The sequence below is a fragment of the Panthera leo genome, chromosome B1, assembly GCF_018350215.1.
Source record: "Panthera leo isolate Ple1 chromosome B1, P.leo_Ple1_pat1.1, whole genome shotgun sequence".
In the NCBI taxonomy this organism is placed as follows: Eukaryota; Metazoa; Chordata; class Mammalia; order Carnivora; family Felidae; genus Panthera; species Panthera leo.
Genome location: NC_056682.1, coordinates 140,716,272 through 141,004,629, shown reverse-complemented (window position 1 = coordinate 141,004,629; position 288,358 = coordinate 140,716,272). Strand labels below are relative to the sequence as shown.

General features: G+C 37.7%; 2 protein-coding genes, 1 long non-coding RNA gene and 3 pseudogenes across 10 annotated transcripts; 2 read left to right on the top strand and 4 right to left on the bottom strand.

The window, feature by feature from the left end:
- Nucleotides 1–3,450: 3,450 nt before the first annotated feature.
- On the bottom strand, nucleotides 3,451–4,189 carry LOC122218476 (annotated as a pseudogene).
- A 69,336-nt stretch (nucleotides 4,190–73,525) lies between these two features.
- Nucleotides 73,526–105,493, bottom strand: LOC122218475 (annotated as a pseudogene).
- A 10,360-nt stretch (nucleotides 105,494–115,853) lies between these two features.
- Nucleotides 115,854–245,068, top strand: BMP2K (BMP2 inducible kinase). Of its 4 annotated transcripts, none has more exons than XM_042936109.1 (16): nucleotides 115,854–116,157; nucleotides 167,935–168,053; nucleotides 171,967–172,072; nucleotides 179,025–179,167; nucleotides 181,669–181,790; nucleotides 184,020–184,080; nucleotides 188,512–188,644; nucleotides 201,103–201,206; nucleotides 202,695–202,774; nucleotides 206,949–207,109; nucleotides 211,222–211,433; nucleotides 212,747–212,845; nucleotides 213,848–214,032; nucleotides 218,494–218,651; nucleotides 225,611–225,721; nucleotides 240,832–245,068. In XM_042936109.1, the coding sequence occupies exons 1-16, from the start codon at nucleotides 115,983–115,985 to the stop codon at nucleotides 242,265–242,267; spliced, it is 3,405 nt and encodes a 1,134-aa protein (XP_042792043.1). In that variant the 5' UTR covers nucleotides 115,854–115,982; the 3' UTR covers nucleotides 242,268–245,068. The 4 variants fall into 4 exon arrangements, with proteins under 4 accessions (XP_042792043.1, XP_042792042.1, XP_042792044.1 ...); XM_042936108.1 differs by having other exon boundaries at nucleotides 183,999–184,080; XM_042936110.1 differs by lacking the exon at nucleotides 225,611–225,721 and having other exon boundaries at nucleotides 183,999–184,080.
- On the bottom strand, nucleotides 192,044–193,452 carry LOC122218116 (annotated as a pseudogene).
- On the bottom strand, nucleotides 241,863–269,656 carry PAQR3 (progestin and adipoQ receptor family member 3). 5 transcript variants are annotated; one of them, XR_006201877.1, is made up of 8 exons: nucleotides 269,322–269,654; nucleotides 264,881–265,043; nucleotides 260,258–260,413; nucleotides 256,688–256,885; nucleotides 254,008–254,098; nucleotides 250,651–250,799; nucleotides 247,781–247,985; nucleotides 241,863–242,297 (listed from the first exon to the last, which is right to left on the bottom strand). XR_006201877.1 is itself a non-coding variant. In XM_042936112.1 (7 exons), exons 1-6 carry the CDS (start codon nucleotides 269,504–269,506, stop codon nucleotides 250,657–250,659), a joined length of 936 nt encoding a protein of 311 aa, XP_042792046.1. In that variant the 5' UTR covers nucleotides 269,507–269,654; the 3' UTR covers nucleotides 247,626–247,985; nucleotides 250,651–250,656. The 5 variants fall into 5 exon arrangements, 1 of the variants encoding a protein (XP_042792046.1); XR_006201876.1 differs by having other exon boundaries at nucleotides 247,871–247,985; XR_006201878.1 differs by having other exon boundaries at nucleotides 247,892–247,985.
- Nucleotides 269,657–269,793: 137 nt separating this feature from the next.
- LOC122217098 lies at nucleotides 269,794–283,675 on the top strand. The gene is made up of 3 exons (XR_006201287.1): nucleotides 269,794–269,923; nucleotides 272,111–272,165; nucleotides 283,532–283,675. It is a non-coding gene; the product is annotated as an uncharacterized LOC122217098 (long non-coding RNA).
- Nucleotides 283,676–288,358: the final 4,683 nt, after the last annotated feature.

Genomic DNA, 288,358 nt, shown 5'->3' with positions numbered 1-288,358 from the left:
CCTCTGGAAAATGGGGGCTTTGAGAGCACACTGCTTCAGGGAGCTGAACGCCATCAGGGCAGATTTATCTATTAGGTCCAGTAAGCAGTGTCTAGGGCCTGCAAGACTTCTAAGGGCCCATAAAAATATTTAAATTTCTTTTAAAATCAGAAAAAATCTTTAAGGCTGATTTAAAAGTTGTAATATATAATAATTATTCACATTTATCCCAATACAGTCCTGGAATACAATTTTTGTTATTTTCTTAATGGAGGAAGGATCGCATTGAGGCAAAAGCACCTAGGGCCAATGAAAGTCCTAATGTAGCCCTGAAAGTCATTGCTGCGGCCACCTTTGTGACTGTCTTCTGACAGTCACCCAGACTGGTGACCAGGCACTGGAATGTGCTGCAGAGAAAGCCCGTTGGACTGTAGAGACGGGGAAAGAAGCAGAAAGCCTCACTTTGACCTTCCCTGACAGGTGTGAGTGCATCTAATCAGTGGAAATGATTTCATATCCCAAATTCTGGATCGATAGGAGTCTGGGACAGGTAGTTTTTAGATTTCCAGTCTCTGTGGTCCAAAAGACACACATGAAGGAGGTTGGAATGGACGCTGAGTGCCTGTCCCACCACACCACCACACGTGTTAGCAGGAGCACAACAGTGCTTCCCACTAAAAGAAAGGAAGGACAGGTGTCCCTGAAATAAAGTAAGTCAAACTTCGCTGAAAACAAAGGAAATTTTGCTTTCCTCTGCAAGAAGCAACTTCTGTTTCTGGCCAGTAGTGATGATGAATCTCAGGTTCTGATCTCACCCAAATCCGAGTAGATGATACAATTAGACTGAACCAGTACATTTCCCCCTACCCAGTTTTAGTAGCAAAGGAGCCACAAATATGGGGATGGGGGCAATTCATATTCAAGTAAACACAACATTCCAGCTTCTTTTGGTACTTTTCCTTCTCTTGGATCTCATTTTCTACCACTCTTCACCTTGCTCATTGTGCCCCAGCAACACAGGATTCCTTGCTGCTCCTAAAACATGTCAAACCTCCTACCTCAGGGCCTTTGCACTTGCTATTCCTAGGTAGGAAATAGCCTGACTTTCTCACCTCCTTTAGGTCTGTCTTCAGATGGCTACATTATATAAAAAAGGCAATCTCAAGCACTCCCTCTCTGCTCTACCTTCCAACATAGCACCTATCACCTTCTGGCACACTCCATTTTACATATTCATTTGATTGTGATGCATCTTTAGCTCCAGAAAATAAGCTCTATGATGACTGGGGCTATGATTTCTTCATTGCTGTTCCTTTAGCACCTCTTATAGGGCCCAATGCTTATTAAGTGCTCAAAAGTATTTGTGAGTGAGTGAGTACAGACTATTAAGGCCCTCCTCTTCTTCCAGCTCAATTCATTTTAGCTATCTGATCAACTTCAAAATTCTTTGAGATACACATTGTGTATTTAGATCAGAACTGAAACTGAAGAGAATTACAGTCAACAAGTGCTCTGTTTTAGTAATCCAAATTTATAGCTAGATGCTTTCTTGGCAGTTATGCAAACTTCATTTTACAAATGAGGAGAGACTCAAAGACAACCGGCTTGCCGAGGGCTGCACAGGGCCAAAGTTTAGCTCCCCGCTTTAGAGCCTGGAGTCTTTTCTGCTATATACCATAGTGACTTCTACCCTTTAGTATTCCCATTTTCTTTTTTTCTTTTTTTTTTTAACGTTTATTTATTTTTGAGACAGAGACAGAGCATGAATGGGGGAGGGTCAGAGAGAGGGAGACACAGAATCTGAAACAGGCTCCAGGCTCTGAGCTGTCAGCACAGAGCTCGACGCGGGGCTCGAACTCACTGACCGCGAGATCATGACCTGAGCTGAAGTCGGCCGCTCAACCGACTGAGCCACCCAGGCGCCCCTAGTATTCCCATTTTCATGTATATTCTAGGAATCATTGTGGAAAAAAATAAATAACATGGGCAATCCTCCCTTTTACTTTTGTTGAGCTTAGAAAATGACATGGCTCCACATCTTTGGTCATATATGGTTTAAGTATTAGTCTCATGAATTGTGCACATATGAAAGGGATTGGCTTATAACTGTTCATTAGTCCCTAATTCCCTTTAAGATATATGGTTCTTCTCTCGAGAAGAACCAGCCCAATCTCACAATTTGTTATTTGAAGTCCTGTAAATACTGGATAAAAAAAAGTTTTACCAAATCATTACCATTCATTGTGTTCCTATCATCTATTGGCAGTATGACATCCAATTAGGCAATGTTAGCTTCCTTGAAGGTTGAAACATTCACCATCTTGGCAAATAAAAAGTAGTTTCTAGGGACACCTGGGTGGCTCGATGGGTTAAGCGTCTGATTCTTGATGTCAGCTCAGGTCATGATCTCACAGTTCATGAGATCGAGACTGACATTGGGCTTACACTGTCAGTGCAGAGCCTACATGGGATTCTCTGTCTCTGTCTCTCTGCCCTTCCCCCCACTCACCATCTCTGTCTCTCTCTCTCTCTCTCTCTCTCCCTCCCTCTCAAAAATAAATCAACATTAAAAATACAAGTAGTTTCTAGAGTCACTAACCAGGGCAGGCTAAATTCATCTTATCCTGGGGATACCAAAGACTTTTAATTTTTAAAAGAAAATCTAAAAACATCTTGTGCTAAAACCATTATTGCCAACTAAATGGTTCTGTATTCTAGATTTTTCTGACCTTAAAAGAATTCCTATAGTATTTCTCCTTATTCTTATTTGTGTGAGGCTGGCAATCAGAAAAATGAGTCATTAGTTAGGCTTCACTTTGGACAGGTATATTATTTGCAAATAGATGGTACCTGGAGATTCTATTCTAAGATTGGAAAGACTTGTAGCAAGTTTTTCCTGGAACATATTTGCAATGACATTTGACAGAAAGGAGGAAGGGGTAGACCTAGATAGCTAGAGGGATCATCAGCTGTGCTAAGGCCATCTGGAGCATCAAATTTCATTGGGAGAAATTCTGGAAGGCTTACCAGCTGGCAGTGTAAGACACCAGGAATAGGGATTGAGTCTGTCCAAGGGGTGAGAGAAGGCACCCTTTCATCATTAACCTGAAGAAGAATGGCACCGGATAAAGCTCTTCAGACAAGGGACATGCAACTAAATCTTAGTAAAGTGACTTCCCGGTTGGTTGGTTGGTTTGTGTGGGTTTTGTTGTTGGGGGGTCGGGGTTGTAGCCAGATCTATTGTTACATGCAATGCAATTCTGTAGGGACTAGCTGGAACTCAACTTTTTTTTCTCTTCCTATCAAGAAAGAGTATGGAAATACAACTGAATAAAAATTTATTATCGTAGGATATTTTACTTATTTATTTATTTCCTTAAAAAAAATTGCTCAGGTTTTATTCACCAACAGCTCCTCCCTGCCTGCTGCTGTGCCGCCTTCTGCACTCCCAGAATCAGGGGAGGGCCTCTCCTAGGAGCAGAGGTCAGTGAAGAGAGCTGGCAGCCAGTGGTGAGTCTCCTCAGGGGCCTGCAGGTCCCAGCCAGGCCCGCTGTTCCTTCAGCAGGTGTTCTAGCACTTGCCGGGCTCACTTGGCCTCCCACTTAAGACTGGCTTTGCTATCACTGACAGTCACGTAGCCATTTTTCTCTGCCAGCTGCAGCACCACAGTGTGATCCATATTGAGCTCAGCTGGAACAGACTGAATGAGGTAGGTGCCACCCGCAGAGATGATGCCGGAAGCCCGTGGCAGGTGCCTTTAGTTTCTTGATGGCTCTGATCAGGTTGTCTTGGCTGATAGCCTGGGTGAATCTGCCCCTTCCTTTTGAACACCTGTTGTTGTAGTTTCTCCAGAGTTATCATACCTCCATCCCTGTGCTTCAGGGTCAGGCACACTTCAATAATCTGGACTCCCAGCTCATAATAGAAATCTCCCACACCTACCATCTTGGGCCAAAATCCTCTTCCAGAGGGCAGAGGATCACCCCAACGGTGGCACACGTGTCCTGGAACTGCACCCAGAATTCGGGATTCTTCTGAATTTCCTGCTTGTGCTGCTGGCAAATTCCTCCAGGTTAGTCTTGAACATGTCCAACTGCTTTGACATCTGGGCCAGCTGGTCCTCAGCCAAGGCAGTTCCTCACTTCTTATATTTGGCCTCTGCAAGTTTCTTCTTGGCGATGGGACCAGCTCCCACTCTGTGGCGATGCATCCCTGCCTGGGTTCATGGGCCGCCCGCTGCCAGGACCCAGGTCTCCCCATTATTAAAGGGTATTTTAGTTAAGATCTTTCTAAATGATAAAGGCAGAACATCCTACTCAAACTGACTTACTCAGGAGAAGGAATTTATTGGATTATGTAACTGAAAATCCAGGGATAGTGTGGGAACTGTTAGGTTCAGGGTTCAAAAGGTTTCATTAGGATATGATTTTTCTTCATCTCTCAGCTCTGCCTTCCACTGATTAGCTTCAGCCTCAGGTTCCAAATGGAAGCAAATGAGGGCAGAAATTCCAGCTTTATATTGTCTTGGGTTCAAGTCCATTGAGAAAGAGTGTCTGCCCTTATCCCAAAGCTTTAGCAAAGATTTCATTGTATCTTAGAAGCTGTTATGGGCATGTGTCAACCCTTTATCCAAATCTACAGCCTAGAGAATATTAGGCTCTCATTGGCCAGAACACCTCTGGGTTGGGAATGGGAAAATCACCGAACCACTGGGACTGAGAATGGGGATGAAGTCCCTAACTAAAACTTGGGGACTGTTCTAAAGAATGTAAAAGCCCAAATAATCAGAAATGCCCACAAAATAGGGAAGATTTAAAGTTTATTCATATTCAAATTCACTACATTGAATACTGTGTGACAACTGTAGGGGACAACAATGTGTATTGCCAGAAGACTGAGAGAATGAGCAACATTGGGTTGGTAGAAAGCATATAGAACTAAGCATCAGGATTGCTGAGTAATAATCTTGTTTTGATTACTAAGTTCTCCACATGATCATGAGTAATTCATCTTACCTTTCTGGTTCTCAGACTTTTTTTTTTTTTTTTCTCATCCGTTAGATGAAAGAAACATCTGCCTACATTACTTATTTCAGTGGGTTATTGTGTGGCTAAAATCTGATTAAAACACTCTGCAGGATGAGGCACGTGGTTATATTAGTTTATCAAGAGACATATTTCCATATAATTATTACATATTTTGTTTTGTAAAAGATGATGAGGTAATTCACCCAATGAGTTTTACTTCAAAGGGTTATGCAGTTCTTTGAATTCCTGATGGCAAAATTGAGGCAAGTTTCTTTTATTTGTCCCAACAACTGAGTCCATAGTTTAACCAGATATTCATTTATTTACTGACCTCTTACTAAAAAGGAACATTTGAAGAGTTTGCATAAGATCTGAGATGCAGGCAATCCATTAACAGATTTTAGTTTTCATTTTTATTCATTCCTTCCACAGATATTTTTAAGTACCAACTAGGTGATGAACAGTATAGATGTGGGTCTTAATACAGCTTAGAATTAAGGTGACTTTAAGTATTAAACTAAGAGTCACACAAACGAATATAGAATCACAAACTGACAAGGGCTGTAAAACATTTTCTGATAGAAAGAAATGAAGGAAGGAGGCCTCTCTGTTGAAGGGACATTTAATCTGAAACCTAAATGAGGAGTAGATTAGTCATTAGAAAGTTGTGGTGATGGTGGGGGGCGTGAGTAAGAATCAGGAGTGTTACAGAGGAAGATGCTGACATTAAAGTCCCCTATTGAATGTCTGTTGTTTTTGTTCACCCAGCATCCCTATCCCCCTTCTTTTGGTAATCCAAACCTTCTCTCCTGCAGGGAACTCATTTCCTGTAGTAAGACAGATATCTGACTGAGACTGATCACAGCATTCTCCTTCCCAGGCAATGGTGATTGGTTCATTTCAAGCTAGCTAGCTGAGATGTTCCCTGGAACTTTTCTTACAGAATACCAAAAACACAGAACCATTTAGCTGTAGTTATTAGACTAAGAATGTGTAATAATGTGAGAGCCCACTGTGTACAGTGAGAGGAAGCATAGTCCACACAAGACCACCCTCACTTCTGACACCAAAAACAAATTTGGTAGTTCCCAAAACTACTCTCACTTTTGATAATTCACTAGAAGGACTCAGAGGACTCACTCAAAACTGCTGTACTCGTGATTACAGTTTATTTCAGGGAAAGGGTGCAGACTAAGATTAGCCAAAGGAATAGGCACACTGGCCAGGAGGGTAGCAAAGCTGGAGCTTCCAGTTGTCCTCTCCCTGTGGATTTAGGCATCTATGTGTAACAATACACACACAGTGTCCAGAGTTCTTATTAGGGCTTCATCACCTAAGCATGATTCATTGAACTTAGGACTGATCTCAGTTTCCAGAGGTCAACTAATGGCACCTGACTCAAAGTCTCCATCTTAAATCCCATTGCTGATTTTGGTCTAATACCCATCCTAACTCATATTTTTATTGTCTGGCTGGTCTATGGCCCCCAGGAAAACATGTCTTATCAAGCATGACATTCCAAGGGCCTGGAAATTACTTCCCAGAAGCCAAGGGAAAAGTCTGGACCTCTCTTAGGGTAAGATTAATTTTTTACTACACAAATCTCTGACAGTGGTTATCTTGCCTCCATGATGACAGCCCATGTTAAGGAATCAAATCAAAGATAAGCAGAGCTAAAACATGAAGCAACAGAGCATTAAGGTCATAATTTGAGTTCCTGGAATAAGCCATGCCTGAAGTCACCTGCTTATTAAGCTTCTCACTTATACGAGCTACTGTATTTCCTTTTTGCTTAAGTTTGAGTTGATTTTTGTTCTTGCAGTTAGGGAGGTTCTGAGCTAGGAAAGAATTTGTTGATTTCAAAGATTTGTAAGAAAAGCTGAGAAACAATGAGCAAAGGGAAGTGAGTGCTTGATAAGGCTAAAGACGTTTCAGGGGTGAGATCATGTGAGGATTTGTATGCTATATTAAGGATTAGGGAATTTATCCTAAGTGCAGTGGGAATTTTCTGAAGAATTTTAAGAGGAAAGTGACATTATCTGATTTATATTTTTAATCATATATATGGAGAATGGAAGGGGATGTGGGGAAGATGTGGGGAGATGAAGAAGAGTGTGAACATTTGAGAAAAATAAGGAGGTAAAATTGGCAGGATACGATGATGGACTGGTTATGGGTGGTGAGAAAGAAGGATAGATCAAAAGTTACCCTCAGGTTTCTGGCATGAGCCACTGGGTAGATGGAAGTGCCACTTATTGAGATGGAAAACGAGGGGCAGGTGTTGGGGATCAGTTTTGGAGATGATAAATTTTAAAAGCCTGTGAGACATTCCTGTAAGAGATTGGTCTCAAGGAACCAAGAGAAGGTAGTATGTAGCGAAGGCAGGAGTGATCAACTGGGTTAAGTCCTGAGAATTACAATAAGAACCAAAAAGTATCTGCTGGATTTAGAAACATGGCAGTTATTAAGGACTTCAGCAAGAGCAGTTTTAATGGAGGGTGGCAAAGAAGCCCTATACATTGGGGTCAAAAGTTAATTGGAAGCAAGCAATGAAGACTTTGTATAGACAACTTTCCTAATACAATTGTCTGTCTGTGAAAGGAAGTAAAGAGAAAACTGAGTAGGAACGTGGAGTCAAAGGAAGTTTTTTCGTGAGGTTTGGTTTTAGGATGGGCAGTGCTTGGTTATGTCTGAATGCAGATAGATTCCAGTAGAGAGAAATGTAGAAGATGTCGAGGAAAGAAGAATAAGGTCATGATTCTTGACCTTATTAGGTCAAGGAAAGAAGAATTAGGGTCATGATTAATGGTAACCACTGTGACAAAAGGATCCGGCAATATATAATAGGTCAGACACAATAGAAATTTATTTCTCAGTCACACAAAGTTCTTAAGATAGAACTCTTAAGATAGAAGCTCTTAACGGCAGGTGGGACTCTCCAACTGAAGATTCAGAGACTCAGGCTCCAGCCATCTTGTGGACCCCTCATCAGGAGTATATGGTTCCATGTTTGCTGTGCCCCTTTTATCAAGTGAGCATAAGGGAGAAACAGCACTCCTGCTTTTTAAGCTACTTGGTCACGAAGCGATCCACATTATTTCTGATCACATTATAGTGACAGGAACTAGTCATGTGACCTCACCTAAAGGCCAGGAAGGTTGGGGAACATAGTCTTTTACTGGGAACTTGCTTTCTAGCAACAGCTATATACTGAAAATAGAAACTAAATTCCTGAATTTCGAAGGATAGTCATTTCAGCTGCAGGTAATAACCCATTGAATACATTCTCTTCGAAGGCAGGATGGAATGGGAACCAGAACACGTGTGGATGAATTTGCCTTTGAAAGGAGGAGGGACAAATCCTTCATTGTAAGGGAAGGAAGAGGAAGAAAATGGGGGCTTATATTTTTATCACCAAGTACTTGACAGTGTGTGCCAATTAGAGGAACAGAATAAGGGTAATAGATGTTGAAACCTAGTTGTGCCCAAATTTGGAGCCCTCAGCCTGTCATCTAGAGTTTGGCTAAAGAATAACACTGGCCACCTCCTCTAGCAAGAATTCTTACTAATACCATAGAATCAATAGGAAGATACAGGCAGGATCAGCCATGCCTGAAGAAAGTTAAGATTAATTCTTTTGAGGGCTACTCCACACCAGTTTTGGCCTGTGTCATGATAACCTAAAAGAAAAACTCACAGAGAATGAAGTTTTGTCTTAGAAGGAAAACATGTTAAAACGGAGCCAAAGGCTTTGCCCTCTCTTGAATATAATAGCATAAAAAACAAACTGAAACCTTGCTAAAAGTAACCCGGGGGGAGGAGGCCGAAAGATAAACAATAACCTGCTCTCAACCTTGTGGAAGCAAAGAGAGAGGTGATCAGGACCTGGGGCAGGTTAGCCAGCTTTGATACTATAGCTAGAGGTGAGGTCCACAGCGCAAGTTCAAAAGGCCCTGCTGTACTAAGCTTCACGATCTTGGCTTCCAGACAAGAAAGAGAACTTGTGACTGAAAGGGACACTCCAAAAAGAATTTCAATGAGGCACAACTTGAGGAAAAACAATAAGTTGCCCAGATTGCTTGGATCATGGACAGAGGGCTTGGCGTGTGGAATGAATGTCATCAGCTGAGAACACAGCCTTGACTGGTAGCTATGGAGCCTGCTGCCCACGTGGTCCCCTCAGGCTGGCTTCCTGATGAATACTATTTGGTGAGTGCCAATCCACTCCCTTCTGTTGGCTGTTTTGTCCTCCCTCCAAATGATTCCCACAGAATCTTTCCCACCCTAGTCACTGTGATATTCTTTACTAAGGTGTCATCATAGTTGGCTTTGTAAAAAATTTTCCATTGAGATGCACAGCAACATTGATGGTGTGACTATAAAATGGTTCAACGGTTTGGAGAGTTATTTGGCAGTTTCCTACGACAATAGACCTACATCCATCCTGTCACCCAAGAGTTCCATTCCTCAGTATTTCCCAAAGGGCAATGAAAACGTATGCTAACACAGACTTTCATAAAATGTTCACAGACCTATTCATAAAAGCCGAAAGCCATATATATATATATATATATATATATATATATATATAACCTAAATGCCCACCAACAGGAGAATGGATGAGCAGATTGTGGTACATCCATACAATGGAATACTACTTGATAATAAAAAGAAATGAATCACTGATAAATGCAACAACACAGATGAATGTCAAGATATTAGGCTGAGTGAAAAAAGCCAGACACACACACACACACACACACACATACACACACACAATCATACAGTATGTTTCTGGGGTGACAATGTGTTCTATTATTTTGGTAGTGGTTGTGTGGGTGCATAAAGTTGTCAAAACCCATCTAACTGAACATCTAAGATCAATGTTATTTATTGAATATAAATTATACCTCAATAAAAATAATAATCTTCCTTCGTGAAATGCTGGTAACATGCCCTTTGCATATTCTCAGATGTCAGGTGCTTGAAAATAAGCTTCCTGTCCCATCTCATACCTTAGAATGGCTTATGAGGTAAATCCCACTGAAGAATTCAAAGCAAACACCAACACAAGTAAATGGCAAAATGCAGCTAAACCAAGGGAGAAACTGGGTAAGTCCTGGGGCCCAGGCAAGTGACAGTGAAGTTAAACTCCGCTGGCTGTTTTGGCCAACAGACACCTCCTCTAGTGTGCCCTGGAAAGAGGTCAGTGCTAATTCAGCTGTATTGACTCCTGGAGTTTACAACGGAGAGAATTTAGCAGGAGTTGACCCCTGTAGTCTCTTGTGTAGTCATCTTTAACTGCAGATTCAGTGTCTGGTGAAAACCTGCTTCCTGGATCATAGACACTACAGGAGAGTCCCTTCCCTGAATTCCTATCGTATTCTTAGCTGGACCATACAAATCAGCATTTATTTCATGTTAATATATTACTTATTAGGCAGCTAATATAATGAAATGGTTAAAAGCATGATCTTTGTAGTCAGAAACCTGAGTTCAAATTCTATCCGTTACTCATTATCTAAATTTGGACAATGCACTCAACCCCCTTAAGGTTCAATAACCTTCTGTGCTAGACAAGGGGTTTTCCAAGGGGGAAAAATTGAAGAGGGATGTACCATACTTGTCAAACTTACCAGTTTCCCCTCTTGGTGGGAGTGAACGGTTAGTAGGGGAGAGCAGGGCTGTCGTGCTAATAAGAAAGAAACATCAGGAGTGGGGGCAAGGCATCATCCCCCTAGCAATTTGTATACCATTTCATCATTTTCAAATCTCATTCACCTATATCACCTACTGTGAAGCAGGTACTATTATCCACGCTTTATAAATATGGAAAATGAGAATCAGAATTGATGTCTATACCAACAAAGCTGTCAAGGAGCAGCTATACATTCTATAAGTAAACAAAGGGTTTTCAATGATTTTTATTAGTGTCTAATATGGGCAAATATTTTCAATTTTCATTGAAGAATTAAATACTTAAAAATGAAATATGTTGGGGCACCTGGGCGATTCAGTCAGTTGAGCATCCAACTTCGGCTCAGGTAGTGATCTCACGGTTTGTAAGCTCAAGCTCTGCATCAGGCTCTGTGCTGTTAGCAAGGAGACCGCTTCCAATCCTCTCTGCCCCCCTCCCTCTCTCTGCCCCTCCCCCACTCACTCTATCTCTCAAAACTAACCACTTAAAAAAATGTAAGGAATGTACACTTTGATGCATTTTGACAGTTGAACACACACAAGTACTCATCATCCAAATTAAGAAACTGAACACTCCCAGAATATCTGAAGACCAGGCCCTCCTCAGATTTGTGCCCCCTTGGTCAACAGAATAATGCCTCAAAGGTAACCCTATTCTGGCCTGCTGTGGACTGAATATTTATGTCCTTCTCCAAGTTTGTATGTTGTAAATCTACTCCCCGGTGTGATGGTATTCGGATATAGGGCCTTTGGTGTTTATTGAAATCAATGCCCTTATAAAAAAGACCCAGAGAGTTCCCTTGCCCCCTCTGCCATGAAAAGACACAGCAAGAAGACCCCGCCCGTGGACCCAGAAGCAGGTTCTCAGCAGACACTGATTCTGACGGTGCCTTAATCTTGGACTCCCCAGCCTCCAGAACCGTGAGAAAGAAATGTTTGTTGTTTTATCCACCCAGTCGGTGGTGTTGTGGTAGAGCCGCTGGAACAGACCAAGACAACAACTAACACCAAAATTAGTGTTGCCTGGTTTTGAACTGTATATAAATGGAATCACATGGAATCACACATGAGCACTCTTTTGTGTCCATTGCTTTCGTTCAGTTTTCTGAGGTTCGCTCCTGTTGTCATGACTCCTGCACCCTCTTTGCTGTACAGCCTCCCACTGGGAGGACATACACAGTATGTCTCTCCATCCTTAGTGGATGCGCATGTGGGCAGTTCCGAGTTGGGGACTTTTATGATTAGCGCCGCTAGTAACACGTGTGTCTGTTGGTGACCAAATATAAGCATTTCTGTTTGGTGACCACCTAGGAGTGGAGCTGCTCGGTGCTAGGTTGTGCGTATGTTCAGCCAGAGTAGACCCTGTCAGTTTCCCAAAAGATCTGTCCTGATTTACACTCCTCCTGCAGCAGGTCCTTTTGTTCTAATACTTGTCTCTACCAGTGATTTCCATTCTAGCCATTCTGGTGACGCTGGGGCACGTTTTGTCTTCATTTTGATTTCACTACCAATTGTTGGCAGGTTTTTTATTTTTTATTTTTTTTCTGACTGCGAATCAAATCTGCTTTCCTTTCACGCAGCACTTTTTTTTTAATTTTTTTTTATTTTTATTTTTATTTATTTTTGAGACAGAGAGAGACAGAGCATGAATGGGGGAGGGTCAGAGAGAGAGGGAGACACAGAATCTGAAACAGGCTCCAGGCTCTGAGCTGTCAGCACAGAGCCCGACGCAGGGCTCGAACTCCCGGACAGTGAGATCATGACCTGAGCCGAAGTCGGACGCTTAACCGACTGAGCCACCCAGGCGACCCTCACGCAGCATTTAAAACACTTTCATCCAGTTTCTTCTTTTTACTTAAAATTGCCCATCCCACAGGAGATTCTGATGAGTCTTTCTTGTTTTTTCCAGCTCATCTTTTCCTTTATTTTCTTTTCCTAATTGTTGCTTTCTGTCCCTTTTACACATACTTCCCGGCCACCCTCAGGGTCACCCCTCCAGGTGACTCCTGCAACCTTCATCAGAGGCCCCAGCCATATGGATCGTGACCTCATGTGGATTCTCAGGGCCCCCTGTGTTCAGATTTTCTCCCCATTCTAGCCTTGTCTCATTCATGCCCATCCTGAGACTACTCGTCCTTTCTTCAGCAGGTCAGACCCTAAAAATTCTCAGATATTTAGAATAGCTAACATTTAGTGAGAGTTTATGTAGCCAGAAAATATCCCTATACCTTACACAAAATTCCTACGCTTTACAGGTGAGGAAATGGAGGCATAGTTAAGCAAATTTCCCAGTTCAAACCGTTCATAACTGACAGAGACAGGATTCAAACAGCTTATCTAAGCCCAGATTGTGTGCTGTCAGGATGTTGGTGAATTTATGAAGTTACAAACTCCTACAGCCCCTATCATCTCTTCCACCCATCTGATAGTTATATTTAGATCCTTGTATCCTTGGCCATCCTTTTATTTCCAGCATCATGATCTTGAATCTTTAGGATCTCCTATCAGATCCTGCAGGGCATTTAAAGACTGGATATATTGACTGAAAAAGAAATAAAGGTAAGAACATAAAACTCCTTTGTGAAAAAGAATAACACGAAGTGAAAAGACAGATTACAAACCAGGAGAAGACTAAATGACCAAGATTTAATATCTTACATCCTAAAATCCTTTTATAAATCCACAAGGAAAAAGGCAAGAAGCTTATTAGTTAAATAATTTTTGAAGGGTAACATAAGAGTAAAATAAGCAAATTACACTATTGGAGATAACTAATTCACAAAAAGTTGTACTTCACTAAGTAATCAAATGAATGAAAATTAAAATTATTTCTTACTTTTGACAGAGGTAGCCCAGCCAGAAGAACAGGGCCCACCTTCAGGTGGTTGTGACTCAGTTGGGAGAATAGGTCCCCACAGTGGGGGCTGAACTGTGGAGACGTAGAGATCCCCACTCCAAGTCACCTGTGTCCTGCTTTGGGACTCAGTGCCCCAGCCATCTCATAGGTAAAGTTACTGGGGTCTGGCCCAACCCCAGTGAGTGTGGGTCCTTTTATAGGGGTATCCTGATGTCTGTTCCACTGATACATAGGGATATATCAACATGTATATTAATATAATGCATATATAATATAAAAATACATATATATAATTTAAAAACCAGGTTTTTTTACTTTCTTTATATTCTTCTATATTATTTATGTATTTATTTTTCAAAGAATATGCATTAGTTTTATCCTTTCTGAAATTTTAATTTTTTAAATGTTTATTTATTTTTGAGAAAGAGAGAGAGTGGGAGGGGCAGAGACAGAGGGAGACACAGAATCCCAAAGTAGGCTCCAGGCTCTGAGCTGTCAGCACAGAACTTGATGCAAGGCTCAAACCCTCGAGCTGTGAGATCATGACCTGAGCCAAAGTCGTATGCTTAACCGACTGAGCCATCCAGGCACCCCTATCCTTTCTTAAAGTTATGTCTGTCTTGGGAAAACATTTTGTGAGGCAACATCTTAGTCTAAACCTCACTGGAGTCTAATGGTAGGGGTTAAACAGTTTGGGGGCAAAGAGCTACATTTCTAAAAAATCATTGATCATTCACTCAATTTTTCTTATAAGCTCCATTTTTCTGACACTGTTTCTGGTGTGAATTAGTCATGTCTGAACTCTAACATCAGGACCTGGCAAATCTTATTTCACTTCCTCCCCTTTATGTCCTAAGGTTACAGGCAGGCCTACAAATCAGACTTCTAGGCTTACTTGTGGTATCTTCTTTTCCATCCAGATCCCAGCCAGACTGCCTGCATCTTGACCACTCAGGTGTCCAGACTTTAAGATGATCTATTAAAAATACGTGCTACTGGGGTGCCTGAGTGGCTCAGTTGGTTAAGTGTCCGACTTTGGTTCAGGTTATGATCTCACGGTCCACGAGTTCAAGCCCCACATTGGGCTCTGTGCTGAGAGCTCAGAGCCTGGAGCCTGTTCCAGATTCTATGTCTTCCTCTCTCTCTGCTCCTCCCCTGCTCATGCTCTGTCTGTCTGTCTGTCTCTCTCTCTCTCTCTCAAAAATAAACAAACATTAAAAAAAAAAAAAACAAAAACCTGTGCTACTTGCCAACGCAATACATCTTCCTGGAAAAGATCTTATTGTTACCTCAGACCCCAGCCCAGCTCCTCTTCTCTGGCTTCTCTTCTGTCTTCTCCACTTTCAGCCATGAGTTTTCTAACCTTCACAGAGACTCTTCATAAAAAATTATATTATCTATCATCTATTGAATGTTTATGTCATGCCAGGAATTAACATATATCTTTTATTTTAATCCTCCCAATAATATTATTAATTAAATATAATTACTGTTTCACAGCTGGAAAAAAAAAAACAAAAAACAAAAACAAAACATGGTCACCAAGAAGAGCACAGCCTGGATTCAAAGTCACATCTGTCTGATGCCTTTCAGACCTGGACTCTTTCTCCCCTCAGCTTTTCCTTTGCCAAGAGAAACCCCTGACTTTGTTCTCTGCTAAAGGCTGGATTGTGACCACCACCAGGGGACTTGCTCTCTCTCCTGATTGTGCTTAATAAAGCTGTGAACAGTTTCCTTGTGTTGTTATCTGCACAGGCACTTGTTTGCTCAGACCTGCTCACTAGTCACTTCCTGAATGTTTATTCTCAACACCGCAGCAGTCCCATTAAGAGACCCCCCGCCCCTGCCCCGTCTCCAGAAATGCCCAGCATCAGAGTGACAAGATACTTTGTGCTTCTCTTGATGGAAAGCCTTGGCCCTACCAGAGTGTATTTGTGTTTGCGGAGAAGAATGGATCTATCCAAGCAAATCTCTAACGCAAGAAAATTTTCTAAAAGGAAGAAATTCAGAAGGTGGCACAGATTCTTGTTTTACACAAAAGGAAGCTGAGTCTCAGAAAATCGTTGGCCCAGCCAATAGTAAAGCACAAGTGAAAATGAACCTCTATCTTCCAATCGTTGACTCCAAGCCTCACCCTCTTTCTGCCCCCCCATCCAGCACCCAACTTCGTCTGCCACTGACATGCACTGAAGCTTTCCTTGCCCAGGTGCTCATGCTTGTGGGAGATCCACTTCCTCAGTGTCCTGAAGAGGGGCTGAGACCAGGCCCCCTTTCACCCCTCCAATGCTTTACTCCATGTAGGCTCACAACGAGCTCTCTGGATGAGTAGAAGTATTGTTAAGAATACCCTCTCCATCACAACCTTTTAGGTGGCATTATTTTATGAGATAAAATGCTCAGCTCTTCATTACCAGTCTCTCTCAATTTTCTACCAAGGATATGCTCTCTTTAGTACTTCTAAATTCTATCAATTTTTCATTCATACATTCGTCCAGCGAGTGTCATCGCATAAGGAATGTTAGATCCTGGGGAAAGAGCCCCCTACTCTATAGAACAAGGGGGTTAATTTTATAGAATGATTTGTTCCAAATTCACTGAATTCTCCCTGATTTCCAACTTTACTCTGTCTAACCCAAGGCGCAAAGCAAGCCAACATTCTTAAAACTCTTTGACAGCCAACAGTTTATAATAAAAATTCATGCCACACTGGTGAGCTGCCTTCACCTGATGCTCCACCCCACACGTGCACACTGGCTTTGTGTTCTGACCCTGGCAGCTCTCAAAAGAGCTTGTACGATCCAAGGGCATTGAACTAAATCACTGATGCCACCCTTCCTCCCTGACACCATCCAACAGCATTATTTCACCTCAACTCTCCATGCCTTTTGCCCTGGGGCCCCTCTGTTGTCACGGGGCCCACATTTACCACACTGCCTTTGTGGGGCATGCCACAGACTTGTGCACACTCACTGCTTCCACTGCTGTCCTCAAAGCCAACTTCCTCAGGGACAGGTAGAGGGGCCAGGTGCACAATCCCAAAGTGCACTTTGTTTCATGTTTGCCTCCTAACACTGACAACAGTCTCTAGTGTATGGGGGGAGCTCAGCAAATATTCATTGAATGAGGGAACGAAGGAACAGGATACTGAAGTGATTTGTGTAAAGTACCTAGTTTAGAAAAGAACTAGACACTGGGGTGCCTGTGTGGCTCAGGCGGTTAAGCGTCCGACTCTTGATTTCTGCCCAGGTCATGATCTCACAGTTCGTGAGTTCAAGCCCTGCATCAGGCTCTGCGCTGACAGTGTAGAGTCTGCTTGGGATTCTGTCTTCTTCTCTCTCTGCCCTTTCATCACTTGCCCTTGTATCTTTCTCAGAAATAAATAAAGATAAAACTTTAGAAAAGAACTAGACAGGAATCCTATCTCCCTAAATCCTAGATCAGTCCCCATTCAACTCTACACCCTAGGTTTATGTTAGCCTCCTGCAAGGAAAAAAAAAAAAAAAAAAGAGGAAGATGGATAAGAATGTGGGAAGGAGGAGAGAATGTGGAAGAGAAGACACAATAAGTAAAATTCGAGGTTGAATGTAAAATGGCATAACAAGAAGACCAAAACTGACAGTTTCCTGGGTCTGAGGTGATCTGCTTCAAGGAAGATAAATTTTATTTATGGACAGATGGTCTGTTGCCCAAATTCTCACCCCCGGAGCAGGCCTGGAAGAACATTTGACTCCAAGCCTAGTAAAAGTAGCTTAAAATTTGTATTTACAAAACTTAAATGTGGCCATTTACCATGTATCCCACCTCCCATTATCAAGTTGTTTTTTTTTTAATGTCTCATTTAAAATATAAATATGATCTTTTCCTGTCAATCCCAGCAAGGGAAACATCTCTTAAGAATTTATTATTGCATTCGTTGCTGTTACTTTAAACATCTTAAGTGGATCAAGCATATTAGATATTAATTAGTTAGCTTGATTTAATTAGCATGCATCAAATACTCAGAAACCCCAGTGGAAATTTAAGAAATTTCTTTCCAGAATGTGACTTAGATGTGTATTTTTTTTAACAAGATATTAGCTTTCCTGTTGACCAAGACTAAGGCCTGTGTGGCAGAGAAATGGTGTAATTAAAAAATGATGACAATGTCAACTTAGGCATGCTATCAGAGTCCAACAAAATGGTTTTGGAAATTATCTTTAAATTGTTTACTTAAGGGAAAAAATTGTATACCTAAAGCCATAAAGAGATAAATAGTTCCTATAATCCCATGTACAGTTAATGTTTTGGTATATAGTTATTCAACTTCAGCAAAAGAGGGGCAATTTTCTAGGAAATCTCAAATTATCAAAAACTATAAACAAATACCACCAAGTGGGGGGGGGGTGGCTGGGGAGAAGGAATGGGAGAGAAATTTTTCCTTATAGAAATATAGATTTTTGTCCTTTATGAATGTATCTCCTATCAAAGATAAATCACATTTAAATTTAAAACCAAGATTTAAAAAATATTTTAATGGGAACAGAAAGTTGTAGACTCACAGCAGAACAGGGTTTTTTTCTATAGTAATTTCAATAATAAATGTGTTTTCATAGCTGTTAAGTGTATTTGGTTATTGCCAGCCTAAAAAAAAAAGTAGTGGCTCAAAAATTATAACAACAAACAGACTCTTCCTTCCTTGCCCTTTACCCCATGTAGTCAGTGCTCTGTGATGTCTGTCTACTTCTGCTGGGCACTTCGGTTTATAGCACTGTCCATAACAGCCAAGGTAAAGCAACAGCTTTTTCTCTGCTCTGATGATGTTGGCTATGATCAGTTCTAGTTATTACTAAGAGAGTAATATTTATGTGAAACATAAATTATGTTTCACAATTAGAAAATTGTGCTATATCCAATTCTTGTTAGGGACACTAATTATGGCAGATAATTTCTCAAATTATTTTTCTAAATTCCCAAACAATATTTTCCAGGTGTGTGTACACATATTTTACATAGAAGTTATTTTTTGTTTTTATTTTTAAAAAAGGATAAATATACTACTTTAGACATTTCTTAAAACCCCACAACACATTCTGAAATTCTTTCATGAAAATGTAAATCTACATGATCTGGGGCGCCTGGGTGGCTCAGTAGGTTTAAACGTCTGACTCTTGATTTGGGCTCAGATCATGATCTCATGGCTGTGATCTCATGGTCCTGAGATCAAGCCACACCTTAGGCTCTGCACTGAGTTTGGAGCCTGCTTAAGATTCTCTCCCTTCCTTTCCCTCTGCCCCTGCCCTGCTTGCACTCTCTCAAAAACAAACAAATATCATTTTAATTAATCACATCCCATTTTACCTGCCACAATAGAAGTTTACAATTTTTTTTAATGTTTATTTATTTTTGAGAGAGGTACAGAGACACAGAACGCGAGTGGGGGAAGGGCAGAGAGTGGAGACACAGAATCCGAAGCAGGCTCCAGGCTCTGAGCTGTCTGCACAGAGCCCAACACGGAGCTTGAACCCACAGACCGGACTGTGAGATCATGACCTGAGCCGAAGTCAGACACTTAACCGACTGAGTCACCCAGGCACCCCTACCCACAATAAAAGTTTAATTAATCCTCTGTACATATGTGTATTTATTTTCTTTAAAAATTAATACTTCAAGAATTTGCTTTTTTCATTAAACAAGGCCATTCTAATCTTTTCAGTACCTTTACAATGTTAGTATATGAACAATTAAAATGGATGTGATTTCATTATCATTTAAAGATAGACACTTAGGCCAATGATGCCTGAGATTCCTATAGGCCATAGTAACCCTGGGAGGCTATTGCCTTTGCTGAAGCTATAACAAACCCAGGAGTCACTGAGGTCCACCCAAGGAAGGCAGGAGTTGTGCATGACTCAGCATCCTCAGATCTTTATTTAATGAAGTGTAAGGCATTGTGCTAAGGAAGAGGGAGGAAACTAAACTGGGTCACTCTAATTGTCCAGGACACTTCCAAGCCAGCAGGGAAATATACAGGCATCAGGCGTACTGAAATAAGTATGGTACAAGAAAGACTAGTAAGTAAGATCAAAAAAGTAAATAAACACACGTGTCCTAAGAAACACCGAAGAAGAGATTAATTAAATTAGGCTGGGGAAGGTAGCGGTAGAATTGCTCTCAGAAGAGCAGGTGGGATTGCAACCAAGAGAAGAGAGGGAAGAGGCTCTAGGGAGTTACAAGAGTCTAGGCTGTTGACATAGGCTTGATTCAAGCCGTTCAGAGCTGTAAAGCCTTTCTCCTGTTCTCACTCTGTCCTGTTTAGTTCTCTCTTCCTGAGGCTGCTACGTTTCTGGGCACGCCCAGAGGATCTTCAGACTTTACAAACCGGTTGTGCAGAGCCTGGCATTTCAATAAGAGACAAAGTGCTGAGTAACAACATGAAGTCAATGTGTTGCTTGCCAAGAGCTGGGAGGCCTGGGTGGTTTCCTAATCTTAAAGAGGCAGAAAAATATCAAAGCCAGACTCCCAGGGAAAAACCTGGATGGATTTACTAAAACAGAAATTGCTATGCGTTCATCTGCCTAGGGTAGCAGCACCACCTGTGATGATTCTTGTTCACTCCCAGATCAGATGGATTAACGTAGTTCTCAATTATTTTGCCCTTCTTCCACGACAGATGAAAATATCCCCAGATGGCTTACTTGTGTAAAGAATCTTTCAAGCACTGTAGAGCAGAGATCTTTTTCAGTCAGTCCTGGGTCAAAGAGGAAAAGTTGAAGAGATTTCAACAGGAAATGACTCTGTGACAAAGCATTCAGAAGTACAAGTGAACAATCTGGCACAAATGATGAGTTGTAGGTGTCCCGGAAACAATAGGGCCTATTGCCAGCTCCAATGGTGAGATCCCAGTTTGATGGAAGGTACCGGTGCTCCTCCAAAGGAGATCACACCTGGATCCATCATACCAGTGTTACAAATTTTCTACCGGCTCAGCTATTATTCAACATCCTGAAGCCTTTTGTCTGATCACTCATGTTTGACCACTTGTTCTAAGAACAGGGCACCAAATATTGGGGAGACTTCATGGAGTCTACAACTAAAATGACAGGACAACCCAAGGAAGACTAGGGTCAACTCAGGAATTTATTTTAATCATCACTAAAATTTAAACATTTATGAAATACAATTATGAAAATGATATCTACTCTTGATGGAGAATTTGGAAAATCAGAAATATATAGTGTTGAAATCCACTGCTGACAAATATTGAGTGTACTTATTTTCATTCTGTATTCCCTGAACACATGAATGTATAAAATTAAGATCACATTATATATACATAGCTTTTCGCTAGCTTTTTTTAAAATTTTTTTTAATTTTTTTTTTTTTTTTTTTGACACAGAGTGCAAACAGGGGAGGGGCAGAGAGAGAGGGAGACACAAAATCAGAAGCAGGCTCCAGGATCTGAGCTGTCAGCACAGAGCCAGATGCGGGTCTCGAACCCACAAACTACAAGATCATGATCTGAGCCGAAGTCAGGTGCTTAACCGACAGAGCTATCCAGGCACCCCTTTGTGAACTTTTATCTAACATCGTCCTATAGTCATTTCCTATTTATTAAGTATTATTACAAACATTGTGTTTAATATTTTATTCTATAGGTACAGATGACAATTTATTTAAACATTCTACTTCTTGGGTCACTTATATTGTTTTCACTTTTTTTAATTTTTAAATGTTTATTTATTTATTTGTTTTGCGAGAGAGAGAGAGAGAGAGAGTACGTGTGTGAGGGGGAGGGAGGAGAGAGAGGGAGAGAGAATCCCAAGCAGGTTCCACACTGTCAGTGCAGAGCCCAATGTGGGGATCAATCTCACGAAATGTGAGATAATGACCTGAACCAAAATCAAGAGTTGGATGCTTAACTGAGTCACCCAGACACCCCCAGATTTTTTATTTTTATAAATAACACTGTGATAAATATTTGTGCATATATATATTTTACTATATTCAAATTTATCTTCTTTTTTTTTTTTTTTTTTTTTTAATTTTTTTTTCAACGTTTTTTATTTATTTTTGGGACAGAGAGAGACAGAGCATGAACGGGGGAGGGGCAGAGAGAGAGGGAGACACAGAATCGGAAACAGGCTCCAGGCTCCGAGCCATCAGCCCAGAGCCTGACGCGGGGCTCGAACTCACGGACCGCGAGATCGTGACCTGGCTGAAGTCGGACGCTTAACCGACTGCGCCACCCAGGCGCCCCTATCTTCTTAGAATTCATGACAAGAAGTAGAATTACTGAGTCAAAGAACAGTCTCAAATTTTTTTTAAGTTATAAACAGATGAAACATGCTGTATGAGCAATATATTATGAAGCCTGCACATCCAACAAATCTCTCTGAATCACTCTGTGGGTGAGTCAGGGATTCCGTACCCTTACTCTGTGGCCTTATTTTGTACATCTTACCTGTAGTTCCTTAAGTTTCCTCATATCCCACCCGAGACCCCAATCTAGCCAATGTTCTCCCATAGCTGATGACCTTTTTTACTTGAAGGATTTTAAAACTATTGAACTCCATGCTTTCTTCTTCTTCCCAGGCACCTTACATACAAATGATTTGAAGGAAAAGATTCTCTGAGTCACGGGATTAAATTCTCTATTTCCTGATCTTACCACCTGCCTGTCTTTACACATACATATCTGTCTTCTCTTCTTTAAATATCATGTATAGGTTGTCAACACCCAAATTATTACCTCTAGCCCTAATTTCTCTCCTATGCTCTCACTGGAAATCCAATTGCTCACATGACTGTTCTATTTGGATGTCTAACAATCATCTCAAACTTAGTGTATCTAATACCAAACTGCTGATCTTTCCTGAACCTGTTTTTCCTGTAGCCATCTGCACATAAGTTAATGACAACACTGTCTTTTACTTTCTCATGCCAAAAAAACCTTGGAGTTCTTTTTCACTCCTCTCTGTCTCTCACACCCCACATCCAATGCATCAGCAAATATTTGCATCCTTTCTCACAGGATTACTGCAATAATCTCCTTACTGGTCCCACTGCTTTTCAGCCTATTTCTCAATACGATAGGATGGTCCAATTAAAGCATAAGTCAGATCATGTAACCTCCCTGCTCAACCCCACCAAAGGTTTCTATTTCACTTAGAGTAAAAGATAAAGTCTTTATAATACCCATACATAATCTGTCCCCTCCTGCCTCCTCACTCATTTTAAGTTATGTCCTACTATTTTCTCCTTTGTTCTCTCTGCTATAGCCATACTGGCCTTCTTGCTGTTCTAGGAACATGCCAGGCACTTTCCTTCCTCAAGGTCAATGTACTTCCCATGCCATCTACATTCCTCCCAAATTTCTGCATGACTCATTCCCCCCTCCTTTAGGTCTTTACTGGCTCATCTTTCTATTTGACCTTTCCTGACCTTTCCTGACTATTATGTTTTAATTTCAAACTCCTGCCCCAACACTCCATATCTCCTTTCCTACCTTACTTTTTCCATCACCAATAGACCATGTTTATTTGGCTTATTGTCTGTCTTCCTCCACTAACAGAGACAACTTTTGTGTGTTTTGTTCATTACTGTATTCTCAGTACCTCTTTTAGTGAGTAGCACATAGCTGGTATTTCAAAAATACTTGCTGAATAAAGTAAAAGCAAACTATGAAAAAGTAAGAAGCCCTGGGTCAGAGTTGTGAGAAAGTGGTAGGCACCAAAATGTCTCCACTGAACATTCTGATCCCTATTACAGAATCTGGGCCAAAAGTATACAAAAGAACCAGAATTACTGCAGGTCAAGTGAACTAGGCCAAGTGTCTTCTAGATATTCTTATATATTCTTGTAAATTTTATATGCTTGGGAATTTCTAAACTTCCATATGTTAAAGCAAACCAGAAGGTTTTAATAAAGATTATATTGGAATTCTCAGCATGTCTGCTTGGTCACAGAATGTAACAAGAGTTTCTGAAATGGACCCAGTATTCAATGGGGATAGGAATGAAAACAACATAATTGAGTGGATTCTAAATTGCTAGGCACTTTTGGGGCACCTGGGTGGCTCAGTCAGTTAAGTGTCCAACTCTTGATTTTTGCTCAGGTCATGATCTCGTGGTTTGTGGCATTGAGCCCAGCTTCGGGCTCCGTGCTGACAGTGTGGAGCCTGCTTGGGATTCTCACTCTCTCTCTCCCTCTCTCCCTCTGTCTCTCTCAAAATAAAGCAATAAACATTAAAAAAAATTAATTGCTGGGCATTTTACGGTATTTCATTTAGGCCTTCAACAACTCTGGAGTCCAAGAATATGATTTCTACTATCAATATATTAAAATTGAGGCTCCAAGAGAATAACTTCTCCAGAGTCACACAGGTACTAAATGGCAGACTTAAAATTTCTTCTCGCTAGCTCCTTAATTTAGGACTTAGAATCTTTAGCTAATAACTTGACTACTTTGACGACTTAGGAGAAACCACTTAATATCTCTGTCTTGGTTATCTGCAAACCAATGCACATTCACTTTAGACACATACCTCAGAGTGAACAGGGTAATGATTTCAGGTCTATCTGGCTCTTGTTCATTTCTGAACTCTTTAAGAAGAAAGAAAATATTCTCAATATTCGGGTTCACTGTGGCTCTTGTGTTTTCTATTTCACATCTTTAGGCCCTCAAGTTAAACCATAACAACCACCACTCTACAAAGCCTCCTGGGACATTTTCCCAAGTGAAACAAATACTCTGGCTGCGTGAGGGTGTCAGGCGGAGCTGGAAATGGAACTCCTTGCTGGCTACCCATGTGAAGGACTTTGTTTGAGGGAATCTCATGTTGCCAGCACAGTCACTTGTCAAGGACAATAGCTGTTGGCGCAGCATAATATGTGAAGATTGGGAGAGCTGCCAGTGAAAGCCAACTCTTTTGTGGTGTGTGCAATGTTGTGCTGGGGCATCAGCTGAAGTTCACCATTGATGACCATCTGAACACCGCCTTTCACTGACAGGGCACCCAAAAGGACAGCTCAGCAAATTGGAGAATGAATGTCTAGGGAGGGGCTACATAGTGTAATGGGAAATAAATGAGAATAGGTATGAGGAAACCCTCATTTTAATTCCAGTCTTGTGACACTGATACCTTCTGTAACCTCCCTGGGCCTCCTTGTCCTTATTCACTCAGTCATCTGTCTAAGGCACCCAGCAAATAGTTATTAAATGCCAACTTGTTTTCAAGGCATTAGGTCAGATGAAGTGAACATTTTATGATTCTGTTTTATGTGTATTGGGCATAATAATAGTAACATCTATCTTAAAGGGATGTAGTGAAGAGGAAAATCCAGTGATAAAAATGGAAATAACTATGTTTGTCTTGCTTGCTTCATGGATCTATTATGAGAATCTTATGAGTTAATTATATGGGTATACTTGACGAACTTAAAGCATTGCATAACTATGTGGAAAATAGATACTTTAGCTAAGATGAAACTTATACCATTGCTGGATATTTAGTGAGAGAGATCTCGAAACTAATGAGATCTGGTGCCATTTTTCTTTTCTTCTTGTTTTTGCAAAAGCAAGACTTTCAAAACTAAAAATAGAAGTTATTTTAAATAAGTGTCTCTATAGTTTTTCTAAGAAAGTACACAGATAATAACCAAACCTGAGGTTCAAACTCTACTCTTGCATACTACTGAATAGTTGTGGATATTCAGGCTCTAAAATTCCATATTAGAACTGGGGGTGGGGATTTTTTTATTGCCAGTATATCAGTTAGGATTGGGTTTTGCTGCACATAAAAAGAAATGTGCACTACCAGTGCCTAAAGCAAGCCTGAAGGAGAAAGACAGTCTAGCTATGGCCTTTGCAGGATGTAATATATTTTTTCCCTCCATTATCCTAACATGTGGATTTTATTATTCAGGCCATCTCAGGGCTGTTAAAGCTCCAGTTATCACATCTGCATTGCAGGTCAAAAGAAGAAGGAAAAACAGAAAGAACCCCTCCCAGCTGAGTCGAATCCATTCAAGCAGCCTTTCTGGACTTTGCAGCTAGGAATTATGCTTTCATACCTTTGACAGAAAACAGTCAGGTAACTGTACTTAGCCACAAGGGAGGCTGGGGAATGTGGTTTCTCACAGAGAGACTCTATAACCAGCGAAAAATTGGGGAAATCGGATGTGAGAGTAGGCAATCAGCAGTCCCATCCACACAAAATATTCAGAAAAAATATTCAGAAAAAATTCACTTAGCAGTGAATAGATAAAATTTCCTCGGTTTTATCTTTTCCTCCATAAATGTTTTATATTCCCTAGGTTTTAATAATATTATCTTTCTCTTAGAACACAAAATATTTGATTCAATACAAAATTATATGCTTGTTTTTCTTATATAACTTAAGTATTTGTATTTCATGTTATTCTGTAAAAAAAAAAAAGAAACTTTCAGGTATTTTATCATATGATTATGTTTGAGCCCCATTAATCCAAATGAAAGGAAATCTTAGAAGTTTAGTCTCAGTACACACCCTATGTGGAACTAGCTGCCAGCTTCTGTTCCTTTAACAGCCTTAGCTCAGAAGCACTTACTAAGAAGCATATTGACTTGAACATCAACATAACACAAGATATCTCTGAATTTTTTTCAACACGGAAGAATGTTCTCCTACTGTGGCCACAGCATGTGCTTCTTTCTACATCTGTCCTCAAATTCCTAGCAAGGAGATTATACTCCTAGTGAAATCCCTCTGGTGTTTTGTGTTGACTTTATCCATATGTATTCTTGTAGGCCTTTTTGTTTATTTACAATTTGCCTTCTCAAGACCTTCAGTAACTGAACAACTGTGCCTAAGGGGCTCATTTCCTAACCCGAGGAGCATGGCAAACCAGCTGGGTTATGAAAGAGCAGTGGAGTGTCCGAAACTGTCCTGATCATTTGAGGAAGTGTCCTTTGCACACCACACACTGGGATGACAGCCAAAGGAGAAATGAGTTCTCGATTTAGAAGCAAAGGTTTCATTTCTTTAAAAGCACCTATCACTGTGTGACATAAACATAAATTCAATCCAATTTGGGTCTCGCTGGCAATAGTCTGATTCCTGAATGAAATAAAGCTTGGAGAAATTTGAAAAATCTAGTATGTTACATGACATTGGACCAATCACTTAACCACACCAAACTATTGTTATTTTACAAATAACAGTGATAGTTATATCTGTTCATTAACACAGTATGTTATGTGTTATTTCACGTACTCCCCAAAATATTACAATACTATTAAATAAATATAAGAACCATAACTACTGGTCATCCCCCATCCAGTCAAAGGATTTTGTCACTGAAATGCTAAGATAATTTTTGGTGAGACTCTGATATAAAGGTCAGTAGGTTACTCACTCTAGAGAGACAATTCATCTCCATAATCTATGTTATTCAAGATGGCGTTAGCATCCTACCATTCTAGACCTTATTATCTCTAGACTCCTTTTTTCTTCCTTGGGTTGCCCCTTAATTCTATGCATTTGACTGTCCCTTGCCTCTCCCTCTAAAGACTGGCAAAGGAAAATAGCAGCAATTCTGGTAAATAGAACAAATATAAATGGAAATGAGCCAGAGACAGTTTGTTATATTCAGTAGATATAGGTTCAGTAGAATATCAAGTATTGATCAAATGGCAGTATAACATGGGAGGTGATAGAAGATGGAATGGGAGCTAGAACATATTCTCTGGAGTTAGGAGAGGGCAATTCATGTCTTGAGACTATTCTGTACTGGCCACTCGATCTTTAGCAAATCATACAACCTCAAAGACTTCATCTTTGAAGGTGGTAATAGCACAAATAGCACAAACGAAGAGTGGTAACCGCACACACGTTTTGATATATGTGTACATTAATATTACCCACATTGTGGGCAGTATACTAACCGTTACCTATCACTATTAACTGACACCATTATGAGACGTTCCCTAAATTTGAAGGTCCGTTTATTTTGTGCAGTATTTGAGCCGATGCAAATTGAATGCAATAGAACATCCCAGAATGACTCTAATAGGACTAAGCCTGTTTCTAGGTCTTTCAACAGGAAAATTGAGACTTCGTAATGTGTTTTTTAATCCGTGGCTCACTCTGAGTCCCGCGCTTTTATTTTGTCCTTTTCCGGTGTCTAAAAGCTCTGTGGCTTGGAGGCCTTGCTCTCTTCCCGATTTACAGTTTGGTTTCATCAGCGCTCCTGTTTCCTGTTTTGTCCCTGTACGGGCAGCTTGTTTTGCACGTCTAAGTCCTTCCCCTTCCTCTTCAGAGGATATCATCATTTCCAATAGGGATGGGCAACACCACCAGCTTCTCTTGCTACAGCTTTTCCTCTTCTTTCTTTTTCTTTTTTTAACCTCCTTTGAACCTTCCTAAGCTTCCTGTAATGACTACATCTCTGTTCCTGCTATTTCAGTATTTCTGTGGCTTCAGATTTTGATCTGGATTCACGTCTTCCAGCCAAAACCATCTCAAACAAGTATTTTGAGGTTTTTGCTGGAAGGTAATTTGAATTTGTTTGCATGGCCACCAACTCCCAGTTTAGATGTCACGAGATTTTTGGAGTGGAGGAGTGACTGTCCCAGAATACCTTTCTCTTATTATCACCGAGCTGCATTATTAGCAGGGATGGGCTATTTTGTTAATGACTCAATCTTGCTTCTCATAATTCTAAATAACTACTGCTAAATCAGGATAATTGAATTAAGGAAGTCTTTCATTTCCGGAAGGTTGATGAAGAGTTAACTAAAGTCAACCACAGATATGGCTTTATTTACATGATTTGATATAACCTGCATCAATGTGAATAATCAAATACACATACACTGGTGCACACACACAAAACACATGATTATTCTTTGGTAATCTTATGACATCTTTTCTGCAAGGAAGCCACAAACACAAACTGAATATGAGCAAAATAACTTCATTGTCTTGCCAGATGACCAATGACCTCTTCTGCTTCTTTTCTTTTTCTTTTTTTCTTTTTCTTTTATTTTTGGTCACCATTGTTTAGGTGAAGAGCAAAAAAGCCCAAGATATTTCTCAGGCTACTCTCAAATTATTGGGCTCTGAGTTCACTCATTCAACAAGAGTTCAGTGAGCACCTGCTATGCTCCAGCTGCTCACAATATAGCTCTGTACAAAACGGATCAGATCCTTGCCACCCAAGACCTTATCAGCTTTCAGGATCAGAAATCTTATTCATTGGACAAAAACCCAATGTGGTTCAAAATTCCAAGAGGAGAACACCGAGGCAAGAGTAGAGATGGAGTTTATCACATGCCCCATCATGTGTTTTCCTAACAGGTCAAATGCAATGCAGACTGGGGTCTTGTTCACTCTTCCTTCCTGTTTATGTCACTCAGAACTCACAGCCACATTTCAGGAGCTAGATATTTCATTTCCTACCAAGCTAAGACTTTGGCTGTGTTTATTATTATTCTCATCAAATGAGAGGGCCATTCACTTACCTAACAATATTTCTGCCCTGCACCTTGACAGCCCCAATTAGAACTGTTATCTTGTGTTGATTTTCTTCTGAGGAAGATAGTTCCTCAGAGTCACCTTCTCTTGCTTCATAATATCACTCTTTAGACTGACTGAGATATTTACTGGAAAATGCCACCCATTAAAAGCCACCACTAAGTTCTTAATTGAATCCCCACTTTAGTGTTTTTAATCCTTTGCGTTTGTATGGTCAAGGGAAAAAGTAAGCCAAGTATTGGTTCTTCACATCCTCCATTCATTTGTGTGACTGTTTTTGTACCGTACCTACGGATATAAAGCACTTTCCAAGTCTTTTTAATATTATCCGGTTTGTGTGTAGTAAGGACGTAGGAGTGTGTTTGGCTTTTGTTCACAGGTAGTTGTGAGAATTTCTTAAGATCCACTGTTTTGTAAGATCTCTTACTGTTCTTGTTTTTAGCTAACAGAAATTGGAAAATAAAGATTGTGGAAGTATAAATGAATGCTTGCAATGTTTGTCATTTTTAATTTTTTAATTTATTTTTGAGGCAGGGAGAGACAGAGCATGAGCAGGGGAGGGGCAGAGAGAGGAGGATACAAAGAATCCTAAGCAGGCTCCAGGCTCCGAGCTGTCAGCACAGAGCCTGATGCGGTATTCAAACTCACAAACTGTGAGATCATTACCTGAGCTGAAGTCAGATGCTCAACCAACTGAGCCACCCAGGCACCCCAAAATAAACTTTTTTAAAAACGTGAGAGGGGCCCCTGTGTGACTTAGTTGGTTAAACATCCCACTTCAGCTCAGGTCACGATCTCCCAATTCATGGGTTTGAGCCTGGCGTCAGGCTCCATGCTGACAGCTCAGAGCCTGGAACCTACTTCGGATTCTGTGTCTCCCATTCTCTCTGCCCTTCCCCTGCTCTCACTCTGTCTCTCTCTCTCTCCCTCTGTCTCTCTCTCTCTCCCTCTGTCTCTCTGTCTCTCTCTCTCTCTTTCTCTCAAAAATAAATAAAACATAAAAAATAAAAAATAAAAATAAATATTTTTAATGTGAGATATTATTGTGATGATGATGATGATGATGATGATTGATGTCCAGGGAGACACCAGGCTGAACACACCTGGAATGACTCAGTAGGTCACTAGAAGTCAAGGATCAGAAATGTGAACCGGGTGATGAGTTTCAGTAGGTGGTTACAGAACTGATGGGGTAAGTCAGCAGTGTTATTAAGGAGGATACGGAGCAATGCCTATAAAACCAAACAGTATTAAAGTGCCCTTTTGGGAACAAAGGACATTACCTGGATGGAACAAAGTGCATCACCTGGTCTGGACCCAACCACACGAGGTCCTGGACCTGAGGAGAGAAGATACTGAATCCAGCTAGCATGGTTAAGGTTAAATGCGGCAAAGCTCTTTTGGTTTTCTCTTTGTTTGTTTGGAAAATTCCTCAACAGGAATTTTATGGTTTTCACTCTTTTAATATCTGACTTCTGTATAATGGAAGAAACAATAGCACTCTAGAAATCCTCTATACGGCCAGACATACATATTGAAGCAGGGAGACTCTGTGTAGGCTGATAGGTCTTATAGGTCTCACCCTACCAAAGCAAGAAGGTAATAAATTCCCTTCTATTCATGTTACAATTATATAAGCTATTAAATGTATTGCTATAAAATGAGCCATCTATTTGAAAATCCCACTACAAACAGTTTGCATAATTGCCAAACTGGTCATTGAAAAATGTACAGTGGCTAAGAATCTAGAAGTAGTTGTTGAGTATCTATTGTGTGCAAAGTATTATTACATAATGACAGAGTCATGCCGTTCTGTTGCTTTATGCATAGATTTGCATTGCATAATCAATATCTAACTAATTTCTTCACACTTCAAGAAAAATAATAACCCAGAATCTCCCACTGGGAATACCGTGCCACATATTTATAAATTCATAGCATTTTAAAGCTGGAAGGACTCTTAAAAAAGAATGGAAATCAGCTCTTCCGACTGTCTTCAAAATGCTGGTTAATGCCCTAAGGAGCTGTTGAAATATTAAACTATTATTTTTAAAACATCCTGCAAAAGAAATTATTTAGTCAAATATACCAACTGGCTCACTGAATCCCCACCTATTATAAGAATTTATTCATCCTAACAATGTCAATCTTAGGAAGCGCAGAATAGAAATCCAGATAATGTAAGTGACTGATTCAAAGTGAATGGCATGAATCATTCATCACCGTGAGAGGACAATCAGCCAGGCATCTAAAGAAATAAGGCGTAGGGTTTGACCTGGTTGATTATTTCTGTTCCCAGCTGAAAAATGTTTTCTGAATTTTGCCCAGTTCCTCTTAAGGTAGACAAATGTTAAACAGAAAGAAGTGGTGATGTGCTTTTGTTCAGTATGGGCTCATGGGGGAAGTCCTCTAATATTTTCAGCTAGTTGCTATGGAGGCAGCCAGCAGCAAGCTCAGCTAATAAATTTCGGCTGACAGTGTCGTGGGATGATACTACAGTGGCGGTTAATAGACACCTGAGCACCGGAATTGTGCAGTAGAGAAAAGTAAAGCAGGAGGACAATAGCAAAGCTTGCCGAATAGAAAATCACCAAGTGCACACAAGAAAGGTGTAGTTTTGGGACTTCACAAGGCGTTTGCAAACACCAGTGAATGAGGTATGCACATTACCTTCCCACCTGCCCTACCACAAGTAACTATCCCAGGGAGAACGATGTACCTGCACATTGTAGGCAGGGCACAAGGAGAAGCTGCTTAAACTCTTTGGGTGGTTAGCTGAGCTTCAAGTAACTTTGAAAACTCATGTTACACGCTCATTGGATTTCTAGAGTTGTTAGGTCTTCTCTGTAGAACTTCTGAAAATATTCCAAAATGCAATTGGAAAGAGTTAAAGAACTAGCTGCCTTCGTTTTGTTTAAATGAACAAAGAAGTAACAACAATGACCGTCATCGTTAGCCATTCTCCTCTATGGCTCTGGACAGAACTTTTTTTTTTTCCTCCTGTTCATAGCTTCCTGTCTGGTGTTTGTCTAAGCAGGGAGGAAAGCCATCGTTCAAACTCCGCAATAACAGATTGCAAGCTAAGGCTTTTCTACACTTTGTTTAATTTTCCTGAAATGTCCCTTTGTCCAGAAATGATTTATTGGTGACCTAGCATGCTTTTCTTCTTACTCAACACTCCCCTGGGGACATAGTTAAAACGCCACTTAGCTGTAATTCTCCTGGGTGGGGAAGTGGCGGGTGGTGGCAATGAAACCAAAGCCCAGATTTGAGCAACTGTAGGCTGTTGACTTTATGCTAGTCTTTCATAAAGAGAACCCTCAAAACACCGCAGCCATTCAGCAAACAGTGTGCATTTCATCTAAGCCTGGCTGGCTTTGTGCTTGCCTTTCTTCAGGCTAGAATGATCCTAACCAGCAATGTCTTTGTGTCATGATGCAGAAAGTTGGCAAGTACACATGAGGATAATGCTGAAGTATAACTTCTGAGTGGGGGAGGGAACCAGAGAGAGAAGTAAAGCTCTGTACAATGACCAGTGGTTCTCTCTCATGATGTTTATTCCAACAGAGGTCAATCATTGTGCATTGTCCCTGTGGGAGTGAATACAGCATATTATTTTTGGGTAAAAATTAAGATTTCTTTTGGTGGTAAAGTATATGGAAAATAGAAGCTCTCTGTACTTGATTTCTTTGTTTTTATTTAAATGCCTCCAAAGCATTCTTCCATAAGAAGGAAAATGACATAAGTCTCTAAAGATGAAACTGTTTTAGTGACAGAAACGTTCAATATCAAATCTACTAGAACTACTAGGATATGTTACCAAAGTTTTGAGAAATTCTCATATGGGGGCACCTGGGTGGCTCATTCAGTTAAGCATCTGACTTTGGTTCAGGACATGATCTCACAGTTTGTGAGTTTGAGCCCTGCATTGGGCTCTGTGCTGACAGCTCAGAGTCTGGAGCCTGCTTCAGATTCTGTGTGTCCCTCTCTTTTGCCCCTCCCCTGCTCATGCTCTATTTCTGCCTCTCACTCATAAGTAAATAAACGTTAAAAATTTTTTAAATAAATAAATACATGAATACATAAATAAATCTCGTATGTAGCAAACTTTGTTGCTTATTCAGCAAAATATTTTCTCCTTCTTCCTAAAGGAAACTCAGATTTTGTTTTCCTCTCATTTATCATGTGCCTGGGGGAGGTTGATTCCAGCTTCAGGGAGATGTCTGATTGGTCTGGGTAATGCCAGCCCTCTGTCAGTAAACCATTCAGGGACAAGCATGTGATTCAGTTCTGGACAGTAAGTAAGCAAAAGTTTCCTGGAGGATTTTGGGAAGTTATCCCTCACCATTCGGAGAACCACAGGAATCCAGCCTTTTCCTCCTTGGATGGGAATAAAGAAGAACATAGTCCCAGTTGTTCTTGCAGTCATCCTATATCTACAAAGCAGACAAAATTGAGGCCAAAGCTGTGGATGGTCCTTGTGACATCACCAAGCCAGTGGATCAGTGAATCAAATCATTGTTGTTTTATCCATTCAAGTCAAACTTATGTTACTGACAGCTGAAGGCATCCTTTCAACATAGAACTATGCTATCTGCCAAGCCTCATGCTATAGGCTGTTAGTTGTTTGCTTTCTCTTCTTTCCCTTTTTTTTTGTACATATGAACCCCAACCTTTGTGCTAACTCAGATTATCTCACTCTGACACTCCCCTTCTTTCTCTCCTTGCCTCTTCTCTCTGTTCCTGTCTCTTTTGCCAGTCTTTTCTCCAGTAGTATCTTAATCTCATTAGTCACAGACAGTATCAAAGAATAGGACCACCAGTAGATATAACTCCGCATTAGGTGAAGTTTTGCTTCTATGTCCTTCTTGTACTTTGGCCATCCACACCCCTCTGCTCCCAGCAATCCCCTCCACTGCTCCACCACATAAAATAAAGTCTGTGTGTTCTGAGACATCCACCCAAAAACTATGTCTTTAGTGAAATACCTTCTGGAAATAGTGCTTTAATCCAGTGGATTTCAAATCTTTTTTTAAAAACTGAATTGTAATTGACATATAATTTTATACTAGTTTCAGGTGTATAACGTAGTGATTTGACTGATGTTTTTATACATTACAAAATGATCACCTGGAGGAGTCTGGTTAACATCTGTCACTATGCAAAACTATTACATTATTATTGACTATATTCTCTATGCTGTAAATTACATCCCTGTGACATTTATTTTATTCAAATCTTTTCTGACTACAACCCACATTAATTATCAACACTTGGTATATACATAATATATACATAAAACACTAAAGCAAAATTTCCCTAAAACACTTACATTTACTACCTGTGAGACATTCTGATATTTTCTATTCTGATCTGGTTCATTTTAAACAATTTTTGTCTCTACTCACTACACTAATAGATGGGTTGTGACCGCCAAAAACACTGCTTTAATCCACAGTGGAAACCACGATGGGCAGTGTGACAATTCTGTATGGAAGTCTTTGAGGGTATTTAAGGCCTTATTTAAACTTGAATAAAATGTTAGCCAACAAAGACTGGGAGAGATTCTGTCTTTGTGAATATATGTTTCTTTCTTTCTTTCTTTCTTTCTTTCTTTCTTTCTTTCTTTTTTTCAAAAAAAGTCAAGAGTGAGTGAGACTTAGTGTATGTTGACAAAAGATGTGGTCCTAGTAATTTTGGGAGATCTTTCTAAAATGACAGATATATTTAACAAACACCATGGTAGTTATTTCTGAAAGGTAGAGAGGTTTTCTTCAAAAGCTGTTGGTGTGCCAGGGTCAATTTATTGACTGCATTTTTATATTTAGCTTTTCAGGGCCTATTAAAGACATCTGCTTGATCATTCATCTGGCAGCTTTCTACTTCTTTAAGGGCTGGGGATTTCATAACAGCAGGTTATCTGTCAGCACCATTTTTATACTACAGGATTATGGCCAAAATGTGTTGGCTTTCCTGTTGATAACTAGTCGTTATCGGCCGTAACCACTCTTACTGTCTGTACCATAGAAGGGCCACACATATAGAGTTTATAGAATGCCCTGCAGAAACTGTGAAATACTATATAAATATAAACTGATGAATTTTTAAACATAAGAAATTCTCCTTCCCTGAAGGCCAGTCATGAATTTTCATATTTCTATTAATAGTATGGAGTTCTATGAATTTTTTCCCACAACTCTAATTAATATGCACATGCATGTGCATGCACACACACACACACACACACACACACGCCTGATTTTTAAGCCTATATTCAATACACTGCAGGTTGGTTGATTATGCACAAGCCTTCAGATCTCCCTTACAGAATATGTTAGGAAGTAGGTTTTCTTGTATACATAGTTGTTTATAATGTGACACATCCAGGCTTATTAAATAATGTAACATAGTCTTAGTAATTAAGACAAGGTTTTGGAGACAGAAAGGCTCCAAATGCAGTTCTACCTCTTACTAACTCTGTGAACATGGATGAGTTTCTTAATCTCTTAAGTTCTGACGTTCCTCATCTATAAAATGGGGATAATATTCATTTCACAAGGATGTTATAGGATTGGGTTTATCTCTATGCATTAAGTTAATTTCATGATTCACTAATGGATCATGATCACCAAAAACACAGCCTTAGCACACAGCATAAACTCTGATATTCAGAATCATGGACATGTGATGAGTTTGTAGTATGTGAGTGTGTGTGTGTGTGTGTGTGTGTACTTTTCTAAAGCGCTTAACACAATGATGATACCTAGCAAAAGCTCAGTAAATGGTAGCTATTAATAATAATAATAACTAATGATAATAATGAAATTTTTATCCCCAAGCTCCTGTGGAAAAAATGCAGAAATCTAGGGTATGGTACTTCTCATGTTCTTTTCAGTGTCCTTGTCACTGCTCCCCAAACCACCTAGAGATGGATGTTATGGGTCATGGTGCTTAAGCTCTGGAATAATACTGCAATACAAATTTCTAAATCTTTGACAGTGTGTGTGTGTGTGTGTGTGTGTGTGTGTGTCAGGAGGACAAGGTGCTAGTCTCTCTTCTTACTAAAGGAACTTCCTTAAAAATAAATATACTGAAAAGTAAAGACAGGAAACTTCACAAAATCAAAAGAGGATGTCAGGAAGTACAGGATGTGAGGTTGTTTTCATTTCCTTCAGTGTTTTTCTTATTAATCATATTTATAACTTTAAAAAGCATAACATCTCACTATTCCTTCTCCTTAAGACCAAGTTCGTTAAAAAAAAAAAAAAAAAAAAAAAAAAACTATGACCAAGAAAGAACTAGTTTAATACTTTCTGTATTAAAATGACATTTAAGGGGCTCCCTAGGTGGCTTAGTTAAGTGTCTGACTTTGGCACAGATCATTCCAAGATCTTGCCATTCCCAAGATCAAGCCCCATGTCCAGCTCTGTGCTGACAGCTCAGAGCTTGGAGCCTGTTTCAGATTCTGTGTCTCCCTCTTTCTCTCTGCCCCTCCCCCACTCACGCTCTGTCTCTCTCTCTCTCTCTTTCTCTCTGAAAAATAAACATTAAAAAATTTAAAAATAATAATGGCATTTAAGTCTCTGATTCTGTTTGAATAGGACTAGTCGCATTCAATCTCATTTATTTATTTATTTATTTATTTTTTCAACATATGAAGTTTATTGTCAAATTGGTTTCCATACAACACCCAGTGCTCATCCCAAAAGGTGCCCTCCTCAATACCCATCACCCACCCTCCCCTCCCTCCCACCCCCCATCAACCCTCAGTTTGTCCTCAGTTTTTAAGATTCTCTTATGCTTTGGCTCTCTCCCACTCTAACCTCTCAGTCTCATTTATTTATAAAGCTGCTGCATCATCAGGTGGTTCATGCCAACACGGAAAGAGGATAAAAGCAAAGTACCTTGAAGTAGAAAATGAGAAGGAATGTTGATTTTTTTAAAAATGTTTTGATCATGATATCTTTCCCAGAAGACCTTTCAAACACAGGGGCCTGGGCAAATCAACAAATGCCTAAAATTGAAAATCCACTTCTCCTTTTAAGAATCAAGGCTACAGGAAAACTAGTACTTAGCAGCTGTATGAATGCTGAGCATTCTGTGTCTTATCACATGCATAGGAAAATGAGCAGGTTGCCTGCAGAATTTTGTGCATGAAACGGAGATCTGCATCCTGTGGTAGTCACTGAGCAGCACATTTCCTCTTGGACATCGAAACACAATTTATCTACAAACAAATTTCTAGAGTTCCTATTTGGCTAAAAACCAAAATAAACAACAAAAAAAGGTTGTTTTGCAGAGTCCTCTGCTTTGCTGAACAGATAGATATGAAGGTTATGGGTGGGTTCATCTTTATTACTATACTTGACTTATTAACACTTTGGGACACAAAAAATAAAGTGCTGTCCAACTTTTAAAATGTTACGATCTAAGTCAAACAGTTCAAAAGGTCGTAATTCAGGTCCATCCAGAGAGTTTATATTTGAGAGGCAGGAAGTCACTTGATGTTAAAAGCAGCTTCTCCTTCACTTCTTAATAAGAGTCCCTATGAAAGTATATGGACGACATATGTTGTTTTCAACTGCACTGCATCCCTTGCTCTGGGAAAACACCACTGCCCTCTTCCACGTGGTCTTAGAGGGGCCGCCAATCACTGTACCCCAGCCCCACATAGGACGCAGGTCTGGCCAATCCTAAAATTCCCTTTTCCTGAAATAAAGATCTGATGTTGAGATAGATATGCTTTCTTTCCCCTGGGATGCCAAACTAGGGCAGAGATCCCAGGGCTACCAGATGCCATTCTCACGATGCACAGAGGAGGTGGAAGAGGCCTGGCTGCAGAAAGAGAGTATGACAGAGACAGAGAAGTAAGAGAAGGAGAAGGAGGCGCAAGAAAATAAGAAAGTGGGGGAGGGTAAGAGGAGGAAGAAATTTAATCTAACCTTGGCAGAGCTATGGTTGAAGCCAGCTGATTCCTGAACTTTCTACAAAAGCAAGGCAACAAATTTCCTTCTCTGTTCAAGCTAGTTTAAATGTGGGGTCTGCTGGCTCAGTGGGTAGAGCATATGACTCTTGATCTCAGATTTGTGAGTTTGAGCCCCATGTTGGGTGTAGAGATTACTTAAAAATAAAATTAAAGGTGCCTGGGTGGCTCCATTGGTATATGTCTGACTCTTGATTTCGGTTCATGTCATGATTTCACTGTTCGTGAGTTTGAGCCCCACATCAGGCGCTCTGTGCTGACAGTGTGGAACCTGCTTGGGATTTTCTCTCTTCCTCTCTCTCTGCCCCTCCCCTGCTTGCTCACTCTCTCTCAAAAATAAATAAATAAACTTTTAAAAAAATAATAAATAAAATTAAATTAAAAAAAAAACCTAAATGAGGGGTCTGCCACCAAGAGAGTCCTATCTAGTGTAGTAGCTGCTGTTCATTCATTCATTTATTCATTCAACAAATGCTTATTGCGTGCCTACTATATGCCAGGCCCTAACTGGGTATAGAGCAGAGGGGTTTGTGGACACAGGGTTCTTGCCCTCATACAACTTATCCCTGGTTAGAAAATAAACACCACACACACACACACACACATTCAATTTGAATGCATATATTTGATGTTTCATTTTATGAAGGTAAAGAACAGGGTACAGGAAAATAGCAGAGAAGGAGAATGAGGTAGAGAGGACTACAGTGTCATTAGAATAATATTTAAAGAAAGAAGTGCATGGATTGTGGTTTAGGAGTGCAGATGATGTGGCATGATGGAACTAGAGAAAACTTTATTCATAGGAGACCAGGAGCCTCATCCTAGCTCCATCAAAAAATAAGAGCTTTCCTCATCAAGAATGAGATTATAACCGTCTTCATTTTTTAAAGGGCTACAATGAAAATCAAATGAGAAAATATGGCTGATGCGCGTTTGAAAAAAAGAGGGTGGCATAAAATCCAGTGTGCACATGACAGGAAAAATACCAGGACAACCTGGTGTACTCGTTAGGAAGCCTGGACACTGTCCAAGGACAGGGAGGCATCCAAGAGGCCAAAGCAGAAGAAACGTGAAAGTTAATGGCCCACCAATGGCCACTGAGAGGGTTGTTTGCATATACAAAGGACACACAACACAATATTTACTTATTTATTCTATATTTTCATGTGTTGAGAAGTACATTTTAGTTAGTAATTTCCAACATTCATTATTCAACAACATTCTAAGGAAACAGCTCTCAATAATGTTTACCATCATAATATTTTATAAAACTGCTTATGGTATTTTTACTTTCCATTTCCTGCATGGCTTTTGTGCCTTCCTTTACCAGACACGTTAAGTCATTTTTAAAAGGAATGCAAAAAACAAAATAGCCAAAAAGGAGGCACCACCATTTCTCTAATTCTTGAGTTGAGTTAAAAAAATCCAATTATTAAAATAATGCCTATCATTGTGAAAAATTCAAGTAGCACAGAAAGGCATAAAATGAAAAGTCCCTCTCCTACCTCCTTGCCTGGAAGTAATTAATCTTAAAAGTTTACTTTGAATCCTTCCACAACTTCATTTATCTGCATAGTCCGTTGAAAGCTTGAGTAGTAGTCTCTTGTCAAAAAAAGGAAGGTCACTTCTCCAAGTGAAGGAACAATATGTGTATGCACTGTCTTGGGTATGTCCCGTCCACATGAATATTGTCCACTTCTAATTTAAGGATAAATTGGGCTGTAATCACATTGGTATTCAGGCAGAATATTCCACTGTTTTCATTTGGGTGACTTTCTGAACTCCCTCTCCATGGACCAAAACAAGCATCTCAGGATTATATCAGGCCAGAGAAAATGGAGTAGAGGTGTGAATTTGCTTCTTTGGCTACTTACTGCTCTTTGACATTGGTCCCTGACCTCTACCACTTGGGTACCGTGCTCCAGGCAGGCTCAGTGTTTCTTTCCACTGACCACAGACTGGCTGTGCCTCCATCCACAGCAGTGAGCCATCAGATTTCTCTTTGTTTGGTCTCACAGCGTCAGCCTGAATATAGGAAAGGCCTTGCCTTCATCCCCTCCCCGTCTGGAAGATCCCCAACGCTGGCCTTTTTGAAGCAAGCTGTCATTATTCTGGTCTTTTGTTTTTCAAATCCTTTGTAGTTCCCCTTTTCATAAAGGGGAAGGCAAGGAGGCATTAAACAGCATGACCAACTGGGAAAACTAGTATTCAAGCCAGACAGAAGAGTACATTAGAGGATGTGAAGCACAGAAGAGGATGGCTATGGGGCAGATGAGGACTTGATTAGAAATATTTGTATAGGGAGCACCTGGGTGGCTCAGTCGGTTAAGCGTGGGACTCTTGAACTCAGGTCAGCTCAGGTCTTGATCTCAGAATCATGAGTTCAAACCCCATGTTGGGCTCCATGCTGGGCATGAAGCCTACTTAAAAAAAAGTATTTGTATGGTATTCTAATGCATTTGCATTATCTAGGCATTGCAGGGAGGGCCTTGTTGGAGGCTTGACACAGAACAGTGTCAGAAATCATATTTTCCTTTGAAAAAATATTCTGATGCCAGCAGGGATAGAGGGTTGGAGGGGAACAGGCTGACGGCAGTGATAGCAGTTAGGAGGCTGTGGCAATAATCAAGAAAGAGATGTTGTGGGTCCAGCATCTTAATCCCTTCTTGTATCAGAGGGAGTTTCCATTCTATTGGCCTATGAGTTGGACCATAAGCCAATCTCCTACCATAAAAGACAAAAGCCTGATGTGTATATTTCTAGCCTTCTCTGCAGCTAGAGTTAGGATTTAGTAAGGCAATAGTTCATTCTGATAGTGCTAATAGAAGGACTGGAGACAGTAATCCCCCGTAGCCCTGATTCAGGGCCAGCAGGGATGGTGGTCTTATGTAAGACATTCACAGGCCACAGGTGGCAGAGGCAGTGTCTTTGGGGGAAGTGGTTTAATGTGATGATATTTGGCTATAGTTCTGGCTCCCTGAACTCCCTTTGTTCTCGCCGATTTTCCAAGCCTGAGTTTTCAGATTTCTGAACAATTTTCATTGAGTTTTAAAAATAATCCTCTGAGGAGGTAAGGCAGGTGTTATCATTCTCATTAAGGTGAGGAAACTAAAACTTTGAAAATGTGATTTTTAGTGCTTTAGATCTTAGTGCTTTGTCTCTGTGGCAAAGTGAAGGGAAGTGCTAGAAACTCTGGCTTACTCATGGCACAGCTTTCTAGAGTCACATAGATGTGTATTAAGTTAAAAATTAGAAGTTAAGTTACTTAAAACAAAATGGGGTAAAATGCAATCTATGTAAAACTAGCAAGTTCAAATAAATTTTACCTTTGTAGGAAGTAAGCATCTAGATTCCTGAGGGATACAAAAGCATTCATCTCGGTAGTGTGCACTTTGGTGGAAATGCATGGGAAGTCTTGACATGCAACATTAGCCAATCCCTAGGCTAGCACTGCAATTAGCTACATGTCCCTATTCAATTTAGTAAACACGATATTTAACCTTACATATCTGATCTATGTGTACATACATAATAGCCTCTTTCATATATGTTGTTAAAGCTCAGAAGTCTGGAACATTTCAATAAATGTGCAATAAAATGTATTTGACCAAAGATTGGCAGAGATGAAGATGCTACCTAGTGCTACTAAGTACACATGAAACATTCTGGTAAGTACTCTGATGGAAAAAAAAAAGAGAGATAAAATCTAAGATGTCTTTTCCATATTTTCATGTGCTGAAATGACTATTTGTCATCTGGAGATAATTATATATGATGATTTCATAGTGAGGAAACAAAATCATGTTTCAATGAAAGGGCAAGGTAGATATGAATCATAATCATTCTAAATTATAGTTATTAAAATTCTATAAATTCAAAGGATTTCAATTCTATAGCTTGGGCAATGGGTATATTCTGAGCAGCATTGATCAAATGGTATTATTTTCAGATGTTCTAAGTATCCCAGGTTACATCTGACCATAAAATGTTTCCCTAGATTACTATTACACATGCCCATTTATTTGTTCTACTATTCATTCGGGCACTAATAGATCTTGAGACAAAGATAAACACCACGGTAATACGTAAATAAGAAATTATAACATGGTGCAATATATGATAATAGAAGTACATACAAGGCATGTATGAGCCAAGGCATACACTGTGAGCCTCAAAAAATAAATGCTGCCTATAGGCTTCACTGAAAGGTTAATCTTTATACTCAGGGTTGGTTCTTAGAGGGTGACTACAAGAGCTACTGCGGACAGCACGCTCAGAAGTGGGAAGGGTGAGCAAAGGATACTATTTTAGGCAGAGGGGAGCTGCATGTACTTGTGGACATGGAGGCATGAAATAGCTTAATGACTTCAAAGAATTGCAAATATCTTTTAAAATGTTTATTTACTTTGGCGGGGGGGGGGGGGGGGAAGCAAGAGCAGGAGAGGGGCAGAGAGAGAAGGAGAGAAAATCCCAAGCAGGCTCCACACTGTCAACACAGGGCCCGACAGGGAAATCAAGAGTCAGATGTTAACTGACTGAGCCACCCAGATGCCCCAAGAACTGCAAATGTTTTTGAGTTTATGGAGTCTGACATTGAAAAGCTATGGTGGGACAGAAGCTAGGCAAACGGGACAGATCATGTGAAGGACCTTCAAAAATCATGCTAGGGGTGCCTGGGTGGCTCGGTCGGTTAAGCGTCCGACTTCAGCTCAGGTCATGATCTCCCGGTCTGTGAGTTCGAGCCCCGCGTCGGGCTCTGTGCTGACCACTCAGAGCCTGGAGCCTGTTTCGGATTCTGTGTCTCCCTCTCTCTCTGCCCCTCCCCTGTTCACGCTCTGTCTCTCTCTGTCTTAAAAATAAATAAACATTAAAAAAAAATCATGCTATATGGGCTTTAATGGATACGAGGAAGGTAGTAACAGTTTTAGGCAAGAGCGTAGCAAAAGAATATTTACTCTTTGTAAAAATGACTCTGAAGATAGTGTGGAGAATAGCTTGAAGAGGAAAGAGACAAAGGAAAGAGTCCAGGTGAGAAGTACCGAAGATATATGCAAATAAAGATGAAGAGATGAGTAACTAAGTGGGAAATACCTAAGTAATGGAATCATAGAAGTTGATAATAAATTGAATATGAAGGGTAAAGAATGGTGAGGATTTAGACAAATGGGTGATTATGAAGTAAAAACAATAGGAAAATAGGAATAACAGATTTGGTGGAAATTTTAAAAAATCTCACTTTTGGTAAGAATGTGAGTTGTCTGTGAATTATGCATGTAGAGCTACAGTATGGGCAATGGTATACATGGAAGAGGTCAGGGCTGGTGATGGTGAAGCCACCAATTACACAGGTAATTGACGACAACTATGGGAGTGAATGAGGTTGCCCAATAGGAAAAAATATTCTGAAGAAATATTGTATATTTGCCTGAAGTATCATCAGTAGTCATTGTGTCTTTGTCAGTGATTGTTGGAGTGTGTTTTCTCCTTCATGCCTAGGGATGTGCACCATGATGTGGTAGAAGGGAGCAGGAGACTTGGCTCCCAGCCCTGGCTCTCTTGGGAACTCATTCATGATGTTGAGCAAGTCATTTAACCCTTCCCTTCCTTGGTTTCTTTATCAGTGAAATGAGGGGGCTGGATTAGATGAACTTGAGCGTTTGGTAATTCTTAAGCTTGTTCTCCAAATTTCATGATTTTTTCTGATGGGCTCCAATGAAGCTGCCAGTGAAACTGAAATAACTGAAAAATAGAAATAAAAAGAAATTTGGCCTCACAAGAAGCATGAGCTTTATAATTTTCTCATAAATAATGAAAAGCTGACTTAGAAAAATATTTTTGCTTTTTTCCCTAGTTTGGGAGAAGTTATTGTAGAATAATATGAAATTGTGGGTCCTTTTATTGAAAGAGAATGATACTTGATTACAAATATTTGGGTTCTGATTGAACCACCTTTTGGTTTCCAAGGTTTTTTTTTTTTAGAAAATAACTCTATAAGGTTACCTCGTTTAAAGACCACCTACTTAGAGCTTCATTGCAGTAGGGATTTTGTAATAGGTCTGATAACATTTGTCCCTCCTGGCCAATCATGACTGCCTATAAGTAATACAGGAATAGAAAATATTTATTATAATTATATTGCATTTACATTGTATGCCCTTATGATGGCAGGCAGTTCAGATGATTGTACAGGAAGACTTTACCAATTGATGAGTTTATAGGTACTGAGCTGGCACCCAAATAAAATATATGAAAAGCTTTCCCTTTGTGTTCCCCCAAATGCGGGGTACAGTGGAATGTAAGCACCAAAGAAGCCTAGACCATAGCTCAACTAAGCATCTGTGAAGATATTCACTACCTGTATTGTAGTATGCGGCTGAAGAGTTTTTGTAACATTATTTTGTAGTTTTGATTGAGCTGCCATCTGGCAATACTCTAAATAATAATTACTTCCTGAATGTCAGAGCTTATCTTATTGTGAGGAGCTCTGAGCACATTGTGACTTACAGAAATCATGGCATCAAAAGCCTCAGAACACAGAGCTTTGCATTGTAAAGAGAAACCTGTGCCAAAAGAGTGGGATTTGTTTAACTTAATCAGAGTCTGTAAAAAAAAAAAAAAAATGTTTAAAAATTCAAAGTAGAAAGGTAAAGAGTTAATGTACAAAAATTAATATTCACGAGCAGACAACAACCAATCAAAAGAACGGTACAGAACACAAGAGCCATCCTAGGAATAACAAAAAGGCAAAGGCAAAAAGACAAAAAGGCAAAGGCAAAAAGACAAAATCCTAGGAATTAACATAACAAGAAATACATACGACCGATATGAAGAAAACTTTGAAATGCTACTGTATGATGTGAAAGAAGACTTTGGACAAGTGAAAGCCTTTTATTTTGGAAAGAGATACAAGGTACATTATTAAGTGAAACAAACCTAGAACAGTGTGTAAAGTACATTATTATGTAAAAAAGAAAAATAAGAATCTACATTTTTTTTTTATTTTAGAGAGAGGCCACAAGTGGGGGAGAGGGGCAGGGGGAGAGAGAGAATCTTAAGCAGGCTTTACGCTCATCACAGAGCCCCACAGGGGGCTCGAACCTATGACCTGGGATTATGACCTGAGCCAAAATCAAGAGTCTCACATTCAACTGGCTGAGCCACCCAGGTGCCCCACGAATCTACAGTTTTATTTACTTGTGATTAGAAAAACTCTGAAACGATTCCTAAGAAATTTCCTATGGATGGTGTGAAAAATGAGCAGACAAGAGACAAGAAAGAGGGCAGGATTTTTCATACCCGTCAGAGAGCACCTCCTCATTCAGTTTTAAAGCATGTATCATTCCATTGTACTACAGTTTGTTTTAATCAGACCCCTGCTGATATGTAGATTGTTTCCAGTCATTTGCTATTACAATCAATTCTACAATTAATCATGTAAATGATTACCTTTTCAAGAAACCAAATTTTAAACCATAAATAAAACTTCCAACGCCCCCCTCCCAAATCCAGAAATAAAAAAGAAACACTTTCTGATGAAAGCTCTGACTTCTTAAATGGTGAAGTTCAAAACAGCGCGTCTTCGAAGTGGTAAAGTGTAAGATGAGCAGTTAAGCATCTCTCCTTTGCCTTTCCCCTTCCATCCCCATACCACACATCCAAAGTACACCAGCTCTCTTGCTTGTGGATGATGAAGAATCCTTATGTCTTCAGTGCATTGGAAAACCCTCTGTGCAGATGAGAAGTCAAAAGCTTTCATCCATACAAGTTAGCACAGGGCACAAAGTGTTATCCTAGTTAATCAGCTGTCATTATCCCCACAGTCCTGTGAGAATATGGTCCTGTCCTGCCACCGAGGCTACTTTGCTAGACTGGTAGGTGTGGCAAGGTATTTATTAAAATATTAACTCACATTGATTCTCTCTTTAGTTTTCTCCCCTGCATTTGCAGCAGATCGCTCATTTTTTTCTTCCTTTGTCTCAGAGATGGTTTATAGCTGACTAGAAAGCAGGAGCTGCCTGAGGAGAGGTACTCCCATTTATTCTGTAAAAACTTTAACTCAGAGAAGAGATTGTACTAGATATCCTGAGTGAAGAAAGGAGAAAGGAGAGTGCTTTTGAAGTGGAAAGAAGAGAAAAGGGCTAACTTTTCCATCCAGGGCAGAGATAGCAATCCACAGGTTTTTAAAGTAGCAGGGACCTACTGCTGGATCCCAACCTGGGCCTCAGAGGGGATGGAGGCATGGCTTCTGAACGCTAGGCACCAGGGTCCCAACCCTGGTTATTTTCTATGTCCGTTGAGCGGCCCATTAGCAACTCCCCACTGGATTTCAAGGAATAATTGAACATCAAGTATATCAGCAGCAACCATGATGGATTGGAGAATAGAGTTGTTTCCTCTGTGAATCAGTTAGAAATGCTTGAACCTGCAAATAATGAGAAACTCAACATACAGTCGCTTAAACAAAGAGGGTGTTTCTTTTTCCTCTCACAACAAGAAGTCCTGGAAGAAAGTGGCTCCTGGAACTGGTTAAGTGGCTCAGTGATGTTAGGGCCACCAACTCTGTAGTCCTCCTTGCCTGTCCTTCATGATTGCACGATGGCTGCCACAGATCTAGATAGCATGTCCCTATTAAGTCAGGAGAACGAGAGGAAGAGGGAGCACAAGGGTCTTGCATCCATTCTATCGGGAAAAGCAAATTGTTTCCTACACCCCCAGCAGAAAGGAGTTCTCTTACTTCACATTGGCCAGTACCATGATTTGACCACTTGTTCACCCTTCATGTCAGAAAGGTGGCAAAGCAAAGAGGGACTTGGAAACACCTGTGGGGTTAGCCAAAACCACAGTGACTGTCACATCCAATTTTGGGCACTGTATAAAGCATCCTGAGTCTATATGATCAGGAGGAGATGAAACCCCCGAAATGTCAAAGAATCAATTTTCTACCACCCAGGGAGATAACGTGGGATTAGGATGAATTTTAAAGAAACCAGCTAAGATAAAAATAAACATGTTTTTTTAGACAACAACAAAAATAAGAGGTAAAAAGGTGATGTTTCTTGGATGTCAAGGTTTGTGGTTGTAAATTCATTACCTTTTACATAGGCATCAATGATCTTCTTGTCCTTTGATGAGTCATCCTGAAACAAAGTAAAAGAAAAAAGAAACAGCAGTAGAAAAAACTTCCTAGCAAGCAGATCTGTTCACCATGGACCTGAGAACTCAACTGTGGACACTTAATAAACACTGGTGATGAACATGAACCCAGTTTATGAGGCATGTTTGACCAAAGGTCAACATTACTTAAACATAATCATAGAATCTCTAAATTTGCCATGCAGGTGGCTGCATATGGGCTCTTTCCAAATCTCACCTAATTGGATAACGCCTATATTTTAAATATCAGATGTGTGTCTTTCTCTGTTAAAGGCAGTCAATTCCACCAAATCCTAATCTTGTCTGGCAGGTGCCACATATTTCTAAATTTCTGTTCTGTGCTTTATGTTCTTTTGAACTTGATTTTTACTTTGTTTTTAACTGGCACTAGATTAGTTAATTCTGTTGTCTCTTAACCCCATTCTGGATCCCTCTCTTCTTTCTTCTCTGCTCTGCTTATGTTTTCTCTTCTAGAAAATGTGTTTGTCTCCGCATCAGCTGCCTGTCTTCTCTCCCCAGAGTCAGCATAATGGCGTTAGTCTAAGGAATGGCAGCAGAACTTGGGGTCAGGCAAACAAGCTGTTGCTTGTTACAGAGATAGATCATTAACTTCAGATCATTAAGTGCAATTTGTTAGCTTATCTCTTTCAAACTTAGTATAAGGAAGTCATTTCCCAGTGGTAATCACTTGCCAGTAGAATATCTGTGCATCTGACCAGGATAGATGAAATTGGTGGGAGCCCTTTGAACTCTTCCCAGAATTATCTCTATAATGTGAGAGTCATAGTATGAAACTATTGTTAATATTAACGAGAAGTACCTACAAGGTGTTTGGAGTTTCTAAGATGAAACATGTCACATAAATGGAACAAATCCTTTGGGAAGATAGAAGGTGAATACAGGGAATATTATTTATATCTTGGGGCTGAAATCTCTAAGGCCTGTGGATTTATTCTCACTGATGTTTAGCCAAGGACAGTGGTCAATACTCTTTGAACATGGTTTCTCCCAAGCGAAGAGGAGGGGTAATTGGCTCTCTCCCTCCTGTGTGCATGCATGTCCTTTACAGAGCAGATCTGCCACAGAGCCAATGAACGCTTCAGCACCTTTCCTACCTGAGCCCCTTCCAACATTCTGTACTGCCCATTTTGTGACTTCACATTACTGTTCTTAAAGAAGTCCCCCTAAATTGCATAAGCTTTAGGCTTCACAAAATCTGGATCTGTACCTTATCCACCATATGACTCAACTCTCCATTTAAAGATTTTAGTTATATACAGTATTTTATTGGAAATGAGCAAGTACATTAGTGGCATCATTTTAAAAAATAGCTCATTTTATTTGCTTCTGGCTTTATGATTAGTTTTGTAGTTAAATTTAACCATTTGGAGGCATTTTCATATAACCTCCATTGAGGGCAATATGGCAATGGCTTTAATTATAAACATACTTGCACAGTTAAAAGTTGCCATATCTACCAAACTATTTAATAGCCAAAGACTTAAAACACCCTAAAAGTCATCAATAAAAGACTACTTAAATAAATTATGGTACATCCATATAAACACTGTGCAGCTGTAAAAAAAAAAATGAGAAAGATCTCTATGTGCTGATATGAAAAGATTTCCAAGATATGTTGTCAATAAAGTATAGAATGATATATATAGTATGCTATAATGCAGTAAAAGGGTGGAGGATATGAATTTATATTTACAATGGCTTGTGGTTGCATAAAGTAATTTTGGAAGGACATATGAACGCTAATGAAAGAGATTGCCTACGGTAGTGTGAGTTGGGGAACTGGAGAGTGGGAAAACAGGAGTGGACGTGAGATATTTCACAGTTTTATATATTATGTATCTAAAACCATTAGAATGTATTATTCGAAAAGTAAAATCAGAAAGAAGCAACAACAAACTGTTTGGATGCTCTTCTCCTGTCTCAGTGTATCAATATCCTGTGAACCCTCAAAGTACAAGTGTCATTGTAGAGATTTCATGAAGTTTCTCCAGGTGGGAGAAACTTCCCATTCTCTCAGCTCCCGTAGCAAAGAACTGGAACCAGTTTCTGTTAAGACAAATCACTCCCCACCATGTGTGATCCGTATCTATAAATGTCATTTTCGAGGCTGTTCTCTACCTCCTGCCATTCTTGTCTTCACCTCTACATGACCTTCACCTTGTACTTTTCTCAGTTTCTTGAACAGGCTACATTCCCTCCCACGGAGAAGCTTTGTCCAGTTACCTTGACTTTGTCCAGTTACCTTGCTTTTCTTTTTCATCCCTGTATATTCCTTTTCAAAATACTTACCTCACTTGTTATTAGTTATAATATGGGTCTTCCCTACTCAAGATTCTAGACCGAAAGCTCCATGCTGGTCTGTGTATTTGTGTTGTTTTCTTCTGTGTTACTTGTGCTTAATGCAGTTCCTAGCAAGAGTTAGCTAATACATGTTGACCGGAAATGAATGCTTTTCCTCCTTACCAGAGAGTAATTTCCTTATGGGCAAGATATGCCTTCTTCTGTAGCACATGTAACATAAACGACAATAGTGCCTAGTGGATAAGAGATAGGGGTTCAAATAAGAGCTCTGCCAATTACCAGCTCTGGGATCTTAACCTTTTAGCCTCTCTGAGCTTCAGAGATCTCATCTGCATTAAGTTTTTCATTCATTCTGTCATTCAGTAAATATTTACTGTGCCAGGCACTATTCTAGTACCTGTGGATACAGAAAAGTGCTTATTATCTGTAACACAGATTCTAACTGGGATTGGGGTAGAGTTGGGTAGAGAGGGGCATAAACAAATAAAAGTTTCAAGTTATGATAAAGACTACAATAGAGCAACAGAGGGTGGCTAATTTGAGCAGCCAGGGAAGACCTTTCTGAAGAGATAATGTTTGAACTGAGTTTTGAAGTAGATTAAACGATAGTGTCTGCCAATACCTTAAAAATAATAGCTGGCATAAAATGAACTTTGATAAGTGATAACTGCCAGTAGTATTGAAAGTTTGTCAAAAGAATGAACTAAAAGTATATGAAAATGTAAACAGATTGTCTTTAAGATATAAAATGCTATAATCACGATATGTATTTATGTAGTGTGTGTGCTATTTGAGTCAGCAAGCTTTTTTCTGACTGAAAGAATCTCCCTTTTTTAATTTAAATAGTTAATGCTCCTCCAAAGCAGTACAGTTAATACCTGGGAGTGATGTCATTCCTCATAGTGTCTAACAATGTACTCAGAGAGAAATGGCAGAAATACAGAAACATATGTAACATAGGCGTTCCTAAGTGGATATGATGTTCTTTAAGGTCCCAAGAACCTATGAGTTTTTACATGAGCTGCTAGAAAACATGGTTGAGGCAAAGATCTCAGAGAGGGACACTAAGTGTGTGTCAACACAAGTCCACTCTGAAACTATAATCCACATATTCCTGATGTGGATTGTATTGGCTGCTATATACCATGGGGTATGGTCATGAACCTCCTCTCATTTAATCTCCAAAATGAGAGGCACTTCTCATTTAATCTCCAGGCACTTCTCATTTAATCTCCAAAAATTATATGAGGGAGGTAGCTGTCTTAGGTTGGGTTCCCAGAGCTACCCCTTAGATGAGGAAGAGTGGCACAGAGGTGAAGGGTGTAATTTCCAGGTAACGTCTCTACTCGGACTGGAGATCCCAGGAATTTGGGAATGTGTCCCCAGAATTGTCCCCATTTGAGGTAGGGTGGGTGTATACACACACAGAAATAATACATGGCACCCAAGGAATCTGGGCAGAGCACTGACAGTGTCCTCTGTAGGATTCATATCCCTGATGGACATAAGAGGAAATCTGGAAGTTTATGCACTTGGAGTGGTTAATTACTTTGTTCAAGGTCACCTACTAATTAAGCAGCAGAACTCAGATACAAACCCAGACAAGCCTGACTCCACAGTTCACGCTCATTGTCCTCTCCCAAATGTGCCTCCCTTTCCTGACCATCGGTCATATATACTGAAACACATTCTGCATTTATCTAGAGAGACATTCTTACCTAGCATTCTGAGGAAGACAACCAGGAATTTCCCCAAAACATTTTATGTAGGAATCTTTAGAAAAACACTGTCTAACAGAAATAGAATGCAAGCCCCATATGTAGTTTAAAATTTGGTAGTGGCCACAATAAAAAATAAAGCAAAGAAACAAGTGAAAATAAACTTAATAGTATGCTTTACTTAGCCCAGTGTATTCAAAATATTATTTTGAAATGTAATCAATACAGAAATTTAACAAGGTTTTTACATTCTTTTTTGATACAGTCTTTTTGTCTATTTTGCACTATCACACACCACAACTTGGTTGCAAAATATTTATTAGAAATACTTGGCATGAATGTAGATTTCATATAATTTACAGTTGAAAAAAGAATAGATTATATAACCAAGTTATTCCAAACGTACTTAGAAGTTTTCATTAAAAATGTATCATTTTTTAAATTTAAATCAATTAAAATTAAATACTAAGTATATTCAGTCCCTCAATCACACTAGCCATATTTCAAATGTTCAATAGTTTCACATGGCAACTGGTTACCATGTAGAACAGTACAGAAAATCATCCTATGAGTGAGTACAAGGATGTGATCCTGTATACCATTAGGGACTGAACCAGTCAATCAACAGATAAATATTGAATATCTATTATGTGCTGCACATAGTAAATATGATGATAAAACAAAACACCCTTGACTAGAAACAGTTGACTACAAGGACTTTGCCACTGAAGTGGCTCAGAAAGAATTAGCCACATTAATAGTTTTGGGCCAGAGCCACTCAGGAAGGAGATAGAACTGGCTTTTTGCTTGATCTTTACTACGTGCAATACTTTCTTGCCTATGTGCAACACTTTATTTTCATCTCCAGAGACCTGATTACCTGGTTTCAGTACATTTTGTAATCTGATGAGAAGCTCTACATAAAACCTAGAACACTGATAGGTGGCCATTTTGACCCTATAACTTCATCAGTACATGCCCAGTGGTGCTAGAAGAAGCACAGTCAGGTGCTAGGACATAGGGACACTAGGAAGAAGGTGGCATACTTTTAAACACAGGTGCAAGTTTTTGCTCAAAGGAAGTAAGCACATTTTCAAAAGGCATGTGCGAAAATGTTCATGGTAACACTATTCCTAATTGCCCCAAACTGGAAATTATTCAAACATACATCAACAGTAGAATGAGTTAATCAATAGTGGAATTTTCTGGAATATTCATACAGTAAAATCCCATATAGCAGTAAGAATGAAAAACCTACAACTATATCCAACATTATGAATGAATCTTACAAGCACATTGAGTAAAAGAAGCCAGATACAAATAAAGAACAAAATGTAGGATTTCCTTTATACCAAGTTCAAAAATAGGCAAAACTAATTTATAACTTTAGAACTCATGACAATCACTAAGTTGGTTGGGAGGGGGACAGGAGATTCTGATTAAAAAGTGACATGAAGAGGGATCCTGGGATGCTGGCAAAGTTCTGTTTCTTAATTGTAAGTTGTTATTCAGGTATGGTTAATGAAAACACTTACTGCAGGTACAATTTCTGTATGTCTGCTATACTTTTAAAAATATGTGTTTTTTTTTATTAATATTATTTATTTATTTTCCTTTGGAGACTAACAGAGCTCTGATGTCCATTCTAGAATTCTAGAGACAAGCTGGGCGTTTGTAAGAAAGTCAAAATTATTCTACTCTGTGCTTTCTTAAAATCACAAACAACTTCCTTGGAAGCAAAGGAAAACCAAATTGATCATAGAGCCTAAGAGTTGATGAGGTTAGTAGGTGACAAAAAAAAAGAAAAAAAAAAAAGAACTTAGTTCTCATTGAGGTCTCTCTGCCTGGCATGTCCTTTCCTCACCTCCCTCTAATGACATTCTAAACTCTACAAGTTCCATTTAATAATACTTCCTCCAGGCAGGCTTCCTTGATTGCCCTAAACAAAAGTAATCTCTCCTTCTAAATTTGTAGGGCACTTGTCAGTACTATTCATCACATATTGCTATGCATTGTAGCAATTCCTAGAAGCCATGTAATGTAGTGCTTAAAAGCTTGGTCAGGGAGTCACCAGGGTTAAAGACCTGCCTCTACCACTTGTGTAGGACCTGAAGCAAATTGCTTAGTCACCGTGCCTTTGTTTCCTCAGCTGTAAAATGGAAATGATAACAATAGGACTTCCCCATTAAGTTGTTGTGAAGACAAAGTAAAACAATGGATGTACAGCTGCTGGAAATCAGTAAGATCTCAGGAAATGTTTATTATTATTATTATTATTACTGAGTATTCTATGTTCTAGCAGATAATAAATTCCTGAAGACTATGGAACATGAATTAGATGCACCATTACACTCATCCGACGATGGCTTGCTTTATAATAGTCATGTTCTTTTCCATCTTTCCCAGTTGCCTAAGCTCCTCAAGAACAGGGAAAACAACCTATTCATTGTAAGATCCTTCACGTTGTATAATGGTGGGATTTAGGCTATGTAGATGCTCAGTAATAGGTCAAATGGACTTCCCTGTCTCATCTGCCAATACTCCAAACAATCAAAAGGGAGCTTCCATACACTCCCACCACAAATTCCCACCACAAATTGTCCCGCCTCCAAGGTGGCCAAGCTTCTTGTTTGCCCTTGGCCATGTGCATTTGGTCACTGAAAATCTCATGATCCCAGAAACCCTTCAGGCCCAGACACACCAGGATGGCTGACCCCCTCCCTGTGTCTGTGCCTGTATACTCAGCTAGCCTGCTGTTTTTATGGATGAATGATGGTTCACACTCCTGTCTAAAGCCAAGCCCTGTTGCAGTTGGCATTCCTCTGCCTACTCAAGGACTGGGGGCTCTTGAAATCTCCTCTCTCTTTCCTACATCATCCATCTTTTCCTCTCTGAACCATTCTCAGCAGCATACAAACATGTTGTCATTTTTTCCTATTTAAAAAAAGCCTTAAAACATCAGAACAAAAAAACAACAGAACAATAACAACCAAAAGTCTGGAACCCACATCTCCCTCAAGCCACCCCCTCCCCATTTCTTGGCTCCTCTTTATACCAAACCTCCTTAAGTGCATTGTTTATACACAGTCTCCAATTACAATTCCCTCTTTTCCCATTCTTGTTGAACCACTTTAATCAGGCTTTTGTCCCCAACTCTCCATACACACAGGTCTTGTCCTAGTTTGTTAATGATCTAGAACTTTCCCAAACTGTTGCACTAATACAAATAAATTCTATTGTTTTGAGTCGTTGTATTTTCTTGTTTTTTATCACAGAGGCTTATCCTAGCTTAAGTAACAGAGCAAAGAGCCTCCACATTTACATATTCAGCTTATACACCTCTGCACTTCACACTTATATATCCAAAAGTCTTCTATGCAACCAGTTGCATATATAGTAAGCATCTCATACTTAACATGCCAAAACTAAACTTTTAATTTCCATCGCTAAGTAGTCTCCCCTTGTCAGAAGATAGTTCTCCATTCTTCTTGCTCAGGCCCCAAACCACGAAGTCATCTCTGACACCATTCCTTCTCTCATGTCCCATATCCAGTCTACCAGGAAAGGTCACCAGCATCTCTTGCCAGATCATTGCAATAGCTTCCCTACTGGCCTTACTGCTTCCACACTGGCCTGCCCAGTCTATTCTAAACACAGGAGCCAGAATAATATTCTAAAATCATCGGTCAGTATAACTTACTCCTCTGCTCAAACCCTCTGCCAATGGCTTCTTGTCTCATTCAGAATATAATCCAGAGTCCTTACTTTGACCTACAAAGTCAATGATCCTGTCCCATTACCTGTCTGACCTTAATTTCTACTGTTCTCTTCCTTCCTTATTCTGCCTGGGCCCCACTGGCCTCTTGCTCCCCTCATATACACATGGCCACTTAAGCCTCTGGCCATGAACTTGTTGGTCCTCCTCCCTAGAAGGCTCTGCCCCAGATCATGACACGATTCACTTCCACATTTCCTCAGTCTCTCCTTGAATTTTAAATTCTTTCCTTTGGCTTTTAAATCACTCATTTATTGATATAAGAAATAGTTTCCATGCAGTAGACACTGTGGGAACATGAAGATGAATCTGACATGGACTCTGCTCTCCAAACTGCTAAATTGGACTGGAGACTGGGCTTCTCAGAAGGATTCCCAGGGGAGGTGACCCCTAAGATGAATCTAGAAGAAAAAATAAGAGTGAGTTAGTGGGGGAAGGAGTAATAAGGCTCTCTCTGAGAGAGGTCGTAGTGATTGTGTGTGGGTATGAGAGTGTATACCATGTTCAGAGGCTACAAGATTAGCCTTTCCCTCTCCGGAGGCCTGGTCATGTGCTATAACATGAGCACTATAGATGGCTCAGTTAACCATAGAAGGATGGGAAAGAGAGGAGAGAGACACTCCTGGCCACAAGGGTGGTGCAGGAGAGGAAGCCAAGAGCAGCGACCAGACATGGAGAGTGCAGAGTCCTGCTATAACAAAAAAGGACATCGGACTAGCAGTTAGAAAGAGAAGCCCCTTATAAAGAGGGAGATGTAGCCCAACACATGGGCAGAATTCGGGAACAGGGATTCTTGCAGCAAACAATGTTCAGAGACGGTAATAGCAGTAAGAGCCTGTGCACTGATCGTCCTCAATGAACCAAGATCCCTGGTACTTGTGCCTTCTTCAGTCTCCCTTCTTGAATCTTGGCTGGACCTGTGACTTGCTTTCAGCAAAGTCATCTCAGTCAGGGGAGAGTTTGCCCTCCCAGGGGACTTTTGACAATGCTTGGAGACAATTTTGTCAAAAGTTAGGGGAAGGGGGGGTGCTACTGGCATCTAATGGGTAGACACCAGAAAGATGTCAGACATCGAACAATGTGCAGTCCCCCATCACAAAGAATTATCCACCCCAAAATGTCAATAGTGCCAAGGTTGAAAAACTAACAGAATGCAACCTAAGCTTTAAGACCTTATGCCTTAAGAATCTCGAAGATTCCACTTTTGCACCCTTAGAGGCACATCAGCCAAACTTCTTACACGGGCAGCTCAGAGACTCCATGGAGAGACTGTATGAAAAGCAGCAGTCCTATGGCTACATGGGAGACAAGGGAGAACCCAGCTCACAGCAAGAACCAAGGGCCCAGATATGTGATCCCAGGCAAACTCTTTCCGCCAACCCCCAACCATCTGAGCCATCTTTGTTGAGGTGTCAGATACGTGAGTCAAGATGTTATCGTGATGTTCCAGCACTAGCAGATACCACAGAGAACAGAGGTGAGGTGTCCCTTGTGAGTCCTGTCCAAATTACAGAATCACGAGCAAACAAACAAAATGTTGATGTAAGTACTAAGTTTGGAGATAGTTTGTATATAGCAATAGATAGATGAAACAATAGCCACCATAATGGGCACTGTTCCAAACACATTCCAATGACAACCCTATGAAACGGAACATGTTATTTTCAATATCACTTAACTATGAGGAAGCCTAAGCACATAAGCACAAAGTTAACCCATTCAACCAGAAGTAAGAAAGTTGGGCTTTGAATTCAGGTAGCCTCCCTCCAGAGGCTGTTTTAACCGTCATGACATACAGCCTCTCTCTAGACACGCATTCACTCATTCATGTAACAAATATTTATGGAGAATCTACCATATGTCCGAAACTGTTCTATGCACATGGAATTCAACGGAGATCAAAAGAGACAAGGGGCGCCTGGGTGGCGCAGTCGGTTAAGCGTCCGACTTCAGCCAGGTCACGATCTCGCGGTCCGTGAGTTCGAGCCCCGCATCCGGCTCTGGGCTGATGGCTCGGAGCCTGGAGCCTGTTTCCGATTCTGTGTCTCCCTCTCTCTCTGCCCCTCCCCCGTTCATGCTCTGTCACTCTCTGTCCCAAAAAAAAAAAAAAAAAAAAAAAAAAAAAAAAAAAAAATTAATTAAAAAAAATTAAAAAAAAAAAGAGACAAAAATTCTTGTCCCATGGAACTTGCTTCTACTGAAGTCTGGGAAGCCATAGAAGCATGCTATCAGGTAGCAAGACACTGATTGCTTTTTTGGCTACCAGGCATCTACTCTAGCACCCCCACTCTCCACTGGGGAATTACCCTTCCTTTTGGATACAATCTATTAAGACTGTTATTCAAGGTGAGCAGCCCTCCCCTCACCAAGCCAGGCCAAATGTTCCCGTCCAGGGATTTGAGTCCTCAGAAAAGTAGCAAAAAGAATTGAAAATAGTTGGAACTCATTCATTCTGGGGGTGGCTCCCAGAAGAAGCCATCAAGGAGCTCCTGCTACCTAGACCCCAAAATCTGCCCTGCTTCCTACCCACTTACGAGCCTTGTTCTCTGGTCTTGTTGTTGTTCTGTGAGTCATCTGATTTCTTCCTAATAAATGCCTACACTGAGTTGGGCAGAGACTGGTTTTGGGGTTAAAGGGCTCTAACTGCAAGTCTAGAGTTCAGGAGAAGGCCTCTGGGTCCAGGGGGAGACACGGGCAGAAATAAAGCAAATGGTAATGGTATCCCCCAACAATCTCCATTTTTCATCTCTGGTTTCTTGACATGGGCAACTGCTGCTTCCTCAGCCTTATCTAAAGCATTCAGCAAAAACAGTATCAAGCCTCCTTCTTCAAACCAGATTGCTGTTCTAAGACATTTCTGCATAGAAATCCTGAAGCCACCTCTGAAAATCATCTTTAAAGCAGCGACTGTGACACAGGACACTGGTTAATAGAAATGTAAGAAAGACACAAAACTGTAGAGAAGCTCAACTGTCAGGATGGAACTGAGCTCAGAACCAGACCAGAAGCACGGGCCCAAGCAAGGAGAGATTCTATGCCCTACCCCAGACTCCCTAAATCAAATCTCTGGGGTGGGGACCAGGAATGTTCATTTTTGTATAAATGATGCTGGCAGTGATTCTGAGGCTCAGTAAAGTTTGATAACCATGCTGTTCATTTCTGGGCTAGAGCCCCTTTGAATAGTGTGTGTCAAACTTTAACTTTAATAGTGTGTTGTCAAACAAGTGATCTTGCTAAAAAGGTAGCTTCTAATTCAGGAGGTTTGGGGTGGGGGTGGGGGGAGCCTGAGATTCTGCATTTTCTAACAAGTGGGCTGATGATGTCCTTGTTGCTCAGATCGTATTTTGAGTAGCAAAGCCCCAGAACACTCTGGCCTCCACACTAGACGGGTCACAGAATCTGGGTGGGGCTATGCCTGAGGCTGAGAGGCAGAAGGCACAGACCCAGAAGGGAAGCTGAGAAGTAGACAGAGCCTGACAGCTCATTCCTTGGCAAATGGACAGAATGAAATCACAGAGCCTGCAAAACCGACAGCCAGATTCTTAACCATCACAATGCAACCATACTTCTGGCTTAACCTGAGCAGCCCCTAAAGGAGCTGTGAGACTGGATCCATTAATTAAATCCTCAAATAGCTACTTTTCCTGACCTTTCCATCTGACTCTTTGTTCAGTATTACAAGATGAAACAAAAACGAAGATGTGATTCCAAAGTTCAATCTGATGTAATGGGGTGCTTTGTTCTTAATTAGAGTGCAAAGTATTTTTTTTGTAGGCCATTGGGTCTGTGTAGATAGTAGTTTCATGTTTACTGTTCTAATAAACTCTGCTTCTCATTGTGAGAATAAAAGTGCCTTAAAAACTGACATAGACAGTTTTCAAATAATGGATGAGACAGAATCAAATTATTCTGAAGACCTTGTGAATGTTTACTTACAAGACATGGCCCTTCTCTTCCTATTCATTCATACATCGATTAGCAATCATGGTCCAGTCATGGACCATGCTAAGCACTTGCATTTGTTATAGAGGTTATGTCGTACCAAGGGTCTGACTAAGAAAGCCAAGAAACTCAGACCTTCAGCCCCTGTATATTATTTAATGAAACTCACCGCATCCACCCCATTGTTGAATTTATTTGTTAAATGGAAAACTAGGTGCAAATCCCTATTCCATATCCTCTGGAGGAAACCCAAAAACGAAGGTAGAGTTCCAGATAGTAGGGAATAAACAACAGGTGGTTAGGGCTTCTTTCAAAATGTGAGTCACACTAAAAATGGGTGTGGGGTTCTTTTTAAGAGTCATTTCCACTCCAGATTTCAATGTATGCTACTCAGTACAAAGTGACTTTTTAATAGCTACCCCCATGGCTGTATATGAAGGCAAAACTCCATTAAACTGACATTTTTGTAAGTGTGAGCCACATTTGCAGGGCTGAGCAGAAGGAGCCAGGAGAGGTATCTCTCTTAAAGCTTTTATCCTCCACGTACAACAGTTCATCAAACCAGGAGTTTCAAAACCTCTGGTTTATACTAGAATTATTTTTCAAATAGCAATTTCCAAGGCATATGAATGATATTAAAACGACTTAAAGTATGTGTTAAGCACCCACATGCAAATTCTTTGTGACAGAACTACGGCTGTTTAAGGAAGCTCCCAGAAATGATTAGGGAGAGAATATGAGACAGTCAGGGAGAGCAAGCAGAGGAATGTAGGACAATCATGGAAGGGGTAAAGCGAAGGGTGTCCTGACATAAGGTCTAGGGAAGAAGGGTGAAGTAGAATAAGAGGTACAGAAATCATCACCAACACCTTGAAAGACTGGAGAAAAAAGTAAAGGCATCAAAAGAAATATCACCTTCTTGGAAAGGTCTTACCTGTGTACCTAAAATAAAGACCCTGATCTCAACATCTCGTTCTCTATACATTTACCTGGTCTTATTCACTGCTGTAACCCTAAACCTAGAGCAGGGTCTGACAATAGTTAAGGGCTCAACCAAGTATTAGCTGAGTGAATTAATGAATGAAACCAATCAAGGGATTTGAGGAGCGGAAAAGGCAGAATGCTAGCACAAGTGTTTAGAATAGGGCTCAAGTGAATATAGATGGGGGAAAGAAGAGAGCAAATCAAAGTAAAACCTTTTCTCACATCTTAAAATTTAAGATAAAAAGACATGTGAGTCCTAAACCCAACCCAAATCTGATCTGAAGAGTCTAGAAACATTCTAAAAGATTTGTGAGCTTTAGAAGGGGAGCATCAAATAATTCTCAAAGAGAAAGACTAGGCCCTTGATTCTGGGTAAGAGGGCCTGAAGACTCCAGAAACCCTTCAGCCCCACCACACCCCCTTCAGCTGTGGAAAAAGGCTTTGGGCAAGTCGCATTATCCTAATGGGCTCATGGGACCCCCCCCTGGGAAAGTCACCCTAGAGAGAACATCAAATGTCACTTGGGAGCTGTTCAAGAAGAGAGAAAAACAGGGTTAGTGAGGGGGGAAAGCTTTATAAATGTAGTAAGTAGTCAGAAAAGAGAATTTGAGTAACCACCCCTCCCACCACCCCCTAGTCTCCACAGACAGAGTCTCATTGTTGGGATTATGTTTATTTGAGAAAAGACAAAGCCTCAGCTGTGAGTCTGTGGTTGTGCATGCCTAGTACTTATTTTACCAAACGTCTTGGTGCTAGCAGGAGTGATGCTGCAGGGGCTGGTTTGGGCAAAGGGACAAAGGAGCAACTTATGACTCCACCAAGATGAGAATACATTCCAAGGCACTTTCTCCATCAGAGACCTGAATTAATCAGTCCTTGCCTTTTGTGTACTGATTGCTTACTATTAATCATCCTCAGACCAACAGCATACACACAGAGCAGAAGGTTTCTTTCCTGAACGCAAAATTCAAACACGGGTTGATCTGATAATGGTGGTTACCTCTGAAGAGTGAAGGGGAAAAGTGAGGGACACTTACCTATTATTTCATGAAGTCTTTAAAAAGTGATGCAATTTGTTTTGTTTTGCTTGCTTTTTTTGGTTCCACTTGATATTTTTGAAACTGTAATATTATTAAATAAAAGTAATAGATTATGGGTTTGTTTACTTTATTTTTTTCATTTGCCATTTCTAATACACACACACACACACACACACACAGAGTAAAACCTTGCTTTGGAAGCATAATTCATTACAGAAACGTGCTTGTAATCCAAAGCACTTGTGTATCAAAGTGAATTTCAAGAACCATTGGCTCAGTTGTGATCCTGTGACATTTGGCATCACGTTCTACTTGCATTGCAAGACATTGCTCACTAATCAAGTTAAAATTTATTAGAAATGTTCGCTTGTCTTGTGGAACACTCACAGAACAAGTTACTCGCAATCCAAGGTTTTACCATATATATATATATATATATATATATATATATATATACATATAAACAAATATATATATTTTTAAATCAGGTTGTAGGAGACAATCATGTTTTTTTAAAAAAAAAGTTGGCAGCCATTAGATGAAAAATGATTTAGGGGGAGCCTGGGTGGCTCAGTCGGTTAAGCATCCGACTTCGGCGCAGGTCGCGATCTCACTGTCCGTGAGTTCGAGCCCCGCATCACAGGCTCTGTGCTGACAGCTCAGAGCCTGGAGCCTGTTTCAGATTCTGTGTCTCCCTCTCTCTCTGACCCTCCCCCGTTCATACTCTGTCTCTCTCTGTCTCAAAAATAAATAAACGTTAAAAAAATTTAAAAAAAAAGATTAAAAATGATTTGAAAATCACATATGTTTTACAGTACCAGCCATGTATGTTTTATAGTACTGTGTAAATTTTAGCACAGGTGTGCCATAATAATAATGAACTCTTATCACTTACATGTCTCACACACTGTCCAGAATTCTTTGTCCTGTGTTTATTTTTTTAATCCTTACAACAACTGGATGAGGAAAGTACTATTTAATCCCTATTTACAGATGAGGAGCTGGCCCTGGTTGGGGAAGAGTTGAATATGTAAGTAGTTAACAAAATCTTGTAGCTATGTCACCTGTACCTCTGCAGTTAGTAATAGAGATGTAATGTCAACTGTCCTGGGTTCTTTTCTTACCTTTTTCACTGAAATTTAACATATGTATAAGTGCATTAAGTGCACCAATCTTAAGAGTACAGTTTGATGAATGTTTACATATATATCCACCAGGAAATCATCACCTGATCAAAATATATTTCCAGCATCCCAAAAGAGAGTTACCTTTGATCCTTCCTAGTCAATATCTCCCCCCAAAGATAGCCATTATTCTGACTTCCATGATCATAGATTAGTTTTATCTGTTCTTGAACTTCACAAAAATGAAATCATGCAGTATGTACTCATTTCTGACTTCTTTCACTAAATATTATGCCTGTGGAAATCTTCCATGTTTTTGTGTGTATTCATAATCCATTTTTTTTGTCACTGTATAGTATTCTCTCATATGATTGTTCCACATGATTTATCCCTTCCCCTGTTGATGAACTTTTGGGTTGTTTCCAGTTTGGGATTATTATGAATAAAGCTGCTATGAATATTCTTTTTCATGTATTTTAAAGAACAAATGCCCTTATTCCTCTTGGGTGTATACTTAGGAGTGGGATTGCTGGGTTATAGAGTAGATGTGTATTTAGAGTTCACAGAGATTACCAAACAGGTTTCTAAAATGATTATGCCAATTTACTCCCACTAGCAATGCATGAGAGTTCATTTCTCCACATCCTTGCCAACTCCTTGTCATTCTAGTAGGTGTGCAGTGGTATTTCATTGTGGTTTTAATTTGCATTTCCCTGATAACTAAGAATGTCAAGTGCTTTTTAATACCCTTGCTAGTCATTTGGCCATCCTTTGTGTGTGTGTGTGTGAAATGTCTATTTAAATCTTTTGCTTGTGTTTTTAATCAGGTAGTTTGTCTCTTTCTTATTAAATTATAGCAGCTCTCAACACATGCTTGTTAGGAATCTTTTGTCAAATACACACAGTTGGAATAAATTCTCATAGACTCGCTTCTCTTCTCACTCTCTTCATGGTGTCTTTTAACACCAAATTCTTTTTACAAATTAGGTAATAAATATATTTTATATAACATATATAAAGGAGAGAGCTCATCTAATTAAGTTATCAACATGTACAATGTAATAAAATTTATGTTGATAGCTTCAAATAAAATCTGTGTCCAATAGCGATTTTATTTACTCAAGCATTCATTTCAATGTTCATCCCCATTTAATTATGTGCAAGGCACTGTGCCATGGGTGCAAACATGGCTGAGTCTCTTCTTGCCCTCAAGGAACACTCCATGAGGCTGGCAGGTGATAAACTGAAATAATGTAATGAGAGAAATGATAATAGGTATGTACATTTCCATGAAATCGGACCAGAGTGAGTAGACTATGAGGAAGCCCAGTAGGAAGAACATTAAAGCAGTTTCACCAAGGGACATTCACTAAACAAACTTGCAGGAAAGGCATTGGAAGGCGTGGAGGGGTCAGATGCAAATACTTTGCTGTCACTAAATCAGTGATTTTCTGTATGTGGTTTTTTGGACTACCAGCACCAGATTGACTTGGAGTACTTGTGAAAATTGCAGATTACCACCTTTCGTCCCAGAGTGTCTTAATTCAAATCTTTGGAGGTAGGACTTGATAATCTGAATTTTAAACATGCCCCTGGAGTGGTTATGGGTTTTTGATTGTTTGTTTGTTTGTTGGTTTTTTGTTTTGTTTTTTATACCCTTACATTTGAGAACCACTGAACTAGAATGTAGGGAAACCAATATGGTGCAGGAAATGGTGCCTAGGGTCAGGTTATGAAGAGCCTTTCCTTGAATTTCATGCTGAAGAATTTGGGTTAAATCCAAGTGAGCAATGTAGGAGTGTTAAAAGATTTTTTAAAGGGGAGAAATTTTAAAAATCAAGATTAATGGTCTTGATGAATGTAGTTCTTTCTTCTTCCCAACTGATGCATTTAAATCATCAAGGGGATCTGTGTGATCTTTTTGATAGCATTTGAACCATGCGTTGACTAGAAGACAAAGGAGAAAGTAATATTTGCATTTCCTGTTCTAGATCTGGGATTGGCAAACTTATTCTGCAAAGGGCCAAATAGTAAACATTTTAGCCTTTGCAGGCTGCCGCAATCTCTCTTACACCTACTCAATTCTGCCTTCTTAGCAGGAAAGCAACCAAGCAGCCATAGAAAATATATAAATGAATGGGAATGGCTGAATTCCAACAAAATATTATTTACAATATCAGGCAGGTCAGATTTGCCCTGGTAGATTCTAGACAATTTCACCTAGTCTAGTTAAAGACTTATAAGGCAAGGTTTAACCTCAAGAAGTTTGGCTCATGGTAGCTATCTTCTCCCTCAACATCATGTTTAAGCACCACAGTTTTAAATACATACAAATATGAAACATATTATGAAGAAAAAAATTAGGAAAATTCAGATTGTGATAGATTCTATTAGAAAATGCCCTAGATGCTGAAAATGAGATGAGAAAAGAGGAGGGAAAACAAGGAGACTGTTTTCATCTAGATTAAAAGGAATTTAAGAGGGACACTTGGGTGGCTCAGTCAGTTAAGCATCCAACTCTTGATTTCAGCTCAGGTCACGGTTCATGGGATCAAGCTTTCTGTTGGGCTCTGCGCTGCCAGCATGGAGCCTGCTTGGGATTCTCTCTCTGTTCCTTCCCCGACCTTCAAAAAAATAAATAAATAAGTAAAAGGAATTTAAGAGATTTTACAGTCAAATATAATGCATGAAGGTTGAATTCTGGATCAAAAATGGGGGCGGGGTGTGTGCGAGGAACCTGCTATAAAGAATATAAGTGGGACAATTGGGTAAGTGTGAATATGAGCTACAAGTTAGATGATATTAAATGAATGTTATATTTCTTGGATATGATAATGATACTGTAACTATACAGAGAATGTCTTTGTTTTTAGAGATACATGCTTATATTTAGGGATTAGAGTGTTGCAAAGATGATTCAATGAAAACAGAAAACAAACACAGCAAAATCATAACTATTGTTCTATTTAGGTAAAGGATACACATGTTTCACTGTACTATTTCAACTTTTCCATGGCTTTGGAATTTTTTAAAAATAAAATTAAAGGAGATAAATATTGCAGAGTTCAGTATATGGTATGGTATTTTTTTTTCCTTTTGCAATGCAGAGGAGGACTGGTCTACTTCAAAAAAGTGAAATCTGTATTAAAATTCTGTCAGAGGGGCACCTGGGTGGCTCAGTCGGTGAAGCGGCCGACTTCAGCTCAGGTCATGATCTCGCAGTTTGTGGGTTCAAGCCCCACGTGGGGCTCTGTGCTGACAGCTCAGAGCCTGGAGCCTGTTTCAGATTCTGTGTCTCCCCCTCTCTCTGCCCCTCCCCTGCTCACACCCTGTGTTTCTCTGTCTCTCAATAATAAATAAACATTAAAAAAATAAAATAAAATAAAATAAAATTCAGAAAGTAATGAAAGGTCTCATAGAAATCTTCATTTTAGGCCTGGAGTTGCCATATAAAACTTTTGGCTCCAGTCTGCCACATTCTCACCCCAACCCCATCTACCTTTTTTTTTTTTTTTTTTTTAATCTCTTTTATTCTCCAAGTTGCAAGAGGGAGAGGCATGGAAAATTTCACATTTCACAAGTATATATGATATATCATAGAGCCGTGGATTGTGGCCATGTTCAGAGCACTGCCCCACACCCTTTCTGGTGACAGTGTCCCATGCCGTAGCATTGACATTGTCACTGCTGACGTTGGAGTCCCTTCTGTGTAAAGTGTGGAAAGTCGACCAGAATGAGGTGAAAAAGGCAGAACTGCCAAAGATGACAGAATCATGTGTTTACACAGTTCTCCTCTGCTCCAGCTTTGAGTCCTCAGCCTTTTTATCTCCCTCCTGTTTCTGGCATAGCTTAGACTCCTCTCGGGGTCATTTCCGGAGTGGAACCCTTGCTCTGTCACTCCGCCTTTCTGTTTCCTTCCCTTTCCCCTGGCAGTTACTGAACCTTGCGTTGGAAATTGCTTGAAGGGGGACCAGGTGGTTGGCAGTTGCAAATAACTAAATTTAAACCTTATGAAACATAGCACTAATTTAGGCTGTTGTATAAATTTATCCTGAAAAAAAATATATATATATATGTATATATGTATATATATATATATATATATATATATATATATATATATATATATGAAGGGAAAGAAAAGTAGAGTGCTGTTTAAAAAGAATACAGCTAAGAACTTTTAAAAAAAATAGTGGCTCAGTTGGTTAAACAACCAACTCTTGATTTCGGCTCAGGTCATGATCTCACGGTTCATGGGATGGAGCCCCGCTTCAGGCTCTGCACTGACGGTGCTCCAAACCTGAATGTGATGCTCTCTCCCTCCCTCTCTATCTGCCCCTCTCCCCTGCTGGCACACACACGTGCTCTCTTCTTTCTCAAATAAATAAACTTTTAAAAAAAGAATACCGCTAACAATAGCACCCACAAAACCATCGAAAACTCAACGAGCTCTGGTGTTAGGTAGGCGGAGCTTGAATCTCTGCAATGCCACTTACTGGCGGGATGACTGTGGACAAATCACTTAACTTCTCTGAGCCCCCATTTCCTTACCTGTAAAACACAAACAAGGAACACCTACTTCTGGTGAGGATGAAAAGCCACAATGTAATCTTTCCTGCTTGACTGAGAGGCTTCTAAACATACGAACTTTGATCTGTATAGTTGCTGATTCAGCCTAAAGTGATCCTCTGTATTCCACAAGAATGATTGAGTACAGGGCTGAAATGGGAGAAAGGGAAAGATGTCCTTCCTCCAGGGCGGGATGCAAGCCCTTCTTTGAAGTCTTTTACAATTCACATGCATCCCGATATTATCCATGCTTCTCAAAACTTTAATTGGAAGACGAATCCCCTGGGGCTCTTGTTAAAATGCAGATTTTTACTGGATAAATCTGGAGTGAGGCAGACGTTCTGAACGTCTATGGAACACGGAGGCTGGTGTTCCGCTGACCCACTTTGGGTCGAAGGCCCCAGGGCATGTAGGAAGAACTGGGCATCTCTCGAAGCGGGAACACACTCTCTCTTTGCAACCCAGGCTCTTTGCAGCCCGTCCTCATTCTCATTCTGGGGCAGCAACTCATTGAACATGGACATTTTTAGTTTTCTATTAAATGTGATGTGCCTTTCACTGTGTTTTAATGAAGTGAAACTCCTTTTCAAAATGAACTAACGACGTTGTTAGCTGCCAGTGGAAACCTCACTTAAGAATTAAAACCTAGAGCTGCTCTGCAAACATGAAAGAATAAGCTTTGCTGTGGAAAGCCTGGACGAGAGAAGAAGCTTGGCAATCGAGGGTGCAGTGTGCAACATCTATCCCCAACCCCCGACAGTGGGCAGGAGACCGTGATCTCTTGTCATTGTGAAAGTGAGAAAAGGAGAAAGCAAACTTCAGAGAGGGAAGCCGTGGACTTGCGCGTTTGGGCCTTTTTCTCCACCTCCTTCTCCCCACCTGGCAAGCCCACACTGGCCCACCCCCCTCGGAGAGTGTAAAGGCGTGCCCAGTGGGCTCTCGCTGACCCCCAGGCCTCCGTCCCTTCCTGGGCCCTGGCAGAGCAGGCCCAGGGAGTTTGAAGGGCTTGATTTTGCGTATATTTAACGTCAGGTGTTAATGTGAAAGAGTTGGTTCGTTTTCTCACCTACAATCTCCAGAAATAGTTTTGAGGTTAAAATAAAAATCGACCGGATGTGAGGGCGATCTGGCTGCGACATCTGTCACCCCATTGATCGCCAGGGTTGATTCGGCTGATCTGGCTGGCTAGGCGGGTGTCCCCTTCCTCCCTCACCGCTTCATGTGCGTCCCTCCCGAAGCTGCGCGCTCGGTCGGAGAGGACGACCTTCCCCGATAGAGGAGGACCATTCTTCGGTCAAGGGTATACGAGTAGCTGCGCTCCCTGCTAGAACCTCCAAACAAGCTCTCAAGGTCCATTGGTAGGAGAACATAGGGTAGTCAAGCTTCCAAGACTCCAGACACATCCAAATGAGGCGCTGCACGTGGCAGTCTGCCTTTCTTAAAAAAAATAAAAATAAAAATAAAAATCGACCAAAGCAACGAATACTTATTGAGAGTCCATTAAAAGCCAAGAATGAGGTTAAGGACTGTGGAAAATTAAGTTTAATGAGACACTCCGCTGCTTTCAAGGAGTTTAAATCTTATTAAAGGAGATAGACAAAACAAATGTTCAAAGCTACAAGACATGAGTAACTATGAACCAAGTAACAACATCAACCATTAAGAGATTGGAATGATGGAGTCCATTAAAGTGTAGAGTCTGTATGTTCCCACTGAGTGCCACGGACCCTATTAATACACGTGTACATATTGCTGAATAAATGAACGGATGAATAAGTGAACGCAGAAGAAGACTTTAACTTCTTGAAAAACTAAACCCATTTTTCCCTGTTTTACTTTTTTCTTTTTCGGAACTGATCATCCTCTGCGAGCCTCACATCTGCCAGCCTCACATACGACCTAGCCAGCTAACACCCTCTTAACTGACAGCAGCTAAGCCCTTGGGGTGCAAATCACCCCTTTCTCTGCCTTTGATTTTTTGTTTTGTTTTGTTTTTAGTGGGGGTGGCCTAATACTTGTATACTGGTAGCTGTACCTGCTGGGAGCTTCCCTCTGCTATTTGCAGCTCTCCCGAGAGGAGACCTACAGCCTTAGAAATAGTTATCGCCAATTTGCTTGTTGAAGAAAACAAGGTAGGGAGGAGGGGGAAAGAGTTACCAAGGAGATGGTGTGGGGAAGGTACAATGACCCTTGCAAGTTCCCCAGCGAGCTGCAGTTGTCTGCTGGGTCCCCTGAGCAATGCGGGACGGAAGGAGGACAAGAGCCTGTGCCCTGTTCCAGGGGCTGACTGCAGGTCATATTCAGTTATACCTCACTTTAGCAATGTATTCAACTGAACAGAGTAATATGCTGGGTACTAAAAACTGGGAAGTAGAAGCTGTTAGAATCTACATAATTCTTTCCAGAGAGTAAACCTCGCTCTACTCTATTAGCACTTACGAAATGCCTGTTAAGTGCCCATTCACAAAATCTATTTTTTTTTTATTGTGACTATGTGTGTGTGTGTGTGTGTGTGTGTGTGTGTGATCAATAACATTCTTTGAGGAAAATTTGTGAAAGGCTCTGAAATGGACAAATTTAAAAAATTAGATTTCCAGGTGTCTTCTTAATGGAATATGAGGTGTTGTCTAGCAAGCCTTTTAATCTCATTCTATAGGTTCTGTGCCTTTCATTGAGCGATTTTACAGCTCCGTAAGTTGTAGACAATTGATGGTGATGTCAAAATTCCTGTTTATAGAAATGCAAATAAACTTTGTCAAGGTGAATGTGCAACGGGTTCCATCATAGGGAAGAGGCCAATTTTGCCTCTGCTAGCAAATTCATTTCAGTACTCCTGATTGCCTGTATATATATAGATAGATAGATAGATAGATCTGTTCACTGAAGTTTCCTTTGAATTGGTGTTCACATCTTACTGGTTTCCTAATTAATGAGAGAGAGAACAATTTGGCATCTTTACATCTTTTTTTTTCTTCTGTGGGAACTCTTTTTTTTTAATTTTTTAATGTGTATTTATTTTTGAGAGAGAGAGAGACACAGAACACAAGCAGGGAAGGGCAGAGAGAAAGGGAGACACAGAATCTGAAGCAGTCTCCAGGCTCTGTCGGACATGGGGCTCGAACCCACGGATCCTGACCTGAGCTGAAGCCAGACACTTAATCGACTGAGCCACCCAGGTGCCCCTCTTCTGTGGGAACTCTTTATGATCATTGTTGTAGGGGAGGAAAAACTTTTCCTATGTCCTCTTATGGTAAGTGAATGAGGGCTGCAAGTTAAATTGATAAAAGATAGATTAACAGGAGAAGGGGTTCTTTTGTATGCACTCATAGGTTAAACACACACACACAACCCAAAGAAGTGCTTAGGCCTGCAAGCTTTTTAAGATAAGGATTATTTTAGTAGGGTTTGTTTATGCAGATTCATCTCAGACTTTGTCGCCTGTGATGAGGATTGTTCTCCCCATGCTGGAGAGGGAAGGGGACACACTTTCATAAAAGGAATTTTATGTTACCTTTACAAAGGGAAATTAATGCCTCAGTGAGAAAGGGGGAGGGAAGAGAGATTCTCCTGTGTCTCCTGTTTATTAATTGCCTTCAGTTCAAAATAATCCTTATGCCAAAGTGGCATATTTTGGGTGGCAAATTCTGATCCACTTTATTGACATCTCTTGAACTGCTTTCTGTATGCCTGCTCCCTGATACCTGTATAATAATTAAATTACTTCATGGGATACAATCACTGAAGGTCCTCTTTAAAGTTTTCAGAGCCAGGTCTGGATTTCTGCACAGCTGAGCTGCCTTCCTTTATTTTCTTATCACATCTGGCTCCAACTTCTGGCCATTAAGAATGCACAAAAGAGGGGCGCCTGGGTGGCTCAGTCGGTTGAGCGGCTGACTTCGGCTCGGGTCACGATCTCACAGTCCGTGGGTTCGAGCCCCACGTCGGGCTCTGTGCTGACCACTCAGAGCCTGGAGCCTGTTTCAGATTCTGTGTCTCCCTCTCTCTCTGACCCTCCCCCGTTCATGCTCTGTCTCTGTCTCAAAAATAAATAAACGTTAAAAAAAAAAAAAAAGAATGCACAAAAGAGAACCTAGATTGGATCAGAATTGCTGCTTTAGCCAAAATAATTTAAGTTATAACTAGTTCACTCTCCAGAGACTTTGGAGGGTGATGTCAGAACCAACCCTATTTTATTTTTGACATTTATGTAGCAGTTCAAATGTGTACGTGCTTAACCGCTATTCTATACTGAACTTCCATGTACTAATATGGAATGATACATTAACTGAAAAAAAACAAGGTGCAAAACAGGGTCTATGATATGCTACCTTATGTATAAAAAAGGGAGATAAATCAGAATCTGTACAAGAACTTGCTTGTATATCATATAAATGAATTTGGAAGGATTTATGTTCAACCAAGAAAAGATGTGAACGAAATTGGGCATTTGAGAGACAAGGATGGGAGGGAGAATGTTAGATTATATACTGTTTTATGCCTTCTGCTTTTTGAATCTCATGACTGCATTATTTATTTTAAAAAATTAAACATTTTTCAAAAAACTAAAAATCATTTTGAAAGTAACACTGTAGCCCATTAGGCTTTTCTTAAGTTCCAATGTCAAAAATGTTACTAAAATAAAACAAATATTGAAAGAAAATGTTAACTATAAAAATTTTTAAGGGTGTATGTATTTGTACGTGCTATATGTGACAGATTGATGCAGGACAAAAGCCTCCAGAAGGTATACGCTCCCAACAGATGACCCCTAACAGTCTGAGGACACAGTCACTATTGGGCAAAAACAATATTATGTACAGCCTTTAATTTGTGATCAAAACAGATTTAAAAAGGAAAAAAAGAAAAGGAAAATTGCAAACATAATACTAACACCTGATCCTGTCCCATTCTAAAGTTCCAAAAGAAGGATTTCAGTTTCCAGGGGACCTCTGAAAGTACCCCAGAGATGTTTAAGAGCCCTCAACACTTCAGTTACAATTGGAGCTACAGTTAACTATATTTTAAGATGCGTGGGAGCTTATCAAGTCTTAGTGTGCATTCGTGCATAGGTCAAAATATTATACAAGTTTACATTAGAAGTCTTACAAAAAAAAAAAGAAACCTACCAGTTTGTAATATTATTGAAATCTTTAACTCATACAGGGCTGGGTAAGCATCTGCTAAGGAAGACCCAGGTCATATAGAGCTTCTACGAACTTTAGGGCCCATCCCTACCTCCATCATAATCCAAATAAAAGCAACACTAAATCAGAAGACAAATATCGGAAAGGCTGGCAAAATGTTGGTTTTCCTTAAGATGACCACTCTAATGTGTTAAAACATTAAAAATATAGAATGAAAAGCTATAGAAGTGGAAAGCACAGGCGTGGGAGTAAGATGAGTCTAAATCCTAGCTCCACTCTACTAATTATGTAACCTTGGGCAAATTAGTTAGCTTTTCTGAATCTCCAGTTCTTCATCTATAAAATGTTCAAGATAATACCCACGTCTCAAGTATTTGTGAGGAGTAAGAATAGTTAACACTTACGCTCGCTGCACACCAGCCCTGCTCTGAGCACTTTAAGTCTGTTCATCATCAAAATGACTTTATGAGTTAGGTACTCATGTCAACCCCGAGAGGGGTGAGGGATGTTGAATAACTTCCCCAAAGTCACACAGCAGTTGAGTGGCTGAACCAGGGTTTACACTGCTCAGTAGTGTAGGGCCAGAATGCATACTCTTTACTACCACAGAATATTGATAATGCTTATGATGCTCAAGCATCACTTACCATGGAGCTTTAACGGTCTAATAGGAACTGAATAATAGGGGATTACATAGACAGCATTTTTTTTCTTTTTCAACCGACAATCTGTGCATGAGCATTCAAGTCAGGGACCCCAGCTCTTTCTCCATTTTTGTTCTTCTATCCAGCTGGAATTAGTTCCATCCACCTGGTCCAGAATGGCACACATTCCAGGCTGCAAGGGGGCTGAAAGGGAACAGGTGATCATGTGTTCTCTCTTCAACAGCATCTCTGAAATTGTACATCTCACTTTAGCTCACTTTCCATTGGCTAGTGTGTGCTCATATGGACACATCCAACTGCCTCTTTAAAGACTATAAATATACTTTTTATTCTGAGAGAGAGAGAGAGAGAGGGAGGGAGGGGGGAATGGAGAATAAAGCAAATGAGGCAAAATATTTTAAAGTTACAGAATCTGGGTAAAGTGTATATGGGTATTATCTATACTATTCTTTCACGTTTTCTGTAAGTTTAGTTTTTTGGTTTTGTGTGTGTGTGTTTTTGCCAGAATGCAAAACTTCATCATTAACTAGTTTGAATAAATAAATGAGTGAAGGGGCGCCTGCGTGGCTCAGTGGGTTGAGCATCGGACTTCAGCTCAAGTCATGATCTCAAGGTTTGTGAGTTCAAGCCCTGTGTTGCACTCCCTGCTGTCAGCACAGGGCCTGCTTCCGGTCCTCTGTCTCCCTCTCTCTCTACCCCTTCCTCCCTCTCTCTTTCTCTCTCTCTCTCTCTCTCTCTCTCTCTCTCTTTAAAATAATAAAAAAAAATTAAAAAATATTTTTTGAAAGATGAGTGGCTACACCTAGAGACAAGGATAGCATATCTGCCTGGAGCAGGCAGGGTGAAGAAGGCAGAGGGGAGGGATAGGCCTAGGGTATTTCCTTCTGCCCAGCAGAAACAGAATCCCGGGAAAAGAAAGCATCAGGCTCCCTCCACCTAGGTGAGGACACTGTGACTCTGTCACTCAGGGAAGCCCAGAACCGCAGCTGAGGGCAGGAGGCTGCACCGCAAGGGGCTAGGCCTAGGAATGGATAGAGTGGTCCTAGGCTGACATCACCAGGGGGTATTCATGCATTGAGGGTTCTGCAGATACAACATCACCACGGCAGAGATGGACAGCACGTGGATACTTGTCATCCGCTTAGGGTCCTCAAAGCTCCAGAAGTTGGCCACACTGATGAAGGAGCAGTAGACAGCGACCCAGATGCACCACTTCCGCCTGAGCAGGAGGCTGCACGTGCTGAACCTCCTGCCAAGCAGGTTCATGGAGTTCAGCGTTGAGAACACTCAGTTGACTGCGGCTTGTACCCCAGCGCTTTGCCCGGCTCCTCCGTGGGCCTGATGTATTGTTAGAGGAGTTGTTTTGCTTCCCTCTGTAAGTTTAGTTTTAAAGTAAAAGTGTTTTAAAAGTCTATTTATGGGCGCCTGGGTGGCTCAGTCGGTTAAGCGTCCGACTTCAGCTCAGGTCACGATCTCGCGGTCCGCGAGTTCGAGCCCCGCGTCGGGCTCTGGGCTGATGGCTCAGAGCCTGGAGCTTGCTTCCGATTCTGTGTCTCCCTCTCTCTCTGCCCCTCCCCCGTTCATGCCGTGTGTCTCTCTCTGTCTCAAAAATAAATAAACGTTAAAAAAACAAAATTAAAAAAAAAAAAGTCTATTTATGACTGAAAAAAAAAAACCCACTATCTACTACTTAGAAATTAAATACCGGGTCCTGCACAAAGTACTTTGTAGCCAAACCTCTGTTTCCCCAGTATCTATTCTTACCAAAATTAACATAACCTTGATGGGCGGCAGTGGGGCGGGGGGAATCCTGCCACCTGTTTTTCTTTTCTTTTGAATTGAAGTATAGTTGACATGCAATGTTATTTTAGTTTTTAGGTGTAGTTGATTCAACATTTATGTACATTACATTGCAAAATGTTCAAGTTATCAGCCACCACTTTTTACAATAAAGTTTATTAGAGCACAGGCATTCATTTATGTATTTTTTTACGGCTGCTTTTGTGCTCCAACAACAGTTAAGTAGTTGCCACCAAGACCATCCGGTCCACAAAGAAAATACTCACTGCCAGGCCTTTACAGAGACAGTTTCCCAACCCCTGCTCTAAACCAGTAGGTGTCCCGAGCTTTAATGAGAATTAGATACACACACACATACACACACACGTTCCTGAGCCATTTGTATCACACTCCTTTACCCCTTAATACTTAAGAGTGTATTTCTTAAGAACAAAGATATTTTTTTACATAAACACACTATAGTAATCAAATTCGGGAAATATAAAACAAATACATTTATCCAACATTCCAGTTTTGTCAATTGCCCCAATAATGTCCTTTACATAATTTTTTCCCTCCTCTTTTACAGAATGTGCTCCAGGATCACATATTGATTTTTGTATCTTTTGTGTGTGTGTGTGTGTGTGTGTGTGAGTTGTTTTTCATGTCTCTTCCCTATTTGCAATAGGATTTTTAATTTTTTTTCCAATATTTAGAAATTCTTTCTATATTAGAAGTGTTAGCCCTTTATCTCTGATATACGCTGCAAAAACTTTTCTTATAATTTTGTCATTTGACTCTTGACTTTGCTTATGGTATGTTTCTGCCTGTGCACTCATGCAAGAAGGTTTTTTAATGTGAGACTTATTTTTACATCTGAATTTTGAGTCATCCTTAGAAGTTTTTTCTACACTGACATTAAAGTTGTATTCACCAGTATTCTGTATTTCTTCCAGTGCTTGTATAGTTTAATTTTTTACATTTTATCTCTGAATCATTTGGAGTTTATTTTTATGTGAGGTGTGAGGAATGAATCTAATTTCATCTTTTCCCAAACGGCTGCCCGGTTGTCTCAATAGCATTTATTAAAAAGTCCATCTTTGCCCCAGGGATTTGAGATCCCATCATTATCGTATATGAGATTTCCATACACATTTGGGTCTATTTCTGGGCTTTTAATTCTATTTCATTGGTCTGTTTGATTATGTGTGTGCTGGCATCATATGGTTCTAATTATAGAGGTCTTGCAGAGTATTTTAATAGCTGGCATGGCTATTCTCTCCCAGAGTAGCTTTTACTTTGCCGTGTTTTCCTAGATATTCTCGGATGTTTATTTTTCCATATGAACTTTATTTCCTATCAACTTGTCTAGCTCCAGAATAAAAAAAAAAGTGTTGGTGTTTTTATAGGGATCATGTTAAAATTCCAAATTAGGTACAGAACTGATTATCTTAATGATTTTGAGACTAGAATAAGGGACGTATTTCAATTCATTTCAGTTTCTTTGTGTGTCTTTCAGGAATGTTTTATAACTTTCTTTGTATATGTATTCAACATTTCTTGTAAACTTCCTAGATATTTTACCTTTTTTTGATGCCTCTGAAAAGGGGCGTTAAGAGATTTGAGATTTCAGAGATTTGAATATTGCACGTTAATTTTATATCCTGCTACCTTACTCAATTACTTTATTGATACCTAAGTTTCACAGGGAATTTTCTAGGGTAGCACTGTCCAATTGAAATACAATGTAGTCAGATGTGTGATTTTAAATGTTCTAGTAGCTAAATTAAAAATAGTTAAAAGAAACAGATGAAATAAAGTTAATAGTATATTTCATTTAATTCAATATGTCAAAGTATAATTTTAGCATATTATCAATAGTAAAATTATTAACAAGATGTTATAAATTCTTTTTTTATATAAGGTCGTCAAAATCGAGTGTGTGTTTTACATTCACAGCATATTTCAATTTAGATCTTAAATTTTTATCAGAAATATTTTGTGAATTAGATTTTGTAAATTTACAGTTGGAAAAGTATATTCACCTATCCAAATTGTTCCAAGAATACTTAAAAGTTTTCTTATCATTGATGCAAGTACCCAAAAAAAAATAATTTCCCTTTGATATTGGCATCCACATTGACAAAACTGGTTTTTCCTTTTTTTAGAAGGACTGATTTGACTTTGTAGCAAAAGCATCTATCTGTTCAGAAAATTCAAAAATTCTTGTGTCAACTTAGTATTACTAACATCAAATCCAAAAGGGTATTTCATAAACTGAAATTCAGCCTTCAGATGAGGAAAATAGAGCCTCCCAAAGGTAACTCTTAACCAATGGGGTATCACAACCCAGTTAAATACTCCTGCATGCTATCGTTTATGTGGACAATTCTGAGAGCCATTCTGTATGCTTCTCAGGAGGTGACGTAGGACCTATCCTCAAGGGTGACCTTGATAATGCACCGTTACATGGTCAGCTTTCCCTTCTTCCCTGTCTCATTCTCTCCTATGCTTTAACTCTGGCCCCATGGAATCATCTCCTTCAAAACTACTGGTGCTTAAGCCCTTATCTCAGGCTCTTTTTTCAAAGGAAATTCAAACAAAGACAGGGATTTACAAAGTTTGGAGCATGGGGCATGTGTAAAAATAGTTGGAGTGCTTGTAGAAAAACAAACTAGAAATATCTACTAAGACCTGAAAATATTGTTCTAGAACTTGAGTCAAAGGTGAGAACTGGAAACATTGATTTATATTGGTTTCTTATTAAATTAAGTAAGGACACAGTGTTAAAACTGAAGTCTGTATTGTGGCTGTGTAACAGAATATTTTTATCTTTAGGCATATATAACTGATTCTTGAAAGTTCAGAAGAAATATGTAAATGCATGTATGTATACGTGGATATATGTGTGTGTGTGTGTGTGTATACACACACACACACACACACACACACACACACACACACACATATATATCCATATATCTGAGAGAGAAATAGGGAGACAGAGGGAGAAAGGGAAAAGAGAGGAGAGGGAGAGGTTCTGGGTAAAGAGCATATGGGTGTTCCTTGTACTATTCATGGAACTTTTCTGTAATGAAATTATTTCCAAATAAAGTTTTAAAGAAACTATTCTAGAGTTTCTTTTCAAAAACAGCAAATGTCAGTCATATAACTTCAGAGTCAGCAGCAGCCTTTAATTTCATACTACCTACCTATAAAAAAATTTCTGGACAATGCTGACAAGTTAATATTCTTAAAGGCTCCACATTTGGGCTCACGAAAAAAAAAAAGTAGAGGAAACATTCACTCGGAAGTGATTATAAATAGTCACACTTTCCCCCCACTTGAAAACAAAAGGTAATGTTGGCTATTGCCATTAAAATCTTGGCTGCCTCTTCCCTTATCTTGATGACCTGGTTTGCAGAGGCACTGTGAAAATTCACTAGAAAATGGTAAACAGCTGAGATATTGGGTTCAAAGGTCACGCACTGATATAATTTCTTCCCTGGGTTTCTTGGAAACTTTGGTCAGGAAATCTCTTGCTGAGTTAGTGAGCAAAGATAATACAGATCTTGTGGGGAGAAGGTCTGTTCAGGAACAAAAGTACACTTTCCAGCAACTTGAGCAGATGCGTGTGAGGCAGAACTAACTTGCTAAGGCTGGAATAACTTTTACAACTGATATTACACAATTCCTTCACTCGCCAGAGTTCCATGGGGCAGCTCACAACTGTCTTCCGCTCTAACTGCTCATTTGCAGCCTCCGCCGTTTCTTAAATGATACCTGCCAAGTCACCATCTGTCTGTGCTTAAATATATTCAGCCCCAAGCGGCTCATTACACCTGAAACAGCACTAATGAGAGTCCATGTCCTTGAATACACAAAGATCTTTTACAAGTCATTATTTTTAATAGTAATAAAAAAATAGGAAGAATTTAAATGTCAATCAATAGAAGAACTGTTAATTCACCAAAATTCTAAGTACTATTAAAAATAATATGTTGGAGGGGCGCCTGGGTGGCTAAATCGGGTAAGTGTCCAGTTCTTGATTTCAGCTCAGGTCATGATCCTATGGTTGGTGAGATCGAGCCCTGAATCAGGCTCTGCACTACCAGTGGGATTGGTATTCTCCCTCTTGGGATTCTCCCTCTCTATGTCTCTCTCTCTGCCCCTTCCTTCCCTGTCCATGTACACGCTTTCTCTCATAATAAATAAATAGACATTAAAAAATAATACATTGAGGGGAACCTGGTTGGCTCACTCGGTTAAGCGACTGAGTTCGGCTCAGGTCATGATCTCACGGTTTGTGAGCTTGAGCCCTGCATCAGTCTCTGTGCTGACAGCTCAGAGCCTGGAGCCTGCTTTGGATTTTGTGTCTCCCCTCTCTCTGCCCCTCCCCACCCATGTTCTGTCTCTGTCTCTCTCAAAAATAAATAAACATTAAAAAATTTTTTTTTAAATAATACATTGCATCTATATACATCTATTTGAAAAATGTCTACAATATATTGTTAAGCAAAATTAAGAGATAATAAAATAGTTTACATAATGTTCTGATTTTTTGTACAAAAAACTGTAAAGGTTGTATCCATCTGCAAAAAAAAAAAAAAGCAGTCTAGAAGGATAAATTCCAAACAATTTCACACTGTTAGTAGTGGTTTCCTGTGGTGAGGATGGTGGAAACAAGTCATTCCCACATTTTTTGTTTCACTGGAGGAAGAGTTTCCCTCACACTTGTGACCTTGGCCCTTATTCCTATTCCTCTCCTTGGAGGTGTCTGGGTAATATGATGGAACAAGCTTATTCTCTCCAACTCTTATTTCCAGGTAAGGAGCAGGCATTAGAGAAATATCACTCCTGTAGACGGTAGAGGGTTAGGTTTGCAAAAGAAGTGAACAGGTGTAAATTAGTCACAGCATGTCTTTCCCCCTGCTGGGAATCAGACCTCAACAGAACCCACTCCTCCGCTCCTCCATTCCATGCTGTAAGTTTTATGGAGGTGGACATTCTTAGGTTGTATAGTATTCCTGATGACTGGGGCATTTGAGTGCTATCCAGGGAATTGGTATTAGCAAGGCTCACTGCTGTCTCCCACACAGGCCACATTCTGTAATAGCTGTAACAGTAACAAAGCTGACATTTTGGTGTCTATCTGACCAACTCTCTACCTCCTTGGTTCTGAACATGGGTGAGTAATAAATAGCATTCATTGGAAGCCTGCGGGTATGAAAAAAATATTCTCTTTTTATTTTGTATGCTTGTATATTGTTTGAATTTTTTGTAATAATGAGCATGTATTATATATAGAGATATATAAAGATATATACCTCTAGATATAGAGATGTAAGATCATAAAACCAAATCCTCACAGGTTTTACCTAGTATTAGGATTCCTGTCTCTTCTGATTTATATCATTCTTTATACTTTAATTGCTTAGAGGAACCATATTGCCATCCAAGCATATAAGTGCTTTGCCTTAACCCATTTCTACTTGCTTGGCCATTGGATTCATTCTCTTGTTCCATATGTATTTTCTCCCTTATTTAAAGCACCCAATTTTCCTGCTCTCAAGAAGGCCACTGCCTCTCTATTCCATTAAGTCATACCTATTCTGACTGGAAAAAAGCTATCTCTATTTTTCTAGCCCCCCCCCCCCCAGTATAATTTTGCTTTGGTTATAGCCAAAATATTGTCTTCCAAGCATTAATGGGAACCTCCTTCATTTTCCATCTCATGGCCTTCAAAAATATAAAATATTATGTCCTCTCAAATCTTTTTATTCCCCCAGGCAAAATATTCCCAGTTTTTTTTAACTATATGTCGTATGACATGGTTTTGATTTCCTCTAATATTTTGATTACTTACTTTCCTTGGAATGGCCCCCAATTTGTTGATAAACCTCCTAAAAGGTGTTGAAGAATGATGCCCAAAGTGAAATACAGTTCTCTGGATGTGATCTGACCAGTGCTGAATAGAAAACCTACTTGTTATAAGGATGGCATACTCTTACCACAGTGGAAAGAGTGGTGGTGTTTTCTCACAGTATATGTCACATTGGTCTTCATGTCAGGGGATCCACTCATATCGGGCTTATTGCGATAGAAAACATAGAAATCACTTTCATCCATGCTAATGGTGAAATAGATTCATTGCTCTCAACATATAAATACCTCAAGTAAATTCCATGCTAAATTATAAAAGTCCCCATATTTTCTATAGTGATCATCCCTTCACAACCAAATGCCCTCCCTTTTTGCCCTTCTATTAACCACTCTACCCAAGTGAATTTCAATTTCTCTTCTCCGAGTTATTTAAAGTTACTCTTGTAAATGATGCGAATAAGAAAAATCCAATAGTCTCTTTTTAGGTCCAGTCCTGACCTCTGTAATGAATTTGACACTGATGGCCATTCCCTCTTTCTTGGGTTCCAGACACTCTTGACTTCCAACTCTCATACCACTCCTCAAGTTTCCCTCCCATTCTAGACAATTTCTCCTTAGGCAATTCTTCCAAATCTGACTCTGTCATCATCCTGCTTAAAATAGTCTCTTTACAGTAATGGTTCACAACCCAGTTGTATATTAGAATCACCTGGGAAGATTTTATTTTTTTAATATTTATTTATTTATTTATTTATTTATTTTAAGAGAGAGAGCGTGTAAGCGGGGAGTGGCAGAGAGACAGGGAGAGAGAATTCCAAGCAGGCTTTGCACTGTCAGCGTGGAGCCCCACTCAGGGCTCGATCTCATGAACTGTGAGATCATGACCTGATCAGAAATCAAGAGTCGGATGCTTAACCGACTGAGCCACACAGGTGCCTCTGAATCACCTGGGGAGCTTTTAAAACCCATCTAAGCCCAGGCCCCATCCCAGATGAAGTGAATCAGAATTAGCAGGTGTAGGCCAGGATTTAAAAACCACCAGAGATGGTAAGGTAAGGACCTTGATCACATTTGACCTTGATCTCATTTGCAAACTCTTTTAGTAGTTCAAAATAATCATAATGTTGTCTACCAAACACCTATTTCTATTTATTCCATAAATAGCATATTTCCCATACAGCTATGTGATTTTAAGAAACCAGATTCCCATCCCCACCTCCTGATCATGATTAAAGTTTAGAGACTGATGCCTACTGACAGCCATCTTTGAGCAAAGAGAAAAATAAAGGGTTAAAACCATTCCTGAGGACAGCAAAGCAGAGGGATGCAAAGAACCCGAATCCTTCATGACATCACTGAGCCATTAAATTAGCCAAATTTTGATCGTGTCCTGCTTCTGGGCTCTTTGTTATATGAGAAAATAAATGTTGTTATCATTTAAGTCATTTCTGTGAGGATTTCTGTTATTGTAGCCAAGAGCATCTTAACATTCATCTGGATATAACTTAAAAAGATTAAATGCCTTAAACTCACTTAAATTAGATAATTAACTCCTCATAATTTCTTCAACCTTCTTGAATCTTGGCCTTCCTTCCTTCTTTCCAATATTTGTTCTAGAGCTCTACATTCAAATATCACTGAGATGAAATGTACAAACTAGTGCTACTATTCAGCTCATAGACCTTCCAGGAGAGAGAGGGAGAACTCGTGTGAGAACTTCTTCCTGTTCTCAAGGGTTGGAAGGGAATCAAGATTAATCTTAACTTACCCAGTATAGCAAGTTACTATTTTTATTGTTGTTATTATTATCATTATTATTATTATTACTAAAGTAATATACACATTTGAGCTAGCTCTAGAATGGAATCCCAAATGGTAGAATTGTACAAATTGGATGAGGGAAAAAAAGTTAATTTGCCATCTAGTGTGTAAATGTTTTGCCATCATTAGAAAAAAAAGTCTTAAACTTTCTCTCTTCCAGTGAGTAGTTTTTCAGATATTGAAATTAGAGGCTTTTTAAAAAAGGTAATATAAAAGAGATAAATTGACACTTTGTTGATGATTTATTGTCTTTCCTGAATTTTTGCCAACACAAGTCAATGGTAAAATGGTTTTCAAAGCTATCAAAAAAAACCCCACAAAAACTAAAGAACAGCTGTAAAAATTACAAACTCATCAAATGCATTAAAACTTAAGAAAGAGAAAGGTCAAATGAGCCTTCTAGTTAAGGAATATAGACCTAAATTAAAGTATTTCATGTAGCCGAATTTAGTATACAATCAAGGAAACATATATTTTGAATTATTTGCATATGTCAACATTCAAACATAAAATATCTTACAGTCTTCTTTAAATTGAAATACTAAAAATGAATTCAGGGACGCCCGGGTGGCTCAGTCGGTTGAGCATCCAACTCTTGATTTCAGCTCAGGTCGTGATCTCACCATCCTGGGATCAAGCCCTGTATAGAGGTTGGTGCTGACAGCTTGGGGCCTGCTTGGGATTCTCTCTCTGTCCCTCCCCTGCTCCTGTACTATCTCTCTCTCTCTCAAAAGACATTTTTTTTTTAAGAATTAAGAAATTGGCTTGCAGAACCACTCTCTGTCTTCATGACAAGAGGACTCTGCAACAAGATTAGGCTGTTCCCCACCCCCCTGTGTCAATTAAACTTCCTCTTGTTTCTCCCTGTCCAATCAATGTTTTATTTCCTTTAGAGTAACAAGTATCACTATCTGAAATGTTCTTAACTGTTTGTTGTCTAATTCCACTGGCATGTAAACTGGACAAGAGCAGCAACCTCATCTAGTTTATTTGCTCAAATATTCCTAGCAAGGCAGCTAGAATATCTGATCCCCTTAGGAGCTCAGTAAGTATCTGTTGCATACATATATATATATGAGCAGATCAATAAATCTCAGTTAAAATATATTTTAATTTACATAGGAAAAGAAAAGACTCTGTATAGTAGAGTAACTAATTCAGTTAATTAGGAAATTCTTCACTGAGAAGTATTAATGATGTGAAATTGTTAACAGACAGGCATGTATATTTAGGAGCTGGTTATAAAAAAAAAAGAATGCTAAATGTGTACAGATTGCTTCTTAAATATGAGAATTTTTACAGTATTATTTAGATTACTATTATTATTTTTAAAGATTTTCTTTTTAAGTAAACTCTACACTCAACATGGGACTCAAACTTATAACCCTGAGATCAAGAGTTGCATCCCCTACTGACTAAACCAGCCAGGTGCCCTGATTTGGATTATTTTATTTCATTGGACTGGATTGGATTGATTTTATTGCTTTTTTTTTTTAATTTGGAGTATTTTAAACCTTTCTAAACTTGAAGCGTTTACTTACTAAGAAGGACAAATGCCATCTCAAGAATGCTTATGATCAGACCCAGCTTAAGACCTGGGACAGCAATCACCAAAAGCAAGTCTTCTTATTGCCCTAACTAACCACTTTTCCACATGTAGCCACTCAAAATCTCTAAAGATTGTGAAAACTTCCTAAACTCAGACTGTCTTAGTTTGTTCAGAGTGCTATGACACAATGCCATAAACTGGCTAGCTTAGAAACAACAAACATTTATTTCTCAAAGTTCTGAAGTCCAAGATTAAGAAGCTGACAGGTCCAGGGTCTGGTGAGAGCCTGCTTCCCAGGTGGCCATCTTTCACCTGTAAAGTCACATGGTGAATGGAGCTAGGGATCTCTCTGGCGCCTTTTTCATAGGGGCACTGATCCCATTAGTAAGGACTCTTCCCACATGACCTAATCACCTCCCCAAGACCCCATGTCCTAATACCATCATTTGGGGGTAGGATCTCAACATGAATTTTTCAGGGAGACAAACATTCAGATCATAGCTCAGACAAAAAAATAGCAAAAGCAAGAATTGAAACTTAAGGTATCTAACTGCAAAGCCCGTATTTTTTTTTTTCAGTATGTTTTCCAGTAGATCAGAGTTTGATAACATGTCAGACATGAAAAGTAAGATAGAAACAAGAGTTTAGAGACTCTTGGAAAGAAGGAACCTGAGATTTACAAAATCATCCGCTTTTCACAGGTCTTAAAATGCTTGCGCTTAATCAAAAAGTGAAGGTCATATTAATAAGGGGCTGAATATTGTTAAGTAAAAATCAGTATCAGGTAATACCTACAAACAGCATACATGACATTCCATCCTGGGAGGGCACCATCTCCAGCATCATCACCATCAAATAATCCTTATGTTTTTTAATGTTTATTTATTTTTGAGAGAGAGAGAGAGAGAGAGAGAGAGAGAAAGCAAGCTGGGGAGGGGCAGAGAGAAAGGGAGACACGGAATCCGAAGCAGGCTCCAGGCTCTGAGCTGTCAGCACAGAGCCTGATTTGGGGTTCGAACTCATGAACTGTGAGATCATGACCTGAGCCAAAGTCAGACACTTAACTGGCTTGGTCACAAGCCACCCAGTTGCCCCAAATAATTGTCATTGAAGAAGCTACTGAATGAGGTATGAGAAGTTATACTCAGCAATTAATCTAAGGATTTGAAGTGATAAATTTGATACTCAAAAGATCTTATTTCTCGAGTTAACCACAATTAACTGGAAAGCTCAAATGTGTTGACAGTATGTTAGCATGAAACAATTATGATATGGATCTTTTTCAAGGAAATTTCTTTCTGCTTGTTTCCATGCATTGGAACTAAATATATAATTAGTGACAATTTGTTCAAAGTATACAAAGTGGCAAAATGCTGAACTGGCAACTGTATATATTGAAATTAAATGGTAAATACTTGTTCTCTCACCTTTCATATTTACAATAATATTTTGTTTCCCCTGTGAGATTCTCACTGCATATAATGTAAATGAAAATAAAAATGTCTTGACATATATGAAATCTATAAGGTCATTTGTAACATTTGTGATAAGCTTTGAAATGTGGTATTAAAAAACATGGAAGTTTTTAAAAAAATTTAGTCTATTAACATTTATTTCAAACCTTTTCCCGCACAGACCAACATTTGATGTAGTTACTGCTTTGTTTTTCTCAATGCAAATGTAAAAAAGGGCTTCAGTTAGAACAAGACGCACAGCCCCAAATTTGAGATTCCCAGAGTTTTTGGCAAGTTCTGTTATAGAGTCTAAAAGGTTTCCTTGGGGGGCACCTGGGTGGCTCAGTCAGTTAAGCATCTGACTTTGGCTCAGGTCATGATCTCATGGTTCGTGGGGTCAAACTCCACATCAGGTTCTGTAAGTGACAGCTCAGAGCCTGGAGCCTGTTTCAGATTCTGTGTCTCCCTCTCTCTCTGTCTTCCCCCCACCCCCGCCCTACTTGGGCTCTCTTTCTCTCTCTCTCTCTCTCTCTCTCTCTCTCAAAAATAAATAAACATTAGAAGGTTTCCTTGGACTTCTAGCAGGACTGCGAGCATGGACAACTTTGCATTTATGTACAACGTTCCTGGTTACCTTTTTGGCCAAAGCTAATATTAACTCTCTCCTAATGAATGCTAACACTTTCCGTAATGCAATCTGTTTTACCACCTGTTGTCTAAATATTCTATTTTCTTTCACAGTTGCTAGAAAATTACCCTGTTTACATTTTGAGTTCACACAGCTTCTGTGAGTCTTTCATTAGAATGAAATCAATTCTATAGCTAGATTGATAGAAAGTATTTGCTTAGGTTGTAAACGATCTGATTAGTAGTTGTTGAAGGGAGAGCAAAGTGGTGCAGAAGAGGGAAATAGAGTACGAAGTATCTCAGCAACCACTGGCCAAAAGCCATATAAATACCAGAACTGTTCAGTGGACTTCAAGACATAAGTTGATTCTGGTTATCATGCAGGTGTTTTTGGCCTCTAACAGTTGCATTTCTTGGCCTCCTCTGTTCTACAGCATTAGCTATAAGGCCAGAGAGCAAAGGAGCCTACAGGACAAAACTCTTTACTGAAAGTGACTTGATTCACATGGTGAAGGGAAACTGGTCCTGTCCTGGATTTAAGCAAGAGTTGCACCATCTTTTATAATCATAACACTCAAGAAAATACATATTTAAATGTTGAAAGGCTGTTCTTGGGTCTTCCGTCTTCATACTTTTCTTCGAAAATCATGCTTTCAGTAAATGTAACTGAGCAGCACAAAAAGTTAAATAATGTAAATACTAAATTATGAATTCTTATTAGGAAAGGCTGTGGCTAACATTTTAGTTCTGAAAACATATTTTCTATTTTAGATGAAAAAGATGTGTGCATTTAGGAAAGAAATATAGAAAAGACTCCATCTGGAAAGTATATACCAATATTTGGGAGACACAGAGAAATTAAAATCCATGGCTATGCCTACATAATTACAAATACTCATTTAATTATATGAATTCAGCCAACAAAGTAAATTCCATGAAAATCAATAAAAGCCTCTTCACTTTTCTTGTCAATTGAGGTAACAGTTGATAAATAGAGGATGTTTAAAAATTCTTAATATTTTCTTTATTTTGTTTTATTTTATTTTATTTTATCTTATTTTATTTTATTTTAGGGACAGATCATGAATGGGGTAAAGGCAGAGAGAGGGGGAGAAAGAGAAATTCAAGCAGGCTCCTCACCGTCAGCACAGAGCCCAGCACGGGGCTTGAATTCATGAACCGTGAGATCATGGCCTGAGCGAAACTCAACAGAAAGATGCTTAACTGAGCCACTCAGGCTCCCCTTAATATGATCTTTTATTTTTTTTTTTTAAACGTTTATTTATTTTTGAGACAGAGAGAGACAGAGCATGAACGGGGGAGGGTCAGAGAGAGGGAGACACAGAATCTGAAACAGGCTCCAGGCTCCGAGCTGTCAGCACAGAGCCCGACGCGGGGCTCGAACTCACAGACCGTGAGATCATGACCTGAGCTGAAGTCGGCCGCTTAACCGACTGAGCCACCCAGGCGCCCCTAATATGATCTTTTAAATAAATATTTGTTGTTATTTTAATCACAAAATGAATGCATGCCCATTATGGAAAATATGAAAAAAAAAATCCAAAACCAAAATCAAATTATCCATAAATCTACCTTTGAAGTATCATCACCATTACTTTTGTAGTGTACGTCTTTTGGACTTTTCTATGCATAGATTATGTATACACTTAAAAAAATAGTTTGCACTATTTTGTCACTTATTTTCCACCTCAAAATTATGCACAGTTTTTCTTTATTCTACTGCATTTAATCTTTTATGATTGATATAAAAATTGTTGCCAATGTTCTATTATAAATACAGCTGCAGTAAATGTCTTTGTAAATAAATTTGTATACTTTCCATTATTTCATTAGGGAAATATTAGCAATGGATTCTAAGTGCTAATATTTCCCTAATGAAGTAATGGAAAGTATACAAGATAAACAGCCTTTTAGAAACATTGAAATAAATTATACTCTCACAGATAGTGATAAGAAGGCTAGTTTGCCAATGACCTAGCTAACACTGGGTATTATCAACCACCCGTTTTCTTTCATATGTAGACAGAGCACAATCAAACAAGTGCAAGAGGTGGGCAAGTATATATATTTCCTTCTAAATGGTCCACAGATTTCCCTGGAGTCATGGGAAGTCATGGAGACATGATGCGAGTCAAAACCAAGTCTTCAAAAGCTAGGCAGAGGAACTGAATTAACATAATTTTGGCCACTATGTCCATAACTTCCCTTGTCTGACTCATTTGTTCCTTGTACATTCATGTGTCTTAGCTCTGAGGCTGCCTTTGTTTCAAGTTACTCAGTAAATTACAAAAGGCAGATCAGCAGCAAAAGAAGTAAGTTAGAACACAGTACAGAGGAGAGATTTTTTAATCTCTACAAAATTCAATGTTTTATTAAAGTGTATTTGTTATTTATTCATGATACTAAAACACTATGATTTGTTCAATCTTTTATTACCCACACAAAATAATCTTTTATTACCCATTAACAAAAGTATATTTAAAACAAAAACAAATTAGTTTTCTAGAAAAATTCCAAAGGCATTACACAGGCACCAAGTTTTCTGAAAGAACCAGATAGTAAGTATTTTAAGACAGTCTTGCAGGCCATATGGTGCCTGGCACAATTATTCAACTCTGCCCTTGTAGCATGAAAACAGTAATGGACAATATGTAAGTAAGTGAGTGTGGTTGTGTTCCAATAAAACTTTATTTACAAAATTACACAACTGGGTGGATTTGACCTTCAAGCTGTCATTTGCCAACCCCTGCTCTATCTTACTGTTTGACTCTAAAGAAAAAATACACTGAGGAATGTTTGTATAATTATCTTCCTGAAGTGAGATCATTTTCACATGAAGTAAAATTATTCTTTACATTAAGAGATAATTTTTATTAAATATCTGTTAAGTGAGAGGGATCACATGAAGCCACCGACAGTCTAAGAAAGGGCCATTCCTTTGGGAGAAGGGACACAGAAGGGAAGAGTCAAAGAAAAAAGCTAAAGTTGAAAGGGTCTCCAGAGGACTTCTTTTGCCTCATCCAAATAATACTTAATACCTAAACTCTTCTGAAGTACTTTAGACCTTATAAATCTTCATGGATAAGAACAAAGATAGACCTCAAATCAAAATCAAAGCTCTGCTCAGTGCAAAAGCACAACTCTGACATTACTAGGCAATGAAAACAGTCATAATCCTCTTAATCATTGTGTTATTAGTATTGGCAGGTTTGTTTTACCTGATGGTTTATTTTGTTACTTATTTGGGAAATGTTCTTCAAAAATTAGCTATCATAGCTACAAAATTAGCAAAGGAGTGATGAATGACTTGAAAGAGCTTGTAAGAAGCGCACCAGGACAGAGGAAATGTTCAAATGGAAAGTCAGAACCAACATGTGGTTCTTTTACAACACAACTTGATTTAGATGTGTCATATTGTATATATTTTTACAGTGTCACTTTGGCTTTATGACTAAAAGGACATTTCTACCAAAGGGCTAACCTGTTTAAAAGTTCAGAAGAGAGTTTGTATTATTTTCCTCCATGACACAAGCCCTTCTGCCAGTTTAGGTCCATGTGGTAGTTTAATGGTGGCCACAAATCCTTTCATACTCCTACTGAGAAATGGACTCTATACCCTCCCATATTCTCTAACAGAACACAGTGGAAGTGACATCATGCCTGTTTCCAGGTCCAGGCCTTAAAAACCCAACCATTTTCATTTTCTGTCTCTTGTAACACTTGCTCTTGGAGTTCTGAGCTGCTGAGTAAGAAGACTCACCACCCTGTTGAAAAGTAAAAAGTCCAACTACCCTGGAACACAGAGAAGTCCTGGTACTACATGAGGAAAGAGAGAGGCCCAGCTCTCTAGCTGTCCCATCAAAGCACCAGGCACGCAGGCAAAGTCATCATGGACCACTTAGACAGGTTTAGTTGCCAGTATACTGAGCAGAAGAATCACCTAGCGAAACTGTTCCCAATTTCATGAGTCATAAAATTGTGAGATATAATAAAAGGCTTGTTATTTTAATCCACTAAATTTTGGTTGTGACATAGCAATAGGTGACTTGAACAGCATCTATGAATGACAAATATCAAGAGATATTTATATGCATTCTATAGCAATAACTTATTTTGTGTTTCTTTCATTTTCTGGTTACTTTCAATAAAATACACATCCCTGGTTTTTGTCACTCCATGGCTATGGTCATCTGAGAGTTATATTTCACTTCCTAAACAATGAACCTCACTAAGAAATTTCTAAGACTCTTATTGACTCATGATTACCACTTAAAAAACAACTTTTGAAAATGTTTAAAGCCCTCCACAGAACCAATGTTTATTGGCAGGCAGATCTTAAAAATAAGCAATAGACTAAAGAGCTGAATTTAATATTAATTTCATAGCTAAATCCAACTTAATTATCTTGTTCAATGATTTCCAATCTCAGTTTTAAAACACTTTACCATCATTAATGCATTCAAGCAATCACAAAGTTCTCCATAATATCTCAAAAAAAATACATTTTTCTTTCATTCAAATTAGAATAAAAAATGTAAAATGTGTCAAACAGCAGAAATTTGGGGAAGGAGCAAATGGTGCTTTCCATGCATAAATAAAATCCTTCAGAACATAAAATAGGTACCATAAGAATATGTCATACACTTGTATATATACTGTATTGGTATTTCCACCTGGTATTCTCAGGTATGCAATTCCACAGTACATACTATTCTCTCATGTGAGAGCAGGGAAATTTGGGGGCGCCTGGGTGGCTTAGTCGGTTAAGTGTCTGACTTCAGCTCAGGTCATGATCTCCTGGTATATGGATTTGAGCCCCATATCTGGCTCTGTGCTGACAACTCAGATCCTGGAGCCTGCTTAGGATTCTGTGTCTCCCTCTCTTTCTCTGCCCCTCCCCCACTGTGCTCTCTCTTCTCTTTCAAAAATAATAAATAAACAAGAAAAAAAGCAGGGAAATTTGTTGAATGGCTGTAACTACCTGGCTTCTCATCTCAAGACCTTCACTAGTTAACTCATGAAAAATATATATATGTATATATATTAATATGAAGAAAATGTTGGTTTATAATGACAATCTTTTTCTGTAGAAATTACTTTCTAACATAGCCTGGTATGGTGGAGTATTTCTCAAAAAGAGTTAAATAGGATTTGATTCTTCAGGATTATAACATGTGTTAATTGGACTTGAAATTCCCTTGTAAATAAGTTTAGGGAAAGTTTGAAAGGAAATTGTTAAACACATTTCCTTTCCAGAATTTCCTGGGAACCTTGAATACACTAAGTTCTGTGAACCTCTAAGGGATACCACAGTATGCAGCATCAAGCATAGTTGACCGTGGCATCCTTTTTTTGGAAAATCATTTTGGAAAATGAGTACGGACTAAAGCGCACTTTGGGAAAGCCTGGCAGAGTGGAAAGTTTCTGGAACTTGGAGCTCAGAGGCATTGGTTACAATCCTCATATTCCACTTACTGGCTGAGCAAACAATTTATCCACTATTAGTGTCAATCTCATCTTATGTAAAATGAGGATAATTATACATGTGCTGACTGGTACTCCACAAAGTTCTTATGAGTAATAAACGAGAAACTTTTAACTATAAGTGACTACTTCAATGCCTGGCATACTGAAGGCCCCAGTGAATAGAATGTTGGAGAAATGATCCCCTTTGAAGAATATTGTCTTTATTTTTTTTAAGGCCCTGGTGAGAGGCTCATTTGCTTATGAATTCTAGTGTTGATTTCTCAACAACCTCCAAATCTTTACCCTGCCTGAATGAGCCTAGCCAGTTTTCCTGAAGCCTCACATCTTGTGGCAATGACCATAGAATATGCTATACCTTCTGCTGAACTGAAAGTCAACTTGGTTTTGTTATTTAACCCATTTTACATTTGGACAACTAAGCCTAGGGATTTTAAACTTAATTTCTCAAGAAAATAAAACTTGGACGTAAAACCTATCTTAAACAGAGAGCTAGTACCAGAAACTCAGGGCATGGCTTACTTAATCTCTTTGACCCTTTGTTTCCTCACTTATAAATAAAAATAACTGTCCTATAAGGAATATCATGAGGATTAAATTTGATAATACATATGGTAAATACATTTATAGTGTAGGATATAGTAATATAGTTAATAAACTATTCTATACTAGTATCAAAAGAAATTTTCATAGAATTAAATAATATTAAAATTAAAGGATCTATCATAGATTACCTACTCCAATTCCCTCCTTTTCAAGAATTAAAAAAAAAAAAAAAAAGCTCAGAGGGATGAAGGGTGAAAGAATTTAGCCAAGGACATACAGTTCTTAGTGGTCATGTCAGGCAGGATGTAATAGCTTTCTCCAAATATTAAAAAAAAAAAGAATAGATTTGTCCTGTGTGACCCCAAGGGATAAAATCAGTGGTAAAACTAGAGGAGACTAGGTAAAGAAGAAATGTCTAGCAATCTCTGTGTTCCACTGTTGAAATAGGCTGTCTCAGGCTGCCACTTTCCCCTCTAATTATATATTGAAACTGTCTTCAGGAAGATGAGGCAGGCCAGATGTATAGTTATTCACGCTCTGGGTTGAGTGCATTGGAGATTAATCATATGCATCATGGCTTGGACATGCGGTTGACACGTTGCCTGAGATAGGCCCAAACCTATGACAGAGCCAGCTCTGGATTTGTTTTAACAGAAATACAGGAGCTGTTATCTCATTGGAAGAAAGGACTCGAAACTGTAATTTCTGAACCCTTTACATAAGATTGAGAAAATGCCAAGTATTCATATCAAAGAATAGGGTTTCGAGGAGATTATAGGGAAGCTAAATTCCTTTAACCCAGTTGGTGTTGCCACTGGGTATATATAGTAGCAAGGCTCAACTCTGCTGGATGGTTAACCACAATTTCAGAAGCTGCAATTTTCTGTTATCTGTACTGACAGCCTTTTTATTTATGTGGATAATTGAAAATTGACTATAATTATGCAATCTGACAACTTCAAGACAACTCATTGAGTGTTACTCTTTAGAAACAATGTGAATTGAGATGTTCCACCCACTAGACAGCCCAAGTCATGTTTGCTCATGGTTAAAGAATGTGCCATCAATCACAATACGCCAAACCAACAACAACAACAAAGAAAGTTCTCTCTTAGAAACAATCTAGGCAAGACAGGACTGACAGTAGCAACAAAAGAGAAGTGAGAGGTGATTTGAGGAAGTAAAATAAAGTTCAGTAAAGGCTGGGATATTTCTGTGGAACCTTTTGAGAGGGGAACTCCAAGACATGCCTTCCATTTGTTCAGATCGGGACCTGAGTTTGCATATTTTGTGATTTCAGAGTATGTTCTGACTAAAACAGCAAATACACTTAGTATAAATGGTTAATGAAGCTAGCAGTAAAGTGGGCACATCCTGTTACAATGCACATAAGAATAACAAAGCTAATATTAACCTAGCACTTACCATGGGCAGGCACTGTGCTAAAACGTTATACATGAGTTAGCTTGTTTAATCCTCCTAACAAGCCTGTGATGTAGGTGCTATTCTTAACTCTGTTTTCAGAAAACTAAAATTTAGAGAGAGAAACTGTTTTCCACAGCTGGTAAGTGTCTCACCTCAGGTCTGAACCAAGGTTTTCTTACCCCAGCCTTATATTCTTCATTATTGCACAATAGTGTGCTGTATGCTGTCCTGTCCATTAACCCTGGCAACATCTGAAATGGAATCTAATCTTGTTATTTTAGTACTCCTGCCTTTGCCCCCGGAGAAGCCCGTTATTTACCACCTCGAATGGCCAGCTGAATGCAGGCCAACCTTTGGGACCTGGTGTGACTCTTCCACATCAATCCTTGGAAGAAACCTACTAGAAATAAGTTATTTCTCCAGCACGGTCATGAGAGGCCAGAGACCCACTAAAGATGATAGGCTTTAACCAGGAGAAGTGGCATAAATTGAAACACAATCAGGAAAACCTTCTAACCATTATTTCATTTGCAGAGATACTTGAGTGTGTCTCACAGGTGCTGCTAAGGAAACCGTTCAAAGGCCCAGCCTATCTGTTGCAGGTCTAAGTTTCTTAAGCCTAAGGACAGTTGGGTACAGAGCCACCATATACATGTATGAAGCAGGTGGGCGTTCAAGACACTGAAGAGGGCACCTGTACCCAAATCTTTTATCACCAGAATTGCCAGGTGGTGTGGAATTCTCACCACTACTATTACTTACTGGGATAAAGCCTCTTATATCAGAATGTAAATCATGCTCTTGAAAAGATGAATACACTTATCCTTTAGCATTCACTGTAGACCAATGAGCAGTAATGTTAGAAAAGAGAACTGGGCTTCAAGGGAATGAGACCATGGTAGGGAAATTTTGATGGAAAAAGAGAATTAGGTCACTGTGGTGTTTTCCAGACACAAGTCTGCAGATTAAAGATGATCCAAGATGAAGTTTTCAGTAATTTATGATGAAATATGAGCAACGAGGACCATGTAGTAAATTTTTAAATTAAAATTATAAATTCTGATATCATGTCCTTTTTTTTAAACGGTACTGTGTCATTTCTTGCATGAAATGATTGTGATAAAATATGGAGATTGGTTTTTTTTTCCTTTCATTTCTTTCTTGACTTGGTAAAATAAAAACCAAGCAATTTTTTACTAACCTTTAATGTGGACGTGTGCATGTGCTGAGTGCTTCACATTCAATATTTTATTTAATCTTCACAATGACTACATGAGGAATGTACTGTGGTAATCCCTATTTTACAGATGAAGACTTCCAGCCCTAGAGGATAAATAACTTACCCAAGGTTACATGGCTGATGAGTGCCAGAACTGATTTGTCCTTTTTCTTCCTCCCATTTAGGGCAGGGATATTGGGGCCTTTGTGGAGTGATGGGTACTAAAAACAGAGAAATGAAATACAGAAGATAAATTTCACCTATTTAACTTTACTCAAGACTCCCTAGAACTTTGCTTGCAAAAGTATTTCCCCTTATAGTCAACATTTATAAACTAACATCATAAAATCCTAGAAGGCTATGGGCAAAACAAGTATTAAATTTTATCTCCTTTATTTTAATGTCTATTAATTTTTGAGAGATAGAGAGGGAGAGAGAGAGAGCATGAGTGAGCAGGGGAGGGACAGAGAGAGGGGAACAAAGGATCTGAAGCGACTCTGTGCTGCCAGTAGTAAGCCTGCACAGTGAGCCTGGTGTGGGGCTTGAACTGACAAACCCATGAGATCATGCCCTGAGCCAAAGTCAGATGCTTAACTGACTAAGCCACCTAGGCACCCCTCTCCTTTTTAACAAATGAGAAAACTTAGGGGTAGTGTATGACTTAAAATTCTAAATACTTGCAAATCACTCGCACTCAGAAATGTATACTTAAAGCAAAAGACATAACTGTAGCCATTGTTGCTAATGTAGGAAAAGAAAATAGACAAAGGAGAATAAAGTCTGATCACACAAGTAAAGTATAAACTCCAATGTAGCCAGTTCAATCATCATGACAAATGAAGAACAGTAAATAGGAAAAAAAAAAAGCCTCCAGAATAGAGTTAATTTGAACTCAGTGTTTTGTGCATAGTAAACACTCAACAAATAGTCATTACTAAAAGAATGAATGAATTCCTAATTTTATATTGCTCATGACACATGCATCTTTTCTTTTGCTGGAAATAAACATTGAAGACCGATGAGGATGCTCAACCATGAGATAACCTACAAGGCTATACTTGGATTGACTAAGTGTGCTTGCCATTAAACATAGATGTGAAATAACAATAGGCAAAGATGGTAATTTGGACATTTGGACATGTAGTGATTAAGTTTTAAGAATTAGTATCATTCATGTGGCATTTTTCCAAACTATCAACATACGAAAATGTTTTACATCACTGAACTTCCTTGCCACCACAAAGTCCAGTTAAGACCAGAATTATGCTTTCTTTTGGGAGGACAGAAGAGTTCTCATCAACCACAACAACCTCAGCAGATAGCTCTCTCTCTCTCTCTCATGCTCGCTCTGGAACATATGCCCAAGATTAGAATAAAGTCTAAAGCATATGTTCACCATTTCCAAATCCAAGATATTCTAAGTGGCATCTTCTGTTGGTTAGAAGGAAAATGAGTGAACAGTCAATTAAACTACCTTTTTAGTGTTGAGGGGGACAGAAACAGAATAGGGATCTGTGGCTTCAGCCCTGAGCTTCAGGAAATCCCACTGTAGCTTTCTATCTCTAAGCCAAAGAGCTAAGAAAGATCATCTAATGCTTTTGAAAGGCAAGCATTGAGGTAGGGACCTCAGAGAACCCCTCATCTACGTTGTAGACCAAGATGCAACCTATTATACAGAGAAATCAGGTACCACATTGAGTAGTTTCCCATCATGACTTAGGTTTGCATAAGAAACATGACGAAACTAAATTTTATTCCTGAAAATGGATTGAGAGACTGGTAAGTTTCAAGAGTCTTCTTCATTAATTAGGGATCAAAGATCATGCTCAACTTCCTTCACTCATGGAGGGAAGCTGAAAGTCCTGATGGCAATGCTTGAATCTATTGTTGACTCTCAGAACCCATTTCACCCACAAAGTTGAGCCCCCAAGGCTGAAAGGAGATAGAAGAAGTGAGGTTCGAACTTTCCCTTTATTTTCATTCTACACAAACCTGCCCATTAAAAATGGTGACTAGATCTCTGTCAAGTAGCTAAATTACCTGAAGAAGTTCTAATGACTATCAAGCTCTAATTTCTGCTTCTGGACTCTCATTCTGAAATGGGCGTTTCCTGCAGTGTCTGCTGGCTCAGTCAGCAGTGCATGCAACTCTTGATCTCAGGGTTGTGAGTTCAAGCTCCATGTTGGGTATAGAGATTACTTGAAAGAAAAATCTTAAAAAAATAAATAAGATGGAGGTTTATGGAGCTCTATGAAGAAGTAGTATACCATGGAGGGCAAAAGCCTGAACAAGTGGCTCCCACAGTTGTCTGTTCGGGGTCAGCAACTATTTCGGGAGACCCCGGAAGTGAAAGCATTAGGCAGGTTTTGAACTTGGGTTACAGGATCTTGGAGAATTACCTTTCAGCTGGGATGCTGGACTTACTGCTTCATTTGTTCAGCAACAATGTATTAAGCACCTATTAGGTGAAACCAGGAAGATGGGATTATGGACAGTTTAAGAAGCTGCAAAGTGAAACTAGGATTTGGGATTTTGATTGATGACCAGCATAGCTCCACAGGCTCCTCTGAGTGCGAAGCCAAGGGATTCTTCACCTACACCCCTGACCCACATTTTCCTTATCCCTTCAAATGGAAATTACCAATTTAGCATCATCATTAATTTTATCAGAAGTTTTTCCTCCTGAAAATTTCTAAGCTAAGATCTAATTGCATTGTCTCATGATAGGTCTACCACATAGGCAATATCAAAGCTAACACTGTTGGGCTGTGTACTAACCAATAAAAGCTAGATCTATTGCAAATCAAGAAAGGAAGATAAAAAAGACCTTATCTTAATTTTCTCTTTGGCCTCCAGTGGGTAGCATAGTGCTTGTCCCATTGTGGACACTTCATAAACATTTACGGCATTGAAAGAAATTCCTAATAGTGAGGGTTTTTTACCTTGGACTTTGTTTGGCTGGATGCAATTATATGCTTGATATTTTCTCATTTGAAATGTCTTTGAACCAGTGAATAGTAATACTGAGCAGCAATAGAATAACAATTGATTTATTTAACTTTTAAGCCAGGAAAATTTGCCCCCTGAGGCAGCAAAATTCAGTCATCCAGTCTACTGAGTATTTGCTTCCTTTAATGCCAAAATTTCAGCTTCTGTTGAAATATGCATCAAGAGTGTTCACCTGAAACTATTCTTTTTTTTTTTTTTTTTTCGTTTTTTATTTATTTTTGGGACAGAGAGAGACAGAGCATGAACGGGGGAGGGGCAGAGAGAGAGGGAGACACAGAATCGGAAACAGGCTCCAGGCTCCGAGCCATCAGCCCAGAGCCTGACGTGGGGCTTGAACTCACGGACCGCGAGATCGTGACCTGGCTGAAGTCGGACGCTTAACCGACTGCGCCACCCAGGCGCCCCACACCTGAAACTATTCTAAAACTATTGACTCCATAATTTTTGCCTTTTGTCTCAAAATTTTTGTTCTATTTGTAAGAACGGTGTTATGATTACCTATTTCCTAAGAACAGGTAGGAGGTTTGTGAGCTACCAATTGGATATAACTCTACATATGCAGTTACCATTACTCTCATGCCAATGATTCAATATGCAAATGTGATGAAATCAGTTGTATATTGAAAGCAACAAAGTACTGAATTTTTAAAATGATGAATTCTAAACATATTCAGATTTAAGACAATCACAATAACATACACTCTCACTCATTTGAGTTAATTTTCCCGAGAAAGAACAAAGTAGAATTATAGCCAGATATACACATGGCACACAAGAAGTCTCACTGACCACTGGTCCACTTATGGGAGTGTGTGATACATGTGAATATTATTAGTCACATGAATCACAGTGGAGAAAAATTTGCAAATTCCTGTTCTATATGCATAGTCTTTTACTGTGAATTATAATCACTTTTGGAAAATTTGCATTTAAGCATGCTACAGTGTAAGTGCCCACTATTAGAAATAAGGCAAGAGTTTCCTGATGGCACTATTTAATAATGCACCTAGCACTGACATTCCTCAGTCCCTTGTTCTGCCTTCTTCTCCATAGCACTGATCCCCACCTAACATACATGTTATATATATCTTAATTATCTGTTTATATCTTCTTTCTAGAATGTGAACACTCCGTGAGGGTGTGGATATTTCTCTTGTTTTCTACTGTTTTCCCAACCTCTAGAATAGTGCCTGGTACATAATAGAGACTCAGTAAATATTTGTTGAATGAATAGACAGAATGGGAATATTTGTTCTACTGAGCAACTCTTCTGAAGAAACTGTATTAATTTTTTTTTCTGTTTTAGGCTGTCAGTTACTTTTATTAAAAGAAAATTTGGGGGCACCTGGGTAGCTCAGTCAATTAAGCGTCTAACTCTTGTTTTCGGCTCAGGTCATGATCTCACAGTTCATGAATTCAAGCCCCACATCCAGCTCTGTGCTGACAGCTCAGAGCTTGCTTGGGATTTTCTGTCTCCCTCTGCCTCTGCTGCTCCTATGTGCACATGCATGTTATCTCTCTCTCTCTCGCTCCCAAAAAGAAATAAATATTAAAAAAAAAAAAAAAAAGAAAATTGGGATGATGAATGAAATAAAATCACTCAACAACCTAAAACACAATAGTTAGTCTAAAAGTAAAAACAGTAGTGATGGAAGAGAAATAATCTAATAGTCATTCTTTTCTCTGCTTGACAAATTGGAGAATACACTTTTCAAAGGCTTGAATATGATATATATTCCAAGAGCTGCTAAAGAAAGGAACACGTCTCAAATCAACATTGTCTACAGGAAAACTAATAATTAATTATCAGATTAGACAGCAATAATACTAAACAATAGAGTAGTAATTCTTCTAAATCAAAGAAGACATCCTTCTGAACTAAAGTATTAAGAAGGATAAAACTAAGATAAATCCATTTTAAGTGTCAGCTAGAAGCAAAAAGATTATAAAGTTTCATTTTATTTTACTAAATCTTTTTTTTACATTTTTTAAATGTTTATTTATTATTTTTGAGACAGAGACAGAGCATGAGTCGGGGAAGGGCAGAGAGAGAGGGAGGCACAGAATCTGAAGCAGGCTCCAGGCTCTGAGCTGTCTGCACAGAGCCCAAACTGGGACTTGAACTCACAGACTGGGAGATCATGACTTGAAGTGAAGTCAGTTGCTTAACCGACTGAGACACCCAGGCTCCCCTCTTTACTAAATAAAATATTAAAATTGAATAATATTAATGCTGAACATGAATTGGCTCATGCAATGTATTTGTTTATTTTTAATTAGACCTTTTAAGATAATTGTCAATTCACCTGCAGTTGTAGGAAATAATACAGAGAGGTCTCACGTATCCTTTACCCAGTTTCCCCTAGTGGTAACATCTTATAAAATTACAGTACAGGGGCGCCTGGGTGGCGCAGTGGGTTAAGCGTCCGACTTCAGCCAGGTCACGATCTCGCGGTCCTGAGTTCGAGCCCCGCGTCAGGCTCTGGGCTGATGGCTCGGAGCCTGGAGCCTGTTTCCGATTCTGTGTCTCCCTCTCTCTCTGCCCCTCCCCCGTTCATGCTCTGTCTCTCTCTGTCCCAAAAATAAATAAAAAAACGTTGAAAAAAAAATTACAGTACAATATCACTGCCAGGATATTGACACTGATGCAGTCAATATATATGCATTTCCATTACAAGGAACCCTCATGTTATTCGTTGTTCTTTTGTAGTCAGACCTACTTCCCTTTATCCCCACCCCTCCAACTCCTGGAAACCTCTTAATATGTTCTACACTTCTATAATTTTGTCATTTATATCATTATATACAAAATGATTTGTCCTAAAGTTATAATATATAATCTTCTGGGATTGGCTTTTTTTCCAGTCAGCATAATTCTCTGGACATTCATACAGGTTGCTGAATATAAAAATAGCACCTTCTTTTTTATTAAATAGTTTTCCATGATACCACCACGATTTGTTTAACCATTCACGTATTAAAGGCCATCAGGTTGTTTTCAGTTTGGGACTATTACGAATAAATAGTCATGTATAGGTTTTTATATGAACATAAGTCTTCAATTCTCTGGGATAAATGCTTAGGAGTTCAGTTGCTAGGTTGTACAGTAATTGCATGCTTAGTTTTTAAAGAAACTGCTAAACTTTTTTTCCAGAGTGGCTATATCATTTTACACTCCCACCAGCAATGTATGAGTAGTTCCCTTTCTTTGTATTCTTGCCAGCATTTGGTGGTATTACCATTCCCTTTCTTTGTATTCTTGCCAGCATTTGGTGGTATTACCATTTTTTTTAGCCATTCAGGTAGGTATGTATTGATACCTCATTGTAGTTTAATTGTGCATTTTCCTGATGGCTGAAGATGTTGTATACCTTTTCATGTGCACTTTTATATCCTTTTGGTGAAATGTCTGTGTAAATCTTTTGTCCATTTTCCAATTGGACTGTTTATTCTTTTACTATTGAATTTGGAAAGTTCTTTATATATTCTAGATATAGCTCTTCATTGCATGTGTGGCTTATAAATATTTTCTTTCAGTCTGGAACTTATCTTTTCATAATCTTAACACAATTTTTCACAAGCAAAAATTAACTCAACAATTTTTCTTCAATTGATCATGCTTTTGTTGTCAAATCTAAGAACTCTTTGCTTATTCCTAACACTTTACCTTTTTTTTTCTAAAAATTTTATAGTTTTAAGTTTAACATTTGAACCCAAGATCCATTTTGAGTTAATTTTTGTATATGGTATGAGATTTATCTTCCTGTATGTCCCTTTATCTCCTTTATTTAAAGTATAAATATCTTAGATATTTCCTTTGGATAACCATTCAGTATAATTTTTGGCTTCAAACATCATTCTTAATTTAGAAAACTCAAGAGGAGAAGGGAAACCAATTATATTCACTTATATTTTTGCTTACCATGTTCTTCTGATGTTCTAAGTTTCCTTCTTTTATCATTCCTTTTTGAGAACTTCCTTTAGCTATTCTCTCGGAATGGTGACAAATTCTCTTAGTTTTCATATCTCTAAGCATTTTTTGATTTCTCCTTAATTCCTGAAGGATATTTTTGCTGGGTATAGGACTCTGGATTGATGAGTCTTTTCTTTCAGCACTTAAAAGATCTTAATACCACTTCCTTCCTTTCTCTACAGTTTCTGAAGAGAAATTTGCTATAATTTGAATTATTTTTCCCCTTTAGGTAAAGTAACACTTTTCTCTGCCTGCCTTCAAATTCTTTTTGTTTCTAGTTTTCAGAAGTGTAATTTTAATGTGCTGTGGTGTGGATTTATTTGGGCTTATTTTGTTTGGGTTTGCTCAGCCTCTTTAATCTGTAAATTTTGCCTTTTCCAAAATTGGGAAGTTTTCGGTAATTATTTCTTCAGGTTCTTTTCTAATCCCGCTTTCTCCCTCCTTTTCTTCTGATGACACAAAGTGTTTGATCTTTTGTTTTGATTCCACTGGTTGCTGAGACTATTCACTTTTTTTTTTTATTTTTTTCTGTTTTTCAGGTTCTATTTTCCAATTCATGGATTCTTTCTTCTGTCCCTTTCATTTTGCTGTTGAGCTTATTCACTGAATTTTTAACTTTTATTATTAAATTTTTTTTTACAATTTTCTAAAATTACCAATTGGTTCTTCTTTGGATCTTCTTTTTCTTTTTAAGAGGAAAATAGAGAGTGTGCACAAGTCAGGGAGAGGAGCAGAGAGGGAGAGAGAGAATCTTAAGTAGGCTCCATGCTGAGCATGGATGTGGGGCCCAATCCCATGACCCTGGGATCATCACCTGAGCTAAAATCAAGAGTCAGATGCTCAACTGACTGAGGCACCCAGATACCCCGATCTTCTTGATAACCTTCTATTTAATTTTCAATATCTTCTAATTTTTCATTTGTTTCATGTGTGTTTATAATTGCTCAAGTTTTTTATCATGCTGCTTTAAAATCTTTATTGGATTAATTCTCACATCTCTGTCATCTTAGTGTTGGCTTCTATTAGTTGCCTTTTTTCATATGAGTTTGGTGTTCACTCATTTAATTGAGGTTCATTTATTACTGAACCTCTGAAAAAGCAATACTGGTTTGAGCTCTTCTTCATTGTTGGTAATTTGTAAAATGAAAGTGAATTTCAAAATGAAATCTAGGGTCACCTATCTAAGGTGGCTCAGTTGGTTAAGTGTCTGATTTGATTTCGGTTCAGGTCATGATCTCATGGTTTGTGGGTTCAAGCCCTGAATTGGGCTCCTGGCTGCTGATAGTGTGGAGTCTTCTTGGTATTCTCTGTCTCCCTTTCTCTCTGCCCTTAACCTTCTTGTGCTCATGCTCTCTCTCTCTCTCTCTCAAAATGAATAAATAAACTTAAAAAAAGTGAAATCTAAATATTTTTGTATCATAAGATTATGAATCTTATTTAAACCCTCTGTATTAATTAGCTATCTCTGAAACCACTCAGGCAGGAGAAGGGTGAACACCACATCCTTACAGCTTGGGGAAGTAGAAGTCAATATTCTCTATTCAACCTCTGTTGTCATCTTATGGGGACAGACTCTTCATTACTGCTGGCAGGAGAGGAATTTCATCACCCCATATGATCCCCACTGGCATCACAGGTGGCAGCCTTATTACTGATGAGTGCTTATAAGAGTCCTGACACTCCACTGGCGTCCCTCTGACACAACCTCAGTGGGGAGAGGAAAGAGTGTCTTATTATGGTTGGGTGGAAATGGAAGTCCAAACCCCCCATGTCATCTCCATTGACACTACGGAGGGACTCATTACAGGCCAGTGAGGATGAAAGTCCTGGTTTGCTAGTTGGCCTTCTCTGACACCACCTTGGGGATTGGCACCTCCTTATAGCTTGGTGAGGATGGAAGTCCTCACTCAGCCTTCACTAGTCTGGGTGGGGGAGGGACTACAGTATTTTCTGTGGTGTTTGGTACCACAGAAAGGTAGAGAAGTTTGGAAGCAAGAAATTAATGTTTGAAATGAATTTTTTCTTGCTAGAACTTTTGGTTTGAGAGAGTAAGCTTTTGCTGAGGCTTTTTTGTCTGTGTCCATTGGCATCCTGGGTTGCTTGCTTTTTCAGCTACAGATGTTGAATAGATGAGGCAAAAAGAAAACCCAGGGAACTCAGAACCATGTTGTCCTTCAGGTCCCAAAGTCCCTAGCTGGTCTGCCTTCTCTCAACTTTTCAGTCTTTTCAAGTTTGTTTTATATTGTAAGTCCTGGGAGAAATAGGGAAAGAGTAACAGAAAAAAAAAATCTCTACTTTACGTTTTTGGAAATGGAAACCCATACAATATATTTTGTTCCATAAATACGTCAAATAAATAAGTAGTCATTATTGAATCTTCTGAAACAATGATATCTAGGTCTCTGGTGTCCAATATAGCAGTCACTAGGCATATGGGAATATTTAAATTTAAATTAGTTAAAATTAGACAAAATAAAAATCCAGTTATTAAGCTGCAGTAGCAAGATTTTGAATGCTTAAAAATAGCTACATGTTCCCAGTGGTTACCATGTAGGACTGCACGGATTCAGAGCATTTGGAACATCTCAGAAAGTCTGGACAAGGGTGAGCTAGACACTGAGCAAAATGGTTCATGATACTACTAAATGTTGATGTGAAAAAATAAGCAGGAAGAAAAATATGAGCAGTTGGGTAAATAAGTGACCCTGTGAATTACAAGAATAGAAAGGATGTGGATTTGTTCACAAGGTGAATTTGCAAAATGGACACCAACCTGCTACCATAGCATGGATTGAATTTTTAGTGATTCTAGCTGCATAGGTCTATTCCTAAGACAATACTTTTTTCCATGAGTTAATGCAATTTGGAACAGTAAAAGCTAGTTGATGCGACAGCTGAGATTAGCATGTATTTACCATGACATTGCATGTTATGTTGCATTCAGATATCGTCTGACTTTGGCAAATGTTGGATACATTCATTCAACATCATTTGATACAGGGGATACATGTATTTTGTAGAATTCAGTTGTTTTAAAACAATGAACTGAAATGGCATAGAGGCAACTTTAGCAAAAGAGTATAATTTCAGGGCAGCAAAGCCCAAGTAAAGGTAAAATATAGGCAAATAAAACTAAAATAGCTAAAAATTACAACGAGTTCAGAACTAGAGCTTCATGTTATTTAATTTATTTGACAATTATTTGTAAAATGCATATTATTACAGTTCAACCATCAGTTTCTCAGATGAGAAATTCTGCAACAGAGAAATTGGTTTTATTACTTATTGGAAAAGGAAGGAAAAATACTTAAGCCACTTTATCACTTCCTATTTATATCATACAGCCAACACATGTCTTTCATACCAGCCATATTGGCCCCCTAATCATTTGAAAAAATACCTTGCACTTTCTGCCTCCATGGTGAACTTATATATTTTTTCCTCATTAATTCATTCCACATATATTTATTTGGCACCTTCAATGTGCCAGCACATTCTAGCACCAAAGTACATCAACAGACAAAACAAAGATCCTTGCCTGAATACTCACATTTTAGGTAAATAAATAATAAGTATAATAAATAAATTACAAGATGAGTACTGTAGAAAAAAGACAAAGCAGAACATGTTAAAGGGGAATGAGATGAGAGATATGGGGCAGACTAAGTCACTCTTACAGGACCCATCATCACCGTCACCATCATTTCAAATACTACCTCCTTTACAAGGCCCTCCTTGATACCTTAGGTTTTTTTTTAAAGATTTTATTTTTAAGTAATTTCTACAATGTGGGGCTTGAATTTATAATCCTGAGATCAAAAGTCTCATGCTCTATCTAACTGATCCAGCCAGGTGCCCTTCCTTCTTACCTTAGTTAAAACAGATCTCTCCCACCATGTTCCTTTAGCTGTTCCTATCTTTATTACAGCACTTAGCATTCTGCCTTGTGTGTTACATATGAATACATCTGTCTTTTCATTAGACTCTGAATCCTTAATAAAGAGAATGTGGCTTATTAATCACTCTATTCCTTGCAGAGTCACACATAGTGGTTGGCTTAATAAGTGTTTGTTGAACAATGATGCCTAAATTGAACACAAATTGACAGAGGCCCAGATTGTTTATAAAAGGTAGTCTTAATATTAGGATTCGAAAATATAAATTACACATGTAAATGTTGGATGCCAATTCTCTGTTCACACTTACTTTCTTCCCTTCTGCTAACATCCATTGCGCTAGAGAGATGGTAATGTTTTGTTGGAGAAAGGATTATTTTATGCTCTTGCTGAATTCCTAGTAGAAATACCACATATTAACATGCTCAACAAATCAAGCAAACTAGTGTCATCATCAAGAACTTAAATTTGTCTTCAGAGCATTATGCATTGACCCTATATAGAGTCTACTAAATTAAATGTTCGACGTTAGAATTTTGGCAAAATAACCAACACTATTGTCTTTATATAACATCATGCTTTCATCTGAGAAAATATGACTTATGTGAAATTGTCAATCTTTATTTTTCTTCTTATTAATAAAAAACACAGAAATAATCTAGCTATATTCTTCTCAATTTCTTTCACAAAACACACGGCTTTACATGACAAGAACAAGTAGAACTTGTATAAGAAATTGTATTTCTTAAACATAACATACTGTCTTGAAAGTGCTACTATAAACAACACTCACTACGTAATAAAGTATAGTTATGAAGCTGATTTTGATTACACATTCTAAAGTATCCTACTCAGTAGGTGCGAATAAAAGACTTTCCCTAGATAATCATATAACAAAAGTACAAGTACCTCTTATGTTTTACCTCTTTTTAAAAATCAGGTTTAGAATTTAAAGATTTGGTTAGTGTCTAATTAGAAAATTTTTATAAATTCTTAGTAATTCAGATAGATTGAATTAGTTGAATTAGTGATTAGTGTAGCTTTTTCGAGTTGAGATGTGACAACATGAAATATTAATGAATGTTCTACTGGAATTGCTAATGATATATTCTTTTGATGGAGAATTAAAAAATTTTTTTAATGTTTATTTTTTTTTGAGAGAGAGACAGAGTCAGAGTGTGAGTGGGGGAGGGACAGAGAGAGAGGGAGACATAGAATCTGAGGCAGGCTCTAAGCTCTGAGCTGTTAGCACAGAGCATGGTGCAGGGCTCAAACTCACGAAGTGCGAGATCATGACCTGAGCTGAAGTCGGACACTTAACTGACTGAGCCACCCAGGCACCCCTTCTGATGAAGAATTTTAAAGAAACCTATTTTAAATAAGGGAATGTGTTTTTATTCTTAATATTTTTATTAAACTGAAAGATGCTTCTCTTTTAAAACATTTTTTTTTTAAAGTAAGCTCTACCCCCAGGACAGCTGGCTGGCTCAGTAGGTAGGGCATGTAACTCTGGATCTTGGGGTCATGGGTTCAAGCCCCACATTGAGTGTGGAGATTACTTAAGTAAATAGAACTTAAAAATACAAAGTAATCTTTACACCTAATGTGGGGCTCAAACTCATGATCCCAAGATCCAGAGTCACATGCTGTACCAACTGAGCCAGCCAGGTATTCCGATGTTCCTCTTAAAGGTACTTATTTTTATCCAAAATGCTCACATAGTATACATTTCAACTAAATTTTATCCCTGATGTGCAAGGAATTACTGTAGAGGATAATCATTAAAGAAACCGAAATTATTCATTATGATTATCATAGGAAAGTTAATGGGTCATAGGTGAGAAAGTTAACAGTGGTGGAAGAGACAACATGCTGGTCTGAAGCAGAACAAATGTAAAGAATGCATAGGATGATCATGAACATGAGAAAACATGTCTGCACTGACTAGATTCAATGTTTGGCTTAGAAATTGAACCTTATGTCTTATTTCTATTTTCCTATGTGACTGGTACAACGTTGTGTGCTCGTGTATGTGTATATAAGCCTGCAATAAGTGACTAGTTAATTTAATTACTCACAGAGGACTAGAAAAGCTGCTAAAGTTACTCTTTGTCTTTGAGGCTGTGTGTAAATGTTATCAAAACAAGTGATAAATTCAACAAAAATAGAAATTGTTATATGAAATGATTTGAGACAATTTAGCTGTTTGACTTGATTTTTCAAGGTTTTGATCATCTATTTACAAGAAAGTTTAAAGTTTAAGTGGGCCAAATCTATAGTTGGTTAATCCTCTTCAGTACGAAATTTTGGCATTAATATCTCTCATAATTATTTTGATTAAAATGTATTGTTAGACACGTTTTCAAAGACCAAAGAAGTTTATGTATATGTGTAAATTTTGCGTCTGGTGTCTGTCCACACAGAATGAACATTTTAGTGTGTAGTTGACTATACACACACAATGTATACTTTTAGAGCTTATAAAAAATGTGCTTGTCTATAAAAAGGATACAAATGGGGACTTAACATGTTAATAATATACAAATTTATTTTAGCTATATAATCTTTTTCACTTCGGAATTAAAGTTTTACTCAAGGGTACGAATTCCTCCTGCATTTTGTAGATGCTGTAGTTGCTACTAGTTTATCAGTAAATTTTAGCTTGGTGTTGTCATGGTAAATGGGAAAAGTATTTTTAATCTGTCCACGTAAGTAGGCCCACTGCTGTCAGCAGATAAGAGAGAGAACAGGAACAAGGTATAGTGCTGAAGTCTGAAAAACTAAAAGGTCAAAAAAAAAAAAAAAAAGAATACTTGTACTTTAAGAGTGATTTCCTTGAATATTATTTTTAGAGCAACATACAAACAACATAATTGAAGAAGGTCAACACAAATCAATTTGCAAATTTTATAATTTAAGAAGTGGGTACACAAATATAATTTTCATTTTAGCTTGAAATATGCATGAAAGTGTTGTTTGATCTTCACCAAGATGAAAACAAATGATGAAATCACTTTCATATAATATCCAGTCACACTTCATAGAGATTTTTCTGAGGGAAGATATGTAATAGTCACTTCTCTTTTACCTTTAAACAGTAGTACAGTCAAATTTATCTTTGTTCACCTAGTCTCTGGTCAATTGTAACTGGGAGAGATGCAAAAGTCTAAAGCAGATGAGGAGGAGGGAAAGACTGTTTGGGGTCAGGGAAACAGCAAGAACAGAAGGAAAAGGGTGAGATAAATCAACCAGTGGGAAAGAAATCAGTCTCTTAGAGCGGATTTGTGTGTTTTGAGTGGTGGGGGACGAGGCTTCCATTATAGCCTCAAGATTGGCTTTCAGATTTACTCCCAGTTTTCAAGATGATGTTACTCTTGCTTGTCCTGTCCTGATTTCACACTTTTGTTTAAGTTTTCCACTCTAGAATCGAATATCTTTTTTTATAGTTCCATACACTGAGCAGTTTCCCATTTCCTGCTTTGTTTTGTTTTTTAGCTACCTGAATTTCTTCCTTAAGACTATTCATGAAGGTCCAAGAAACCATCTAGGTTTAAGTTGACCAATGCACTTGAGTTCCACAATGTTTATTAAGCACTTAGTAGGGGACAGGCACGTTTAGATGAAGAAGCCATGGTTCCTACTCTCCTGAAGCTTTTCAGTGCCCCAACTCTGCCTATATTATCCTCTACTACAATGCAGTTTAAAGTCTTCCAAAACAGAAAAAGATAAAATAACTAATAAATGCTAAGAAGCCTGAAGCTCACCCCAAATAAGAATCACGAGATTTGATCTGGGAAGCACCTGTGATGAAAAGATAACATGGTAGTTTGGATCCTAGCTCTGTCACATGTAATACAACTTTGAACAAGATGATATAAGGCAGGAGAACTGACATTTCTATGCATCCAGCATAATGATTGGTATTGTGTATTATTTAATACTCATAGTTCACATCACCCCCAAGCTCTCACTTTATTTTTTTAAAATTTACATCCAAGTTAGTTAGCATATAGTGCAACAATGATTTCAGGAGTAGATTCCTTAATGCCCCTTACCCATTTAGCCCATCCCACCTCCCGCAACCCCTCCAGTAACCCTTTGTTCTTCATATTTAAGAGTCTCATGTTTTGTCCCCCTTCCTGTTTTTATATTATTTCTGCTTACCTTCCCTTATGTTCATCTGTTTTTATCTTAAAGTCCTCATATGAGTGAAGTCATATATTTGTCTTTCTCTAACTTCGCTTAGCATAATACCCTCTATCTCCTTCCACGTAGTTGCAAATGGCAAGATTTCATTCTTTTTGATTGCCGAGTAATACTCCATTGTATATATGTACCACATCTTGTTTATCCATTCATCCATTGATGGACATTTGGGCTCTTTCCATACTTTGGTTATTATTGATAGGGCTGCTATAAATATTGGCGTGCATGTGCCCCTTCAAAACAGCATACCTGTATCCCTTGGATAAATACCTAGTAGTACAATTTCTGGGTCATAGGGTAGTTCTATTTTTAATGTTTTGAGGAAACTCCATACTGCTTTCCAGAGTGGCTGCACCAATTTGCATTCCTACCTTCTATCTTGCAAAAGAGATCCTCTTTGTCTGCATTCTCACCAACATCTGTTGTTGCCTGAGTTGTTAATGTTAGCAATTCTGACAGGTATGAGGTGGTATCTCATTGTGGTTTTGATTTGTATTTCCCTGATGATGAGTGAGTTGAGCATTTTTTCATGTGTCGGTTGGCCATCTGGATGTCTTCTTTGGAAAAGTGTCTATTCATGTCTTTTGCCCATTTCTTCACTGGATTATTTAGTTTTTGGGTGTTGAGTTTGACAAGTTCTTTATAGATTTTGGATACTAACATTTTATCTGATATGTTGTTTGCAAATATATTCTCCCATCCTGTCGGTTGCCTTTTAGTTTTGTTGATTGTTTCCTTCACTGTGCAGAAGCTTTTTATTTTGATGAGGTCCCAATAGTTCATTTTTGCTTGTTTCTCTTGCGTCTGGAGATGTGTTGAGTAAGAAGTTGCTGCAGCCAAGGCCAAAGAGGATTTCTCCTCAAGGATTTTGATGGCCTCCTGTCTTACATTTAGGTCTTCCATCCATTTTGAGTTTATTTTTGTGTATTGTATAAGAAAGTGGTACCGGTTCATTTTTCTGCATGTTGCTGTCCAGTTTTCCCAGCACCACTTGTTGAAGAGACTGTCTTTATTCCATTGGATATTCTTTCCTGCTTTGTCAAAGATCAGTTGGTCATACGTTTGTGGGTCCATTTCTGGGTTCTCTATTCTGTTCCATTGATCTGCCAGCTCTCACTTTAAAAAACAAAACAAACAAACAAACAAACAAAAAACAACAAAAAACAAGTAAAAAACAGTATTTTTCCTATTTTAATTTTTTTTAACGTTTATTTATTTTTGAGACAGAGAGAGACAGAGCATGAACAGGGGAGAGTCAGAGACAGAGAAGGAGACACAGAATCTGAAATAGGCTCCAGGCTCTGAGCTGTCAGCACAGAGCCGGACGTGGGGTTTGAACTCATGAACCGCGAGATCATGACTTGAGCCGAAGTCGGACGCTTAACCTGAGCCACCCAGGTGCCCCAGTATTTTTCCTATTTTAAAAGGGACCAAAACTTAAATGTAGATAAAGCTAAGAAGCTTGGGTTTTCAGACACATCTGAGATTTGAGCCTGGTCTCAAGCCCCCAACTCTACCACTTACCCGATTCTAGGGTAAGTTATTCATTCATTTATTCAATACTCACTATATGTCAAGCACATTGCTTGGCACTAAATTTTAAGAAAACAATGTGACATGGTCCCTCCCCTTAAGCCTCTTAATGTCAGTAGAGGGAGACAAGCACTTAAGGAAGCCCTTGTAATAGGTTGATAGGTGTAGTTCTGGAAGTCTACAAAGAGTAGTATGGGATACAAATAAGTCCATTCTACCTGGAACTGGCAAATGGCAGAGATCAGGAAAGCTTTTACAGGGGAGGTGGTTCTAGAGTTTCACAGAGTCACCCATTAAGTCAGGTGGTTGTGAGAAAGAACAAGACATTCTAACTGGAGTGAGCACTGAGGCCTGAAACAGATCGGCAAGAAATGAAGGTGGTTCAGGGTGGCTGGAGTGAGAAAACCACAAGTTGGGAGTAATAATATTCACTTCCCGTGTTAGAGGATACATAGAGAACATTTATACAGGGTTAAGCATATTGCCTGAGACATACTAGGTGCTCAAAAAATGTTCCTGTTTCTCTTTCAGATGCTGCATTTGATTACATCCCCTTCTAGCTCTGAAACTTCATGATTCTTACCATAGTGTATAGTTCTTGTTATATATTGGTTCATACATTTTTTTTTACACATTGTACATATTCAATGAATAAATAGTCTCTACCACAGTTGGCAGAAGACTGGGTAAAACAAGATGCACATTTTGATAAGGATTGAAACAAAAGCTGAATTTAGCTTTAATCCTTGCTTTCTCTGTCCCTTTATAGTAACTTGAATACAGTTTTGCTTGTGTATATTTGAATGTGCTGAAAGTGTAGAAATTTAGCATTAGTTCAGTTCAGGGACAGAATTCAATATTTTCCCATGGGGACTGCTCACCTGCTTCCCAAACCAGGAGAGCTACTTTTCTGCCCCCAGCAGTTTCTAAGATCATAACATCAACCATATTGCTGGGTGGAGCTTTGAAGGCAGCATACGGTACAAGTACAACCTTAAGAGCTCATCACTTCTGTACTGAGTTCATACATGTAATGCACTTTCAAATAGCACTGATATGTTGCAAATGTCCAATAAGAACTAGTTCTTATTTTACGTTCCACCGAAGTTTTATATAAATGGAACTGGGAGCAGGGTAGGAACGGGGTAGTAGAGTTCCGCCAAAGGAGGGAAATGCAAAAGGTATCAAGAAGGGGGAAGGCAGGAATATACCAAAGAGTGTGACTGTAATCCCACTAGGACACATACTTCTTTAGACAGGAAGATATTCCTGCCATGACAGATGAGCCTGAGGTGCTTATACCCATTGGAACCTCTCCCTACACCTCCCACCTCCACCTTCAGCTGGGTTGGCTATCAAAGTGCCTTTTCTGGTGGTGAAGTTGCCTACCTCTTGTAGTCTTTTTAAAAAGCATGGTCAAGTTGTAGGAGAAATTCTACCATAGAAATGTATTTCACGTCAAATAAGTCATTTTTCCTGTTACGAATATTTGTGAGCATCTTGATATTTTAAACTACACTATCATATTGATTTTTCTTAGATGTATATAAATTCTGACAAGGTATAGTGATGATGTCGAGTAGTTTTAACAAAAGATTTAAATGTTGGTGACATCAAAAAACACATTTTAAAATAATGGAAACAGGTTTATATTCTAATGGATTTCAGGACTGCTACCCTTTTGGAAAGAAAAGATATGGGTATTTATGCAGGTATAAATATTGTTAGGGAGGGAGAATAATTATTCCTAACAGTAAGCATAATGAGGCTAATAATAGAAGATATGTCATCAAAGGAAAACGTTGACTTGTGAGAAAAAAAAATTACTCAGGCACTGGAAGAGATGACTTATAAAGCTTATAATGGCACTGGAATAAACCTTTTGGATAAGCACATTTTGTTTGATCTTTGTCAGTTTTTCTCACTCCATGCAACTTTGAGAGTCACCTTGGTGTAAAGTGGATGAGGGTCAAAGTAAAAAGAAAGGTTATAGTTTTCCACTAGAAGACAAAAATACAACAATAATCCCTCCTTCCTCCATTGTCAAAATCCTTCTTGTTTAAGGTTATTGGAATTCTTTATTTGGCTCCTATGATCTGTTGACTTTATCAGAATATTGTAACATGAAACTATGCAAACTGAAGCAATCTATTAAAAAAAAAGTCTTCCATTATATGGCTAGTTTCCAACTACTATTATAGCAGTAAAGCTATAAACATTTGAAATATTGAGATATGTATTAAAAAACTGAAATGTAGTTTTTTACCTTTATTAAACCATTCTGTATTTGTGTACTTACTATAAGTTACCTCGATGACAGTATTTTAGAGGAACAGAATCTACATCATCCATACATTTTCTCCTAGAGATTTTATTTTCCGGCAGGAAGCCAAATTGGATGTTCATCTGTAACCATGGTTTAATAATGAGTACAAAACTAAAGACTAGAATTCTTAATAGAGTTTTTAATGAATTAGTGTCTCATTTTTGCCTACAAATTGGTTCAAGAATACTCATTCTCAGTTCACAAAGTTGTAGGAAGATACAATGTGATAGTTAATTTTAACACCTTTTCTGGTAAAAGTGTTTGCAAACGTTCGGCACTCTTGTCATTAGTAATATAATACTTTTGCATTCTTAATAATATGTTATTGGTTTTCATAGAATATTGCGGAACTAACACTCGGTGAAGATCAGAGAATATTTAAATTTTATTACATGCTTGGTGGAAAATTGAAGTATACATTACTTGGTGTTACACATAATTTTTGAGAGGGTCCTATGCCTTAAACTAGTTATCAAACTCCATATCAGAAGTCAGGTTACTTGGGTACACAAAAGTGAGTTTCTTTGCCACAGCAATTGTGGTAAATTTGCTGTGATCATAGGAGACTATTACTGTATTGCGATTAGGTGTGGTTGCATTAAGCCCAAACTTTGTATGTTAGGCTGATACCAGTTTTGAATTGTATGGAACGACAAAATTTCTCCATTAGACTGCTTCAAAAAGATCATTGAAATGTTGTAGAAATGAAACTCCACAGTGAATCTCCACAGTAAGGAAAATGCTCAGTTTATTTCTAGATGGAAATCCCCAATTGTCACACCACATCAATCATCTGACATATAATCTGACTTCCATTGAGCTGGAATGTACTTTAAAGGTCAGGTCTCTGGATGAAGAATTTTAGCTTAGTGGGTTATGTAGCAAAGATGCCTAAATCCAGAGCACAGTTTTGGCATTGGCAGAAATAGCTTTTCTTCAAATAGCAGAGGGGAGGAAAAGTGGAAGATTATTAAACTCAAAGTCTTTTGCCTAAGCACATCTGCCTGTATCCTACTAATAAGTTGGATAAAGAAATAGAGGTTGGGATAGAACCACATTTATGGACTTTCATAGAAGATGCATACTAGAGTCCTGCAGGCACAGCTTATTTGGCCTACATTTAAAAAATTTAGAAAATGCCATATTAGAAAAAAAATTCCAGATATCTGGTTTCTCTTAATTGGAACCCCTGGCCACAATGGGCCTGTATTCACAAGGGCAGGGTGGTAGAAAGCAGTCTAAAGCTGATAATTGGGTGCTTTATTTACACGTGCTCTGTTATTTGTCATTCTCTTACATTCCCCAATGTCTTATACCCATGTTCCTTTTGCCTGCCTCATTCTGTAGGCATTGGGATTTCTGCAGTTTATGAAATTGACGCAATGAGCTTTTTGTTTTAAGTGGGCAAATCTCTTTGTTAGAAGAGCGTTGGAGGAAACTCAACGCTTCCCAACCGTCGTAAACCTGCCGTTTTTCAACCTACTTTTTCAGAATGGCCTAAAGTATGAAACTAAGTATCAAAGGATGGACCTTGTAGTCCCAGCTGTGCCACTACCCAGCCGTGTGACCTTGGGCGAGTCGGTTAAGCTCTCTTGGCCAAAGGTGATGAACGGTCTGTAAATGCACTTAATACCTGTTCCGAATATCTCACACGGCTGTTGCACAGCACACGAGATTTTAGAAAGTACTCCTAAGCAATTTTTAAACCGCAAAAACGCTTCCCAGCACAGGCGCCTGCTAACAGAGTGTGACACGGTGGCTTTAGAAGTTGGGTTACTGGAATCCGCTCTAGTTCCGTGCTGCTCCCACCTCCCACGCTCGGGGGTGGGCGAACGGAAGAAGATTCTCAGGGGAGGTCTGGAAAACTGGCTTAGAAATGCAGCGAGAAGTTCCTTAGCGGGGGCAAAGTTGTTGGCGGCATTTTTAAGTATCCAGAGCGACACACCAACTCTTAGCCGAGATCACAGACCCTGCTGCATTGCCACCGCGGGACCCAGTTCCCGCCCCACCCCCAGCTCGAAGCCGGAGCCCCACAGGCCTGACCTGAACCCTCCTGGCCGGGACCCCCAGACCGGAGGCCCCGGACCTCGCCCAAGTTCCCAACCCCCACAATCACCTCCCCCCCCGCCCCCCCCTTCCCTCTCCACGTGACAAAAGCCGGAACCGTCACTTCCGGCGGCGCGGGTAGCGCGCCTGCGCGGGGCGCCCGGCCTCAGAGAGCGGTGGGCAGCGGCACCGCACCGCCAACGGCCGCGAGTGGCGAGCGGCGTAGGTCCAGCTCCCGCGGCGGCGCCGCTGGCTGCAGTCTTGAGGGTGTGCGGCCGGAGAGGTCCAGCCCACTCGGCGGAGGGGCCGGCCGCCCCGCCCCCTTCCCCACCTACCTCCCTGGCACCCCCCGCCCGGGCTCGCGCTCCCGACGCTCAGCGAGGCTGCTTGGGAGCCCGGGGCTCTCGCGGAGGCGGCGGCATCGCCCCCGCATTCGGCCCCGCCCCCTCGCGCCCCGCCCCATCCCCGCCCTCTCCACCGCCCTCTGCGGGAGCCCGGCAGCTGCAGCGGAGCCGCGGAGCGGGCGGCGGGGTAGGGGCAGTGCGCTGGGGGAGCGCGGGATGTGAGGCTCGGCGGGCCGCAGCGCGCACGGACGGTCGGACGGGCGAGGGGCGGCGACCCCTCGCGGACGACCGGCCGCGCGCCGGGCAGAGGACTCGCTCTCTCGCTCGCCCTTGCGCGAACCCCGCGCCCTCCAGCGCGCCGGCGGGACCATGAAGAAGTTCTCTCGAATGCCCAAGTCGGAGGGCGGTGGCGGCGGCGGCGGAGCGGCGGGTGGCGCGGCTGGCGGGGTCGGGGCCGGCTCCAGCTCCGGTAGCTCGTCCGTGGGTGTCCGGGTGTTCTCGGTCGGCCGCTACCAGGTCACCCTGGAGGAGTCGCTAGCCGAAGGTATGGGCGCCTGGGGAGGCTCGGGCAGGCAGGTGAGGGAGGGCTGGGGTGTGGCGGTGGCTTCTCCCGGTCCTCGCCCGCCTCTTTCCTCGCCCTCTTGGTTTACTCTTGTCGGTTCTGCCTCCTGTGCTATGCCAGCAGGGGCTCTTAAAAAGTAGCTCGGGCTTTTTGCTCTGAAACCGGCTTTTCTCGCTGCTGGCAGCTCTGACCAGGGTACAGTTCTCTCATTACGAGTTCAAGTCATTTTCAGCCCTCCTTGACGCGAGGAAAGAAATAGAAAACGTCCTAGTGAGTGATGTGGTGTCATGATTGGACCAGTGACTCATTAGAGGGTCAGATCGTGCAGGATCGAGGCTCTGTTCTGCCAGCCGAGGCTTGGGCGGGAGTAGTGCGTTGCTATCTCCAAGTCTCCACCCGCGCCCCAGGGCACAGGACCCTGCAGCCCCTGGTGTGGAGCTGGGTTTGCTTCTGCTCAGTCTTCGGTTGAAAGACAATTTATTTTTATGTGGTGCGTGTGTGCGTGTGTTGGAGTGATACTTTGCCCCAAATTCAGTTAGTAGGTTGTTTTGGGGGAGCAGGTAAACTTGAAGTCCATTTGTCCTTGTTTTTTAGTATCTTTATCAGGGTACTATTCATACCCTTTCAATATGTCTCTTTGATAGTACTTTAAAGGGTGGTCAGAAAGCAGGTTAACTTTCAGTTGTGAACTTTTGCGTTCGGTCCTTCATTATCTTTACCAGGCTATGTCAGCGGTTCCAAGTCGCTTACAAGAAAGTTTACTCCATTAAAAAAATAAGGTCCTGCACTTTAGTTTTGAATTTCTTGTGTAATTGGCTTGTAGAAAATAGTTTCTCTTATTTATTGCATGCTTCATTTGATCTTTGAGTTTTTAATTGCAGGATATTACAAAATGAATACTTTAAAAAAATCGTGAGAAATTATTTGTTGATACATGGCCCTTTTACAATTCAAGGTTAAGAGAAAAGAAATTAAAGAGTAGTTATGGTTCTCTGAAAGTCAGACGTTGATGTGGTTTGGAGACCGTAGACTGAGATTCCACTTAGGGTTTTTTGAAATGCCATAAACAGTAGCACACTAGTGCAAAAGAAAAATATGAAGGCTTTGTCTATAAAATATTTAAAGAGAAAGAAATCTTGAATTATTTGGGGATGAGTGTCATTGTTTTGCAAGACATTGCCCCTAGTAATGAGCCTAGCCTAACTTAAAGAGGTGGGAGAAGGATCCTTAGCTTCTCAAAAGAATGAATATACGGTGATTGGTTTTGATAGACAGATTTACTATGCTATAAAATTTCCTAGCTCCTTATTATACATGGATTTCAAATGTTGGCTTAGATTGAGTTGTGGGTTTTAAGAAGACATGGCTATTAACTCACATGCTGTACTTGTTTCTGTGAATTGTAGTAACTAATTGAAGTGTGGCTTGAGTTGTATTAAACTCACTTTATTTCACAAAATCCCAGATCAGTCTTTTTATTTAGTAGAAAGAAAACATTGACGTTAAATCAAACTAGACTTTGGATTTGTGGCTTCTATCACTGCTCTAAACATATCCTATCATTACCCTAAGCAAGTCATTTTCAGTAAAAATTAAGTAATTTTGGAAAATGAAAATAAAAATGAATAATTTCAAAGGGGGAGTGCTCACTGAACCCCCCCCCCCCCCCCACACACACACAAATTCAAGGACTAATGTTACTGTTAGATTGTTCCACTAACTTTTGCTTTAAATTTTGTTATTTTTTTCTTAGGAAAATTCATAATTGAGTGCTAGGACAAAGTAGGAGCTGAAGAATCCCTTTTGGAAGATGGGACTCCCCCACTTAACACACCAGCTGCTGGACTAAGACTTTTATTTAGTCTTCTCTGAAGGGGAGGGGAAGCTTTCTTCCCTGTTTATTTTTTTTTTTTCTCTTCACACATACAACTGAAATTACATATATTCAGTTTACTTTTTGATCCTGACAGTTTCTTCTTATGTAAGATCCTTAATACCCTGTCTCCTTTCCAAATAATTTAGACAATTTAGACAAGATCTTTAAGCACAAGGTCTGGTTCACATTCAAGAATGATCATTCAATAACTGACAGATTTGTTGGGCTGTAAGATTAGGGCAAGTGGTTGTGGAAAGGCATTAGAGTTTGGAGTACCTTAATTGGGGAGAGGTATACTGTTGAGTGGGAAAAGGGGTAGAAATAAAGACAGAACTAAAAACAAACGTGATAGGTTTTACATTTTTTTGCTTTGGGTCCATGTTGTTTAAACAGGGCCAAGACTGTAGGTGCTGTGCTCTGAGGTGTTTTTGCCATGCTACTGCAAACATAGGCGTCTTGTTCACATTGACCTCTGCAGTGTGTGTGAGTCTTTAATAAATCTGGTATTCTTTCTCTCTGTCTCGTATTCTGTCTTATATTCCCCCTCCTTCTCTCTTTCTCTCTAAGTAATACATATTTATATATTTGATTCTTATTATTTACAGTAGGTATTTTTTGTAAAGTCACTGGGTAGTGAATTAGTGAATACTCAACCATTGCCCTTGGGAAATACAGGCATAGATACTGCAGGCCTCTGTTCACAACATCTTTGTCAACCAGTCAATATATACCCTTGGTTTATGTGTGTTTCTGTTTAAAGACTTTATATAGTATATATTGTTGACTCATTGAAACTGAACTCATGGCCAACAGCACTGTAATGCATGTCTAAAATGAAGCTTATCTAAAATGCGTATTTTCTTTGTAAGGGACATCACAACCTTCTTGAATTTCGGAGCACGAAACGACACTTTGCCATTATGCTTGGGGCCATTTTAAACTATGAAATCACCAATAAAAAGCACAAAAATGAGAAAAACATGGCACTAAACAGACCTCAAAAAGTGCTCTTATTTATAAACAAGGCAGAACTTCACATTGACTCCACCTGGCCTTCTCAAAATTGTCACTGCTGTGCTCATCTCTGCAAATGACCATGAAAATGCCATTGTATAGATTTTGGGATACAGATAAATTTTAGCAACTACATGAATTTATAAATATGGAATTCCCAAATAATGAGAATCAACTACATGTGTATGTATATATTTATGTATACATATACGTGTATATTTTTATATTATATATTTAATTAAAAATAATTAAATCAGAGGTATATTTATATGTTATAACTGAACTGTTGGAGGAGTTTCTTCTCTGAAATATACTTTGTAACATAGTCTCTACCTAAGTATGTGTATGTTTGAAAATGCTGACACCTTGCACCTTGTTAATTCCTGCTCAGAGTTTAGAGGACTAATATCATCATAGTGGAGCATTTTCATGTTTTGTTTTGTTTTGTTTTTTTTTTTCCAAAAACAGTTTAGTTTCAGGAGTACCTGCTAACCAAATGCAGCCTGTGCCTCTAGAAATGAGGTAGAGCCATATGTTAATTTTAGCTTGAAACAGTGTCAAATTGTCAGGCACATATAATTCAATTATATTGACTGTATATAATTCAATATCGCCTTTAAAGTTTTTATTAAAACGTAGGACTGGCTCTTTGGTCACATGCCTACATAGGCCTTCAGTGCTCGTCAGAGGATTTAATGTTGATTGGTAACAGGAAGAAGTTGGTTCTCAAGTAGGGGACTTCTTTTTCTAAACGTGTTTGGTACAAAGTGCTTAAAGAAATGGGGAACCTGGAGGCTGGGACACTATCCATAATTTGTTGAGATAATCTAATTGTGAGGTTATGGGGGTGGGGTATGAGTGGTATTTTGAATATGATTGCATGGGTACAACTTTCTGTCATGGGGATGGGGGTTGTTGGTACAGTCAGTACAGGTAATTGGAGGCCAGGAATTTACTACAGAATTCTGTAGAAGGAGCTCAGTAGCTCTCTTAGATAATTGCTTAGATTAGGGTGAGTTAATTTAGGCTAAGTGTTAACTGATTCTTACTGTTAATTTTACAGGAAGGTGGTAAAATACATTTGATTTTGCAATATAAATCAGTCTGAAAATGATGGATTTAAGCATGATAATTCATTTGCAGAAATTATCTGTGGGTGCCCAGTAACTTGTAAGTTGAAATTTCTAAGAGAGGACAGAGAGAGCACAAGGGGAAGATTTAATAAAAATATTGACAACTGTTACTACTCCATAACTATTAAATGCCTTTTATGTGTCAGGCTCTGTAGTAGGCACTGTTTATACAGTGGAGAACAAAACGTATTTCTTTGTCCTTACGGAATTTACAGTCTAGTATAGAAGATAAATATTAAAAAATCATTAAGTTAATGTAGTTAATTTTGATAATTGTCATGAGAAGAAAGCACAGGGTTTTTGTGAGAGAATAATTCAGTTTATATTGGAGGGTCAAGGAAGACCTTTTTTGGTATTTTACCAGAAATCTGAAGTATAAGAAAAGTTAGGTAAAGGCAGAGGTGTGAAGGTGGGGGTAATGTGGAGTATGAAGAGAGAGGTCTATATGTGGGTAAGAGTTTTAGGAACTGAAACATGCCCAGAGCTGCAGAGTATAATGATTCAGTCAGATGGTGGAAGGACCCAAGATGATGTTGGAAAGGTGACCAGGATCCAGGACTTTAGGATTTTAGATTTTATCTGAAAATGCAGTGGGAAGCTATTGAAATTTCAAATTAGGGCAGTGATATGCTCTGATTTGTATTTTCACAAGATCATGGTGATTATTACATAGAGACTGGTTGAGAATTATACAAATTAGATGGTTAAGATGGTGGCAGTGGGGATGGAGACAAACGTTACAGTGCTTAAATGGGAATACCTGGTGATGGTTTGGATTGGGGGGAGGGTATTATAGGAACTTAAAAGAATGACTTGCTTATGCAGCTCTTGGATTGGAGGTACCATTTGTTGAGTGGGAGAGTAGAGAAGGAACAGGTTTGTTTGTTTGTTTGTTTTTTTAGGGGGAAAAGGTTAGGAAGATACCCAGGAGTTCCAGACATATTTAGTTGGGATGTCTCGGAGGAAATAAACGTCATGTGGGATCCTGAGTATATGGTCTGGTACTCAGCAGAGGTGTCTGGGCTTAGTGATCTTTTTTTTTTTTAGTTTATTCATTTTTGAGAGACAGAGAGAGCACGCGAGAGAAGGGATGGAGGGGCAGAGAGAGAGAATCCCAAGCAGGCTCCTCACGCCCGGCACAGAGCCTAATGCAGGGCTGAAACTCACCAACCTTGAGATCATGATCTGAGCTGAAATCAAGAGTCAGATGCTCAACCTACTGAGCCACCCAGCTTCCCTGAGATAGGTATTTTTGATAAGTGAGCATTTGGCTGTTATTTAAAGCCCTGGGACAGGATAATGGAGGGAGAGAGTACAGAAGGAGAAGGCTCACCGAAAGACTCTGGTAGAACATTGGTCTCATACATTAGTGTTCATCAGAATCATTTGGAGGCCTTGGTAAACCACAGATTGCTGAGCCTGACCTCCAAGGTTTGATTTCATATGTCTGGGTAAGGCCCATAATTTTCATTTCTAACAACTGGCTCACTGATGCTGATGCTGCTGGTCCAGAAACCACACCTTGAGAACCACTGATTTAGAGTAAAAAAAGGAGCTGCCAGAGTTATGAAGAATACCAGGAGAATCTGATGCCTTGAAGAGGAGGGAGTGGACAATTTGAGAGTCATCTTGATCATGTTGTTTGGCCAGGCACTCACAGTTCTTCATGCTTAGCTTTTTTTTTTTTTTTAAGATTTTATTTTTAACCAATGTCTACACCCAACGCGTGAAGCTCAAAATCAGGCTATTTCCTGATAATACTCTTTGCTCCAGCTACAGTATGCTCCATTCCCTGTTGTTCTGTGACTGAATCTTGTATCTTGCCTATCACTACCTTTGCCTGTGTAATCCTAGTTGTCTAACTGCTAGTTATGATCACTGCCTTCTTCCTGAGGACATTTGTAGCTATTTATTTGCTTTTTTCCCCTCCCTCTTCACATTTAATCTTTTGTTTTGAGATACAATTATGGAAGCACGTGGAAACACTAAGGTGGTTATTGTTCCTGTCTCATTTCCCCTAGCAGATAGTAAAATTCTTGAGGCTAGAAGTACTATTAATTGCTTTTTGAATCACACAGATTGCTGTGTCATATCATGGACCTTCAAATTCTTCTCAAAGGAAATGATTTTTTGGCTTTTTTTTTTTTTTTTTTTTTTTGTGATGAATCCAGATGGAGTTCTTCAATAGAATTTAAGACCTATTTACAAATTGAGAAGCACCAGTGAAGGGCTCTTTATTTCTTGTCCCATCAAAGGTCTTCTGCTTAGGTCAGGGGACCCTGAATTTTCTCCATTGGTGAAAGAAGACTTTGTTTTGTTTTGTTTTGAAACCTGCACATGCATGTTCACAGCAGCTTTATTCATCAGTCAAAAGCTAGAAACAGAAGGAGTCAACAGTGGCATATGTCAATAGTGGCATAAGATGCACCTTTTTTCTTTTAAATGCGAGATTTATTTTAAAAAATTTTAATTCCAATATAGTTAACATATAGTGTTATATTAGTTTCAAGTGTACAATACAGTGATCCAATGGTTCCCTACAGGTGAAGACAAACTTGAAGACAAAGTTTAAGGCAAAGTGTCATTTCTGTTAGCTTCCTTGAAACAACAAAGAAAGAACAGTTGGATGCCCCTTTATAGTTATTTTTCACTGTTGACATATTTTTCTTTATTTAGCAAAGGTGGCTAAGTTTAAAAAAGAAAAGTATTGTTACATGCAATTATGAAGTTTTTTAAAATTTTACTTATTTTTTAAAATGTTTATTATTTTTGAGAGAGAGTGAGCACGAGTGGTGGAGGGGCAGAGGGAGGGGGAGAGAGAGAATCCTAAGCAGGCTCTGAGCTGTCAGCATGGAGCCTGAGTGAGGCTTGAACTCATGAATCCGTGAGATCATGACTTGAGCCTAAGTCAGACACTTAACCGAGTCACCCAGGCACTCAATGAAATTGTTTTATATTGTATAATTGATTTTGACAGTGAGCTTTTTGAGGGCAGGATCTTATTTATCTCTGTATCTTCAGTATTTTGTCCAGCAGTTTTGTTTTTGTTGTTGTTGTTGAATTAAACTCTCAAGGAAGCATTGCTTCCTTTTTTATAACATAGAGTTAATATTTGTTATGGAGATTAAAAGGTAAAGTGTGATATTAACAAGATAATGTGTGACAGTACCTAACCATACATGCCAAATCTTTCAATAAATGTAGGCCAGTTTTAGGTTCAGATTTGGTTATAAGCTTTCAGTGAAATCTGCTTTTGGAATTATAGTAACTTGCTTGTAGTTTAGGTATTATATTTATCCTGAATTGAGTATCACATTTATGTTTGTAAAAAATTTGAATTATTTTAATGAGATAATTATTTTATAGCATTTAGCCACGTACAGTTTTTAAGTTTCAATCAGTTATATAGAATAGCAGCGTATGCTTTGACAATGAAATGAAAGTGATTTGTAGCATTACTAACACATGCTTCTCTTTCAAATTATGTTATCATAGGGATAGCTCTTTGGTTACAATTTTAATTGCTATGTTTTCTCTAGAGGTGGCAGTTTTATTCAAGGGCAAGATACACTAAAGCAATTCCCAATTTTCAATTTTTTGAAACCAGTATAGTGGAAATTATATATTATCTCCAAAAATGGTTCTAAATTGCACCGACATCAAATTTCTTTGCTTTCAGCTGTCATCAGCTTTGTGTGGTTAATATTGATGTGCTCATGCTGAACAGTTTGGAAAGGTTGTCTTTGATTATTTAAAAAATAATAGAAATAAATTAATGTTTGTTGGCATTTTTCCATTATGGCATTATGGGGTCTTCAGGAGGGGAAAAATACAAAAGGTACTTGATGTTGTTTATATTAAGAAACATAACTAGAAGGTGGAATTACTGTTTGTCCTTCGATTGATTTTGGACCTTCTTTAGTGTTCTTTACTCATCCTGTAGATTTTCTTGGTTCTCTTTCAGCCTTTCTTTTCCTCCTTTTGGGCAAAACTTGAAGTAGAACATAAACATTTATTAGAATCTATATGGTAGCTATCAAAATGATTAAAGGCTTGACTTGGAATTCTGAAATTAGGAGTCTTGAGTGGCGATTTCAAAGCTACAGAAAGGTTTCATCACAGAGTTGAGACTGTTTATTCCTTGCTTTTATCATACCTCCATCCATCTGGTGAACCATTTGTCTACCCACAAGCCTACTATTTTTAGGAAACTTGAGTTGGGAAGTTGAGTGGTTAATGACTGAGCTGTTTTAAATAGTTGGGCATTTAGTTAATTTGGAGATTCTCTTGTCTGTGTGTATCATCTTTACAAATGAGATCAGTCAGCACATTTCTGCTAACAATTTGCGTCTCTTTGAAGGAGAGTGGTTGGTTGTTAGGCTTTTTACAGATATGCTTTCTTATGGAATTTTTGGTTTATCCTAGTCTTGTAGAATTCCAGTAAAGTTTAAGGGCATAGTTTGGGATGTAGCCTTTAGAGAGGCATTTTGCAGTGAATATTAGTTTTATTTTTTAAATTTTCAAATGTCTTTACTTTTTATTTTTTGTGTGAGAGAGATATACAGAGTTGAGTGGGGCAGGGGCAGAGGGAGGGAGACACAGAATCTGAAGCAGGCTCCAGGCTCTGAGCTGTCAGCACAGAGCCTGATGTGGGGGCTCCAACTCACAAACCCTGAGATCCTGACCTGAGCCGAAGTCTGACCCTTAACTGAGCCAGCCAGGTGCCCCGCAGTGAATATTATTTTAAAATTTGAAACAGTTGTTGCTACTAGTTTGCCTATTTTAACATTTCATTAAATCTTTGAATTGGTGTCTTCATGGAGGCAACTATTAAAAACAGGCAAAGCTGGGAGTTGGGCCAGCTGATATTCCCAGTTACGCCACTAATTTGCATTGTGACACTGTGACCTCTGTTTCCTCAAGAAAAAAAATGAAGTGGATGAAGATGAATCTGTAACATCTTTTTCCATTTTAGCATTCTCTGATTCTATGTAACTGATCCTTATTGCTCCTCTGATAAAAGAGGAGCATCGGAAAGGAGGGATAAAGAGGAACAATTCTAAGATTGAGACCATAATGACAGGATTGTGTGTGATAATCATGGATTTGAGTTCTTTGACAAGCTTCAGTATAGATTAGTAATTTTATCCCACAGTATACCATTATTTCTTAATCATTGTGAAAAATTCTTTTCTAGGAATTTGCCTTTTGTAGTACACCTTGAGATAAGGGGATGGTCACTCAAAATCATGTGGCATTTCAGAGTACTATTTAGTTTCAGAGGATATGCCACCTTAATTGGTTCTTTTGTTATTTTAATAGTTTGTGTTCTTCAAGTGACTCATAACCTGTGTATTTTGGAGGGCATCTGAAAGTGAAGAAATTTTCATGTTTTTCAGGTTTTTATTTGGAAAAATGTGTAAGGAAGGGTTATGACAGTGTTTGCTCTGAGTTCTTTATTGGATAGAAAGCTTACCCATGAGGTGTGTGAGGAGTCCGTTACTTTTTGTTTCCAGTGCTGTCAATTCTAGTTTGGGTCCTTAATCCTTCTCAGAGAATTATGTTCTCATGCAGACTGTTCTTCCCCTTGTAGGCTCTCGACTCCCAAATCAGCTCTTGTATTCCTTTCAGTTTTTCTTCCTGAAATGGACTTCTGATCATTTGCCTAACTATGTGAATACACGTGAAATACAAACTTGTTACCATGGGGTTGGAGGCGGTCTGCAGTGTGACCCCAACTCCCCTCTAGTCTTAATCTCTGGCTGTAACCTAGGTGTGTGTTACTGCACATGCACTTGATATTTTCTACACTTTGCTCTTGCTTTTTCATTCCTGTTTGTTATCTTATGTTGTTACATTGCCTAGAATGCAGACACCTGGCTCCCCACTATTGAAATGTATCTTGCAGGATACATTTATATATATAGTTACTTTCTGGCAGTCTTTATTTTTCTATGAAACCCTACTCACAACCAAATGGGTGTAATTATTATGCCTTCCTTTGATGCTCTGTATAGCAACTGTTGCTTATATTGCACTTATTTTTCACAGCTTTGCTCTAGTCCAAGAAAACGTATAATAAAAAGTTTCCTTTACTGCAAGATTTAAAGTTCCATTAAGATTTGGCTTGTACTCATCTTTTTTTCTCTAGCAGTGCTGTACTCATGATAGGTATTCAGTACATTTGTAAGAGATTTAGTTTTCAAATTGAAAAGCAGCCAGAAGGCCTCTAAACATATAAGACAACTGGATAACAATCATGTTTGACATATCCAACAGTTTAGTTGGTATTTAGGAGCAGGTTGGCCCCGTTTTTCAAGGTACACCCTTATATGGAAACTAAAATAAGTAGATAGAGATATTTGATGGTAATGTTGGTACATTATCTTGGTAAATGAAAAAAATACTGCCGGTTTTATTTTTGGGTTCCTGGCATGTTTCATTTCTGTAGTGATTACACAAATAGTACGTCTTTGTTTTATGGATACTGCATTGCTCTTCTTACTAGTGTGACTCTCAAAAATGTTCTAGCCTGAGTTCCCTTGACCCATGTCATCTTTAAAGAAAGCCAGTACTGTGGGGCAGAGAGGGCAAACTGAACAGGCCTAAAGTATGTGCTCTGAATACCGATTCTTAAAGTAACAATATTGGAGATGGTCAACTGGCTATGGCTTTTGAGTGGTTGATAGTTTACCAAGGCTTAATGGGACAACTGGTATGTAAGAGAATGAGAGATTAGGAAGAAGGGGATCTTATATGTTTAATGCTCTGGGGTAGAAAATACTTGATTATTACTCTACGGGACCCCTCTAACCAGTGTGTATGGTATTGGGGGTGCTTTTCTAGTTAGAGACACATTCAGTTTTCTTTTTGATTAGGGAATTTGTAAGCCTGGAGTAGCAGATCAGAGGGTAGCAACTGAGTCTTTATGCAGTTTTGTTAATAACTGATCATTATCACACTCAGCATTCTTCTATTCCTCCTTTGGTTTTCTGGAAGAGAGGTTTCTAACACACCACTTGTCTTGCCTAATTGCTGTGTTCACTTATTTTCCTTAATTTTTTATGGCTGGATCATTGTTAAGACTGGCTGGAGCTTTTTACATATTTAAGTATTCTCTTTTGAATGAGATTGTCAGTGGTTAGTCTAAATTTTATTATTCATTCTGGAATCATTAAGATACTAGTATTAAAATGACTTACATGTAATATATAGTGAAATATTTTGCTTAATGAATGTTGTCAGGACTCCTTTACTAGGGGAGTGGGATTATGCATCACTGGCCATGACCCACTTTCTCATTCTCTGGCCTGCATAGCAGAATCTCTCCTACTGAATGTTAATGGTCTATTCTTTGTATACAAAAAAATGATGCCACTGACTCATGATCAGTAGGACATGTGTTTTGAGTTATTTTTCCAGAAGTAGGATGGCTATATGCTCTCTGTGCATAGGCTTTTAATAGTCTTTTCTGTGAGCAATAATAGAAGATTGTTTGTAAGATAGTGAACTTGTGTTGTAAGTAATAATGTAGACCTGAAAAGGTTTTGTTTTGTTTTGTTTTGCTTTGTTTTGTTTTGTTTTGTTTTCTTACCAACTAGCCTAGTTCAAATCCTAGTGAATAGTTAACTGGGTTTTTAAATCTGTTAATTTTTTATCTTTCAGTAAAATCCAAAGGAGAAATTCTAAGGATCTCAATCCAAACTGATATATACTTTAAAACATATTGGGGCACCTAGGTGGCTCAGTATGTTAAACATCCAACTTCAGTTCAGGTCATGACCTCACAGTTTGTGAATTCAAGCCCCACTTCGGGCTCTGCACTGACAGCTCAGAGCCTGGAGCTTGCCTCAAATTCTGTGTCTCCCCCTCTCTCTGCCCCTCCCCTGCTTGTGTTCTCTTTCTCTTCCTCCCTCTCTCTCTCTCTCTCTCTCTCTTTCAAAAGTAAATAAATAAACATTAAAAAAAAATAAAGCATTCTGAAGCTAGCTGTTATGGATTTTGTTGTTCAGCTCACTGAAGTGAGAACTTAAGAAATGTTGAAAATCTGGGGTGCTGGCTGGCTCACTCAGTTAAGCATCTGACTCTTGATTTTGGCTTAGGTCATGATCTCATGTTTGTGGGTTCAAGCCCTGCGTTGGGCTCTGCACTGACAGAGTGGAGCCTGCTTGGGAGTTTTTCTCTTCCTCTTTCTCTCTGCCCCTCCCCTGCTCTCATGCGCATGTGCACGCACACTCTCTCTCAAAAATAAACATTAAAAAAAGATGTAAAAAGTTGAATATCCATGGTTTTTTAAAAAAGTATGTGTTTGTTTATGTCACTCTGCTGGTAGTACTCTGTCCATAAGGAATGTTGGAGTTTGCATGCTTTAATGTTCAAAGTTGGATGTAACTAATGTCCATAAATTTCTCGTATGAGAAACTCATGTTATGGATTTAAGGTTCATATTTGTTCTCACCTTAGAGTAGCATCTGTCTTTTGTTAGTAAAGGCTATATGTATTTTAAAAAGTTATGATGGGCCATTATGGATATTGTGAGCTCAGTTCATTGATTTTTACTTTTTGGAAGGCTAAATATAGGAGTGGGGGTGATGGGTGGTATACAAGAATCTGAATTGAGGGTAAGACCTTCTCAGCTTCCTTTATAAAATATTCTTAAATATTATACTAACTGGTGTTATTGGACTAACAGTCTTTCTTTTATTTATTTAAAAAAAATTTTTTTTAACGTTTATTTATTTTTGAGACAGAGAGAGACAGAGCATGAACGGGGGAGGGGCAGAGAGAGAGGGAGACACAGAATCGGAAGCAGGCTCCAGGCTCTGAGCCGTCAGCCCAGAGCCCGACGCGGGGCTGGAACTCACGGACCGTGAGATCCTGACCTGAGCTGAAGTTGGCCGCTTAATCGACTGAGCCACCCAGGCGCCCCACAGTCTTTCTTTTAAAATGCTAGTTAGGGGCGCCTGGGTGGCTCGGTCGGTTAAGCGTCCGACTTCGGCTCAGGTCATGATCTCATGGTCCGTGGGTTCGAGCCCCGCGTCGGGCTCTGGGCTGACGGCTCAGAGCCTGGAGCCTGTTTCAGATTCTGTGTCTCCCTCTCTCTCTGCCCCTCCCCCGTTCATGCTCTGTCTCTCTCTGTCTCAAAAACAAATAAACGTTAAAAAAAAAAATAAAATGCTAGTGAATCATTCATTAAATTTCCCGTAATTGTAGCTTCAGTTCCCTCATTTAACTGGGAGAAAGTGGAGTAAGTGATGGCCCCAAAGTCACACTGTTAGTGTTGGTTGTGGAGGGAGGAATTTAGGTCTCATGACTTTAATCTAGCACTCTTTCCACTACATGTGGCCTCCTTAATTGACTCCTGTGTACATACAGGCCCTGGCTTTTGATTGGAGTCGGGACTTCGAGCAAGTGTAAAGGACTAGGGGACTTTTAATATTCTGGAGGCAGCTGGACTATTAATGGGTGTCTGCATAGTCTGAGGTGTAAGGAGGTATTCCCAACCTCTTTTGAGTTAAAGCTTTCCCCCATTGCTTTTTCCTAAGGCCATCAAACCAGTTGTTTGAGTTGTCAACAGTTGTTTAAGATGACAGGGTTAATTTTAAGAAGTTTAAAATGCAGCTTCCCCCAAATGAGGCTGTTGTCTCCGCGTAGAAAGGTTTGATTGTAAATGAAATAATGTTTGTGAACTGTAAAGTAAGTAGTATAAAATCATATAACTTTAGTTTCTTCAGTTGAATGTAGCATCACAATATCTAGGACCTCATAGAGAACAAAGAGAGTGAAAAGAAGAAAATAGCTCAGCTCTTACCTTCTACTTCTTTATGTTCCTAGTTCAAGGTTATGGAGCTTTAAGGCATAGTGCTGTAATATCAAGTCCCTTTTTTGCATTTCATTTAACAAATTTGTGCTACATGTATTTAAAATAAAAAGGAACAAGGTTCCATCAGATTTTTATTTTATTAGATCATAGCACAGATGCATTAGACTTACACCTGGAACACAACTTCTGAGTGTTTGCAGAGAAATAAGTGCTTATGGCATCATACAACAATTTTCTTAAAAATGACATGACATTGCTTCTATGATACATGTGGTATATTTTTATACACATGCAAGTGAAAAGTTAGAATAGTTCTTGATACATGATTTGTAAGTATTAAAAGAACATTTCTTAATCTTTTTCATAACATGATGGAATTATCCCCATTGTTATCAAGAAGCGTATATCTAGTGTCTATATTTTTCTGAGTAAGAGAGCTTTTTTAAAAAAGTTGAGGTATAATTGATATAAACATTAGTTTCATGTGTACAGTGTAATGACTGCATATTTTTATAAATTGTGAAATGATCACAATAAGTCTGATTAACATCTGTCATACACTTTTAACATACTTATAATTTTTTCTTCTTGTGATGAGAACTTTGGAGATCTACTCTTTAGCAACTTTCAAAGATAGAATACAGTATTAACTATAGTTGCCATGCTGTACATTTCATCCTCAGGACTTAGAGCTTTTTTATGTCAGAGTATATTCCCCTAGCCCCCCATTCTACCCCTAACATTTGTTTCTTCTTTATTTCCAATTTTAGAGGCTGTGTCCCTGATTATCTAATCTTTTTTCTTTCTCTCAGTTACCTGGTTCTTCTTCTGTTCTCTACTTGTTCTTTAATACTTACTATATCTCATTTCTGCTCAGCATGTAGGCCCGTTTATTGCTCTCATCTTAAAAGGTAAAACAAAAACAGAACTATGTGATCTTTTGTGTCTCTTTTTTTCTGTCATTACTTAGCTTTTCTAAAAGAATATGCCTCAGTAATGGTTCTCAAAATACTGTGTGTGTGGGCCCCAAGGGAAAGGATCCCCAAGGCTTTTTGAGGAGAACTTTCAGGTCAAAAACTATTTTAATGATACTACCAGGACGTAATTGCCTTTTGCACTGTATTGACATTTGCGTTGATGGTTCAAAAACAATAGTGGTGTAACCTTCTAGTACCTTAACACAAATCAAACTGTATTAATAGTCACTGTATTCTTCACCATCATGTGCACTCAGTTTTTTTTTTTTTTTTATGCCAGTTTCTTTTAAGAACATCCTTGATGAAGCTGTAAAAGTTCTATCAATCTTGGCCTCTTAAGTATATCTTTTTTTTGATTGCGGTAAAATATATGTAATATAAAATTTAACCATTTTGACCATATTTTTCATTTTGTCCCTAAATATTTACTTTTGAGAGAGAGAAAATGGGCACGTGCCACAGCGTGTGAGCAGGGGAGGGGCAGAGACAGAGAGAGAGAAACCCAAGTAGGCTCTGCTTAGCTCGGACCCACAAACTGTGAGATGACCTCAGCTGAAACCAAGAGTTGGACACTTAACCAACTGAGCCACCCAGGAGCCCCAACTGTATTTTTCATTTTTAAGTTTATAGTTAAGTAAGTAGCATTAAGTATATTCACATTGTTATGTGACCATCACCACTAACCATCTCCAGAACTTTTTTGTTTTCTCTAATTGAAATTCAGTACCTGTTAACCAGTAGGTTAATATCCTCTTTTTTCCCAGCCTGTGGTAAACACTATTCTACTTTCTGTCTCAATGAGTTTGAGTATTCTAAGTACCTCTTATAAGTGGAATCATAACAATATTTGGCCTTTTGTGTCTGGCATATTTCACTTGGAAAATGTCTTTAAGGCTCATCCATGTTGTAACATGTATCAGAATTTCCCTTTTAAGTCTGAATAATCAATCCATTGTGTCTATCACATATTGTTTATTCATCCATCAGTAGACACATTTGGGTTGTTTTTGGCTATTGTGAATAACGCTTCTATGAATATGGGCACACAAATATCTGCTCAAGTCCCTGCTTTCAGTTCTTTTTGGTATATACCCAGAAATGGAATGTGATACTTCTGTGTTTAATTTTTTGAGGAACAGCGTACTGTTTTCCATAGTAGCTGAATTTTAAAAAATTACCACCAGCAATGCACAGAGGTTCCAGTTTCTCCACATTCTCACTAAAACTTGATATTTTATGTTTTTTTAAAAATTTTATAATAACCATTCTAATGGGTGTGAAGTGGTATTTCATTGCAGTTTTGATTTGTATTTTCCTCAATGTGATGTTGAACATCTTTTCATGTGCTTATTGTTGGCCATTTGTAAGTACACATCTTTTTACTGTGTGATGAAATGGGAAGTGTACATAAAACACTGCTGCATAATGAAGTATGGTGGTATCATTGAGGAAGAGCACTTGGGTGTTTGAGTTGTGTCCTGGACTAGCTGCTTTTTCCATGGAACACCATTTTTATGTGAAAGAATGACTGACAGGCCGTGGTTCATTTATTTGGGTATTCGGTAGACATTTTCTCTATTAAGTAAGGCTGTCACATCAAGGAAGACACCTGACAGATACATTAATGATGGACTTTCTGCTTCCAAAAGAAAATCAGAATTTTGGGAAATTGTATTTACCATTATGAACTTGACAGCTTCCCATTAATTAGGCTTTTCTTAGGAGATAGGTGATAATATTAAGAAATGTGATTTTTTTTTTTTTTGAAAAAAAATAAAGGTGTAATGGAAGATCTCCTTACCTCAATGAACTGATATTTTTCAAATGTATGTATGATGCTACAAGTAACCTAGTACAAGATTGACCATTAGATTTTAGTTTAACAGTGCAAGAAAATCAGTGATGCGGTTTTTGATACTTGCAACTAACCTTGAAGATACTACTAATTGTCATGTTTTGCTGTAATAGCAAAGAAGAATATCCATAGTTATTTGAAAATTCTATTAAGATGTTTTTCATCTTTCCCTCTCTATGTGAGGCTAGATTTTGTTCAGATGCTTCATTAGGCCAAAACAACATATCACAGGAGATTTACTGAGAAACAGTTATGAGAATCCAGCAGTATTCTACTGAGGCAAATATTAAAGAACTTTACAAAAATGTAAAGCATTGCCATTTTTCTCTGTAAATTTATGTTTTGAAAAATACAGCTGTTTTCATAAAAATGTTATTTATGTTGACAAGTAATATGTTTATTATTTTGAATGAATAAAGATTAAAAAATTCTCTTTAATTTCTAATATGGTAAATATGGATTGATATAACCCACATGAGCAAAAGCTCTCTGGGATCTTCAATAATTTTTATGTCTGTAACAGGATTCTAAGACCAAAGGGCTTGAGAATTGCTGGATAATGTATAACTAGCAAAACTGTCTAATACAGAATCCACTAGCTACATGTGGCTGCCACTTGTAATGTGGCCAGGGTGAAATGAAATGCATTGTAGATGTGAAATACACATGGGATTTCAGAGCCTTAATGTGAAAAAAAAGACTATAAAAGATTAATATTATAATATTGCTTACATGTTGAAATAATAGTATTTTGGATACATTGAGTTAAATAAAATGTAGTATTAAAAAGCCACTGTTTTTGTCCTTTTGAATGTAGCTACTAGAACATTTAAAATAGCATATGTGGCTTACATTTTATTGGACATATATTGGATAGTATTGGTCTGTAGCTTACAGTTTATTGTGTGGACTCTATACTTTGCAGTTGGGGTAGTTCACCTGGGGTTCATTGATATCCATGTGTGTTTTTCTTAGGTGAGGGATTTTGGCTTTCATTGTATTCTCAAAGGGCAGGCACATGACCAAAGTGAAGATAGGAACTGGAGACAACTTTTGAGTTGCTGCGTTGTAGTTACTTGGGTACTGCTAGTGGCTTGGATCGGGGGTGGGGGGGGTGGGGGGGTGGGGTGGGGGGGCGGAATCTCTTTCTCAGTGTTTGGTAGGCTGGGCAAAACCTGTGGTACTAAGGGTGTAGTGAGATGCATTCTTGGCTTCTCACGTTGGAACTCTGAATGAATGTTCACACAGAAATGTTTTCGTAGAGAGTCATTAAGGTATTACAGTACTATAAATACTAGACTGCAGGTTTACCTGAGAAACCTAATTATCAATTAGGATTGTGTGGGAAAATATTCTGCCAAAGTGTAGATATAAACTGTCAGAGCACAATCCATACATTTCATGTGGGGAACACAATCCATACATTTCATCGAATGAGGACATTTTTTAACTTGAGCATTCATAGAGGTTGAAAATAAAATATTAAGCATGTATTAAAGTAAAGTGGTAATACATGAAGTTATAGGATGCTTGCTTACTCTTTTCCCATAATCATAAGGGGGATGATAGAAATAAGCCACTGAATTGGATAAGTGAATTAAATGGTTGCACATTTTCCTTGAGTTAGATATGTGATACTGTTTACGTTAATGTTGTCAGTTATCATCAAGAAAGTCTTCGTGAAACAATGAAATTTCAGGGCCCACTTAAGTGAAAAAAGAATGCTGGACTGAAGGCATTTCAAATATGATTATTTCATTTCAACCCTTTGTACCTCAGTTATAATTGCCCATTTTATATTATTCATCAAAATGTGCCACAATCATTTATTTTTGTCTTTCTACCCCCAGAGACTATAAACTCACACATACAGTGTCCTACTTAAAATGTGTTCCAGAGGCTTGCACAGCCACTTATTAACATTTGTTGGGGGGGGGGCGGGGAAGGAATAGTCTCTATCTGATGGTTAACTAATTGCAGTTTGGGTGAGATGTATGAGTATGGTAGTTGCGTGAAGAGGGCATTGGAGGCAGTCTGAGAAAGCAGATGATGGGTGTGGAGTTGCAGAGTTTAAGACCCTATTAAGGGGAACTTGGAAAAGTTGAAGATGTAGTTTTCTGTACTTAATAGTCATAAGGCCAAGGAGTCCCAAGAAGAGGTTAGCATAATGTTCAATCTGGGGAGAAAAGACAAATTTAATAGCAATATATAAGAATTGGCTAAAATTTGGTGCTTTTGATTTCTGATATTCTGATGAGAACTAACTTGTGGAATGAGTGAGAGATGATTGAGACCGTAATACCCAGGCTTTGGATTTATGAATGGAGGAGTTTTGAGATGTAAGAAAGGGAGAAAGAAGTAGTTAACTCAGTTCTGAAAAACAAAACAAAACATTAATTCTAAAATCTGTCTTTTCCACTGTAGGAAAGAAAATGTGGATGGGGGAGAGACGTCCTCACTGGAAATAAAGGAAAGTCAAAAGATAGTGACTTCATCCCAGTCTTGTCAATGGGACTTGCGATGAAGGCACTTAGGGGACTGGCGTTAGAGCAGGGAAACTCAAGAGGAATATGAATGTCCCTTTCTTTACTTGAATGGCTGGTTTTATATATATTAATTTTTTAAAACATTGTAATTTTGGAGAGTCTTACTCTCTATAACACACTGGTTATCAAACTAATACGTATATAAATCCCCTGGTGATTTATGAAACTACAGAGTCTTACTCAGTACTTCTGGGTGGGGCCTGAGGTTCTGTGTTTTGTAAGCTTTCCAGCAATGCCAGTGTTGCTGTTGCCACAAGTCATATTCTCCTTTTGACTGTCTCCTAACGGGGGGAGAAAAAAATACCCCAAAAGTGACCAGAGCAGTTCATGAATACAGCCTCGACCTACAGTGGGGTTACGTCCCGATAAGCCCATCGTAAGTGAAAATATGTCAGAAATGTATTTAATATGCCTATCCTCCTGAACATCATAGCTTTGCCTAGCCTACCTTAAATGTGTTCAGAACACTTAAACATGAGCCTATAGTTGGGCAAAATCATCTACACAAAACCTATTTTATAATGTTGAATGTTATGTAATTTATTGAATACTGTACTGAAAGTGAAAAAAGAATGGTGTATTGATACAGGATGGTTGTAAGTGTATCAGTTGTTTACCCTTGTTATTGCATGGGCTGGCTGGGAGCTATGGCTTGCTGCCCACTGCCAGCATCACGAGAGTATTGTTCCACATACACTAGCCCGGGGAAAGTTCAGAATTCACAATCTCATGTATACTCCTACTGAATGCACGTTGCTTTTGCACCATTGTAAGGTTGAAAAACTGTTGAGTTGAATCATTAAAGTTGGGGATTGTCTGTATCTGCTTTATTAATGGCCTTCAGAACAGATATTAGTAGATAGCAGCACTAATGTAAAGGTTCTCATACTTCGACTGGGGTACTTATTGAACAGATTCCTGGACTTAATCACAGAGAATTAATCCTAGGTTTAGAGAAAAGTTCAGAAAACTTCAGGTTTAATAAGCACTCCATATAATTCTGCAGTTTGGAATTTTGATTGGCATTATGTGAAAACTCTAAATTAACTTGGGATTGTAGGTGGGGGGATGATTGACATATTGACAGTATTGAGTATTTCCAGGAACATGGCATGTCTCTCCATTGTATTAAAAATGTTTCTCAGTGAAGTTTTTCTTCATTTGGGTCCTGTAACTTTGTAAGCTTAGTCTCATATGCTTTATATTATATTGTAAATGGATTGACCTTCTCACCAGTGTAAAACATTTTTATTTTTTTTATGATTTTTGGAGAAGATAATTTGCTTTTAATTGGGAATATATTCTTTTTTTTTTAATGTTTATTTTTAAGAGAAAGAGACAGAGTGAGCAGGGGAGGGACAGAGAGAGGGAGACACAGAATGTGAAGCAGGCTCCAGGCTCCAAGCTATTAGCACAGAGCCCGATGTAGGGCTCAGAAACCCTCACAAACCGCAAGATCATGACCCGAGTCGAGGTTGGATGCTTAACTGACTGAGCCACCGGTTGCCCCTAATTAGTAATATATTCTTATTAGGCCTGAGGAATCAAAGATATAAAAAGACCATGGACTCTATTTAGGAAGATCTTGCAATCTGGTATGTTTTTAAAGAACTGGTTTTCCAAATGCAGATAAGTCAGGTCACTAAAGAAAAACAATTAAACTCATAAATGTGAGAATTATAAGAAGTCTTTAAGATTTTGGTTGAAAGAAACAAAGGAAAAGGGGACTTACTGGGTGTCTATGAGAAACTTGATTGTACTGTTTCAGAGGCTTTCTTATCTTTATTACATGGCTTCTTTAAAGTCAAAGGGGACAGCCCATTAAATATTTTTTAGGTTATGGGAATAATTTTAGAAGTATTGGTAGCATACGTAAAACCTTTGCCAAGGGAGGAAATAACTGATTTTTCTTTTCTTAGCTTTCCTTCTATTGCATATCTATAAATTATTTTATTCTGAAAAGAATTTGTTCTTAGAAAAGCTATGATTTTGTTCTTTTAGAGGTATAACTGTTTCTTACAGAAGTCTCTGAACAGATCACTTCAAATGGGCAATATTTTTAGGGAAGTTCCGTTGGGTGCCTGGAATTCTCTTACCCACGAGTTTCACTGTAGTCCTTATTGACCAAAAAGTGCATATGATGGCTACCATGTTCTTTCAAGTAAAATATGTTTTTTTTTAAATGTTTATTTATTGGAGGCAGAGAGAGAATCCCAGGCAGGCTGTGTGCCCCAACCTGGGGCTTGATCCCACGAACTACGAGGTCATGATCTGAACTGAAATTAAGAGTTAGACACTTAACTAACTGAGTCACCCAGGCAACCCTTAAGTGTAATATATTTAAGACATATAAACCTGCATGTCTTAAAGGTCCACAAGCTGAATGAGCTAACTAAAATCTGGGTATCAATGCTTTTAAGACAAAGTTTGTTTTGTTTTGTTATATATATATATTTTTTTAAATGCTTATTTTTGAGAGAGCAGAGAGAGAGAGAGAGAGAGAGAGAGCGAGCAGGGGAGGGGCAGAGAGAGAGGGAGACAGAGAATCCTAAGCAGCTTCTGTGCTGTCAGCACAGAGCCCTCTGTGGGGCTCAAACTCATGAATTGTGAGATCATGACCTGAGCCGAAACCAAGAGTCAGGCACCTAACCTTCTGAACCACCCAGGCTTCCCAGTTTTGTTATGTTTTAAATGGTACTTGTTCTATCTGAAATTTTAAATGTCTTTATAGACCATTCTAACAGGTAAAAATATCAATGATAAACATTATTAAATTATTTTATTTTGATATATTTTGATAGAGACTTCTAATTGTCTAGAGAACTTTCTCTTGTGTTGCCAAATTTAATGTGGAAGCCAATTACATAGACAATTTAAGGACCAGAATTTGGAAAATGTTCTGTTTGTTGCATATTTCAATAGAAGTAGTAAAAATTTAACTTTTTTTTTGAATTGCATATTTTTTGGGAATCTAATGAGAGTTGCATACTGGTTTTTTTGGTGGAGATTCTTGTACTGATTCAAATATTTGTGTGTGTGTGTGTGTGTGTGTGTGTGTTTAAAGAATTTTATGTACATTTTTTTCTTAGTATGATTGGCTTTTCGATCAAAGGTACATAAGAAGTTTGTAAGGCTGTGTCTAGGGTTATCTGTGAGTATCAGAAGAGTTTGACCAAATTCTTCTTTACTGACGTTCTGCGGTCATACCAGTAAGCCACAGATGGGTTACAGGCATGCCAAGACGATTCCCTCTCAGTCCTCAAAGTGGCCCCGTTGTGGTTGGGGGTCCCTGCTGGTTATCTTAGGCTGAAAGCAGGCTCCCATCATTTTCCCAGGGGACTAGCCAAGTAGTTAGAAAGCAGTGAGTTGGGTAGTGATATTGGATGGTTTTCCATTATTATGATAAATACAAATATAGTCAATGGATTATTAAGCCTAGGGAATCATGGATGTTGGTGAGAAAGATAAACTCTACTCTGCTTGACAAACCTTATTAATCAGGAAATAGACTTGAACAGTCTTTGAAAAGGAGGAGTTTCACAAGCTATTCAATTTAAGTCTTGTTTGTATTTGGTAACATCAAGATATACTGATTTGAAACATTGTAGAGTGTGCTTTTCTTAGTCTTACACAGAATATTTAAATATGTATCTGTTTTCTGAGCCAAGGTTTTGGTATCAAGCCTTGAAGTAATAGATACCGTCTCTGTGCTGATACTTTGGCTCTGTGTTGCGATTTTTCTCAGTAGTCCCCTCCTCTCCCTTCTGAAGTAATTACAGAAGGCACTGTGTTTATTTGGCACACTTGAGATTGTTATACAAAGTGCATGCTAGTAGCATCAACATGTTGGGGCCAGTATAGTGATAAAGGATAGTGCCAAGAAGAGTTAACAATAACCTGTACAGTACACTGTATATCTTTGGTGACTTAAGAAAAGTTTATCTTATGTGGATTCAATGTAGAATTACCATGCTTTGTAACTTCCTTATGCACATAGTTTTAGTGGTTTTTGTTTGCTAACCATAGGCTGTTATGTGTGATTTTAACTCTGCTTTAATGAACTAAATACTGGAATATAGTTATGTCTGCAAGTTGTTTAGTGTCAAGGTAGCTTAATTTCCAAGTGTCCTAAAAAATGGGGTTTGCCCTCTATGATCATTTCATGTTTATTTTATTTATTATTTTTAAAAAAATTTTAATGTTTTTATTTATTTTTGAGACAGAGACAGAGAATGAGCAGGGGAGGGGCGGGGTGGGGGGTGGGGGTGGGGACACAGAATCTGAAGCAGGCTCCAGGCTCCGAGCTGTCAGCACAGAGCCCGACATGGGGCTTGAACTCACGGAGTGTGAGATCATGACCTGAGCTGAAGTCGGATGCTCAACCAACTGAGCCACCCAGGCACTCCTCATGTTAATATTTTAAATCAGTATGACTTAAAATACAACTCCCTTCAAAACTTTGAGATAGAGCTGTTTTTATTTAATAAAAATATAATTTGTATTATAAAGTAAATATCAAAAAAAATGGCAGACAACTTGTTAATGGACTTTAGATTGAACTGCCTTTTGTATGTACAAGAATTATATAAATGTAACAAATAGTAAAATTGTAAACACATTTTGGGAGAATAAAATATTTTAAAAGCTTAGTGAACTTTTTAGTGTTTTTCAAAACTGCTTATTAAAAAGGATTTTCTTGGGGCTTCTGAGTGGCTCAGTCAGTTAAGTGTCTGACTTCGGCTCAGGTCATGATCTCACTGTCCATGAGTTTGAGCCCCGTGTCGGGCTCTGTGCTGACAGCTCAGAACCTGGAGTTGTCTCGGATTCTGTGTCTCCCTCTCTGTCTGCCTGTCCCTTCCTTGCACTCTCTCTCTCTCTCTCAAAAATAAATATTTAAAAAAAATAAAAAGGATTTTCTTTTAGTATTTTTTTCCTAATAGCAGTTGTCCAAGATATTTTAAGGTAGAGTTAAAACATTCCATAATGCTCAATGAGCTCATCTTCCTCTGCCTAGTATTGATATTCTACCTGTCCTTTATTCCCTCATAGTCTTTCTGTGTGATAGATCTATTCACAAATTCCCCAAACCTGTGTCTCTGTAGTCCAGGCTTCCTTGCTTCTGATGTACACATATAAAACAATGAAAACTTTTAAACCTGAACTTCTCTTGAGGCATCTGGGTGTCTCAGTCGGTTGAACGTCTGAGTTTTGTTTGGCTCAAGTCATGATCCCAGGGTCATGGGATTGAGTCCTGAGTCAGGCTCTGTGCTGAGCATGGAATGGAGCCTGCTAAAGATGCTCTCTCTTTCACTTTCTTTTTCTCCCTATCCTTGTGTGCCTCTCCCCCACTTGTGCATTCTCTCTCTCTCTCTCTCCCTCTCTCTCTCCATCAAAAAATAAAAGTCTGAACTTCTCACCAAATCAACAACTTAATCTGTTTTAGTTGAAAGGGGAGCCCACACATAGTCACTGAAATCAGAAACCAGAGATTCATTTGTCATCTCATTTCTGTGAATACCCTTATAATTTATTGCCTGGACTATTGAAGTGAGTGTGTATTACTGTCACAAGTAGTAGAGAAGTGAATTTTCACAACAAAATAACAATACATAAGGCAAAATTTGTCTACCCTTACCTACTTCCACTCCCCTCTTAACACTCTACCTGTATCCTTTTGAGACCTATTTCCTTCATGGTGAAATAACTTCTGATTTGTCTCCTGCTTTTGTCCATGTCTTCTCTTCAGTCTCTTCCTAAACAATGCTTGCTAATTATTATCTTTTTTTAAAAAGACATTCTTTTTTTGCTTTGTTTTGGACTGATTAAGTTCTCTTTCCTTCATTTCTTTTTTCTCCTGCATTAATTGGAAGTTATATACTTTTCCCGGTGCTTTCAGTGGTTGTTCAATGTTAACCTCTATGTGCATTACACATATAAAGACCCTAGAATGCTCTAACTCGTATCACCACTGTCAATCTCCTCCTGATTTATGTCCAGGAGTTTGTATCCATCTTCACTTTGTGCATACATTAGACATGCTTATTGTTTTACAAGTCAGTGTTTAATAGCTATCTTAGTTCATCATGTTTGTTAAATGTCAGGCCTTCCATCTATGCTCACTTGTTTTCACTCTGAGAGTTTGTTTATTTATTTATTTATTTATTTTTATTTTAATAATTTATTGTCAAGTTAGTTAACATACAGTGTATACAGTGTAGTCTTGGCTTTGAGTAGATTCCCGTGATTCATCCCTTACACACAACACCCAGTGCTCATCCTAGCAAGTGCCCTCCTCAATGACCATCTCCCATTTTCCCTGCCCCCTAACCCCCCACCATATCAACCCTCAGTTTGTTCTCTGTATTTAAGAGTCTCTTACGGTTTGCCTCCCTCTGTTTATAACTTTTCTTTCCTACTGTCCCCTATGGTCTTCTGTTAAGATTTTCAAATTCTACATATGAATGAAAAACATATGTCTTTCTCTGACTGACTTATTTCACTTACAATAATGCCCTCCCGTTCCATCCACATTATTGCAGATAGCAAGATTTCATTCCTTTTCATTTCTGAGTAATATTCCATTACAGATATCATCCTCTTTATCCATTCACCAGTCGATGGGCATTTGGGCTTTTTCCATATTTTGGCTATTGTTGAAAGTGCTGCTGTAAACATTGGGGTACATGTGCCCCTGTGAATCAGCACTCCTGTGTCCTTTGGATAAATTCCTAGTAGTGCTACTGCTGGGTTGTAGGGTAGTTCTATTTTTAATTTTTTGAGGAACCTCCATACTGTTTTCCAGAGCCGCTGCACCAGTTTGCATTCCCACCAACCGTGCAAGAGGGTTCCTGTTTCTTCACATCCTCACCAACATCTGTTGTTTCCTGAGTTGTTAATTTTAGCCACTCTCACCGGTGTGAGGTGGTATCTCAATGCTGACACCTCCTTTAAAGTTCCTTTTAGTAAAGGTCATTTTGTTGACTTGAACAGTTTTTATTTCAACTTCATTCTAGAAGGTAGATAGCTTTTTTCTTTCAGTATGTTGAAGGTATGTCACTGCCTTCTTACGTTCTCTTACTGTTAGAAGTTGGTAGTTACTCTAATTGCCTTTGTGGGTTATCTGCCATTTCTCACTGGTAGCTTTGATATCTTCTTTTCTGTGTTGTACTCTTTCACCGTGATGGTATAAGTGTGGCTTCCTGTTATTTTATAATTCTTAGGTCTTCTGAATTTGGTGATTGGTGTTTTGAATGAGTTCTGGCGCATTTTCAACCATATCTGACCTAATAATTCCTCTTCCCAATTCTCTTAATTGGTAGATACGTATTAAATCTTCTCACTGTATCCTCCAAGTCTCATAACCTCTCCTATTTTTTCCATTTGACTCTTGGTGCTGCATTTTGGTATATATCAGCACTTGACTGCATTCAGATATACATCTTCCAGTTCACTCTTCTTTGGGTATACTTCATCTGCTGTTTACCCTTTTCAGTTACTATACTTTTCATATTAGAAATTCAAGTTGTGGGGCACTTTGGTGGCTTGTTTGGTTAAGTGTCTGACTCTTGTTTTCGGCTCAGGTCATGATCTCCCAGTTAGTGAGATGGAGCCCCGTGTCGGGGTACCTGCTTAGGATTCTCTGTCTGCCTCTCTTTCTGCCCCTCCCCTCTTGCTCTTTGTCTCTCTCTCAACATAAGTAAAACAGGTAAAAAAAAAAAAAAATTCAATTTGTATTGTAAAATTGCCCAGCCGATTTTTTTTTGAACTTGTTAAATTTGATAACCTTTTAATCCCTTTCTATACTTTGAATTTTTATTTTGTTACTTCAATTATGTGAAACATTGTTATTTTATATTCCTTGTTTGGCAATTCCAGTATTCTTCAGTTTTTTCAAGTCTCATTGTTTAGTTGGTTGTTCCTTCTGGCTTTTGTTATGGTGGCTGGTTTCTTGAATGCTCAGTGATTTTCTTCCCTTTAAAACAACAACAACAACAACAAACAACAACAACAACAACAACAACAACTTGTTTATTGTGTGCTTTTATTTCATAGAATCTCACTGGTTCGAGGTTTTTGAGGTCAAAGTGCCTTCTTTCCTCTAGACAAAATTTGAGTTTACCTCTAACAACCTTTTGGGGGTACCCTCCTGGAGATACATTAAATTGTTCGCTTAATGTTTCGTTTTTTGTTCATACAGGTAGTTGAGTTCCCAATTTTAGAGAATTAGGATCATGCTCAGAAAGTCTTAGGAGACTCTCCCACTTCATCCAGAGCCAAGGCCAACATATATATTTGTAGTGTCCAAGGCAGGGTGTGAATTGGTTTCTATTTCACGCGGAGAGTGAAGTGCTTTTGTGGGTCCAGGCTCTATGTTGGTAGTCCCACTGTTACATTCTGCCCTTCTCCAGTGTTGGCCTTTGGCTCCGGGGAAGCTTATGGATTCATGCTTCCTTCTTGTTTCTGTCTCCAAGGAATTCTCCTGATCTACCTCCATATTATTTTAGCTAGCATTTTAAGAACTACTATATCAGGATATGTTTTTTTTCTGAATCTGTAGTCTACCATGTTGCTAGAAACAAATTGTTATTTAAATTTTAACATGACCTAATTATTTTTTATCTTTCTTAGTTGAGGGTTTTTTTAATATCTAATTTAAGGAATTCTTTTCTACCTCAAAGTCATAATACATTTTCCTATATATATTTTTTAAAAACTTTTAATGTTTAAGTTTTCATTTATACTTTTTTATATTTATATATGTAGGTTTTATATTTATATAAATCTATTTTATATATTTATATAGTCATATATTTGTAGAATATATTTAATATATATAATATATAATATAATTATAGTATATATATTATTATATATAATATATAATTATGTTATATATAATTATATATATTATATTTATACTTTTTTAAAATTTTATTTCTTTAAATTTACATTCAAATTAGTTAGCATATAATGCAGCAGTGATTTCAGGAGTAGATTCCTTAATGCCCCTTACCCATTTAGTCCATCCCCCCTCCCACATCATACCTATACTTTTAAGCCATCAAATTTATGTTTGACATGTTGTGGGGTAAAGATCAAATTTTCTTGTCCTCCCCATTTTTTCTAGTGAATGTAATTGACTATCCTTTTCCCAATGATATCCAGTGTCTCTGATGTCATTTATCAATTTTTAAAATAGTTCTCATATATAAATAGCTCTGTTTCTGAGTTTTCTTTGTTATTCTGTGGTCCTTTGTTTATCTCTGTGTCATTACCATGTATCTTATCAGAGTTTATAATCTTGGTAATTGGTAAAGAGAGTAACCCCACTCCTTACTCCTTTTAAAAATTGTTAGCTATTCTTTTTTTTTTTTTTTTTTTTTTTTTTTTTTTTTTTTCAACGTTTTTTATTTATTTTTGGGACAGAGAGAGACAGAGCATGAACGGGGGAGGGGCAGAGAGAGAGGGAGACACAGAATCGGAAACAGGCTCCAGGCTCCGAGCCATCAGCCCAGAGCCTGACGCGGGGCTCGAACTCACGGACCGCGAGATCGTGACCTGGCTGAAGTCGGACGCTTAACCGACTGCGCCACTCAGGCGCCCCTTTTAAATTTTTTTTTTTTTTTTTTTTTTTTTCAACGTTTTTTATTTATTTTTGGGACAGAGAGAGACAGAGCATGAACGGGGGAGGGGCAGAGAGAGAGGGAGACACAGAATCGGAAACAGGAAAAATTGTTAGCTATTCTTAACTTTTTGCACTACCATGTGAATCTTAGAATCAGTGTATCCAATTCCACAAAAACTATTAGGATTTTTATAAGAATTACATTGGATTTATTAATCTGTGAGAATTTGAGAACTTTATAATATAGAACCTTCTTTTTTCATAAAGAAATTTATGTATATGCATTTGTCTTTTATTAAAGTTTTATAATTTCCCTCATAAAACTGCCATGCATCTTTTATTGATAATTCCTAGATTCCTTGATGCTTTTTTTTTTTTTTTTTGGTTGTAGTCATAAATGGTATCTTCATTCTTTTTCCCATTTTTCTTAGCTGTTCTTCTATAAGAATGCAATTATTAGAGAATTATTTTTTAATGCAAATCTGATGAATAAACACCTTTGTTTAAAATTCTATGGTTTCCTCATCTTTTGCAGGACAAAGTTCAAACGTCTTGGCATAATGAACTTAGCAATGATCTTTCATGATTAAAACCATGTGTGACTCTTTACCATACCTAAGGTCCCATAACTTCATATTTTGCAACCTGTGCTTCAATTAAATGGAGCTAGTTGTAACTTCTTGGACATACTCTGATTTTTTTTTAAAGAAGAGCTTTAATGAGATATGATTTACATATCCTAGAATTCAGTTTATTTAGTGTTTTTCCTATTCTTTATGCTATACTTTTCATCTCCATGACTTATTTTATAACTGGAAATTTATACCTTTTAATCCCCTTTAAACTGTTTATCTTTCCACCCACTTCTCTGGCAACCACTGGTTTGTTTTCTGTATTTAAGGATCTGTTTGTTTGTTTTGTTGTTTAGATTCCACATATAAGTGAAGTTTTATGGTATTTGTCTTCCTTTGTCTGGCTTATTTCACTTAGCATCATACCCTCTGGGTCCATCCATGTTGCCACAAATGACAAGATTCCATTCTTTTTTATGACTGAGTAATATTTCATTTTGTGTGTGTGTGTGTGTGTGTGTGTGTGTGTGTGTGTGTATCACATTTTTTTTTTTTTTATCCATTCATCTATTGATGGATGCTTGGGTTATTTCCATATCTTGGGTGTTGTAAATAATGCTGCATTAAACATAGGGGTGTACATATCTTTTCAAATTAGTGTTTTCATTTTCATTGGGGAAGCAGCCAATAGTTGAATTCCTGGGTTATATGGTATTACTGTTTGTAAATTTTGAGATGTTCCATACTGCTTTCCACAGTGGTTGCACCAATTTACGTTACCACACACAGTGCATGAGGGTTCCCTTTTGTTCACATCCTTGCCAACACTTGTTATTTCAATTCAAAGTGTACACTTTAATAATTTTCAATATATTCAGTATATTTGAGCCCACCACCACTATCTAATTTTAGAAATTTTATAAACCTAGAAAGAAGCCCAGTATTCATTAGTAGTCACTTCCTGTTCCTCTTTCCTCGCTCCAAACCCTTGCAGTTAATAATCTTTTTGTTTTCTTTACGGATTTTCCTATTCTGAGCATTTCATTTAAATGAAACATGTGGCCTTTGTGTCTGGCTTCTTTCACTTAGCATATTTTCAAGTTTCATCTGTATTTTAGCATGCATCCATATATCATTAATTTTTTTTTATGGCTGAATAATACTACATTATATGGGTAATACCACATTTTGTTTATTCATTTATCAGTAAATGGATATGGGTTGTTTCTAATTTTTGGCTATTGTGAATAATGCTATTATGAATATTTGTGTAAAAGTTTCTGTGGGAATATACATTTTCACTTCTTCTGAGTGTATTTTTGGGACTAGAATTACTGGGCCATGTGGTAACTCCATGTTTAACCTTTTGAGGAACTGCCAGTGTTTTCTACAGTGACTGTGCCATTTTACATTTTCATCAGTAATTTCTGAATGTTTCCAGTCTTTCCACATCCTATTGGATGTTGTCTGTCTTTTTGATTACAGCCATCCTAGTGGGTGTGAAAAGGTATCTCATTTTGGTTTTGATTTGCATTTCTCTAATGACTAAAGATGTCAAGCATCTTTTCATGTGCTTATTGGCCATTTGTGTATTTTTGAAGAAATTCCTCAAGGGTAAGAGATCTTCATAGATTCTGGATACAAGATCTGTATCAGATAGAGGATTTATAAATATCTTCTTCCATTCTTTGGATTATATTTTCACTTTCTTAATAGTGTTCTTTGAAGCATAAAAGTTTCACATTTTAATGAATTTCAATTTTTCATTTGATTGTGTTTTTGGTGTCATGTCTAAAAAAATGTTGCCTGATCCAGGGTCATAAAGATTTATACCTATGTTTTCTTCTAAGAGTTTTATAATTTTTGTTCTTACGTTTAGGTCTTTCATCCATTTTGAATTAGATTTTGCATATATGATGTAAAGTAGAGGTCCAACTTCATTCCTTTATGGAACTATTGAATTGTCCTAGCACCATTTGTTGAAAAGACTATTCTTTCCTCATTGAATTGTGTTCTCAGTTGTTGAAAATCAGTCAACCATAAATATATGGGCTTATTTCTAGGCTCTCAATTCTATTCCATTGATTTGTATGTCTATCCTTATGCCAGTACCACGATGTCTTGATTGCTGTAGCTTTGTTGGTAGCTTTAAAATTGGGAAATGGGAGTCCTTCACTTTGTTGTTTTCAAGAGTCATTTTACCTATTTCAGATCCTTTTCATTTTTATATAAATTTTAGGATTAGCCTGTCCAGTTCTGCAAAAAAAGGGATCTGGTAGGGACAGTGGAGGTTTACTGGTTTTTTTTGGTTTTGTTTTGTTTTTTACTTTTTATTTTTTATTTTTAATGGGGATTTGGGGAACATTTGAAGAGTATTAACCACCTTATTTCATTATTTCAGTCCATGAAATGAGAGATGGCTTTCCATTTCTTAGGTTTTAAATTTCTTTGTGATATTTTATGGTTTTCGGTACGTAAATCTTTCATCTGTTTTGTTAAATTTATTAGCGTCTTACTATTTTGATGCTATTGTCAGTGGAACTGTTTTCTTGATTTATTAGATTGGTCATTGCTAGTGTATAGAAATACAGTTGTTTTTGCAATTATAATCTTGTATCCCGTAACTTGCTAAACTTGTTTATTAGCTTCGATAGTTTTTTGTATGTGGAATTTTCAGGCTTTTCTATGTACAAGATCATGTTATCTACAAATAGAGATCATTTTACTTCTTTTTCAATTTGAATGGTCTTTTATTTATTTTTCTTAACTAAATTAATTTAGTTAAAATCTCCTATGCAATATTGAATAGAAGTGATAAAAGCAAACATTCATGTCTTGCTTCTCATTGCAGGTGGAAAGCTTTCAGTTTTTCATCAGCAAGTATGATGTTAGCTGTGGGTTTTGGTAGATGCCCTTTGTCACATTGTGGAAGTTCTTTTCTATCCTAGTTTGTTGACTGTTATCATGAAGTGGTATATTTTTTCAAAAATATTTTCTGTATTGAAATGATCATGTGTTTTTTAATTAATATGTTTTATTACATGATTGATTTTCACATGTTGAATTAACCTTGCGTTCCTAGGATAAATCCCACTTGGTCACAAGGTATAGTTTTGTTTCGTTTTAGTTTTTTGTTTTTTGTTTTTTGTTTTTTAAATTAATGTCCTTGGATTTGGTTTGCTAGTATTTTGTTGTGTATTTTTCTACATCTATATATATAAGGGCTTTTGGCCTGTAATTTCTTTTCTTGTGGTATGTTTGTCTGCTTTTCATAGAATGGATTAGAAAGTGTTCCTTCTGTTTTTTGGAAGAGTTGTGAAGGATTGGTATTAATTCATCTTTAAACATTTGATATAATGTTTAAAGTTAACATTAAACATCCCTAGTGAAGCCATCTGTTCTTGCGCTTTTCTTTGTGGATGTTGTTGTTGTTGTTGTTACACACTTGATCCCTTTACTGGCTTAAATTTTTAATTTCTTCTTGAGTTTGATAATTTGTATTTTTGTAAGGATTTACTGATTTCATGCAGGTTATCTAATTTGTTGGTAAAAATTGTTTGCCTTATACTCCTTTTTATTTCTGTGATGTTGGTAGAAAAAATTTTGGTTTTATTTATTTTCTCTATTAACTTTTCTGCTCCTTGTTTCATTTATTTCTATGTTGAATTTTATTATTTTCTTGCTGCTGCTTTGAGTATAACATATCTACTTTTTTTCAGTTTTTAATATGGGAAGTTAGGTTATTTATTTGAGATCTCTCTTTTTCAATGTGGTTATCTGCAACTATAAATTTCCTTCTAAGAACTGCTTTAACTGTTATCCCAAAACTTACCCCATAAGTTTTGGTATGCTGTTTTTTTACTTTTATTTATCTTGAAGTATTGTCTCATTTCCTTGTGATTCTGTCTTGGATCCATTGGGTATTAATGAGTATCTTCTTTAACTTCCACATATTTAAAAAAATTTTTTTTTTTTTTTAACATTTATTCATTTTTGAGAGACAGAGACAGAGCGTGAGCAGGGGAGGGGCAGAAAGAGGGAGACACAGACTCTGAAGCAAGCTCCAGGTTCTGAGCTGTCAGCAAAGAGCCCAACGTGGGGCTCGAACTGACGAACTGTGAGATCATGGCCTGAACCGAAGTTCGACGCTTAACTGACTGAGCTACCCAGGTGCCCCTAATTTCCACATGCTTGTGAATTCTTCAGATTTCCTTTTTTGATTTCTGATTTCATTCCATTGTGGTTGGAGGACATACTTTGTATGATTTTGGTTTTTAAAAATTTATGGAGACTTGTTTTGTGCTCTAACATGTGGTCTGTCCTTGAGGATGTTTCATATGTACTTGATCAATGTGTATTCTGCTGCTGTTAAGGGGAGTATTCTACAGATGTCTTCCAGGTCTAGTTGGTTAGTAGTGTTTATGTGTTATTTTCTTATTGACCTTCTGCCTACTTGTTCTATCCATTATTGAAAGTGAGATGTTTAATTCTCCAACTATTAATGTTTAGTTCTCTATTTCTCTTTTCAGTTTTTGCTTCTTGTATTTTGAGGCTTTGTTTTTAAGTGTATATATGTTTTTAATTATATACATTAAGTGTACATATATTTTGCTGGTAGATTGACCTTTTCATCATTATAAGAATGCTCTTCCGTGTCTTTAGTAGCTATTTTTGTCTTAAAGCCTTATTTATCTGATATTAGTTTAGCCATTCTGGCTCTGTCTTTGGTTGCTATTTATATGTTATATATTTTGCCATCCTTTAGCCTTCAATCCATTTTGTGTTTTTGAATCTAATTTTTAAAAACAAAACTTATGGCTCTTTATAGCCTCTACTTGGCAAGGCATCATTTTTTTTTAATGTTTATTTATTTTTGAGAGTGAGAGAACACAAGTGGGGGAGGGGCAGACAGAGAGGGAGACAGAATCCATAGCAGGCTCCAGGCTCTGAGCTGTCAGCACAGAGTCCAACGTGGGGCTCAAACCCATGAACTGTGAGATTGTGACTTGAGCTGAAGTCAGACACTCAACCGACTGAGCCAGCCAGGCACCCCGAAGCATCATTTTTATACATTAGTTCTTTAGACATGGTTTCCATTAGTAGTAGCAGCTGATTCATAGTTTTTGTCTGGTATGTCCAATATCTGCGTTTCTACAGAGACCTTTTCTCTTAACTGCTTCTTTCCCCCTCTGTATGGGCCTTATTTACTACTTCTTTTCATGGTTCATAATTTTTTGTTGAAAACTGGACATTTTAAATAATACAATGTAGTGATTCTGGAAATGAGATTCCTCCACTCCCCAGAATTTTGTTTTTGCTACTTGTTTAGTGACTTTCCTATACCGATTCTGTAAAGTCTAAATTTTTTATGAGTTGCTACTGAAATCTTTTCTCCGTTAGACTATGGTCAGTTAATGATAGGACAGATATTTCCTAAACACCTGGAACCAGTAACTCTTCCAGCTTTTGCTGAGGGACTTTTTATGTGTCTTGGCATGAATTCAGTGCTCTGATGAAGTTTACAACTTTGCTGTAGCCTTTACTTTTTTCTTGTGCAGAGTCTCAGAGTCATCCAGAGGTGAGAGGCTATGGCCTTCTCATCTTTCCTGGTCCTGCATTCTTCCCTGTATGTGCATGTCCTTCTAGATCTCCAGGAATGTGTTGGAACTTTTCAACGCCCCCTATGGACAGTTCATTTCCAGTTTTTCTTTGTAAGTTTTTTAGTAAACCTCTTCTTATCCTCAGCTTGTAATGTTGCCTCAGGGAGCTGCAGTATTACATAGTTGCTACTGATGGTTTTCAACAAATGCTCTGGTGATAGTGCTTTTTACACATTGAATCTGAGTCTGGTCAAATAAAGACAGACCCAGAGAGTGGAGCTTTCCCAAGATGCTGCCTGACAGATCTAATAGTGATGGCTCTTGTGTGTTGTTGTTGTTGTTGTTGTTGTTGTTGTTGTTTTTTGGTGAATCCAAGCCTATTTTCCTTCTACCAGTATCTGCTAGTTTTTGCAGTTACTGTTGTTGTGAGTTGTATTTTTTCAAGACTACCGTGAAACTGGGAGAGAATGATAGGAATAGGACAAATTAAAATGTCACAAAGCTCACTGTTTTTACTGAGGTTCACTCTTTCTTTTTTTTTTTTTTAACTTCTCAAATTGTTGCAAACTTTTGGGTAGTTTTTAGAGTTGTGGAAAAATTGACTTTGACAACCTTTGCCAGTGTTGCATTTGGGGAAGAACAGATTTTTAGAGGCTCTTAATTTCCTGCTTTGGAAGTACCCTTCCTCTGATATTTTTACACTTGTTTTTTTCCCCCATATTTTACCTCTTTGGAAACTACTATACATTCTTCCAAGATTCAGCTTATATGTTACTTTTTCAGTGGCACCTTTTCTGGTTTTCCCACATATACAACTTCTTTTTGTTTCCATATACCTTGAACATAACTCTTTTACTTCACTTGTTATGGTACTTTATTTGTTTATCTATATCTTCTACTAGATTGCAGAATATTTGAGACTACTTTTTTTGAAAAAAAATTTTTCTTAAAGTTTATTCATTTATTATTTCTGAAAGAGAATAAGCTGGGTAGGGGCAGAGAGAGAGAGGGAGACAGAGAATCCAAAGCAGGCTCCAGGCTCTGAGCTGTCAGCACAGAGCCCGACGTGGGGCTCAAACCCATGGACCGTGAGATCATGACCTGAGCCAGAGCCAGGTGCTTAGCTGACTGAACCACTCAGGTGCCCTAGATGAAGACATTTCTTATAACACATTTTGGAAGACATTTAAGAAATCTCAGGGCCATTTTGTAAAAATACACAGAGTTATTGGTCTGTCATATACTGGTTTCCGTATACTTTTTTCCCCCCAAACCTTTGAATCCCATCAAAAACTTTGTTTTCTGTCTTTATTTAGTTGACTTGTTTAGGGATAACTTATAACTGTTTTTGTAATTCTGTCCAGTCTCAAGAAGTGGGAAAGTTACCATGGTGTAATTATTGAAAAGAATTTATGATGGTTTCTGCAGTCTGTTTCAAGCAGAAGTGTGAGAGAGTTAAATTATGGCAATGATCTGTGTCAGTAACTTTGGTGACAGTATTCATATTTGAGTGTCTGGGTATATGCAGATACATACTGTCTTCCCTTTAGTTTTCTAAAGTGGATCCCAAAGTGGTATTAAGCATTATAGGGATCTATCTGTATGGTATTGACCCACTTTATTTTGCTGTTTCCTAATACTCCAAAGATAAGAGTATCATAATGCTAAATCATTAATTTTGCTTTCTAAATTTCTAACTTAGAAACATTTTAAATACATAGTTCTCACTTAAGGAGGAATTCATGATATTTGCATTCCTATGGAAATAAGCTTATGAAATGAATGGTTAGCTTCCAAGGCCTGATCCAGTGACTAATGTAGTTGATGCTTCTTTAGGATTCTGAACTGCAAACAAAAGGAACCCATCTCAAATTAGTTGACCAAAAAGGGAATTTTATTGGTTGAAAGACAGAAACTTGGTGTCCTGAATTCAGCCGTACCTAAAGCCAACTAAGATTATTTTGTATATAGTGTATTACATGTTATAGTTATATTGACATTTTTGTAATGCCTATGCAAAATGCAATCCCATGTGATATTATTTGCCTAGTTATTTGCATTTTGATAGAAGTACAGGTTTCTGCATCTTCACTAATAATTTCCTTATGATAGAATTTTATAAATAAAAGCATGAGGCAAAGTATGAATATTTTAAGGCTCTTGATATATGATTATGGTGGTAATATTTTATTAATCTTCATATCCACCAGGAACACATAAAAAGTTTATAAATGATTACTGATTTTAGAACATCCTGGTTAACAAATGTAACAATGCTTTACTATTATTAAATAATATATATATTTTTAAATTTTAGAAAGAGGGTGTGTAAGTGGGAGAGAGGGGCAGAGAGAGCCCAACACAGGGCTCAGTCACATAACCCTGGGATCATGACCTGAGCTGAAATCAAGAGTCAGATGCTCAACCAACTGAGCTACCCAGGCGCCCCATTAAATAATGATATTTTGGGGGGGGGGATACAGGAACAAAACTGTCCTTTCTCATTGTGGGTGTAAATAATGACAAAAGATTAAAACAAAACAAAACAAAAAACTCAGGTATAAATAAGGATAAATAAGGTATCTCTTGCTTTTATCTCTTCTCTGGATTTCACATTTGGAAATCTAATTGCCAATTCCATATCTCCAATTGAATGTCCAAAAGACATCTCTGACTTACTGTGTCCAAACTGTGTTCTTGATATTCTGCCCCAAACCTTCCTTGTTTGTCAAGAATTGTTAAGAGTTTGTGATTTTATTCTACTTGTAAGCTGACAGGTTAGCCTGCCATAGTTACATGGATGCTGTCAGAAGAAATGAGACAAAGGATTTGATTACAGCAAGAGCTGCAGCCAGAGTTTGAGCATTTACTCCAGTTCCCAGAGCCTTAGTTCCCACGGGGCTATGGGCCATGTCATAGGTCCCAGGTGACGCCTGTGCATACAGTGGATTGCATTACAGGAGAGGAATCCTGAGTTCAGGGAACCGGAATTTTTGATAATGTGCATTAAGTCTGCCCTAGAGAGGATAGAGGGGACACATTATTATCTTTATTGTGCCTGCCAGCGTACAAAACTGCGCTTTGTTTCCGAGGGATATACTGACTGTGTTTTCTAAAGCTGTTACCTGTGCAATCTCGAAAAGAGAGTCCAAAACAGAGGCAGTGTTAGTGCCTCTGCTTATAAGATATGCAGAAATGAGACTCCCATGTTAAATTATTTTCCAGTACAGTCTTCACCATCCCATCTAATGGTGATTTCATCCTTTCAGTTTCTCAGTACAGAAGTCTTGAAGTCTTTCTTAACTCCTCTTTTTCTCATATCTCACATCCAGGCTGTCAAGAAATCCTGTCTGCTCTACGTTCAAAGTGTATCTAGAATTTTTTCATTTCTCGTTCTTCCCACTGCCTTTTTCAGAACCACTGTGATCTTTCAACAGAATTACTGTGGTGCAGCCTGGTAACTGGCTTTCTTAATTCCCATCTTGCCTTCAGTCTAATCCCCCACACGGTAGCCGGAGTTGTCATATTAAAATATGAATTCAGTCAGTCATGTCACTGATCTACTCAGAACCCTCTAGTGGCTTCTCATTTTATTTGGAATGAAAGCCAGGTCTTTACTCTAATCCATATATAAGACCCTGCATGGTCTGGCTCTCTTTTATTTCTTTGAATCCTTTTTTTGTTATGTCTTTTTGTTCATTTGGCCAGGCTCCCTGTCTTAGGGCCATTGCACATCCTGTTTTCTCTGCCCAGACTGCACGTGTCCCAATATCCATATGGCTCATTTCCTCACTTTCCATCTTTACTCAGAGTCATCCCAGGCCATCCCCATGCATCTAGATTAAACATGTTGACCTCCCCCTTCTCCCCCAACAAAATGTTCTAGTGTGTTCATCTCCACTTAATTTCCTTCTTCTCAGAATGTACTACTAATACATTATTTATGTGTGTGTGTGTGTGTACATATATATATATATATATATATATATATACACATATATATATATATATATAGTGTATATTTTACTTGTTTATCTTGTTTCAGTCACTCTAGAATGTAAGCTCACAAAGGGAAAGAGGGTTTCTCTGAATTTTTTTGTAGTGAGTTTTGTTTCTGGCATCCAGTACAGTACTTGGCACCTTATGAGCAGGTAATGTGTATGTTGAATGGGTGAATGAGTGATTTATATGGTAAAGAAGTAAAATCCTGTTTTCAGAATTTAGGGTGTGTATTAGAAGTATGATGAACAACAACAGAAAATGATTAATCGCTTTTTATTCATAGATCGATGTAGCAGTTGTAGCTTATCAGTTATAACTACTTTCAGAAGAACCATTTTATTAATGTTAAGTCATTCATTCACTGAAATATTTGAGTGCCAGACACGGTGGCACTCGGAACATTGATGATACTGTGACAGACAAGGTGTACATAGCCTCTGTTCTGATGGAACTCACACCCAGGTGAGGAGAGAAGCATTGAATGAGTGTAACAAGTGTAAATATTGTGGATACATCTTTAGACGTTCTTGTTGTAGGGGTTGCAAACTCAGATACCTATGCCTGCACAGGCCAGGCAGATAAGGTAAGAATGAATTGGGACCAGGGAATGTGGAGATGGGAGTTCAGATGCACTATAGAACACATGCCATGTGTAAAGGGTAAAGCAACTGACAGGTCCATCTGATGGATATCGTATACGAATGAGGACCCACTGTTTATTTTTTCCGAGTTATGTAAAGGGAAACGGAAAAATCTAGATTATCATCTGAAGTATCACACTCTCCTAAGGCACTGTGCAGTCCAAATCAAACATGGTTTTGACCTAAGGCCTCTTCTCTATAAGGAATATTGCCAATTAATTGAGGTTCTATCAAGAAGAAAATTCTGGGAGTGGGGAAGACATTATCTTCTCTTGATTTCCATTTTTGTTTTGTTCCTCCTCAATTTTAATAGTTTTCCTAGATCCTCCCATTTGTAATGATGTAGCTAGACTTTTCTTCTGACATAACTAACAAGGACAGATGTGCATGTAAAAAGCATTAGAATGTGCGGTTTCTGGGGGTAAAAGACTTGTGGTTGGCTCCATTTTATGAGCTCTGAGTTATTGGACTAGCTGCTCACCTTCTTTCTCAGTGTTCGCTTTATTCATCATCTGTACAATGAGAGTATCAGTTAAAATGCCTCCTGATGTTATGAGTGGTAAATAAGATAATGTACTTAGAAATGCTGTGTATATTGTCAGGGTTCTGTGAATGCTGTGCTTTTGCCTTTTTTTCTTTTTCCAACTCCTCCTCCTCCTCCCCCCATTCCCTGCCTAATCACATGTATCTGATTCATTGTTTCATTGCTTTGTACTAGATAGCACTTACTGATAAGATAACTTTGGCAAGAATTTAAGTTAGTAATCCTCTTTAGGAGTATTTTCACTTTTAAAAGAAACTTCTGGAGTCATTGCCTTAACCTACAGTAATGAAACTCTGATGTATCACAGGACAGTGGTCATTGAGTAGGAGGATCATTCTTCTGGCTCGAATCCCACAGCAAAACAAGTGCCTGTTCCACTTATCTTGAAGATAGTTTTCAAATGACATTGTTTTCTTTGGCAGTGGTTGAAACCAGAAGTTGCTGACAGCTTGGTATTTCCTCTGTCTTGTTGATTTGCATGATGTATGGTGATATACAACATACAGAAACACCACATGTAATTTTATCCATCCGTCTTTCTTCTTCCATTCCCTAGGAAAACAAACTTGATAGGAGTAAACGCTACTAAAGCCCAGTCTTTCATAAACATGAAGTGCTTGTGTGTGTGATGTTGGAGCTGTAGGTATCTAGGATACCATAAACATTTTCTGTGGCAAGAGACTTATGGTGTCTTTGGGGAAGTTGTGAGTCTGGATGATCAGCAGCAGTGTCTTTCTTGTAAAATAATAATTCTCAGTGGTGGTGGTGGGGTTGTCAGATGGCAAGGGGGAGGAGAATTACCTGGGGAATTAGGTGTGGAATTACCTGTGTTTCTTGTTCTTTTTCTTCCAACTTTATCATGAAAAATTTAAAATAATTTGGAAAACTTGAAGGAGTTGCATCATGAATAACCATATGCCCATCATCTAGGTTCAACTACTACTAACATTTTACAATATTTTCTTTACACATTTTTAAAAACACGTGGATAATTTTGTGTTTTTTTTGTTTTTTGTTTTTAAAAAAAAAATTTTTTTAACGTTTATTTATTTTTGAGACAGAGAGAGACAGAGCATGAACGGGGGAGGGTCAGAGAGAGGGAGACACAGAATCTGAAACAGACTCCAGGCTCTGAGCTGTCAGCACAGAGCCCGACGCGGGGCTTGAACTCACGGACCGCGAGATCATGACCTGAGCTGAAGGCGGCCGCTTAACCGACTGAGCCACCCAGGCGCCCCACACGTGGATAATTTTGAATAATGACTGTGAATCAGAAGAATTATTGTTCATTTTCTTAGGTGGGACAGAGGTACGATGGTTATAGAGGATAATGTATGCATTTTAGGAACGTGTATGTGTTTAAGTACCCATTAGATACTAGTAAGTAAAATGACACAATACCTACTACTTACTTTCAAATAGTTCACCACCAACAAAAATGTTTTGTGGTTTCTTTCACCAACAAAAACGTTTTATGGTTTCTTTCAAAACTAGAATTTAATCAAGGATTGAGTATTGCATTTAATTGTAATGTCTTTTAAAATCTAGAATGACTCTACCCCATCATTTTTTTTTACTCTACCTATGGAACATTGTATAAGACAACTAGCCAGAGTCAGTATCTTGGACTTTGTCTGATTGTTCTCTCTGATACCATTTTCCTTATATTTCTAGCCCAGCCCCTGTGTGATGTAAGCTGAAGTTAGGCCTTAAGATTTTTTGGGAGAAAGGTTTTTAACAAAAAGTAAGTTGTAGGTGATGCTGTTTACTTCATATTACATCAGATCAGGAAGCACGTAATGTCAATATCAATGCAGACTGTTTATGACTCCCAGATTTCTCCCTTATAAAGGAGCTTTTTTCCTTTTGATACTTTGACATCATGTAAATATTCTATTTCTCATCAGCCTTTATCTTGAATTTTGATATACATTGATGATTCTTGCTGAGTCACTTTTTAATTTTGTACTTTTCAATTTTGATACCTTTTCCTCCCCACTCCATTGACAGTCTCTGTCATTTTTGGGAATGAGTAGTGGCTTTCAGTGTTTTGGGCAAGGAATTAGGGTGTGAACCATCGTTCTAAGAAACATTTAATGGTAGTTCTATATCTATATAACTTCTTCCAAGTTGGATTTTCAGTTCACAAGTTGAAGGGCTCGTTCCCACAAGATTGCCTTTATTTCAGGTGCCTGGGGGGCCATCAGCACTTCTGATGACTGGCTTGACTGCAGATTTGGGGTTTCCCATGATTCTTCTTCAGATTTGATAATTTGCTAGACTGATCTACAGAATTTAGGAAAATGTTTTATTTAGGATTACCATTTTATTATAAAGGATACAAATGAACAACCAGGTACGTAAGGCAAGGTACGGAAGTGTCGGTCGGTTAGCGCAGGAGCTTCCGTCCACATGGAGTCAGAGTGTGCTACTTTCCTGATACGTGAGTATGTTCACCAACCAGGAAGCACTCTGAACCTTGTTCTTCAGAGTATTTGAGGCTGCTTTACATAGACACAATTGATTAAATCACTGGCCGTGTGATGGAACTCAGTCTCTAAACTCTCTTTTCTCCTCAGAGGTTGGGAGGTAGGGTGGGAGTAGAGCCAGGAGGCTGAAAAGTTCTAACCCTCTAATCATGTAGTAGGTTTTTTCTGGGGCCAGCCTCCAACCTAAAGGTAGCTAGGGGCCCTACCACCAATCACCTGATTAGCATAACAAACACACTTCTGTGGGGAATACCAAGGGTTTTGAAGCTCAGTGCCAGGAACTGGGGGACAAGGTCCAGATATATATTTTTCATGCTTTTCATATTTGTAGAGTCAGAGAAGTGCTTTTAATAAACATAATTTGTAGGACATTTCTACCCAAAAATTAATGGAGGAAGGGTTCATTTAGATATTATTTTGAGTGGTCTAATAGGTTGATTTCCATTAGACACTGCTTTTAAGTAACCAAAACATAGAGGTGGTTTATTATGTTTGGGGGTGGCGGGAGGTTATTTTTAGCCTTCTGTAACTTTTGCAAATTTCCAAGCCTTTAAAAAGAAGTATTATTTTACAAAGCTAATTTTGGTTTTCAATCATGTATGCCATTTTATTTATACCTGGATGATGTACAAATGATTTGGGGCATGTTGATACAGGTAAATATTGTCTCTTTGAATCTTAACTGTATTTATTTATATTAGCGTGTTTATCAAGGCATGTGTTTATTTCTATTCTTTGTATTCTTGAAAATGTGTAGTATAAATCTTCATAAGATGGACTAGTATTAATAACAGTAGCATAATAGTGATCATAGTAGTAACTATAACAGCTACCATTTATGCAGTAGGTGATATTAGGCACTTTACCTATATAATCACATTCACTCTTTATAATAACCCTGTGAGATCTTATTATATTTGCCAAATGCATGAGGAAACTAGGGCTCAGAACTTAGCATGCCTTATGTTCATATAATTAGTAATGCTGGAGTTAATATTTAATTCCAGATCTTGACTCCAAAAGCCTTGCTCCCTTGCTATGATGGATTCCAAGAAAAAAATTTAATGGAGTAATTTGCCATCATTCATTGATTCATTCATCCAATAAATTATAATTTTGTGCTCATTAACTTATACCACGTATTATGTCTTCCATTTATATGTAACAGTGCTTGTTGCTTCAAAACCTCTAATCCCCTGTAGTGTCTGTTATTAATATAAAGGATCGAGTACTATTGTTTCATTTCTCTGGTTAGTCTCTTTTTTTAAATGGTGATTTTGGAATACCTAGTCTTGCTCACAGTATAATATCTAGGGTTTTTTTTTGTTTTTGTTTTTTTTTTTTTTTGTTTTTTTTTGGTCATTGACTAGTAAGATGTAGATTCTAGCATATCTTCTGGACATTTTTGTTATTATTTATTGGCATCATTCTTACTATTACGTATTCAGTTATCTTACAGTGTTTATCTTACTGTGATGGCTTTGGAAATAGAAAACCATTGAAGCAACTGTAAAAATTTTCAGATTAATTTCAGTTAGGCAGTGAAGTATTTGGTAAGATGATGCCATCAGTATATAATATGCCCATTTAAAAATAGTATGAGCGTAATTATGCTTACATATTGCTTGTGAGATGACCAGATAAAGATATAGGGCTAATGCCACCCCTTATTAAAGTAAATTTGCAACCATTTAAAAATTTTTTCTGTAGCATTTAGATCTTCTGTTTATCCTGAACCTCAGAATTTCATGATGATGAGCCTTGATATGGATCTTTTTTTTTAATTTTTAAATTTAAATTTTAAAATTCCAGTATAGTTAGTGTGCATTGTTATATTAATTTCAGGTGTACAATATAGTGATTCAGCAATTCCATACATTACTCAGTGTTCATCATGATAAGTGTATTCTTTTTTTGTTTTTTAAAGTTTATTTTGAGAGAGTGTGTGCTCTTGTGAGTGGGGGAGGGGCAGAGACCAAAGGGGAGAGAGAATCCCAAGCAGGCTCTGTGCTGACTTTGGAGCTGGATGTAGGGCTCTATCCCATGTTGCTGGGATCATGACCTAAGCCAAAATCAAGAGTTGGACTTAACCAACTGAGCCACTCAGGAGCCCCATGATAAGTGTATTTTTTATTTTCTTCACCTATTTCACTCATCCTCCTACCCACTTCTCCTCTGGTGACCACCAGTTTGCTGCCTACATTAAGAGTCTGTTTTTCTCTTTTTTTCCTTTGTGTTGTTTCTTAAATTCTGCATATGAGTGAAGTCATATAGTATTTATCTTTCTCTGACTTATTCACTTAGCATTATACCATCTAGATCCATCCATATTGTTGCAAATTGCAAGATTTCATTTTTTAATAACTAATATTCCATTGTATATATGTTGGGTTAGTGCTTTACTTTTGGAAGCTCATGTACTTCAAGTTTGGGATTCTATGTGTGTCTGTTACGTCTTTGGTATACATTTCTTTATTTTCTCTCTTTTCTCTTTCTGGAACTTCTATTATTGTGATATTAGATCTATTGGACTGGTCCTTTTATGTTCCTGTCTTTTCTCTCTTAGTTTTTTTGTCTGGAAAGTTTCTGGAAATTTTCCTTAATTTTATCTTCTAGCTTCTCTGTTATAAACTTTTTCTCTTTTGATCCCTTAGTCTAAGTATGCAAAAAGTCATTCCTCATTCTGTGCCTGTCCCTTTATTAGGACCCTGCTCTTATTTCATGACTACAGTATTTTCCCTCCACTCTGAAAATATTTATAAGTTCATTGGATGATTTCTTTAGCTCCCAGCATCAACGTTCCTTTTTTCCTGTTTGCTTCTTTTCATCTCTTATTTATGTTGGAGGCTTTCTGTGAATGATGAAACTTTGATGTCTGATTTTTTTGTTGTTGTTTTATTTTTCATTTTTTTTGTGTTTTTTTTAAGAGTGAGGCTCTTTAAAATGATGATTGAAAGGGGTTCGTGCACATTGCAAGGGTTTCTTAATTCAGGGTTTCACTTTAGTGTGATGAGTCAGAAAGCTACTTTGTTTTCATTGTGTGACTCCCAAATTTCAGTTTCTGTATTTTTTTTTTCTTCCATCTAGTTTCCAAGAAGAGAACTTCTCTAATCTGTGGTGATTAGTTTGCACTGTATGTGTGTATGTCTGGTTCTTGTAGCTGAACAGTGGTCTTGAATTGAGGTGGAGATTATCTTTTCAGTATGTAGACTTTTACTTAATTCTCTTATTTTTAGGACTATACTTTTCCCTCCCCTCTCCTGTCCCCATGCCTCCAAATGGTGCTTGGGGTCCCAGGTTACTGCTGGTTTCACTCATCCTGCCTGGGTATAATGTTGGAATGGGGTAAGGAATCTAGTGGTCTGACCGCTTTTATGAAGTCTTTAAGCCATTCTTCTTATTTTCTCATTGCATCATTGCATTCAAAAGGTCCCTGTAATTCTTTAGGTTTTCAGGTTTATGCCATTAGACTAGGCTTGCTTCTTGCTCATCCTTCCTCCCTCTCCCAATCAAATGCTTTGGGTGGTCTTTCTCTGTTGTGTTTAATCCTTTACCATGTGTCCGTAAGTTTTTCATTTCCCAAAATTTTGTTGACATGTCTTGTCTCTTTCATTCTCTTTGACCTTACGGATTTATGCCTTTGAAAATCCTTTATTGGGGCACCTGGGTGGCTTAGTCGGTTAAGCATCCTACTTCGGCTCAAGTCATGATCTCATGGTTTGTGGGTTCAAGCCCTGCATCGGGCTCTGTGCTGACAGCTCGGAGCCTGGAGCCTGCTTCGGATTCTGTGTCTCCCTCTCTTTCTGCCCCTCCCCTGCTCGTGCTCTGTCTCTTTAAAAAACAAACAAACATAAAACAAGTTTAAAAAGATCCTTTATTTTTATTTATGGAGGAGTACAGTGGTAAATGCTAAGGTTGAGACCACCATAAGTTAATTGCTAGTCTCTTGACTTTGTGTGACTTCCTTTTGTATGCTGCTTTTACCCTGTAGCAGTGGCTTTCCTTTCTCTGTTTTAAGGTGACAAGTACTTTTCTCATTTACTTAAAATAAGTTTTCTACATTATTTAACAATTACCAGTAAAACATACACCCCTTATAACATCCAACACTACAATGGCAAATGAAGGAAAAATTGTTCTTCTTCCCTTAATTGTAGGATTCTGAGCCAAGCTTGGTGTCTGTCCCTGCATACTGTTTTTTTCTGTTCATAAAAACATTTAACATGTGTTTTTAAATTTGAAAAACACACCATCTACATACCTAATGGAACAAATGATAGACCAGGAGAAAATATTTGTACTCCTCATATGTTAAGAGAGTTTTATAATGCTTTCCTACAATTGAAAGAAAAAGGTAACCCTTTAGAAAAAGGAACCAATGATAGGAAGGCAAGTCACAGAAGAGGGAATATATGTGGCCAACAAAAAAGAAGTAAAGATGCTCAGTTTCCTTGATAATGAGAGGAAAACAAGATAGAAATAACAATGCCCTGAGTCTTTTTCTCTCAAGTTGGCAAACTTTTAAATGTCTTAGTAACTTCTAGTGAGCATGTGAGAAAACTGTCTCTTAATGTTGCTACTGGAAGTTGCCATAACCTTTCAGGGTTTAATCTGGCAGTATCAAATTTGAAATGCATTTTTCCTTTGATAGACTCTCCTTGGAAATCTGTGCTACAGGAACAAAACACCAGTCCTTAAAAAGGATTGTACAAGGCTGTCTAATGCAGCATTCATTGTCCATAATGGCAAAAGACAGATAAATAGAATGCCAGACTAAGCTGAATGACCAACAGTTTGGAGACGATCAATTTGTAATACTTACGTGGTATAGCATACTATACAGCTTTTTTAAAAAAAGAATGAGTCAAGCCATGTGTTACTGTAGTCCGTGTAGAGGATTCTATTTTTTTTTTTTTCAACGTTTATTTATTTTTAGAGACAGAGGCAAAACATGAGGAGGGGAGGGACGAGAGAGAGGAAGACACAGAATCTGAAGCAGGTTCTAGGCTCTAAGCTGTCAGCACGGAGCCCGATGCAGGGCTCGAACCCACAAACCGTGAGATCATGACCTGGGCCGAAGTCAGACACTTAACTGACTGAGCCACCTAGGTGCCCCGAGGATTCTGTTTTTGTCCAAAAAAAAAAAAAAGGTGGGGGGGGGGGAGGAGACGCTGCACTTTATATAGGGATATATATGTTTTGAAACCAGACATTTGTATAAACATTATTGGATAAAACCTACATTAAAGTTACCTTAAAAACAAACTTAATGAGTATAAGGTAATTGGAGGATTTCCTGGGTGGCTGGCACTTGAAATCAAATGGAGGCTTGTTCATTATGATTTATCTCAGGCTGACTACGATATAAAACTAATATCTAATATCTAGGTCTTGCTGCTTTCTTGTTTGCTTAACCCAGTGGACTTCTTAGCCCTGTTTTCAGGATTATTTTGTTACTGATGAATTTCTACTCCTTTGGGTACTTGTAGTTGGTAAATTGACATCTGTATCAGAGGAAGTGCAGGGAAGATAAAGAAATAAACTGGTTGTATCATTCATGTTTTCATTCTTTCATGTTATCTTTTTGAATACATTTCTGAATACATATATACACCATCAGCAAATTAAAAGTAAGATAAATGAAAACATGGAAAAATAATGGCTTAATAGGAGGAATAACTACTGGTTTATCAGGAGGAAAAGTTCGTCTGTAGAAACACATCCCTGCATTCATAAACAGTTAACCCAGGGCACCTGGCATCTCTAGAGCAGTGCTTTCCAAGGTGGCATTCAGTCAAGTGCAAGCTACATTGTCATTATTTTAATACTGCTAATTGAAACAAATTTAGATTGGCTTAAAGCCACTCCTTCATTTAAATATGATTATTTTTTTTGTTGGGTTGGGGACAAAATAGGTGATATTTAAGTTAGGAAGCCCGTGGAATTGTTTTAGCATGTGAACCCCATGTCCTACCCTGGAAAAAAATGGGGAGGCTAATAATCATTGCTTTTCAGAATATATACCCACAAATTGGAAGGAATGCCTATATTATATGATTTGTAGATTACAAAAGATAGTAGTAATTTTAGCTTGCATAAATACACATTTATTTCCTACTTTACTCTGCCAGACCAGTATCTGTGATTAGTTCTTTTATTTTCTTGGGATTTTGAGAATATATGGAATGGTTAATAGTACCCTCCTAGTCCCATATTTGGAATTGAAAATATAGAATTAATTTAATAACTGTGCCTTGACTTGGACTTGAACTGTATTTTGAATTGGACATAGAAATATATAATAAGTGGAATTTGTGGTAACTGCCAGTAATCTTGTGATATATGTATCCAGTGAGTTGAGAATTGAAGTACTTGATAATATAGTCAGAACACTAGATAAAAATTCTGAGGAAGTGATGAGCATGAATTGGATTGGTCATGAAAGACTTCTTGGAGGAAAAATATGTGTTGAAGCATTTGGTAGATATGGGTTGGTGGCAAGCAGATGATACTCCTCTCTTGAGTTACTATAATGTTTTAACTAGTTAGTTACTTCCTAGTACATGCATTATTCCAACAGAAATAATATTAGCTTATAAATAATCAGAAAATGCTGGAAAATACAGTATTTGGAGAAATACAAATAAATTATTCCTTTTCTCAAAGCAGGCACTATTCATGACCATTGTTTACCTTGTTTAGGTATAAATCCACAGTTGATGTTAGAAAGTTAGAAAACATTTGCTCAGATCTATGTCTAATTTTGGGTGAATAAAATTAACAAACTAGCTTTTAGGAACAAGGGTTTTATGAAGAAAACTTAATGTGTTTTTCCCTAATTTTGCTAATTCATTGGCATAAATTTACTTTGTTTTGTGGGTGGTTGAGAATGGATATATAGGATCCATGATTTGTCTAGGAACTTTTTCTCTGGTTCAGTGGATACTTAACAAGGTTGTATATCAGAAACAGCTGGGAGACTACTCTCCACCCCCTGGTTAATAACTTATTTATATTATTATATATTTTATTTATATTATTTATATAATTATATTATTTTATATTATTTTATATATTTATATTTTATATTTTTATATTTTATATTATTATATATTCATAAGAACATAAACAGAGGTAGAAGAATAAAATGAGCTGGGGGATTTTTAGCAGTATATTTACTAGGCCTGACTGAGGCTTTCTGATTCAGACTTTTGGTCAGAACTTGGAAAACCATTAAAGATAAATTCATTCTCTCTCTTTCTCTCTGTCTCTCTTACCAGCTCACCAGGCAATTCTTATGTATAGCTATGTTTGGGAAGCATTGTTCTAGGGTAATCTCTAGATAAATATCTAAAAACAAATGCTGTTTAAATGATTTATCTTGATCTATACTCATACTACTTCCGTGTCTAGATCTAACTTTTAGCATTTTCTTTAATTTTTTTCATAAAATTTGAGTAGTTTAGCACTTTATTAGTGCTACTAATTTGTTAATGTTTGCATCTGAAATCAATGCTAAGTGAACTTAAAAAAACAAAAACACCTTGCACTGTTAGAGCTTTTACCTGAAATATCTTTCCCAAATACCGCCTTTTTCTCTCCTGATAACTGCCTTGTGGGTTGGTTGATTTTATTTCTCCTACATTGTATATATATGTAGAAACCCAAATCTAGAAGGTGGGAGACTTACAGTTTCCTGTAACTACATTTGGGGATATGGAGACCCTGGATTGAATTCATACTGATTCTGGAGTGTCTTAAGAGCTCTTTTCCCCCTACCATTTTATCCCCAATAGTTTGCTTTTCCTTTCACTGATTTGCATTGAATCAGAGTGCAGGTGCTGTATCATTGCTCAGGATGTGCTTTATAAGGCCTATCAAATTGGTAAAAGTGACGCACCATTTTTTGTTTTAAGCTACATTAAACAACGCAGTAATCTTTATACCAAGATGGGTTTTAAAAACGTCAGGTAGAAGTCTTTGCTTAGATGTGATGGAAGTAATTGTTCTTTAGAATACCTAGCAATGTGTTTCAGATTTGCTTTCTCAAGTTCAGTTAACAGACTGTCCATATAACTGTGACATAGATAATGAGGACATTTATATATTATAAGAGTTCTGGAAGGAGGTAGTTCTAGAGTTGTCTAACTCAGTAGCCTAACTATGTCAGTGTTCTGGGTCATTTTTTCTCTGATCCTTTTTTCTGCCATTGCCACAGATAGCTGCAGTAGGTCTAAACAATCATATTCATATACCACAAAATCCAAAAGCCAAAGGAAGAGCATGGGCTTCTTCACAAGTCTCTCTCTCTTTTTTTTTCTGGGTGGACAGTCTTTCCCTAAAATCCCCAGCAAATTTTCCCTATGTCCCATGGCAAAATTTGTTACATGTCCCATCCTAAATCAGTTACTGACAACAGGAAATGAGATTCCCATTAATCGCCTTACAACAATGTTGGTTCATCCCCTGGAACTGGAGAGGGACCCACCCATCTGATCCTGTTGATGTTTCAAATAACATCAGTGTTTTGTTATCACAGAGAGGGGGAGGCTAGTGGGTAGGCAGTCCTAGTATGTGCCAAAGTATATAGTAATACAGTTATGTTGTGACATTTTCCACGTATTATGTAAGAGCTATTCCCAGGCAAAATGGAATTTTAGTATTTTAACTTTTAAAAGGAAGCATATTCTGTTTTTTTTTTTTTTTTGAAGTTTATTCATTTTTGGGAGAGAGAAAGACGGAGAACGAGTGGGGGAGGGGCAGAACTTATGAACTGCAAGATCATGACCTGAGCTGAAGTAGGATTCTTAACTGACTGAGCCATGCAGGCACCCTTAGAGAAGCATATTCATTTGAGATGAATGTTATTCTCTATGTATTCCTTTGTGATTAGCATAAGAAGCCAGTGTTTTGTTTTTAATCTAATAAAATGATTGCTTACTGTTATTTTTGTCTTGTGTACAGTCAGTTTGTTTCCCACTGAGATTAAGCTCCCCAGTGATATTCCATGATTTGATAGCAGTTTCTGAGTCTTTTTAATTAATCGATACTTGTTCTTCTAGGTGGATTCTCCACGGTTTTTCTGGTGCGGACACATGGTGGAATCCGCCATGCATTGAAGAGAATGTATGTCAATAACATGCCAGACCTCAACATTTGTAAAAGGGAAATTACAATTATGGTAAGTGAAAGAGTAATTCCATTGTAAGAATTTGGTGTATTTTCTTTTGGTTTTGCACTAAAACATTAACCAGCTTTTTTGGCAAGCTGCTTATTGGTTTATGTGCATATAGAAAACCTTTGAAATGCATTCTTTATAGACACACTTAAGGCTAAATATAGCCAGTCCCTTCCTCTCCTTTTTCCTTGCTTCCTTATTGTAGTTTGATGGGCAAACTACTCTACTTCTTCTCCCCCACCGTCTTTTAAAATATATTTTAATTATGGAATGTTGTGAGAATAGAAACATTTAGAGAATTATGTGATGAATATCAGTTTATGCACTATCCAGCTTAAGAATTAAAATCTTACAGGTACAGTTGAAGCCTTTGGTGGATTCCTTCCTAGCCATATCACTATACTGTTCTCATCCAAAAAGAAGCCACTGTCCTGAATTTGGTGTTTACTATTCCCATGGGTGTTTAATACATTCACTGTATGTGTTTATATTCACCAACAACAATTAGTTTTGCTTTTTGTTTTTATTTTTTATTATTTTTTTGAGAGAGAATGCGGGCATGCACGTGTGAGCATGAGCAAGGGAGGGGCAGAGAGAGAGGGAGAGAGAGAATCTTAAGCAGGCTTCACATGAACATGAGCTCCATCTCAAGACCGTAAGATCGTGACCTGAGCTGAAATCAAGAGTTGGATGCTCACCCAGGTGCCCCCGCTTTTCATTTTCAAATTCATGCAGTAAAGTTTATTGTTGTTACTATTTTTTTTTTTTTTATGTACTCTGCAATATATGGTAAAATATCCATATCTTCCCTTATGAGTAAGGGATTTTTTTTTTTTTTAATATTGAGAAGTAAAAAATATTTTAATAGGTTATTGACAAAATTTCAGTAATTTGGTTAAATGGTTAAAAACTACAAAATGAAAGTTTCTTTTTTTCTAGGATGTTTTATTCTCAGTGCTCTGATGGCTTGTTGTTGTTTTCCTCTTCTTCCTTCTCCCCCTAGTCCTCCTCTTCTTTTCTTCCTCTTCTTCCCGCCTTTTCCTCTACCTCTTCTTTTCCCTTGTCTTCCTGTTCCCATTCCTCCCCCTCTTCCACCTCTCCTTCCTCTTCTTTCTTCTCTTCTTCCTCCCCGTCCTCCCCATCTTCCTCCGCACTCCCTCTACTTCTTCTCTCTTTCCACCTCCTCTTCCTTCACCTCTTCTTTCTCTTCCTCCTCCTCCTTTTCTTCTCTCCTTTTCTTCTGTTCTCTTCTTCTTCCTCATCCACTGTTTATCAAGTGCTATATATATATACATATATATAAAATTTTTGTGTATGTGACCTTTTCTGTCTGACTTTTTTCACTTAGCATGTTTTTGAGGTTCATTCACATTGTAGAGTGTATCAGTACTTCATTCCTTTTTATGGCTGAATAATATTCCATTGTATGTGTTTGTCTGCCTGTCTCTCTCTCTCTCTCTCTCTTCACCTGTTGATGGACTTTTTTAAAACCATTGATAGGCATTTGAGCCATTTCTACCTTGAGTCTGTTGTGAATAGTGCTGCTATGAATATGTTTGTATATGTATTTATTTGAGTATCTGTTTTTAGTTTTTTGGGGTTTATATCTAGGAGTGGCATTGTTGGGTTATGGTAATTCTGTGTTTAACTTTTTTAGGGATCACTAAATTTTTTTCCATAGCAGCTGAACTATTTTATGGTCACACCAGCAATGTATGAGAATTCCAGTTTTTCCATATCCTTGTAAACACTTCTTAATATCATTCCTATTTATCCAACTGCTAAGAGAGAGATTTCCCATTTTCTATCAACATCTATATCAATACACATATTTTGATCCCTTTTATTCAAAGATAGGCATATTTATGTAACATGACTTACCTGTTTCTTTTATTGTCCCTATTCCCTGGTTAGATTAGACTTGATTATGCTTTGAGATTTGTTCTTTAAAAACTTTTTAAAAAGGCTATTAGTCAAAAGGGTGAAGAGATTTACCCCAAGATAGTAGGGGTTCTTAGGCTAAGTTTTCTAACTTGTGTCTAGATACGGTACCATTGTGCCATAATTCTTGCTTTCAATAGAATTTGTGTAATTTTCAGAGATGTAAAATTTGGTCATCATCAGTAGCAGCAGCACTCAAATTCTGTGCTTTTGAACAAGAGAATTTAGGGAGATTAGCTCATTAGAGCAGTGGTCGTCCAACTTTTTTTGATAACCCATCTCCCATTATATTTATGTATTTGTGAATTACATGTTCAGCTACTGTTAGGTAATATCTCAAATAAATAATATCTCAGTTAAAACCAGGTTTATTATTGATAGTGGATGTGAATTTATTTATTTTTAATGTTCATTTATTTTTGAGACAGTGCGAATGGGGGAGGAACAGAGAGAGAGGTCAGACAGAATCCAAAGCACACTCCAGACTCTGAGCTATCAGTACAGAGCCCGACACAGGGCTCAACCCCAGGAACCCAGCAACTGTGAGAGATCATGACCTAAGCCAAAGTCGGACACTCAACCGACTAAGCCACCCAGGCGCTCCGGATGTAAATTTATTTTAAAAAGTATTGTTGATAATTGTTTTTTAATTTCCAGACAGACCTAAATAGATTATTATTTTTAACCTCATTACATGCTGATGATTATCTTGTACTATGAACAAAAATGTCAGATTTGCCATTTTTTTCTTATTTTCTTGTATTATTAGTATTATCTTTTTTTAAATTTTTTTTTAAATGTTTACTTATTTTTGAGACAGAGAGAGACAGAGCATGAACAGGGGAGGGTCAGAGAGAGAGGGAGACACAGAATCTGAAACAAGCTCCAGCCTCTGAGCTGTCAGCACAGAGCCCGATGAGGGGCTCGAACTCACGGACCGCGAGATCATGACCTGAGCCAAAGTTGGACGCTTAACCAACTGAGCCACCCAGGCGCCCCTAGTATTATCTTTAACCTGTGGCTACTTAATAGAAAATTTTTTAATCAGTTGTTCATTTTGTAAGTTATTTAGTTTAAAAGTATATACATTCATAGGTCCACTTAGCTGGGTACACAATATTTTGTAGGCAAAACAAACAAATGAGAGTGTAATTGTAAGTTCATAAATATTAGAGCTTCATTTTAAACAACATTTTGGATAAAAATAAATATAAGTAAAAGTTCTGATATTTTATTCTTGAGTCCCAAAGGACTATCTTGCACACTTATTTTGGAGACTTTTGGTTTTGAGTGAACCATCTCTTTTTTCCTGATTGAATTTAAAAATTAGTGTTCAAAGGGGCACCTGCGTGGCTCAGTTGGTTAAGCATCTGACTTCAGCTCAGGTCATGATCTCATGGTTTATGAGTTTGAATCCTGCATTGGGCTCTCTGCTGTTAGCACAGAGCCCCCTTCAGATTCTGTCTCCCTCTGTCTCTGCTCCTCCCTTGTTCACTCATTCTCTCTCTAAAAAATAAACATAAAAAAAATTAGTGTTCATTGAATATTTTCCTGTTAGAAAATGGCAGCCACATGTAAGTAAACTTTAAAAAAATTTTTTTTCAATGTTTGTTTATTTTTGAGAAAGAGAAACAGAGCCTGAGCGGGGGAGGGGCAGAGAGAGAGAGGGAAACAAGCAGGCTTCAGGCTCTGAGCTGTCAACACCGAGCCTGACGTGGGGCTCCAACTCATTAGATCATGACCTGAGGTGAAGTTGGACACTTAACCAACTGAGCCACCCAGGCGCCCATTAAGTAAACCTTTCATTGGAACTACTGAAACCTCTTTGAATTGTGTCAGATTCTATACGTATGCTTAATTCACTTTTGTGAAATTCTTCAAATATATTAATTTAGACTTCAAATCATTGGTAATAGAGCTTTACAATGTATGTTTTTTTAATTTTTCTTTTTCTTTTTTTTTTTTTTTTACACAGAAGGAGCTGTCTGGTCACAAAAATATTGTGAGTTACTTGGATTGTGCTGTTAACTCAATTAGTGATAATGTATGGGAAGTGCTTATCTTAATGGAATATTGCCGGGGTAAGTATTTTTCTGCATTTGTTTTATACTGAAAAAAAAAGTTACCCTTAAAATGGTTTACTAGGTGTCTTGGTTTCTCCCAGGGCAGTTGTCACCTGATTCTAGACACTTAACTGTAATCTCAGCTTTAATTATCTACTTAAGGAATGCTGTTAAGAAATATTTAAAATCGGGGTGCCTGGGTGGCTCAGTCGGTTGAACGTCCGACTTCAGCTCAGGTCATGATCTCACAGCTGGTGAGTTCGAGCCCCGCGTCAGGCTCTGTGCTGACAGCTCAGAGGCTGGAGCCTGCTTCGGATTCTGTGTCTCCCTCTCTCTCTGCCCCTAACCCTCTTGCATTCTGTCTCTCTCTCTCTCAAAAATAAATAAACATTAAAAAAAAAAAAAGAAATATTTAAAATCTAGTCGTCATTGCTGTACTGATGATATGAGCATGTAAATGACGATTGGAAAAATGCTGTTGTGTTTAAAACAAGAAATCTGAATGAATGAAGAGCAGTCACATATCATGCTCCCTATACTTTTATAGTCCAACTAAGAAAAGCATAATGTGTCAATATTAGTGTTATAAGATTTTTTTTCCAGCACTCCATATTAACTTTCAGTATATCAAATGTAATAAATTTAGATGCATTTTGATCTGTAATATTTATAAATTTATATCGTCTTTTTGGGTTCTTTTATAAATATCAGAAGATTTGAAATTAATTTGAAATTAATCCATTTTTTGCAAACTTCTTAAAAAATTTTTTAAATCAGACTGTATCTGGCAATTTGGGTTCTAGGGAGCCTTGGCTTATATTTAGATTCTCTTAAGACAGTTATGATTTTTAATTATGATATTATGAACACTTGTCATTTCCTGAATGTTGGAGGAGTAGGCTGATGGTAATGTTGGAGAAAATATAGTTTCATTTATTCTAGTCTTGTAAGGAGGGAAGGACAGGGGAAAATGAAGTGAATCAGAATTATAATATCTATTATGATATATTTAAAAATTATTTCCGTATATATTATAAAAAATTAGATGTTTTTCTGATTGTTTTCTCTTGTATATATCTCATACTGTAAAACATTGTGATCTCTTTAAGGAGAAGATGTTGATGTTCTTTACTCCACTTTCCTGAATTCTAGCATTTGTGGTACTAAATCTTGGCTGGATAGAGTAGCTGTTGGTTATTTGTAAAGATAGCGCTTTGCTAATTTTTTAAAGATAATTGAATCTAGCATAATCATAACCCTGGATGAGTTTAACTGATAGTCATCCAGAAGACATTTTAAAAGGAGAACCGAATGAACTTCAATTTTTAGGGGATAAATTTTATTTTAAAGTAGAGGTATGACCTGAGCTATGTTTTGAGGAAAGCATTCTTTTTTGCCTGAAAACTTAAAAAATTTTTTTTATCTGGTTTGAATCATCAAGCTGATTCACATGAAATTTTTATTTTTATCAAAGTAGTACATGTATACGTTTTAAAAAGTCAAATGGTTTTGTTAAGCCGTGGCTAAATCAGTATCCTCCTGCCCCATTACTCTCCTCAGAGGCATTCACTTTAAAAATGCTTGAGATATTTCTCAGATTCACTTCCATATTTCTACACGTCATTATGTAGAGGAAAGTGTGTAGTTTTAATGAGATCCTTAGAGTATGAGAGAGGGGGAACTTAGAAAATCAGGAGAAGTATGTGATTCTGGGTATGAGGAGGCTCTTGAATAAAAGTTTGGTAGTGCTCTTTCTGGTTTTATGTTTTGCTTTTTATTATTGTTTTTTAAGTTTATTTATTTTGAGAGAGAGCACAAGCGGGGAAGGCAAAGAGAGAGAGGAGAGCAAGAGAATCCCAAGCAGGCTCTGCACTGCCAGCACAGAGCCTGACATGGGGCTCGAACCCACAAACTGTGAGATCATGCCCTGAGCCGAGATCAAGAGTCTGACGCTTAACTGACTGAGTCATCCAGGCGCCCTAATTTTATGTTTTAGATAATATCTCCAAGTAAAGATGAGGATTTAACTGTCAGAGTTTTTTTTTTTAATTTTTTAATTTTAATTTTTAATTTTTAGATTAAATTAATAATTGGTATTTAAATTATTTTGCTTGCTGTTTAACTGTGATATGTGATAGCCTGTAATTAACATTTTTGTTTTTGTATTTAAAATTTTTTTCCAGGAGCTAATATACCCATTGATAATTGCCTATTTTCCTTCATATATGTTAGTAGTTTAGCCCAACATTCCTCAATAGAAATGCAAATCTTTATGTAGTATACTTCAACATTTACATATTTGTGTCAGTTTTATTTTTTCTTCCATAGAAATATCCTTTGGGGAGACTTCAGTTCTGCTTAATTTTGAATAGCATTGAGCTGTGCTTCTAGGAACTCCCTATGCCTTCTTCCTATCTTAGACTCTCTACTACTCATACTTCCTCCCTTGTTTTTACCTACCTCCTTTGAATAGAGTACATTTTTTCAGTAGCTTTCTGATAATGGATTATGGAAAGAAGCATGTTTGAAACCTTGTATAGAATTATTTTTATTCTGCATCCATATTTGATTATTCATTTGGCTGGCTAAAGTGTTGTAGGTTAGAAATAATTTTGGGCTAGAATTTTGAAGGCATTATCCCATTTTTCACCTAGTTGTTACTATTGAGAAATCTCATGCATTATGATTCTTCACTTTTTTTAACGTGACCTCTTTTTTTTCCCGTGGACACTTAGAATCTTTGCTTTAGCTCTAGCATTCTAAAATCTTAGGTATATCTGCCTTGGTTGTGGGTCCGTTTTGCTATCTTTATTGCTGGGACTCAGTTTTTTTCTCTTTCATTTTCTCTGTTCCTCTCTTTGTCTTCTCTTTTTAAAAATTCTAATTGTGTTGGGAGTTCCTTAAATGTATCTTTTAGCTCCTCTATAGAATTTTGTATTTCTGCTATTTATTTTTAATTTCCAAGAACTCTTATTCTCTCAATGCTGTTCTTTGTTAAAATGCACTTTGTTCTTGTTTTAGATGCAAGTCATTTGTTGTCTGCAGTTATTAATTACAGTTTTTAAAAAAGAGTTTTCTTCTGTTCTTTGTGTTTTTGTTTTCCTGGATTTTTCTCTTGTTATTACACCTTCTTTTTTATGTTAGAAGTTTCCTTCAAATGTTTTACCAGCTAAATGTACTGCATGCACTATAGATGAGAATGTACCCTCTGAGTGGGCTTTATATCCCAGAGAAGGAATCCAGAGGATTTGAATAGGACATACTCAATTCCTTTTTCTCACATGAATCAGTTAGATAAATTCCTTTTCTTTTCATGGGGGAAGAGTGAGTTGCAGAGTAGAGAATGGGAGAATAATTACTTTCCCCTTACTTCTATAAAAGCTGATTGTATTACATAAAATTGTTTAAGAATGAAGGTACTTTTGTAAGGCAGTCAGTGTTATGAATATAGATCAGGTACATTGGTTTTGATTTTGTAAGGGATGAAACTGTGTAGGAAGTAGAAGAATGTATTGTATAGCCGATATGCACCATCACGGTTAGAGGTATCAATTTGTTACAGCCATCATTTGTGAAATGTTAGATTTTTGTGGGTTCACGATTTGACACTGCTAAATTTGTTAATATTCTTGTGTATAAGTTAAAGAGAGATTAATTACAGGCTTTAGGTACCAGACGTCCAGAAATCAGAGTTGGTCTTTTGAATATATTTCCATTCTTTAATGAAAGGAGCTTTTTGTTTTGGAGGTGTTTTATAGAAATTCCCACGGATAACATACCTGTTAGCTTTTGCTTAATAACAAAACATCCCCAAACTCAACAGCATAAAACAACAGTCATTTATTATTGCTTGTGTATCAGTGGGTCACTTGTTGTAGACTGAGCTTGGTGGAATGACACTGTTCGTTTTAGTTGGGCTTGTTCACATGCCAGTGGGTTTGCTGGGATTAGTTGGAGTGGCTCTGTTTCAGGTTTCTCATCCTTTTCCCTGACACTAGAAGCTTATTTGGGGGATGTTTTTCTCATAGAGATACTAGAAATACAAGAGGGCAAGTGGAAGATGTGAGGTCTCTTAAGGCTTAGGCTTGGGATTGGCACACTGCCACTTCTGCGTTATTCTTTCAGCCAAAGTAAGTCATATGGCTGAGCCCACATCAAAGAGCAAGGTATTCTCTCTGCTCCATTTATTGGGAGGAAGTGCAGTTACATGGCAAAGGGCTGGGATAAAGTGAGGGTTGAAGATTTGGGGCCAGTGGTGCAATCTACTACAGATAAAATTTAATTATCTTATTAAAAAAACCCAAGTCATGTAAAAATTAAAGTGGAATGTAAGATTGCACTTTACAGAAGGTTGTTGGATGACTAAGTAGTTGGAAAAATGTTGAATTTTCAATTTTAATGGTGAAATTGGTCAGAGTGTAAAAGCTTTTGTTTAGGAAATGATACCTGTTTGAAAAATATGGAAAGATTTGAGAGTTATATGCATCCTGTTTGAAAAGATTTTCAGTATACATCGTTTGATTTCTGAATCTGATTTTTTTCGGTTTTCAAAAAATTTTTTTAATGTTTTATTTTTTATTTATTTTTGAGAAATAGAGAGAGAGAGAAAGAGGGAGGGAGAGAGGGGCAGCAAGCTAAGGAGACAGAATCCAAAGCAGGCGCCAGGCTCTGAGCTGTCAGCACTGAGCCTGATGCTGGGCCTGAACTCAGGAACCGCGAGGTCATGATCTGAGCTGAAGTCTGATGCTTAACCGACTGAGCCACCCAGGTGCCCCTGATTTGTTTGTTTGTTTGTTTGTTTTTCATTAGAATAACCTTTACTTTAATCTTCAGAAGACTTTGATTTTGAATAATGAAATTTTACTTATTTCTACATTTGAAATGCAGCTCAGTTACAGCTCTTAGCTTTTTTGGGGACTTGCATTTTGTGATTCAAGATCTCTGAATGTGAGAAAGGAGATTAACATTTGTTCAAATTTTTTTCTACTCATTACAACATTGAAAGTTAGGAAGACGTAGAATGAGTTTAAGATTATGATTTCTTTAGCTGTGACATATTTCAAGAATGTGAATGAGCATCAATAAAACACTTTTTATCCTGTTTAATTTTTGTTTAAAACAAGTTCAGTGTCTAACACACAAGAGGACGGGGGAAATTGCTGCCTGGTCAGGTATCTTGAGGTGTCCTAAACAAATTACAATCAAATATACTTTAGTGTTCTGAAATTGGGGATTGATAGATAAAATTTGATATTTTTTCTGCTTTAAAGTTTTCTGCTATTATAGGAAATACATGAGAATGCTGTTGAGAGAGTAGTATTAAATGAACAGGTGTATATGCACCTTTTTGCAGATTACAAAGTAGCAAACATTCATTTGTCCAACCTTGTTAAAGGAAGGTTTCAAGTTAACATAAGTTTGCCTTTTTAAATTCCCAAACTTAATTTTCATTAGAATGCTTTCTGAATTACTTTTCTTTAAAAAAAATTTTTTTTAATGTTTATTTATTTACTTTTGAAAGAGCGAGAGAAAGAGAGGGCGCACAAACAGGGGAGGCAGAGAGAGAGGAGACACAGAATGCGAAGCAGGCTCCAGACTGTGCTGTCAGCACAGAGCCTGACGCAGGGCTTAAACTCTGAACCGTGAGATCATGAGCTGAAGTTGAACACCTAACTGACTGAGCCACGCAGGTGCCCCTAATTACTTGTGTTTCTTGTGTCCTTAAATGGTGGTCAACTTTTTCTTAATAATTTAGAATTGTCACTAGACTATCAATTATTGTGGTATATGTAATATATAATCATCCTCTCAGGGCTCATTGGTATGACTGTTTGATTTTAGTAAGTTGTTCTGCCTGTTGCCTTTTACCTGAATTAGAGCATTAGCCTCTTAACCCATCTGTCCATTTCCACTCTTGTGATTTCCCCTACCCCCCAATCAGGAAGATCCTTTAAAAAGTTAGATCTGGAGTGGGCACCTGGGTGGCTCAGTTGATTAAGTGTCCAACTCTTGATTTCTGCTCAGGTCTTAATGTGAGATCGAACCTGCATCAGGCTCTGCACTGACAGCATGGAGCCTGCTTGGGATTCACTTTCCTCCTCTCTTTCTGCCTTTTCTCTGCTCACGTGTGTTTGCGCACACTCTCTCTCAAGATAAAGAAACATTAAAAAAAAAAAGATCAGGAAGTCCCTGGTTCTCAAGATAAAATCTAAAATATGGCTGATGGCTGTCTGTCTTGTCAGTCTCATGTCACTTTACCTTTTCTCTGATTTTTGGACCATACATACCTACATTGGCTTTAAGTTAATCAAAATTATTAAGCTCTTTTCCAAAATGGAGGCCTTTGTATGTACTGCTTGCTGTTGCTAGCATGCTTTTCTCGCAGATCTCTGTCTGGTCAGTTCCTAATGCTACAGTCTCACCATAAATATCACTTCCTCAGATAGGCCTCATCTGACACCATCCCCTCCCCATCCTCCTTTGCCAATTTAAATTTAGGTTTCTCTCATATTAGCCTTATTGTACATAATTATATGTGTTTATTTATGTAATTGCTTAATATTTACCTCTGCCTTTAATTGATAAATTCCATGATAATATAAACTTTATTTTTGCTCACAATTGTTTATCTAATAGCTAACATACTATTGAATAACTGTTTCTTCAAATCTATGATGCCGTCAATTATAAAGCATACTTTGATTTCATAGATGTTAATTAAAATCTTGAAAAAAGGCCAATAGCATTAGCAGAACATCATCTATCTTAAGATGTTTTTATTTCAGAGATGTAAAGTATGAAAAATGTATGTTACTGAATCAATATGATATGGTACAGGAAGCATCCTTACATGAGCATTATGAAAAAGCCAGTTCCCCTTTACTTGAGACCATAAAGGCATTTCTTAATTTCTTTGTGGTAGTCTTCATTTACTAAAAACATGTCTTCTCAAAATTACTTTTTTGGTTAGCTGGGCAAGTAGTGAATCAGATGAATAAGAAGCTGCAGACAGGTTTTACGGAAGCAGAAGTGTTACAGATATTCTGTGATACCTGTGAAGCTGTTGCAAGATTGCATCAGTGTAAGACTCCAATAATTCACCGGGATCTGAAGGTATGAATTTTAGACTACTTATGGATTAATACATTTTGAACTTTAGCATTAAAATGTTCTTGGACTATTGTCTTCCTCTATACCAGTTTTTATTACCAACACTGAGAAGGATCTCTTTGTCCCAGGTACATTTCCTGGGGCCATGTAAAGACTATAGACTAGAAATTGTGTTTTCCGTGACCCTGAGGGTTTCTAGTATGGCTGTAGAAGTAGATTTTTATGGCCCTTCCTCTGCGTCTGTTGTACATAGTAGGCTTCTTAAAAAGGTTTCATGTGAGCAAAAATGTGAACGTCATTGATGCAGGTTGAATGTCCCTCCACATGATTCTGTCCAGTTCTGCTCTCCTCCTATTTCCTATAACCCATATTAGGTGTCAGGGTATTTTGCAGAGATTTTGGAGGCAAGCATGAATGGGTCGCTGTACTCAGTTATTTACCATTTACCATAGTTTTCTATCATTTACTATATTTAGGTGATTTTCTTTAAGGTCATTTTATCTTACCTTTTTGTGGAGTCTGATCTCTTGTATATGGCACCCACTTGTTACATTGGAAAAGGTCTCCCAAAAGGATTTGAATATTCCCAGTGTCATAGTGCTCAAGGTATCATTACACATACCATTTAAAAATCATAGGTTTCCTCTTAGATGCCCACAAGCCCTAAGATTACAAAAACTTCTCTTCCAGAAATGCGCTATACCCAAATATCTCATGGCTAATTTTTCACATTGCTTCAAGTCTACTCAGATTAACTTTCTCCATTTGTTCAGTCTTGCACCACCTTATAGTATTGTGCCGATTGTTTACTTTCTGTTCTCTTCCACTAGCATGTAAGCTCCATGTGTGCAGGGATTTTTTTTTTTTAATGCTTATTTAGATTTGAAGGAGAGAGAGAGAGAGAGAGAGAGACAGAGAGACAGAGCATGAGCAGGGGAGGGGCAGAGAGAGAGAAGGAGACACAGACTCCGAAGCAGGCTCCAGGCTCTGAGCTGTCAGCCCAGTGCCCTACGCGGGACTTGAACTCACAAACTGTGAGATTATGATCTGAGCCGAAGTCAGATGCTTAACTGACTGAGCCAGCCAGGTTCCCCTATCCAAGTATTTAGTATTTAGACCTTGGCACATAGCCAAGGTCTCAGTAATATTTAGTGATTGGATGAATCCCAATTCTGACTGATTATACAAAATTTATGAAAGGTGATAATAAAATCCCCCTAGGATACAAGAGAATAGAAGATGTCACGTAGAATATAGATTGTTAACCATGAAAGTGTCATCTAGGGAAACCTATGGTGTAACAGGTTACAAATTAGGCAAAGATCGAAATGTACGACTGAAGACATCTGTCCTTTAATTTGGATAATGAGTGTAGTTCATTTCAGTTCTTCTGAATATGCAGCTTTTACATTTTCCCTAATAATTTGGTATGTCTTTTTATGCTGTTTTGGCTTGTTAACCTTTTTCATATTAAGTTGATGTTTCCAGTTGAGTCTTCTCGATTTAAAGCCAGAAAAGACATTGAACTGCATACTTTTATACAGGCCCTGTTTCATATGTTTAGTTCGTTTTACTTGTGTAAATTTATGCAAACCTATGTTTGTTTTAAGTAGATGTCTTGTACAAATCTTTGTTGTGTGCAAATCTTTTAAAAAGTTGACTAAATATGAAATATAGAAGAAGAACAAACTGTAATGTGAGTATTTTGGTAGAGTGGAGAGCAATTGAATAGCTCATCCAAGACTGCATTATAAAGGTAGAAAATGTTATGGGAGAAAATGTAGTAATAATAATAGTATCATTTATTGAGTGCTTACTTTATTTCAGCCACTCTTCTAACTCTTTACGTGTTTTAACTCATACGATTTTTACAACAATTCCATGTAACAGATACTGTTAGCTTCCCCATTTTGTAGATAAGGAAATCAAAGCACAAGAGTAGTTCAGCATATTGTCTAAGGGGACATATGGTAGCAAATTGCAGAGTTGAGATGTGAACCCACACTCTCCTCTGTATGTCATGTATTCAGGTTGCTACAACACTGATCTCCAAGTTAACACATAAAGTCAAAACTGTGTTTTGTTAGTGCGGCATTTTAGATAAAAATGGAATTAGGAGTCAACCAGAGGTAGAAGTTTAATGGTTTTTGTTACTTGTCTATAGATAAGCTGAAGTGTCAGAATGAAAAATGGAGGTACAGTCTAGACTTCAACTGCTACTAGTTCTTCTTTTTCATAGAAGAGGTTTAAAAGGATTTAGGGCTTATAGACCCCTGCAGAAATCATCCTGGGATGGGAGGAGCACTTCTCTGTTCTCAGTAGGAGAAACAGTAGACATTGTCAGGTATATTTTTGGTCTGATTGATTTGGCCTTCCTCATGATTTATCTTATGTCTTTCTCTTTGTATATATGGCACAAACCTTGTGTTTATTTTGTAAAAACATGGTTATGAAAGCATAATTTTCACTTTGAAAATACTACTAATTATTTATTTTTTCTGAAGGTAGAAAATATTTTGTTGAATGATAGTGGAAACTATGTACTTTGTGACTTTGGCAGTGCCACGAATAAGTTTCTTAATCCTCAAAAAGATGGAGTTAATCTAGTAGAAGAAGAAATTAAAAAGTAAGTTTCTATCTTTATTGTGCTTTGTCTCATGGGAATTTTAGGTAACTTAAGTCTATGGACCAGATTTGCTAGTACAGATTTTAGGTATTTCATTTATAGATTTCTTTGAAATATTTCTGTTCCATAGACATTGATTAATTTATGTCTGCTGTAGCTCAGTAGTAAATATATTTTATCATAGATACAAGTTTTTCATGTACATTGTAAATGTATTTATCAAGAAATTTATTAAGTTTGAGTAATTTGTGGAATTATTAAAGGGAGTTTTAAGTAATTATTGAGTTTAGTTAAACATTGTGTTTTTACTGATACTGAGGACTTGTTCTTATTAGGAAGATAATAAATTATTTGAAAAGTAAGCTTTTACTTTATATTTAAGATGAAGAAGATTGACTTGTTCATGGAATGAAAACTCTGGAAAACATGTTACTTTGTACTAGTGTATTGGAAAGCTCTCTGGTAGAAATATGTCATATATGCTCTATTTTTCTTAGTTTTATACTTTCTGTGGTTGCTAGAGTATCTATAAAGACCTTTCCCTTTTCTGTTTTCTCATTTAGAAAATAGAACTGTTTATAAATCTTAGGTAAATCTTAAATTACCTTAATAAAATGATAAAGAATGCACAAAGGTCTGTCAGAATAGGAATTTCTGAGTAGTTGTTTTTTCTTGGTCTCCTTTCTTCCTCACAGTTTCTCATTTGTTTAAGACTAAGAGCTATCATTTGAATTGCAGTATGCATTTTGAAAGAACTCAAGGAGAGCTGATCTTTCCCTGGCCCATTTGTATAACACAGTGGGTTTCTAGACCAGGTATTTCTACTCAGGAAATATAGCCTATGGTGATTATGTTAGATTCCATAAAAATTAACTCCTTAGTAAACATATAAATGTCCTGAAGAACACAAGAACAAATCACTGAATTGGCTTTTTGGGGATATATGTTTGTATACATATATATGTATATGTATGTGTGTGTGTGTGTATATATGTATATATGTATATATACATATATACACACATATATGTGTATGTATATATGTATGTATGTATATATATAATTTAAAAATTATTTGGTTGTGATTTATAACTGCTTTAGGATCTCTGACTTGCTGAAATTTTCATTTCTTACTGCTGAGATCTTAAGGTTCAGTAGAATTTTGTAGTAGTGATGAGTGCAGGCTCATGAGGAATTCTTGTGCTCATTGTGGCTCAGTTGAGGAGGTAATGGTCTAACCATTTATTTAGTTAACAGGTGTTTATTCAGGGCCTACCATGCAGTGGACACCATTGTTGGTGCTGCAGTATAGCAGTGAACAGAAGTTCTGTCCTCGTGCAGTTTGTATTTCAGTTTTGCAGGTTGCTCCTCGTAGTGTTGTCATTCAGAATTTCTCACCAGTCAGTAATTTCGAAAAAGTAAGATGATAGGATGTTGAGCCTTAAGATATTTCATACAAAATGAAACATATCAACACTCAAAATTAAATTATGCCATGATATAGGTAGTCCTTCCAAAGTCTAATAATTTCTGCTATGAGATTGAGTACTACTTTATTAAAATATTCTGTTCATAATGGATTTAGAGTTTTTATGTTGGTAAAGATTTATTCAGTGTCTTTTAATTCCAAATAGCTTATGATGGCAGTCAGTTCTAGAAGTGTTCTTAATTAATGTAGTTAGAATGATGGCAACTAGATTACTTTTAAAACAACAGCGATAAAAACAGACCTAGAGGAGATTTACTACTGTGTGCCAGGAATTATGTTAGAGTCCATAAAAACAAACTCCTTAATAAACATATAATTTTTTGAGTGGGTAGACATTTTGTTTTTAAATTAATGGACTAAAGTATTTTGATTAGGGTAGTTTTAGAGTCTAATTATATTATTTAAAACAAATTCAAGGAAAACTATATTTTCAATCCATTGTCTTTATTTCAGATTTTTAATTAAAATTAAGTTTTTATATCATTAGAGATGCTGTCGCATTTGTTGAATAAAACATGTATAGATGCTTTGTATTGTTAAATCTTGATGGACTTTTAATGAGCTTTTTAAAAATAGTATTATTTCTATATAATGTTACTGAATCTAAAAGTTTTTTGTAGCATTTTATGTAGAAACAATGTAGTATCTATATATTTTTTTTTTTTTTTTTTTTTTTTTTTTTTTTATATCTCCACTCCATTTCACTTATTTACTGCCAGGTATACAACTCTGTCATACAGAGCCCCTGAAATGATCAACCTTTATGGAGGGAAACCCATCACCACCAAGGCTGATATCTGGGTAAGGCCAAGAAAGGCTAACATTTTCTCTAACCAAATTAAAAAAAAAAAATCTGAGTTCAGTTGGTTATTTTCCCCCTGTTACCCCAAAGGTATTTTATAATAAGTAGAAGAAAGTGGTATATTCCTATACAGAAGAAGAAAATAAATAGAACATTTTATCTTTTTAATCCTGAAATGGAAAGCTTAGGTATAAAAAAGCAAATAAAGGACTTCCATATAATGTAACTCTTTGCCACAGTATTTTTTAGAATTTATATTACATATGAATGTAAACATGTTTTGATTGAGTGTAATTTTGATTGAGTGCAGTATGGAAAAGCTGGTCATAAATCTTAAGTAATTCTTAGAAATATTTTTAAGATCTTTTTAATGGAAACTAACATGAGTCAATTTTTTTTCTAATTAAAATCAAGCCATTGACTAATTTCTACATATTGAAGATCTTACTTAGCATATTCAGTTGGCCCTTGAACAACATGATTTGAACTTAATTTGCAGATATTGATGTTTTTTTTTTTTAAGTTTACTTATTTTGAGAGTGAGAGAGGGAGAGAGGGAGAGCGGGAGCAGGGGAGGGACAGAGAGAGAGGGTGAGAGACTGAATACTTAGCAGGGTACCTCACTGTCAGTGCACTGTCAGTGTGAACCCTGAGATCATGATCGGAGCCAAAATCAAGAGTCAGAAGCTTACTTAGGTGCTCTAATATGCAGATTTTTAAAAATAAATATATTGGAAAACCTTTTGGAGATTTGCAACAGATCTGAAAAAACTTGCAGGTGAACCAGGCAGCCTAGAAATACTGAAAAAACTAAGAAAAAGTTACATATTGTAAGAGTACAGTATATAATACATATTAAAATATGTGTTAATCGACTATTTATGTTATTGATAAGGCTTCACAGTAGATTATCAGTAGTTTTAGGGGAATCAAAAGTTACACATGGATTTTCAACTGCGTGGGGTATTGACTCCTCTAACCCCTGTGTTGTTCAAGGGTCAACCGTATATCTGGATTGCATTATTAAGATTGATCATATTTTATATAATTGAACTTTTTGTTAGAATGCATATACTTTTTTAGAGCTTGTTTCATAAGGGAATATATTTTGGCTTTGTTTCATAAATTAGCAAGAAACTCTATTTTAAATGTGAATTCATTTAAATTCAACAAGTATTAACCATATCTACCACTAGTGACCGTATTAAGGTTGTAGAAAAAAAATTCCATTGGAAATACTTCTAGATTTTACAAAAAAAAAATCATGTTTATTTTAAAAGCATAATAATTTAGAAAGTAGTCAAGCATAATGTGTGAAACCAAATGAATATCTCCTTGGTTCTCTTCTCTTGACCTCCTCCTATAGGGGTTGGGATACTAAATATTCTAGCAAGGTAATAAAAAAAAAAAGTATCTTTGATATCTTTTCATCTGTCATAATGTACACTTTTTTTTTTTTTTTTTTTTTTTTTTTTTTTTTTTTTACCAGTGATTCTTAAATCTTGTGGTACTTTTTAACCATATACATAGTTGACTCAATGGATAAGTTTGATTTGATACTGCTTATAGATTACCAGCTTGTAATTCAAATTCAGTTTGCTTTTTCTCAGCATTAACATTCAATGGCTTATAGTAAATGGTTTATAGTATAATGTAGAAAGCACATCCAATCAGGTTTTAATTTATAAAATGAAGGTATTAGAAGAGGTGATCGTGGAAGTTTTTCCTAATCTAATGTTGTGACTGCTTTTGAAATCCATGTTACCTAAAAGAGTATTTCAACACCAGAGGAAACAACAGACATCATAGCTTAACTACTGTTTGGATATTATCAAGGCTTGAATGAAAAGATAGTCTCTAAGTACATGATTGTTACCCCATATCTTAACAAAAAGGAGAGAATCCTTTTTTTAATTCATTTTTTCATTAGACTTTATATGTGTGCCAGGCAGCATACTAAATTGTGATAAATTTAAAATTTATACCATTTATAGATTAGGATATGGGGTAATATTTCTATAATGGATAATTACAGAACTTAAATTATAAGTATAGCTGTGGGGTTACAAATAGATTACTCAAAGAAAATGAAAAAAGAAGCAAATAATCAGAAAATAGAATCTGTGTTTATATGCTTGACAGAAGTAGAATTTTAATTTTCATAATGCCATTTTTTTTCTTGTATTCACTCAGGTGAAACAGAAGTATCTTGCAACATTTTAGGTGTGAATGAAAGAATAACTAGAAAAATTATTCAATTCATATTGGTCAGAGATTGTGTTTCTATTTCAGCATAGTACTGATTCAGGGAGTTATCATACTGAGGTTAAAGTATTCACTTAGCACTTTATATTTTGGCGAATTTTTTTTTTTTTTGCTTGGAAGTTTCCATTGTAGGTTATTTTTATCCTGAGAACTGGGATGCTGATTTTATAAGCATTAGGAAATTCAGTGAGAGATGCTTCATGTTATCTTTTAATGAGGAAAATTGAAGCTGATGGTATTCGAAGCCTTCAAAATCAGGTCATTTTTACCCTCCCGTTTCTTGAACAATTCTCATTGTATCAGATGGATAGAGGGAAATGCCTTTGATGTGAAAAAACTAGGACACCTTGTTGTGTTCACGCTGTGTGAAGCAGAGTATTTTATGTTTTCGATTTATATTTTTTAAGGATACTGGCATTGCTATCTAAAATAGTTATCTGGAAATTCCCACAACATTTACTCTAACAGAAGACACATTATTAAAAGTTTGATTGACAAGATAAAACTGGATAAAATGCAGATCTCTTGTGCGTAGACTGTCATCTGGGCAGTAGAAAGGTGTAATTTAATGCAGATATTACACCATTAATAGTATTTTTTAGTGCTGTTAGGGAAGCCTTAAGCTCAATTTGCTACATATAAATGCTGAAAACATCTGCCTTACAGAAAAAAGCAGTATAAATATTTTTAAGTGACATTGAACTGGTTATTTCCATTCAGAATCTTTACCGTTTCATTAGTCACAGTAATGTTTTTGAACTTACTAGAATTACTCTTCTAGAATTAAAATTTATAGAGCTTTTAAACTTTGTTGGAAGACTGTGTTGAAAATAATGTTTTGTAAATATTGTCAGACTTACAAAGGTGCTTCTGCATATTGTGATCTTCATGGTAGTTATAAAAGTAGTGTGTTTGTTAGTTGAGTGTGCTAATAAGTTGATGTGTGGAGAAAATCTAACAAAAGAGAGGTGATATAAGGCCAAATAGTATTGCTGATATAATTGTATACTGACTATTGGATAATTTTATTACAGTCTGTTTAGAATTAGAAATAACATTTACACTTTTTTTTAAAGTTTATTTTGAGAGAGAGAGAATGAGAGGAGAGGCAGAGAGGGAGAGAGAATCCTAAGCGGGCTGTGCACAAACAGTGCAGAGCCCGATGTGGGGCTCGAACTCACAAACTGTGAGATCATGACCTGAGTCAAAATCAAGAGTCAGACACTTAACCTACTGAATCACACAGGCACCCCAGAAATAACTTTTACACTCTTAAGGCTTGTATGTGACACTTCTTATAAGAGCATAGTGATTTCTTGAGCTGAAAATCACGTTTTATTACTGCTTCTCAGGTTTGAGCTGTTAGCAGCTTAGCTGGGAATTTCCTATGCTACTCTTCAGAATATAATTTGCGTTTTAGGGTGTTTTGTCTTCATTGTCAGATTTATTGGTGCAAGTAGATTTATTGGTGCTGCACTATGAAGCCATGCAAGTGAAGCAGACAGAGCCCTTTGTGATTTTTAATATAGATTAGCAAAGTAGAAATATGATTAGTATATTTAGGATAAAAATTATAGGGTTATATGTAAAGGTAGAGAACTAATTTTTTGATATGAAATAATGTCACGTGTTTAGTGAATAGTCAAATAAAAATGTATTGATGTTTGATAAAATTAACTGTGCTGGCTAACTCATACTTTGAATCCCAGGATTTTATAACATGTTTTATATTGAATTAAAAAAATGTTGCTAGAAGAAGCCTTGTGTTGACTTCATTATTTATATGCTAGTTATGTGGTAAATATATTTTTTTTTCCTAGTGAAAGAAAACTATAATTTTTCTCCCAAGAGGAACCTGCTGCTTCTAATTTTAGTTATATCATTCATGATCTAGAGTTCCATGATAACATTAATCCAGCCAACTAATCACAGATGTGAGAGAAAAATATGGAAATGATACAGTTAAATATTTTTTAAAAAATTAAGCACAGTAATGGGTTTAATTACACCATTAATTGGTTTAATTTGTGAAAGGATTGATCCAGTATTAGAAACATTAGGCTTTTGTTTGTTTAATAACATACTTCATTTTTGGTTTGGGGCTGTGTTTTTGTCTTGTGATTGATTACTTCATCTGACAATATTCATACTTGTTTGTTTTACAGGCCCTGGGATGTTTACTGTATAAACTTTGTTTCTTCACTCTTCCTTTTGGTGAGAGTCAGGTTGCTATCTGTGATGGCAGCTTCACCGTCCCAGACAATTCTCGTTACTCCCATAACATACATTGCTTAATAAGTAAGTACTTGGAAGAATTTATGAAAAAATTGTAAGGTACTCTACTTAGGGTGGGCTATTTACATCTCTTTACCAAAACTTAGCATTTTGATTTCATGTGTTATAGTTTTGTGAAACTATAATAAAGAAAAACATTAAAAATGTTTGTAAGACTTTCATAGGAATGAAAACAGCTTAATTACTGATTAGTACATTGATATTTTTAAGCCCCCTAGATAAGCTTTTGTAGAACATAGAGATTATGTAATTAAGGAAGCTGGAATTTCTAGAAAAACTTACAGCAAAACATTTAATTACTTAGTCTTTGTACTTTGAAATCTAAACATTCAGACCTGTTGCTTCTTGGGATTAAAGTATTACCAGTCTTATATTGTAGCTTATTTGGCCACCCTTTTTACTTTTTAAAAAATAAAAATTTTTATTTATTTTGAGGGAGAGATAGACAGCAAGGAGCGGAGGGGCAGAGAGGGAGAGAAGGAGACAGAAACCCAAGCAGGCTCCATCTGCACTCTCAGGACAGAGCCTGACGCAGGGCTCGAACTGCAGAACTGTGAGATGAGGCCAAAGTCAGGAGTTGGACACTTACCCGACTGGCCACCCAGGTGCCCCTGCCACTCTTTTAAATATTTATTCTTTATTGATAATGAATTGTTTATTGGAAAACAACCTAAAGTAGTATCAGAAAGGGGTAGTCCTGTAGGCCCCTGACTCCAAAAGAAATATCTCCATTTTCCTTCTAGCTTCCTTTAAGAGTTCTTTTCTTCCTTTTGGATGGATACTATAATTTTTTGTTTTTGTACTTGGTAAAATTTCTGAAAAAGATGATTGGGTTGGGGAGGAGTACCATCAGGTATTAAAATTAAAATATTAGGAAGCTGCGTTATTTAAACAACACCTCTCCACACTGTTTTAATTAAGATGTTTCTAGCATTTCTACTCTGTTTTTGCATCTCCTGTCATAGCCTCCAGCCACACTGATCAATGCAACAGAAAAGAGGGCCAATCTAAATATATCTGATGTTTTATAATATAAAGTTGCTGTTGAACTCGGTGCAAAAAAATAGGTGGAAATACAAAAAAATTATTAGACATTTGTGGACAAAACCACCAACCTGAAAATCTACATCAAATGTTATGCTAAAAATTGAAATAAATCAAAGATCTGAATGTAAAAAACACAAAACATAAATGTACTTGAATAAAATAGTCTTGAATTTATTTATAACACTGTAGTGGGTAGTCTATAAGCAAGGCATTAAATCTCAGGAACTAGAAAAAATGAATCCATTAACATATGAGTTTAAACCATTAAAAGTCTCCCCTCCCCACCCCAACCCATGAACCCCAGCATAAAATTAAATGACAAATCGGGAAAAAAAATATTTGTTACACATTTGGCAGATGGCTAACTTTTATAATTTATAAGCCTTATGTAAATCCAAAAGAAAAGGGCCAGTGTGCCAATAGAATAATGGTCAAAAGAAAATGGATCATAAAGGGATATCTAGCCTTGCTTTTGCATACTTATTTAAAGAATAATCTTTGTATTTATGCAGATTTGCTGAAACGTGTTGGAAATTGGAGAATTATGTCAGTTGAACACAAAATTACATTGCTTCATGTGGAATGTTCTTCCTAGGCAAAGGGAACCAGAGTAATGGGGTGGGGGAGGAGCTGTTACAGTTTATAGGGGAAAGGAAATAGCCCTAAGCTTTGCTGCTGTACTGCCAGTATGAAGACTTTTAGCTCTAATTGGAGAACATTAAATATGAGTGTTTGTACCTGGGGTTTTCTTCACAGAGAGATCTAATTCTGTTTAGTGCTGCTCCCTATTAATGGGTGGCCCCCTGAATAGCACCCTTGCTGGCTTAGAGTTCCATTTTTATCTTTATTGGTTGAGTACTTCCAGCCTTGTTTTGATGTGTTTTTATATCCTTGTGGCAGCTTCCAGCCAAATTAAACTACCTGCCTGGGCAGTCTGAGTTACCTTCCCAGGTACCAGTTAATGTTTTTGTCAGTGCCCTGGTTGACAAAGTTGTATAGTTTCTCAGGGGTCTGACCCAGCTCTATTTTTCCTATTATCCCAGTTATTTTTAGCCTGCCATTTGATAGAATGTGATTTTTTAAAAAGCAAATCTACCTTTGGAGTATATTTGAATAAACAGACTCCTAACCCATCTGTTCAGTAGCTTTCCTCCTTCATTGTCCAAAAATTAGGGCATTAAAAGCATGAAAGAACTCTTGATTGGAATGCTCAAAGAACAGATTGAGGAATTTAATTTACTTTGGCTGTTGTGTGTTCTGGCTAATTGAAGTTTAACCTTATTGAGGTCCTTGCAAATCGTTGTAATTGTGACTGTCTTGTTGCTAAGTATAATGTTTTAATCACAACTGAGGGTTTTGTTGGGGATCTTGCAGTGTCTTGGAAACTCTGAATATTCTCATTGGACATTGTTGTATGAGAGACTGGAGAGTATATACACTGATTTGTGATTTAGCTTGCTTCTGGTAGTAAGATCTTTTTTTCTTGAGTTGGGTTGTTTTTTCCCGTTTCTGTGTATGTGTGTATAAGTATGTGTTTGTGGGTAATGGAAAGGAGGAAAACCTAAACACTTTTGATAATTTTAGGATCTAATTGGGCTCTAGTTCATTGACACCTTACTGTACATCATATGCTTCCTTTATTTGTCAGTAAATGTATAGATTTTAGTTTTTATCTGTTAATATAAACATTAATATAAATTTGACCATGTATTAATGTTTTAAACTTCTGTCTGAGAGCTGGACAGAAAAAAATTTGAATAAAATAAAAACATTCAAGTAAATGTTGCTATTTTACCTCCTGGGCTTTACTTTTTAAATATTGTCTTGATGTAATAAAAGGTTTACAAAGTAGAGATTTTTTTTTTTTTTTTTTTTGAACTGAGGAGGAGCTCACTTTATTGGGGGGAGAGCACTGCATGTGGCCAACACATGAAGGCAGCCTGGCGGTCACCCTACACAGCGTGCTCAAAAAAGGACACGGGAGGTTTTGCTAAGAGAGATCAACTGGAACGTGGGTTTCTCTGGGCGGCTTCCCAGCCTCATCCCTCTGAGGATTCGGGACGCTCCCAACTATTTCCTTGGAGGCAGATGTGGTCGCTTACAAGTCGAGGCCTTCAGGGGTGCTTTATTGTTTTTTATAAAGAACATTTTCTTGGGGCGCCTGGGTGGCTCAGTCGGTTAAGCGTCCGACTTCAGCTCAGGTCACGATCTCGCGGTCCGTGAGTTCGAGCCCCGCGTCGGGCTCTGGGCTGATGGCTCAGAGCCTGGAGCCTGCTTCCAATTCTGTGTCTCCCTCTCTCTCTGCCCCTCCCCCGTTCATGCTCTGTCTCTCTCTGTCTCAAAAATAAATAAATGTTAAAAAAAAAATTAAAAAAAAAAAAGAACATTTTCTTTAGATTTTATGAAGTCTTCATTTGTTACTTTCATTCTGCGTTCTCTCAAGGCCATCAGACCAGCTTCTGTACAGATCACCTTGATGTCGGCCCCAGGAGGTCATCTTTAGCCATTATTAAGTCCTGTAGGGTCACATCATTGGCCAGCGTCATCCTGCTTGTGTGGATCTGAAAGATGTGCCTCTTAGTCTTTTCATCAGGCAGGGGGAACTCAATTTTCCTGTCAATGTGGCCTGGTCTGATAAGTGCTGGATCCAAAGTTTCTATTCAGTTTGTGGCCATGATAACTTTCACGTCACCCCTTGAATCAAATCCATCCAGCTGGTTCAACAGTTCCAACCTTGTTTGTTGGATTTCTCTTTCACCACCGGAATTTGAATCATATCTTTTTGTTCCAATGGCATCAATTTCATTAATAAACATGATGGATGGCGCATGTTCTTCTGCAACTCAAAATAACTCCTGAACGAGTTTGGGCCCATCACCTATGTACTTCTGAATAAGTTCAGAGCCAACCACTCTTAGGAAAGTGGCTGAGGTTTGGTTTGCTACTGCTGTGGCTAATAAGGTTTTACTTGTGCCAGGTGGTCCATAGAGAATGACCCCTTTTGGGGGCTTTATACCCATCTCTTCATAATATTCAGGATGAGTGAGAGGAAGCTCCACAGATTACTTAATTTCCTAGATTTGGTTGTCCAACCCCCCAATATCAGCATAGGTTTCCTGGGGAGCCTTTTCTACTTTCATCACCGTGACCAAGGGATCCGTGTCATCCATGAGCACCCCTATGACGGCACGTACCTTGTGGTTGAGCAGGACTGAGCAGCCTGGCTCCAGCAGGTCCTGGTCTACAAAGGAAAGAATGCTGACGTAGTGTTCTGAGCCCACAGATGTGGACATGATGGCGTGATTGTCATCAATGATCTCTTCCAACGTTCCTACCGACATTGGGGTCCCCCTCAGATCATCCACCTTTGATCTTTCCTCCTCTTGCTTTTCTTCTAAAGGCTTCATTTGTTCCTGATTTCTAATGAATTCTTCCTCCATGAGAAGATAGTCTAATTCTCTTTAACTTCAGTAATTTTAAGCAGCGCTGAGTGTGAGGTGTCACCAGTGGCAGCTTGCTGGCAGCATCTGGTCCCTTTGTTTTCTTCTTCTTTTTCCCCCACTCTGGTTGGTACAGGAGGTTCGTACTTCTTTTTCTTGACCTTGTCATCCTTCTCGCCACCTCCAGGGCCATAACCACCACTCTGACTTTGTTCCATTTTGCTTTGGCGGCTCGAACTGCTGCTACCGGAAATAGTAGAGATTTTTTTTAAACAAGAACATATTTACAATGCAATGTTTTTTAGAAAACACTTAGGTTCTTTGCAGTTTTATTCTTTGAATTTTTTTACAAGTGACCTTGCTTGTTTCCTACCGTCCTATTTAGGTTTCTCCATCTCCTTTTATGATAATATAATTAGTGATTTACATTGCTTTCAAATTGTACATTCAGAAAACTGGGCATTGCCTAGTTGTGCTCATAGTTTTTCAAAGTGAAACATTTTATTACTAGTTGGTTATTCATACAATGTAGTTGTCCCCACGTATTAATATAAAACAAAGCATTAAAAACCATATATATTTTTAGTATTAACAGTTTTACTAATGCTGCTTGCCTCTATTTTATATGACTCAGGGTTTTTGAAAATGAAATAGCTCTGGGGCGCCTGGGTGGCTTAGTTGGTTAAGCATCCGACTTTGGCTCAGGTCATGATCTCATGGTTCATGAACTTGAGCCCCGTGTCGGGCTCTGTGCTGACAGCTCAGAGGCTGGAGCCTGCTTCAGATTGTGTCTCCCTCTCTCCCTGACCCTCCCCTGCTCGCACTTCGTCTCTCTTAAATATACATTTAAAAAAAAAAAAAAGAAAATGAAATAGCTCTGCCTAATCTTTGTTAAAAGTGTATGGTTTGTGGTTACATAAGAATTTGCATATACTTTTGTCACTAATCTGGTCAAGGGTAATTATTATTACCTACTGTCCATAAAGTTCAGTTTAGCTATTAATTTCATCCTACTTTCCTGCTGACTTTTCATCTTAAAAGTAGCAGAATCAATTATTAGGAGTTTTTCTTCTTAGCTTTTGTTAACTTTTCCAATGGGCAAGTAATAAAGGTGAATTGGAAGGGAGGAGAGAAGAAGCACTTTCATTATGGATCTAAGAGTTGAAAAGAACTTAAAGAGCATTTAGAGGAGAAAGGGAAGCATAACTGATGGGATTACTGAGTAGTTACCATGAGTGAACAGAGGGCTGGCTGCCTTACCTTTCTTTTAGCATCTGTGTTGTAAGGTGGTTAAAGAAGTACATTGTAGACATTAAGAAGGCCTTGAGCCAAAGGGCCTGGGCCTACATCTGCTCTGTCACTTATTTGATTCATAACATTGGGCACCTCCATTTATCTTAATCCAGTTTATAAAATGAGCATATTAAATGTATCTACCTCTTACAGTTGTGAAAATTAAATGAATTATGAAAAGTATGAAAAGTGTAAGCATGTGTAAGTATTCAGTAAGACATGGCTTTTAATAGTACCATTATTACTACTCCAATAACTACCACTACTACTGATATCATTATTATAATTCTTCCTGAGCGAACCCAGTTTTTGATTTTCTGGGTAAGGGGCAGGGCATCTGGGTAATGAGTTTCAGAAATGCATTAGGATGTTCATTTCCTTCAGAGATTTCTTTGGATGCTATGAAGCAGAACTTGGTTTTACAGATTAATGGTGGCTGTATCAAAGGCTTACCATAAGTTAAATACTCAAGAATATAGTGTTAAATGTAACCAACCAGTAAGATTATGTTTCTCACTGCTTATTTTGTTCAGTGATGTAGTGATTTATATGAACAGCAGGGAAAGCTTTGTTTTTCTTACTTTTAGGTCTTCTCAGTTGCTTTATAGTTCTGTAACTTAAGCTTTTCTCAGCTTATCTACTTGACTTAAATTTGTTTTTTTTTTTTTTAATTGAAATATAGTTGATATATAGTATTGCATTAGTTCCGGATATGTAATATAATGATTTGATACATGTATGTATTGTGAAATGATCACCACAATAAGTCTTGGTAACATTTATCACCTCACATAGTTACATGTTATTTTCTACCTGGTGACGAGAACTTTTAAGACCTATTCTTTTAGCAACTTTCAAATATGTAATGCAATATTATTAACTATAGTCACCATGCTGTGTGCAGTAAATCCCCAGAACTTATTTATTTTGTAACTGGAAGTTTGTCCCTTTTGACCACCTTCCCTCATTTTGTCCATCCCTTCCCCTCTCTACCTCTGGCAACCACCAATCTGTTCTCTATAGTTATGAGTTAATTTTTTTTTTTTTTTAACATTCCACATATAAGTGAGATCATATGGTATTTGTTTTTCTATGTCTTAGCTTCACTTAGCATAATGCCCTCAGGTCCATCCATGTTGTTTCACATGGCAAGATTTCCTTCCTTTTTAATGGCCAAATAGTATTCTTGTGTGTGTGTGTGTGTGTGTGTGTGATATTTATTGACCCATCAGTGGAAACTTAGGTTGCTTCTATGCCTTTGCTATTATGAATAATGCCGCACTGAATATGGGGGTGCAGATACCTTTTTAAGCTCTTTTTGTTTTCTTTGGATAAATATCCAGAAGTGGAGTCACTGGGTCATATGGTAGTTCTAATATTAACTTTTGGAGGGACCTCCAGTACTCTTTACCACAGTGTCTACGCCAGTTTGCACGCTAACATTGTCCAAGGCTTTCCTTTTCTCCACATCCATACTAAGACTTGTTACTTCCAATCATTTTAATAATAAATAAATTTATTTTAATACCTATTTTCTGTGGGGAAACAGTAACTTTCTTGCTTGTTTTTAATACACCTAAAGTTTATTATGGAAATAAAAAATATACAAATAAAGACTGAACAGTTCAGTGAATTATCATGTACTTGTTATACAACTTCAGTGATTAAGAACTCACAGTCAATCTTTTTTTCATGTATGGCCTTACCCACTCTTCTATATTATTTTTGAAAATAATCTCAGACATTTTAATGTACCTTTGGAAAGAAATGAAAGATTAAGATAGGAGTTTCTTGGAGATTTCCAGTCATTGCCCCTGAGTTACTGCTCTGGCAGATATAGAAAGAGGGCTCTGATCAGTGACTTCTAGGGACAGCTACCAGGACTATCCCAAATATACTATCCTGGTATATTTATAGTGCCATTTAGTGTTTCAGTTATGATTGAACACAGTTCACAGTTATTGGCTGTTAAATTTAGTTTCATTTTAGCACTCCATAGAATAAATTATGTAGGACCTATATTCCTAACATAGAAGTTTCTAATGCACTTGGTCCCTGGTTTTATGATGATTCAGCTTCTGGTTTTTGAATTTTACAATGGGTGTGATACCATTTCAGTAGAAACCATACTTCGATTTTTGAATTTTCATCTTTTGCCAACTAGTGAGATGTGTTGCATTGCTCTCATGATGCCGGACAGCAGCATTGAGCTGCAGCTTCCACTCAGCCGCGTGACCACGGGGGTGACGATGACACTTTCTAGCATTCTGTGCCCATACATTCATTTTGTTTTTTCCTTTCAGTACAGTATTTGATAAATTACATGAGATATTCAACACTTTATTACAAAATAGGCTTTGTGTTAGCTGATTTTGCCCAACTGCAGGCTAACGTAAGTGTTCTGAGCATGTCTAAGGTTGGCTAGGCTAAGTTATGTTCAGTAGGTTAGGTGTATTAAATGTATTAATTAAATGTATTACATTTTTGACCTACAGTATTTTTAATTTACATTGGGTTTATTGGGATGTAACCCCATGTAAGTTGAGGAAGCTCTGTGATAATCTCCATAGGTTAACAGATAAAAATAACAAGTTAATGCTTAGAGTATTTTTGTTGTACAATCAGAGTGGGTGTTTCTCTTTTTAGCTTTTTTACTATAAGCGTAGTAAATAGAAGTCTTTGGGAGAGAAAAAGTGTCTTTATGAAAGGAAAACAATTGAGCAAGATTTTAAGCAGATAAATTCTTTTGAGACTTCTGTCCAAAGTATTTTCCTGTTAAATTTGGTGAGCTGTTGGAGAGGCTGGTTTAACTTTTACTTAGGTCCAGGTGTGGATCTATCATTTTGTATAACTTGAACGGGAATGACTTTATTTAATTTTTGGGTTGAGTCTTTGGTGAAACTGTACTTTAACTTGGTTAGTGCTACAGCAGCAGCCACTGCTGCTCCATCAGTTGTGCTTTTTGTTGGAATATGCATAGATGTTGTACCTCCCTGCACAAAGTTTGTTATAAACATAACTATTTCAGCTGCCTTGGGCAAGTGTTTTTTGTCTGATACTCCAGTTGGAAGTACTGTGGTGGTTTGATCATACACTACCTTCAATGCTCGGACTATTTTGTGTTCTCAGGGTGTGTTAGTAGTGTTTGTATCAATAGAGTCATGCAATTAAGAGGAACAGAGAAATAGCCTTTCATTTCCATGTGGCTAATATTTTAAAAGTTGATCTTATATTTTCAGTAGAATCAAGGTCAGTGGGAATGTTCCATGAGGATTCACATGATCACTTTAAATTGAGTAAACAAGGGTGTATTCTAACTTCTCTGCCCCCCTCCCCTATTTTTGAACTCAAACACTTGATTAACTTTTGGATGAACTAGACACATATATTTCTTAATCAATCATTTCAGGATTATATATTTGTAGATGATATGGTTTTGTTGTCTTTGAAGTAGGAGTTACTAAAACACTACACTTGAGGTTTAATTATTGTGAGAGAAAATGGATAAATTACTTAAAAAACTGAAGTTGTCATTCTTAGTAGATATGCCTCATTGTTTAGCTAGATTAGAGCTGATACCTCTCTACTCCAGATTATATCATTCAGTAATCCAGGAGTACATTTTGCAACCCATTCTCTTGGACAGTTTGGGAAATTATATTATTTAAATTAAATGCTTAAAGATGCCTTATTGATATTTTTCTTTTTAAATGGCTGATAATATCTAATATAAAAATGTTCAGAGATAAAAATATAGCCATGTTCTACCTATGGATTTCAGTCTTCTTATACTTTGAATTAGAATCAAGTCAGAGATAGGACACAGGAGCTCATCAGGTAAAAGTGTCAACATCAATACTAATAAAGCAGATTGCAGAATGAAATTTAGATCTGAAGGCAAATGGACCTGTTAATCTGTATTCAATCCCCAAATTTACTTACACCTAGTGATAGGCAATGCTGGAAAGCCATAGACTTCCTCCCGAGAAGCACGCCATTTACAAAACATGGTTGCAGAGAGAATATAACATGTCCTGAGAATCGTTCTGAAAGAAAGAGTATCAGAGATTGATAAATGTGGTTGCTTATTTCTTTTTTCTTATCTAACAATTAGACAACTCACTGTCTTTTTCTTGGAGAGGAATGAGTTATAAAGTAGAGAGAGAGGTCACTAGTACAGTGGTTTTCAAACTGAGATCCATAGTAAAAATTACATTTTAGTTATGACCTCATACACATACACACACGCGCACACAAACACACACACACAAAAAACAGGTTTCATGAAACATTGCTTATACTTACCATATTAATGCACTCTAATATTTTATATTCTATTTTATTAAAATAAATGATAGTCATGACCGTTTAAACTGATTTTATGTACCATGAATGGGATCAGTACAGTTCACAAACTTAAACTGACTTTAGTAGATGTAGTCCTACATGAAAACATGAGCCAGGTGTTAGATGTCCTTTTGTTTGCTTATAAAATGATATCAGCTTGGTTACTCACAGCTTGGTTACCTAATAATTAGGGGATGTTGTGCAGTGCCTAAGTTGGGAGAGTTACCTATAAAGACACTGGTTAGAGAACATGAAATCTCAAATTTATTTTCCCTTGCTTTTCATTACTAAGAAAGAAACTATATATAGGATTGCCTGAAGGATCATTCTTTTCTATTCTAGATACTTGAAAAGATTTTCCTAGATTAAGTCAGGCCAGAAAAGTATATTCTTGTGTCATACTTTTCTTTGCTTTCATAGATTTTCTTGTGCTGAAATGCAGTTAGGTGTTATGTCACTGATCATCATGGAAGGAATGGCCCTTTGTCACTCACTGCGATTTCTTAAGGATATTGTTCACTCTGTGAGCCTTTTTATAAAGACTCCAAGGAGAATTTACTTTTTGCTTTCAATATCAGGAATAGTGCTTTTTCTTAGTACCTGGTTTGTTTTCGTACTAAGTATACTGTGATTCTTGTAATGGATCATGTTGCTCTATTTGTTCTGACAGCTATAAAGTAGAGAGCTAAATTTTTGGCCTACATTTATAGGACAAAATCATATACAGTTTCTTTACTGACATCATTATCCTAGATTTTTTTGGGAGGTGAGGGGCCCTCAGCTGTTACTTTTCTGTTAGTTCTAATTTTCTCATATATTTAAAAAATCTATAGTTTTTTATGCCTTTTCAGGTCTATTATATATTTATATAAATATAAATATTATAATTTGCTACAGTTGAGATTAGATTTTAAAAGTGAAATAAACTTAATTGTTAGAATAGAAAAACAGAGTAAGTTTGTGAATTTGGCAGGTTTCTTGTGATTTGTTTGGTTTTTAAAAATTATATGAATAAGCATTTATTGTTAAAAGTGTTTAAATTTATTTTCATATCATGTACTATTATACTTTTAAAATATTTAATGTTTGTTGGTATCAAGAACAAATATAATTTTGGAGGATAAAATAAACTGTAGATTTCCCGAATCCTTTCTGGAATGAAGTTAAAGACAAACTAATAGTAAATATTTTTGGTTATTTCCATCTAACACTGGTGATAAAATAATAAAAAGTCAATTTTATAAGTGATATATGTTAGCCTTTTTAAGCATATAAAATCAAGTTATGTGCAGAGTATTTTTAAAACAGGGTTTAGAATTTCCTAAATCAATTTCTAAGTTTGTGGTTAGTGTCATTTTCTACACAACTGTGTTTTTAACCCATGCTGATCATGCTGTTGCATATGTATTACACATTGTTCAAATGTTGCTTAAATTTGAAAGGACGATTTAATTCATTTTGATTTCTAATTTTAGTTTAGTCATTTATATAGTTAGATTTTTCTATTTATAATTTTATTAGCAAACCTCAGATCTAATTGATGCTATACATAGATTCCAAATAGATTTAAAAATGATTTGAACATTATAAGAATTTAGAGTTAATCAGTGAAACAGAGTTAGAACATGGAGGTGTTTTAACAAAATACGAATTTCTCAGTTATAGAATCGAGTATAAATGTCAGCCTTCTTGCGAACTTGTGAATTAAAAAGTCACCCAAGAAATAGTCAAGTGGTCATTTGGTTAGAAAAAAAGATCGTTTTGGTTAGACAAAAGGTCAGGTATTTCAAGCAGTGCTGTGAGGCTGGTGTGAAATCTGCTTATAATAGAGCCTTAAAACTCTGCTCATACTTCTGAACATGATGTGAATAGCATGCAGAAATAAGAAATGTGGTGAATATTGTTAGCATCACTATGGGAAGAAAGAATGTTCTCGGAAAACTATATTGTCAACCCTGAACTACTTTTGTTAAATAGATTAGAATGCACACAACTTACATTTTTTCTCTTTGATTCAGGATCCTTTGAAAATTAGGAGAGGTATTTTAGATAATAATGACAATAAGGACTTGTACTGTGGCTTTGGAACTTTCTTGAATAATTCCTCAGTTCACAAAACTCATGTTTTGTGTCACTTCGTGAGAAGAATATTAACATTTGTTCATGTCTAAAATAACAATTTCTATATTTTCTATAACATTAACAAACTTTACTAGAATCACTGATCTTAGAATGGAAAAAATATATGTATATACCTTTTACTCTTTTAACATGCCCCTAAATAGCTTCTGTGTGTTCAGTGAAACTTCTTAACATTTTAATCTGTTCTTACAGGGTTCATGCTTGAACCAGATCCAGAACATAGACCTGACATATTTCAAGTGTCCTATTTTGCATTTAAATTTGCCAAAAAGGATTGTCCAGTCTCCAACATCAATGTAAGTAGTTTTTCAAGTAGGATATGAATTTAAAATCCCATATAGATAGATATATACATATAGATACATATACTTACAGAATTATTTCATGACAAGTGAAATTATTTCATGACAAGTGACAATTATTTCATGACAAGTGGTCCGATAGTGTGTTTGTGATTAGTATTTTTGACAAAAAGTCATAATTGCCAGAAACTGTGTATTGACGTGCCCCAGGGAGCTACTGCAGACTTGGGGCACAGCAGGATATTTTTCCTTTTGAGGGACACACAGTGACATCTGTTTGACACAGCACAAATTAATATTATTAAGTTGTTTGGGCCTATCATTTAAATAAACAGAACTATTAGATCTTTAGTTGGAGAGGGTCATGAAAACTTGCTGAGACACTAAGCACTGGGTAAACTGAAATAAGTTTGGTTACCTTTGGTGTAGAGAGCATAGGTATTGTAAATGTAGAGACTTGGGTTCAGATCTGTCTTTATCAGTGACTGATTTTGTATATTTTGGGAAGTTACTTAATGTCTATTTCTTTTTCCATCAAAGTAATAATTATTAGGATCACAAATAGTAAATGTAAAAACCCTGTGCCAAGTCCATGGAAGGTGATGAGTTGATAATAGCTAATAAATACTATTTAGAGGTTTTGAATTATATTCAGTCTGCATAGTATACCTAACTATGTCAGATTAACTGTATGTGGCAAGTCTTTGCTAATTTTTAATAAAAGTCTAAACCCATCACTAATTTTAAGCCATTCTCAACTTTGTAAAGATCATTCTGGCTCTTGTTCTTATAGATGTCTCGGTATGTAAAACTTAGTCCATCCCACTAGAAAAATAAGGAAGTTGATACTATTTTTTTTTTTGTTTTTAAGTCTCACTGTAATATATTCTCTGTTGATGCTGAAAATCAGGCAGGTCTAATATTATAGTCATGAAAGTAAATTCATTTGACATTTAACTGGATTTTTAGTTTTTCATTCAGCAAATATGCATTTGGGTGCCTACTGTAAGACAAACGTTCTATAGAGCGTAAACAAGTCTTCTGCTCTTGTTTTCTAGACTTTTTACAAGCAGTGTCATGCAAATTATCTGCAGTATATAGAAATAGCACTTTACTCATATGCTTGATGTTTGCTGCCTTTTCCAAAGTCATTTGGAAAATAGTCATTGATTTACAAATGTAATATAATCCTTCTTTTTATCCAATATTTACCTATTTGTAAAGTGGATATATGATGATGTTCTGTTTATTTTCCAAGGGATTCTGTGGAACATGAATATTGAAAGTGACATTTGTGTAGAATGAAGTGGTATTTGCAGATTAGATCTGGCAAATATATGTGAATATTTTGTAGGTATCTGAGGTGAAAGTATTTCACAGACAGTACTTTTTAAGCTTAAGAGTGTATCTATAGCATTTAAATAAAACTTTCTGCAATTGAAATGAAAACCAAAATGAAAAGTTTTATTTTTTTCTTCGAAGAATTCTTCTATTCCTTCAGCTCTTCCTGAACCGATGACTGCTAGTGAAGCAGCTTCTAGGAAAAGCCAAATAAAAGCCAGGTAGGCAAAGCTGTGCTGAGATTTGAAAAGACATTTTTTTAAAAAAGGGGATAGTTCTGATGTTTAATTCTAGCAAGTGTCATTGATTAAATATCATTTTCGCTTATACACAAAAAAAATGTGTGTTCCTTACTGCATGTGATGAGGAGCTTAGATAACAAGTACAAAAGAAGTTTTCTTACTTTAGGGACGGAGTTTGACATCAATCTCACTTGAACTGCTCACCCTTAGCAATTAAGAAGTGGTTACGCAGCTAGTGATGTTACATTGGATCATTTTGGGGGTTATCATTATTTCATCACATGGGAACTCTAATTCATGAAATTTTATGTTTTGTGTTTGTAGCTGGTATGATTTGTTTTTAAGGAAAGAAAAACAGGCAACTGTTTTAGAATATTCTAAATTTGTAATCGATTTTATATATTCTAATACATATTTAAAATATGTATTACTATGTATAATTTATAATGAACGGCTATAGTACTTGTAAGACTGGTAAAGAAGTTTTAAATTATCGTTAATAGTTATTCACTGTACTGATAAGTTTGACTTGTGTTATGTATGTTAAGATGTGTATCTGATCAATGATTGAATTAATGATTGATTTTTTTTCTTGCTTCTTTGAGTTTAAAACTTAATAAACAGGATTATATTTTAGATTATCAGACAGGTATAATATTGCAGTTGGGGACATTTCTTGGTCACAGCTTTTTTGGTACTGTATTTTACTCATGCAAAGATTTCATTTGACTGAAATACATAAAGTATATTTATTATGTACCTGTTGTTATATGCTAGATATAGATACTGTAAACCACAAAGAAAAAGGAGCAGTGTTTATTCTCAAGGAGCTCACATTCTAATGAAGACAGACAAGAAAAGAATTACAACCTGATAGATACCAGGCAACTAAGAGTGGAGGAAGGGAAAGCTGGGAGCAGAGAAAACAGAAGGACAGAAAGAATCCTTTTGCCTTAACTTTTCCTTGAGGGATGAGTAGTCAGTCACCTGGAGTGATGGGGAGTGAAACTGTAACAGGCAGGCACTTCAGGCAAGAAGAATGGCCTTTGTGAAACTGCAAGGCTGGAGTGTGAGGGGACATAGATGAGAGGAGTGGGAAATGGTAGGTAGATGCCAGTCATGAACAACTTTGTTTATATGTTATGCTCAGAAATTTGGACTTTGGCCTTTAAGCCAGTGAATTTTCAACTGGCAGTCAGTTCTACGATTTGTGACTTTGCTCTTAGATGTGTTATAATAATAAATAAGTAATAAAAAATAATTTGCTATTTAGAAATTAAGGTATCATTTGTGAATGACTTCGTTTAAAAAAATATACCATCACTCTAAAAAAATCTTCATTTACTTGAATTTAAAATACTCTTTTGAGTAAGAGATGAAAGAGTAAAGTTGCATCTAACTTGCACGAATTCACTGTGACTGTCTTATCTATGACGTAGCTGTAGTTGGCAGCTGCTGTTACAGTTGAGTGGCAATTATGAACTATTGTAGGACTTGTCAGTTCAATTTTATTTTATTGGTGTGTTTTTAATAATTATTTTGTCAATGATGAAATCTGTAAGAAAGCAGATATAGATTTTTAAAAAAACATGACTCAACTGAACAAGAATGATGTTTTGAATATCTTTTCACCATGACACAAGTCATAGCTATACAATTATAAGCTAATGAAATAGTTAATGCAGCTAAAATTCACAGTACTATTCATATTATGTCAAATCCGTACCTGACATTAAAAATTAGGTTCCTTGGTGCTTATTGGTCAATAATATAAATTTACTCTTTATTGATATAATCAGTAAAGAACTTGAAAAAGTTTAAATGTGTCTAAAACATAGTCTTTTTCATGTCAAGACTTATCAATGGGGAGGGGTGATTGGAGAAATCTTTAAATACCATTATTTACGTGTTTTAGAGCTTTTATGAATACTGTCGATCTGCCCGGCCTTTACTATGTGGCATGTTTTGCTTTACTTCTTAAAAGCCCCTTTCTATTTCCCTGAAACCTGCACCTGCTCTTGGGACTGTTAAACATGTGAGACTTCTGTGACTTGCATCTAAAAGTGGAAAAGTTGAGAATCACTGTCCTGCCAGATGGAAACACTGAAGTATTTTAAGAGGAGAGAGTGTGTGTTTTAGGAAGATTGCTCAGGTGATAGGAAGGAGGAGGAAAAGAAAGGAAGCAGAGAAAACAGCTTTGTCTATTGTAATACTGCAGATGAGGCTGCACAGTAGTGTTGATACTAATGATTACTCAGTCTTTCCTTTTAGTCACGTTTGTGTTTTCCTATTGCCTAATCTGCCCAGGCATTTTCTTCCCATTGCTTCATATAGAATGCTTCATTTCTTTTTCACTGTCTAATGAAAGCATATTTATTTTTTATTCTCCAGTGCCTACCTGAAGCCTTTCTAGGCAAATTAGGTAAAAAGGTGGAATTATTCCTCTGTGAAACTCTTGACAATACTAGCTTGGCACTAATTATATTTACTGACTTCTATTTTACTGTATGTTGATGAACATGTGTCATATCTTCCTAGGTATACTGTAAATTCTTTGAAGACTGGGTATTGTGCCATGTTTGCTGGATAGCAGTAATCGTACGATAGATGTTGGTACATGGGTAAAATTAGGCAGCAGTAGACTAAAATCTGCAGACCTTTTAATTTGCTTTTTGGAAGTTTGCTATGCTCATGTATGTTGTGAATCTCTATAGAGCAGTTTCTAACAGGAACACGGCAGGGTAAGGCCTGGCCTCTACTATCTTAATAAAGAATGGATAGACAGATAGAAAGATAGTGTAGAATATACAGTCCCCAGATTACTTGAATTTAGAGAGTTCAGCATTGGTTTTAGTGCCGTATCCGTAAATTGAACTCAATAAATACTTGATTATCATTAAAATGAGATATAACTGGTTTTATATATATGTGTATATACATATATATAAAATATATATGTATATACACATATATATGTGTATATACATACATATACACATATATGTGTATATACACATATATATAAAACTTTATTGCCTTTTAGTTCAGTTTTCCTGTAACTTGTACCATAACCCATCCCATCTAAAACATAAATGTTATTTTTAGAAAACAACACACATATAATGTATTTCTACTATTTTCCACAATCTTTTGATTCAAATTCACTTCTTTTTAGAAAGATCGTTGAGAGGGCTCCCTCTTGTGGCACATACAGATATAAGAAAGAACTGTAGATGTACAGTTATTGTACATAGGACTTTCTCCAAATGCATGCAGCAGATACATATTTGATAAATCATGTATGCAAACTTTTAAGTACCAAATCATTTGAAAATGTGCTCAGGGAACTTGGTGAAGAGATTTTATGTCAATCATGTTGAAAAGTAAATCAATAACTCTATTAAAAAGTACTTGAAGTTTTGTACTGAATTTATAGAAAAAAATAAGTTGATAAATATATAAGTTAAAGATTTTCCCTGGCTTTTAAAAAAATTTTTTTTGGAAAAGAAAATGTCTGTGTCTTTTAGTGTCTCTTGTTTTCAAACCTATGCTTACCACTTTGACCTCCTGTGTCTGTGGCCTAAACTAAGTCCTAGTGGGAAGAGTTTTATATGATTTCTATTCATTGTTGTTAAGTAAAGCATAAAGATCCAAGAAGTTGAATGTGAGCAGATGGCTCCACCTGCTGAAAATTTGGGCCCCTTTCTGCTTCACATGCCCTAGAGCGCCATCTTTTTGTTCTTGGGCCTAGAGCCTAAGGTAAGGGAGGCTGTTGTTTGTATCTTGTTTTTATTTTTCTGACTGGTTCACAGAGCTGGCTCTTGATTTGGTCCAGAACCTTATGAGAAGGTTTATGTTTGTGTCTGTTACTTCATTTCCTTAAGAGCAATCCTATATTCTTTATCTACCAGCTTCAGTGGCAGACTGTGAATGGTAGCATACTGAGTTAAGGAAAATGGCTAGGTTTATTTTGTTTACTTTCCTATCTTTATTAAACATTTAATACTTGGGAATGAGACAGGAAGAGGCCGAGAGGACTAATATCATCAGTAATAATTAAAATGCATCTGTTGAAATAGATGCTTTGTAGGACAAATAGTAAATTAGAAATAATGCCAGTATTTAGAATGAATTGTGTATTTTTCTGTTATAGAATAACAGATACCATTGGACCAACAGAAACCTCAATTGCACCAAGACAAAGACCAAAGGCCAACTCTACTACTGCCACTCCCAGTGTGCTGACCATTCAGAGTTCAGCAACACCTGTTAAAGTCCCTGTTCCTGGTGAATTCGGTGGCCACAGACCAAAAGGTAATAGCAGCCCTGCCAACCTTGTCACCTTTACAGTTAGCTTAAATCTTATGGCTTGATATTCCTAAGAATATAAATTATTGGCAAACTTACTATTGTGAAGCATATAACTTAATGCTTTAAGAAACTTTCTACTGATGTCTGATAAACTCAACTAGTTTTTCCTAAAGTTGTAGGCAAAAGTAGTAACATACTGGTAATATAGAAGTATGGTATAAAATGCTTTCAACTTGCTTATCCATAGAGTCATCAGCTAGTAGGGTTTGAGGTTGATAATAAAGTTCTAAGAGTATGGAAAATTCTGTATTGTATTGGAAAGGAGGAAGTTGAAACTTTAGCCTTAAAAAGTTATATGTCTTTCCACTGCATCTAGAACCTTGGCAGAGGCATCTAGCTTAGGTCGTGTGGACATTACGACACAGAAACCTGTCTTCTCATCTGATTTTGAGATTTGTTTTTCTAATCTAAAACATCCTCAAAGCATTATGGTGCAGTGTAGTACCTAAAGAAATTTTTTCCTCAAGAAAATATCCCTAATATTAGCTAGTAAACTTGTTCTCTCATGGGTCTGGGGATATAACTTGAAGCCCCATCTTAAGAAAACCCTGCTTTGCATTTTATTTTGTGATTTAGCTATTTTGTTTTAATGTTAAAATGTTTTCATTTAAGATGTTTTCAATTGGTATGCTCTAATGGTTAAGAGCCCACCAGTTTGAGTCTCATGAACCTGAATTTGAGTTCTGTTTTTCCCATTTCTTAGTAATATATGTTATAAAAATTTTGGTACCTATTTGATAGGATTGCTGTGAGGATTAAATAACTGCTTAATATAATCCCCTGTCCTTACGAAATGTTAAATATTAGCTACCACTATTACTGTTAGGTGTATATTCAGGGAAGATAATGTTAATGTTACCTGACACGTTGCTGCTTACTCCTGTCATGTCACTCAGATGGAGGATTGTTCCATGGAAAAGAGAAATTAGGGGAAGTTGAAGCCTTTTGTGTCTGTTTCTTAGCCTCACTGTTCTCTTCTGTAAAATGGGAATAATACCTATTTTTCCTGTTATAAAGAATAAATGACAAGGTGTGTGCTATCTGGAAGTTTCTGTTTCATAGTAAGCATTTAGTGTTTTTGTTTTTTTTTTGTTTTTTTTACCATTTTGGGTTCGCGATCTACTAGTCTTCTCTATGATGTATCAATGCCCTCCAGCCAAAGACCACTTAGAACACACTTGTATTTGAATAAATTTGGTTTATTACTCACATATCATGGGAATCTGTGGGGGTGTCTCAGTAAGATGGAGCTTGAAAAGACTTACTGAAGGATTTGGGCTTGTTTTAGGTAATTCTGGGGGAAGCTTGAAGAAGGTGGGGCTTTGCTCTGGATTGAATGCTGTCAGGAAGCCGGGGGTATGATGTAATTAGGTATCTTAATAAATCTTACTTCTCTAGAAGGAGGGGAGCTAAAGTTCCAGCTAGATAGAAGCAGTAGTCAGCCCTGTTCACCAGGACAGGGAGAGGTTTGGTCATTTTTGTGGTTGTTTCTGATTTTGTCAGGATTCGGTCCCCTTGTCCTGATCTACCATGGTCACAGGAAGCCTTGTCTGATGTTAGTGTTCTGTGAAATTGTTGTTTATTAGGAGAACACCAAGTCTAGCTGTGAGGGTCGGGCCTGCTCCTATAGCAGGACAGCATTTCTTTTTGTCATGCTTCCAGCTTAAGTTGGAAAAATAATACTCCTTCCCCCCCATATGTGCATCTTTTAACTTTCCCCCCATTAAATATTATACAAGAATATATATATAACATATATATATTTTATATAAATATATATGTATATATATATAATATATATATACAAGAATATATATATTATATATATATAATATATATATTATATATATATATTAAGAAACACTTAAATATATTCTTTTAAAATATTCAGCACAGTAGTTTTCGGGGAAAAATGTAAAAGTCTCCATTATTTTTTCTGTAGAGTAAACTAGCAATAGGTTAGTATGCTTTCTCAGGGTCCTTTTTTATGTTTTTGCATGTTCATATATAGATACAAATGATTTATGTTGTGTTTAGCATAAGTAGATTCTTACCATACATAGTTCTCTGCAATTTGATTTTTTTTTTTAACTCCTACAGTTAGGAGAGCTTTGCACATCAGTGCATATATATCTATCATGTGTATTTTAGTAGGTAGATGATGTTCTGTAGTGTGAATGTATCATAGCTTATTAAACCATTTAGGTTATTTCCAGTATTGGTTGTTATTAAAAGTATTGTGGTGAACATCCTTATAACAGACTCTTTTGATTTCCATGTTAGAGTGTTTTTTCTGAGGAAGATATTAAAAGGTATACTCATTTAAAATTTGTCGGATTGCCATCCAAAAAGACTTCAAAAATTCACACTCAACAACAGTGTGAGTGTCCTTTGATTCCTATCCTTGCCAACACTTGATAGTATTGGTGTTTTAGAATGTTTCCCTGTTTATAGGTGAAATATCTTTGTTTTTATTTTAATATTCCTGATTAATACAACGTTTCAATCTACTGGCCATTTGTTTTCTCCTGGATTATCTTTTGTAATTTTCTGTGAGATTGTTTTGCTTTTATTTATTTATTTTTTTATTGCCCTGAAGATTTGATTTTTCTATATTCTGAGTATTAGTTCTTTGCTAAATATATTGTAAATATTTTCTTAATAGTTTGTCTTTAATTTTACCGGTGATTCCACTTAACTTCTCTAAGCCTTAGTTTTATCATTTGCAAACTGGGCAATAATAGTATGACGATTTAATGATATACTTGAAAGCATTGTTTCCATGTAGGATTGCTGTGATGTTTATGATTTCTCTGGTGCTCTGTGGCCTTGGCTTGAGAACCAGGGAACTTCCTTTAGCTTGCTGTCACTAACGTGAAGTCACAGTTTGTGAGGTGAAAGGTGAGCCTCGTGAGTTATTTTATGATGATTGCTGGTGTGACTGGGCTTCACTCACAGCCATAATGTTCTACGGTTAGACATCAAGGTCCTAAAAGACGAATAACGCTGAGGAGCTTAACTTTTCAGTACTCTACTAAGTGGGAAGAAATACACTTAAAAGGCTAATTAATGGTGGTTATGTCTGTGTGGTACAATTATGGTTTTAATTTTATTTTGCATATTTTTATAAATTCAAAAATAATTGCAGCCAACATGCATTTTCTTATAATTGGGAGAATTAGAATGTTACAAAACTATTTTCATAGAAGTGTGTTATATTTAAGGCCTAGGAAGTTTAAAGATATTGGTGAAAAAGAATCTTCCTCTCCTTCCTTGCACTCTTCCTCTTTTTCCCCCTTAGGAATATATAGCTGCATTTGAATTTATGGTAACTCATTGGAAGAGACTACAGAAATTATAGTATATCACATTTCTTCTTTTTGATGTTGTGTGTCTCTTTCTCATAATTCCAAAGTTTATTTATAGGGTTTGCCTTGGGTAAAATTTATGAAGCTTATAAATAAATATCCATTTAGGAGGCAGTATTAATAGATTCACTAAGCTGGTATTTATTGAGCATCTCTTATAAAAAAGATTCCTTAAGGCATTAACAGATCAATGAGTCATCATCCCATCCACCAGGGACCCTAGTTAGGAAATAGCCATGAAAACAATATGTGAGGACCGAATGAAATGTTATAAACTGAGTGGAACTATTAGATAAAGGAGCAAGGAAGAGAGATTTGAGCTAAACTTTGAAGGATAAGAAGAATTGCAGTGGGTGGCAAGTGGCATTGTAGACGGAGAGAATCATATTGGCCAAGACACAGACCTATGCCAGTGTATGTGATAATTGAGAAGCAAGAAAGAAAGGATGTGGCTGGTGTGTTGACAGATATGAAAGAAGTGTTTCTAAGATGTTGACTTGGGCAGAGTTGTACTTAAGATTACAGTAAATAATCCCTTTGGACTACATGCATATGGAAGTTTCTGTGTTACAAAATAAGGATATAAATGCCTTGGTAATGTTACTGAAATGAGTGTTTAGAAATCCAGCCATTTTGTTGAAGTCTTGAGTATGTTAACCTATGTTTGACATGGAAACCACTTTTTAGGAGCACCGAGACCTGGAAATGGCCCCGAGATTGTATTGGGTCAGGGTCCCCCTCAGCAGCCTCCACAACAGCATAGAGTACTTCAGCAGCTACAACAGGGAGATTGGAGATTGCAGCAACTACATTTACAGCATCGCCATCCTCACCAGCAGCAGCAGCAGCAGCAGCAGCAGCAGCAGCAGCAGCTACTTCAGGATGCCTACATGCAACAGGTAATTCTTTGGTTACTATGGATACGGGAGTAGTGTTGTGAAATTCATGTGGCTGTTGAGTATCAGGGAGTTCCCTTTCATACACTGGGCACCTTCAGTTCTGGGTCCAAGTGAACACTTTGCCCAATTTCCTGATTATTTTAGTTGCAGTCTGTGGGATTCTTAAGAATATTCTCTTGAGAGGCACCTGGCTGACTCAGTCAGTTAAGCGTCCGACTCTGGGTTTCACCTGAGGTCCTGATCTCATGGATTGTGAGTTTAAGCCCTGCGTCGGACTCTGCGCTGGCAGCACGAAGCCTGCTTGGGATTCTCTGTCCCCCTGCTCATGTTCTCTCTCTCTGTCTCAAAATAAATAAACTTAAAAAAATAACATTAAAAAAAGAATATTCTGTTGAAATAGATTGAAATCATGGCTTTATGAAGCCAAAAATGTTTAGTCATTGGACATTATGAATAAACATGGCTGTTTGTGGTGAATGTTATCTTTTTCAGGTTATATTTTGAGTTGAGAAACAGATTTATAACGTTATTACTGGAAGGGTGATAATTTAGGCTTTCAGAAGTAACATTATCTTGGGATTTTGTTCTTTTTGCTTTTTTTTTTTTTTTTTTTGGCCAGGGTGAGAGTGTGTGTGTGTGTGTGTGTGTGTGTGTGTGTGTGTGTATGAGTGGCATTTAGCGTTGGAAGGGACATAGGAAAAAATGACCTTACGTTCTATTCTGCCCTTTGCCTCGTTAGGACCTACAAATTTCTAATTTCACTAAACTATTTCAAATTTAATGACTTGTCACAATCATCCTTCCATCTTTTCTGAAATGTTTTTGAGCCTATTAAACGCATGGCACTTCTCATGGATGTCTCATCTTCTGGTCTTGACTGATAGACCCAGAGCGGAACATAGTTAAGTAGACGGTGCCATTGGATGGCCAGAAGATATCATTGAAGGGAAGATGGAGGAGATTAGGAATTTACTATAATGGGTCATGGACACAAACTAGGGTTTTCATTAATTAGTAAATGTGTTTGGGTTTGGTTTTCTTCCAAACATCCTTAAACTGTGCTGGGAATAGTTTTAGTTGAATCTGTTATGTTTCATTGATACTTTTGAAACCCAATTCCAATAAGCATGTGTAAGTTATAGTCCTTTACTGACTGTAGCTATTTTACTTTGGCATTTGGACCACTAGTACCCATAGTTATGATGTTAAGATCAGTACTAAAAAAAAAAAAGCAAAACAAAACAAAAAAAAACAACTATGGCACAAAAAATGCACAAGTAATATTGATGAGTTTCTTTGTTTTTTCATTGTAGTATCAACATGCAATGCAGCAGCAACAGATCCTTCAGCAACAGTTTTTAATGCATTCAGTGTATCAGCCGCAACCTTCTGCATCACAGTATCCTGCAATGGTAAATGTTACATAATTTGTAGAAATTTCTGAGAATACATTCCAGTGTTGGAATTCACAGTATAAATGGTATTATTCAGAATTTAATTATTCAAAATTAACCCAAGTAGGTTAATGAACACATTTTTTTTTTTTTAGTTTTATTTTTTTATTTTTAAGTTTATTTTTGCGGGGGGAGGAGCAGAGAGAGAGGGAGAAAAAGAATCTCAAGCAGGCTCTCCTGGCACAGGGCTCGATCTCATGAACAGTGAGATTGTGACCTGTGCTGAAATCAAGAGTCGGACCCTTAACTGACTGAACCACCCAAGTGCCCAACACAGTTTCAACAAAGCCATTCATGTGTTCCAAAGCAGTTTTACATTGGTTTGAACTGTAGCACCTGAATTTGGCACGTTGTAACTGACTGATGGTATTTTTCTCTTATCTCATGGTATAAAGGAAATGATCTGTTTCCCATGATCTTTTGTCATATGTCTCTTTCATTTGGCACGTATCTGTTGAATAAACAAAGAAACCCAAAGGAAAATTGCATTTACTTCAGAGAATAGTGTGACTTTTTTTTTTTTATTTTTTATAGCAACTGCTGTTCTAGTGACTGTAAGCTACTCCATTGTCTTTTTCTTAAACTATTCAAATGAGGAATTTGAATCCTGCCAAGAGAGCTAGGCTTTACAGCTTTTTTTTTTTTTTTTTTTTTTAATTGAGGTATAATTGACATAACATTATATTAGTTTCGGGGGTAAATGTAATGACCTGATATTTGTATATTTTGCAAAATAGTCACCATAATACATGTAGTTAAACAGCTTCTTAAATAGACTTATTTTATCTTGCTGAGGTATTCCAGTAGCAAGCTGCTCCTTCATATATAAATTGTTTTTCAGGCTTCTGATTTTGTTGCCAACGTGAAAAGGAAGGAGCAGAGTAACTAGGTGCGATGCTGACTGTGCTTTAGTGACCTGGAGCAAGTGCTGTTTTGTGTAACAGGCGTTTCTTGTTTCAGATGCAGCAGTACCAGCAGGCTTTCTTGCAGCAACAAATGCTAGCTCAGCATCAGCAGCCTCAGCAACAGGCGTCTCCTGAGTATCTTACCTCCCCTCAAGAGTTCTCACCGGCCTTAGTTTCCTACACTTCATCACTTCCAGCTCAGGTTGGAACTATAGCGGACTCCTCCTACAGTGCCAATAGGCAAGTGTTTTTCCCGGTGAATGCAAAAGAAATTATTGTGGAAGTGGGTGTACATGTGGAGTGGAGTCACTATGTGGCTCCTGAAGTACTCCAGAGTCCATGTCTCTGTAAAGTCCCCCTTTTTGTCTTACACGTCCTCTCTTTCTGTCCCTGTGCATCCCCATCCTTCCTTGCATTTCCATTAGTTAAGTCTGCTGATTGCTATTTGCAAGGTAAGGCTTAGGCAATATCCAGCAGCTAAGGAAATTAGGGGCTTGTATGTTAAGGCATTCTTTGTAATGTAAATAGAAACAAAACCCTGACAAGCTACTTTAATATTTTAAAAAAGTAATTCTTGTAGACAAGTTAATTTAGCTTTTTCTCCTTATATATTATTGCTTTGAATTAATTAGATAATATTTACCCACAGATTGCCTAATTTGGTTTAATTTAAAGAGGTACAAAAAATAGTAACATGTCATTTGGTTCTTTTTTAAGATAAGAAGTATAAGGTTATTGTTACTACAGCCTTGTACATTTTGGTATTCAGATACATTGTTAGTTAGGTTAGTAGTTATTTTTCCAGGATAATTCATATTGAAAACATTACAGTAAACTAAAGAACAGTGATATAAATGTTTTCAAACTCAGATTTGAATTGGGGAGTGCTTCAGGATTTTGTAATGAAAAAATCTCTTGGCCATTATGAATACTTCCCAGTATTTCTGGATACATAGGAGGAAGTAGTTGTTAGAACTTTGGTTACTGGAACACTAAAGAAGTTCTCCTACAATACTATTTAAGGATATGATCATTAGCTGGGAAAAGGTATCTGCAAGCTTTGGCTAGGATTTGGGCACGAGAAATATCACTGAGCATGTCAAGAGAGGAATAAAGTATACAGTTTGCTGTAGTACACCTCCCAACCTGTGTGTGTGTGTGTGTGTGTGTGTGTGTGTGTGTGTGTGAGAGAGAGAGAGAGAGAGAGAGAGAGAGAGAGAGAGAAGGAGAGAAAGAGGGAGAGAGAGAGGGAGAGAGAACAAATGGATTTATTGAAGTGTTTTCCTAAATTAAAAATTGAGGTGCATGAATTAGGACAAGTATGCAGAGCAGGGCATAAGATCAGAGGCTGGTTTAAAGATGCAGATTGGTATTTGCCAAACCATTTGTTATTTGCCTACTCTGGTTACAGTTTTTTGATTTAACCACATACCACTTTTGTCTCTAATAAATTAATAGCATTATTGCAAATAATAGCATTAAAACAAATCATATTAAACATTTTAAACATATTAAAACTACTAAAATCTATGAAACATAAGTACTAATCTGTTACATTTACAAAAAAGATATACCTAAAAAATAAGTCCCCTAGGGATAAGAATGGAATAGTTTTATTCTTTATTAAAAATAGGATATTCTCCTGAGTATTGTTTAGTTTAAGATACTGATGAGATTTATATTAATTTTTTTTTACTTTTGATGTTAATGCGCATAAAAAATGTCAGTTATATCGTGTGTGTGAGTGTGGGTATATATAGCATATATATTACGTATACTTTGTATTCTAAAGGTTTGCCAACCTTTGGAAACAAAGGTTTGCCACTGATGAGAATAGAGTCCTGCATTGAAAATCTGTAGGAGAAAGTTCTTGTTAGTGTTCCATTGCATGTGTACTATCTAAACTGATCAGTTATAAAGGGCGATGAGTATCTAAAGATATGAGGCCCAGGTAAGCATGCAGGGTGCTGAAAGCTATGACTTGTAGCTCACATAGCGTTGCCTACTTAAATCTCATCTCCAGTGACACTGTTTATAGAATCACAGGTGTGATGTGTTTGGGAATTTTTTTTTTTTTTCCTAATTTCTGTGTAACTTTAGAAAAAAAAATTGGTTTATCATCAAAATCCTCTGCATACTCCAGTTTGGGAAATATTGAATTGGATATCTGTGAAAGTGCGTAAGACTCGTTTTAACTCCACTCCTGTGAAATTATGTATTGAGGGAGATGGGAGGTTGGAGCAGGAAAAGGTAATGGTTAAATAGGTAGAAACAGTTACATACTTGGCAAATATGAGCACTAATTTCCCAGAGGAACAATCCAGTTGCACTTGGGACCTTAATGTTACTTCATTAATATTTCCATTTAATATCAATCTTTACCAAAGATATGTTGAGTATAATATCTTAACAATTTAAAAGGTCATCTGTAAGCAAATATTCCTGCTTATAACTAGGTCAGTAGAAGGTGAGAATTGGGTTAAATGTTTGGCTCTAAGTGTATAAGAGATGTTTGAGTAGAAGATAAGAAACCGGGTAGTTCCTTAGACAAAGGGAAAGGTCAGTATCTTGGTTAGCATGATTATTTCCTTTACCACTTAATCTGCTAAAATTTCTACTCTTCCATTGTGTTGATATATCTTTAGTATGGCTATTGGAGAGTGTTACGGTGATGTATTCAAATAATAGTGACATAAACATCAACACATATATTATTTTACTTTTTATGGTAAATTGCCCTGTTGTATTAGTTGTTGCTGCATAATAAATTACCCCCAAATTTAGTGTTTTAAAACAATGATAAACATTTATGATCTCATACACTCTTTAGATCAGGAATTTCGGAGTGGTTTAGCCCTATGTTTATGTCAAGGGAAGGGTCTCTCATGAGGGTACAGTTAAGATGTTTGCCTGGAGTTGCAGTCTGCTGAAGGCTTGGCTGGTGCTGGAGGATCTTTTCATAAGATGGCTCACTCAACATGGCTTAGGGCAGGAGGCCTTCGTTCTCTGTCACATGGATCTTTCCAAAAGGTTGCTTAAGTATTCTTTTTGGCAAAGCCAAAGACTGTTTTGAATAAAGAATTATTTGTTCTGGTTTGTTCAAGAGCAAATGGTCCAAAAGAGAGGGCAAGAAAGAACCTGTGATGCCTTTTATGATGTAGTCTCAGAAGACACACTGGTCCTTCTCTGCCATATTTCATTGTTGGAATTGAGTCACTAGATCTAACCCAATATTCAAGGGCAGGGTAATTCGATTCTGTGCTTTGAAGGGAGGAGTGTCCAAGAACTTGTAGATGTATTTAACACCTATTTAAACCATTGTTTAAGGTGACACGCCTCATTGATTTATAGTCTACCAAGAAGAATCAATGAAACCATCCAAAGAACATCAAGAGGAGGATAGGGATAGGGAATCAGAAAGTTCTCAAAGGGATCATTGGCAGGCAGGAGGGAGAACGCCTATTTCTGTTTGAGTTCTAGCCTCTCTGATTTGTGTTTCAGGGGCTCTGAAAGTCCTTGAAGGCAGTTTTGGAATTATTATGAGATTCTGTCATGTGAAGGCAGGCTTAGATATTGGCAGTTGATGCATTCCCACCATGAGTTCAAAACTGAATTATATTTGATTTTAAGATAGCTAAGTCATATTTACTAAAAAAGACTATCTACTTGTTGGTAAATTACTATGTTTTTGTTTAGCTTTCAGTAAGTGTTTACACATTCCTTTCTTGGCTCAGCTATACTGTACAGGCTTGGACTAGGGGACTAAATGGGCAACTTTTGCCCTCTCTTTTCAAGATCTGAGTGGTGGCAGTGGAAGTAAGCTCCCAAGGGGAGAGTGTATTTAGGGAGATGAGTCAAGGCTTGCAAATTTGAGGTACTTTTTTAGAAATGCATGGAGATTCTCCCTCCGTTACCAATGTTAGAATATCTGGACCTGAATTATGAAACAGACGTGACAACTTTGTTACATTGCCTTGTACCTGTGGTATATTTCCAGGCTGGGGTGACTGACGGGTACCAAGGGATTGTCAGGTTAAAAAATCTTTACATTCTCACCTTCTTTTAAAAGCCAAAAGGCCTATTAGATAACTTTCATAAAACCAGTGGTCCCAAGCTCCAGCTATGTAGATACTTTAAATACCATGAGTTATTTATTAAGTAGAAAACAACCATCATCTAGTTCTAGCTAATACATTAAGCAGTCCTAACAGTTCATTTTTTCTTGGTAGCTGTGTAGAGAATGACTTTGTCAAAAGGAAAATTACTGTGGTGTTCTCAACATAACCAGGGCATAAGATCATATTCAATAGTGATTTTAGAGTGATACTGTTTGACATGGCAACTGATTGTCACTTTAGGGCTGTTTGCTATGATGATCATAATATTTATTGAGTGCTGATTTCTTTTTCTAGATACCGTTCTTTTTGTTTTATACGTATTAACTAATCTTCTCAGTAACCTTATGGGGTAGTTAGTTACTCCTGTTTTACAGATAAAGAAGCTGAGACAGAGGTTAAGGAACCTGCCCAAGGGTACACATGGGGGTGGTTCAGATCCCAGGTGGTCTCCTTAATCTGCCATCTCCATCATAATAAAAGGATCTGCTTTTCTAAGTATTTAGAAAGTATGAACTAGGGCACTTTAGAATTTTTAATTCTAATGTTTTTTTTTCTTCTTTCCCTCTCTTACTTATTACTATAGGTCAGTTGCTGGTAAAGAGGCAGTTGCAAATGTTACAAGTCAGAAGAACATCAGTAACCCACCTGATATGTCAGGGTGGAATCCTTTTGGAGAGGATAATTTCTCCAAGTTAACAGAAGAGGAACTGTTGGACAGAGAATTTGACCTTCTGAGATCAAGTAAGGGACACTTGAAGGCTTACTTTGCTTCACAGTAATATAACAGCTCTATAATAATTCAGCAAGGCCAAAGACTGTTTTGAGGTGGTAAATAGAAAATTCTTTTTGTGCATTTGAGGGCAAAAATCAGGCCATCTTCTTTTATATATACTATCTAACTATGTTGTGTGCATTAGAAATCAATTGCTTGATAGTAGCTATTAAATCCAAGATTGCTGATAATAATGCTGATTCCTAACACTTAAATACTGCATAACTTTGAATGTTAAATTCAGAATATCTCTAAAACATGGAAAATTAATGTTCAAGTGAAAAGGGAGACATTAGTATCTTGCTTACTAATCATTTTGCAGCTCTGTTTTCTTGCACACTCAGTAGAAGATATTGTGGGTCTGAAATGCCCTTTGAAAGTGCCTGAAAGAAAACATGGGCTACTACATTATGTTAATGTTTTGTGATGCCCTTTCATTGAGTCCTGACATAAAAGGGCTGCTTTGTTGTCCTGATATGGCAAAAGATAAATAAATTATTTTCCACTTTAAATCAGATATCTCAATGTTTTTACTTGGAATCCTTACCTTTTCTTAAATCACCTAATATATATGTCAAGCCTCACCACACGTATTTTAGAAAAGTTGTTTTTTGGAAGGTGGGTGTGTGGAATGTTTTCAGAAGGTTGCAAAATAGGAACAAGAAGCTAACCTCTAGAGTCTGTAGATAATTTTCAGGTTTTGGAGGCCTGTGTGTGTATGTGTGTGTGTGTGTGTGTGTGTGTGTGTGTGTGCGCACGCCTGTCCAAGTGTGTTTTCCTGTTTTGCGTGTGAAAAGACGATCCAAATGGTCCCTAGTTTTAGTTCCTAGCTTCTATTTTATTTTAGGTAACTGGCTTTATGAGAACACTGATTAGATGAAATGCTTTCTTCCCAACTGATACATATTTTATGTAAAATTTTTATAAATGCCCTGAATTCATGAAAGACTACTTGTTTGGGATTTAAATTTGTATTCTTCATATTGGTTATATGATTATGAAAAATTAAGTTGATGATTAATGCAGATATAAAAATGAGTTTTGAACCTTTAATAAAGGTTTGTCAACTCTGGTAAAACCTAACTTACATCTTTTAATTAAAAAAGTTTTTGTAAACCATGACTGTTTTTGTTTGGCATTTCTAGTATACTTTATGTTGAGTATCCCCCAGAGACAAGTTTTAAAGAAGGAAATGAAGTATCTCTTTCTTTCGGGGTAGTGGCAGGGAGACCCAGGGGTCAACCAAATCAATACAATTTATGGGGTTATTTTGAAAGCAAAAGGTAAAATTAAAATATTCATTTTAGTGTGTTTTGACCCAGGATGGTAGCTAAGGGTTTGCTAAATCAGTATTTTCTATTCTTTGGGTAAAACTCCTCCTTTTTTTTCCATCAGTGGATGGAAGGGGTAGAGTATTCTCTATCTTATAAAAATGTGTTATTCTGAGCATCTTAGAATTTGTAATGACAGCCAAATTTTACTTACTTCACTTAGGGAAAAATGGCATATAGTATATTCATGTGTACATAACTTCATAAAATTTGGGGTTAACATGTAAAACTCTTAACCAGCTATTTGCTTTCAAACTTCAAGATCAGATAACATGTAATTTTTGTATGTATCTGTGCACACGTGTATGCCAAAGAGTTTAGATTTTACTGCCCTGTTAATTATGGAAAGATACTAAGTTCCAAATGCAAGTACAGGAGGAGCTTTATCTGAAGGTCAGACTTTGGAGCAAGTTTGCCATTTGGAAAAGTGCCTAGATGGTCCCTGAGCTATTGAAACCACTGTCACAGGGCTGCCACACTCAAATTGGCGTATAGCACCAGAAAACATACGAGGGTTCTGATACTTGGCAATGCCATTTAATTAGGTTGTAATCTCAGGAAAGGGACATAACTGCTGTCTCACTTCCTTGTTTATAAACTGGGTATAATGATACTTACCTCACAGAGTTATCAGGAAAATTAAATAATGTCTTGAAAGAGTCTGGGCACTCCATAAATGCTACCTCCCTTTCCTCATCTTCAGTGGAAATCATAGGTTCCATCTTGAGGTTATTGCCCTTTAACCAGCATTTAAAAATTATATATAAACTATCAGGTTTAGAAAAACCAAATTAGAAGGGACTTTATGCACAAACAACATCAACAGCAGAAGTGACATGACAGCAAAAGAAAAAAGTCTGTCTTTTCCTTAATAATTGATAGTTGTAATAATGGTGTTCAGAAAAGGTGAAATATCTTTAATAACGCTTATAAAGAAATCATTAATGTATAGAATATAGTTTAGAAAGATTTCTTTGCAAAGTGTTACTTAACTGTAATATATTCAGTCCTCTTTAGCACCTCTCACTCACAAGCAATAAGGTATCTAATATTTGATCCACTTGACAAGGTCTAAATTTCCCTGCTGCATAGAAGATTTCATTCAGAACCTTAGGAGTTTCAGTGGAAGGCTAACAGTGTAATGAAAGTTAATTAATTTTGGTCATTACTAGTTGGTTTCTTTGTTGTTAAAAACTTTTTTTAAAATAGTAAGTAAATTATTGATGCATTTGAAATAGGAAATTTTCCTTTTTTCTCGGCACAGATTTTACCAGCTATTTTCCAGACTTTTTTTTGAAGTAATTTGTATTTGGTTTGTGATATGCTTTCCATTGAGAAACTGAATACCTGTATATAGGCATTGCCCGTGTAATGATTGTTCAGAGTAATACATTGCCATCTGAGGTTTTATTTTTAAGATGGTACATGGTTATTTATTTTTTAAAAAAAGGATAATTCTGTCTAGGAAATATTTTACTTGTGTGTATTATCCAAAGGTGATTTAAGAATCATGTATTTTGACATACCAGAATTCTAAAATATTAGTAGTTGGTAACAAAAACTTTTTTAGTGATCTTTAATTAAAGAATACAGTTGTCGGGGCACCTGGGTGGCTCAGTCTGTTGAGCATCCGACTTCAGCTCAGGTCATGATCTCATGATCTGTGAGTTCGAGCCCCGTGTCGGGCTCTGTGCTGACAGCTCAGAGCCTGGAGCCTGCTTCAGATTCTGTGTCTCCCTCTCTCTCTGCCCCTCCTCTGCTCGTGCTCGCTCGCTCGTTCTCTCTCTCCCTCAAAAAGTAAATAAAAATTAAAAAAAAAAAACAATAAAGAAAACAGTTGTTGATTCCATATACCAGTTGGCAAAGGGATTTAACATATAAAATAGACCAGATTCTTGCTTTTGCTTTCAGTGTAACTGAATATTATTTATGGTTCAGAATTTTTTGTCTGTTCCTACTTAAAATCAAAACATTAAATTAAAATTAAGCATCATGAATAAAGATGATATCAGTGACATTTTTTAAAGCTTAAACTTGTATTTTTCTTTGTCTTTTGTACCAAAATATCCAGATTAGCATGTAAACTTTAGAAATCTGTGATAAAATTTAATACATTAAACACTAATTAGAATACAGGTGTTTGCTTTGGGAAAATTTTTAACTTGCATTTGTTCAAATAGTTGTGTAGCTCTGCATGTTAATTAAAAGTAATACTTAATGGAATATTATTTTTGTTGATGGCAATTGTTTGTTTCTGTTTAAAACCGTGTTACAATAACTAAAAGGAAGAAGAGAAGAAACCACAGACTATGGCTGCTTTGCACATTCCACCGAATGTGTTCTTTTTTTCCTGCGAAGCCATGGAGGGATATAGATGTAAACATCTGTATTAGTTTGTTGTAAAATACTAACTCTTACCATTTTAAGCAAATTCACATTTATGGCTGTTTCTTCAGTGCAGAATAACAGAACTTTTCAAATATATTTGAGTAGTTTCAGAAGTATCAGGTGAAGACTGTACTTGTAAAATTTATTCATTAACTTTTTGGCTATTCAGTCCATTATCCATATAAGCTGCTGAGTTAACTTATCAGGGTATATTAATTTTCTGATGATGTTGTGGAATATACTTTGATTCTAGGATTTTTAAATCCTGTATTTTTGCCATCTGTATCAATTAAAAATCCTGAAAAGATATGTCTTTATTCACCTCCATAATTCTTTTGGGAAGGCAGGAGGAGGTAAGTTTCTTAATATTGGGCAAATCAAGCTCAAGTTTTGCTCTAATGTGCACCAATTATTTGAAAATGGATTTAAATTCATTTAGGGGTGACTGTGTATTTGAAAAGTATTCCTGTATACCTTTTCATTAGCTTTTAATTATAGGTAATTAATAATTAAAAAAATTAATATATGTATTTATTTGTATTTTGTACCCTGAGATCTAGATTATTCTGTGAACTTTTTTTTTTAATTAATATTTTAATGTTTATTTTGAGAGAAAGAGAGAATGTGTGAGCACGGAAGGGGCAGAGAGAGAGAGGGAGAGAATCCCAAGTAGGCTGTGCTCTGTCAGCACAGAGCCTGATGTGGGCCCCAGTCTCACGAACCACAAGATCATGACCTGAGCTGAAATCAAGAGTCGAACACTTAACTGACTGAGCCACCCAGGTGCCCCTATCCAGTGAACTTCAGAAATTTAAATGATTTAAAAAAAAAAAAGTCCTCCATGGAAAAATTGATTCTGTGTTTTATGGAACAGTGAGAACATGATTCATTTTATAGTGAATTTATTCTGATTTCTGTTTTGAAATAATTGGATAAATGAACTTTGCATATAAGAGTGTCTCCATATTTTAAACTATGAGACTCACTGTATAAAAAATGCTGGTTTATCCCTACACGATAATGTTTGTACTCTTGTCATAACTACATGGTGCTGTTTATACATTTATGTGAATTTGCCATAGATTGATGGAGATAATATACCAGTGCATGAGGATTCAAAGAACCTTAGTGGTAACTTTGCATTTTTATGTGCTGGGAACCATTGGTACAGTACTGGTTTATAAACCTGGAGAGCACATTAAAGTGTAGATTCTCAAACTCCTGCTCAGATAATCTGATTCATTAGGTTTGTGGTAAGGCCCAGGCAACTACATTTTATACAGGAATCCTAGCACTTACAATGCAAGTGGTTTAGAAAGGAAGTTTGGTCCTAGTTTAGACCTAAGTACTTGCATATACTGTCTTGATTTTCAAGAATGAGGGATCTTGGATATTGTTATGCTGTGGCTGTCACTCTGAGATAGTCTCTTTCATCTGTCCTTTCCCACTTCCTCTTTTCCTTTGTCCTTTTCTTTTCTGTACCAGAATTTTCATTGTTATCCACTGCAGTATTGGATTTGAAAAGTAACTCTTAAGTTTTGGAACTTCTGTTTGTGCATAAATCAATGGTCAGTTTGTTGTCTTCACAAAATATTTATTATTATATTACCAGTGAAATTTCAAGTAAAATTTTAGTCAACCCAAAGTTTCAGGTGGATATTGCAGAGTTAGTTAAGCCATAAAAGCTGATAATTGTATCCATTCTCATAAGGGTATTTAAAGAATTCTCCATAGCAATAATTAAGTATAGTTAGGATATTGTCGACTGTAGGGCTTGCCTTCCTGAGTGTGCTCCCTGGACCAGTAGTATTGCATCACCTGGGAGCTTGTTGAAGTGCAGAGTCTCAGAACCCATCCCAGAACTCTCCAATCAGAATCTGAATTTTAATAAATCCCAGCTCACTGGAATGCACTTTTAATTTGAGAAGCACTGTCCTAGGGTGCTTTCACTTGGAGCTTTTTGCTTCATTCTGAAGTTATACTTCATTTTTAGGAACGTCTAATTATATTTGGATTTTCTTTGCGTACCCTGCAATGTCTTAGGACTCAAATGAGACCCGCAGAATTTATCCATAGGGTTTTTTAAACATGAAGGGTATAGTCCTAGGAATGCTTAAAATGCCTGAAAAAACAGAATGGGTTCCTAATAGTATACGCTTGATTGCTAAGAATCAGAGGATAGGGAGACAACTTACAAAAATTGAGAAGTTCCCAGCTGATCAAGTGCCTGTGATCTGCAGTTTAAGAGCAGGGCAAGACAATCACTACTAGGGAGTTAGGGGACAAGCCTGCCCCTACAAGAGTCAGAGCCTTTGCTCTCACGTTTCCCCTGTCTGGTGTGTCCTTCCCCAGGTATCCCCTCCCTGCCTCCTTCGAGTCTTTTCTCACCTGCTACTTATGAGTCTATTTATTACTGTCACTTGTGCCCACACCCTTAATTCTTTTTACCCCACACTGCACTTTTCTCTACGGCTTTATTTTTAACATGCTCTATGTATTTCTCATTATGCTTATTGCTTTTTTTGTTTGTTTGTTTTTCCATGCCAGCATATAAACTCCAAAAAGGCAAGACCCTTCATTTTGTTTGATGTTGCCTGCCCATTGCCTAGAATAGTGCCTGGCACATACTAGATCACAGATATCTATTGGATAAAATAATATACTCTGTCATTAAGGCTTTTAATTTAATAGAGGAATATCTGTATCTTTCTGTGTATATGTGAATGATAAAATAACTACAAAGTAATATGAGACATGAACAGTAATGTAATAAATTATTGCTATTGAGAAATAAGATTTACCTATCTTATGAATAAATAGCCGTTTGCAATATTTTTCCCATATGTATGTTTGGAGGAAGTCTGCCAAATGTGTCTCTTTTTAGTAAGCTGGGTTTTAGTTCAGGTCCAGTATGTTACAAGTTGAAGACAACTGGGTATTTACATAAACCAAACTAAGTTACTTATTAGGTTAATTGTGTTTGTGATATTTAGCAGTGAGAGGATATTGTTAAGCTTGCCTTGTAGCAACAAGTATCTATTAAGCTCAGGACTTACCCCCTAATACTTATAAAAATGAACTCTGAATCTAATATTTTTCAAAAAGGCTGTTGCTGTGTTTCATTTTATTTATACTGTTACCATTTTTTTTTTTTAATTTAAAGACCGTTTTTATTTTATTTTATTTTTTGTTTCATCTTATTTTTACAGACAGGCTCGAGGAGAGAGCATCCTCAGATAAGAATGTAGACCCACTTTCTGCTCCACATAACCATCCTCCAGAAGATCCTTTTGGTTCTGTTCCTTTCATTTCTCACCCAGGCAAGTTACATATGTAACATCATCATTATCACTAAAAAATACACATAAGAACAACGATAATAAAAATAACAAAAAACATTTTCTTAATATAAAGCCAAAGTAAGAATTAGGTGTTAGTTATAGAAAATAGAAAATTATTTTTACCTTTGCCATTCTAGTCTTCCTGATGTCATTCTTTCCATTGGGATGTTCAGTTGTGCTTTTTGCCAATGTAGAAAAATGCTGATTTACATAGTAGAACCATAACTGTTTCTTCTTATCTTTATTGTTGGATACCATTGAAAACAATTCATGTATAACATCTCTCTCCTTTTTATGTATTTAAAATACATTCAAAGATATTTTTATACTCCGCTTTTGCTTAAAAATCCTGTGTTTTCCTAAGTTTATACGTGCTTTTTTTTTTTTTTAGCTGTGTTTAAAAAGTATTACTGATTTTGTACTTGTCACAGTAATTTGGTGACAAATTACTCTTTTCTTCTTTTTTCCTTTAATTTTAATTTAGAATTTAAATACTGTTATTGCCAGCAATAAATATCTGTAGTAATATTTTCCAAGTAATTCCCCAGTTAACACTGTCGAAGATACTAGGATAGAATAAGATCCCACTTTGGCATAAATGGATTTGTGTGTGTGTTCATAGTGGAAAAAAAAAAAGAGTTTGATGATAGAAACGAGAAATATATTAGAAGAAATAATGCCTTCTTAGAAGGTAAAGGTTTTGTTTACTATATTCAAGGTAACTGTCAGCCATGTTCTTGCATTCTTTTCCTTGTATTTTTCACTCAGGCAAGTTACATATATGTAATAACATCATTGCTACCATTTAAACATTTAAATATGCACACAAGTGGGGCGCCTGGGTGGCTCAGTCAGTTGAGCATCTGACTTTGGCTCAGGTCATGATCTCGCGGTTCGTGAGTTCAAGCCCCACATCGGGCTCTGTGCTGACAGCTCAGAGCCTGGAGCCTGCTTCAGATTCTGTGTCCCCCTCTCTCTCCGCCCCACCCCTGCTTGTGCTCTATGTCTTTCAAAAATGAATAAACATAAAAAAAATTTAAACGTGCACACAAGTGAGAACAACAACAAAAGAAACACCTTATAAACAAAAGAAAAATTTTAATTGTAAGTTTAATAAGAAATAGGTGTTCAGGATTTCTGATGAATATATTGAGGTGGTGTTAATACCTTTCAACATTTAGATTTGGTTTTCCAGAACATGCAGCACAATAATTAGGAGTTTCTACATACTTTTATGTTTTATGTTCTCTGTTTTACTCTGTGACATTTAGAAAACAGTCCATATCCAGTTTCTGTTTCTTTCAAATTACCTTTTTAATGAATGACATGACATTAATTGGGGAAGACAGTTTATAGTTTCTACTTAACATGCACATATGTACTCCCTCACACCCCAGATACCCTAGGTCATAAAGATGTTGTTACTCTTTCCAAACACATTATAATATCTCAAAATGGTCATTACAAGCTGTCAAGAACCTAGGTCTTAATCTGTTTGTGGTAGAAATGGTTTCAGTACTGTTAGCTCTTTTCCACACCCTAGAAGGAGTTCTGTAATCCCTTTCAGGTTTGCACGTAGCTGGGCAACTTCTTTTTTCTTTAAGAGCTTCTGAAAGAAACCTGGTGAAATGGACTAGAATCAGGGACTAGAGTAAGCCCCAGTAGTTTGTCTTTTCCCTGGGCACCCTTATTTTGGGGTTGGCCTAGGATTTTTTTCGTTAGAAATATGCTCACAGATTTGAGCTTGATTGCTGCTGTTGTTATTTTGTTTTCTTTTCACTGTGGGCATTTAATTCCTCTGTTATGTTATAAGCTTATCAAGGGGTGGGTAAAATGAGTTGTCTATATCTTTGAATCCTGCCTAGTAGCCAACCCAGTAATTATCTAATAATATTCATTGGATGTATGAAAAAATTCAGGCTATTCCTGAAAATTCAGACTCCTAAGTATTAAGATAGTGATCTTAAAAAATGATCTTTGTGGGGCGCCTGGGTGGCGCAGTCGGTTAAGCGTCCGACTTCAGCCAGGTCACGATCTCGCGGTCCGTGAGTTCGAGCCCCGCGTCAGGCTCTGGGTTGATGGCTCGGAGCCTGGAGCCTGTTTCCGATTCTGTGTCTCCCTCTCTCTCTGACCCTCCCCCGTTCATGCTCTGTCTCTCTCTGTCCCAAAAATAAATAAAAAACGTTGAAAAAAAAAATTAAAAAAAAAACAAAAAACAAAAACAAAACAAAAAAAAAATGATCTTTGCTATAAAGGCTATAAATGCTACCACTACTTTAAAAAGTTGGATTTAACAAGGTTTATAATGAAAAAAAAAATTCACTTCTCTTGTCTGCTGTGTCCCTGTCCCATTTTCCTGTTCAGACTCCTCAGAGATAATTTTTTCACTTCTGGTATTTTAGTATATCATACTTACTCTGCTATTTCTTACTTTTTACCTCCAATTTTAGATAGTATGTGTGGACTTCCTAAAACCCTACTCTACCCTCCCCCCAAACACACACAATCACATGCACGTTTTGTTCCCCCTACCCTAGCCTTCCAGTACAGCTTTGACAAAGTTGTTGGTTGTCAGTGTTCAATGTGTACATTTTTTGAATATGTAAATATTTGTTACCAATGTTCCAGTGTACCATGATTACATTTCCTTTCTTCTATGCGGTTTTTGTTTTTTCTAGAGTTAATTATAATTACGTTTATAAAAATTTCTGTTTTTATTTCTTTATTGTTTTATGTACCCTGTCATCGATTCATCTCCATTTAGAAATATGAATTTCTTCCCATTTTAAGGTGGCTACCATTTTCATTTTTACCTGGTTACCTCTCATGGAGCTCTGCAATCTGAATTGGTTGCTTCCTATAACTTACCATCCTAGTATTTTCTTCTACTCACCAGACTTCTGGGCATTCCTGGGTCTCCTCTCTCTTCTTTCTTTGTTGGTAGAGCAACTCCTCTACTAGTTTCTTGAGAAAGTATGCATGGGAGGAAAAGTTTTAAACTTTGCTGCCTAAAAATATATTTTTTTCTGCACAAGCACTTCGCTGATAATTTGGCTGGGTAAATATAAATTGTTGGACGTAATTTTCCCTATGACTTTTTGAGGCATTGCTTCATTGTATTCCAGCTTAAAAAAAAAAAAAAAAAGGCTTCAACTAGAGGAATATTCTCTATGCCCCTACCCTTTATTATTTAGAGTCCAAAATACCCTTTTTGCCCCTATTTTTTAAATAGCTGCATGTATTACAGATCTGGTACAGTCAGTTGGCCTCCCTTAGTTTGTTCACATAGATACATCTTTCTGATTTGGCGCCTTAGTTTATGCTTTCAGACTTTTTGGAAGCTTAAGATAACATTTTGATAGACCATTCTGAAATGATTGAAATCTAGCTTTTCTTTTTCTTTTTAAACATTTCCTTATGGGCCAAATTAAATTTTATAAATATCAATTTATGCAGAGGTCAAATAATTATTTCAAGAATATGTTTGGTGCTGTGTATAAGGATAATATCTTCTTCCATAAGTTGATATTTTAATTATGGAATTATATTTACTTTTTATGTCAGGTTACTAAACTATTAGTAGTGTGGTATATCATAATTATAATTTAAAAAGTTCTAGGTATAAATGTTAGTTCTATTACAGATTAACCATGTGATATTGGGTGTTGCCTCATTTCTTGGAGGGGGTCTGTATCTTAAACTGGGGATAATAAAGGGGTGCCTGGGTGGCTCAGTTGGGTGGGGCATCCAACTTCAGCTCAGGTCATGATCTCCCGGTTCGTGGGTTCTAGCCCCACGTCGGGCTCTGTGCTGACAGCTCAGAGCCTGGAGCCTGTTTCAGATTCTGTGTGTCCCTCTCTCTTTGCCCCTCCCTGTTCATACTCATATCTCTCTCTCTCAAAAATAAACAAACATTAAAAAACATTAAAAAAAAACCCTGGGGATAATAGTGGCTACTTGATGAGATTATTGAAAGAATTAAAGAAGAGAATGTTATACAAAGCACATTCTCAGTGTTGTTGCTATTGTGGCTGTTGTTGGTAGTGTTATTAAATAATATTTTTACTACTTACCAAAAGTCAAAATCTTAGTGTTAAATAAGTTGTAGCTGCTATCCAGCTAGTAGTAGTACAGAGTTCCAGTAATAGTAAACTAGTATTCTCTTAACTACTGGTACCTTTAAATATAGTGTAGAATCTGTGAAACTTTTCACTACCAAGAGCTGTTTCAATCGTGCTATTTCTGTTTTTATTAAAGCATTAATTACCAGTATTCACTATAGTGTACTCATAAAAATCATATTCAAAGCATAGTATTCATTTCCCTCTCAAACCCACACACCCATCCATCTCCCTGAGGCATCATTTTTTTTTAACTTTTTTTTTTTTTTTTAGTGTTTATTTTTGACAGAGAGAAAGAGAGACAGAGCACGAGTGGGGGAGGGGCAGAGAGAGAGGGAGACACAGAATCCGAAGCAGGCTCCAGGCTCTGAACTGTCAGCACAGAGCCCAACACGGGGCTCGAACTCACAGACTGTGAGATCATGACCTGAGCTGAAGTCAGACACTCAACCGACTGAGCCACCTAGGCGCTCCTCCCTAAGGCATCATTTTAGTTAGTCTGTATACCAAAAAAGGACGTGTGGCTCTGTGAATTAAAGTGTGGACTGCCTAATTTTAATAAATACAACTTCTGAAATATATAGTATTTGAAGAATTTTGTTGACATATAGGCTATATTAATTAAGTCACTGAAATTTTAGATTTCTTACATTGCATTGCATTTTTAATTAGGTTTGGTGAACTTAGTCTTCCAAATCTCAGATCTACCTCATGGTTCTCATTATCTAATAGGAGGTTAAACTGAGTTTAGGGTTGGGAAAGCCACATTATTTATAGCAAATATTTCTTGGGACATAAACTATTAACAGATTGTCAGTTCAAATGCTAGGTCATTTTATAAGTGATGATATGCAGGTATTTCTTATATTTTTAGATTCTAGTAGGTAATTCTAGAAGATCAAGAATTTTGTTGTTTCAGGATGTCAGCAATAATGGCTACCATTTATTGAATTCTCTTTCATACATATAGTGGAGACAGGCTCAGAGCATCAATGATCTGCTTAAGGTCAGATAGTTTATAAGTAGGAATCCAGCTCTGTCTGCTTCTAAACTCTCTTCTGTAAATAGCAGCCGAACAAATAAAAATGGTAAGTGGCTTGTTTTAAATAGCAATTTACAATATCACTAACATAATAGAAATGTCAGTTTTACAGCATTTTTAATCTGGCTGGGAAATACTAGCCACAGTTCACAACTAGCATGATTCTCTTTTTATACTCAAGCCTTGTCACTTGGCCTGTCTTCAGAGAAACAATACAGATTTTGATAAAGCCTTCTAATCCACTAATCCTTGGGCCTGGAATGGCACATTGGTAGGAAATGATGGCAGGCAGTGTGCTACCAATTCAAAGTGAGCTTTAAAGTCTTATAGCCCCTCCCTTGTACCCGAAGTGATGAGACAACAGAAGGCATGTAATTACAATAGCAGTTTCAAGCCATTCATCCTCTATAATCTGATAGCAAAGGAAAGAACATCAAAATAAAATTTCCTTGAAACTGGAAGCTTCTTATATGATTAAAAATGTACCACCTGTTTTATAACTAAAAGCTGTCCTCTGAAAGATGGAAACCTGATTAGAAGAGTGATAATATGAATAGTATGATGCAGACATGCCCCCTCTACACATTTTTTGACATTTTCTAAATATTTTGAATTTTTTGATAACGTTTATGAAGGTTCATTTATGTGATTCAAGAATACTTTATTTGCAATATTTCTTTAAAATAGGATACCATAACAAATACGTGAAAATATTAAAACTGACTACAAATTTTAGCTTTTGAGTTTGAAATCTTCTCTTGGACTGTGCAAGACTATGTCTTTGAAATTTTAACATCTGGAAATTTCTTTTTATAAAAACTCAAGCATGGAATGGATAATTAATTCATGTTCTTAAGTTCATTTGGTGAGTTAGTCCTGTTCTTTAGAACTCCCAGTTGTTTTTACCAGGTTACTCATTTTCCAGATCACTAGAATCAGGATTAGTAGGTGAGTTTCACAACTGTTAAAGTGAATGATAAGCTTCTTGAAGCCAGGAATTGCTTTATTTATCTTTGTATGCCATACAGTACCTTGATGAATGAGTTCATTACTTTAGTAATCTAATGTAATCTCTCTCTTCACACACACACACACACACACACACACACACACACACGCCCTAATATTTAATGAGCTTTTACTAAATAAAATGAATATTATTTAATGTTTAGCTCTGTCAGGTAAGTTCCATTGTTCTTATTTTGTAGATGATGAAATTGAGGCTTTTTTAGATGTTTATCTTTTGTGCATGTTGTAAAGTTGAGTATTCATTCATTTGGTGATAAAGTCTTATAGTATTTCTAGAACTTAAACCTACAGACTGTAAAATACTCAACACAAGATACCTACTGTACAGTTCAACAAAACACTGTTTGCTGAAGTAGAAACAGTATGGTGCTTTTTTTTTCTTTCTTTACTTCTTAGACATAGCTTTGTAAAAGAGATGCAAAAGAAATTCAAGACAAGTCTGTGGTTGTATTTTGTCGGGGGTTTATTATAAGCTATATTGAATATTTGCTGGTGATGATATTCTACTGGTAGTTTGAGGAATTTACAGATGAGAGTTTTAAGCTAGTGTCATCAGCAGAGAAGTCAATATGGCCTTCATGTGTATAGCCTTAAACTTGGCAAGTTATTCAACTTTTTCCTCATTTCAGATTCATCATGTATAAAAAGACTACATCTCTAAAAATCCCTTCTTGTTTTTTGTTTTAAGATATAGTTGAAGCTATGAAATAGGATTAAGGTCACCAAAAGAAAGAAATGGAAAGAGAAAAGGGAAAAGCCAAGTCATGAGCACTGGATAGTAATAATATCTTTGAAATGGTAGGAAGTTGTGACAATGACCTGACATGGAGAGATCAAGGGAACATTTCTGAAGATGTAGTTAATAAGGTTGAAGGGGAAAGATCATAGCAAGCCTTACAAAAGCATATTTTTGTTGTGGGAGCCTAATGGTGGGGCGTTAAGAGAGACTATGAAAAACCCTTGGCACAGCATTTGTGCACTTGATGGTATTAGTTACCATCCTCTCTGATTAATTTCTCAGTACCAGTGGAAGCATATGGCAGGCCCCATAAATAATCATAAAATGATGGCGTTCTACATGAGCAATAGTAATCCAGCCCTTTACTGAGTACGTACAACGTGCCAGTGGTGTTGTACGCACTTCACCTGTGTTCGCACTTTAATCCTTGCTGCAACTCTCCGAAGCAAGTACGATTGCTTTCCCTACTTTACAGATGGAGAGTTAGACAGGAATGCAGGATTCCAAGTCATCAAAGGACACTTTCATTTCGTATCCTCTGCCAGTGAAGGAAGGGAAGTATGCTATATATTTTTATGTAAATAGTTACCAAATGGTCCATTTGGTATTTAGATATTTAGTAAATGCTTTTTACAGACAGTACTGAATAATTGAAGCACTGTTTTAGTTAGCTCTGAACTATTATCTTAAAATTGTATATGATGTATAGTAGCGAGTGAGAATAACTTTAATCAGCAGAATTTTGCATGTAAATAAGTACTAATTCTCTTGACACTTTAGTGATTTCCATTGTTGTAACTTTTTTTCCCAACACTTTACTTGGAATTTCCCTGAGAGACCATTTATGTGACATACAAGAGAATTTAAGACTTCATAACCCTTTATGGCTGTTCTTAATAATGTATCCAGATCTACACCATCTTAGTCATTCCCTTCATTTTCAGGATTTGGCTCTGATTGGATTCTGGCTGTTTGCAGCAATCAGACCAACCTCAAAAGATAAGGATCACTCAAAAAGCTGTAATTTTTATAGTTTGTATTTCAAAGACACAAAGCAGAAATAATATCCTGACCAGAAGCCATCAAAATATTCTACTTTTTTTAGCTTGAGAAGAAAGCCCTACTTAGAGCCAAAAATAAAGGTTGGTCAATGTTCTCTTTTGAGAAAATTTACAGTATTTTACCAAAATCAATTAATAGAAAAAGGTAACTTAGGTATGATCCTGGGCACATATTAGAGATTTGTTTATGCTTTAACTACATGTTCCTAGTGCTTATTCTAAATACTATAGCTCCCCTTCCACCCACTTGAAAAACAGCCATTTTTTTTATGTTAATAATACACATCTCTACAAATATAGGGATTATTAGGACTTAGGATATATTGAATTATAAGGAAACATATTTAGGCTATGCTTTTGGGAAATTAAGCAGTGAAATAATCCCGATTTAAGTTTCATAGTAAATCACATGTGGAATATTTGCTGGAATATTGCTGGAATCACATGTGGAATATTGTTACTGGAAGATGCAATCTGGCCTTGGGAGCAAACAGTAGGAATATCTGAATTCTTTTTGTTTAATTACAAGAATATGTTTAGGCAAAGAAATAGATTTTAACAGTTGATGGCACTTAGCTATGAAGTCACATTTTAAAGTATTATATATTGTACAGTTGATAACCAACTTTACAGCTGGTAGTAATTATTTTCACTGTCTTTTGTGCCTATGGAGTAGGACTAAATCCTTAGAATATATTGAAATAATTTTTAATTTTTTATAATTCCCATTTCTTTCTCAGTTCGTGTATAGTTTCACAGTGAAGAGGGGACGATGAAGTAGGTCAGTTTTACTGCAGAAAGCCTTATTTAGGATTGCTGTAACTTCCAGCCTGGAATTTAACTTTTCCTGAGTAGGTGGTGCTGGGGGAAGATGACCGCATGTGTTTAAATTGTGTTTTTATGATGCTTAACATTTACGTTGCTCTTAGTATGCTGCATATGATTCTCTTGTGAGAATGTGGGAGAAAAAGGAATTTGGATAAATATCCTTGTTTATTTTTAGTATTATAAAGGGGAGACCAGTAAAGAAATAAAATCAGTCTGTTTATAACAGAAAACTTCCCCAGTTGCCCATACTCTTCAGGGATGTAATCTGAAACCACAAAGATGGTATACGTAGATCGTTGTGTGTGACTTTTCTTGGTCTTTTTGAAAGCAGTTTTTTCAAATTCTTATATTATGTACCCAACTACAGCTATTTAAAAATCAGGGATATGGTTTCCAGGATTCGGTATGCACCCTTGTGTGTGGATATACATTAGTTTGCCTTATTTTTTTTGGCCATTTTTTTAAAAGTAATCTCTACACCTGGTGTGGGGGTTGAACTCATGACCCTGAGATCAAGAGTCATGTGCTCTCCCCACTAAGCCAGTCAGGTGCCAGTCAGGTGCCCCTTTTCTGGCCATTTCTAAAGTGGGCCTTAACTCTTCTTGAATTAGCCATAGAATTGCACTTGTCTCCACCTCCCTGGTGTTTTAGTTTCACTGTCAAGCACTGAGTCCAGAAAAGATGCTAGAAGGTTGGAATGTGGTGGATGAGGTAATTGAGTGTAGCCTTGTTCTGGAGGTGGTGATGATAGTTTACTATGGAGTGTTCATTTTGTGTTGGGCATTCTTCAGTCTTTTCTTTACAACAGTCCTAAGAAGAAGAACCTATTGTTGTCATATTATTCTCTTGTAATATGATAATTTATATATTTTCTCATGTGTGAGGGTACAGACTAGAGTATTTAGCTATGATCTTGTCAGAGATTGTCACTGGGTTAACTTTATTAGTTGTGTATTGATTATGTATAATGAGGGAGTAACAGTAAATCCATAAAGTGAAATTGAGAGGAGAATGTCTTTTTTTTTTTCCCCTCTCAAGGAAAAAGTGCATGATCATGGTTCTGTTTGAAATGCTGAAAAGCTAGAAACAACCCAAAAGTTCCATAGGTAAATGTTAAATCTTAAAATGTTCTCTATACAATATTTTATGCTTCAGAATTAGTAGTGACTATATTGATACCTGTAAAGATGCATTTAAAATGGTAAATGAAAAGCCCCACAAATTTATATTCACACTGACAATCTAAAAAATAGACCTGTATATAGCACTTTATTACCAAGAAATCTGTATCTCTGTGAATACAACTTTGAGAAGCAGACAGTGCAGACAGAATGAGTAGGAAGTGACAGTTGTGTTTTGGAAAGCACTAGTGGCCAATTGGGTAAAGGAAAACAGTTAATTTAGAAGACTGGGATTAAAATAGAGGAATAGCAAAAATAAAGTTGGGGCGCCTGGGTGGCTCAGTCGGTTGGACATCTGACTTTGGCTCAGGTCTTGATCTCACGGTTTGTGGCTTCAAGCCCTGCGTCAGGCTCTGTGCTGACAGCTCAGACTCTGTGTCTCCGTCTCTGTTTCTCTGTCCCTCCCCCACTCGTGCGTTCTCTTTCTCTCTCTCTCAAAAATAAATAAACTGCCCAAAAAAAGGTCAAAGGACTTTGTCCTTTTAAATTTTGTAAATTGTCCTTGTTAAATTTTCCAGAAAATCTTTAGGAATGACACTCTGTGCCCTAGAAATGGAATTTCCCAGAGAAATTGTAGAAGTAGTATTTTCCCAGAGTGCATTTTGCAAAATTATGAAGTTAATAGCGTTACTTGTGAATACAGGTGTTTGTAGTGAAGCAACTTTGGGAAATCCTGGTTTCATAAGATTAAGCAGATTCTTTTGTGTAGGACTTATCAGCACCCTTAATGAGCATTTTCCAAGTGGAGGCACATTATATAGTGTAGCATTTTATAAACTCAGGTACCTAAGACCGCAGAGCTGTTTAGTTCTTATTATAGGAATAATGTTCTGCAGAATATACTTTAGGAAGCATTCTGGAGTGTTGCTGGAGGTGTCCATGAGCAGGCATGAGGGGGTACACATTATGGCTCTCTCTGGATGGGTAAGGAGCTTGAGGTAGTAAGTTAAACTGTATCTTAGAGGAACTGTCCCAAAGCGAGGAATGATTATAAATCTTTGCTGTTACATTTTTTGCTTTTGAATAAAAATTCATGAAAATGAATTCTACAGCTAATCTAAAAGTAATCTTTGTTTTTAATGTCAGAAGTAAGCTGTATGGAGGAGAAGTCAAACTTGAGAATCTGCATTTGATTTGGTTTTAATCTCTTAGGATCTAAGATAAGCCTATTATAAATTTGTAAAGATACAACATTTAGCTCTTGGCTTGTTACACAGAACTGGCAGATGAATAATGGATGAAGATTATTATACTTAAGTAGAACCTGATGGAATTCTCCGTGTCTTCTTTCCCCCTCCTCCTCAGCCCTACTCCTCACTTCAAGGTTGCCGACAAACTGCATGTGCCAGCCAGAGCCAGTGGCCTTTGTCTGTCCTCAGTTCATTGCAGCTCTCTGCCTCACCCAGCCCAGTTGTCTACTCTGTCTCCGGAAGCACTCCTCTCTTGGCTTCTGTGACATTGCGCTCATCTGGTCCTTCTCTCCGTACTCTGCATGTAGCTTTGTAGGTTCCTCTGCTTACCTCCAAATGTATTAGACCTGAGGGCTCAGTGTTGGGTCCCCTTTTCCTGCTTTGTACTCACTTCCTAAATGATTTCCTTCAGACTTGTAACCCTCTCTACTTACCCCTCTGGAGGTGAGGACTCCCAAATCTCGTCTCCAGTCAAAAACTAACCATTGTACTTAAATGCTTCACAGGTAACTCAAACTTTGTGTTCAAAACTAAATTAAAAAAAAAAAAAATTTAATGTTTATTTATTTCTGAGACAGGGACAGAGCATGAGTGGGGGAGGGGTAGAGAGAGAGGAAGACACAGAATCCGAAGCAGGCTCCAGGCTCTGAGCTATCAGCACAGACCCCGATGCGGGGCTCGAACTCACGAACCGCGAGATCATGACCTGAGCCGAAGTCGGACACTCAACCGACTGAGCCACCCAGGCGCCCCAAAACTAAATTCTTGAAATCTTCCTCTACTTTCCAACTTATTCTTTACTCACTCTTCTGTCTGCATTAATGGCGCTACCATCCTTCCAGAGTTTCCCTCCTCAATCTCTAATTCTTCACTTCTACTTGCCCGGCCCCCACTGTCATCCAGGCCACCAGAATCTCTGGCTTTATTTCTATAGTTTCCTCTTCCCTGATCTCCTCACTTTTATACCTCTCTCTTCAGCCTTTTTTTTCTACCCAGTGGTCAGTTATGTTTCAAATATAAATCTGAACATGACACCCATTTTAAATAAAGCCTTGTAATGGCTTCCCCATTACACACTGAACTTAGCACAAAATCCAGACTCCTTATAATGGCCTTAAAGGGACGTTCACAGGTTGGTCCTTCCCCTCTCTTTCCTACCTCATCTTGTATGGTAGTCTTGCCACTGTACTCCAGCTACACTGACCTATTTTCAGTTCCCCAAACATGCCAACTTCTTTCTGCATTGGCCTTCACACATGCCATAGCTTTTCCTTGGAGCAGCTTTTTGCCTGTCCTTTGCATAGCTGGCTCATTTTCAGTTCAGTCCTAACCATCCTCCTTAGGGGAAGCCTTTGCTGACTGTAGGTTTATGTATCCCTCCCCCCTCCCCCCTCCCCCCTCCCCATGACTTGCACCACTGCTCTGTTATTTCAGAGAGCCCGTCACAGTTTGTTTATTTATACTCTGTCTCCCACACTTGATTATAAACTCTTGAAGGCAGAGACTGTACTTACTTTATTCATTAATGTATGATCAGCATATAGCATGTAGGAAAGTGCCCTATAAAAATGTATTGTTAAATTAAAAATGCAGTGACTGAATGTAAAGAGTTCATTTTTTTATGTTACTTTCTTTATTGTATTCTGAGTATACTGAGTATGTGTCTATAGCTATGAGCTCAGAGTAGTCACTTATTGTTTCATTTGACAAATATTGATTCAACACTTGCTAGGGTAGAAAGGAATGATAAATGAGGTAAATGATAAATAGGACTGTGTCTAAGAGCTCATAATCAAGTAGGGAAAACAGACAAGTAAACCAATAATTATAATACAGTACAGTAGCTGCTACAGTTTAGGCTTGTACTGAGTTCATTAGGACCCCCAAATATGGGTATTTTTCAAGGGGTGTCTTTGAAGGGCTCTGGCATGGAATATAGCCAGGACCACTAGGCAAGTCAGATAGGAGCAGGAAACTAGAAGGATGTTTTTACCAAGAGGTTGTATGAGATATTAAAACAGCAGGAAACCCAAATCTATTAGGTTCCGCAGTTTCTGATAGCAAACATTAAGAGGCTGGATAGCAAGATATCTCAAAAACTTTTTAAAAATTTGAATCTGTTCCTGAGTTTGAGTAGGGACAAGCTGGGTGTGGCAATAATGAAGAATACCCATGAAGAATACATCAGGGTCTGAGGCTAACGATGTGGTAGGACAGAATCCAGATTGAGAAGGACACCCTGTGCTGGGCTAAGGGTTGGGACTTCAGAGAGCCCCTGAACAGTTTTAAGCTGAGCTATGTAATGTTTCAGAAAAGTCATTCTGGTGGCACTGGAGAGGAGTGGTCTGATGGACATGGTACTGGAGACAGACAGACAAGGATAGAGGAAATGAAATAGACAACTGGCAGAGGAAGAGGAAGGAACAGATACAAGAGAATTTACACTGGTGAGGAAGGAAGATGATTTCCAGATTTCTGCTGATTTGCAGAACTAGTTGACAGAAGTATTGTTCATTAATTCAGAGGGAAGGGTGAGGAGCACATTTTAAGAGGAAAGATATCTCTTTTGAATTATTGAATTTGAAGTAATGGTACGATACATATTCCTAACTATTAGAGGACTCAGTATTCATGGTCACTATTAGAGATTCAGTCATGATGGTGTATGTGGCAATTAACATACAACTATTTAAGACCATGGGAAGACACGCAGAGGAAAAAAGCCGAGGACAGAATCCTGGGGAACATACATGTATACAGAGATGTTAGTGAAAGAGAAGTCTCTACAACTATGACCAAGAAGGAACAGTTAGAGAGGTGGGAAGACAACGGTGCTGACTTTCAAAGAGAAGGTAAGAACTCAGAGGTGTCATATACCATAGGGACCATGTTAGTAACAGGAGAGTAATGGTCCTTCCATTGTAAGCTCTTTAGTTTTCTTGGCTACAGACTATACTTCCAACCCTAATTATTTTGAAAATATCTGATCTTAGTCAAAGGAAGGGAAGGGATGATTGGTTATGTGGTTGCATCAGTTCAGATTGATCCCTCCCTCTGGAAAATCCATTAAATACACTACTGTATTGGGAGGGCATTATATTTTCATGTAACAAATACACTCTTTGTTATATACCAGACATTGAAATTGTAAAGCACTATATTTATTTGATGCAGTTTCACTACCCGTCATACAGTGAACATACTGATAGTTTTTTTTTTTTTTTAAGATAGCATGCTTTTAATGTAATGTTTAGTAGTAAAGATATGATAGTTAAAGGAATATAGGTCATCTTGAGAAGGCAGGTGTCCTTGGTACACTCTCACTCAGTTCAGTACCCAGTCCTTGGCTTTGATCAGATTGTGGGGATGCACTCATGTTAGCCTATCTAATAAGATACTCGTTTATAAGGAAACCAGAATGCTAATTTAAAAAATTCCAGTGAAACATCTAACTGAGCAGACAAGCTATTCATGCTTGTTGATCTTTTTTGGGAAAATTTTATAATGGAGTAGAAATACAAGCAGGTAAATGTGGGATTCTGAGTAGAGGCGATTCATTGAATAATCTTATTTTGAAGGTGAAGAAAATTGGTCTGTGTTCTATATTCAGAGTCCTCTTTGGGTACTGTAACTAAAACTTAGCTGGCATTGAGGGCCTATGAGTAGGTGGTGTGTAGGGTACAGAGACCAGGAAATCTCTCTGTACTAGAGGACTTAACCATCTAGTTGAGGACAAGTACATTCCCTAAGCCTAATGACCAAAGCATTGATGCTATTTCTTCCTCTAAGCGAACTGGTATGAGGGATTTGTAATGCCTCGTGTTAGTGCATACTGTTCAGTGCAAATGGTTCTTGAAATGTACTAGAAAGCTATAATAATTTTTCTTTGAACCTGCAGGTTCTCCGGAAAAGAAAACTGAACATTCATCTACGAATCAAGAAAATAGTTCTGCAAACCCTATCAAGAATAGAAAAGCAAGTCCAGTATCTAAAGATCACCGGACTGGAAAGAAAACCTCAGAGAATTCACTGGTACAGGGTCAAGTGCAAAAGCGGAATGATGAGTCTGAAAGTGATTTTGAGTCAGATCCTCCTTCTCCCAAGAGCAGTGAAGAGGAGGAACAGGAGGATGAGGAAGTTCTTCAGGGAGAGCAGGGAGATTTTAATGACGATGATACTGAACCAGAAAATCTGGGCCACAGGCCTCTCCTCATGGATTCTGAAGACGAGGAAGAAGAGAAACATAGCTCTGATTCTGATTATGAGCAGGCCAAAGTAAAGTACAGTGACGTGAGCCCTGTCTACAGAGACAAATCTGGCAGTGGATCAGCACCAGGTCCCACCGACACACTTCTCACCCCAACCCGATTACCCTCCGATGTTGGAGTGGAGGCTCCCAAACTGGAATTTGATGTGTTCGGCGCTGTCCCCTTCTTCGCGGTGCGTCCTCAGCAGCCTCACCAAGGAGAGAATGAAAAGAACTTCTGTCAGCAGACCCTGTGTCCTGCTGTGGGTCTAGAGCAGGAGGAATTTGACGTATTCACAAAGGCACCCTTTAGCAAGAAGGTCAGTGTACAAGACTGCCATGGAGTGGGTCCTGAGGCACATGCTCTCCCTGGTGGCCCCAAAAGTGTAGATATATTTGGCTCCACTCCATTTCAGCCTTTTCCCACATCAACAAGTAAAAGTGACAGCAGCGAGGACCTTTTTGGGCTTGTGCCCTTTGAGGAAATAACTGGGAGTCAACAGCAGAAAGTCAAGCAGCGGAGCTTACAGAAACTGTCTTCTCGCCAAAGGCGCACCAAGCAGGATCTGTCCAAAAGTAACGGGAAGCGGCATCATGGCACGCCAACCAGCACAAAGAAGACTGTGAAGCCTACCTACCGCACTCCAGAGAGGGCTCGCAGGCACAAAAAGGTGGGCCGCCGAGACTCTCAAAGCAGCAATGAATTTTTAACCATCTCGGACTCCAAGGAGAACATTAGTGTTGCACTGACCGATGGGAGAGACAGAGGGAACGGCCTGCAACCCGAGGAGAATCTGTTGGACCCCTTTGGTGCCAAGCCCTTCCATCCTCCAGATCTGCCATGGCACCCTCCACATCAGGGCCTGAGTGACATCTGTGCCGACCACAACCCCGTCCTGCCTGGGCGGCCACGACCGAGTTCTCTGCATGGCTCATTCCATAGTGCAGACGCGTTGAAAATGGATGATTTTGGTGCCGTGCCCTTTACAGAACTTGTGGTGCAAAGCATCGCTTCACATCAGTCCCAACAGTCCCAGTCAGTTGAATTAGACCCCTTTGGTGCTGCTCCATTTCCTTCTAAACAGTAGATACTTCCGACGGACTCTTGTCATTAACTCCTGTTTCAAAAAAGTATGAATAGTTTTATGAATTGGAAAGAAAATTTATTTGTATAGCTCTTTATATCATTCATTCTTACAGGTCAATCAGAATAGGTGATTTTTAAATAAACCAAATAGTAAAAGGAAGCATCTCCACAGGGTAGTGACTTCCCATCTCTTCCACACAGGAGAAGGAGGAGCTCAACTGTTAGCTCTACCCCAGGTTTTGGCCACCAGACGTGACTGCACAGACATCCAGGGGAAGAACGTGCCGCCTTTCCAGTTGTGGAGCCACTGAAAAGGGACTGGAAAGGGGTGGCATTATTTTTATAACAGGATGTCACTTGTGTGTTCATTTCCCAGGCTCATGTCAGGATCCAGCATTTAAAACTAAGGTTATTTGTACATACATAGGTTGCATTTGTGGATTTTTTAAAGGTCTCTTCTGATTTCCACACAGTAAAAACAAACTCTGGTTCTCCTCAAGAATTGGAAAGTTATTATCTGGAGAGAGCAGAAATTTCAGTCTTTACACCTTTCTCAAAGAGCAGAGCCAGAAGTAACTGTTGTGCCTAAAACTGTTTCCTTTTAAAAAAACAAGTGCCATTAATAATGGAATATCTATACAGAAGCCTAGAACACAAACTAAAGAGTAGTAGCTGATGTGTGGAAAATGTAAAAGAAAACGATACAGAAGAGAGAAAAAACCTACTTCAGGAACACTTGATAATTGTTTTTGAATGGCTTCTTGTTCACAACTTTTACTGTCATGTCCCTAATAAAGCAGATTGTTGGAAAAATGGGGAGTGAGGACAAGGGTTGTAGTCAAATTTTACTTGAGGAAAAAATTATGTAGCTGAAACCCTGAGTTTTTAAGACGTTTACAGCGTAAAAATCATGTTGCATTTAATGATGTACTTTATTAAATTACCACCTTCACCAAATAGTCCCCAAGTCGTGAGCAACAATTTTCTAGGTAGGTTGGGAGGGTGGAGTAGTTTTAATGAAGTGCATGGAACAGTGAAACCCATGAAGCCTTATAGGCAGGACGTCCACATCCTGCTGTAAGTACCTCTGCACTAGTACACAAGATCTTAAAGTGGCTAGATGGTATTAGACGACGAGGAGCTAGCCTCTCAGTTCTGCTAGTTGATGTGTCTCTGGTGAAAAGAACACAGCTACCAAATTGCCTTTTTTTTTTTTTCCCCACCACAAATCCTAATTAGAAACTTGACATTTTATAGAAATTGTTTAAGAAGATAGAAATTACTATATGAATTACTGTGAATACAGTATCTGTGCTTCCTGTGTCTCCAGCTCTTTTAAGTTATAATGAACTGGCCTTCCCTATCAACATCTACAAGTTTCTAGAACCGTTAAAGCTATTTACAAAAAGGAGTGGAAACTCTTATTAACCGGCACTCTCCTTGATTGCTGTATTTTAAATGAGCTTTCTTTGAACCCAATTAAATGAGTAATCTTATGTTAATTCTAGTACCCCAAATGGGATGAGCTGTTTGTCTGTTTTCTCAGTTCTAAACTTGGAAGGAAGCAAAGTATGTATGTAACTATATTCATTTTTTATTCTTTTTTAAATCAGATATAAATTTGTGGACAAACAGGGAAGCAATATGTGAATCTCCATGTAGCAGAGGCAGACCAAGCATTATATTACTGCTTAAGAGTTGTATTTTTAGAGCCCCAACTGCACCAATTACTTGTCCTTGTGCCAAAGGCAAATATTATGTTTGCACCTTTTTTTTTCCCCCCTGATTCTCAGGTTAATACTGCTAATGCAAATGCTCAAGTAGATGTTTTTCAAAACTTTACAAAGTAGACTCAAGTGATACTTTCTTTTAAAAGTGAAGAGTTGATGATTACACATAGTAAATTCATGAACTACAGTAGGTTTGTATCAAACAAGAATTTTTTTATGAAAATTTGTTGGTTGATGTGTACACAGTATGCTTTGACTATTTTAGTCTTTGGCCTTGGTCTCTGCTAGACCTCATAATGAGTTTCATAATTTAAAAGTGGGTAGTGGATGAATTAATGTAGTCTCCTTGGGATGTAAACATGAAATACTTCTGTCTGATATTGAGGCCTTGCTTACACTTGCTTTTCGATACACTGAATAATTTTAAGTGATCTGGACACTGATGTAGACACTTTGGGCTTATAAAATTGGATAAATTCTAAGGAAACAATTGTGACATTGTTTAAAATATTTCCATTCTTATGTTTATTATATCACGGCCCAGTGACTTTCCTCTTTTGAGATGACAGCTCAGAGGAAACAACAGGATTCAATAGGGGACCCGATGGGATAGAAATGGGGAGATTCCTTTGTGCCGAAGTAAAGGCATTTTCCCAAGGAGTACAGGATTCGGTTATTTTCCGTTTTCCATCACGTCCTCCCACTACCGTTAGGATATAGGTCACTCCACATAGTGATGCCCAGGTAATTCCCTTATGAGAATTCTGCGAATGGAGCTCCCAAGGTATGTCAAAGAGCCTAACACATATACCTGGGACACAGCATTCAGTAAACGTTTGGGATGGTCCAATTCTTGTTTAAAAGAAGGAAAGTTGAAATTATTTTCCTGTTATTAATCAGGTGTCCTCTGTGCTTCTTTTGTATGTAAAATAGTCATAACTAAACCTGTAATACTTGAACATCACTAAGGGAAGTAAATTGTGAAGCTAGCAAAAATCTGAGGCCAAAGTTACTTCTGTCCTAACAGCTTTAATAATGCTTGTTGATTTTGAATAATCGTTTTAAAAGTGGACCATTTGCTTAATTATTTTAATATGACTTCAGCACAATGTTAGTGTTAAAAAAGATCAGCTTTTATGGCTTTAAAGAATGTATCTGCTGAGACACATAAGTTGCTTGGTGTATTAGGCAGAGGAGGAAAGGGTATAGGCTGGATGAAAATTTAACTGACTACAATATTTATTCAGAAGTATCAATTGGGAAATTGTGTAATTCTCCGACTGACCCACCCCATCCCTGCGTGTGTGTGTGTGTGTGTGTGTGTGTGTATGTGTATGTGTGGGCACAGTAAGGACATTATTTGGAATTGTAGATAGACACACCTTCTGATCCCACCCTGTTTAGTGTTTAGCAGTGATAGATTGTCGTCATACTGCTGGCGGAAAATAGTAAGGTGGAGCCCACTCTGCTGCTCATCAGGCAGAGCAGTTTTCTTACTATTCGGCCACTCTGCTTCGTTTATTTTAGGTTTGGGTACTTCATTTAAGCATTGCTAGAAGGTACACAGGTATTAATATCACTAGTTCTGAGGAGTTTGGGTACATTTGTCTTAATACGTGTAGAATATACAGTACACTTTTTTCTTCCTTTTAGCAAAATTCCTCGTCATTTTTAGGTCTCATACTGAACTGACATATCTACTGTGAGAATAACAAATGTTTGAAAACTTTTATACATGGGGGTGTTTATATATTGAGAAAAATATATACACACACATGCATGCACATGTCACATCTCTCTGCTGTGGAGTTAATGTGAATTTCTCATTTTAAATGGAATTGCAACCACAATCATTAATACAAGAACATTCGCTCCTAGGGAGGTGTTTTACAAAAGCCACTAAACGAAGGAGGTAGGCAGATGAAAACGCAAAGGGTCATCATTTGGGTTTTTTTTTTTTTTTTTTTAATTTAAAAATCTATTGTGCTACTTTTGAAAGAATTGTTTTTATTACTACGCTCTTTTTGTGATGGAAAGGTCATCTAATAGTAAGTGTTATAGTAATAGTAAGCTACTTTTTAAATTGCTGGCAAACAGCTTTAAGTGCACTTTCTTTGATTACACTTCCATTTTTTGTTAAACTTGAATTTTCTGAAGCCTTTGATGTACCACTAAGCAAATAACTTTAACTTTTAATAAACCTGATTTATGTGTTTATTATATTTCTAATTGTTACCAAACATACTTTCTAAAGTAACTTCAATCCTCAGATATAGCTGGGAAACTGAGATAGAATCAGTTGCTTTTTTTTTTTCTTTTCTACATCTAATTAAGCACTAACTGATTTTACTGCTTTGTTGCCTTTACATTGCTTATTCTTATTGACTGAATTCTGTCCCTCATTCACTTTGTTTTGTTTGAAATTTAAAATTATTTTCTTACTGTATTTATCATACCTATTGTTTTAATAATCTGCTTTCTTTAAATGCAATAAATCCCAAATGGATTGCATATTCTTTATAATTAGTGACTTTGGCGTTTTTCATTGTTTGTCGTAAATGTTTTGGATGTAAACTTCTATTCAGTTTTCTTTTATTCACACTACAGACATTAAGCACCTATTATGCTCCAGCTAGTAGAATAGAAAAGAGAAAAGGGATTAGATCTCAATCCTTAGGGTAAAGCTCAGAGTGTAGGATTTAAGAAAACCTGTTGTGACCTAGCATTTTTGCAGCAAAAACACCACATAGCACAATTTGTCCAGGCATTACAATTACTGATAATTATAATGAAGGTAAGGCAAAAACATGACTTTGAAGTAGCTTTTGAATGTCTGACATTGTTTTTGCATTATATATAATTTACTTAAGCTCCTTAGAAACTGGTTAACATACAGAACTTAAAAACTCTTTGGTTAAATAAGATACTGTAATCCTTGATTATGTCAGAAAAGAGGCTTTGGCATGTTAAAGAGAAAACCTATTTATTGGATTGGTGGACTAAGTTTGGTGTTAAGATCACATTATCTTACATATTATTCCATAGTCTTTAGATTGGTGGCTTGTGGAAAGATTCATTTTATTATGAGCTTTTTTGGATGTAGCGAGATTTATCTAAAGTTATGTGGAAAAATAAGGGCTTTGTGTCTTTTTAATAAATGGCACACAGTGTGGATTGTACTACTGTTCAAATTCAGTTATAGTTAACTGCTTTAGAGAAAAGTCTATGCTGCAATTAGAGCTATTTATTTTGAATAGCTTATCCCTTTTTAAGTAAGTCCAGCTCTGGCATCATGTGTGTGGGATGCAGGTAATTATTCTCATATTGAAGGCGTGAGTTTTACATTGCACATTTAAAAATAGTTCGCTTTTGCTTCAGGTGATTGGCACTATTGAAATTACATGTATGTTCTGTAGTGTTTTTGATCCCAGACATATAAAGCAGCACTAGAGCTTTGGTGACAATAGCATTCCTGTCCTCCATGGATGGAATTTTCATTTTTCACAAGAGACCCCTGCTGCTGGTAGCTCTCCCCCGTGAAAGTGTTTCCTTAAAGGTAGTTGCAGTTTTGGCTCCTTATCTCACTACCTCCTCAGAAGTCTGGTACAGAATTTTGGGGGACACTGGTATCCAGTAGCATCTGTACCTCTTTTTAATACAAACATAGTAATTGTGATAATGCATATAAAAGACTTGTGTCCCTCCCCTGGTGGCTGAGCTGATTCTTCACACATTTTGGCAGGGACGGGATTACCCAGAATGATGACTTCAGGTGGATACAGACCTACTCAGCTCAGCAACTGGCAGGGATCCAGAAGTGTAGACTTTGCCCCTTCATGTTTAGTACAGGGCAAAGATATCTCCAGGTAGGTACCTGCCAAATGGAGTTGCACACCTTTATGCCAGTCAGTCACAATCTTCAAATCGGTTACTTTGTCCAGGTGGGATGCCATAAGATGTGACAGTCCCTGAATTCTTCATTCCTGATTCTAAAATATGATTTTGAAGCTGTTACGTATTATAAAGAATGACAGGCAGCACTTAATATATTTAGTAAACCCAGTTTATTTACATAATACATATTTTGCCATGCAGCTTACTGAATTGCACTCAGTGTCATAACAAAAAAGACAAGCACTATCTTTTGAAAATGGCTTTATATAGAAAGATAATTGCCTCAAATTAGTCAGCTACAACTTTATAAATCACTATAGACAATTTAAAACAGCCATGGATAATTTTAAAATGTAAAGTCTGTAGGTAAAGAGCTTTTATAGTTTACACACTGTAAAATTAAAACCAGCCTTTTAGTACGGTAGCTGAATTGTGTATTTTTAATCTTATTTTAATAAATCTATAAAAACAAAAATAACTTAAATATACATTATTACAAGGCTCAGATCTGGAGGCAATTTTTAAATAGTTATTCTTTAATGTTAGCAATGTCTTAAAAATTTTGCCAGTAGTGATATGCACACAGTAGGTGGTCAATAAATGCTGACATACAGAAGTGTTTATTAGTTGACAGCAATCCACGTTCATTCCCTACTTTATAATAAATATAGTAAAAATGAAAATGAGAGAGGATAGCTTTCTTACAGTATTTAACATTTTCATAAAAAGATGAAAGGTTTACATGGTATACTTCTCCCTACAGTCAGACCTGTATGCCTTTTAAATGAAAAAAACAAAACAAAACAAACCCAAAAAACAAAAAACAAAACCAAAAAAAAAAAAGTCAAACACAGTATGATCTTTTTATCCATGAATTCAGATGGCAAGGATTAAATAATTCATATACTATTACAAAAACCCAGAAATATTTTTTAAAAATTAAGAGAAAGTGAAACTTACAGTTCAATATGTTTTTATTTTGAGAAGATTTTATAGTAAAAGTGGTATCAGGCCTAAAATAACTAGACTTTTTAAGTATAACTACTCAGTGTATTTTGTTTGGCTAAAATGACAAAATATCTATTTAAAATCAGTATCATGTAAACCCGTAAGAGATGGTTTAGGGAAAATACATCCTATTATCATTACACTAAAGTCTTCTTTCACTTAGCACATAGATCAAATCTGTGGCCTTATAAAATAGCCATTTTCAAAGCAGTGTGTTCCATCATCATAATGGGTATAATACAGCACCCTTAGTCTACTGGGAAGATTCTCCTTACTGAGATACTAGCATGGGGAATTTATATTCCAAAAACACTATACTGAAAAGAAATACAAAATTTTACAGATGCATAAACTGAGGCGCATTAAAGTAACATTCCTAATACCAGATGGCAATGTGGCAATGTGGAAATAAGCTTCACCATCAATCAACACTTCTGATATTTGGTAATTCCAATGTTCTGAAGATACACCAGTATTCAAAGCAACTCCTGTCAACCCATTAAGAAATCTGAATAATAATTTATATCCAATGAACAGCATGTTTTTGTGAATGACTGCTTTAAGGAACTTAATTTATACATGACAAGGCCAAAGAACAAGAAGAGTGCTGTATGGTAGGGCAGTGAGATCTATTTTTTAGGTATATATAATGAGTAAACTTAATGTTTCAGGCTCAAATATTAGTGTTATCAATACTGTGAGTTGTCAATAAAATGCTAACACATGCATAAACGGAAAGACTAGAGCACAGGTAAACAATCATGTCATCAAATGGGGAATCAGCATGACTTTGTTCTAAGGCTTAAGGTTCATTTCAGGGTCAAGACTGGGCCATCTGGACTCTGTGGCCTTGAGAGTGGCACCCATCTAATTGGGAACCCCCATCCATCACGAAATTTAGGACTGCAAATTCAGTGAAATTCTTCTACAGGAATTTTGGAACCAAAAATCTGTAATCCACTGGCAAGAGTGCAATTATTATATGGAACTAAATAATATTCTTCAAAATTAAAAGGATTAAATGCTAATAATGTCTTAGTTATTATTAGACCACAGAATTTGTTGCCTGATCATATAATCAGTTTTTAATGTGATTCTTATCCGATGGAAAATGATGCAAGTTCTTTTCTTCTCAAAGCCTCTCTCAAGGGAGGAAAGGATTGAAGTTTTTATTCTAGCAAACCAAAAAATACAATGTTCCTAAGGAGAAGAGAGACTATAGCTAAGGGAAATCATATTTTAAGTGCCAGTTTCTCACAAACCATATATTTAAAGGCTAGTAATTATTCAAAACCAGTCTCCTAGCTTACGTTAAGCATAGGCTATTGCAACCTTCGCCTTGGTTAGGCACTTAAAACTTGATCAACTACTGTAAATATCTTCTATTAAAGGAATCAAACAGGATGACTCCATTTTATGATGGAGGTGAGCCCTTCCTAAGCAAATTAAGCTGGTGTTAAGTAAAACAAATACTATTTCTATACTGGTTTCACATTCATTGTTATTCAGATGTTTCTTATAAATGCCAACTAATTTTCACTTTCTGTACAAGCAGCAAATTAGTAGTTTTAAGGGCCGTAAAGTAGTTATTATTACAGATCCCCAAGTATATTTTTCCATTTTTATAAAGTAGTACTCATGATATATTAAATAGGAGGAAAAAGAAAAAATTACGGTGAATCTTAGAAACAGTGGGGTATACAACTCCCCATTACATATTGCTTAATAACTGAATACAGCAGGTGGCCATACCTGAATTCACAAATGTGAAACATAGTCAGGGCAAGGCTTGCTATGTCTGTACTGCATGACATACACTGTTGACTGATGCCACCAATATAACATCACTACTGCAAGGATGTGCCATATTTGGTGGCTTGATCCGAGGTAGTTTAGTTGTCCTAGAAGGGAAGGTAGAGAAAAAAGAATATTGATTCTAATATTTTGATATTAAAATAAGAATATATTTCTATGTCTGGCCTTGGACATATGGCTTAGCAGCAAAAATATTTTGGCCATCTCAGAGCACCTGGAGAGTAATTCAAACCCAGATGTTTTTAAAAAAGGATGAATTCATATTTTGGTCTAATTTAAGGACATTGGTGAATTTTGGAAATACTATTCCAAGTGTGTTCTCAAATCTAATTTGGTTAATTTCAGGAATTTGACCTTTTGTCTCCAATGTCTTATACATCTGGATACACACACACACACACACACACACACACACACACACGTATATATCATGGGTTACATCTGCAAAATGCAATTAGTAATGGCTTCATTAAGTAAGGTTGATTAATTCATATACAACTTAGAACTATTTCTCTTTGTGCTTAAAGTTTAAATTCCAAGGAGATGAATTAACATATGGGAAGCCTCTTGAAAAATATCAAAATAAAATACAGAGTTACAGAAATTTAAATGTAAGTAACTTTTTCTTACTCATGGTGCTTCTATGGTCATGTAGTATAAATATTCTCTAACCTTACCTGTCTTATCAAGAGTAATAGTACAGTATATAGATTTTATTTATTTAAATGTTCATTTTTGAGAGAGCTCAAGATGGGGGTGGGGCATGCAGAGGGGAGGACTGAGGATGTGAAGCAGGCTCTGTGCTGACAGCAGTGAGCCTGAAGTGGGACTTGAACTCATGAACCCTGAGATCATGACCTAAGCTGAAGCTGGATGGATGGTCAACTGACTGAGCCACCCAGGTGCTCCAGTATGTAGATTTTAAAGTTTAAGTCAACACAATCCTTTCCATAGGGGTTTCTACCCTTTTTTTGGTGCCACAGACCACTTTGACACTCCAGTGAAGCTCAAAGACTCATTTTTAAAAGCACAAAATGCAGAGGACTACAAAGAAAATTGATCACATTGTAATACAAGTATGCAGATCCACTTAATTCTGCCCATGGACATCTTTGGTGATCTTTGGACCCAATCAAATATCATTGTGATGTTTACATATTTAAAAAAATGTAACTGAGGTGAAAGTAATTTCTTAGGTATACATTTTTTTATTTCACAGTATTCACCCACCATCTTACCACCACTGCACATATTTCTCTCTCTCTCTTTTTATTTATTTTGAGAGAGGGAGAGAGGGAGCATGTGTGTGAGTAGGGGAGGGGCAGAGACAGGAGGAGAGAGAGAATCCCAAGTAGGCTCCGCACTTGCAGGTTGCAGGGTTCATGGTTCGAATCCATGAACCATGAAATCATAACCTGAGCTGAAACCAAGAGTTGGACACTTAACTGACTGAGCCACCCAGGCGCCCTGCACATGTTTCTCTTTACATCCGGGTCATAAATGGGGACTGGCCAGCCAGACAAGGTTTCTAAGCCACTCATTCATGAACATCTGAGACTATTACTTTTATCTGTAAAGACTTTTTGTCTTGTATGGTCTCCATATGTCCACTGCTCTACTGTGCCTGTACTCCACACATTCAGCTACTTGGGGCACGTTTTATGTCAAGCTCACCTGAAGAAAAGTGATATAACATTTGACCTTTTATAGGTGTCCTCTATTAGGTAACTGGGAACTTCAGATATGAATATTTTAAGGCATAAAAACACTATGGCCGTAACTATGTAGTTCAGAAAAATTTCATCATTCAATTTTCTACATGTACTTGTGAAGAAATTAATAAAATAATTATTAATAAGGTGATATAAAAATGCATTTTGCCACAACTGCATTTTTTTTTTTGGAGGAAAAAAAAAATTTTTTTTTTTGAGGAAAATTCTGCTCTGCATGAAGATGGTCTTCAATTAAGGGACATGTCCTTCTTATGTTCCTAAATCCTAATGTTTACACTCAGGTTCTTCTTGGTACTCCACTTTTAAAGCTCAGTGGTGAAAAAACCAAGTGCACAGAAGAATGCCTGAGGTTCTGTGATCTAGTCTCTAGATCAGGGTTTCTCATCCTTTCTTCTTCCCAACACACATCATAAGTGGCATAATCCTGTCTTCGATTCACTGTGGAAGATTCTTCACCCAAGAAGGAGGGACAAGTCTGCAGTTTGAATTTGAGCCACACACCTACTTCTACCTCCCCGAACCAAAAAAATCACTGCTGTATGCACTTTGTTATTCTCGACTCAAGCCAAAGGTCACCTGGACTTGCATCATTCTGTGCCTTACTAAACCCCATTTTTCACTTATGGGACTGAGGTGGAGGGACGTCATCATAGTAACAACTGCTAACGTGTATTGAGTGCTTACTTCTTGTGAGGAACCTTGCTGAATGGTTCTTGTACATTTTCACACATAATCCCCACAATAACCCCATGAGGGAAAGTAGTATCTCCATGCTCAGATGAGGAAATGAGCTGAAAAAGTGAAGTAACTTATTTAGCTCATGCAGCTAGTAAGTGGGCAATATGGATTTGAACCCAAGCAGTCTGACTCCAGAGCTAAAGCTCCTGAACAAGCAAATACATGTTTTGGAGAACATTATTTATTCTACCTGGTATCCTGTTAGTTATTTTCTATCAGAAGTCTTTTTCTCTGGACTGGAGGATCAGGGAAATCTTTCCTTCTGTTGAGTCACTAGCTTGTGTATGTTTTGGGGACATGAAGACCCTTAACTTACATTATTTGTACTGGGTGCCAGGAAGTGGAAATGCAGATTGGTGATCTATTTTTAGAACCTCATGATGGATATATGGTGAAGTGGTCCTAACCCTGGCTTCTTTTCATTATCATCTTATTTTCCTCTGTCTCTTTTCTTCTTATTTTATGGATCTCTGCATATATAAATTATTTTTTAAGAATGAGTTGGTATATAAAGAAGTCATTGGTAATAGATAATTAGTACTTCACAAAATAAACAGTGGTTGGGAGTCAGAAGACTCCCAGCTTTGTCACTAGCTCCTAATTGTGAAATGGTAGTGACCTCATCTACTACACTCAACTCGTGGTGAGGAGGAAAGGAAGTCTATGGAAGCCCTTTGAAAGTTAAAGTTTTAGATAACATTGGACAATAGGAGAGCCTTTCTATAACCAATAATACTGAAATAACTTTTGATACTCTGAAACATACACCTCCACCATATATTTAGAATCAAGTCACAAAAAGCACTATAAAAGTGTTACTTACCTGGAAAGTACCGTTCTGGAACTTTGGAAATGTAGAATAGGAAAGCAAGAAGAGCAATCACATACATCACAATTACACGGGGTGCAAAGTCCTGAAAAGCAAAACATTTTTTCACAGATCTTCCTACTATGACTGAATTCCTAATTTACTGTGAATCTAATTCATTGATTAGGTAGAATTCAGAGGCAGAATTTAAGCCCATTAAATCTAAATTGCTTTTGTAGACAGTATCCAATAATAGAAAACTTGCTCTCAATACTGTAGAAAATAGCCCACAGGAGTGGAACAGAGAGTGTCCTAAAGGTTAGGGTAATAAAGGAGGTAGAGCTTGAACATGGCTGAAGGTCCTAAGGACACCTAACTCCACCAACATAGTTTCATGGGTGGAATGCACATGGGGAATGGAGTTATCAGCTGAAGCAGCAAAACACTGAAGATCAGGGACCTGTGGCCAGAAAAGACTGCAGAGGTTTGGTCAAACAATGCAATGTGTTCCACCATCCCAGATAATGGTCCTCTTGAATACTACTATATGAAGCAGTCCATCTCTCAGTTCCACTGGAAAGCTTTCCCTTGCCCTGAGAAAATTACCCAGCTATAATTTATTTTATAACAATTTTATATATTGTTATCAATTCTGGTTGTAAACCTAATACACCAAGAAGACATTTAAGAAATAAAGACAAAATTACTTCTCTCTACAAATATTTGAGAATTATCAGGGTCCTCCTGAAAACCTACATTCTTAGACTAATGAACATGAGATTTCTCATTCTAGAACACGACTGCAACCTATCCCCAGGATTAGCCCTTCCGGAACTTTTCATTTTTGGTTAAGTTTCTCTCTCTTTCTCCATCTTTTTATTTTTTTAAATTTTATGTTAGAGATAGAGAGTGTGTGAGCGGGGGAGAGGGGCAGAGGCAGAGGAGAGAGGGAGAGAATCTTAGGCAGGTTCTATGCTCCGTGTGGAGCCTGACACATGTCTTGATCCCACGACCCTGGGATCATAACCTGAGCCGAAATCAAAAGTCATTCTCAACCCAACTGAGCCACCCAGGCACCCCTCTCCATCTTTTTAAAAGTATAGCTTATTGGAAAATTTCTCTGGAAGTCTCCCTTCTTCACTGGAATGATCTGTGATCACATTAGATTTCCATCTTTCAGAACCACTATTTTCCTAAACCATATTTCTATTTTAAAATTTCTGAACACAGGAAAGTTCCCATATTTTTCTGAATTTCTCAGAAATCCATTGGCTCAATAGGTCTGGTTCTCTTTCTTTGTCATTATAAGATTAAAAGGGATGTGTATACATCATCCCAAATTTTGGCCTCTTCTAGGTCAATAACCAGTTATTCATTTCTGGTTAGAATTAAATCTAGAGTTGCATTTCACCATTGTTTTCTTTAACTTATTTTCAAGAAGTAAAACTGTCAGAGAAGTGATGTTTTCATAGATATCAGGATCACTGAGGTTCCTCATCACTACTATCTCACTTTTCTCCTAAATTCCTAATTTTATGAAGAAAACATCACCCTTTTTCTCAAGTTGGCAAAGTGGCCAGATCATATCACTCAATTTGCTATATCACAGAACTTTCTTTTCTTTCTTTTTTTTCTTTCTCTTCCTTCCTCCCTCCCTCTCTTTCTTTCCTCCTTTTCTTTCTTTCCTTTCTTTCTTCTTTTTCTCCTTTTCTTTTTTTTCTTTCTCCTTCCTTCCTTCCTTCCTTCCTTCCTTCCTTCCTTCCTTCCTTCCTTCCTGTTTTATACCTAAATGCTTTCTACCATGCTGTTACCAACTTCATGCAGTGTGTGTAAAGCCTATTATTAGTTCCCTGGTCTTCTAAAAAAACTAGGATTTTTTTTTTTTAATAAAACCTGCATTTAAATCCCCATATTTCAGACAAAGGTCTCACTGCAACAAGTATATCTGCTTTCTGCTAGATTTCTTGGCATACTTACTGATGTTAAAAATTCTTAAATTTATTCTCCAGTGCATATTTAAGGCATTTTTACATGGATCTCTGAGATCTGAAGTCTTATTTCTAATCTCAAGAATACTGAGGAGTTCTCACTGAGCCACTTCTTTAATGTACTCCGACTTGGCCCATAATACCTACCTCTTATAGCTCTTCTTTTACTTCTCAATATAATTTCTTTGATGGGTGGGACATGATCAAATCTTCATCACTAGTCTCAAACTCTGACCTAAATTCCAACCCCATCTCCACCTTTACATCCCACAGGTGCCTCGACTCAACAGGTCCAAGGAAAAATCTTTCCCAGCTCCTTCTCCTCCACAAAAATCAATCAATCAATTCCTCCTAGTTCCATATTTGCGTTCTCACTGGCATTATCTCTGCCCTAGCTGACAAAGCTGGAAACTTGGAAGTCCTCCACTGATAATGACTTGGGTATTTACACACTCAAGGAGAGTTAAGAATATATCATTTCACAGAAAGATATCGCAGAAAAAAACAGTAGTTACACTTCTTTATCCTGCAAGGCGTACTTCTTTATATAGATGTGAAAATTATGGCATCAATATGCAGTTATAAGTATTTTCTCAAATGACAGAGACCCACCCACCTGGCCTGATTATAGTACTTTACCCAAAATGAATACAACTGAAAGGACAAAAAAAAAAAAAAGAAAAAACTATTGACTACATTCAACCTACCTGTACAATAGGAGCACCGATTCCTCCATTGAGCCAAACCCAGTGAAGAGTTGGGATCACTCCATATCCCGAAACAGAACAGAAGATGATAGAACGGAGCCTCTGCCACTGCTGGGTGAGGTAATTGGGATGGATCTGTGCGAAGAACACTGCCAGGATCATGGCAAGCACTGTGATCAAGTACACTTGACGCCAGTACTAGAAGGAAATCAAATGTTAATTGTTACACAAATAAGAGAAGGAAAAGACTAATTCTGGCTTTTACATTATATGTAGAAGACTACTTATGTAGTTTTTTCATTTCTAAACATGATGAACTTCCTTCCTTACAACATTCATGTTCCATATAACTGTTAGGTTTCTTAGGAGGACAAACGAAATTCCAAAGAGAGCTAGTGGAAACCACACTTATTCATAAAAAAGCATTTTCTGAGTACCTATTATATGCCAGAGACAACTTCAGTCCTGTAGAAACAAAGCTGACTACGACATGGACTCTCTCAGTGAGTGAGCTCATAGACTATGAGAGGGGCAGACATAAAGAAGTGATTATAATCCAATGACAAGAGCTGTGAACAGAATGTGTGAACACAGAGGAGGGGGCAATTGTTACCTAGAGTGGCTAATAAATGCTTCACAGAGGAGATGATATCTAAGCAGGGTCTTGAGGAATTCATATGATTCTGTGGGAAGAGGGAGTTCTCAAGGAAAAGGAACAGAGCATACGGTGGGAAGGTTTTGAGAAGAAGGGAGGCTGAAAGGCAGCGTACTGTGAGGCTAAGTATTTGGAACTGTACCACGCTGGCACTGGGGGAATAGCAGTGTTAAGAAGGAGATGACGGGCTTGCTTCTCAAACTGACTTATTAGAAATAGAACTCTGACATCAGTGTGAAAAACAAAGAGGTGACAGGAAGCCAACTAGAATATTAATTGGAATAACTGATTCAAAGAGAGAACAGGGGCTTGGGCTCTTGTTGAACAAAGAAGACAGATGTAAGCAGCAGATTCAGGAGACTTTTTACAAATAAACTAAAATCTTAATGGCTGACTGGATGTGTGAGAGGGCAGTAGAAGATAGCTAGACTGTTCCCAGTAAGAAAGGCCATGCAAGTGGCTTTTACTAATGCAGCAAATGAGCAAAGATGAGCCAGGTGTGTGTGTATGGGGGGGGGGGGGGGGGGGGGGGGGTGAGGGAGAGAGAATGGGAAAGCATGAGACAATGATCATTTTAATTTTTTTTTTAATGTTTGTTTATTTTTGAGAGAGAGACCGTGTGCGAGCAGGGGAGGGGCAGAGAGACAGGGAGACAGAGAATCCAAAGCAGGCTCCAGGCTCTGAGCTGTCAGCACAGAGCCTGACGCGGGCCTGAAGACACGAACTGCAAGATCATGACCTGAGCCGAAGTCAGACACTTAACCAACTGAGCCACCCGGGTGCCCCAAAACAATGTTCCTTTTAAAATATTTTAAGTCTGAAGGGCTTATAGAATATTTAGGTATCTAAATGAGCAGTTGGAAGCTCAAAAGTTAGCATCACATGGGGCAGAGTTCTTCAGCTGGGCTCCAAGGACTTCTGTAGGGCTACTAGCTCCCTGAAATCCCATGTCAAATTGTTTGGTTAGTCTCTGCCCAAATGTACATTCTCCTGGATGGAGGGTCTAGAGTTTTCAATTGCATTCTCAAAGTAGCCTGTGTTCCTTAAAAGAAAAAGAGCTACTATAGAAACCAGATATTTGGAAATGATCGGGTACCAGAGGAAAGAAAACAATTTTTCCTTTAAATAATCATTAGTTCCAGGGGCATCTGGGTGGCTCAGTCAGTTAAGTGTCCGACTTCCGCTCAGGTCATGATCTCACGGTCCGTGAGTTCGAGCCCCGCATCGGGCTCTGTGTTGACAGCTCAGAGCCTGGAGCCTGTTTCAGATTCTGTGTCTCCCTCTTTCTCTGACCCTCCCCCGTTCATACTCTGTCTCTCTCTGTCTCAAAAATAAAATAAACATTAAAAAAATTTAAAAAAAAATCATTAGTTCCAGTAGTTGTCTTTCTCTTCTAGCTTTTCTGAAGAGAGATGCACAAAGAGTCCCACTAGTCTCCTGGATTATCAGGTATGTTTAGGAACAGGTAAACAAAAAACAGCTTAGGTTTCAAAGAAAGAAAGAGTAAGTGAAACAATTCAATCATTACATAACTGTACTCACAAGCTCCTAGCTATCAGCTTATTCCCTCAAATTTTCTAAAAGATGTAAACAGTTTCATGCAAAATCAGTAAGTGAAAGCTGAGCAGATATGAGTACTTTACTCAAATCAAATCAATTTACAAGGTTAACTGCATATATGTTTAATTATATGCTTAAGTTCCAACATGATTAGGCCTAAAAAGCAAATGGCTCATAAGTAAGTGGCTACAATGAGTAATTCTCTTACTTCAAACCAAATTTATGATTTTCCTGTTTGCTAGTTTTACACTTCAGCTTTACTGGCAGTCATCTCTGTTACTGCGTAGAGACAAAGGTCCTACTTAAGAATTCCCAAGTCAGCAGAATCCTGTGCTATAGCCAGTCGTCCCAGGAAGTGACGGCTGGGGAGTCTGGCTTGGAGCACCTGTGACATGCGGAGGGCTTGTGGAGAGGACAGGCTCTAGTCCTTGTGAAGAGGGCTAGGGGTGCCTAGGATGTGAACTGCCCCCGAGCAGCTCTGTTCTGGCTCTGAGAGGAAGAAACTAAAGGACAAAAGAAAAAGAAAAGAGTAAGGTAGGAGGGCAGGACTTTCTGAGTGGGAGGGCTTGCTGGGCCCAGGGGAAGATTCAGTTTGCTTCCTCAACTGGGACATGAAGTAATGAGGTAGAGAGTTATCTTCAATAGTTTGGCGGCCCAATATTTTTAGCTCAGGTGCTATATGATCTGATAGCAGGGCTTCAAATGGTGCTTTGCACAAGGACACAACTGACTTTTGTGACATCAGAGTCAGAAGGTAGAGTTGATTTAGAACTCAGAATAGATGCATATTTATTAGTCACTTACCTCCTAGCTGGTCTGCCTCTATGCCTACCTCCAAATGTAAGACTAAGGAAAGGAAAACATATTTCTTATGAAGAATTGGGTCAACACACTCACAGACACACCCTTTATTTTTTCCACTGAAAGAGGAGTAAGGATCAGGGAAAATAGCAAGCAGCAGCCAGCTTCCTAATTTTATCAAGCGCTAACTTTAACTTCAGCTCTATAGACACAAAAATAAAAGACATGTAATGTGCATCTGAGGGATCACATAGCTATATGGGTTTAGTGGAAACGTAACTTTTGGTTTCGAGAAAATTAGTTTACATTAGTTTCAAGAAAATATCTTCAAATATATATTTCAATGGAAAATTAGTAAAATGAGTATGGAACTGATAATAGATGTTAGAGATCGCAGGGCCATTTTGAAAAATGAGTTTATATATACACGAGACTCTTCTGTTTCTTCTATAACTTAATTATGTGTTTATTCAGAAGTTCAACGGAAACATTCATGGCAATAAAACCCAAGACCTACATGAAAAGTAGAATATAAAATGTTTTAAGTTACTTACGTTATTACAATAAAAAGCATAAAATACACCAGAGACATAGCAGCCCAGTATTCCAATAGAAATTCCTGCATAATCTAATGCCATCCATCTTCGACAGGTTTTTTCTGATCGATGGCAAGAAAAAAGATGATAGCCCACAGAGCAAAGCATACAGACCTATGGAAAATAGAACAAATCTTAGCAAAGCTAAACAAAAAGAAATTAAAGCAACTCCTGTGTGGCATTCAGTTTCCTTTTTAAAAAAGTACCCACTGTAGAAGTAATCCATGTCCTTAAAAAGATAATCAAAGAACACAGAATTGTATGATGTAAAAACATAAGCTCCTCCCACTTAATCTATTACCCAGGATTAGCCCCTGATAACATTTGTTATGTGTCCTTCTAGGTATCTTCAAAGAATGTATTGAACATGTATGATATACAAGTCCACACAGACACATATGATATATACTTTTTAAAGTTAATCAAATGGAATCAAATTATACATTCTGTTCTGCAATTTTGGTTTCTTCACTTAAGACTTTTCGTGTCTGTGCAAGAGTTCATTGTATAGAGTTTATTTTTGGGTTGTGAGTTAAACACAGCTTTGTTGTGTCCAAGAAAAAATGATTATGACTTATGCTGACTTTATGTGTTGCCATACTGACAGCAAAGCTAATCTGATTCAAGCAGCTGCTCTTAAGATTGATAAGGCTGTTATGGTTGAACTCCCTTCAGCCATTAAATACCTGCTGTGTATCATGCACTGGGGATACAAGGATGAGACCTCTATTCTCTGAGAGATTTTTCTGAAATGAATGAATGAACAGTGGTAATAGAAGAAGTCCTACAGGAAAAGTCAGTGCAGAGCACAGGGGAGGAGGGGAGGACTGGGCTTGTGGGTGTATGTGTGCATTTGGTGGGTGAAATGGTGGGGAAAAGAGCTTCACAGAAGGGATGCCACTTACATTGGATCTTAAAAGGCTGTTCTGGCATTCCTCAAGAATATAAATAAAAGTGCTCACATGTTTATTGGAGGGTCCACAGGAAAAGCAACATATTGAAAACACAGACCATTAAGGACCGTCATGTGGCCCTCTCATAATACAATTATGACAAGTTCTACACATCAAAGAATTTTAACATCAATATGATGGGCTAGGTGTGATACTACTGAAGAGTTTAAGTGCAGTCTTACAGAAAGGCTAAGATGGGAGGTTTTAAGAGTAGCCCTAGAGAGCAATGGCAAGACCCTATCCTAAGCCAGTGACAGTGGGGGTACAGAAAATGGCACAGATAGATTATATGAAGTAGGTCAAACTGACAAATATTTTGTAAGCAACTGCTAAGGCAGACAAATGGTCAGGTAGCTATTCCAGAATCCTCCAGATTCTGGTCATTAATGACCTCCAGAATCTGGTCATTAAACAAACCTAATCAGGCACCACAGCCTCAATACCATTATTTAAAACAGTGTACCTAGCCGCAATGTCATTTCTTCATCCATAGTCTAAAATCTTCATCAGTCTGTGGCTTTGGCTACTAAGCCACAAGTCAGGAGTTCACTGACCCAATCAAATATAATTCTAAGAAGCTTGGTTATTTGTTTTCTCAGATTACCCTTGAGATTACACACAGCAAATCCAGAGAATACCAAGGTACATATTTTCATTGACAAGGAAAGATCTCATCATCACAATGTTGAGTGACACAAAACAGCAAGCAGAGATGATCATAGCTCAGAATTAGGTAGACAGGTAGGTAGGCAGGCGGGAGGCAATTACTCATACACAAATGTCTGGGGGAACTTAACCGAAATGTCAAATGTGGTTACCTCTGGAAAGCAGAATTTCAAATGGCTTTTGCTTTCTTCCATATACTGTTTTGTTTGTTTGAACTCCTACATGAATATATTTTATGGCAATAGTAAGAAATAGTAAAGCCAGTTTCATTGTGAAAAGGAAAATAAAGAGAAAAATTACACTTATCAAAAGGAAAGTCGAATATAGAGTGTTAGTAGAGAACACTGAGTTTTTAAAAAATAAACCTATACTTAGTACGTTCTGTTTTAAAAGAAATGTATTATTATTAGAGTTCCTTAAAAAAAACTGCCTGAAAAATTATCTGACAAATGGAGTATGGTTTCAGTTTTCTGGGAACTTTCCTTCTGTGGAATATCTTTCTCCATCAAGGTAGACAGAAAATCAGAGTGTGACATCCTATATCAATCTCCTTGGCATGATAACCAAATACTTCAGGATCTGGCTTCTTCTTCTCCAGCCTCATCTTTCTCCATTCTCCTATGATCCAACCAGAAAGGTCAACACCTACAAGTCCAGAAAGTGCTGAACTATCTCTTGTTTCTGGGCCTTTACACAAACTATTTTTTCTGCTTAAATGCCCTGCCTCACTCCCTTCGGCCCTCCCACCTAGGTGACTTGATTTTTATGACAGTTTGGTTTTGTTCAGCACTGTATTCCTGATGCCTAGCTTAGTGCCTGGGTCTAGATAGGAGGCATTCAAAAAAATATTTGTGGAACTGAATGTAAATGAAATGAATCTAGGGAAAGGCATGCCTATATTCTACTCTTCCCTCATACAGAAAGACCTCTAGGAAAGTTCAAAGCCCTTGAAATTACATTCTACTATTCTACATTCAGAATGTACTCTAATAATCTGGTTGGTAGGAAAACACTGAGCATATAAAATGGTACAAGTGAAAGAGCAAAAAATGTTATGTCTTTTAAAAATTACATGTAAATTGGGGCACAGGGTGGCTCAGTTGGTTAAGTATCTGACTTCGACTCAGGTCATGATCTCACAGTTCGTGGGTTCGAGCCCTGCATCGGGCTCTGTGCTGACAGCTCAGAGCCTGGAGCCTGCTTCAGATTCTGTGTCTCCTTCTCTCTCTGCCCCTCCCCCGCTCATGCTCTGTCTCTCAAAAATAAATGAATGTTAAAAAAATTTTTTTTTAATTACATGTAAATCAATCCTTGTGATTTACCATATTGCCTGCTCACTCTAAGAATTTAGAAAAATTGAGCAAGTTATAAATTTAATTTCATAAAAATAAAATAACAGAAATGGTAGTTTTCAGTAGGGAAGATGTGCTGTCTTCAGCTGTCATTAGCATCTTGTCCAGAAAGATCATTGCACTAGTAGCTAGAACAGGATTTAACTGTCCTGCTCAGTAACCCTGGGCAAGTCACTGTAACATTTTGGGTGCTTTTTCGTTGGCAGTTGTAATTATTTCAGCTTTTCAGTCTGCAATGCATTGTTTTCTTAAGCCAATATAAAAATTAATATGCTTTCCCTGAATTAACATCAGTTCTGGCTAGATGGTGAAGGAATAAAGGGAAGAGCTGGGGGCTGAGGAAAACATGTGGGATTCTCAAAGTAGATACTATCCATATAATTAACAGTAGAGTATAAACCAGTTCTGCTTATTAATGGTTATTAAGGGCATCTTAGTCTGTAAGATACATCTAAAAATTTAACTGTAAAGAAATTGATTCATTTTCATTTTCAAACCAGAGATGGATTCTAAGAGATGTTTAGGCTGCCATCAGGACAAAAATCAAACCTGAGAAGGAGTATACTGTAAAAAATACTTAAAGAAAAAATAAATTTCAAATAATAATAACATAAAAATACAGGTATTCTTTCCCTTAAAGAAATTTAAAATTATTCCAGAAACTAGAATTAGGAAAAAAAGGGGAGGGGAGATGTTCCCAATATGTTTTTGGTCATTTAACTCCCAAGTTTTAACTTGAGTTGAATGATGAAGGTCTGAAGTTAAACAACACATTGTGCAATATCTGTGCAGCTGGCTTACAGATACACCTTTCAAACAGCAGCCACAGGTTAACTGCAGGGAGTGCTGGCCTCTGTTTGGAAGAATGGAGATGATAGCTTTCTCTTTTAATTTTTTTGTTTTTCTGTACTCTCTGCATTTTATTTAATTTAAAAAATGTCAGCAGGATTTTGGTCCACACTTGACTTCTTCTTTAGGATTATTTGCTTTTAAAACTATTATATGTTACTGTTAAAGGAATTTTACAGATCCTTGAAGAAAAATGTAAGTGCTAGGGAACTAACAAATACAACAGGTAGAGAGGAGGAGAAACTAAAAGAATCTGAAACCAGGCAAGCATAAAAAGACCAAAGGAAATGAACATTAAAGCAACAGCAAAACCAGACGTTAAAATTAAGACAGTAAGGAAGCAAATGCAAAATCTCAGACCTATAAATAGGAAAAAGACGGGGAACACTTCTCAAACAAGTTTTAAGCAGTAACTAGTGTTCTATCTCTGCCAGAAAATAAGAGTACAGAGGTTCCTATCCTTATATTTTTTTTATCCTTACCTTAATCTTACAACAGAAATGTCTAAAAAGGGAAAGAAAAGGAAAGAAACTTTCTCAGTCTTTAAAGTCTGTTGGATTTCAAGTATACTCTAACAGTAAAGTCCAAATATACTCCCATAAAAACATTTTTGGTGCTTATATTATAAAAACGAATAAACTAACCTATATGCTATGTTGGGACTCTGTAAAGCAAGTGGTGGGCGTGAAGTAAGATCACTTGCCCAAGCTTGTCTGACTAAAGTTCTCTTTACCAATAATAGTGTTTGTGAAATGACTTACCTGGAAGCAGAAAAGACAAATAGAACAAATTACAAAATCTTCTCTGGATGCACTTGCCGAAGGTAACACTGATGTCATGTCATATATTCCCAGTGTAAAGAAGAGAAAGAAACCCAGCAAATGACTCCAGATATTTACCGTCTCATTAGATAAAATAAACAAACTGGAAAACAAACAAAAATGCATCTCAGATTTATACTGGCTTGTTCACTGTCAGCATCTAAAAGATTAGGGACAGTTTTGGGGGGCAGTTATCCAACACTTGTTGCTTTAAGCCCTTACCCTCATATTTGCCTTTTAAATACAACATCTCACTCTGCTCAATTAATCTTTAAAAGGATATTAAAAACATTTTTTTAATGTTTATTTTTTGAAAGAGACAGAGTGTGAGCAGGGGAGGGGCAGAGAGAGAAGGAGACACACAATCCTAAGCAGACTCCAGGCTCTGAGCTGTTAGCACGGAGCCTGACGCCAGGCTTCAATTCATGAACTGTGAAATCATGATTTGAGCTGAAGTCAGACATTTCACTGACTGAGCCACCCAGGCACCCCTGTTTAATTAAATTTTTATTTTATTTTATTTTATTTTATTTTATTTTATTTTATTTTATTTTATTTTATTTATTTTTTAATTTTTTTTAATGTTTTTATTTATTTTTGCGACAGAGAGAGATAGAGCATGAGCAGGGGAGGGACAGAGAGAGAGGGAGACACAGAATCGGAAGCAGGCTCCAGGCTCTGAGCTGTCAGCACAGAGCCCGATGTGGGGCTTGAACCCACAGACTGTGAGATCATGACCTGAGCCGAAGTCGGATGCTTAACCGACTGAGCCACCCAGGCGCCCCTAATTAAATTTTTAAGTTCATCCATGTCTCCACCAATCCTGACATTTTAGAGCTCTTTTGGTGCTCACCCTATTATCATATTTACCATTTCCCTCCTCATATGAGTTATTTATGTATAAATTCCTTCTTGTCCTCCAGCCTATCAACTCCCTGATGGCTGGCACCATCCTTCTTTATGACACCACTGTCCCAAGCATAGTGCCTTGCTCAGATTAGATGCTAAATGTCCATAGAAATGCATGTGCAGATTAAATCTGGATGTTAGCTACATACTTACATGTTTAAAAGCAGGTATCTGAAAGCCTGCCAAGTATAAGGTCAGGCACAAACTTAAAGTACCTTTTTAGTACACATCAAATGTAAATGCAAAATTAAACAGACTCAAGAGAAGCAGAATAAATACAAACTGTACCACTGGAAATGTCCTTTAAGACAGGCATGTCAGGGGTGGCTCAGTCGGTTGAGCGTCTGACGTTTGATTTTGGCTCAGGTCATGATCTCACGATTTGTGAGATGGAGCCCCACGCTGGGCTCTATGCTAACAGTGCAGAGCCTGCTTGGGATTCTCCCTCTCTGCCCCTCCCCGGCTTGCCTGCACACACCTGTGCTCTCTCCCTTCCTCTCTCTCAAAATAAATAAATGAACGTTAAAAAAAAAAAAAAAAAAGATAGGTATGCTGGAACAATTTTGCAGTGGCTGTTTGAAACCAAACTAGTTCACAGGTGGCATGAGTTTCTCCTTTTTTAGGAACAATCGGTTACTTTTAATATCAGTACTATTTGCTCACTAAATGCCTAACTGCTTTGAGTTTAAGTAGTCTTGACAGCACAGGCTGGTGTAAAGTGCACCACGCCAACCACGAGTCACAAGGGTCACTGCTCCTGCATCCTCACCCTCAGCAACAAATTAGCTCTGTGATCATGAGCAAGTCACTTCCAGCTCCTCCATTTTGTGAACTGCTTCCCCAGCTGTGAATAGAACTCATCAATAGAAGGTGACATCATGCCTAATGATTAAAATTCTCTTGCAGTTCTCTTGCAAAATCAAATCTTTTTGTTTAAACTAAGATCTTTGACGTTTACTGGTTCAGAATCCTTATAAATAAGCATTAACGTATATACCTTCAATGTACTGAATTGGTAAGAATCACCATGGTTCTCATTTTCCCGCATCATAAACATAACAGGGTCTCACACTATCAATTGATTATCAAGAATAAAGTGAATCTTGTTATGAATTTCAGGCTTTACCCTGTACAAGCGTCAAGTATCAAGACCACTTATATTGGGGCAGGGGTAAGGACGCAGGAATGTGAAGGAACACCTCTAACTATACAACTGTTTTGACGATCAATACTCTGTTCTGCCTGTTGCCTCAAAACTTTTCACTTAGTGAAACCCAGTATACCCTGATTAACTGAACTGAGAGCCACAAGCTTTGGCATGCTCCTTCCAACTAACAGTGTTGGCAGAACAGCTGTGACATACAAAACCTCTCCTTCCATCCAAAATCTGTTCTGGTCACTCCTGACAGCCAGAAGAAGAGAGGGCAGAAGCTGAACCTGGAAAAGACCAAGCTGGTGGGACGAGCACTTGGAAAAATATTCCCTGTAGAGAATCTACTCTTATGCTGTGAGAAGTTACCCATACTTTGTTCACCTTCAAAATCAATAATCACAACGATAACAAGTGAGTCACCATTTACCGAGGGCTTGTTAGGTGCCACACCCTGTGTAGCATTTTATATACATAATCTCATTTAATCCTTGATATTTTTTGGAGCACACATTGTGATTACCCTCATTTTTACAAGAGGGGAAAATAAGGCTCAGAGAGGTTAACCTTTGTTCAAGGTCCCACAATGGTTAAGTGGCAGACCTGGATAACCAAGTCTTTTTGACTCAACAACCCAACATTAAAGCACTGTATGTATTTCGTTTCTCAATCCATGAGATTTGGACACTAACATCAGAATGCAGAGGACTATTGCTACGTGGGTATAAAACACTTAACGGCAATTCGCTACCTGCTCTGTTCTTGTGGACTCCACATCCATAGCAGGGCCTAGCTCTGATTTCTTGTGTAATAAATTTATGCAAAGGAGACAGTGGGGGTCGGGGGGGGGTATAGTACTTAGGATTCAAACTGTGAAGGCTCGTGGGCCATCCACTGAAGTAGGGATGGGCAGAAATGTCACTTTGTGACTGTGAGTCCAAAACACTTTCAAGACAGGACAGAAAAAACTGAGGAAAGACTATGCTCAAAAGAAGACGAACAATCAGATGCGTGGTTGCTTCTTGAGCAACTTAACAGCCTACATTCCAGTGTTGGGGTTTGTCACCACGGTATCCTAGAGCTAACCAATATCTGCACCTTAATTCTCTTATGTTTAAAAATGTTTATTTTGAGAGAGAGAGAGAGAGAGAGAGCAGGGGAGAGGCGGGGTCGGGGGTGGGGAGAGAAAAGGAGAGAGAGAGAATCCCAAGCACACTCCGAGCTGTCAGAGCAGAGCCTGATGCGGGGCTCAAACTCATGAACCTTGAGATCATGACCTGAGCTGAAATCAAGAGTCTGGATGGTAACCTACTGAGCCCCCCAGGCGCCCCTGTACCTTAATTCTCTTAAAGTGGAGTTCTATAAGTATATACCTAACACAAAGTTTTAACACAAAGTTATTCTGCTATTTTAAGAACTAGAACACTGGTTTTTCAGTTTTGTTTTTTAAAACCCAGGCTTTCAAGGGACTCATAGTTTTAAAGGTTTAGATGATGAAGAAAGTCCTTTCTTAGAAATGCTTCTAGGGCTCTAGTGGAGGGTGGTGCCCGTTATAGGCTCTCTTTGCTACAGCACTTTTACTACACAGCGTTTTTCACACTGGTTATTATGCAATAGAGTTATTACCTCTTTAATGCGTGTCACTCAGACCAAACCTTAGTTTCATGAGACGAACAAGGGCCTTGTCTGCTGTTCTCTGCTTGACTTAGTATATAGTACCTGGCACCTAGGAGGGGCTCCATAGTATCTGCTCAATGAATGAATTGGGTTTCTCTCTCTCTCTATATATATGTATATACATATACATATATATACCCATACATTGCATATGGCAATGTGAACTTGTTTTCTATTATATTATTATAATTTCCTATTATATATCATGTTAGGCATTTTATTTGGCCCAAAGCATCTGAGTTTCCACAGGGCTGCTCTAAAAATAAAGCTTAGGTATACACAGGGGCAAGTATCACTTGGGCATCGTCAGTGGGGTCGATTCTAATAAGCACCAAATGGGATGAAGGATCTAGAAGCCCTCTGTAAAATGCAAAGCGCCATAGGAAAAATTGCTATAGGGGTAATTATAAACATTGTTAACTGTCATTATTCCGTGGATCTGGCACCCGGGCGGAGGAGGAGGAAAGATAACGAGACGGGAGAGGTGGCAAAAAGGAATGAAAGGGATGGGGCAGCTAGGAAATGATAGGCAAGGAGAAAAGCAGGGAAAACAGCAGGGACCCCAGACAAAAAAGGGTGTAGGTGGGGAGGAGGGGCTGCCGGCGCGCCCCACAGGCGCGCCCCGCGGAGGCGGCCAGACTGTACCTTTTGATACACAGCCTGGAGGGCAGGTAGGCCCGGTAGCCGTCGGTGATGTACGGGTTGTCCTTGAGGGACACGGGGATCTGTTCGTAGGTGTAGAGACGGATGCCGCGGGGCACCAGGACTGGCCAGTACTGGTAGCTGCCCAGCTCGATGTAATGAGCGCTCTTCAGCAGCTTCTGATGCATCCTTCCCAGCCGCCGCCGCTCCCCGGCTGGGGAGCTCGCCCAGGCCCCGCCTCCCCGGGGAGGGGGCTTCGCCGCCGCCGCCCCCGCCCCGGAGCCCGCGAACGCAGCGCGAGGTCCTACGGCCCCGCCGCTGCCCAGGCCCCGCTCAGAGCTCTGACCGGCCACCGCCGTCAGCGCCGCTGCTGACCGGGCGGTGTCGCAGCCTTCTCTGACGTCAGCGCGCCGCGGCGGGCCCCGCCCCTCGCCTTCTTTAGGGCGGGGCTGGATGGGCCTGGGTTGGTGCGACGCGAGGAAGGATGTGCTCCTGGGCTGGCGGCTCGGAGCCGGTCGTTCAGGCAGCTTCAGGCTCGCGGGACGGAGGCGGCTGAGTCTGTACTCATCGGTGAGAAGAGCGCAGAACTGTGCAGGCGAATACAGGTGGTGTTTTCTTCAAGGGGAAAAGAAAAGTGTCCATTGGAAGAAAAATAAGAACAAGAGCTAACTCTGCTCCGTTTACTTTATGCCTAGAATCTCACACATAGCATTAGAAGGGACTCTGGAAGTTTAAGTAGCTGAAAATAGAGGAAAGATGATGCACAGGGAACATTTACCAAAATCGAGCATTACACTAAGCCATAAAGAAACCCCTAGCACGTTCAGAACACTGAAACCACAGGGTATGTTCTCTGACCACAATAGAATTGCAGTAGAAATAAACAAGAAAACTAAAAATTCCCAAATGTCTGAAATGGAACAAACACTTGTAAGTATTTCATGGGTTTGATGAAGAAATTACAGTGGAAAGGAGGAAATCTACTGAACTGAATGATAAAGATGGAACAGAGCCAAACTTGGGGTGCAGCTAATACAGTGCTTAGAGGAAAAGCTACAGCTTTCTTTGTTTCTGGCAGTGAATTATGATGCAAATGATTTTCCTTTCTTTTTTTTTTTTTTTTTGTTTCTTTATTTTATTATTTTTTTTAACAGCAACAGGGCAGAACGGTTTTGCATTCCTATATGTAGCATCCTTAGCCTATTATTTGGCATACAATAATCACTTGTGATTTCTAATATTTATTTATTATTATTATGTTAGTAATATTAGCTGGTGTTTGGGAAACAGTGTGGCTTAGTGATTAAGTTCGGAGCTTTGAAGCTCTACCTGGATTTGAATTCTTGTTCAGCCATTTACTAGCTATGTGCCCTTGTGTAAGTGCTTAACCTCTTTGTGTCTCAGTTTCCTTATTGGTAAAACAGGGATAATAGCAGTACTTTATGTTGTGAGGATTAAATGAGTGAATCCATGTAACAGAAAAGTGCCAGGCATATTGTTAGCACCCAACAAATGTTGGCCATTATTAGAGTTCAAGTGAAGGTATATTAGTAGGTAAAACTGGAAAGATAAATTGAAGTATATCCTAAATGGACTTAATGTCATGCAAAGGCATTCTTTCAGCCATGGAGCTAAAATTAATGTTTGAGAGCTAACTGTGTGCCCAGTACATTATCTTTATTGAAGCTTACTATGTGCAGGAATGCTTATTTCCTAACGGAGGAAGTTCATGTCTGAGAATGCCTGTCACTCCCATTGACCCCTTCTGGGAAGCTCCTTCTGCATGTATTCTTGCTGGTATCACATGACACTAACTTGTGGTTACTGCTGACCCAAAGGTGGATAAGTGATCCATGAGGTGTCCTGACACAAATGTCCATACAAAAGCAATGGTAATTAGCTTGTCCAATTAGTTTGTTTTTGGGAATTTGACCTGGACATGTGGGAAGGAAGTCTATAGCCTGGTATTTGAAAACAGAAGTAGAAAGATGCTCAGAGATGATCAGAGATTGAGAAAGAATCTGAGTTATGGTAATAATGGGACACTGGAGTGAAGAACTAAGAATGGTAGCTGCTTTGACTGTCAACAATGTACCCATGAAACCTGTTGCAAAATGACTTCTATACTGGCTTAAATAATTTATAACCCATTTCAGTTTTTTCTAATTCATTAATCTGGTTTAATTTTTAAATAAGCACTCTTTGATATCAAGCACTTAAAAAAACCCAGTTATGAAACTTGAGAGAGCTTTTTCACTGACGTCTGTAAGACCATGGAAGCAGGAGCAACATTGCTTTGGGGCATATCTAACATGATAACACAAAAGGGAGAAGTCACAGTTATGCATAGATAGCCATGGAATTTTGGCACGTTGAGGGATCTGGCTGTTTAGTCATGGTGCTTGACAGAGAATTAAGCGGTCTGGTAGAGGAATAACATCTGGTGGGGTCTCCAGCACCTGGAGGGATCAAGAGCATCATGTAGCAGGAGAACTCGGTGCCACTGAAGTGACAGGTTGGGGAACTGAGCCACCTAGTAAGAGATAGTGAGAAAATGGCAATGCCCCATCATGAGCACCTGTGAGACGCATCTTGCATTTTAAAGACACTTGTGTGTGTGTGTGTGTGGGGGGGGTGGGGTGGCGAGAGTGTTCTCAAGGATCTGGAAGCTCTACATTCTCACATGGGCCCAAGAGCAAGGAAACTTTGAATTTTTACTGTGTCAGTGAGTCAATCTGTACTTTACAGGCATATGCAGTTTGGGAGAACTTGGGATATGCCTTGTTTTATAGGATGAGTTTTAGTGAGCTGGGATGGAGAGACATGGGACCTGCATGGAGCATTTGGGTGAGTGAGATATTTTTTCCTTACCTTTCCTCCTTCCCTCCTTCCTGTATACCCTTTTTGCATTTTACAACTGTAACAGTGTTGGAGTGAGACTTGCAGGTATTGATATGGACACAACATGGAAATTTACACTTAACGAGTTCCAACTATATGCCACACATTTTCCTAGACACCAAGAAAACAAAGGTGAATAAGACGTCTTTTGCATATCTCAGCAGCATTGATATTTTGACCACTCCTTCACCTTAAACTCTCTTTTCTGGACTTTTGGGACATCCCTCACCTGGATTTTTTTCCTGACCTTTCTGGCTTGTCCATGCCAGGGACCTTTGATACCTGCTATTTCTCTACCTGATCTTTAAGCCAGAGTGTTTTTCAGGATTCTTTCTTCAGTTTTTTTTTTTTTAATATTCTATTTTTATTCTGTGTATTTTCATGGCTTCAGCTACTATCTTTAAGCTGATGCCTCTCAAATCTGCAGTTTCAGGCCAGATATCCCTTTCGGGCATCTGGGTTCACATATAGAACTGGATATAGAAAACCTGAAATAATAAAAATGAACTCATTACCTTTTCTCATAAATCTGTTTTTCATCCCATATCCTCATTCACTCAGCATCTTAAGCATCAGAGTTTTTTCCTCCCCAGCCCCATTTTATCAATACCCCCCTTGTTGTCCTTCCCCATCACTTTAACCAGTTCCTCACCAGTGATGCCAACTCCCCTACCTCATTAAGCTGGTCTGAAGAAATATGAACAACAAAGAGTTCATCAATTTAACTATACCCTCTTTAATCCTTTGCTCGAGTTTCTGAAGAAAATGACAAAATAGCATGGATTGGTGTCACTACAAATTCAGCTTGCAGTCTCTGGGGAACTTCCAACACTACTTTGGCTATTTTCAACATTCACTGAATACCTTATGCTCCCCACCTGCCACCTGCATCAGCAGATAACCTTCTTCCTATTTCACAGAGAAAATAGAGAACAGAGAGTGGGAACTTCCTCACCTTTCTGCTGTTAGCACTCCATCTCTAAGCTCACCACAAATTCTTTGTTTCCTTTCCATTGTCTCAGTAGAAATGACCACTTTCAGCCTCCTACGTAAGGTCAACCTGCTACCTATTTTTTGTATCATATTCCCTTTAGTATCTTTATGGATTTTGCTCTGTCAATTACTCTTCTCTCAGATGTATCTCCAACATTCGCCTCTCTATATTTTCTCTCCTTTTGCTGCATAAACATGTTCAAATCTCATTCATTTTAAAGCAAACAAGCAAAGAGAGAAAACCTCTCTCTTTGCCCTATGTCATTCTAAACCTATAGATAGCTGTCTCTCCTTCCATTCTCAGTCACACTTCTAGACACAGGAGTCTTCATTTATTGTTCCTGTTTCTAATTTTCCTTTCTTATCTCACTGCAATCTAACTTTTGTTCTAAGGTTCTATTGAAGCTTCTTCTGCCAGTAACGCTAAACTCAATGGACGCTGTTTTTTTTTAAACACCTCTTAATTTTAAAATGAAAATACAAGAATAAACAAATAAACCACAACAAAATGGACTTTGCCAGCCACACCAGTATCCCCTTCATGTACCTCATACCACTCACAGTCTTTAACCTTCCTCTAAAAGTAGTGAATACCCTGACTATTAATTGCAAAAGTCAAAAGTTACCCCCTAGTGTTTGATTTTTTTTTTAATGTTTTTTTAACGTTTATTTATTTTTGAGACAGGGAGAGACAGAGCATGAATGGGGGAGGGTCAGAGAGAGGGAGACACAGAATCTGAAACAGGCTCCAGGCTCTGAGCTGTCAGCACAGAGCCCGACGTGGGGCTCGAACTCACGGACCGTGAGATCATGACCTGAACCGAAGTCGGCCACTTAACCGACTGAGCCACCCAGGTGCCCCATGATTTTTTTTTAATCCAAGTGTGTATCCCTTGACATGGTAGTTTGTCTGCCCATTTTTTTTTTTTAAACTTGATCTATCTTTTTAAGTCCTTTTTTAAATGTATAGATTTTCTTCCATTCCTTTCATTGCTTACAACTTATCTGTGAAAGAACTCATAAAGTTTCTCATAGTCTATATTCTGCTAGAATCATGATACAGTTCCATATGTTACTCTGTCCTCTGTGTTTTCTGCAAATTGGTAGTGGGATCCAGAGGTTTGATCACATTCCTGTTTGATCCTTTTGGCAAGACTATAGGTGGTAAAGTGTTCTTTCATGTGGAGACACATAATGGCTGGTTTCTGTTCTTCCTTGATGTTACCAACCAGTGATGTGCCTAGATCCATTAATTCATGGTGGTTGCAAAATAGTGATAATAAACTTTTGTCATTTTGTTTCCATATGTTAACTGGAATGATTTTCATAAGGAGATACTCCTCATCTACTGTTTGGTTACCTAGTAGTATAGTTCAAATAGGGAAAACAAGATAATTGATTCTTTTATTTACCTAAGTCTCAAGAGAGCAAGCTGGTTCCCTGTCATCTTCACAAGGACCAATTCAACTGAAAAAATTACTTTGAACTCATGAGTTCAAAGATATTTGATCATTTCCAATTCATTGTTCATTTCTTCATTCATGCTGAAATTTTTAAATTTTTGGTCAGTGGGAACCTCGTCAAACTGGCTCCTAAGTTCTGATGACATGACCTCAGTAGTCTTTAATGGCTCTTTCTTTCTGGTCCTGGATCATCATGTGAATTTACTGCTCCAGATTTAGAATTTATAATCAATCACTTCTCCCCAAAGCCCTCAATGAATAGCTTTCAAAAGGTGTATTCAAGTCCTAAATTCTGGTACCTCTGAATGTGACTATATGGAAATAGGGTCTTCACAAATATAATTAAGTTTAAGATCTGTAGATCTTCCTAGATTTAGGATGGACCTTAAATTCAATAACTGGTAGGTATCCTTATAAGACAAAGAAGAGGAAGATTTTAGACATGCAGGCACAGAAGATCATGTAAAGACAGAGGTCCAGAGGAAGGCATGTAAAATGTTAGAAGAGTAGCCTGGTTTCTCCTTGCTGCTTAAAATGTGAATCAGTGAAGAGATGAATGGGAGGAAGGAACTGTTAAGTAAAAAGATTCAAGCCCCTGATGATTTGGGAGTTCTCACACTATCCAGATCAAAAAGGATGCTAAAATTATGAAGTTCATTGTTGGAAAAGCATGCTCTAGAGAAAGGGTGAAGGATGTAGCTGGGAAACCTTTTGCTCTAAAAAATTAGGCTTGTGACTTACAGATTTATTCATCAGGAGCCAGGAAGAGAGATGAAATGATCCAGGAAAGATATGTGGAGACCCTCTCTTGTCTAATGGAGTAGACCTCCATGACATACGTAGGTGGACCACAAGGTTTTTGAAAGTGTAGCATTAGCAAAAACACTGACATCTTGGACTGAAGGGGACAGAGAGAGACAAAATGAGGGAAGGATGTTGGTCTTTCAAGATTCTACAGGCAGAAAATTGGCTGATAGAGTTACTTGGCTGCAAACATGTGTTACCCTTTGAGAAAAAGAATGTCTCCACGGGCAGAGCCCCAGTGGCACAGAGGCTGGAAAGGCCCCATCACAGGCTCAGAGGCAGAGCATTGGGCTATAGAGGATTATGTTCAGGCCTTGAAATCTAAAGGAATTCATCCTCCTGGATTTGGAACTTGCTTGGGACTGGTGACCTCCTTATTCCTTCCAATAGCTCTCTTTTGCAGGGGGAATGCCTTTCTTGTACCTGTCCCACCACTGTATTTTGGAAGCAGATAATTTGTTTTCTAGTTTCAAAGAACTACAGATGGAGAGGAATTTTGTCTCAGGACGGATCACACCCACAGTCTCATTCATACCTAATTTTAATGTGATTTGGGATTAGTGGACCGATGATATTTAGATAAGATTTTAGAGTTGATGCTGTAATTGGTTGAGACTTGGGACTGTTGTTGTGGAGTGCATGTATTTTGTATGCTGGATAGACATGAATTTTAGGGGGCAGACTCTAGTGGGGTGAATGGTGGACCCCCAAAACATACATCCTTCTGGAACCTTTGAATGTGACCTTAGTTGAAAAAATGGTCTTTGCAGATGCAATTAAATTAAAGGACTCAAGAGGAGGTCATTTTGGATTGAGGCCCCAAGTCCAATGATATGTTTCTCTGTAAGAGATAGAAGAGAGTGAGACAGACGTACACAAGAGTCCGTGTGAAGACAGAGGTGGAGATTGGGGTTACACTGTCAGAAGCGAAGGAAAATCTGAAGGCACCAGAAGTTTGGAGGAGACAAGGAATAATTCTCCCCTAGAGATTTCACAGGGAATGTGGTCCTGCTGACACTTTGATTTCCGGCTTCTGGCTTCTAGAACTATGAGAGAATAAATTTCTGCTGTTTTAAACCACAGAATTTGTGGTAATTTGTTACAGCTGCCCTAGGAATCTAATACAGCCCTGGTATTTTTTAATGGGAAATAGTATTTCAAGACAATAATCTGGGTGGTAGATATACTCGTTGAAATATTTATATTAAAGATTAGAGACCATACGAGTTCATACTGATATTTCCAATTAACAGTTCAGCACTACAGGGTTTTCACTGAAAACTCTGGTTATTAAGACTGCTTAGGCAATCCTCTAATCTGATTGAATTAGAACATCACATAATTGCTTGTTTTATGCTGCATTATACACACAATATCAGATTATAATACTGATTACCACCACCAATTATGATGACTGACAACTTATTTTTTTGCATTTCCTATGTCCATTCTTGCTTCCCTTCCTTTTTGCTTTTGTAATTGTAGCTATATCTACACTATCAGATCATACAGCCATTATATACAATATGTAATATATGTTATATACTATTATATAATATACATGTTATATATAGTATATATTATATATTATGTGTATGTATGTTATATATAATATAGTATGTTTATTCCAATCTCTCTTTAACCTGCATTTCTTTCTACATTTAGTTAATACAGTGAGTCCTTATGTTAATGTTCTGGTCATTTTAGTTGTCTGCTACTTGTTCTTAATGAAATTCATTGGAAAAGACTTGTGGGAACAATATTCTCAGAGTTTCTGTGTATTAATAAGAGTTTGTCTGAGTCCTTCCTATATAAAGGTTAGTTTTGTGTATATAATGTCCTTAACTTACTTACATGTTCTTTCCTTGAGTATCTTTTTTTAAAAAAATATTTTTTGTTTATTTATTTTTGAGAGAGAGACAGAGAGACAGAGTGTGAGAGAGGGAGGGGCAGAGAGAGGGAGACACTGAATCTGAAGCAGGATCGGGGCTCTGAGCTGTCAGTACAGAGCCTGATGCATGGCTCAAATCCATGAACCATGAGATCATGACCTGAGCTGAAGTCAGAAGCTTAACTGACTGAGCCACCCAGGTGCTTCATCTTTTCTTGAATATCTTAAATATATTAATCCATTTTTTTAAAAATGTTTTTTAATTTATTTTTAGAGAGAGTGAGAGTGCACAAGGTGGGGGAAAGGCAGAGAGAGAGGAAGGAGAGAATCCTAAGCAGGTGTTGCATTGTCAGCACTGGGCCTAATGCAGGGCTTGATCTCATGAACTGTGAGATCATGACCTGAGATAAAATCGAATCAAGAGTCAGACACTTAACTGACTGAGCCACCCAGGTGCCCCATAATTTGACTATTGTTGATAGCATTGCTATAAACATTGGGGTTCATATGCCCCTTGAAATCAGCATTTTTGTATCGTTTGTATAGACTCCTAGTAGTGCAATTGGTGGGTCAGAGGGTAGTTCTATTTTTATTTTTTTGAGGAACCTCCACACTGTTTTCTAGAGTGGCTGCACCAGTTTGCATTCCCACCAACAGTGCAAGAGGGTTCCTCTTTCTCTGCATTCTTGCCAACATCTGTTGTTTCCTGAGTTGTTCATTTTAGCTATTCTGACAGGTGTGAGGTGGTATCTCATTGTGGTTTTGATTTGTATTTCCCTGATAATGAGTGATGTTGAGCATCTTTTCATGTGTCTGTTAGCCATCTGGATGTCTTCTTTGGAAAAGTGCCTATTCATGTCTCCTGGTCATTAATTCACTGGATTATTTGTTTTAAGAGTGTTGAGTTTGATAAATTCTTTATGGATTTGGAATACTCACCCTTTATCCAATAGGTCATTTGCAAATGTCTTCTCCCATTCCATTGGTTACTTTTTAGTTTTGTTGTTGTTTCTTTTGCTGTGCAGAAACTTTTATTTTTATGAAGTCCCAATAGTTTATTTTTGCTTTTGTTTCCCTTGCTTCTGGAGACATGTCTCATAAGAAGTTGCTGCAACCAAGGTCAAAGAGGTTGTTGCATGTTTTCTTCCTTAGGATTTGGTGGTTTCCTGTCTTACATTTAAGTCTTTCATCCATTTTGAATTTAGTTTTTGTGTGGTGTAAGAAAGTGGTCCAGTTTCATTCTTCTGCACATTGCTGTCCAGTTTTCCCAACACCATTTGCTGACGAGACTGTCTTTTTTCTACAGGATATTCTTTACTGCTTTGTTGAAGATTAGTGGCCATACATTTGTGGGTCCATTTCTGGGTTCTCTATTCTGTTCCATAGATCTCTGTTGTTTGTTTTTGTGCCAGCACCATACTGTCTTGATGATTATAGCTTTGTAATACAGCTTGAAGTCTGTACTACCCAAATCAATGTACACATTCAATGCAATCCCTACCAAATACCACCAGCATTGTTCACAGAGCTAGAACAGACAGTTATGAAATTTGTATGGAACCAGAAAAGACCCTGAATAGCCAAAATAATGTTGAAAAAGAAAACCAAATCTGGAGGCATCACAATTCCAGACTTAGAGAGTCCATCTTAAGTGTTTATAAGGGCTAGAATGCTCGAGCCCTTCTAGGTCATACCCCATACCTCTTACATTCCCTGGATTGGACAAAAATCCCTCCTAGTTTCAACTGTGGCTCTCAATTTATTCTGCATCCTTTCCAATGAATACTTTTTGGCTATTATGAAGTTCTCCTGTTCTCAGGTCTGTCAGATGCCCCGTGGCTTTCCTCTGCTTTCTCCTTCACGTATACTAGTAAAAGTATGCAAGTCTTACGATTTGCTCATATTTTGAGATTTTATTTTATCTATTTAGTTTTAGAAACTTTTTCTCATGTATTTTTTGTTTTGCTTTTTAGCTTTTCTATTTCTGTGTAAGGATTGCAGAAAACCCAGAATCTGTGTTGTGACCACCATCAGCATCTTCTCTGAGTCTTTTTAGTCCTTATTTTACTGACTCATCTGCAATGCTTATTTACTGACCACTTTTCCTTTCTTTTCTTCCTTGGTTTCAATAACCATGCTCTCCTGGTTTTCTTAGCATACTATTTTAGTCTCTTTTGTGGTAACTTTTTTTGTCCATCTTGTAAATATCCATGTCCTTAAGGGTTCTGCTCTTGATCTGTTTTTCTTCTCTACATACTGTAATTTGACTGTAATCTTCTTGATTCTGTGGTTTAATTTCCACATATATGCTAGTGATTCCCAAATTTCCTTCCTGAGCTATACACCTAAATATTGAGTTTCCTATTAGATATTTCTCCTTGTCTCTCGTGACCATCAGACTCAGGAACATATCAAACGAAGTCCAAAAATTTTCTCTTCAATTCTTGTTTCACCTTTTTTAATGGATAGCATCACCATCTAGTTAGAAATTGAGGAGTCATGTAAGGTAGGAGGTGGAAAATAAGTACAACTCATTTGCTAATCCTTATGGATAAGTAGTGGCTCCCTTGGGAGAGCTGATTTGAGATGTGAAGAGTATGATTGTTAATAAGGATGTCTGCTCTGGGCTGGGAGGTAGCATCCTAGTTCCACTCATTTGCAACTGTGCGCTATAGATTCTTCCCTCACCTTCCCTTCTCATGTTTAAACAATCAGTATGTGCTGTTGGAGTCCCTCTCCATTAAGTCTCTCAAGACCACCCCCTTTCTTCACTTCTTTTGTCACTGCTGTAGTTTAAATCCTGATCATATCTCACTAGCTACTTCTGGTCCACACCTTCAACTCAATCTAGTCTCTACCCTTATGCCCTTTAAAATCTAAATGTTATTTATTGCTATAAACAAACAGAGAGACAAGCCTGTAATGTCTGGCTGTACCCTTCAGGATATACTTCATGTCCTTTTAAATAATGTATCCTCAGGACCTAGACCTTGCCTTTGGATTGCAGTGAACCCTGTCTGTCTCTGCTCCTTTACCCACAACACAAATGACGTACTGAACTACTCAGAGTTTCCTGAATGCACCACATTATTTCCAATCTCCTTTGCACAGTCTTTTCCCTTTCTTGGAATGCCTTTCACCCTTTCTCTCCTTTCTGTTCCAGGATAACTTCCACTAATCCTGCAACATCACTTTTTCTGGGAAAGTTTTCATATCCCTTATTCCAGTTAGAGGTTAGTACTTTTCCTCTGTGTCCCCCTGGCATCTGGGCAAACTATAGAATTGAATTTACCACACTCCAGTGGAATTGCCTTTTTCCCCCCATGTTTTTAGTGTCCTTTAAGGAGTCTTTTTTTTTTAATTTTTTTTTTTAAGTTTATTTATTTTTGAGACAGAGAGAGACAGAGCATGAACGGGGGAGGGTCAGAGAGAGAGGGAGACACAGAATCAGAAGCAGGCTCCAGGCTCTGAGCCATCAACCCAGAGCCCGACGCGGGGCTCGAACTCACAGACCGCGAGATCGTGACCTGAGCCGAAGTCGGACGCTCAACCGACTGAGCCACCCAGGCGCCCCTAAGGAGTCTTTTTAAAAAAATTTTTAATGTTTATTTATTTATTTTGAGAAAGAGACAATGTGAGCAGTAGAGGAGTAGAGAGAGAAAGGGAGTGACAGAGAGAATCCCAAGCAGGCTCTGCACTGTCAGTGCAGAGCCCTACATGGGGCTTGAACTCACAAAACGGTGAGATCATGACCTGAGCCAAAACCAAGAGTCAGATGCTTAACCGACTGAGCCACCCAGGTGCCCCAAGGAGTCTTTATTCTGTTTGTAGTTCCAGTACTCTAGGTGTTCTTTTTTTTTTTTTTTTTTTTTTTTTAGTAAACTTTTATTTTGAGGCCATTGTAGACTCCCATGCAATTGTTAGAAATAATAGAGAGAGATCCCTTGTACCCTTTGCCAAGTTTCCTCCAGTGGTGACACTGGAGTCCAGTAACACAACCATGATGTTGACACTGATATGGCCCAGATACGGAGTGTTTCCATCAGCACAGGATCCTTCCTGTTGTACTCTTATAGCCATCCCTACTTCACTCTTACTCTCATTCCCTTCTTATTCCCTGGCAACTATTCACCTGTTCTCCATTTGTATGATTTTGTCATTTCAAGAATGTTACATAAATGGAATCATACAGTGTATAACCTTTTGGAATGGATCTTTTCCATTCAGGATAATTACCTAGAAATTCATCCACGATGTGTGTATGACTAGTTCATTCTTTTTTTTTTTATTGCTTAATAGTGTTCCATGATATGAATATGCCACCATTTGTTTAACCAGCCACCTGTTGAAGGACATCTGGGTTATTCCAGTTTGGGGCTATTATAAATGTTATTGCTATGAACAGTAGTATGCAGGTTTTTGTGCAAACATAATTTTTCATTTATTTGGAGTAAATGTCCCAAAATGCAATTGTGGGGTCATGGTTATATGGCAATTTCATGCTTGTGTTTAGTTTTATATGGAACACCAAGCTACTTTATAATTATTTGTTCAGCAACAAATAATGTTGCATCAAAACCCTTAGAGTGAATATCTGGATCAAATCTATTTTTATTAATTGCACAGCCAATCATATTAGCCACAAGCATGATATTCTAAACACACTGAAACATACTACAGAGCAGAAATCAATAAGGCTTAAATGTGGTAATCTTCTTCATTACTTTAGGAGTTGGAGTTTTTTAGCCTAAACTGTTTATAGCAATGGTGAGGTTTGATTTCTCACAAATGATATACAGACACTACACTATAGTTTTTAATCTCCAAATGGCTGCACATTGAAAATTATATTTTAAAGCCCCCATGCATGTTAAACGTAGTTTGTTAACCACTAATGTACATTCAAGATGTAACCATAAGTCCTTTCATTTTTTTTTCTATTTCTTTAGAAAATAATTTATAGAAAATAATTTTTATTTTAGCGCTCTACTGGAGTGTTTGCCTTGGTAGTATTGTCTCATTTTGATACCAAGTATGTCCATTTGAAATTCGCACCCAGCACTTAGAAGAAGGTCCTTCAGGAATTGTGGAAGGAGCATGTGCTCTAGACTCAGATGACATGAGGCTGAAACTGAACAAGTTACAGAATCTCTTCTGGCCTTATTTTCTCATCTACTAGATGAGGATTATTCTACAAGTGGTTTTTTAAAAAATATTTTTATTTACTTTTGAGACTGAGAGAGCGAGGGAGAGGCAGGCAGAGGATCCAAAGCAGGCTCTTTGCTGATAGCAGAGAGCCTGACACGGGGCTTGAACTCACAAATCATGAGATCATGACCTGAGCCGAAGTTGGACTCTCAACCCACTGAGCCACCCAGGCGTCCCTTGATGAGGATTATTCTAAACCACATACATGACATGACAGGGCAGTCAAGAGGATTGAATAAAGTAACATATACAAAGTGCCTAACATGAAAAGACACCAGTAATGTTCAATGCCTTTCTCCTACAGCATTTGTAATTTCCTGAGAAATAAATTCCCAAGGTCTGTTTATACATTTTGTTCATGTTTTTAGTGGGTTGTGAGAATATTTCCTTGTCAGGAAACTTGTTAGGAAACCAATCAAATCCAAGGAAATATTCAAGGATAGTTGGTGCAGACTGCCAGTAGGCTTTCTTAAGATCAGAGGCAGATAGTAATATAAAGAAAAACAATTTCTACCCCACTGAAAACTTTGACTTCTTGGGACACAAACCATATCTTCTTATTTCTTATGTTTTGGGAATGAATATATGTCCACTAAAATTCAGTTCAGCTAAGTGAAGGAATTGTGTTTCTTAATTTGGACTCATTTATTTTTATTTTTAATAATTAAATGCTATCAAAAACAAGATCACCGCTGACAGAGCCCAAACTTCTAAAGAAACACCAACTTGCAGAATGGCCAAGAGCCCACAGATCAAGAACTACTTGCAGAGATCACCTCCTGACAAGCAGGGATACTAGCTTATTAATCATCTTGTGTCTAATTTGAACTTGTAAAATTGAGAAAGAGAAGTAGTAGTGTTACCATCTGGCTATTTGCTATTTAAAATTTGGAAAAATATGCATAACAGATAAAAAATGCCAGTTAATGTAATTTTGCATTTTTCAATGGCAGTTTTGGATTTCTAGAGGGAACTTCTTTATGTCAGAGAGAAGAATGAGAAGAGACATTTCCCAGGAATTTGAAGGAGCTACTCTACAGTAAAAGGTGATTGGATATATGTTCTTCAACTCTACTGAGGCGAGTAAGGAAAAAGTTTTAAACAATGGGATAAAACCAAAAAACCGAGGTTGGCTCTGCTTTATGGAAGAGGTACCTTAGTGGTGAAGAACGGCCATGCCATAAGGCTTGGCCAAACTCCGAATAACATCTCCATTGGTCTGACACTAAGGTCTGAATGATAATCATGTCTTCAGAGAGGCCCTGTTCAAATGTGTCAAGTTACCTTGGTGATATGATGCATTAGCAGTTGGCATAGAATAGTTTACCAGATTGGCTAGATGCTGCCTACATTGGAACCCTGGGCAAAAAGCACAAGCAGTTTAGTTTTGCTGGGAGTGAGAAAGATTATGGGAGTTTTCTGGCATACAGTATTTATAAGGAAGAAGAAATGAGGAGCTGAATAAAGAGGTGAGAGACGGGAAAGGCGGCAGGAACACCTGGGGTCTTGCAGCCTCAGCAGACTGTAAACTCTTCAAGGACCGGAAATGGATCTGGTTCACCGTTATACTTAGGTTTCATAACAGTACCTGGAACATAGGTGCACAACAAAGGTTTATTGAACAGGTGAAAGAATGTGTGTTCTCAATGCGTGGGTGGTGTCTATTCTCAAAGGAGAACTAGGGGAGCTTTCTAAACTAAATTTATATACTTAACTAAGTTTGCCTAAGTAAGTAAGTTACTTACTTTTAACTAAGTTGGCTCTACTGAAGATTGTGGGAGGCTGTAGAATTTCTTTCTATAAGGTCTTTAAAAACAAGATAGATTCTTATCTGTCTGGAAGTGTTCCTGTGAAAAACAGAAGATGGATCTGAGTAATTAAAATAACCTCTGGCCGCCTGGGTGGCGCAGTCGGTTAAGCGTCCGACTTCAGCCAGGTCACGATCTCGCGGTCCGTGAGTTCGAGCCCCGCGTCAGGCTCTGGGCTGATGGCTCAGAGCCTGGAGCCTGTTTCCGATTCTGTGTCTCCCTCTCTCTCTGCCCCTTCCCCCGTTCATGCTCTGTCTCTCTCTGTCCCAAAAATAAATAAACGTTGAAAAAAAAAGAAATTAAAAAAAAAAAAAAAAAGACCTTAGCTAAAATAACCTCTGGCCTTTTTCTTCCTTGGGCTTGTTTTTTTTGTTTTTGTTTTTAATTTCAAGAAATTCAGTGTAAAAGTACATACTATCACCATCACGCGAGCAACAATAACCATTTGTTGAGAGTTTAGTGTATGCCAGGCAAAGTGCTGAGTGTGTAATCTATGCACTGATGAATTGTTTGATTTTTGGGAATGCCTGTGGCTTTTACCATGTAGCAACACAGTACTCCTGCAGATGTCACTCTTTTCCTGCACAATGCTACCCCTTGAGACCTTCACTGGAGCCTTACAATGAGATAGGGCTGAGAAAGAAGTGATTTTAAAGTCAGTGTACCAAGGTTTAAAAAAAAAAAATCAGCATTGTCTACATTTGAATCTAAGTTCCTAAATAAGAATCAGCCTTCCCATTAGGAAGTTATATATAAAAAATTTTCTCAAAATAGAAAACTCAGTGGTCAAGTTCACATACTTTTTAAGTGGCTTTAGCATTTTACCTTCATCTTTAGCATAACAGAATATAATTTTTGTCCTATTTTCTTCAGGAACACTGAAACAAAGAATTTTTTTGAAAGGCGATCTTCCCCTCCCCTGTGTTCCATTTTGTACCATCCTCTTTATCTCATTTCTGACTTTTTCCCCTCTTTTGCTGGTGTGGTGTGACTACGCTTGGGGAAATGGTCACAGCTGACAGGTTCCTGTGTGGAGGCACAACTCATCAGTCTTCTTTCCATCTGGACCTCAGCTTTTCCTTCCAGCTTGTGGCCATAGCTGACCCCTAGTGTACAGCCCTTCAAAAACATGCAGGTACAGGATAGAAGAGGAAAGCAGGATTAAGAACATGCCTAGAAAAATAGCAATTTCTTTATTACTATCCTGTGGTATTTACAAAAACATGCTTCTAGGTTCGCATCACTCTCTTGATGCTTCTGGGCAAATGCACAAAACATTTTTAGCTCTGCATGTGGCTCTGGCGAGTCAGTGTTCAGTATTCACGTTGAGTGACAGCATCTCATTTTCTGATACACTCTTGAAACAATGAGGGTGTCATATCTCAGAGGAAAATTCTGTGGAATATTTCCCCCTTTCATCAGATCCCTTGGTGCAGCTCTAAGTCAGTGCTTCTTAGCGTGCGGTCTATTGATCATTTGTATCTGATGTTCATTTAAAAAAAAAAAGAAGCAAAGTCTTAGACCTACCTCTCTTCACAACTATAGAACTAGATTCTCTAGGCAATTTATAAGAAATCACAACAATTCTTTCCCTCACTAAGTTTGAAAACTGCTGAAAGTGCTCTCAAGAGCTAGCAGTTCCCTGAACACAGATTAGAAGTCCAATTTGGTCCTGGCCTCCAGCTGCTGTCCCTCTTCACTTGTGGTTATCTTCAGGGCTCTCCTGCCTTCTTTATCCTCAAAGTTTATTGCCAGGGCCTCTGCCTGTCTGTCTGTCTATCTATCTATCTATCTATCTGGGCGTGATGGTTTTGTTTTCTATTTTCAAATTTTTATTTAAATTCTAGTTAAAATACAGTGCAATATTGGCTTCGGGAGTAGAATTCAATGATTCATCACTTACATATAATACCCAGTGCTCATCCCAACAAGCGCCCTTCTTAATACCTATCACCATCTAGCCCATCCCCCGCTTTCATCCCCTCCATCAACCCTCAGTTTGTTCTCTATCTTTAATAGTCTCTTATGGTTTGCTTATCTCCATGGCCTTTATTCACTAAAGAAGATCTGAGAATCCCCCAGAATTCAGTGCATTTCAGTAAAGTTGCCAATCCTAGCTTCAGGGGACTGTAAATGCCAGCATGTTTCTTCTGGGCTAAGCCTAGTATAGTCAGGACCTCCTACTGACCTTTTTTCTTTCTTTTCCCCATCTGTCTGGTGGTATTCCTGTCCATACCCTTTCTTTTCTATTCTTTATCTAGCCAAAAATGATCTTTCAAGATTGTTCTGGTGTCTGTCCTCAGGGATAAATTCCTCAAATCCTCCAGGAAAATGTGGTTGACCAGTTACGGAGCAAAGCACTTACTGCCTCATTCTCTAATTCGTTGTTTCCCATCAGCTCCTTAGAAGTAGTTTTCATATTCTTTGTATCCCTGGCATGGAGCCTAGTGACTAGGACATAGGAGATGTTTAATAAATAAATGTTTGTTGACTCACTAAAGGATTTTTAAAAATCTCACCTCCCACTTCTGTTCCTGTAAATCAGTATAGATCAAATAATAATTAAGTTCCTTGAGGATTAGGCCCCATGTCTTCTTTGTCTATTAACATGAAAAAATGAACATTTGAATGAAAATGTGTATCTTTTGCTTTTGTTTCCATATACTAACTTGAGACACTATTGTGTGGAACTCTGAGGGTAGGGCCATATCTCATTCATGTCCAGCTCTTGGCACAGTATCTAGCACTTAATAGCACTTACTAAATGTTCGCTGAAATAAAACTCAAGGAGCTACCCACAAATTACTTTATGTGATGTCATGTAATATAGCAAAAAAGAATATTCTTGGGATATTCTTGGAATATTCTCCCAAGCAGAGAGTTTAAAAAAAATTTTTTTAATGTTTATTTAGTTTTGAGAGAGACAGAGACAATGCAACTGGGTTAGGGGCAGAGAGAGAAGGAGACACAGAATCCAAAGCAGGCTCCAGGCTCCGAGCTGTCAGCACAGAGCCCGACATGCGGCTTGAACTCAAGCTGCAAGATCATGACCTGAGTCAAAATCAGACGCTCAACCAACTGAGCCACCCAGGCGCCCCTCCCAAACAGAGGATTTAAAGATTTGTCCTGAGTGCTGCAGTATTTAGAGGGCAATGCAAGACTAGAACCCAGGGCTGTTCAGGCCTAGAGGAGTCATTCAGCCCAGAAAAGAGAGATGCTCCTCCGTGGGGATCTCCTCCCAGGGAGGACCATTTGGTAGTTCTCATTTTCCAAAGATGACCAATACACATATGCCATCTTCCACCAAGCAGTTTTGCTTGCCCATCTTCTAGCTGTAGTCTAGGGGAAGGATGTAGGAGGTCTTTGTAATGATTAAAGCCCATTAAATGATATTTTTTTAGTATGTGTGTTATTCTATCACAGGTGGAAAAAAAAACATCTCTTTGAGCAGGCTGTGTAATGCAGCATGTAGTGGGTAGAGGGCAATGCTGGAATACAATATATATGACAGAGGCAGAATTCCATTAAAAGGGGGCTTGGGCAAATTTAAGGGGTCCTTTGGAGTCAACTGATCAAACCTTTTTGCTATAATGGTAACCCCTTCTCATATACAAGTAATATTAACAGCTCAGTATATATTCTTACAGTTTTTCCTATGTGCAAAATTACCTGTCTTTCTAATGGGGATAGAAACAGAGTGTGGTCCTCTTCTTTCATGGCAAGCTTTATGCGGAGTGGTCAGTGTACTATCTGGACTAATGTGTTACCGAAGTTTATGCACAGCTTTGTGGGTTGCTATATGTGGGTTCCTTTTAAATGTTGGTCCTGCAGCTCCTAACAATTGTTTTTCTCCTATTCTTTTCCAGATTAGCATTACTGTGATTTTAGCCCTTTTAATTTGTAACACATGGTGTGATTCAAACCACTGAGTCTTAGCATCTGTCAATGATAAGATCATTCTTTTTAGTGATA

What these genes read in the sequence shown, in the direction of transcription:
- PAQR3 (XM_042936112.1), bottom strand. Translation starts at nt 269,506, where the DNA reads ATGCATCAGAAGCTGCTGAAGAGCGCTCATTACATCGAGCTGGGCAGC. An exon ending in TCCAGGCTGTGTATCAAAAG is followed by an intron (nt 265,044 to 269,321) that starts GTACAGTCTGGC and finishes TTTGTTTTCCAG; the next exon opens with TTTGTTTATTTTATCTAATG. An exon ending in ATGCTTTTTATTGTAATAAC is followed by an intron (nt 256,886 to 260,257) that starts GTAAGTAACTTA and finishes ATTTCCTTCTAG; the next exon opens with TACTGGCGTCAAGTGTACTT.
- BMP2K (XM_042936108.1), top strand. Translation starts at nt 115,983, where the DNA reads ATGAAGAAGTTCTCTCGAATGCCCAAGTCGGAGGGCGGTGGCGGCGGC. An exon ending in CCACCAAGGCTGATATCTGG is followed by an intron (nt 184,081 to 188,511) that starts GTAAGGCCAAGA and finishes TTTGTTTTACAG; the next exon opens with GCCCTGGGATGTTTACTGTA. An exon ending in GTCCAGTCTCCAACATCAAT is followed by an intron (nt 201,207 to 202,694) that starts GTAAGTAGTTTT and finishes TTTTCTTCGAAG; the next exon opens with AATTCTTCTATTCCTTCAGC.